Raw genomic sequence first — 280,228 nt, 5'->3', positions numbered from 1 at the left:
AGTTTTATGGTCAGTTAAGATTCAGGATTTATGATAAGACTCCTGGAAAGCCAGAGCTGGGTCCAGGCAAGGCACTGGGTGAGATGGAATGCTGCCTTGACAGCTTCTGCTGTCAGCTTGGGCAGCCACTTCCTTTTTTTTTTTTTTTCTTTTTTTTCTTTCTTTCTTTTTTTTTTTTTTTTTTTCAGTCATGGGGCTTGAACTCTGGGCCTGGGTGCTGTCCTTGAGCTCTTCAGCTCAAGGCTAGCACTCTACCATTTGAGCCACAACACCACTTCTGGCCTTTTCTGCTTATGTGGTGTTGAGGAATCGAACCCAGGGTCTCATGCATGCAAGGCAAGCACTCTACCACTGAGCCACTTTCCAGCCCCTGGGCAGCCACTTTCTACTGAGCTGCTTCTGTGTGCAAGGCATCCTCGCTTAACAGTTGTGTACTAGGCTAAGTCTGTACCCTCATGGAGCTTCTCATTCAGGAACATACAAAAGGTGAAAATGTAAAACTTAGGAGAGAGAAGTCATTTCCCCATAAAACCTTATAATTAAAGGATTTAGAGCAAGACTCAAGTTGATAGAGCACTTGCCTAGCAAGCTTAAGGCATTGCGTTCCTTAGTATCAGAATGAATAAATGAATGAATGACTAAATAACTAAATAAATGGTCTGGCTCAACTGTGTGTGATGGTACATACCTATAATCCTAGCACTTAGGAGACAGGTATCTTAATAACAAGTTTGAGGCCAACCAACTACATAGATAGTTCCAGGTCAGCCTGGGCTATGTAGGAAAATCCTGCAGCCTGGGCTCTGTAGCAAAATCCCGCACCCACAAGCAAAAATGGGGGATGGGGAAGCTTAGCATAGTACCTGGCCTAAAGTAGTTGTGTATAAACTTCAGCTTCCTCTTTCTTTAAAAATATGCAGGAGTGCCGGGCACTGGTGGCTCATGCCTGGATTACTAGCTACTCAGGAGGCTGAGATCTAAGGATCATGGTTCAAAGCCAGCCCAGGCAGGAAAGTCTGTGAGACTCTTATCTCCAATAAAACTGGAAATGGTGCTATGGCTCAAATGGTAGAGTGCTTGCTTTGAGCTGGAGAGCTGAAGAGCTCAGGGACACAGCCCAGGCCCCATAACAGACTCCCCCCCCCAAAAAAAAAATTTAAAAAGGAGCAAAACTTGTCTCTCGGCACAGTATGTGGTATGTAGAAAACACTAAGGCTGTTGAAAGAATAGTTTAACACGACTGCTAGCCAGGCAGCAAAACCTTCAGAAGCTCAGAGGTCTCAGTAGTTTGGAGAAATTTGTGATTGAACTGGTTGCTTCTGAAGGATGCGTATAGTTTGGAAAGGCATAATCCTAGCTACTCAGGAATCTGAGGTATGAGGATCTTGGTTCAAGTCAGCTCTGACAGGAAAGTCCACAAGACTAATCTCCAAAGAGCTGGAAATAGAGCTGTGTTTTAAAGTGGTAGAGCACTAGCCTTTAGTACAAAAGTTCAGAGACAGCATCCAGGACCTGAGTTCAAGCCCCAAGACTAGCACCAAAAAAAAAAAAAAAAAAAAAGAGCAGATAATGCAATTCCTTGTCTTAGGGGAGGTGCTACACGGGGTTAAAGCTGCTGCATTTGAGTCATACCTGAGCTGTAATGCCAGCTTAATTTTTTTTTTATTATCGTAAAGGTGATGTACAGAGGGGTTACAGTTACGTAAGTCAGGTAATGAGTACCTTTCTTTTTGAACAGTGTCATCTCCCTCATTTTCTCCCAGTTTTTCCTCTTTTGACCCCTCTTCCTCCATAAGTTGTATAGTTCATTTCAATTCAATAATTCAACAGTGTGTATTACTAAAGTATTCACCTTTTGTCCCACTGTGTCTGTGCTTCTCCTTCCCCTCCCCAAATCAGATAAACTTATATACAAGACAAAGGGTACAGAAATAAAAAACAGTGACAAAAGGGGAAAAAACAGAAGAAAAAAGAACCGCAAACAGTACAATAAAAAAATCTATTTCCAATTCTTGGAGTTTAGGGCTGGGAAGATGGCTCAGTGGTAGAGCACTTGTTTTTTGGGTCCGGTTGGGGGCCTGAACTCTGGGCCTGGGCGCTGTCCTTCAGCTCTTCAGCTCAAGGCTAGCAGGCTAGTACTCTACCACTTGAGCCACAGCACCACTTCTGGCTTTTTTCTTTTTGCTTATGTGGTGCTGAGGAATCGAACCCAGGGCCTCATGCATGCAAGGCAAGCGCTCTACCACTGAGACACCTTCCCAGCCCCTCTTGGAGTTTAATAAAAACCTCTTGCTTCCATTTCTTGGAGTTCATTTCGATAAGCATCGTTTTATATGGTCATATGCTTGTAACTATTGAGCCCTTGTGATCCTCTCCTAAGAATATCTTACTTTGATCTCACTGTGTGAATGTTTAGAGTCCTATTTAATTAATCCTGTCCAAGTGTAATTTTTTGTCCTTTACTATCTATTGAGTTTACGTGTAGATATTTAGGCACATTCTAATTATTACAAATCTATTTCTTTGAGTCTGGTTTACTTCACTAAATATATTTTTTTCCAATTCTTTCCATTTTCTAATGAAAGGGGCAATGTCATTTCCATTGTGTATATATGCTACATTTTCTTGATCTTTTTGTCCACTGAAGGGTATTTGGGTTGATTCCATAGCTTAGCAGTACAGCAATGAACATGGTTGTGCTGGTGGCTTTAGTGCAGCCTGGTTTGTGGTCATTTGGATAAATGCCCAGGAGTAAGTGGGATTGCTGGGTCATAAGGAAGCTCTGTGTTTAGTCTTTTTTTTTGTTGGTTGTGGGGCTTGAACTCTGGGCCTGGGCGTTTTCTATGTGTTCTTCAGCTCAAGGCGAGCACTCTAGCGCTTGAGTCACAATGCCACTTTCTGAGTTTAGTCTTTTGAGGAACCTTCATACTGCTTTCCAGAGTAGTAGAACAAGTTTATATTCCTGCCAACAATGTAGCATTCCCTTTTGGTCACATCCTCACCAGCATCTGTTATTGTTCGTTTTCTTGATAATGGCCATTCTAACTGGGATGACGTGGTTTTGATTTGCATTTCTTTTATGGCCAGATGTTGAACATCTCTTCATTTGTCTATTGGCCATTCTTGTTTCTTCAAAGGCTCTCTAAGTCTTTAGCCCATTTATTAATTGGGTTGTGGTTTCTTTGAGGATTTGTTTTTTTTTTTTTTTTGAGCTCTAAGTATATTTCAGGTATGAGACCCTTGTTTGATGCATAGTTAGTAAAGATCTTCCGTTCTGTAATCTCAGCTCTAACACATACTTGATATGTAATCCTAGGTAAGTTCCACAGCCTAAGCCCCTGTTTCATTGCAAATAAAATAAAATAATAACTCCTACTTCACAAATTTGTCTTGAGAATTAAATGAGATAATTCTTTTTTTGGGGGGGGGGGTTCGGCGTGGGGCCTGAACTCTGGGCCTGGGCACTGTCCCTCAGCTCTTCAGCTCAAGGCTAGCACTCTACCACTTGAGCCACAGCACCACTGCTGGCTTTTTTCTTTTTGCTTATGTGGTGCTGAGGAATCGAACCCAAGGCCTCATGTATGCAAGGCAAGCGCTCTACCACTGAGCCACCTTCCCAGCCCAAAATGAGATAATTCTTATCAAATATTTGTCAAAGTTTTATTAATGGTTAGCTTTTGTCACTGCTATTTTCATTTTCATAATATTGTTATTATTAATTCCATTTACTTACCATAGCTTATAAGTCCCTTTGTTATCTGACTGTTCTTGCTTGTAGTAATTTTCATATATACTTTCATCCTGTTAGAGCAAATCTCTTACAAATTCCCAGAGTCTATATATTTGTAAGCACTCTAGTCTCCTTGCCTGGAATATCACCATCTTTCTTCCTTTGTTGCCCAACTCCCTTCTTAATTTTTTTTTTTTTTTTTGGTTAGTTGAGGGTCTTGAACTCTGGGCCTGGGTGCTTTCCTAAGCTCTTCAGCTCAAGGCGAGTGCTCTACCACTTGAGCCGCAGTGCCACTTCTGGTTTTCTGGTGGTTAATTGGCAATAAGAATCTCTCTGAGTAGCTAGGATTAGAAGTGAGAGCCACTGGCGCCTGGCTCTGCTTAATGTTTTAAAATAGGATCCTATCCGAGTGCAGGTGACTCATACCTGTAATCCTAGCTACTCAGGAAGCTGAGATCTGAGGATTGCAGTTCAGAGCCAGCCCAGGCAGGAAAGTCTGTGAGACTCCAGTTAACCACCAGAAAACCAGAAGTGGCACTGTGGTAGAGTGCTCTCCTTGAGCTGAAGAGCTCAGGGATAGTGCCCAGGCCCAGAGTTCAAGCTCCACGGCCACCACCAACACCAACAGAAAGATAGGATCCTAAAATATTTCTTCCAGGAAGTCTTATACTTGGCATCTTGGTCTAATTAGATGTTACTTCACTGGATTCCACAGTGCCATCTCCACCTCTTTGATAGCAGTGCTGTCTTTGCTCACCCCTGTTTTGCTGGCTTACCTTGCCTCAGGATATAAATTTTGCAAAGATAGTGATCATACCATACTTATTTTGATACTACCAGATTCTAGCTTGGTGAACAGTTGTGTCCCAGGTAAGTGTTGGATAAAAAAATCTAAACAAGTCAGGCGCTGGTGGCTCACACCTGTAATCCTAACTACTCAGGAGGCTGAGATCTGAGGATCGCAGTTCAAAGCCAACCCGGGCAGGAAAGTCCATGAAACTCTTTTTTTTTTTTTGGGTCTGGTCGTGGGGCCTGAACTCTGGGCCTGGGTACTGTCCCTCAGCTCTTCAGCTCAAGGCTAGCACTCTACCACTTGAGCCACAGCGCCACTTCCGGCTTTTTTCTTTTACTTATATGGTGCTGAGGAATCGAACCCAGGGCTTCAGGCATGCAAGGCAAGCGCTCTACCACTGAGCCACCTTCCCAGCCCTCCATGAAACTCTTATCTCCAATAAACCACTAGAAAACTGGAAGTGGCGCTATAGCTCAAGTGGTAGAGCACTCGCCTTGAGCTGAAGAGCACAGGGACAGCGCTCAGGCCCAGAGTTCAAGCTCCACAACCAAAAAACAAACAAACAAACAAAAAAACTAAACGAAGTTCATAATAGGTGTCACATTTATGATCATAGCAACCCTATGAGGTAGATATATCTTCCTTCCTTTTACAGATAGGGAAACTGAGGCTTTATAGACATTACATTACACTTCCCTAAAAGAGTAAGCCAGGATTCTACCATAGGCAGTGGTGGCCCATGTGTCTATAGAACCATCACTATAATTGATTATAAGGATGTCTTCTGAACGTCCACTAAAATGTGAAGAAATATTAGCTATAAGTTTAATAAATAATAAATGTATGGACACTTTTGGAGGAGGATATTAGCTTTATGAAAGATTTGCAAGAGAAGGTAAAGTTTTACCTATTGTGAACTAGAGGAGGGGTGTGACTAGCAGTTGTGAAGAAAGTGATATCAGAGACTCATATAGAGAAAACTGAGGGACAGGAGGAACAAGAGTATATAATAGAAAAATTAAATTTGTAATCTTAGCTCATGCTGTAGTAATAAACAGGCTGATGGAATCCCTGTACTCAAGAGCAGGGTCTAGCAGGCTGTACAAGGATGAATATGACCAAAGGGCTGGGAAATAGCTTAAATTACAGTATGAACTAAGTAGAGTTAAGACTCAGAATGAGAAGTAGAAGTTTGCTGAGGAAAAAGCAACATAGGAAGAAAGTTACTTGAGCTATAGTTTGTAAAGCAGATTATAGGTGAGAATCCAGAAATAGCAAAAACTGATGCAACAACCCATTGCTTGCAGATAATCAGGACAGAACAAGGACTTGGTGGTGAGATAGATCAGTCATTTGTTAAGTACTTGCACCTGTTTCAAAGGATAACGCATGACTCCCTACCCTCTAGTTCTAGTTCTGAACAGAGGGATTTCCCCTAAATAAAAGACACCATTGGGCTGGGAAGGTGGCTCAGTGGTAGAGCGCTTGCCTTGCATGCATGAGGTCCTGGGTTCGATTCCTCAGCACCACATAAGCAGGGGAAAAAAGCCGGAAGTGGCGCTGTGGCTCAAGTGGTAGAGTGCTAGCCTTGAGCTGAAGAGCTGAGGGACAGAGTTCAGGCCCCACAACTGGACACCCCCCCCCCAAAAAAAGACACTGTTTGGAGCACCTTTTTCTTCTCTCTTTTTTTCTTTTCTAGTTGCCTTGAGTATTTTGTTTGTTTGCTTGTTTTTGTTTTTGTTTTTTTTTGGGGGGGGAATCTTTTTAGCTTTTAATTTTTTTTTTTTTTTTTTTTTGCCAGTCATGGGGCCTGAACTCTGGGTCTGGGCGCTGTCTCTCAGCTCTTCAGCTCAAGGCTAGCGCTCTACCACTGGAGCCACAGCGCCACTTCTGGCTTTTTCTGTTTATGTGGTGCTGAGGAATCGAACCCAGGGCCTCATGCTTGCAAGGTATGCACTCTACCGCTGAGCTACCTTCCCAGCCCCTTAGCTTTTAATTTTTTTCAGAGCTGAGGACCAAACTCAGGGCCTTGTATTTACTAGGCAAGTGCTCTTCCACCGAGCTAAATCCCAACTTCTTTTTTTTATTTACTATTGCTATTTAAATCTTCTATTGGGGCTGGGAAGGTGGCTCAGTGGTAGAGAACTTGCCTTGCATGCATGAGGCCCTGGGTTCAATTCCTCAGCACCACATAAGCAAAAAGAAAAAAGCCAGAAGTGGCGCTGTGGCTCAAGTGGTAGAGCTCTAGCCTTGAGCTGAAGAGCTGAGGGACAGCGCCCAAGCCCAGAGTTCAGGCCCCATGACTGGACCCCCCCCCCAAAAAAAAAAGAATTTATGTTTAATTCTTCTATTCATTTCTTCCCCTTTATCTGTCTAGCTATGTCTAGCTATCTCTATCTAATCTCTGTCTATCATATATATATATATATATATTTTTTTTTTCCCCCCAAGTGCTGGGCATCAAGCACAAGGCTAGGTAGGCAAGCACTGTACCACTGAGGCACATTTTCAGTCTCAGAGATTTTCTTATTCATGAAGACTTCATTTCTAAGGTTACTTCATAGACTGCAATAGATGCCTAAGTTCCAACCATTGTAGAAAAGATTTTAAGAAGTCTATATACATCCCATTTAATACTTTGATACTTCTGGGAGGTTATGCATACTCCTTCTGTTATATTCCATATAGTTACATAGCCATACCTAAATGCAAGGGAAGCTGAGAAATACACTACTTTTAGGCTGTTGAACATTCTACTGCGCATGGCTCAGGAAGATGAGGATAAGAGTTTGGGGATAACAAGCTTAGAAGTGTTTTTAGGTTCAGTAGTCACAAAGCTATTCAATTTGAGTCAAGTAGTAATAGTCAAGGATTCAGAAGACTGGGCAAACAGTCACAAGTAACTCCTAGAGTCAGAGAATGGTAAGACACACTATTACAGAAGAATCCAGAATTGGAGAGGATGAGCTACTCAAGATGCTAGGGCCAAGTCTTAGCTCAGAAGTGCTTTCCGTAAGATTCAAAGAGCAGCAGGGCATGCCTGCTACCCCAGTTAGTTAGGAGGTAGAGATTAGGAGGATCACAGTTCAAGGCCAGCTTGAGCAAAAAAAGTTAGCAAGACCCTATCTGAAGCCAGGTGACTCAAGCCTGTAATCCTAGCTACTCATGATGCTGAGATCTGAGGATCACGGTTCAAAGCCAGTCCAGGCAGGAAAGTCTGTGAGACTTTTTTTTTTTTTTTGCAGGGGGGGGCGGGGGTCCGGTCATGGGCCTGAACTCTGGGCCTGGGCACTGTACCTCAGCTCTTCAGCTCAAGGCTAGTGCTCTACCACTTGAGCCACAGCACCACTTCTGGCTTTTTTTTTCTGCTTATGTGGGACTGAGGAATCGAACCCAGGGCCTCATGCATGCAAGGCAAGCGCTCTACCACTGAGCCACCTTCCCAGCCCTGTGAGACTCTTATGTCTAATTAACCACCAGAAAATTGGAAGTGGCACTGTGGTAGAGCACTCGCCTTGAGCTGAAGAGCTGAGGGACAGTGCCTAGGCCCAGGGTTCAAGCCCCACAACCAACAAAAAGACTCTATCTCAAACAAGTGCTGTGTGGTGATACACACTGTAATCCCAAGTACACAGAAGGTAGAAGTAGGAGGATCAAAAAGAAGGCAAAAATACAAGGTCTGGCGACATGGCCAAGTGGTTGAACATCTGCCTAGCAAGTACAGTGCACTAAATTCAAGTCCCAGTACTGCAGACACCATTAAGAACATGCTAGCTGGGCACTAGTGGCTCATGCCTGTAATCCTGTAATCTCAGGAGGCTGAGATCTGAGGATCACAGTTCAAAGCCAGCCTGAGCAGGAAAGTCTGTGAGATTCTTATTTCCAGTAAACCACTAGAAAACTGGAAGTGGCGCTGTGGCTCAAGCGGTAGAGCGCTCACCTTGAACTGAAGAGTGCAGAGACAGTGCCCAAGCCCAGAGTTCAAGTTCCATGACCGACCAAAAAAAAACCAAAAACAAAAACAAAAACAAAAAAAAATGCTAATGCCAGGTGCTGGTGGTTCATACCTGTAATCCTAGCTGTTCAGGAGGCTGGGATCTGAGGATTGAGGTTCAAAGCCAACCTGGGCAGACAAGTCCATGAGACTCTTTTTCCAGTAAACTACTCAGAAAAAGCTGGATGTGATGCTGTAACTCAAATGATAGTGTGCTAGCTTTGAACACCAACAGCCAAAAGGCTCACGGACAGCACTTAGGTCCTGAATTCAAGCCCCAGGACTAGCAAAAAGAAGAAAGAAAAGAACATGCTAAGATTGTTGGGCACTGGTGGGTCGTACCTGAGGAGGCTAAGATCTGAGGATCACGGTTTGAAGAAAGTCCCTGACATGTTTATCTCCACTAACTACCAAAAAGCCCAAAGTAGAGCTGTGGCCCAAGTATTAGAATGTTCTCCTTGAGCAAATAGAGCTCAGGGTCAGTGCTTAGGCCCTGAGTCCAAGCCCTAGGACTGGCACAAAAAATAAATAAAATGAAAAAAATACTAAGAACAAGGAATTCAGTTTTTATGCAGATGATTAAATTCAGAGTTTGTTTTTTTTTTTTTGCCGGTCATGGGGCTTGAACTCTGGGCCTGGGCGCTGTCCCTCAGCTCTTCAGCTCAAGGCTAGTGCTCTACCACTTGAGCCACAGCGCCACTTCTGGCTTTTTTCTTTTTGCTTATGTGGTGCTAAGGAATCAAACCCAGGGCCTCATGCATGCAAGGCAAGCACTCTACCACTGAGCCACATTCTCAGACCCAAATTCAGAGTATTTTTGAATTGAAGAAGCATAGTTTATCTTCTTTGCTTAGAAGTTGGAAGTTTTATCTCTGTGTAGGTTAGAGGGAGGAGGTACCTGAAGCAGAGATGACAGCTAGAGGATTATCCCAGAGGACCTGGGTGGTGACATCCAGTTGGTGACAGTGGGAGAAGTAAAGATGTAGATGAGAGACCTGGGGGAGACTCAGTGCCACAGGGAGAAGTGGACTGTGGAGTTTGGGGGGAGAAAGGAAAGTGACCCTTGAACTACAGAGTCCTCTAAGAGGTAAGATTGCCTGTTGGGCTACTCAGGCTGAAGACAGAGCCTTGTGGGGAGAGGAAAGACCCCGTTGGCTAAGGGAGAATGAGAGGCTCTGCCCCAAGATGCCTTGGCTTTGGAAAACCAGCTGCCCCCAGCAGAATAGTTTCCATTCTGCGTAACTGAGGAGTGTGTGGGTCTGGCTAACCACGAGCTGGGGCTGAGGAGCCAGAAGACAGATCAAGTTGCTGTGACGGTAGCTGTTTAGTTTAGGCCTGGGGGCTCCATTGGGAAATGCTTACAGCAGTTCTCTTATCTCCCAACTGTGAACTCCTTGACTGGTAAGCCAGAGTGAGGGCCTTAGGAAGAATGTAGAGACCAGCCTCCCTGCAGTAGGTTACTAGTTATTAAGTGTGAGGCCAGTGATATGGCTGATTGGGGATGTAGCCATTTTTCTTTGCCTCCTCAGAACCCAACACTGGAATGATCCAGAGTGAAGAGGAGACCTCTAGAATATAATTTTCCTTGGAAAAAAATATCTCTTCATTTCAATGATGCTGGCCTTCTAAGGGCTTCTTCATGTGATTTGCCTGGTATGAATCGCAGAGTTCAGCTAGAGACATCTGGTGAAGCCATTTCTTTTTCCTACAGACTGCTGAAGAACTTGGCCTGTAATGGCTCAGCAAGCATTTCTGGTTATAGAGTCATCAGTGACCACAGCACCTCCTTCTCCAGTCATAGTTTTGAGCCTGGCAGCTTGTCCCTAAAATGATGGCTTCAATTAAACAGAAACAGAAAAGCAGCTGGATGCCAGTAGCTCCTGTCTATAATCAGCTACTTAGCAAGTTGAGATCTGAAGATTTTAGTTCAGAGTCAATTGGGGCAAATAAATCCATGAGACTCTTTTTTTTTTTTTTTTGGGTCCGGTCATGGGGCCTGAACTCTGGGCCTGGGCACTGTCCCTCAGCTCTTCAGCTCAAGGCTAGCGCTCTACCACTTGAGCCACAACGCCACTTCGGCTTTTTTCTTTTTGCTTATGTGGTGCTGAGGAATCGAACCCAGAGCCTCTGGCATGCAAGGCAAGTGCTCTACCACTGAGCCACCTTCCCAGCCTTCCATGAAACTCTTATCTCCAATTAATTAGCAAAAAAAGAAGTTGAAAAGTGGAGGCATAATTCAAGTGGTAGAACACCAACCAAGAGCATGAAGCCCCATAAAAAACCACAGAAACACAGATGCTACAGATACTTCAGTCAAAGAATAGGCACTTTTCTCATGCCTTTTTGTCATAAGAAACCCCAGCAAATTTTTCCTGTCTTAAGAGGGCAGCTCAGACCTAGAGATAACTGTGTGCGTGACTAGAATGTTGTACTCTATCCTTATGCTCCTGTGCAGAGTGTGTGTGTGTGTGTGGGGGGGTCTCATTTGGTGGGGGATAAGGAACAGTGTGGAACAGAACTGTTGAAGCTATGTAGTTTGTCAGCCCAATCCCTAGACTCTAAGGTGGCGGGGGGGGGGGGGGTGGGTAACTGCTGCCTTCTATCCCTTCCTGTGTTACAACACTGTGTTGGGCACATGCTGGTTGGAATGTTTACCTCCACTGCATGAAGGAGGGCATAGGGCTGCCTTTACTTCCAGTATGGTGTCATTGACTGTTCTGTGATTTCCCTTCTGCCACGGGATAGTTCTTTCACCCAGAACCTTTTATCACTGACTTAGGCCCACTCTAGGCTCACTTTCCCAAGTTAACTCCAAATCCGCCCCTGCATTGCTCCAGCCAGTCATGAGCCTGGGGAAAAGTGTGGGTGTTTGGAGGGGCTTCTGTGCTTCACATGTCTAGACCTTTTTTAATTTTAGCTCTTGGACCTTTGATCAGACTCTGATTTTTTGGTTTCCTTGGATAGGACCGCAGGTTTGTTTTTTGTTTTTTAATGGGGAGGAGTTGAGAGGAGCTGTGCTGAAATAATGAGATAAACAAACAGTGGTGTGGAGGTGGCAGCACAGTAGGCTGTGGGCTGGGCTGGCGGGCTGGCCAGCCTGCTGTCTGGGCGGGCTGGGTGGAGGAGGACTCCTGCCCTGTGTATTGGCCAGCTGGCTTGTGTTAAAGCACTAGCTGAAAATAACTCATTGTCTGGGAGCCGCTACTGCAGCAGGACAGCAGGGGTGGTGCCTACTACCACTTTAAGCTCTCACCCTTTGGGAGCAGTGCCCAGCTGGCCACAGCTGTGCCCACTGCCCACTTATAGAAACACATGACAGGCAGGCTGGGCTGTTCCTGATGTTCTGTTCTTTTGGAGACTAATAATGGACCTTTGTGCATTATGTTGCCTGTTTTGTTATTGGCATGGGAGGAATAGGCTTTTGGTTGGTGAAGGGGATCCTAGTAGGAACACAATAGGATAGTACTGCAGTTCTTCCTACAGCTGCCTCTTGGAGATATATGTTGTATCAAGTTAGAGTATGAGACTCTGATTTCAAGCTTCAGTATTGGTGCCGTGTGTGTGTGTGTGTGTGTGTGTGTGTGTGTGTGTGTGTGTGTGTGTGTGTGTGTGTGTGTGTGTGTGTGTGTGTGTGTGTGTGTGTGTGTGTGTGTGTGTGTGTGTGTGTCCCCTTTTTTACTCAAGGCTGGCACTCCTATCACTTGGGCCACACCTCCACTTCTGGCCTTTTTCTGGTTAATTGGAGAGCAGAGTCTCCTGCACTTTTTGTCCAGTTCGCTGTGAACCACAATCCTCAGATCTTAGCTTCCTGAGTAGCTAGGATTACAGGCGTGAATCACCAGCACCCAGCTGGACTTCCAAGTTTTGTGTCCCCTCACCATTTCCTTCCTCGGTTTCTCTGCCCGCTAGTCTAATCTAGTGGGATGCCATAGAGGACTTGGTGGCAGCAGATTCTCAGCAGTGTGTTGAAAAACATATAGTTACCAAGAAAACACCTCATTTCACTTATGGAGTAGTTCTAGTTTCAGTTCTCTGGGGTTCCCCATGTCCAGGGCCTGAGGACAGGGATGGGGCTTCCGTGTTGGAAGATGGGTCCAGCCATAGGAAGCTTGATGGGAGGGAGTTCTGAAAAAAAAAACTTTACTCAAGTCACCAGCAGACTTTCTGTATTTTGCTTAAAGTCAGCATCCTCTGCTGCTGGCTTTCCCACAGCCCTTTCCCAGGGATGTTTCAGATTTCTCTCTGCCTGATTCTCAGAAGCTATGCCTTTTTTACTTTACTTTTTTTTTTCTTTCAAGCTATGCCATTTTTATCTTTATTCCTAAGTAAGATTTATCATGATCTACTGGGACGAATAGAAATAGTTCCAAACAGGGATTTTTGGTGGTTCCTATTTTTGTGTGTTGGGTTTTCCCCAGGCCTGGTCCAAGAAGACTGGCAGAGTAAGTGGTAAGCCCCAGAGCAGGGCTTGCAGCTTTAAAGGAAACTCCAGCTCTATCAGCGTTTCCCTTCCCTTACAGTGGAAGGAAATGGGGAGGGGCTAAGTGGGCTAGGGGTTCAGAGCAGGAAGGGAAAGAAAACTGTGCAGAGCTACCTCCTCCTCCCTTTACTGTAGTCAACAGGGGTCTGGGGAGAAATCCACTTATCAGGCAGTCTGCCTGGCCCAACTCACATGAGCCAGAGCAGCCTTGCTGGAAGAGCATCATGTCCATGCCTTTTACCTCCCTCCATTGTAAGTCTTCAATCTGAGATTTCTTGTGGGTTCTGAGTTAGAAGCCAGTTTCACAATTGCTTTCAGTTTGAGTTCATTTTTTTTCCTTCCATTTCCTTTTGTGACTGTCTATAACTCGTCTCCTTTTCTCCCTCTCAAGTATGGGGTGTGTGTGTGGGGGGGTGATGGTGGATCCATAACCCCAAGGATGTAGTATTTCAGTTGTCTCTTAGTCTCAGAGGAAACCAGAGATCAAAGCAGGGGTAAAGGACTGCTTTGTATTCAGTATTGAGAAGCAACTGCTAAAGGAGATCGGGAATCAGACATAGACAACCCCAAAGCAAGAGAGCAGACATTACACAGGCTTTTCAGGAGGAAGAAGGGAGCTGTGAAAATACCCAGTGTTCCAGATACATACAGACATAAACTGTTTATCATTTGATCCTCATAAAACCCTGTGAAGTAGTGAGATTATCTCCAATTTATGGGTGAGTTCACCAAAGTTAGATAGCTCTGAATAACCTAAAATTAATCATGGGCCCTCTGGCTCCACGTTCAGTGCCCTGGACCTCTGCCTTTTTTCTGTTCAAGGGTTGCACTGAGGAGTTAGTAAGAGCTTAGCTTCCATCTCTGTGGAACCACTGAAGGAAAATACCAGAGTAACAACCTTTGGCTGAGGCCGGAACTGTGTCAGTTTTGCTCCCTGGCTGTCTCCAGAACTCAGGAAGTTGTCCTTCCTAAGGCTAGAGCAGCTTCCTCTGGACATTGGAGTTCTACCAGATTCATACACATCATCAGGTAGAGGCAGGAGCCTTAACAATCTTGTCTGACAGGAAGAGAACTGTCCTGGTCCTGCTGCCTTGGCTGACAGCTCTCACTGTTGTCCTACTTCTTGTGAGACTGCTGGAGACTGAGGGTTTCCCCTTAGCCATCTCCTTTCTAACACCCTGCAGTGTGACAAAACAGAGTCCTACCTGAGGCTCTACCTCTAGGATGTGGGCCAATAGTCAGGGCTGCTTTGTGCTTTTTACTCCATAGGTCCATCTTCTCTGAGGATCCAAGGTTTAACTAGGTCTCTGATAGGTCTCTTTCATGCTCCTAGGTTAGGCTTCTAAAGAGGGTGACTGCTTAGTCCTGAAGCTGAGAGACAACCACTCATTTTCTCAAGTTCACCTGGGTAAGGAGGTGAGAAACCTCAGCAGTGACAGTGGTTAGCCAGGGAGAAAGTTGGTATAGACAGGATGTGAAGTTTGCCACAGTAACAACAAACCACCCCCTCCTCTGAGTAGCTCTCTTCTAGGGGAGACAACAGCAAACTATTTTCATGGCACAGATATGGAAGAAACAACCAAAGACAGCATTTTACTCAGGATGTACAAAGCCAAGACTGGTACTGGAGACTGTTTCTAGGTTCAGTTGGCAGCATCCCACCCCTAGTTAGAGTAGAGACTGCTCTGTGCCTGCCCCTGGCTTTTAGAGTCCCTGCTTCTTTAAGACCTCCTGCTCTCATTCTGCTGTCCTCACAGACATGTTAGATTGACCCTTAGAAAAGCAGAAAGGAGGGCTGGGAAGGTGGCTCAGTGGTAGAGCACTTGCCTTGCATGCATGAGGCCCTGGGTTCCATTCCTCAGCACCACATAAGCAAAAAGAAAAAAGCCGGAAGTGGCGCTGTGGCTCAAGTGGTGGAGCTCTAGCCTTGAGCTGAAGAGCTGAGGGACAGTGCCCAGGCCCAGAGTTAGGTCCCACGACCGGACCAAAAAAAAAAAAAAGGAAGTGGCACTGTAGCTCAAGTGGTAGAGCGCTCGCCTTGAGCTGAAGAGCTGAGGGACAGCGCCCAGGCCCAGAGTTCAAGCCCCACGACCGACAAAAACAAACAAACAAACAAAAAAACTTTTAACGGGGCTGGGAAGGTGGCTCAGTGGTAGAGCGCTTGCCTTGCATGCATGAGGCCCTGGGTTCGATTCCTCAGCACCACATAAGAAAAAAGAAAAAAGCCGGAAGTGGCGTTGTGGCTCAAGTGGTAGAGCGCTAGCCTTGAGCTGAAGAGCTGAGGGACAGCGCCCAGGCCCAGAGTTCAGGCCCCACGACCGGACCCAAAAAAAAAAAAAAAAGCAGAAAGGACATTCTGGGCTGTATTTGCCCATCCCTACTATCAGTTTGATACTAGCCAGGGAAGGACTGGGCCAGCTTCTCACTCTTAAGGCTGAGGTGAGCATATAGCTGGTTTAGTAGTATATGTAGTATGTTAGTTTATGTGACACTGTATTTAAAGATTTCTTCTCAATCCCTTAGGCAGTGGAGGAACCCTTCCCAGTATTCTTCCTTAGGGATCCTGGGTATACACAGTTTGCTCCCTGGGGAGCAAGTGGTCATGCTTGGGTTGCCAGGGAGTGAGAGTTGCACTCAGAGCGGTAGGGAGAGAGAAGGGGAAGTTCCCCCAGGATGAGGCTGGCTCTGTGGAAAGTCCTGAGCATTGTCAGGCAGTTGCGGCACTTCGGGTGGGGAACACATTTCATTTAGGAGTGTGGGTGTGCAGATGGGGGGATCTGACAAAAATCCCAGACTGTTTAGTGGTAAAGAGCTGTGAACAAAGCCAGGTGCCAGTGGCTCACGCCTGTAATCCTAGCTATTTAGGAGGCTGACCTCTGAGGATCATGGTTCAAAACCAGCCGAGGCAGGAAAGTCCATAAGACTTACCTCCAGTAAACCACCAGAAAACCAGAAGTGGTGCTGTGGCTCAAATGGTAGAGCGCTAGACTTGAGCTGAGGGGATATTATCTCCGAACATTGCGCCCTACATATGGGTTCCTTAGGCTTCCCTCATTCACAGTGTTATCTGCCCATTCAGCAATCAATAATGAACAAAATAGAATGATTGCTGGGCTATTCTTCAGTGTTCTACATTGGAAGGTCTGGGTGAGGAGTCAGGACACTGTTGTGTCTAGGTTAATTGGGAAAAGTGTCATATGTAATTTGATACTAATAAAGTCCTAAACTTTCGTAAACCTTTTTTTTTAAAGTATTTGAACAGCTCTAATCATGCTCTTTACAAATATCCTTCTCATTACTTTCATCTGACTTGTGCAAGAGAGAGAGAGACAGCACTTAAATAGGTGGTGGCTAGTCACAGCTCACTCATGCAAGCATATGGTGCAGTAATGTCACCTGTTTCAGACAGTGGTGGAAAAGTATATTGCAAGTCGCTTCTTTGAACTGGTGGCTCTCAAAGTTTTGAACTGTCTCATGTTAAAAAGTACGTTTTACAGGGCTGGGAAGGTGGCTCCGTGGTAGAGCGCTTGCCTTGCACGCCTGAGGCCCTGGGTTCCATTCCTCAGCACCACATAAACAAAAAGAAAAAAGCCGGAAGTGGTGCTGTGGCTCAAGTGGTAGAGCGCTAGCCTTGAGCTGAAGAGCTGAGGGACAGTGCCCAGGCCCAGAGTTCAGACCCCACGACCAGACCAAAAAAAAGTACGTTTTACAGACACATATATATACATACATATACATACATACATATATATATACACACACACACACACACACACACACACACACACACACACACACACACATACATACATGGAATGTAAAAGAAATGGAATCTTGAGACATTTATATAATTGCAGTAAATTCTGGTATAGTCTACCCTATTTAAATCTGTTCGTTTCCATTTTATTTATTTTTATTTTTATTTTTTATTTTTTGGGTCTGGTTGTGGGGCCTGAACTCTGGGCCTGGGCACTGTCCCTCAGCTCTTCAGCTCAAGGCTAGGTTCCACCACTTGAGCCACAGCGCCACTTCTGGCTTTTTTCTTTTTTTCTTATGTGGTGCTGAGGAATGGAACCCAGGGCCTCATGCATGCAAGGCAAGCACTCTACCACTGAGCCACCTTCCCAGCCCTTATTTCCATTTTAAAAAGGTTAATTTTTCTTCATTACCGTCTATTTTATGACCTGTGGTTTTAGAAGACATTGTTCAACCAAATCCAACTAATACAAATAGGAAGGCAGGAGAGTTGCATCACCTTTTTAAGCTGTGTGAGCAGCAGCAGAGTCAAGGTAAAGTCTGATAGCCTAGGAAGGAAAGACAGGTCATTTTAGCCTTTCTGTCCTTCAGAGAGAGAGAGAGAGAGAGAGAGAGAGAGAGAGAGAGAGAGAGAGAGAGAGAGAGAGAGTGTGTGTGTGTGTGTGTGTGTGTGTGTGTGTGTGTGTTGCATGCGCACGCCTATAGGCAGGGGTTCAGTCTGTTCATTTATATTCTTCAGAGCTCTATGAACCTGCCTCCTGACAAGGCCCGGCTCCTGCGACAGTATGACAATGAGAAGAAGTGGGATCTGATCTGTGATCAGGTATGTGCTTGGGAAAAGCAGGGAGGTGGGGAATAGTGTTGGACTACACAAGGCAGGAAAGTCAAAGGCGTCAACTGTAGCCCTGGCAGGAACCCCAGCCTAGTTAAGGGGACTCATGACAGAGACAGAACTGTTAGACCAAGCTCCAAAAAGTGCTATTTTGATAATTTCCAGTGGGCAGTGGGTGCTGAAGTGGTTTGTGTGAGGCGGCCTATGGAAGAGGTGGGTAGTTTTCCCAGCAGAGCCTGCTTCTGCCTTTCCATAGGTCTGGGGCTCAAGGACCCGGCCCTTTTCTCTCACTTTACTCCAGGTAAATAGCATGGTGCTTCTCATTATCTGCAGACTTCTAGGAATGAAAAACCTGTCATCTAGTCTCCTCTTCCCAAATCTTGGAATAGTAAAGAAATCTGGCTTTCCTTATAGTGTCTAGAGCTAGATGAGAAGAGAGAGTATTACTTTGCTTAGAACCAAGGGTTTTTTTGTTGTTGTTTGTTTTTGTTCTTATTCCTGCTGTTGTTGCTACTGTCCCTGAGCTTTTGTTTGTTTGTTTGCTTAAGGCTAGCACTCTTCCACTTGAGCCACAGCTCTACTTTTGGCTTTTTGGTGGTTAATTAGTAATGAGTCTTACAGACTTGTCCCACCTGTCCAGGCTTGCTTCAAGCCGTGATCCTCAGATCTCAGCCTCCTGAGTAGCTAGGATTACAGGTGTGAGTGACCAGCACCTGGCAAGAGCCAAGATCTTTTAATACCTGGCTCTTTACCTGCCTATATTTCAGGGTCATGAGTGGGTCATGAACTTTTGAATTTAGATGGGTCTATCTTCCAGGCTTTAGCTTCCTCTTTCATATTTCTTTGTAGGTATGGATAGACCCTGCCCAGTGCTAGTGTTTACCTAGCACTCTTTTTTTTTTTTTTTGTCAGTTGTAGGGTCTGAACTCTGTGCCTGGGCGCTGTCCCTCAGCTCTTCGGCTCAAGGATAGCACTCTACCACTTGAGTCACAGCACCTCTTCTGGCTTTTTCTGCTTATGTGGTGCTGAGGAATTGAACCGAGGGCCTCATGTATGAGAGGCAAGCACTCTACCACTGAGCCATCTTCCCAGCCCTGCCTAACACTTTTTCCATAGCCCTTGTCATGAAAAAAGATGTATTTCTTTTCAAGCTCTTAATAAAATAACAGCTAGCATTTATTGAATGCTGGTTATGTATCAAGCACTCTACACATACTAATTCAGTCCTCATAAAAATCCTCTGAGGAAAGAACTTGCATTTGAAGAGTCACATAGTTCATGAACCTGCCTATTGCTGGTAAGTGGATAGAGCCAGATTGGGCTTAGGCAAGCTGGTGCCAGGTCTGTGCCAACTGTGCTCTTTACCATCTGATTCAGAGGCCCTAATCCAAGCTTCTTTTTCCTAATGGAGACCCATCCCCTTGGGTTCTGCATTAAGAAGAGTTGGTTGGCACCTGCTTGGGGTTTGACAAGCAGTAGCTCTTTTGTACTGAGACTCTTCAATAATATCACAGTCTTTTCGAGGTCACATAAGCATTCTCAAACTGTTTTTTCCTTTAATTTGTTTCCAGGTCCTGTTTCCTAACATTGTGTTGTTTTGTAGCCCCATTCTTGGGGCTTCTCTGTCATCCTCAAGATTTTTAGATTTTTTTTTTTTTTGTTAGTGGAGTTTTCCACATTTCTTCTTGGGCCAGATGGGGGAGAAGAGCCAAAATAGAGAGGGTATATTTCCCTGTGCCCTATGAGAAGGGGACTGGGAGGTGACCTGGCTTAAAGCAGCAGGATTTTGCCTTGCATTGTTGGGACTTGGGGCTTGACTGTAGCCCTGAGCTGTGTTAACACTGTTAGCCAGTTTAGTTCCATTTACAGGGTTTGGAGTTATAAAAACTGGGTTCTGCAAGGTCAGGATCCCTTTCCCTTGGTCTTCCTAAAACCAGAGAACAGCATTCTCCAGTCATATCTTTGTTTTTGGTACTGGTCATAGTACTGCTATAATCCCTGCATTTTAGTAACCAGCATACTTAATTGACATAGAAAAACATTTTAGGCCCAGAGATCACTCATTGGAGAAGATTACAAAAGATAAGAAATGCCTGGGGATAAGTTATAGAAACCTAGGATTTGAGTGATACTAAGGGCCACGTGACAGCTGGGAGGCCAAGCCCCCTTACATTGAACAGTCTTTCCTTGGTGTCTTCCTTAGGCTCTGTGTTTCTTTTTTTTTTTTTTTTGTCGACCGTGGGGCTTGAACTCTGGGCCTGGGCGCTGTCCCTCAGCTCTTCAGCTCAAGGTGAGCGCTCTACCACTTGAGCTACAGCGCCATTTCCGGTTTTGTGGTGGTTTATTGGAGATAGGAGTCTCACGGAGTTTCCTGCCCGGGCTGGCTTTGAACCCTGATCCTCAGATCTCAGCCTCCTGAGTAGCTAGGATTACAGGCGTGAGCCACCAGCGCCTGGCTTAGGCTCTGTGTTTCTGTATGTACATTTGTACATGTATACATGTTTCCTTTATAGGAACGGTTCCAGGTGAAGAATCCTCCCCACACTTACATCCAGAAACTCCAGAGCTTCTTGGATCCCAGTGTAACTCGGAAGGTGAAGTATGAGACAGATGGTCCTCCTGTTGCTGCCTATATTGGTCCTGTGGTATCTGGGCACAAACCCTTTGACTTGGGACATCTGCTTTTGAGCAAATAAGAGTTGGATTTCTGGGTTCTGAGGCCAGGGATTTGGAGTGGCTTTCCAGGCTGGAGGTCTCTTTACCCTTCCATCCTTTTTCTGAACCCTTTGTTTATACTGTAAAGTTGGATAGCCAGGCATGGTGGTACATGCTTGTAATTTTAGATCTTGGGAGGATGAGGCAGGGGAATTTCAAGTTCGGTGCCAGCCTGGGCTACATAGTAGCAAGACTATCTATAAAAGAGAAAGTTGGAGGGGGTCTCTATCAGTAACAGATGATTCTATGTTCACAGAAGTTCAGGAGGAGAGTACAGGAGTCAACCAAAGTTCTGCGGGAGCTAGAGATCTCTCTTCGCACCAATCACATTGGGTGAGTTAAATCTGGCCAACCCAGACTCTCCATTTGGTCCAGGTGTTGCTGCTACATAGGACCTGGTGTCCTTTGAGGATGATTTGCTGTTTAGCCTTCCTATCATAGGGTTTCCCCTGGAATGGATCCTGGCTCCCCAGGGCTTTAGACTGTGCCTTTCCTGGCTCTCCCACCCCCCCTCACACTCCTCCCCGTAGTTCTGCCAGCTGCTGACTGTATCCTTCTGGCAAGCTTGGGGCCTCTCCTGAGGGCCTCATCCTGTGGCTTTGGGTAGAAGACATTCCCACAGCAGCTGAGACTAGAGTCTGTTTGTGGCTGGTACTGAGCCAAGCGAGGCCCAGAGAAGGCTGAGGGTGGGAGGTTACTGAGACCTACTTCCTATGTGATGACCACTTGGGCTTTTTGGTGTCCACTTTATTTACTTTTTTTTTTTTTTTCCTCAGAGCTAGTGCCACAGTACCACTTCCAGTTTTCTGTTGGTTAAGTGGAAGTAAGAGTCTCATGAACTTTTTCTTGCCTGGGCTGGCTTCCAACTGCTATTATCTCAGCCTCCTGAGTAGCTAGGATTGATTATAGGTGTGAGCCACAGGCACCTGGCTACTTAAAATTTTTTTTTGTGCTGCTCCTCCCTGGGCCTTGAACTCAGGGCCAATTGTTCTCACTTGGCTTCCTTTGGTCAGTGCTGACATTCTACCAGTTGAGCCATACAGCTGTACTTCTCGCTTTTTGGTGATTAATTGGAGATGAGAGTTTCACAAACTTTCCTGCCAAGTCTGACTTTGAATCATGATCTTCAGATCTCAACCTCCCGAATAGCTAGGATTAGTCATGAGCTACCAACACTTACTTTCTTAAGAGGAAACAATTTTAGTTCATAAGCAGAAGCTTCCTGAAACACCAGAAAATATGTAAGGCAGGAGTTGAACGTTTCCTGTATTTACAGATCTTGATGCTACCAAGTGATTGACAGAGCTCCCTAGATCTATGAGTCTTCTTTCCAGTCTGAGTGGGGAGCCAGGTGTTACTGAGGAGGCAGAAGGCCAGTTAGGTCCAGGGAAAGAGGGCAATGCCTTGGTTCTATGAAACTAACCAGCAAAGATATATAAGTGAGGGAGAGAGAGAGAGAGAGAGAGAGAGAGAGAGAGAAACAGATTGGCAGACAAAGGAAGAAGCAGAGAGAAAGAGAGGAGGAAAGAAGAGAATGTGTGAAGACATGCAGAAAGCACAGGGACACCTGATGTGTAGGACTGAAGGTCTACTGTCAGGAGTTCTGACTTCTCATTCACTGAGAAGTACCTGACATGATAAGTGCCTCAGTGAATGAGAAGTGGAGCCAGGGGGAAGGGTGAGGTTACTGGGTAGATGCCAGTCCCAGGTCCCTAAGCTTCCTGAGAGTAGAATGGGAAAAGCCAAATGACACAATTAGCCTTTCCTCTCTTGTCACAGTAGTGGCCTGCTTGCCTGCCCGCACGCGGAGCCTGCTTGGGACTCTTTACAGGGAAAGTCATCTTGGTGTAGTCAGCTGCTGCAGTCACAAAGGAAACAGTGCAGGAGAGGGCAGGAAAGGGACAGTTCCTGGCCTCAGAAGGTATGCTGTGGTGGCCAGGACGTGGCTTCTACACTCATCTGACCAGTAATGGAAAGCCAAACCAATGGGAAAGGTGTGGCCAAGGTTCCACACTTGGTGAATCTTTCACAGAAAGAAACTTGGCTCCTCAGTTTGCCTCAAGAGTGAGGGCAAGAGTGACACCCACTACAGTGCTGCGCACCCATGCTACTCCACAGGACCTCCCTCTCGGGTCCTGCTGTCTTCTTTAAGTCCTCCTGTAGTTGGAGTGATGATGGGGGTCTTGGTAGACAGAGGACCACGGCAATGTGTAACAGTCTTTTCTCCCTTCTCACTCTACAGAGTTGCTGCCTCCCTGGCTTTTGTCTTAGATTTAGGCCCAGACTAACATGGGTCCCAGGCATCAGGGCCCCTTGGCAGTTGACACACAGAGGTCTAGACTTGTCCTTGATTCCCAGGGAATACTTAGTACTGGCATTTTAGGAGTCTATGCCATCTGACTTAAGACTTTCCTGGGTAGTTATTGGGATAGCTAGGATCCTAGGGTGTGTGTGTGTGTGTGTGTGTGTGTGTGTGTGTGTGTGTGTGTGTGTGTGTGTGTGTGTGTGTGTGTGTGTGTGTGTGTGTGTGTGTGTGTGTGTGTGTGTGTGTGTGTGTGTGTGTGTGTGTGTGTGTGTGTGTGTGTGTGTGTGTGTGTGTGTGTGTAGCTGGAGATCAGGTCAAGGTGAAGAAGAGTAGATACTCCTTCCTTTCTCATGGCCTGTGTGTGTGTGTGTGTGTGTGTGTAGCTGGAGATCAGTGTGTGTGTGTGTGTGTGTGTGTGTGTGTGTGTGTGTGTGTGTGTGTGTGTGTGTGTGTGTGTGTGTGTGTGTGTGTGTAGCTGGAGATCAGGTCAAGGTGAAGAAGAGTAGATACTCCTTCCTTTCTCATGGCCTGATTGGTAGGGGTCTGCAGAACCACTTATGAAAGCAAAGTATGGAGTGAAGCCTGCTAGGAAGTAAGGATTCCAGAGTCCCTGCAACTCCTCCTCCCTCCCTGGTTTGTATTGGTTTCTCTGCCTTGCCTAAGTGACCTTTACCCTTTCCTCAAAGTGTCAAGATCCCGAAAATAGCAGTGTAGACTCAGACAGGAAATGAGAAGGGGGTGGGGAGCTGGAGAGCAGACAGACAGGAAACGGGAGGCCTGTAGGCCTCCAGAGAGGAAGCTAACTTCAGGCAGCTCTGGTGTCAGTCAGCTTTCAGCCAGAGCCTGCTGCCAAATCTCAGCCTGGCCTGGTGTTCCAGCCCCAGCCTCTCTCCTGCTTGGGGTGTGTCTAGCCAACATGGTGCTGGTGCTTCAGTTGTGTTTGAAAAGTGGCTTTGTAGAGCAGTTTGGGTATAGCTGGCTTATACAGAATAGAGAACTCAGGAGAGTAAGGATTTTTTTTTTTTAACCTGAGGGTTTATGTCTTTGTGGAATGAGCTTGTAATATAACATTCCTTCTGGAATTTGCTCTTGCCTTTTGTCCTAAAAGGAGTGAAGGCAGTAGGCAAAAATGCCCTAGGACATTATCCTTCACATTTCCTGTTTTCTATATACCTGCCTTCCATCGTCATCTGAACCCAAAGGGTCATGGTATTCTGGAGTTCTTTGAGTTCCTGGTCATCCCCAGCCTTTTCTGCTCACCAGACTTACTGTGACTACATATATAACTCATGGCCCACTTTGCTCACTGCTTCCTCAAACTGCTTTCCTTGAAATCTGTGGAGAGCCCTTTCACTCAGTAACCCCGTTTCACAGCTCTCTTTGCCCCTCTGCCAGTATCTTGACTGAGACTTGAGTCAACCTGGGAACTTGCTCTCTCTGTCAAAGCATTGCTCTGAACACAGAGGTAAATACTCCTTAACTTCTTTAAAAAATTATTTTTTTGTGTGTATTAATTATACAGAGAGAGTGAAGGCTTACATTGTGTTTTGTTTTATTTGCCGGTCCTGAGGCTTGAACTCAGGGCCTTGGGTACTGTTCTAAGCTTCTTTTGTTTAAGACTAGTGCTCTACCACTTGAGCTACAGTGCCACTTCTGTCTTTTTCTGAGTGGTTAATTGGAAATAAGAGTTTCAAAAACTTTTCTGCCCTGGCTGGCTTCAAAAGAACAATCCTCAGATCTCAGCCTCCTGAGTAGCTAGGATTACAGGTCTGATCCACCAGCACCCAACTAATTGTGGTATTTTTAAAAATAATATATATGCTGTACTTTGGATCATATTTACCCCTTCTATTACTTTTATTCTCCCTTCCCCCTACTGCCCCACACCTGAATTTAGTTACATATTTTAACTTCCTTACAAATACCTCCCCAATTCTTTGAGCGAACATTGAGCAATAACATTTTGCTAAGCCTGTAATGTCTCTAAGGGATACAGAAAATGATTGCACCAGAGCCCTGGTCCATAAAGAAAAAGTGGTTGGAAGTGTGCTTGACTTGAAACATGTTCACACGAAAGCAAGTGGTATTGTGCTTTTCTCCATCCCTAGCTCATAAGACATGACCATGAAGGGATATTGTAGGTTTTGGTTTTGAGGATTTTCCCAGCCAGGCTCCAGAATGATCCAAAAAGGGTTCAGAGGCCCCCCTTAACCCACTTGAGCAGATCCCACTGCCATTGTGTTTCCTCTCATCTGCAGGTGGGTTCGGGAGTTTCTTAATGATGAAAACAAAGGCTTGGATGTGCTGGTGGATTATCTGTCCTTTGCTCAGTGTTCTGTCATGTGAGTACTGCTCCTGGGCTAAGGTTGGGGACCCCTGGGGATTACAGAGTCCCATTCTACTTAGAGGAAGAAGGATGGAATTCTAACAGGTGGGAATGGGCATCCCGGACAGGAGGAAGTAGCCAAGGTTATGGCGTGGAAGGGAACAGGCAAGCCAAGAGCATGTATGAAGATCAGTGAAGTGTGTTTTGTGGTATAGGAAGATTATAATCAAATGATCAAATGCCAGTCTGCAAACAATCCAAGGAAATGTCTGGGATTCCCTGGTGAGCTCCATCATCTCTAGAATTGAATCTTTCTGAAGCTGTTCTGGTTCCCCAGATGAGATGCTTATTTCAGACTACTGTTGAAGAATCTAGGAGCAAGAGCATGACCTTTGACCTGGACAGACAGATGAAGTATATATGGGAACCTTTTTTAGGCAGTCTTTTTAGCTTTGAGGCAGCCAGAATGAGTTAGCACAGGAAAGACAGCACAAAGTCGTGCAAAGAATAAGGCATCTTTTGAGTCAAGTGAAGCTGGCATTGATCTCAATTGTGTCTTGTACTCTGTGTGGGCTCACTCAAGCATGTTTATCTTCTTCAAAGAAAGGGTTGTAAAGATTAAATGGAAATGTGTGTAAAGCACTAGTATTATTTGGAACATTCTAGGTCTACACTGTAGTATCTGCTTTACTGTTAATTGTATTCCTACTCAGGGTAGCATGCCCTACCACAAATTACCTGATTATCTGGAAAGAAGAGGGCAGTGATAGTTAATAAAGTGGCAGATATATGCATACTTACATCCTAAACAAATCAGTAGGGAGAGCAGTGTACCTGATTGCTCATTAGATTATATGTAGTCCTTTGTGTAGTTCCCCAGTACTGAAAGCCTTTAGTCCTGAAAAACCCTAGTCTTGGGCCTTGGCCTTTGCCTAGACTTTTGTTTTCTATTGTCCCTGCCCTTATGTCTGTTCTCCTTTATCTAGCAGGTCTCATTTCCTGTGAGGTACATACTAGTGCCTCTCCCAGATTTGACCTTCCTATCACCTTACTCAGATCATCCTCTACTAAACCAGAGAGTGGCCTATACCTAATTCCTATCCCTTCAGAAAGCATACTTTGTGATCTTCCTATCCCTTTTTTTGTGTGTGTATGTGTTGGTTGAGAGGCTTGAATTTGGGGCCTGGGAGCTGTCTCTGAGCTCTTTTGCTCAAGACTAGCTCTCTACCACCTTGAGCCACAGCAACTTTGGTTTTCTGGTAGTTAATAGGCGATAAGAGTCTCATGGAGGGGCTGGGAAGGTGGCTCAGTGGTAGAGCGCTTGCCTTGCATGCATGAGACCCTGGGTTCGATTCCTCAGCACCACAAAAAGAAAAAAGCCTGAAGTGGCACTATGGCTCAAGTGGTAAGAGTGCTCACCTTGAGCTGAAGAGCTGAGGGACAGCACCCAGGCCCAGAGTTCAGTCCCCCCTCCCCCCACCCCTGCAAAAAAAAAGAAAAAGAGTCTCATGGACTTTCCTGCCTGGGCTGGCTTTGAACCATGATCCTCAGATCTCAACCTCCTGAGTAGTTAGGATTATAGGTGTGAGCCACCAGCACCTGGCCTTCCTATCTCTTTAAATAATTCTTTTTTTGGGGGGTGGGGAGTGGTACTGGAATTTGAACCTAGTACCTTGAGCTTGTTAACTAGGTGTTATACCACTTGAGCCACTCTTCCAGTCCCTACTCTTTGAATAGAAAGAAATGAAAAGCATGTGCTGAAATGACTTTTTTAAATTCAGAACTTTTTTTTTTTGTCTGTTGTGGGGCTTGAACTCAGAGCCTGGGGTCTATCCCTGAGCTCTTTAGCTCAAGGCCAGCACTCTACCACTTCCTGTTTTCTGGTGGTTAATTGGAGATAAAAGTCTCACAGACTTTCCTGCCTGGGCTGGCTTTGAAAAAAACATAATCCTCAGTTCTCAGCCTCCTGAGTAGCTAAAATTACAGGCATGAGCCACCGGCATCTGGCTAAATTCAGAACTTTTATAGTAAAAAGATATAGATCATTTTTCCAAATAAACCTATCATACTTGAAAAGTAAACAAATCCCAGCTGCTCTAAACCAAGAATACTCTAGACCCTTGGTGCTCTGGTGTCCAAGGAAGTGTCGCTGAATGTTTTAAAAGGAAAGACTCACTGGGAGCTTGTAATCCCAGCTACTCAGGAGGCTGAGATCTGAGGATTGCTGTTCAAAGCCAGCCCAGACAAGAAAGTCCGTAAGACACTTACCTCCAATAAACCACCAGAAAAAGCCAGAAGTGGCTCTGTGGCTCAAGTGGTAGAATGCTAGTCTTGAGGGAAAGGAGCTCAGCGACAGCATCCGGGCCCAGAGTTCAAGCCCCAGGACTGGCAAAAAAAACTCTGGGATAGGAGAGTGTGTTTTGGGAAAGCTTGAGAGAAAAGGGTGAGGCCATGTAGAGTTTAAGTGAAGGGAGGTGTAAGTGCTCAGGAGTACCATGACTGATGGAGAGAAAGAGAGAAAAAGGCTACCAGCAAGCTGTCTCCCTGTCAGGGAGTTTCCTTTGATATCTACTAGAGAGCCCCCCACTAACCACTTCCTGATCACCAGGTATCAACACCTGCCTCTGCCTCCTTTGGCATATTCAGCATTTGTGGATATTGTTTACTGTCCCAGAAAGCGCCAGTCCATTCCTTGACTTGGAATATGTTTGCAGAGCAGGATGCCCTGTGGGGAGAAGAGCCTGTGGGAGATTCTCTCTAGTCCTTAGTGTCCTTCGGAGTAGTGGACAGGAAGGGTGAGTCAGTCTGTTCTTAGTGAGTGTGCCTTGATGGCAGTGTAAGAGACAGCCCTGGGGGTTTCTGGCCTTGGCTGTTCTCTTTTCCCTGGACACACTCACTCACAAAGGAGACAGGACCTCAGAAACAAGTGACAGAGAAGCCACCCCAACTCCTGCGGGTTTTCTGTCCCTAGTCACAATCTCAGCCTGCAATTTCTTCCCCCCGGAAGCTGAAGCCAAGGAACTTCTGTATTAGAAAAATATAGAAGTCTCTAGGGGCTGGGAAGGTGGCTCAGTGGTAGAGCACTTGCCTTGCACGCCTGAGGCCCTGGATTCGATTCCTCAGCACCACATAAGCAAAGAGAAAAAAGCCGGAAGTGGCGCTGTGGCTCAAGTGATAGAGCGGTATCCTTGAGCTGAAGAGCTAAGGGACAGTGCCCAGGCCCAGAGTTCAGGCCCCACGACCGGACCCCCCCCCCCCCAAAAAAAAAAAAATATATATATAGAAGTCTCAAGTAGCCAGTTATAGAAAATTTAGCCTTTAAAAAAAACCCATGCTGAGGCTCGAGGTGTAGCTCAGGTGGTAGAGTGCCTGCCTAGCATGCTAGCCTGCCACACAGCCCTAGTTTCATTAACCCCTTACACTGCAAAATGAAAACACAAAGCCAGTGCTGGCATGGGACAGTGATGCATTTCCTAAATATAAAGGGCTTGGGTGTTCTGGAACACCATCCTCTTCCTTCCATCTACCCAATCCAGAACAAACTAGGCGTCTCCCAGGGCACTGAGAGGCCCTTTAGTCACTGCCACTGACCAATGAGCAAGACCTGCAGTTGGGCCAGTCCCCACCACTTCCTCCTTAGGCTATATTTATATTCTCCATATGGAACCACAGATGTCCCTTCAGTGAGATGCTTGGAGTGCAGGGAGCCAGCTAGCCCCATAATCCTTGGTCCATGGGGAGGCCACTCCTGGAATTCCTGGCTAGTTTGGAACAGAGAAGCCAGATTCTAAGCATTCCCTGTTCTTAGATCCCCCTCCTGAAACTGCCTCAGCCTCTCTGCTCTTGTCCTATAGTGGTGGCTCCTAACCAGAATGGAGTCTTTGCTGCCCAATTCTGCTTTCTTCTCTTGCTGCCTTTGCTTCTTGTTGCCCTAGAGGCCTGGAAAATGGGATGTGGGCCTGTCAGGGGCTTAGCATAAAATGTCTCTCGTGTATGTGCCTGTGTGTGCGCATGTGTGTCCTTTCATGCTCCAGGTTTGACTTTGAGGGTCTGGAGAGTGGTGATGATGGTGCATTTGACAAACTCCGGTCCTGGAGCAGGTCAATCGAGGACCTGCAGCCGCCCAGCATCCTGTCGGCCCCCTTCACCAACAGCCTCGCTCGCTCTGCGCGCCAGTCTGTGCTCCGGTATGTGTGTGCTCGCTCTGCCCGCCTGCCTCCCACCCCAGCCCCAGTCCAGGTCTCAGTAACTGCGGTGAGTGCTCATGCTCCTCCCTCCACTCTTGCTTCTAGGCTCAGCTCTCTTGCCCTCTGCCTGCCCGTCTGTCTCTGGTCTGTTCTCTCTGTCTCCCTGACTGCCCAGCGGTCTGTCCTGGGTAAGTACATCGTCCTTTGCTGTGCCGCCTCACCTGGGGCTCCAGCTCTCCCCCTCCTCCTCTCCTTACTCTCAGCCATTTCTCCCCCAAACTCTCAGGCAGGGCTCAGGCTTTACTGGCTGATCCAGTTCCAGCCCTCATTGCTGTTACCTCTAACTCCCACTCTGCCCATCCAGTTCTCAGAGACCAGCTAGAACCTACCTGCCTGTTCCTCTCCTTCCCTGTTCTTCTTCCTCTGGCCTTTTTTCTCCAAAGCTGCTGTGCCTTCATTTGTCTATGGTGTTTTAAGAGCCATCTGCTAGTAGACTAGATGGCTTCTCAGAGCCTCCCCCACCTATCCTCCACAGGAGGCTCTGGCTTGTTTCTCTTATGGCCCTATTTCTCGCCTTTGGGTTTTGTCCCTCAGAGTGCTCATCATTCTTGTCTTGAAGGAGCAGATCCATACTTGCTTCCTCTTTAAAATTTCTCTTCACAAACTCATCATTGAGGCTGCAAAGGGGTGGTACAAAGCCAGGTGTAGCCCGTTGGCTTCCCTTACACCTGTGGGGGTGTGCCCTGCCTTTTGGAGACATAATAATGGGATGAGAGCCAAGATTTTCCTACTCCATGAAAAGCGCAGTTTGGATAAATATCTTTCTGGAAATATAGACTATAGGTCTACAGGACTACAAAGACGTCAGGTCTGTGTATTTCAAAAGGTCTCTGGAGTTAGCATGATTTAAACGCTGATGATAAAGTTTGGATCCTAGGAAGGTGTGAACAAAGGCCTCTTCCAGAGGGGTGAGCACAGGCTGACTGGCCTGCCTCCTGCGCTCTCATGGTTGTTGGCACACACTCCTTCTTCCCCATATCTGCCGCTGCCAAGGGGCAGCCTGCTGTCTGGGTGATGAGGAGTGCGTTTGGATCCTTCAGCAGCCTCAACACCCACCTGACTGACTGGCCCTCTCCTCCAGATACAGCACTCTTCCTGGCCGCAGGGCCCTGAAGAACTCCCGCCTAGTGAGCCAAAAGGATGATGTTCACGTCTGTATCCTTTGTCTCAGAGCCATCATGAACTATCAGGTAAGAGACAGCACTAGCTACAGGTGCTCTACTTCTGCCTCATCTGTTGAATTAGGACAGCTAGCAGGGCACTGCTTTTAAAAGACAGGTTTGCCAGTAAGCTTTGTGGCCAAGGAGATTGGCTAGGCTCTCCCTTTCTTACCAACAAGGTCCTCTCCTATCTCTTTGCTTACAGTATGGCTTCAATTTGGTCATGTCCCATCCCCACGCTGTCAATGAAATTGCACTCAGCCTCAACAACAAGAATCCAAGGTGAGTTCCTTTCCTCCTCATTCTGCTCAGGGCTCCAAAGATCTGGGTTGCACTTACCCTGGACAAGTCCTGCCTGGATTTGTGGTTCTGTAGCCAGAGTCAGACCTTTGATTCTCCTTCCTTCCCCCCCCCCCCCCCATCTTGCTGGAAAAGTGTCCCTGGCTTCCTTCTGGTCTGCACAATTATTGAGGAAGCAAATCTTCCTCTCACCGTTCGTTCCTTCCTTCCTTCCTTCCTTCCTTCCTTCCTTCCTTCCTTCCTTCCCTCCCTTTCTCTCGCTCTTTCTCTCGCTCTTTCTTTCTTTCTCTCGCTCTTTCTTTCTCTTGCTCTTTCTTTCTCTTGCTCTTTTTCTCTTGCCCTTCCTTCCTTCCTTCCTTCCTTCCTTCCTTCCTTCCTTCCTTCCTTCCTTCCTTCCTTTCTTTCTTTCTTTCTTTCTTTCTTTCTTTCTTTCTTTCTTTCTTTCTTTCCTTCCTTCCTTCCTTCCTTCTTTCCTTCTTTCTTTCTGTTATGTTTTCTTTTGTTTTGTCAGTTGTAGGGCTTGAACTCAGGGCCTAGATTCTATCCCTGAGCCTCTTTGTGCTCAAGGCTAGTGCTTCACCACTTGAGTGAGCCACAGCACCGCTTCCCATTTTTGAGTGGTCAGTTGGAGAGAAGAGTTGTTCAGAGGGACTTTTCTACCCAGGCTGGCTTTGAACATCAATCCTCAGCTCTCAGCCTCCTGAGTAACTAGGATTACAGGTGTGAGCCACCCGCACCCAGCTTCTCTCACCTTTCTTTAAAAAAAAATTAATAAAACTTTAATCAAGGGTAGAAAAACTTGACAGTCCTCAGCAGTTTAACTCTTAGGTGATAAACCATCCCTCTTACCAGTTCTGAGCTTTGTCTTTATTTTTTTTTTTTGGGGGGGGGGGTCCAGTCATGGGGCCTGAACTCTGGGCCTGGGCACTGTCCCTCAGCTCTTCAGCTCAAGACTAGCGCTCTACCACTTGAGCCACAGCGCCACTTTCGGCTTTTTTCTTTTTGCTTATGTGGTGCTGAGGAATCGAACTCAGGGCCTCATGCATGCAAGGCAAGTGCTCTACCACAAAGCCACCTTCCCAGCCCCAGCTTTGTCCTTTTTTAAAATGTATATTCTGTTTTGGCTGTACTGGGATTTGATTCTGTCACCTTTCTAAAGCCTACCCTTTTCCTCACCACTGAGGCTGGATCTACCTTACAGAACAACTCCGCAGTTGTGGACATGAACTGTGTGGTGGCCTGATTAAGGTGCTAATCTTCCTTCCTTAGGACCAAAGCTCTGGTCTTGGAACTCCTGGCAGCTGTGTGTTTGGTGCGAGGAGGTCATGAAATTATTCTTGCTGCTTTTGACAATTTCAAAGAGGTCAGTCTCCTGCTGGCATGTTTCTATGTAGGAGTAGGGGGGCAAACGGGGAGAAGGCAGGGAGCCAGATAGGTAAGCACCATTTCTTAGGATTTCCAGTGATTTTAACATCTCTGATTGGCTAAGTAGCCTGCTTCCCAGAGCAGGAACAAAAACTAAAGCAAAATCAACTTCAATCCCGTTAGGTCTCCTGGCAGGAAGCCTGCCAATTAGCTGGCTAAGAATGAATGTTCTGAGCTATAGTGCAGTGATCCTAATCTAATGGCCATCAGAATTACCAGAGGAGCTTGTTAAAAGTGTGTAGACCTCTTTACCCCTCTTCTGACCCACTGGAGCCTGGGCATCTGCTCTTTACAAGACCCCCCAGGCAGTCCTCCTGCTGTGAACCCACTGGAGGGACCTAGTTTACATAGGAAAAGGATGTCTCCTGGGCTGTTGATATAACCATTAGTGAGGGGAGAGAGAACTCCTGTGTGGAATTTCCCCAGCTCCCAGACTACCCTTGCAACCACAGTGCTTCAACACACTGTGGGATTCCTCGACATCAGCCACAGCTGTCTTCCCACCCCTTCCTCTACTCTGGACCTCTTTCCTCGCATCCATTGTTCAATCCAGGAAACAGCTCTTCCTCCTTGAAGCTCAGGGGCTCTGAGGAGCCCTTGGACCCCTCTCAGTAGAGGGCTTTCCTGTGCTAGTCCCACCCCTGTGGATCCCTGGGACCTCAGTCTCTTGCTTCAGTCATGGTGGAATCCCTCCTTTTAACTTTTTTTTTTTGTCGGTCTTTTTTTTGTTTTGTTTTGTTCAGTCCTAGAGCTTGAACTCTGGGCCTGGGTGCTGTCCCTGAGCTCTTCAGCCCAAGGCTAACTCTCTACCTCTTGAGCCACAGCACCACTTCTGGTTTTCTGGTGGTTAACTGGAGATAAGAGTCTCATGGGCTTTCCTGCCTAGGCTGGTTTTGAACAGCGATCCTCAGATCTCAGCCTCCTGAGTACTAGGATTACAGGCATGAGCCACTTGTACCCAGCCCTCCTTTTAACTCAGACACATCAGATCTCCCCATTTCCCCTCGTAACCTGACCAGAGGCACCTAATACCCAATCCAAGGGCACAGGCTTTACTTGGTTCGGGATGGTAGGAGACCAGATACCCAGGGCCAGATTCCAGGTTCCCAGTTTTCTTTTACAGTGTTCAAAATGGATCATTCCCTAGATAGAGTTGTGGTTAAACTTAGTCAGAACCGGTGCTTTTGTCATAACGCTGCTGGAAGCCATAGTTCAGGGGTTTGGGTTCTGTGTGGAGCAGATCCTTTCCCTGAGAAAGTTTGCTGGTTCAGGTGTGCAAGGAGCTGCATCGATTTGAGAAGCTAATGGAATACTTCCGGAATGAAGACAGCAACATTGACTTCATGGTGAGGAACTAGGCCAGTGCATACCCATCAGAAAGAACTATGAGCTTCTTAAGGTCAGGAACCATTTTGACTGTATTTTGATATTCTGCCCTTTCCCAGGTGGCCTGCATGCAGTTCATCAACATTGTGGTGCACTCAGTGGAAGACATGAACTTCCGGGTCCACTTGCAGTATGAGTTTACCAAGCTGGGGCTAGAGGAGTTCCTGCAGGTGAGCTGGTCGAGGTCCTGATCAAGTAAAGCATTTGGAGATAGAGAATCTTAGACCCAGCACAAAGAATGCTTAAAGCCGAGCATTGGTGGCTCACGCCTGTAATCCTAGCTACTCAGGAGGCTGAGATCTGAGGATGGCGGTTCAAAGCCAGCCCGGGCAGGAAAAGTCCATGAGACTCTTATCTCCAATTGGCCACCAGAAAGCTGGAAGTGGCACTGTGGCTCAAGTGGGAGAGTACTTGCCTTGAGCTGAAGAGCTCAGGGACAGTGCCCAGGCCCAGAGTTCAAACTCCATGACTGACCAAAAAAAAATTTAATATTATTTTCTTTTTTACAAGAATCTAGTCCTGGATACTTCTAAAATCTACTTGTCTTCTCTGGGACTCAGGACCTCCTGCAGAGAGCTCTCCAGTCCGGTAACTTCATTGGAACCAGACTCTAATATGATGCTGATTGTGTGTTCTAGGAAGTGGTAGTGGGAGACGATGAGAATGAAGATTTTCCAGGAGCCCCTTCAGTCCTCTGCTAGCTCCCTCAACTACTACTCTCTTTGCTTTTCCCCAGAAGTCAAGGCACACGGAGAGTGAGAAGCTGCAGGTGCAGATTCAGGCATATCTGGACAACGTGTTTGATGTTGGGGGATTGTTAGAAGATGCTGAAACTAAGAATGTAGCCCTGGAGAAGGTGGAAGAGCTGGAGGAGCACGTGTCTCATGTAGGTGGTCTCTTTTGCTGTTCAAGCTAGTGTTGAGGGTGGGGGATGGGCATCATTTAAGTTCCAGAAATCCTGAGCTGATCTACTTGTCTCCATACTAAGCCTCAAGAAGGCTTTAGAACCATCAAGGCTCTGGCTTGATTCACTGGACTCCTTACTGGGACACATACATACAGTGGCCTTCATGCTGGGCATTAGGTGACCTCAGGCTGAGGACACCACCACTTGCCTTGTATCTATCCATTTTGGTTTCTTTTCTTTTTTCTTTTTTGCTGGTACTGGGGCTTGAACTCAGGACCTTTCACTTAGTTGGTTTGCTTGTTCACAGCTGGCACTGGACCACTGAGCCACACCTCAAGTCAGGCTTTTTGTTGGTTAATTGAAGATGGACTCTCTTAGACTTTCTGCCTACATTGGCTTCCAAACCACAATCCTCCTGGTCTCAGGCTCTTCAGAAGCTAGCATTGCAAGTGAGCCACGGGTGCTAAGCTCTGTTCCTATTTCATGTATATTAGACCCTGGCCCATGAGTTTCATAGGGAAGCCGCTTGCCCTTGTAGCATTATGGTGGGGGTGCCCAGGTCCTGACTAGGTGTCAGGCTATCCTGGGTGCCCAGGTTTTAACATAATCCTGCCTTTCCCATCTTGCAGCTCACAGAAAAGCTTTTGGACCTGGAGAATGAGAACATGATGCGGGTGGCTGAATTGGAGAAGCAGCTGCTGCAGCGAGAGAAAGAGCTGGAGAGCATCAAGGTTCAGTAATCTGGGGAAGAGAGGACCTGGGCTCCATGGTCTGGGGCCTTGCTTTTCTTTCCTCAGTTATGGTGGGCTGATGATTTTACCCATATTTTTGTGCCAGTCCTGGCACTTGAACTTGGGGTCTGGGCACTGTGCCTGAGCGTTTTTAGTCAAGATAGTGCTCTACCACTTGAACCACAGCTCCATTTCTGACTTTTTTGTGGCTAATTGGAGCTAAGAGTCTCATGGACTTTCCTGGTCAGGGTTGGCTTTGATCTATAATCCTAAGAATCCAGCCTCCTGAGTTGTTAGGATCACAAGTGTGAACTGCTGCTGCCCCAAAATAATCCTTTTTTTTTTGGGGGGGGGGGGCCAGTTGTGGTGCTTGAACTCTGGGCCTGGGCACTGTCCCTGCGCTCTTCAGCTCAAGGCGAGCGCTCTACCACTTGAGCCACAGCAACACTTCTGATTTTCTAGTGGTTTGTTGGAGAGTCTCATAGACTTTCCTACCTGGGCTGGCTTTGACAGCGATCCTCAGATCTCAGCCTCCTGAGTAGCTAGGATTACAGGCATGAGCCACCGGCACCCGGCTAATAATCCCATTTTTTAGCTGAAGAAGGAAGCTGAAAACAGAGTGGGCCAGACAAACTGGGTGAGAATGGATGTGGTACCCATAAGCATCCCTGGACTCTTCAGGCGAGACTGCCTTCTTCATGTACTCCCTCATCCCTGATTACAGAGCAGGATCAGAGTAGCCCATTACTCTGACTTTTTCTTAGGTTCTACCAGGCATCCTAGATTAGAAGGTCGGGGGTTCATCATATTTGTCCCTTTTTTGGTCTCCTTGCCTACCTTGTTACTGGTTATAAAGCCATGCCTCCACCTTTGTTTTCTTCTGGAGGAATATGATTATACTGGCTCTGTTGCTACACACACACACACGCACACACACGTATGTGCATACATATGTATGTATTTGGGCACATGTGTACATGTGGATATATTTGTGTGTTTATATATGCACAGCCCCTGTTAAATACAGAGCTATGAGGGTCTAGAGATGGCTCATACAAGGCCTGTCCATGGGGCTTCCAAATGAATGATATACCATGGCCAAATGAAAAAAAAAAACAGTAGTGTAGTGAGAAGCAAAAAGTTATGGGGAGAGCAGCAGTGTCAGACTGTCAGTGGTCCAAAGGGAGTGTTTCTCAGGGGGATCCTTTTCCCTGGGGGTTTGAGTGGCCTTAGCAATGAGAATAGACTGGAGCAGGAAGGAAGGACTCATCCAGGTACTAGTGGAGGCAGGCCAGTTCTTCTTCTTATCTCTGCTCCCCACATGGAATTGTGCTTTTCTGAATACCTTCATAGATCCGTTGGTCCCTTGGGTAGGAATTCTCATTCCTTGGTAGCAGCAGCTGTTGTGATTCTAAACCCCGCCCCCCACCCACTTTCCTCAATGGCTGATAGGAGACATACGAGAACACAAACCACCAGGTGCATACCCTTCGGAGGCTCATTAAGGAGAAGGAGGAGGCCTTCCAACGCCGATGCCACTTGGAGCCAAGTGCCCGGGGCCTGGAGTCTGTGGGTGGAGAGGTCCTGGCCAGGATAGGCCCTGCAGAGCTGAGTGAAGGCATACCACCCTCTGACCTGGACCTGCTGGCTTCAGCCCCACTGGCTGAGGAAGCCCTTCCTCTGCTCCCTCCACCAGCTCCACCTTTGCCTCCACCCCCTCCTCCATTACCAGGTAACCAAGACCTCTGAGCTGGGTGGAACAATGTTTTTATGGGAGCCAAATGTGTAGTCAGTAGTGTCTTCCTGGAAGAGTAGCTGGGAGATTGCATCATTTGAGGGCTGGCAGGATAGGAAGTGAGGATGAGAAGGCTGAGAGTAGAAGCAGACATAAAGCAGCACAGGTTACTAGTGGAGGAGTGGGAGGATCAGAACCTGCTTCTAAGATCTTCAAGATGTTGCTCCTAATTCCTCTGAGATCAGCCAAGCAGAGGCTTAACTGAAATGGTCTGAGACTAGCTTGAGCTGTTATTAAGGACTCCTGGGAGTAGCCTGAGCCGATTCCACACAGGGTGGAATATGGACAGGCGGTGAGGGTGGCCTGGGAAGAGATTCATGACCCTGTGGACCAATGTACCATTCCTTTTTCCTCCAGACAAGTGTCCCCCAGCCCCACCTCTCCCTGGTGCTGCTCCCTCAGTAGTACTGACGGTGGGCCTGTCAGGTGAGTCCCCAGGGTGCTGGGCAGGCTGGTGATACAAGGAAAATGTATCCTTGGGCTCTGCCTTACTGATCATCTTTCTAAACTAGCCATTCGCATTAAGAAACCTATCAAGACCAAGTTCCGGCTACCAGTCTTCAACTGGACAGCACTGAAGCCCAATCAGATCAGTGGCACTGTCTTCAGTGAGCTTGATGATGAGAAGATCTTGGAGGTGACAGGGTTTAGGGCCTAGAGGGCTGGGGGTTGGAGACTAGGCTGCTCTTTTAGCCAGGTCTCCTGGACTTGGAAAAGCCCTCAACCAGAATGGGTCAGTTCCAATTCTGTCCTGCAGGAGCAGAGTTGGGCCCATGCTGGGCATGCTGTCAGTGCTCTCACAGTGTGAGACTGAATCATTGTCCTTTCTTACGTACTTCTGCCAGGACCTGGACCTGGACAAGTTTGAAGATTTGTTTAAGACGAAAGCCCAGGGCCCTGCTCTTGACCTCATCTGCTCCAAAAATAAGACAGCACAAAAGGCTGCCAGCAAGGTGACCCTCTTAGAAGCCAACCGTGCCAAGAACCTGGCCATCACCCTGCGCAAAGCTGGCCGCTCAGCTGAGGAGATCTGCAGGGCCATCCACACGTGAGGCTCCCTCCCCTGAGGCCTTGGGGCCCCAGACAATCAGCAACCTATTTATCCACTGAAGAGTTGGCTTTTCCCAGTTTCTAGGGTTCCTGACGGAACTTTCTCACACACTTCAGTCATCCACTGGGCAGAACTTACTGCATCTGTGCTGTGTCAGACACAGAATGAGGAGGTACAGATTCAGCCCAGGCTTTTACCCAGAGAATTCTTAACTGGTGGGAACAGTGCAGTAACACCAAGCAAATATCACCAGGCTGGTAGGATATAGATAGGAGAGGCAATATGGCTGAGTTTGGTCAGGGTGGAGTAGTCCTTCCTAGAAGAGGTGCTGTCTCAACTGGGACTGAAGGAAGTACACAGGTTAGTGCAGTTCAGGCCCAGAGGAAGGAGCCTGGTACTTTGGATACTAAAAACGAAATGTGATAGGAAGTTACAGGCAGGGCAGACAGTAGACAGAAGTCATCCAAGTGTTAATACTTAACCATACGTACAGAGGGAAGTTATTGAAAGGCTTTTAAACAGAAGCCTGGAACATTCCCCACGATCATTGCTGTGTACTCTGCATGACTTCCCCACCCCTAACTGATTTTTCTAGGGATGAGGGGAATGTGGACAAATGCCAGGTCTAAGGTGGTCCTCTTTCCTACACAGGTTTGACCTGCAGACACTACCAGTGGACTTTGTTGAGTGCCTGATGCGCTTCCTGCCCACAGAGGCTGAGGTGAAGCTGCTGCGACAATATGAGCGTGAGCGGCAGCCTCTGGAAGAGCTTGCAGCAGAGGACCGCTTCATGTTGCTCTTCAGCAAGGTGGAGCGGCTCACCCAGCGAATGGCCGGCATGGCCTTCTTGGGCAACTTTCAGGACAACCTGCAAATGCTCACACCGGTATAGCCCCCACCCAAATCACAGACCCCCACTGCGACCTATCTATCATCCCATTCCATCCCTGCTGGTCATCTTCCCTACTAGTCTTTTTTTTTGGGGGGGGGGGGTCAGCTTGAACTCTGGGCCTAAACTATGTCCCTCAGCTCTTCAGCTCAAGGAGAGTGCTCTACCACTTGAGCTATAGCGCCACTTCCGGTTTTCTGGTGGTTTATTGGTGATAAGAGTTTCACCGACTTTCCTGCCCGGGCTGGCTTTGAACCACGATCCTCAGATCTCAGCCTCCTGAGTAGCTAGGATTACAGGCGTGAGCCACTGGCGCCTGGCTTCCCTGCTAGTCTTTATAGCCACTCCAATTTTACCTCCCTCCCAGCCTGGGTGACTCTGTTCATCTCTTCTTCTAGCAACTGAATGCCATCATCGCGGCCTCAGCTTCAGTCAAGTCCTCACAGAAACTGAAGCAGATGCTGGAGGTAGGGAGAGGAGATAAATAGGGTGCTGTTGGTTCCCATGTACAAGGTAGGGGCCTGGGGTGATATGGAGAAGAGGAAGTAGCCTTGGAGCTTGGTCTGAACTACTCACCCCTCACATTTTATGGACAGATCATACTTGCACTGGGGAACTACATGAACAGCAGCAAGCGAGGAGCTGTGTATGGCTTCAAGCTCCAAAGTCTAGATCTGGTAAATGGAGGGACAGCATGGGCGGGAAGCTAGGTAAGCAGTGGTAGAGCAGCATGTTCAGCTCTCTGCTCCCCTCCCTCACAGCTCCTGGACACAAAGTCCACTGACCGGAAGATGACACTTCTCCATTTCATCGCCTTGACAGTGAAGGAGAAGTACCCAGACCTAGCTAACTTCTGGCATGAGCTACACTTTGTGGAGAAGGCTGCAGCAGGTGAGGGGAGCCTGGCTGGGTGGCCCTGCCCTCTCATCCAGCCTAGGACAATCCCTGGAAGCTATGAGAGGGAATGCTTGGTTCCATTTGTTTCTGGCTTTTGTTATCTTCTTTCTGACAACTTCAAAGCTTTCCGAAGGAGCCACCCAGAGTCCTCCTAAGCCCAGCCCAGCCCTGGGAGTGGGAATAGGAAGGGGAGCAAGGGCTTTACTCCCATCCTCCATGAAGTGGTCCAGAGACAGCATTTGTCTTGAACACATGCAGTGTGATTCTAAGAACTATAAATGTCCTCCATAGACATAGGGCACTTGTTTCTACCACAGCTGCAAAAGCAGATACAAGCCTAAAACAGCTGCACTGTGAAAACCAGCAGTTCCCCCTTGATTTTGTTCTTTGGGGTCTTGAGCTCATAGCTTCCATTTGTTTCCCCTGCCTCTTAGAACTCAACTGGCTGGGTACATGTCCACATGGGTGTGAGACCCCAAGGGCGCCTGTGTCTGGGGGAGGGCAAGGTTGTGGAAGCCTTGGGCCGGTTTCAGCCAGGCCTCTGGTGGGTGACTACAGTGTCCCTGGAGAACGTGCTGCTAGACGTGAAGGAGTTGGGCCGGGGTATGGAGCTAATTCGGCGCGAGTGCAGCCTTCATGACAACAGTGTCCTTCGGAGCTTCCTCAATACCAATGAAGGCAAACTGGACAAGCTCCAGCGTGATGCCAAGACAGCTGAGGTAAACAAAGGCTGGGGGGGGTGGGAAGAGCCAGGACCAAGGCACTAGATCCAGGTAGGTCTCCAACTCTTGACAGGCTGTATGTAGGAGGAAGACAATGCTTTAGAGGTGACCATCGTGGCTAGAGATTGAGAGCTTTGGGGAACTTACATTTTTTCTAGTTCAGAAGCTCAGGTGGTTGATTTTCCAGCTTTTGGCTCCAGGCTCTGCTTTCATGTCTCTAGTGTGCTAGTTGAATTTCTGCCTACCAGGCTTATCCCTCCGCCCATCCCTTCCTTAGGAGGCCTACAATGCAGTTGTGCGCTACTTTGGTGAGAGTCCCAAGACCACACCTCCTTCTGTATTTTTCCCAGTATTTGTCAGATTCATTCGTTCTTACAAGGTAAGCTGTAGAGTTTTTAATGAGGTCGGCTAAGGCAAAATTTACTGGGGGAGAGCACTTGGGCTTCAGCTGTGGGCTGTTCTGGGGAGAGAGCAATGGAGGACAAGGAGGGCTGGTGACAGGCCTCTTAACTGTGAACTAGTAGGCAGGGTGGGGGCCCGGGCCCTTCCTGTCATTGTTTGGGGCAGGAAGTGCCCCTCCAGAGTGTGGCCACCTGGGGTTAGCTGATCCCACTGCCACCTACTCTCCACCCTCGATGTTTTAGTCCCTCCTCTCCCAGCGTGTGTGTGAACCTCACCCTCCACCCTTGTGGTTCTTAGGAAGCAGAACAAGAGAATGATGCCCGGAAGAAGCAGGAGGAGGTAATGAGGGAGAAGCAGCTGGCTCAGGAAGCCAAGAAGCTGGATGCCAAGGTGGGTGGAACCAAGAGCTGGCCTGGAGAAGGCAGCAAACAAAGAACTGGGGGCTGAGGAGGAACAGAGGCTAGAAAAAAGATGGAAAATTGGAACAGATTCCCAGAGGGCCCGGGGATTGAAGGCCAGAGGGATTGAGGGGGATTCCCAGCAGTGCAGAGGTATTCTCAAACTGAATCTTGGGACAGGAACCAGTCCCCTGTCAAATTAGTGAGTTCCTTCCCCCTCCAATGTTGGCCCTAGACTCCATCCCAGAGGAACAAGTGGCAACAGCAGGAGCTAATTGCAGAGTTGAGGCGGCGCCAGGCTAAGGAGCACCGGCCTGTTTATGAGGGAAAGGACGGTACCATTGAGGACATCATTACAGGTGGGGTCTTGCTCGTCCCAGGACCTACCCATTGGGCCCAGCTCCCAGAGCCCAACCTAACCCCTCAGGCCTTCCTCCCACTCCCCCATCCCCATGAGGCCTGACGGCTGTGTCTCTCTCCTGGGCCACAGTGCTGAAGAGTGTCCCTTTCACGGCCCGTACTGCCAAGCGGGGCTCACGCTTCTTCTGTGATACAGCCCACCATGATGAATCAAACTGTTAACCCCCAAGCCTGGGGCCCCTGACAGGTACCAGGCACCACAGCTGCCCCCTCTGCATGCCCGCCTTCCTCAACTACAGGAACTCTCAGGCAACTCCTGCATGCCTTGGAAGCATCCTGTGTCAGCCTCCTAGCAATAGGAACACCTATTTCTTGCATGCTCCATGCTCTGAGAAGCATGGCTTATTTCCTGCATGTGCCCTTGGGGAAATGGTCTCTCTCTCTCTCTCTCTCTCTCTCTCTCCCACTAATGCTGTCTCCTGGCTTCTACTAAGACTCAGACTCAAGTGATAGTGAATTGCCAGGCCAGGGAGCTGTGCCAGAGCAGGCAGGACCAGGCCTGTGGTTATGGACTGCTAAAGCTCCATTCCTAGGGCAGGGATCCTTAGGCTTCTCCAAAGAGTTCAGCAGTAGCCGCTGCCAGGGACGGTCAGATATCACTTGAGCTCTGCTTCTTGACATCTGGTTGGCCTGGGGTCTCTTCCTGAGTTTACTTTGTCTCTGTGCCACAGCCTCTTTTCACCCCACCTCATCTTCTGGAAAAACAAAAAGAGCTATCCATCTCTCCATCAGGCCAAAGTCTCTCCAAGCTCCTCCTCATCTCCACTGCTTGCTGCTTCCCTGCCCTGCTCAGTCTTCTGCTCCTTCACAGGCCTCTTGTCTTCCCCACAGGCCTCCGCCACCAGCCTGTTGTTGTTCGCCACCAAGCCAGGAGTGCTGCACCATTCAGTGTACACCCTCGGGCCCCAGGCCCCCACTGAGAGACCCGACCCTCTTGGAAGCAGAAGCACTTCAACTCTTGAGTTCTCCAAGTCTAGACAAGGAACCTGACCTGAAGCAATGGGCCTGGCAAAAGGCTGTGCTGTGCCATTTTACACACTTGGTCTCTGGGGTCCTGGCACTTCCTTAGTGCCTCCCATGCTGCACTTTGCCCCATAGTCCTCATTTCCTGGAGGGTCAGTTCTGAGCTGGGAAAAACCACTTCCAGCATAGTCCCCCAGGCTCCTCTCCCACTAGAGTTCCATGGGATAAGAGAACTGTATCCCCCCCTCTTTTTCCCCCCTTTTCTTTGGTCTAGAAGTTCCAGGCTGAGGGAGTTCTGGGGACTCTGCCAGTCTCAGATATCTCTTACCAAAAGCAAGGCTATGCTATGCCTGGGCCCTGCCACACACAATCTGCTATCCTCTTGAGATAAGGGTAGAGGAGCTATGTTAGGCCCAATGCCCTTCCCCTTGGCCCTTCCAGGCTAGGCAAACACTGTCCTTGTGAGGTAGCTGAAGAGTAGAGGTGCTCTCCTGCACTACAGCAAGGGTGTGCCAACAGCCCATGTCCTGTCTTCAGCTAGGTGGTTTCTGGCAGGGGATAGCACATGGAGCATCTTCACACACTATTTTACTCAGTTCCCTATCAGCTTCTTCTGAGCCCTTGGAAGGGAATGCGGGCCATCTTTTTGTACATGTACCAATCCCTTCTCTCTTGTACATAAACCTCAGACCTTCCTTCTCAACAAAGGCTTAAAGCTCCATGCTGACTATGTCTCTTCTTTCTGAGCTTGGGAATCTAGGGATGGAAAGCAGATTGGAGGTGAGCTGAGAAACCTGGAGAAAGAACCAGTCTGAGGTGGGCTCCAACCACACACAAAGGGACGGAGGCCTATTAAAAACGCTAGTGCCATCTGCTGGTCGTGGTGTGTGTGCGTGTGTGTGCGTGCGTGCGTTCATTCCTGTGTGTGTGTTCGTTCCTGTCCAGTCCCCAGACTGCGTAGGTAGTATATGGAGAGGACAAGAGTCACTTGCCATGTTATAAATATTGTTATTTAAAAAACAAAAACAAAACACATACACTGGGTTCCAGGGCTGGAGGAAGCAGTGGTAGAGCCCCAGGGCTGGGGCAGGCAGGAGCAGGCACTGATACTAAAGGGTGAGGACCCTGCCCTCTGCCACTTAGGCTGTGTCCACCAGCCCATCTCTTCCCTGGAGGCCCCTTCTCTCATACACTTTATCTACTGGCATCACCCATCCCACATGGAACAGGCCATTCATGTCTGGCCTGGGGCTCAGGGCAAGGACTGCACTAGTTGTCTGGGAACCGGGGGACCCTTGAACACCAAGAGCAGCCTTGGTAGGTGCCAAAAGTGGTGCGTTGAGGGTGGAGTTACTTTAAGAAAAGTGGACATGGACCAGACTGATGAAAAAAGGAGTCTGAGGGTAGCCTTGGAGCCATTGCCTCATGTAGGCCAGAGGCAGAGAGAAGCCCATCAGGTCACTGGTGGTCATCTAGCTGCTGCAGGAGTGTCCGCCGGCGCCTCTCCAGCTCTCCCTCACTCAGCTCACTTTCTGATGTGTCCCAGCCTGTCTGTTGGAGCAAAGGCACTGCTCACCTGAGCCCCCTAGACAGAGACAGAGTACCACTGGGGCCTTGGGCTGGGCCTCCCATTCACCTTCTCCTTCTTGACTCCGAAGCCTGGGGAGCGGTTAGGGAGTTCTGCCTGCCGGAGCTCCATGTCCTTAGCCTGTTCCTGTTCTTTTTCTTCACTCTCTTTGCCAGGCTTCTCCTCGGGCTCTGTCTCACTCTCAGGACTGTTCTGTAAGAGTTCAGAGCCTCCCTCAGCAACTGCAGAGGACTGCTGGGAGGCAGGCAGAGTTCTACAAATTACATGAGCTCCTTCTCTACTCACCGACTTGTGTCTTCTCTTCTTAGTTTTCTTTTTTGGTTTCTTGGCTTTCCGAAGGCCATGCTCTGGAGGTAAAACAATCCCATCAGAAAAAAAGGAGGCCTAGCTCACACATATAACCCTAGTACTCACGAAGCTGAGATTTGAGCATCACAGTTCAAAGCCAGCCTGGGCAGGACAGTTCGAGAGATTCTTACCTCCAATTAACCACCAGAAAATGAAGTGGAGCTGTGGCTCAAAGTGGGGCTCATCTTTTTTTTTTTTTTTTTTTTTTTTTTGCTACAGCTCACTGTCTATTCTTTGCAGTGGCAGATGCATGGTATGAGGGAGCAATCTGGGGAAGTCTGATTCTGGCTCCCCTTCTTCCACAGCTCAGCCCTCCCAACCCACTCTGGCCTTTATGGGGCTGGAGCCTCTGCCTAGTCAGGATGGTAGTACTCAGGCTACCATGTTCCTAACAACTGCTTACCTGATCCAAGGAGGTGGGAGGATGGGGATCCCCGTCCTCCAAGGGTAGCACCCCCACTTTCAACTGAATCAAGTGATGATGAGGGCTCAGAGCCTGACTCTGAGGGGTTCCGCCGCCTTCGCTTGGGGGGTCGGAGGGATGGTGGGGGCAGCTCCTCCTCTTCTGACTCAGAGCCCTGGGCAGATACAGGTCAGTAAAGAGGTGGTTTGGCCACCAGATACCCTCACCTGGGAATTGGGGGCAAAGGGTACAGATCCAAAGAAATCTTCGTATCTCCCTCTAAGACATACAGTGTTTATTCAAAACGATCCAATCTCATCCTACACCCCTCTAGCTGTTGACTCACTGAAGGCGAGTGCGAGCGCTTCCGATGGTGCTTCTTGCCCTTCCTGCTGTGCTTTCGGCCTTTGGTATGGAGGTGCTGGCATTCGGTCTGCTAGAGGGAGAGGGAGAGGTTAGGCCTTCTGCCTACCCAGGGCCCGCCCTTCATAGTCCCTCCTTCATTAGCTGGCCTGAGAAAGGAGACCCTAGTGGTGAGAGGCTACTGAAACACTCAAGGGCCTAGGACAGATTAGGAAGACCAACAGCCTGCCTCACCTCCAGCACCTGCAGGAACTCCCGGAAGAGCCGGATCCTCTCCGACTCCAGGGTGATCTGCTCAAAGGCTGAGTCGCACACAAAGCGCTCACGGACCTTGAACGGGGAGAGCACTGCTGATCAGACCAGGCCCTGCCTGGCCTGGCTTGGACACCGCCACGAGCACTGGGCAGGGCTGGGGCAGAGGAAGGAAGGGAACTGGAGCTGTCCCAGGGCTTTGCTGTGACTGGGGTGGGCCCTCAGTGGTGGAGAAGCTCCGCTGCCCTCAGGCTTGAGGGTGATTGGGGCCAAGCTGCGCTCCTGACCTCTTCCCACGCAGTGCCCAGCTCCAGAGCAGGCACGGCCTGCCTCAGCATGCTTCGAAAGGCAGCCTCCCTGCGCCGCATCCTCCGTGCCTCCTCCTTTTCCCGCTCCCTCTCCCGGGCCTCTGCCTTCTCCAGCAGCTGAGGGCAGAAAGGAGCACAGGGTCACCAGAAAGGTGGATGCCCAGGGCCCACTCAGGTATGACTTAAGAGGTAGGAAAGTGGATTAAATTAAATTAAATTTTAAAAAAAAGTGGGTGTGGGCTTCTGCCACTATTCCTCAAACCCAGTGAGAAGGAACAGTGAGCCCGCCCGCCTGCCCTACCCAGCCCCTCACACTGTTGAAGGTCAGCTTGATGTTGCCTGCGTCCAGCGCAGCAGCCCTCTTGTCAAAGCTTATGACGTGGGCGAAGTCCTCAAAGGCTGTGTTCACCTCCACACAGAAGCCCCGGTCCTGTGGGCACAGCAATGTGTGAAGCAAGGGGTACCATGGGCTGAGGCCCAAGGCCAATAGGTAGAGGAGTCAGACTACAGGATGCCCAAGAAACCTCTGCCCTAAAAAGAGGATCCATAAGACTGACACCTGAGAATCCACACTGTCCAAATCCTCATTGTCTGCCTGGGCCCCAAGCTTACCCCAGATGTGGCTATTGTGTGGAACCAAAGGGATCAGGCAGTATCTCCAGAGTCTGAGAGTCTCACAATGACTTCTTTCTTCCTTTGGCAACAACTGCAACTTCCTGGTGCTCAAGAAAGCTCCCAAGCATTCTCAACATCTAGTCCTAGCCTCAGGCTTTACTTACTGAATGCTCACTATGCATTAAACACCCTGCTGAGTGCTTCATTCACATTCTCAATCCTCCAAGTTCTTTTAGGTTGTCCTCTCCTAATTTTAGGCAGAAAAATGAGAACACTTCCCCAAAGTCTCTTAGCCAAACCTACGGCCAGATGACATCTACCCAGGTCTTTTTAAGACTGGAACCTGTGGTCTCAAGCACTACATCCACACTGGTTTTTGTTTTTGTTGGTCATGGGGCTTGAATTCTGGGCTTGGGCACTATCCCTCAGCTCTTCAGCTCCAGGGAGCGCTCTACCGCTTGAGCCACAGCGCCACTTCCAGTTTTCTAGTGGTTTTTTGGAGATAAGAGTCTCACGTGGATTTTCCTGCCTGGGCTGGCTTTGAACCGTAATCCTCAGATCTCAGCCTCCTGAGTAGCTAGGATTAAAGGCGTGAGCCACTGGCGCTGGGCCACACTGATTATTTAGACCCTAGGTGAAATGGAGGATATTAGGTGTGCACCTTCCCAGCAACATTGAAAACATGCCCCATTCTCTTAAGCACCCTGATCAGACCCCATGCTTTACAACATTGTAGTGAAGTGAAGGCTTAGCAGAGTGGTCGCACTTATTGGCCCAAGTTGACACAAGTGGTAGCATAGCCACTGGCACAGGCCAGCTCCCTTGCTGTCCCTCCACAAAGCTCTGGTTCCTCTGACCTTCCTGCTGATGGCAGGGGCATATTCTTTCTTCTCTTCAAGTCTCTACTCAACTTCCAGCTCCCTTCAAACACATTCCTCTTCACTGGCTCCTTGCAAGGAACAGATATCTCACATTGCCTCAAATATTCTTGTTCTTAGCTCCGTAAGCTAAATACATATTTCTTTTTTTTTTTTTTGCCAGTCCTGGGGCTTGAACTCAGAGCCTGGGCACTGTCCCTGAGCTTCTTTTTGCTCAAGGCTAGCACTCTACCACTTAAGCCACAACGCCACTTCCAGTTTTTTCTGTGTATGTGGTACTGAGGAATCAAACCCAAGGCTTTATGCTTGCTAGGCAAGAGTCACTTTCCCAGCCCCTAAATGCTTATTTTTCATTTTTATTTTTTGGTCGGTTGTGGGGCTTGAACTCTGGGCGCTGTTCCTGCGCTCTTCAGCTCAAGGCCAGTGCTCTACTGTTTGAGCCACAGCGCCACTTCCGGTTTTCTAGTGGTTTATTGGAGATAAGAGTCTCATGGACTAGCTGGGCGCTGGTGGCTCATGCCTGTAATCCTAGCTACTCAGGAGGCTGAGATCTGAGGATCGCGGTTCAAAGCCAGCCCGGGCAGGAGAGACCGTGAGACTCCTATCTCCAATAAACCACCAGAAAACCGGAAGTGGCGCTGTAGCTCAAGTGGTAGAGCGCTCGCCTTGAGCTGAAGAGCTGAGGGATAGCGCCCAGGCCCAGAGTTCAAGCCCCACTGCCGACCAAAAAAAAAAAAAAAGAGTCTCATGGACTTTCCTGCCCGGGCTGGCTTAGAACCTCAATTCTCAGATCTCAGCCTCCTGAATAGCTAGGATTACAGGTGTGAGCCACCAGCGTCCAGCTGCTTATTTCTTTATAAATTTCAAAATCCCTTAAAATATAGCATAGGGAAAAGGAATAAGCATTTATAGGAAACCTTTTATCTTTGTAAATGCTATTTAATTCCTTGAACCTGGCATAAGGATTTTCCTGCTTAAGAAACTAAGGTTCTGAAGCACTATGTAACTTGTAGTGGTCTCAGAGCCAATGCACGACCAAGAGTTACTTGACAGATGTGTGCTGCCCCACAGCCAATCCCTTCATGGTCATTGCTCTTCCAAAAGTTATACTTAGTCAAACTCAGACTCCTACTCTGTCCTCATTCATGTGGTCCTAAGCGCCTGTTTCCTTCATCACTCCCCTCTTGTCGTTTTTGTTGTTGTTGTTACATCTCTGTCATGCAAGTTCCTGATAAATGACTTTAATCCTTCTTCACTACCTGATCTACCCTCCTAGCAGTCTCATTCCTTACCTGTCTGATTTTTTTCAGACTCATACTACACTAAAGAGACTAATTTAAACATCCCCACATTTCTCACGAACACCCTCACATCTGTTATCAATCTTCCAGGCCAAGATCTCTCTTCCACATTCTCCAAGTCTAGGGCCCTATATAGTCCTATGAGCTGAGGGGTGCCCCCAAGGGCTGTAGATAGCCACAGGGACTCCTAAGACCATGTCTTCCAAAGCCAATAGCACAAATGAACAAGAAAGACCAACTTCAAAAGAGCTCTTAGGTGGCCTGGAGAGACCAGCTTCAATGAGGTCAAGAGCCCACAGGATTGTCAGCAGTACCAACAACTCCATGGCTAAAAGTTAATTGACCAATAAAATTTAGCTATCTTGGAATCAAGTATGTGATTATCCTACTTAAAATATGGCCTATGTTTATTCCTCCCTGCCCAGGTTGTTTTTTAAAGCAATTCTCCAAATGGAATTTTTATTTTCTACAACCTTTCTACGTAATCCTTACTAATGATGATGCCATTCATTGCCCACCTCTGCTCATACATCTCTTTCTCTCTCAGCTTAACAAAATAATCTAGCAATTCTTTTTAGTAATGCTATCCTACTGATTTTAAATTTTCATTTTTTAACAAACTTTTTCAATGAAAAAGTAATGTGAAATCTCAATGCATGAGATGCAAACTACTGAAAACAGGAAAAGCATATAATTCTCCTCTCCCTGCCCCACTCAACCCCAACCACTTGTTTCAGGAAACCTATGGCATCTCACCCTTCTCATCTGCCATCCCTGTTCAGATCACTGACTGCAGCAGCAGCCTAACTGATCTCCTGCTTAGCCTCTTCTATGCCTTTAACCCAGCCTTGCAGCTAGTCCAGATATCTCAGAGGTTGGGGATTACTCTGAAGAGGATGGTTAAACCTAAAATGCATTTGAATTACTTACCACTATCACTTTTAGTATATTGAGTCCTCAGAAATGTCCTGACACCACCTCTACCATCATCTTTCCTTGATGTCACAAACTCCAAACTACGGAGAAACTACCATATACTATTGCCAGTGGCTTTATCTAAGGCACTGCTTGATTTGATCATTAATTACAGGATAAAAATTCCAACTTATTTTAGTATTCAAGGTACTTCATATACAGGGATCTACTTCCACATGGGCAAGAAGAAGCCACAGAATAATATACATCTCACAAAATGGAAAATTTTTTTTTGAGGGGTCCGGTCGTGGGGCCTGAACTCTGGGCCTGGGTGCTGTCCCTCAGCTCTTCAGCTCAAGGCCAACGCTCTACCACTTGAGTCACAGTGCTACTTCTGGCTTTTTTCTTTATGTGGTGCTGAGGAATCGAACCCAGGGCCTCAGGCATGCAAGGCAAGCACTCTACCACTGAGCCACCTTTCCAGCCCCAACAAAATGGAAATTTAAAAATACTAAATTCTGCCAGGCGCTGGTGGCTCATGCCTGTAATCCTAGCTATTCAGGAGGCTGAGATCTGAGGATCGAGGTTCCAAGCCAGCCCGGGCAGGAAAGTCCGTGAGACCCTTATCTCAAATAAGCCATTAGAAAACCGGAAGTAGCGCTGTGGCTCAAGCAGTAGAAAGCTAGCCTTGCGCTGAAAAGCACAGGAGCAGTGTGCCCAGGCCCAGAGTTCAAGTCCCATGACTAACAAAAACAAAAAACAAAAGCCCTAAGTTCTTTTGGTACTATGGTTTAAACTCAGAAGCTCAAGATTGATAGGCAGATTCTCTACTACTGGAGTTAGACCTCTCCTCCAGAGTGCATGCGTGCGTGTGTGCGAGCGTGCGTGCGTGCGTGTGTTGGAGGGTCTCACTGGCCTAGTTGGAGGGTCTCACTGGCCTAGAACTCAACAATCCTCCTGCCTCAGCCTCTTGAGTGCTGGGATTTAAGGCATGTATCACTAAACTCAGCTTACTAAATTCATATTAAACTAAAGGAGATATGGGGGGCTGGGAATGTGGTTCAGTGGAAGAGTGCTTGCCTAGCATGCATGAGGCCCTGGATTCAATTCCTCAGAACAACATTTTAAAAAGTAAAACAAATAAAAGAGAAAAAAGTATTTAAAGATAAATAAGAGACATGGTATTAAAATGTAACATATGTATGAATGTGGAAGCTAAAGCAAAAAATTTCTGAAAAACATGCATACAATGAGATCTTCCCAACTTTACTGGTCCTTCTCAACTCGGGTACCAAGTTAAATCTCCTCTGTAATTAGGTGTCCTTTGGTAAAACACTTGCTATTTCTCATTTGAAAACTTGGACTCAGAAAGGTCATACTGCTTGGCTAAGGTCAGACAATTAGTAAAGACTTAAATCTGAACTTTTACCCTAGGTGTTCTATCTCAAGTCCTGCTTCTAATGACAGCACTTAACTGTCTCCTCAAATGCCATTAGTGTTCTTCCCTTTTCTTTCTCTTTTCTTTTTTTTGGGTCCGGTCGTGGGGCCTGAATTCTGGGCCTGGGTGCTGTCCCTCAGCTCTTCAGCTCAAGGCTAGCACTCTACCACTTGAGCCACAGCACCACTTCCAGCTTTTTTCTTTTTGCTTATGTGGTGCTGAGGAATTGAACCCAGGGCCTCATGCATGCAAAGCAAGCGCTCTACCACTGAGCCACCTTCCCAGCCCCTGTTCTTCCCTTTTCTATATATGAAGCATTCTCTTTTGGGAGGACAGAAGATTCTCTTTACCTGCTGGTTCACTTTTATAATTTTGACAGACATGGACATTAAACTATTTCTGCAGTGTAAGAAAAGCAACAATGTACATGGGATGGTAAATGATGGCCAACCCTTGTTATACTACTTAGCCCTCTTTTCTAAGGACAATGACATCTAGGCCTGAGAGCATGACAAAACTGCCCCCTAGAACCAGTATTGCCAGGTCATCCATATTAACAAAAGACCCAGATTTTTATGTGAAATCTGATTTTTAAATGTTAGCAGTAAGTTCCAAATTTTTCCAAAACAAAGCATGTGTATGCCAGAAAGATAACCTGTTAACACTTAGCTATACTTCTTGCTCCAAAAACCTGCCATGCCCTTTCTATCCACATGCCTTTGATCCTGCAATATCTTTATGTCTAAAACATTCCACTCTCTACCTACTTCACCCTAAAGATACAATTCAAGTGTCAATTTTTCTGATTCCTGTCTCTAAAGTAACATCTACCCCTCTGAATAATATTTCTATCTTCATATTGGGCCATAAGTTCCAAGGAACAGAAAAATGTATAGTAAGAGAAGGTGTGGTGTTGGATGCCTATAATCCTGTACTTAAGACAGTAGAGGTAGGATGATTTCTAGTCTGAAGTTAGCCTGAGCAAAGTTAGTAAGCCCCTATCTCCAAAACAGAACAAAAGGTGACATGGTATACACAGCTTTAATCCCAGGATTTGGGAGGCAGAGGCATGAGAGTTGTGAATTCAAAGCAGCCTGGACTACATAGCAAGTTCAAAGCTACCCTGGGCTATAAGGTGAGACCTGACTCAAAATGTTAAAATAAAAACAAAAGGGCTGGCTGAGGGCATAGCTCAAGTCATAGAGCAATTGCCTAGTTAGTATAATACCAGGGGTTCAATCCCCTAGTAAGAAAAAAAAGAAAGAAAGAAAATGTGTCTAATTTACTATTATCTCTGTTCATGGTTGATTTCTGCTGAGCTGTCATGCTAATGAAAATGGGACTTATCAAAGAAGTCTTGTTCAGGGATCTTGGCTTGCAATGGCCTGCATTCATCCATGACCCCAGGTCCCCCTCACCTTAAGAATGTCTTTAATGATCTTCTTCTCATCATGGAATCGTGCCTTCAATTCCTCCACATAAAACTTGAATAAGTCCAGAGGGGTGGAGCCTGCAGGAAGGGAGGGAGGGGGGCCTGGCGGGCGGCAGCTTCCCAAGGCCTAGGGTGGGGTCGAGGACAGGACCAGGGAGTGGGGATGCAGAGGCTGATGGGGTAGGAAGCCAGACCAGAGAGGGGGAGCCTGGCTGCCTTACCCGGCTGGCCCAGCATGTTGGCAAAGCGGACATCAGTGCTGACTGCTGGGTACAACTCCATCCAGGTAGACATGGAGTGTAGCTGCCCTGTCTCGTGCAGCTCGTCCAGGAAGGTCTGAGCAGGGAGAAGCCAGTGACAAAGCAGTGAGACAGGGAGGGAGGCAAGAACTTGGGGGTAAGGGAAAGGCAGGGACGATCCAAACTGAGGAAATCCAGGCATAGAGGCCAAGATGAAGAGATACAGATGCAGAGGAAGAGAGCATTACAAAAGGAGAGATTGTAAATATACCAAAGGAGACAAAGCAAAAAATGAAAAGAATCAGAAACCTGCCAGCAGCTCAGTCTTCCATGACTTGGCTTCAACTTCTTGACGTGATCCAGCTAAGTCCCCCTCACCACTGCTACCTCAATTGGAAGATAAGCTGTCTGGCTTCCACCCAAAGGAAATGCACATAGTCTAGCTGTCACCTGTGCCTACAGGGTGCTCTCTGCTGGAAGCTTCTGTACGGTGCATATAGCTGGTCTCCCTAGAGACCAAAGCTAGAGCTGAGGGGACAAAGCAGGAGCAGAAGTGCAGGACAGAGGCCTGGTGGGAGTTTTCTTTGAACAGCATTAGGCACAAAGCAGGCAGCCTAGGCCAGAGAAGGCAGGGCACAGAGGAAGAGGCTGTGGTCTGGGGCAGAGCAGAGCTCTGATTCCCAAAAGCAGGAAGATACCTGGAAGGCCTCCCGGTTCTTGCGCTGCTGGCGCCGCTCCCGAAGCCGGGCCCGCTCCCGCTCTTCCTCTTCCTCCCTCTCTAAGGCTCGGATGTGCTCCTCAAAGCAGACCAGGGCATCTTCCTTATCCATATCTACAGGAAGGGTGGAGGTTCAGTGGGTTCCAGAGCAGCAGGGCAATTTCTCAGATCCCAGCACCTTCCACATCTCAAAGATGCTGTCCTTGTTGATACCCCTCCCAGGGCAGATGGGGAAGTGAAGGAGAGGGCTCTGTGGGACCAGCTACTGTAGGGGTGTTTTGTTTTGTTTTGTTTTGTCATGGGGTCTGAACTCTGGGCCTGGGCACTGTCCCTCAGCTCTTCAGCTCAAGACTAGTGCCCTACCACTTGAGCCACAGCACCATTTCCAGCCTTTTCTGTTTATGTGGTGCTGAGGAATCGAACCCAGGGCCTCAGGTATGCGAGGCAAGCGCTCTACCACTTAGCCAACTTCCCAGCCAAGGTTTGGCTCTTGATGTTAAAATAAGCAAGTATTCAAAAGTCTGGTGAATTCAGTCACTGGAAGCCATCAGAGGAAACCAGTTACCTGAAGTTTCATATCTTGGAACTGAGTTTATTAGGCTTTCTTTCTTTTTTTTTTTTTTTTGGTTCCGGTCGTGGGGCCTGAACTCTGGGCCTGGGCGCTGTCCCTCAGCTCTTCAGCTCAAGGCTAGCGCTCTACCACTTGAGCCATAGCGCCACTTCTAGCTTTTTTCTTTTTGCTTATGTGGTGCTGAGGAATCGAACCCAGCGCCTCAGGCATGCAAGGCAAGCGCTCTACCACTGAGCCACTTTCCCAGCCCTAGGCTTTCTTAATGTACAGAAGGGTACTAAGGCTTGAAATCAGGCTCTCATGCTCACTGGGCAGATGTGCTATTGACTTGAGTCATGCTCCCAGTTCTTTTTTACTTTATTTTTTAAGTAGAGCCTCATATTATGATCCTCCTACCTATGCCCTCCCACATAGCTGAGATCACACACAAGTACCACCACACTGATTGAGATGGGAGTATCAGGAATATTTTGTCTAGACTGGCTTTGAAATACAATCCTCCTGATCACTAACTCCTGAATAGCTGGGGTAACAGGCATGAGCCATCAATCAGGCTTTGATACAACTGCAGTTGTTGAATTTTTCCTATTGTCATTGATTTCAGTCTAAGAGTTTCTTATTGTAATATATGTGACCAGTTAAGGCCCACAGTGCCAAGACTTAAGACCATCTTCACATGAGCTATAAATATTTGCATGATCATCTCCAGGAGTTCTGATTCTATGTCCATGTCAACAGTAGAACTTAGTGGGTATGTATTTCAGTAACAAAACATCTGCCTAGCATGTGTGAGGCCCTGAGTTCAATTTATAGCACACATACAAAAAAAACAAAAACAAAAACACCAAGCTAAGTGCTGGGGGCTCAAGCCTCTGATACTCAAGCCTCTGATACTCTGGAAGCTGAAATCTGAGAATCACCATTGAAAGTTAGCCAGGGCAGGAACTCTGTGAGACTCTTTTTTTTTTTTTTGTCAGTTGTGGAGCCTGAACTCTGGGCCTGGGCACTGTCCCTCAGCTCTTCAGCTCAAGACTAGTACCCTACCACTTGAGCCACAGCACCATTTCCGGCCTTTTCTGCTTATGTGGTGCTGAGGAATCAAACCAAGGGCCTCATGCATGCAAGGCAAGCACTCTACCACTGAGCCACCTTCCCAGCACCATCTGTGAGACTCTTATCTCCAATTAACCACAAAAAAAGCTGGAAATGGAGCTGTGGTTCAAGTAGTAGAGCATACTAGCCTTGAATATAAAAAAGCTCAAGGATAGCACCTGGGTTCTGAGTTCAAGCCTAGAACCGGCACAAAATAAAAACAACAGTGGATCCCAGGAGAGATAGTAATCTGAATCATTCTGGGATTCTCTGAATGCAGAGAAAGACAGTGACTGAGTTAGGTGGGGTCTTCCAAGACAGGCAGGAGGGCAGGGGTGCCAGGGACTCATATGAGGCAGGTGAAGGTCAGTAAGGAAATAGGAAGAAACAGGTATAAGTAGAGACTCAGGCTTACTCTGCAGCTGCTGGTCCTGAGCAAAACTGGGGTTATCCATGAGGTACTGCTGGGCCTGGGACCATGTGGTTTGGAAGTTGACGCTACTCATCCCATCCAAGATGCTCTTCAGGGCCTGGATGTTGCGGCGCCGGAGCTGCTTGGCCTGTTCCTGGGTAGCAACAGAACCAATGAGGCAGGGCCTTGCAGAGTTGCACTGGAGAAAAGGATGTAGTACAGAACAGAGGAGGGCAGGACTAAGACTCTTTCTGGCCCTCCTACAGCCAATGCTGCAGGCCCAGAGTAGAATGGAAGTAAGCACAAGTGCTGCATCGACTTCCAAAACAGAAGCCGGGACACTAGGAGAGTAAAATGAATGGCTAGAGTCCATAAGAAAGAACAAGGAGGGTCCAAGATAAGACTGGGGCTGAGGTCCTGGCCCAGTGATCATTACCTTCTCCTTCTTGGCCAGGAAGAAGAGGACATCATCATAAACCTCTTTTCGATCCCTTTCAGGAACCACAGCCCAGACCTCCAGCTCCCCAAAGGTCTGTTCTGCCCGCCTGTGGAGCACATGGGCTATGAGTAGGTAAAGAAGAAAACCCTGAGCCTGTGTTCTCTGGGTTCCCCAGGTCTGGCCCAACCCAGCACAACCCCCTGACCGGTAGCGTGTGGTGGAGGTCATGCGTTCATGTTGCTCCAGGAAATGCTGAAGGGTCTGCTTGGCTTCCTTGGCCCTGAGCCGAGCCTCTTCCTTCTCCTCCTTTTCCCGCTGTGCCTTGTAGGCATTGAATGCCTGCTTTTTCTCACTCAGTTTAGGCAAGGCACTGGGGTAGACAGGGTAGGAATGGGGTGGGGACAGGGAAGGAGTCAGCCTGAACCACCTTGCACAGCCCAGAGATGAGTGCAGATATATGCACAGACCCAGCACACGATGTCTCAGATATGGGAAGGGGTGAGTAGTAGTAATGGGAAGAGAGATGACCCCAAAATACTGCCAAGACTGAACTCATTTGCACTGGGGTTTTCAAGTTATTGTCAGACCTCTGTGCTATTCACACCCTTCTTCCCAATTAATTCAATCCAATCCAGTAAGCGCTTATTGAATGGTCTAGGTCAGTACCTTTCCCTTTCCTTGTCAAGGCTTTTCTTGCCCTTGTACCCCACCCTAGTCTATCACTTTTCTAATGCCAGCCCCTCAAGCCTGAGTGGTGAATTGAGGCTCTGCTCAGTTCGTGGAGTCTCTGCTCTCATGAACAGGCGCTGGCTCCCTCTGCCAAGGCCTACCTGTAACGAGGGTCAGTGACCACCATCTTCATGGCCTGTTCCCACGAGGCATTGGAGGGGACAGCCTGGAACAAAGCAGGCATAGGTCTTGGGGTCTTCCCACCTCCAATCCCTTCAGGCCTTCCCTAGGAGCCCCATTCTTGGCACCTTGTCCCTCAGCAGCTCCTTGAATGCCTGCTTTGCCTTCTCCCGGTTGCTCCAACTGAGGCCAGACCTCTCTGGTTCTGGCTTGGATTCTTCTTCCTCCTGATGCTGTCCAGTAGAACTGGGGGATAAAAGTAATAGGGTTCTCTCAGTCCTCACTGCTTTCATGCCTTGCACTCTCAGTAACACATGGCTCTCTTCTTGCTCCCCAGGACAACCTCTTTTTACCCTTCAGTTGTGACCATACTGCACACCCCTCCAGAAGCCTAGCACAGAGCAAGGGCTGAGCAGGCTAAGAGTCTGAGGCTGGAATGTGGAAAGCTTCAGGGGATGAGGAGAAGCCCTCACCTGCTGGGACCCTCCTCTGGCTGCTGCAGGAAGCCCTGCTCCAGTGGCTGGGCAGCCTCTGATATACCACAGTCTTCACTCCCACCTGGCTCAGGTTCCAGAAAGCCTGTGGACACTGTGGTGGGACCCGGAGGTACAGGCGGGGGATCAGGCTGTGACTGAGGAGGCTGTGGCTGGAGTGTCTGTGACTGTTGCTGTTTCCTGAAGGCAAGCCAGAGGGTGGTATTGGAGTACAGCAGGGACAGAAGGGCAGAGGCCGATTGATTTCTGTAGCTTAGGAAGAACTAGGGCCAAGAGCAGACAACTCACAAGGAGACTGAGAGCCGACTTCTTCTCCCATAGGCTAGAAATAATGGAGAGCGTCCACCTGTACTCTCACATGCCCCCAGTAGGGATGGAGATGTGGGCAAGTCACTTACCCAGCAGCCTCTTGACTGACTAGAGCTGCAATGGGAAAAGAGCATAGTCACAGGGTAGCGAAGGACTGCACCCTCCCGCAGAGTCCTGGTCCAAGCCTCAACCCTCAGGACCCCTTACCCTCCAGGTCATCCAGGTCCTTAGGGCGGGTCCACCGGGACTCCTGACTCTGGTTGTTGTAGTAGTAAGGCTTGCCTGTGTCCGACTTGTACTCTTTCCAGGGGCACTGGGACAGCAGCAGCTGCAAGAGGACAAGCCAGAGACATTAGTGGGCTGGGAAGCTTTCTAGAGATAGGGGAGCTGAGGGAACCCAGTGAGTGGAGGACATAGTAGTCTTTAGCTACCACCTGGCTTGGCTCAAATCAGGGAAGGTGGACTTCCTGAAAACCTAGGGAGGTGTTTCCAGGGAATATGGATGGCTAGGGTTCTTGGGAACAGAGGAACTACAATGGGTATGAAAAGGGACTCGGGAAGGCCAGGGACTTGGAAGGGAAGAGCCAGAAAGCTCCACTCAAGACCTCTGCCTTGGACTTGAGCACGCTGGGCTTCTCCCACACGGACTGCTTGTCGTCAGCATTGTAGTAGTAGATGCGCCCATCAGGGGCCACATGCTCACTCCATAGGGCCCTCTGGGGGAGGGGGGGTTACAGAATGGTGGTCAAGGCCCCTTTCCCAAAGATGCTCTCCTCACCCCAATGATTTAGCCACCAATCCACCTGTTTTCAGTCTTTCCACTGAGACCCAAGCTAGAAGGACTTACCAGAGGGCCTGTTCCAGCCACAGCAGCTAGAAAAGAAGACAAATAAAAGCTACTTTGGAACCTTGTCCCAACTCCCATGATACCCCCACCTAGTCCTCCCTTACTCCATTCCCAATAAATATACCCCTGGTCCCATCAACATCCCAGGCTCCCTGGCATCCCAACAGGCATGATCCAGGATGGGCTTCAGTCCATGGCCCCCTCTCCCCTGTAGCCCCCCAACCTCCGAGCCTGGGGGGAGGAGATCCCCCAGAAGACTCACAGCTGGCGGTGTCCGCACCCGGAGCCGTCTGCCGAAGAAAGAGGAGGGGGAAGGGTTGGGGCCAAGCCCAGTGCCCCCCAGGACCCAGGCCATGGGGGATGGAGAAGCAAGCTAGGCCAGGATCCGTGTAGCCTGTTCCCAGGGATCTCTGCTGGCTCCCTAACAGTCCCGCTCTCCCTGCTATCCACGCCCATCCAGCTGCAGTTCTCAGATCCCAGGGGGAAATCACATAGCAGCTCCATTCTTCATTTTCCGTGAAAATGTTTGTTGAGTCAATACCTGAGGCCCGTCTCTTCACAGTAAATGCCAAGTTCTACATCCCACTCAGACTCTACTATGCTGAACAACAGCACAAGAAGGAAGGTGCAGCAAGATCCCTGGGTGCCACTGCCTCCTCCAGAGGCAAAGAGGATGTGAAAAAAGGTCCTTATTAGTGTGTCCACAGTGCATGGCCCTGTGAGGGGAATGATGTGTCTCTGGAATAGGCGTGTCTCTAAGAGGCAGCCTGGGGAGTGTCAAGAGAATACACATGCCTTTGGAGATGAGCAGGAAACCAGAACTGCTGATTAAAGTATGAGGAATACTGCCAGGGACCAGGACGAATATGGTAAGAGGGAAAGAATGGAGTCCATATTCCTGAACTCCACGTCAGACCCAAAGGACTGCAGGGCTTAGCCTGCTTCCTGCCAGCCCCTAGCACTTACCGCTGCGGTGACGGGCACTGCTGGCATCAGCATTCCTGGCATCATTGGAGGTACCATTCCTGGTATCTATGGATGCAAAAATAAGCCACGTGAGGGCAGGTATAACCTAGACAGTGGCCCTCTGAGTTGGGATGTCCTAAGAGATCCCATTGGGATCTAAGACCCTCACCTGGGGCACCTTCTCATGCAATCTTTGGCTTCTAGGTAGTCACCTTACCTGAGAGTTGTCTCTGTTACTTAGCAAATACTTGGGCCTGGCCCAAAGCTTCATTCCCTCCCCAGGTTCTGAAACCCAGATGCCCACTCTCACCTCCACCCCAGCTAAACAAGGTTTCCTGAGACCCCCCCCATTCCCCCCCTCACCATGGCAAGGATTACCTGTGTGAGTGGTGGTGGTGCCCCCATGGGCGGAAGCATTGGGGGCAGAATGCCTGGTGGCATGGGGGGAATCGCTGGTGGTCTCTGACTCATAGGAGGGAGCCCCATCGGAGGAAAGGGAGGGGGAATCCCTGGAGGGGGCATCTGGAAGTGAGGAGAGGAAGAGATCTGCCTTGTCAAGGTCAGAAGACTCACGGGAAGTAGCCACCTGTTACCCACCCTGCCCTCCCCTGCCCTCCCTCCTGGCTTAGAGGCCATCCCAAGGCTTTCATTGAGAAGCACAATGCATGAAACTGCTTCTCTCCCCACCACTGAGGAAGACTATAACTGGGGAGTTCTCTGAGCCTAACAGGCAAGTATACAATGCCTGAATAAGGAAGGGGGCAGGAAGAGGAACAGCACCAGACTGTGGGGAACTCCCTCCACAAGAGGTCTCTCAGGTGAAGGGAGAAGGCAGGCGTCCCCCAGTCCCCTGCCTCCCATCCCTTTCTCTCCAACTTCTCTTCTCCCATCCCTTTCTCTCCAATAACCAATGCTACTCCAGCCCAAATTCAGAGGCTTTTTTAAAAGAGCACAGGTAAGGAATGGTGAAAGAGAAAGACAGAACCCCCACACACACCCTCATCCTAATGGGGTTGGGAATATCCCTCCCAATTCTCCTACCTCAAGCCCCAGTGTGTCCAACGAACAAAAAGACAAAGGGAGAACTGTCAGCTTATGGACTACAGCTTTAATAGCAGCTTTCCCCACCCCAGCGCCCAACAAACTACCCATCTTCCAAGGGCAGCAAAAAGGCTCATTCTAGAACTGTGCTGGCAACACTGCAGCAGTGAGGGTTGGGGAGTTTGGGGTGCAGGCTGGAGAAGCCAAGCCCAGGGAAACACATAAAACTTACGAAGGGTGGTGGCATCATGGGGGGCCCCGGTGGGAAGGGGGCAGGCGCTGCTGGGGGCCGGGGACCAGAATCGGGAACCGACTGTTGAGGGAGAGAAAAGTCATAGGACCCAGGATGGGCACAGAGATGGGCTTTTGCAGAAGGGAAGCAGAGGGATGAGGATGAAAAGGAGTACAAAGTTCAGGAGGGAGTCTCCAAGCCCCATTTCCTGCCCAGCCCAAGTTCTGAGCCCTGGGAAACTCTACTCTCTCTGTGCCAGCCCAGAGCCAGCTGGCTGAACCCTTCAATGTCATCGTTATTTTGGGAATTTCCATTTTGCCAAACACACAGAAAAGATGGAGAAGGCTGTACTACAGGCATCCAGCACTTCCCATGATTTTTGTTGTTGTATGAGGGCTCACTGCAGTGCCTCAAGCTCTAGCTTGACTTGCTTGTTCATGGCTAGCACTCTACCACTTCCGCCATACCTCCAGCCCAGCTTTTTATTAGTTAGCTATAGATGGAGTTTCACAGACTTTTCTACCTAGACTAGCTTTGAACCTCAATCCTCTAATCTCAATCTCCTGAGTAGCTGGGATTACAGGTGTGAGCCACCAAGCACTTGGGCTTTTTTTTTTTTTTTTGGTCCAGTCGTGGGGCCTGAACTCTGGGCCTGGGCACTGTCCCTCAGCTCTTCAGCTCAAGTATAGCATTCTACCACTTGAGTCACAGCACCACTTCCGGCTTTTTTCTTTTTTGCTTATGTGGTGCTGAGGAATGGAACCCAGGGCCTCAAGCATGCAAGGCTAGCGCTCTACCACTAAGCCACCTTCCCAACCCTGGGCTAAGTTTATGTTTTTGTTTTTTTCTTGCCAGTCTTGGGTCCCTGAGCTTCTTTTGCTCAGAGCTAGCGCTCTACCACTTAAGCCACAGCACCACTTCCAGCTTTTTCTGTTTATGTGGTACTGAGGAATTGAACCCAGGGCTTCATGAATGCTAAGCAAGTACTCTACCACTAAGCCACCTTCCCAGCCCCATGGGCTGTTTTTGTTTTGTTTTGTTGTTAGTTGTGGGGCTTGAACTCTGGGCCTGGGCACTATCCCTCAGCTCTTCAGCTCAAGGTGAGTGCTCTACCACTTGAACCACAGCAACACTTCCAGTTTTCTGGTGGTTTTATTGGATATAAGTCTCATGGACTTTCCTGCCTGGGCTGGCTTTGAATCTCGATACTCAGATCTCAGTTTCCTGAGTAGCTAGGATTACAGGCGTGAGCCACCAATGCCAGGCTGGGCTCAGTTTTTTTAACCACAGTTTTCAACTGATTCTTCAGTCATTGGGTAAAGCTATACCTCCCTCAAGCCAGTTGAGAAGTGGCCCCTTTACCTCTTCAACTAAACTGGTTGAAGGGAGATCAATCCAAAATTCTTTTTGTTGTTGTTGTTGTTGGTAGTGGGGGCTGAACTCTGGCCTGGGCACTATTCCTCAGCTCTTCAGCTCAAGGCTAGCGCTCTACCACTTGAGCCACAGCACCACTTCTGGCTTTTTTCTGCTTATGTGGTGCTGAGGAATCAAACCTAGGGGCCTCATGCATGCGAGGCAAGCACTCTACCACTGAGCTAACTTGCCAGTCCCCAATCCAAAATTCTTACAACCCTATTCTCTTCTCTCAACTACTAGCTTCCTCCCCTAACCAGCCCCATCCTTAGTTACCCACTTCAACACCTCCCACTCCCAATCACCAACTTCATCTCTTTGTACTACCCTCACTTTTGGCAGCTACCTTTTCTTTACAAAACCTGAACTTATCTCCCTGTGGACACAGCTTTGCATGACCTAAGGGTCTTTGTTCTCCACCAAATGGGACCATACCCTCTCCTTTAGTGCTCAACTTAAGTACTATTACTCCAGGAAGCCTTTCTGATTCTAAAGTAACTCATTCCAATTTTCACATTTCTGTTATTATGTGTGCCTGAGTATGTATCTTTCCCTACTAAAAGGTAATGGCAGGGATCATACCTGGCTTGTTGAAAGATAGATTCCTAGTATCTGCCACTGTATCTGACGCATAATAGGTACTTAATAAATACTGAATAGAAGTTCAACTCTCTCCATGGAAACTTCCAATCTAAAAAATCATCCTACAGATACAACTCCACATAACCAAAATGATGAGTGTATGGAATGATGCTTTAATACTACTTCTAAAATGAAAACAAGACTGAAGTCAGCCTAAAAAATATACATTAGTAAGGAACTATGAGATTATATACAAGTGTAAAATAGAATACTATGCAGCCATAAATAAGAATGACAAGCTCACTGTCAAGATATGAAGCAATCTCTAAGATACATTGATAAGTGGAGAAAAGGCAAGGTATAGCAAAGTTTTGTCATATGTATAAGTGCCAGTGTTAAAAGATGACAGAGGGCTGGGAAGGTGGCCTTGCATGCATGAGGCCCTGGGTTCGATTCCTCAGCACCACATTAGCAGAAAATCCTGGAAGAGGCACTGTGGCTCATGTAATAAAGGGCTAGCCTTGAGCTGAAGAGCTGAGGGACAGCGCCCAACCCCAGAGTTCAGGCCCTACAACAACAACAAAAAAAATGACTGATAAAACATTAGTAAAATAAGGAAAGAGGAGAGGCAAGAATTGTGGCGGAAGACTTCACCTATGCCCTTTTGCATCATATGAATATGCAACCATATGACACTATTACCTGTTCAATAAAAACACTAAGTGCATTAGGGCTTGGAGACTGAGCTAAAAAAGCTGCCCTTCTCTGCTGAAAGCTGGTAGGTGGCAGAGGAATTCTAAGGAAAGGTGGTAGCTGGCTGAAGACAAGTCACCTTACCACTACTATGCTAAGAAGGCTCAGCATTTAAAAATGCTTTCTCGCCAGGTGCTGGTGGCTCACACTTGTAATCCTAGCTACTTAAGAGGCTGAGACCTAGAAGATTGTGATTTGAAGCCATCTCAGGCAGAAAAGCCTGTGAGACTCCATCTCCAATTAATCAGCAAAATGCTAGTCAGGAGGTGTGGGTCAAGTGGTAAAGAGCCAGCCAAGCAAGAGGGTAAGACCCTGATTTCAAGCTCCTGTGTAGACACACACACACACCACACACACACACACACACACACACACACACACACACACACACACACACACTTTCTAATCTCTAACAATTTATTTTATCTTCACCTCATCTAACAAGAAAAGGTAAGGGGCTCAGTGCTGGAGCACTTGCCCCGCATGCATAAGGCCCTGGGTTCAATTTCTCAGCACTACATATACAGAAAAGGCTAGAAGTGGCACTGTGCCTCAAGTGGTAGAGTGCTACCCTTGAGCAAAAGCAGCTAAGGGACAGTGCTCAGGCCCTGAGTTCGAGCTGGGGGGGGGGGGAAGAGGGGGGAGAGGGAAGAAGAGAGAGAGAGAGAGTGGAGAGGGAGAGATATATGAGCTAAACTATTGGAATCAGAACTTTTCTCAGTGTTCAATTACTTTAACCCCATATTCAGACCTGTTCCTGTTCCCTGAAACTTTCATGAGATGTCAGAAGCTAATCACCAGGGAAGGAAATCCAGTCTTTGGAGTGGAACTCTCCCACCTCAAGCAGCCTTAGGACTTTAACTTCCCAGATAACTATCTTTGGGTCTTATGAGGCCCCCAAGCTGCCCATTTCCAGATAGACATCACCACATCATCTATTCAGCTGTCCAAGATCAAAACCTAAGAGTCACTCTCCTTAGCTCCAGTCCATCACTGGGTCCTCTTAACTTTCTCTGCTCAAGATCTCTTGGATCTATCTACTTCTCTCCATTTTCTCTTCCACCTCTCAACTCCACCGTTTCTCATTTGACTACTGCATGGCCTCCCAACCATTCTCCCCACATTAACTCTACAATCTGTAACCATGACAAGCTCTTCAAAATGCGCCATGAGCTAAGTAAGATAAATGCCTGTAACACTCCAAGGCTTCTTACTGCTCTTAGGATAAGCACCAAAGCCCTGCTCAGGGGGAAGAATATGGAAGTCTGCTGCCAGACACCCTCCACCAGACACCCTCCAGTCTCACTGATATCCTGATGCTGATCTGTGCTCACCTCAGATATCCACCTGGGCCTGAGACAACCTTGCCACCTCACCTACATATACTTCACAGTCAACAAATGTAATTTCCCAGGAAAGCTCTTTACAACCCACTACACTAGATACAGCCCTCTTTTGTATGCTCACTCAACACCATGTATCCATCAGCAATTATCCATTGATATTTAATCAGTTGTGCAATCCCAATTGTACTACTATATTATGTAGCACTAATTTTAAAAAATACTGCCCATTAAAGTGGTATCACAATGGATAAATGAATCAAGAAAATGTGACTAGTATTAATACACACACATATATACTATATACTATATATGTGTGTATATATAATTGATATATACATATATATACAATTATACATACATATACATTTATGTATATACACATACATACTACACAATAGAATTTTACTCATTTCTCACAAAGAATAATATTATGTCATTTGTAGGGAAATGGATGGACCTAGAAGAAAATTAAGTAATTCAGGCTTAGAGAGACAAAAGGCACAGGAGTTCTCTCATATATGGAAGTTAGATTTAAAAATATAAATATATATATGAATACATATACAGGATAATATGCACATATACACAAATTGAATAAAGATCCTTCCTCAGGAAAGGAGTCCAGTGATGTAACTCCTCTGAGCAACTAATGAGCAGTTTAACAAAATGAATACCAGGAAGCTCAAACATGTTTTATTGGGAGAACAAGGAAAGGGTACAGATGGAGAGAGAAACGGTAGGCAAATACAGTGATATACATTTACTGTACATCATGTAAAAATGGAACTATGTAACTTGAGGGTGTGATAGGATTGGGAAAGATGGGGGAGAACAATGAAAAGGGTAACATTGATCAAGATTATACTCATAATCTAACTTATTTAATTTAAACTGTCACGTGCTGGTGGATCACACTAAAATCCTAGCTACTCAGGAGGCTGAGACCTGAGGATCACTATTCAAAGCCAGCCTAGGCAGGAAAGTCCATGAGACTCTTTTCTCCAACTAATAGAAAATGCTGGAAGTGGAACTGTGGCTCAAGTGGTGAGTAAAAAAAGCTCAGGGACTATGCGCATGCCCAGAGTTCAAGCCCCAAGACTGGCAAATAAATAGGTAAATGTTTAAAAAAAGTGATATTCCATCAATTTTAAGATGAATCTTGAATGTTAGACTTAATGGAATATAAAACCTGCAGCACCCAGTAAATTCAAAGTTCTCCAGGGCAGGGATAGGTAATAAATACCTGTTCATATAATAACTGGTTTTGGCAAGTCCCACTAAACAGCAGGTCATTAGTAAAGCCTATTAAGAGTTATATAGGGAATATGGAATATCAGAGCTGTAGAGAACTCTAATAATCACCTAAGATACTAAGAAGAGTAATGTCCAAAGTCCTAAAACTGGTTAGGAACAGAGGACGCACTGTATCCAATTTGCCCTCCAATGCTCTCCACGTAGAAGCACAGTGGTTCCCACCCTGTAATCCTAGCTATTTAAGAAGTTGAACAAAAAGACCGAGGTTCAAGGCTAGCCTGGGCAGAAAGTTATCAGCTGATAGCTGGGTATTGCACACACCTACTATTCTAGGGGGAGAGAGGATGAGGCATAGCTCAGTGCTAAGGGCCTTCCTAACAAGTATGAGGCCCTGATTTCAAACCATAAAAAAATAAAAATAAAAGCAGCACAGCTCCTGTCACTAGAAAATCTGTTTATACCAACCTCCTTTCCAATGTAAGTGGTTAAATCAGCAATGATTCATCTTCTTTCTTGAGAACCAGTGTTATTTCCCTATTACCTATCTAATAATTCACCAAAACCTCATCCCTTTATCCTGCTTTGTCTCTCATCTTGTTCAAGAAGATCCAATATTCACCTTCTTCAGGTATTTTTACACTACCCCCCCATCCCCCCATCCCACAACACATTCTTACCATCTTGTGTCACTTAGAAATAAATGCTATGCCGGCACTGGTGGCTCATGCCTATAATCCTGGCTACTCAAGAGGCTGAAACCTGAGTATCGCAATTCAAAGATAGTCCAGGCAGAAAAGTCTGTGAGACTCTTATCTCCAATTAACCACCAGAAAACTGGAAGTGTCACTGTGGTTCAAAGGGATAGAGCACTAGCCTTGAGAAAAAGAGCTCAGGGATAGCGCCCAGGCCCTTGAGTTCAAGCCCCGTGACAGAAAAAAATAAATAAAAAGCAGAAATGCTGACATACTCCTCTGTGAATGTCAGCTAGATATTTCAATAAGGATTTCTCTATATTTAGTCATATTTCTCCTATTAAACCTTCTGGAGTGTCCAGCAAGGACCCTGCAAACAAAGTGCTATAATAAGCTGGGTTCTGAAGGCTCACATCCATAATCCTAGCTACTCAAGAGGCTAAGATTTGAGGATCAAGGTTCAAAGCCAGACCAAACAGACAGATCCAAGAGACTCTTATCTACAATTAAACAGCAAAAAGGTGGAAGTATGGCATGTCTCAAGTGGTAAAGCACCAGCTATAAGCAGAAAAAGTCAAGTGAGAGCATGAGATCTTGAGTTCAAGCTCCATTACCATTATACACACACACATACACACACACACACACACACACACACACACACACACACACATGAAGTGCTATAGTGCTATAACATGCAGTCTCATTCCTAACCCCATTAGATTCTTGCATACTGAATACCTTTAAAATAGTTATGTTCACATGGGCCCATATACATTTCTATAAATCCTCTTGAGAACAGACTGTGACAGAGACATATAGTTTGGCAGAGGTCTCTGGCTTGGGGAAAGATAATACTACTTCTGTATTTCCAACTTCAACTCTGGATGGAAACTTCTGAGCAGAATTCAGACACTAGCCTGTTTTAGTCAGTTTTCCACAGATAAAGCAATGGAATGGAAAAGAACCAACCCTTAAAGAGTTGGAGACATGGCTCAGTTGGTAGAGCACGCCAGCCAATGAGTGGATGTGTCAGGTCTCCAGTTTTGGAGCTTCTTCCCGGAGCTTTCCCTGTGCTATTCAAGTCCTTTCTTTCCTTAAAATACCTGCACTTCTCCCATATGTGACAATGCCAGTACAACTTTGGGATTGTTCATATTTCTAGGTGAGAATCTGAAGAAGTAACTAGTGCTTCCCAAAAGGGAAGCACTTCTTGTGTCTTTTTTTTTTTTTTTTTTTAGCACAAAACACACATTTAGGGACTGAAGAGAGACAACAACAAAAAATTTAATCATCATGAGTTCACCTGGAATGATGGAAGGCCAACCTACTTTTGGATGAATCGATTCTTCTGAGCCTTTATATCTAAGGGGCAGTCTCAAAACAGAAAGTTCAAAACAAAGAATAAAAGGAGAAAAGAACAAGAATGGAAAGATAAAGAGAATGGAAAGAAGAAATAACTAACAGGCAAAGTTTACTGAGTACTTATTATGAGTCAGATACTGTACCAAACTCAAGTAATCCTCCCATCATCTTAGAGGTTATTATCCCCATTTTATAACTAAGGAAGTTGAGGTTCAGTGTTACTTGATTCCAAGAGATTAAATGGAAGAAGCAGGTTTTAAATCTAAATACCCTATCCCAAAGCCTGTGCTTTCAACTGCCCCACAAAGCTGCCTCCCAGCAGGATGGATAGTGCCACAGACAGCATTTCTTACTCTTAGATTCATTGCCCTGCTTTCTTTATACTCCAATCCTCATACAATCCTGAAATCCTCAGTAAGCCAGGTGATCCTAAAGTCTGCCTCGTCTGATTGACTCCAATTTCCTGAAAGGACCTGTCTGAAAAGTAAAAGCTAGGACATGTATCTTTCAGAAAGTGGTAGCCATCATCAAAAAGAAATAGTTGAGAGACCCATGCTGGTGGTTCATACTTATAATCCTAGCTACTACGAAAGCTGAGATCTGAGGACCATGGTTCAAAGCCAGCCTGGGCAGAAAAGCTGAGAGTCTTACTTTCAATTAACCACCAAAAGTCAAAAGTAGAGATATGGATCAAGTGGTAAAGCACCAATCTTGAGTGAAAAAGCTAAGGGACAACACCCAGGCTTTAAGTTCAAGCCATAGAGGGGATGTAGCTTGGGGTAAAATGATTGCCTAGCATGAAGGAGACCCTGGAGCAGCAAGTATAGCTAAGAAACCAGCTGATCCCCCCCTGTGTTCTATCTCCTTGCTACCTTACTTCAACAGCCTCCAAATAGCACCAGTCCCTCTCCCTGTTCCCAAGACCAGCCGACCTTTCTAGAAAATATCCTTTTGTCGTGTCTAATTCCCTCATCACTTCTTCTGAAAAACAGAATGTTACTCTAGTCCTCATCTATCTTAAGTCAAGGCTCAACCTCTTAAAGAGTTCTCTCATCCCTCCAACAAGATTCCAGGCGCTGGCTGGTCCTTGGCTGGTCCTTCTCAGCCTGGCAGGTTTTCTGGCTCTCCTCCCCCAATCCCTGGGGATTTCCTTCAGCCCCAGCTGAAGGCCTCGCCTCCATCTTCTCCAGCTTCAGGTTTCCCTGTGTCCTAGGACCCTTTTTGCCTGAATTTCCTCTTCAAAAGTCATCATATTTGGAAACTGGGAGAGCCCTGGTTGATCATTTTCATCCATTTTCTTTTTTAAGTCCCTGGGAAAGAAAGGCCCGAAGAGAGGTAGTGACTTGCCCAAGGTCACACCAGAGTTGTGAATGTGTGGACGGCAAAGCCAAGGCTATGGCCCTGGGGCCTCTGCTCTTTCATTTCTAGGAATAACGAGCTCTGGGATGCCGACCTGGAGCATCTCTTTCCTCAGGAGCCCACTCCCCTCCTCAGGAGACAAGGTCTTGCAAATGCGGGGAACGGGAAGGAGTCTCCATGTGGTCCTCCAAGGGGCACCCCGGGCTTCCCAGGGGAAGCGCACTGGGCCTGGGGGAGGGGCATGGGGCACGCCAAATACCTCAGGAGATGCAACTGGGGTTCCCTCACCTCCGGCCCCGTCTCTTTTCCCGACCTTTCTCCGCAAACCCACCCTTTACTTCTTCCCTTCCTCCTCCTCCTCCTCCTCCCTCGGCACCGAAACTCCCGGTCCCACCTCAGTCCCTCACTCCCCTGTCCGCACCGCCCCCCCCCCCCCCCCGCAGCTAGACTCCATCATGGCCTCCCCCGCCCCCTCTCCAAATCCCCGCCCCCACCCCTCTTCTCGAGCTGCCCTCCCTCACCTTTCCCTCCCCTCACCCGCCTCGGGGTCCCGGGTACCCCGGTGACCTCCTCGCCCCCCCTGGCCCCAGCCCGGGCCACAAGGGGCGCTGTGGAACCGCCCCGGGCCCCTCCACCCCCGCGCGGGGACGTTACCATGCCAGAGCCTCCGAGCAGCTGGGCCGGCTCGGCCCACCCCCCAGTAAAAGCCGCTCTGATTGGCTGGGGCGCAGCCTGGAGGGCGGGGCCCGCGGGGGGTCGCACCCCTTCGTGGCCGGGGCTCCGGTGACTACCGCCGCCGTGCGGGGACCCCAACCGGCCCGGTGTCTCCGGGCCCGGCCCCGCCCCCCCTCCCCCCGGGCGCGGAGAGCCGGGCCCCGCCCCCGCGCCGCGGACCCTGGGCCCGCCTCCGGGGGCGGGGCGCGCCGGCTCCTCCTCCGGCTGACCGCCGCGCGGGCCCTCCCCCGAGCTCGGTCCTCGCCGCGCGCGTGCCGCCGCGTCCCGGGGCCGGGACCCAGGCTAGAGCCAAGCATTCATCGCGTACAGCATCTCTGCCTTTCGAGAAACGGTGTCAAACTTGCCGTGCAGTTATTTGTAGCACTTTTAAACGAGTTAACCTGTTTTAGGCACCGAGCATAAAGCAATTGGAAAAAAAAAAAAAGAAACACAAATCCCCTAAATTGCTGCCCTTCTCAATTGACCCTAAAGCGAACTGAAATTTGGCTCCCATCAAAGAGTAAACTCAAGCTGGGTGCTGGTGGCTCACACCTGTCATCCTAGCTACTCAGGAGGCTGAGATCTGAGGATCGTGGTTCAAAGCCAGCCCGGGCAGCGAAGTCCGGGAGCCTCTTCTCTCCAATTAACCACCAGAAAACATAGGAAGTGGAGCCTGTGACTCAAGTGGTAGAGTACTAGCTTTGAGGAAAAGATCTCAGGGACAGCACCCAGGCACTGAGTTCAAGCCCAGACCCAGCACAAAAAAAGTGAGGATGCAGTTTTGTATAAAGAATTTAAAATGTGAGATAAATGGAATGTGGTCAATTAAGGGGCAGCTGTTAATAGAGGCTCAGCACAAACTAGTGTCACAGAGTCCTGTGTGAGGGTCTCATAGCAGGACAAAGCTAAGAACAGAAGAAAAGGGGGCAGACAAGAGCCAGGATCTAGGGACTGCCATTTGTTAGTTTAAGAATTCTGGAGAACCCCAAAATTCTAATTTAGAACCTGGTCTTCCAAGTCCTTACAAAAGTGCATTTTTATAAAGTTAGCTGTCTAGAATTATTTTATTTATTTTATTATTTGTTAGCTATTTTTACCCCAGTACTGTGGTTTGAACTCAGGGCTTGGGCACTATTTGGCACCCTTAGCTTCTCTCTTAAGACTAGTGCTCTACCACCTGAGCCATAGCTCTACTTCTTTTTGATAGTTAATTGGAGATAAGAATCTCTTAGACTTTCCAGACCAGACTGGCTCTGAACAGCAATCCTCAAATCTCAAGTCTCCAGAGTAGCTAGGATTGCAGATATACATCAACACCATCTGATCCATTTGTTTTCATTATCATTTACATTGGTACTGTGACATGGACTCGGGATTTTACATTTGCTGAGAAAGCACTCTACCTCATGAGCCATGCCTCCAGCTCCAGGCACTAGCCTTGAGCAAAAAGGAGCTCAGGGACAGCATCCAGGCTGTCCCAGGAATGGCAATAAATCAATCAATCCAATTGAATTTCTTATTTATTCATTTATTTCTGTTCCAGGTTTGAACTCTTCTTCTTCCTCCTCTTCCTCCTCCTGCTCCTCTTCCCTCTATTTTCTAAATAAATCTCACTATGTAGCCAGCAAAAAGCCAGAAGTAGAGGCATGGCTTGAGTGGTAGGTCTCTCCAGTTAAGGAGAGCTTGAGGCCCAGAGATTAAACCCCACATGGTACCAGCACAAAAAAGAAGAAAAAAAGAAAATAGAAAAATAAGTAAATAAATAAATAGTGCCAGTGGCTCACGCCTGTAATCCTAGCTACTCAGGAGGCTGAGATCTGAGGAAGAGGGCTCAAAGCCAGCCTGGACAGGAACATCCATGAGACTCTTATCTCCAATAAACCACTAGAAAACCGGAAGTGGCTCTGTGGCTCAAGTGGTAGAGCGCTTTCCTTGAGCTGAAGAGTGCAGGGACAGCACCCAGGCCCAGAGTTCAAGCCCTACAACTGACAATAAATAAATAAATAGTAAGTAACAATATGTTCTGAAGTCATGAAGGATTAAAGGAACAGATGTATATAGAGACATGTAAACAGATGTATATAGCGACATATACGTTAGTTAAGGTGTAAATGCCTTAAGAATAAAATGAGGTCTCACTGGTTTCTTCATGACCAGCACTTACACCTATGCATGGCACCTGAACTGTTCCCAAGAGTGTTTGTTGAGTGAATGAGCCAATAAAAGGATTAACTTTGAATAAATAAATATAGTATATAAAAAACAAATGAGTGTCAGCTGACAAGTTGCTCAGTGACTATGGCACTACTGAGGACTTCACTTATAACATTAAGTTCCTTGGAGCTGAGATGTAGCTTAGTGGCAAAGCGCTTGCCTAACAAGTGCAATGTCCTGGGTTTAAGCCTCAGTACCAAAAGAGAAAAGACAAGAAAAATATAGTTCATTATTTATTAAATTGTAATATTTTAATAGCAAATATTAATCTGCATATATGTGGACTTGCATTTACATATTTATTCATTTAACAAGTTTTTAGTAAGTGCCTAGGAGGTATAGTTCTAAAGCCTAGATATATAATGATGTTGGTTAGTTTTGAAAAGATGATTACCATGATTTTTAAAGTATAGAGCTTTGATCCTCAGGGAAAATGGAAACATGTTCCCTCTTAGTTGCTGATTGGCTTTAATTTTTTAAGTAAAATTAAAATTTCTTTTTAGGAAAGTGTGTGAGTAAACTTTCTGATATTATAGCAAAATAGCTGAGATAATTAACTTATGAAATAAAAAGCTTATTTTGGCTTCCTAGTTTGGAAGTTCTGGTCCATGATCAATAAATAGTTCTATTGCTTCTGGTGGGAGTGCTAGACAACAAAGGCATGGAGTGTTTAGTGGAACAAGCCACTGACATCATGAGCCATTAAGCAAAGAGGAACAAAGAAAGGCCTGGGTACAATTCTGGCGATCTAAATAGCTCCCACAAGAACCTCCCTACCTTCCAAAGTTTCCATAATAGTACCACGCTGGGGACCAATCCTTTGTACATGAACCTTTGGGAAAGTATGCATGACTGTAATCTTAGCTACTTGGCAAGCTGAGAATCGAAAGATGGCAGTTTGAGGCTAGCTTGGTCAGAAAAGTTCGTGAGACTCTTTCTAAACTCATAGCTGGACTCAGTAATGTGTACCTATCATCATAAGCTATATGGGAAGCTGAGATTGAATAGATCTTGGTTCCAGGAAACCTTAGGCAGAAAGCTCCATCTCAACAGAAAGATGCTGAGATGGCTGCATGCACTTGTCAGCATAGCTAGGAAGAGAAGTATAAAATAGATGGATCAAGGTCTAGGCCTACTCCCAGGCAGGAAGTGAGACCCTATTTCAAAACTGACCAGTGCAGCCGGGTGCCAGTGGCTCACACCTATAATCCTAGTTACTCAGAAGGCTGAGATCTGAGGATCACAGTTCAAAGCCAGCCAGGGCAGGAAAAGTTCGTGAAATTCCTATCTCCAATAAACCACAAGAAAACCAGAAGTAGCGCTGTAGCTCAAGTGGTAGAGCGCTAGCCTTGAGATGAAGAGCTGAGAGACAGCACTCAGGCCCAGAATTCAAGCCCATGACCAACAAACAAACAAACAAACAAACAAAAACACTGACCAGTGCAAAAAAGAACTGGGGGTATAGCTCAGTAGTAGAGTGCCTGCCTGTCACATGAAAAGCCCTGAGTTCAAAACCCCAGGAGAAGAACCAAATTAGCAGAAGGTAAAATTTCTAATTACTTTTTCCTATTTTCAGCCGTTATTTAGCTAAACAATATTCAGTGATTTCTGTGTGTTTCTTTGCTGGTACTGGGGCTTATACTTGGAGCTTCCCACTCTTGCCTACCTTTTTCACGTAAGGCTTGTGCTTTACCACTTGAGCCACACTTCCACTTCCAGCATTATTTATTTATTTATATATTATTTTTGCTGGTTTTAGGGCTTGAACTCATGGCTTGGGCACTATTCTTTTTTTTTTTTTTTTTTTTGTCGGTCGTGGGGCTTGCACTCTGGGCCTGGGCGCTGTCCCTCAGCTCTTCAGCTCAAGGCGAGCGCTCTACCACTTGAGCTACAGCGCCACTTCCGGTTTTCTGGTGGTTTATTGGAGATAGGAGTCTCACGGTCTCTCCTGCCCGGGCTGGCTTTGAACCGCGATCCTCAGATCTCAGCCTCCTGAGTAGCTAGGATTATAGGCGTGAGCCACCAGCACCCAGCTCTTGGGCACTATTCTTTATGCTCAAGGCTAGCATTTGAGCCACAGTGGCGCTTCCAGCTTTTTTGAGTAGTTTATTGGAGATAAAAGTCTCACAGGGACTTTTCTAGCTAGGCTGGCATCAAACCATGATCCTCAGATCTCAGCCTCCTGAGTAACTAGGATTACAGGTGTGGGCCACTGGTGCCAGGCAACATTTTTTTTTTATCTTTTTGAGTGACAGTTCTGGGGCTTGAACTCAGGATCTGGGCTGTAACTGAGCTTTTTTGCTTAAGGTTAACATTCTACCATTTGACCACAACTCCACTTCTAGCTTTTTCGGTGCTTAATTGTAAATAAGAGTCTCACAGACTTTTCTGCCCAGCCTGGCTTCAAACCACAATCCTCAGATCTTGACCTCCCAAGTAGCAAGGATTACAGGCATAAGCCACTGGTACCCAACTTCCTCTTCTAGCTTTGTTAGTTGAAATTAAGATTCTCTCCAGATTTGTCTCCTAGATGGCTTTGAATCAAGATCCTCAGATTTCAGCTTCCTGACTAGTTAGGATTACAAGCATGAGCCACCATGCTCAGCTATATTTAATAATTTTTTAAAGCAACAGGTCAAGGAAATACAATATTAAGTAATGGGTTAAAAGCTAGAAAATAGGCACTGAGGTGACTGGAAATCTAATCTTCTAATTCTTTAACTCAGACTGATGATGTCACTAGGGAAAAGAGGGTCAGTTGGAACCTGGTGTCTGGCAGTTGCTGGAGAAGGTGTGACTGGGCAGAAGGTATCCAGAATCCACTGTGGGGCCCTTAAGCCACAAAGCTGCCAACATTGTGTGTGCAGGCTATGTGCCAGAGACCCAGGACACTTTGGGACTGACAGAATTACCCATAATGGAGAATAACTCTCCACAGTTGGTGACTCCAGCATCAGTGAAGGCCATCATCTCAAGGATTGAAGCTGCCCAGCTAACTCGAGCTCGTGAGGTAATGTGTAAGGAAAGTACCTTTCTATTGGGATCTGAAGTAGAAGCCAGGGACTGACCCCAGCCCTGGGAACTCAGTTCCTAGGATACTTGGCAACCTGGATTTGCAGACAAATGAATTAAAAATACTGAGGTCCAATATTTGGCCTCTGCCTGGTAGGCTGGCATCAACCAGCCCCAGGAGTGGGGGTGGGACCAGGAAGGAAGCCAACCACAAGTAAGTGGGCAGGAAGGACCAGGATAGCTCATAGTGGTAGGTCCTGGGAGAGTGGGAAAAATGAAATATTTTTAAATTCAGAGTCTGTGATTGATAAATTGCAGAATCCCTTAAGCCATGAGGGTCAAAGGTTCAGATCTCCTGTACATGACTGAAGCTCTAGTTTTCACTTGAGCCTCTAATTCTGAGGGTTTCTTGGGACCTCATTTTTTCCATGTTGCTTCTTTTTGAAGGGAGAGGTTCAGAAGCCCAAGCAAGTTCTGAAATTTAATAAAAAGAAATATAGGACTGGGGGTTGGGAAGGTAGCTCAGTGGTAGAGTGCTTGCCTTGCATGCATGAGGCCCTGGGTTCAATTCCTCAGTACCAAATAAGCAGAAAAAGCTGGAAGTGGCACTGTGGCTCAAGTGGTAGAGCACTAGCCTTGAGCTGAAGAGCTGAGGGACAGCACCCAGGCCCAGAGTTCAGACCTCAGGACCGACAAAAAAAAAAAAGAAAAGAAAAGAAATATGGGCTGGGAAGGTGGCTCAGTGGTAGAGTGCTTGCCCTAGCATGCATGAAGCCCTGGGTTCCATTCCTCAGTACCACATAAACAGAAAAAGCCGGAAGTGGTGTGGCTCAAGTGGTAGAGTGCTAGCCTTGAGTAAAATAAGTTCAGGGACAGTGCCCAGGTCCTGATTTCAAGCCCCAGGGCTGGCAAAAACAAAACAAAACAAAACAAAATATTTGAAGTGTGTGTTTATTATTGCTGACCTTAATCAAAATGATAAGGGCTGACACTTTTTTGTTTATTTATTTATTTATTTTTGGGTCTAGTCGTGGGGCTTGAACTCTGGGCCTGGGCACTGTCCCTCAGCTCTTCAGCTCAAGGCTAGTGCTCTACCACTTGAGCCACAGTGCCACTTCTGGCTTGTTTCTTTTTTGCTTATGTGGTGCTGAGGAATCGAACCCAGGGCCTCAGGCATGCAAGGCAAGCGCTCTACCACTGAGCCACCTTCCCAGCTCCAGGGCTGACACTTTTTGTTATTTACAAGTACTATTCTAAGCATTTTACAAATATGAATTCATTTATTCCTTATAAAAACCTACAGGACATAAGAATGTAATAATCCCTACCAATTGAAAAGCAAAACAAGGCTGGGGATGTGGCTTAGTGGTAGAGTGCTCGGCCTAGCATGCATGAAGCCCTGGGTTCGATTTCTCAGTACCACATACACAGAAAAAGGCAGAAGTGGTGCTGTGGCTCAAGTTGTAGAGTACTAGCCTTGAGCAAAATAAGCTCAGAGACAGTGCCCAGGCCCTGAGTTCAAGCCCCAGGACTGTCATTTTAAAAAATAAATAAAAGTCAAACAAACAACTATAAGTAACCCCTGAGAAGACTAGTTACTTAGTTCAATGTTAGCCCAGGTAGAAAAGTCTATGAGACTCTTTTTTTTTTTTGCTGGCATGGGGCCTGAACTCTGGGCCTAGGAGCTGTCCCTGAGCTCTTCAGCTCAAGGCTAGCGCTCTACCACTAGAGCCACCATTCCACCATTTCCAGCCTTTTCTGCTTATGTGGTGCTGAATTGAACTCAGGGCCTTACGCATGCAAGCAAGCACTCTACCATTGAGCCACCTTCCCAGCCCTCTATGAGACCCTTATCTCCAATAAACCACACACACACACACACACACACACACACACACACACACACACAAGTAGAGCTGTGGCTCTTGACCAAAAAAGGTCAAGGACAGCACCCAGGCTCTGAGTTCAAGCCCCAGGACTGGTACACACACACACACACACACACACACACACACACACACACACACACACACACACACACACACACACACACACACACACACACACACACACACACACACACACACACACACACACACACACACACACACACACACCGGAAGTAGAGCTGTGGCTCTTGAGCAAAAAAGGTCAAGGACAGCACCCAGGCTCTGAGTTCAAGCCCCAGGACTGGTACACACACACACACACACACACACACACACACACAACAACAACAACAACAACAACAACCAAAAAATAAAATACCATGAGACCTAAACAAGTTGAATGACTTATCTTAGGCCATGCTGCTAGCACAGAGCTTGTGGCTTGAGTCTACACTCCCCCAACCCCCAATATTGCAATGTGATGTCTCCCATATAGGATATTTCTAACCAGCTCTCAGACATTTTGGGCAATGTCGATAGTGTCATCAACCGCTTCCAGGAAGAATTAGGATATGATTTAAAAGAAAAGGCAATCATTCATGTTGGACAAATGGAAAAAAAGAGATACATCTTGCTGGATAAAATTGCCTCTTTCTCCAAAGATGCTGAGATGAAAGAGAAACACCTGTATGACATCTTCTGCTGGCTGAGTGACTGGGGTGAGTCTGTGAATAAATACAGCTCTGAATGTAGGTGCCTTTTCCCCAAGATGCTGGTCCCAGTTCACTCAGTTTCTTCCTTTCTCTACTTAATATAATCTGGGAGAGGGCTGAGTGTGGTAGATGTAAGGAGAACAAAGGACAAACTGCAATACCCTTTCCCCAATGAAGCTCTGTGTGTGCTGCTTCTGTGGCTTGAACATAGGGTCTGGGTTCTACACCTAGGCTCTATCCCTGGGCTTGTTTGTTCAAGGCTAGCACTCTACCACCTGAGCCACAGCTTAACTTCCAGCTTTTTGGTGGTTAATTGGAGGTAAGAGTCTCATGAGCTTTCCTGTCTGGGCTGGCTTCAAACCATGTTCTTCAGATCTCAGCCTCCTAAGTAGCTAGGATTATAGCTGTGAGCCACCAGCATCTGGCTCCCAGTAAAGCATTTTACCACTCAGATCACAGTACTTCACCTCTACTCCCCAAAGGGAATCAGCGAAAGTTCTCATTGCAGTGACAAATATCTGAAAGAAACAAGTAGAAGGATACAAGATTTACAGTATTTTGGCTACGGCTTCAGAGGGCCAGTCCATGGTCCTCTGGCCCTCCCTTTTGCTTTTGGCATTAGTGGGCATGGAATATCATGGTGATGAGAATATGTGGCCGAGAGGATGCTTACCTCATGGCAGCCACGAAGCAGAGAGTAGTAACAGGAAAGGGAGGGGTAGAATATACCCTTCCAAGGCACACACCCCTGAGACTCACTTTGTCCAACTTTGCCCCACATTCCAGTTTTCTACCACCTCTCCATAGTTTGTTTACATTCTGGTTTTTTTGTTTTTGTTTTTGTTTTTTTTTTTGCCAGTCATGGGGCTTGAACTCTGGGCCTGGGTGCTGTCCCTCAACTCTTCAGCTCAAGGCTAGCACTCTACCACTTGAGCCACAGCGCCACTTCTGGCTTTTTTCTGCTCATGTGGTGCTGAGGAATTGAACCCAGGACCTCACGCATGCAAGGCAAGCAGAACTCTACCATTGAGCCACCTTCCCAGCCCCTTGTTTACATTCTGAACCTATCAATGGTTAAGCTATTCACTAAGTCAGAGCCCTCATGATCTAATTGTCTCTGAAAATGTTCTCGCAGAAGTGTGCTTTACTAATCTCCTGGGTATCTCTCAATCTAATCAAGTTACCAGTCAAGATTAACTAGCATTGGAACAGAAATAGAATCTCTTAAGTACAAGTAATTTAGGTGTGGACCAGCTGCATATAACCCTGAAGTCAGTGCTACCCCATCTGGATCAACGTCACCTTGTCACAAGAACTGTGTGCTGGGAAGTATACTCTATGCTGTAGTATTGGGAGAAGAAGTATAGGGATGTCTGCTACCTATTTCATACTGCTATTATCCTGGGAGCTTTCAGTTCAGTAAGCCTTTAGACCTCAAGAATGCAGCTGAACACTGGTGGCTCACACCTGTAATCCTAGCTACTCAAGAGGCTGAGATCTGAGGATCACAGTTCAAAAGCAGCCAGAGCAGGAAAGTCTGTGAGATTCTTTTTTTTTTTTTTGTCGGTCATGGGGCTTGAACTCCAGGCCTGGGCGCTGTCCCTCAGCTCTTCAGCTCAAGGCGAGCGCTCTACCACTTGAGCTACAGCGCCACTTCCGGTTTTCTGGTGGTTTATTGGAGATAGGAGTCTCATGGTCTCTCCTGCCCGGGCTGGCTTTGAACCGCGATCCTCAGATCTCAGCCTCCTGAGTAGCTAGGATTACAGGCGTGAGCCACCAGCGCCCGGCTAGTCTGTGAGATTCTTATCTCCAATAAACCACTAGAAAACCGGAAGTGGTGCTGTGGCTCAAGGCGAGTGCTCTAGTGTTTGGCTCAATCGGTAGAGTGCTCGCCTTGAGCTGAAGAGCTGAGGGACAGCACCCAAGCCCAGAGTTCAAGCCCCATGAACAACAACAACAAAAAAAAAAGAATTAAAAATGCTGTCCAGGCTTGTGGTACATACCTGAAATCTCAGCATTTGGGAGACTGAGGCTGGAAATTTGAGATTTGAGCAAAACACTGGTGGCCCACTAAAAAAAAAAAAGAAAAAAAAAGCCAGAAATGGAGCTGTGGCTCAAATGATAGAGCCCTAGCCTTGATCAAAATAAAAGCTCAGCCAGGTTCTGAGTTCTATCCTCAATACCAAAACTAAAGAGGGAGGAGCCTTGCACTGGAGAAAAGTTCATGCCTACTATCCCTGCTACTCAGGGGCTAAGACCTGGTCAAAGATCTCTGGTCAAAGCCCAGCCCAGGCAGGAAAGTCTGTGAGACTCTTATCTAAAAATAAATAAATAAATAAAAGCTCAGGAACAGTGTCCAGGCCCTGAATTCAAGCCCCATTCAAGTGGCAGGATTGGCACAAACAAACAAAAAGAGAGCACAGACTGAAAAGTTGAGAGTTCAATGCCAGCCTAGGCCAGATAGTGAGATCCTATCTCAAATAAAGAACTAAGCAAGCAATTGACTACATTTATTTAATTGGTCAGATGATGCCCTTGGCAATTAGAACAGACATCTGGCTGGTCTTATAGTACAATAATAATACCTAATATCTATTTTGTATTTCTACATGGCAAGCCTTGTGTTAATCATTTGGTTTTTTGTTTTGTTTTGTTTTTTGCTGGTTGTGGGGCCTGAACTCTGGGCCTGCCTGGGCACTTGTCCCTCAGCTCAAGGCTAGCACCCAACCACTTGAGCCACAACACTACCTCCGGCTTTTTCTGCTTATGTGGTGCTGAGGAATCGAACCCAGGGCCTCATTCATGCAAGGCAAGCGCTCTACCATTGAGCCACCTTTCCAGTCCCATTGTGTTAATCATTTGATGTGTGTTGTCTCATTTAATCCTCTTCCAACTCTTTCACAGGGAGGAAACTGAGGCTCAGGAAAATAAATTACCTGGCCAGCACACATAGCTAATCCAAGGTGAAACTAGTTTGATTTCAGAGCTGCTACAAGCCCTGTTAGTTAAAAGACAACCTGTCTTCAACCTGCCCTTTCTTTTTGTCCAGGTGACAGTTTGGCCTATGAGATCAAGAGGAGTGAGAAAGAAGAGGAGGCCTTGGATGAGTGGATTGAGGTGATGGAGAAAGTATTACCTCTCTCCCTCATGGCCACCAAAGGAGGCATCGAATCTCTCGTTTCCCTGTGTTCCACTCTCATTGGAAATCAAAAGAAAAAGGCAAAAAGTAGGTTCCCAGTGTACCTGGGAGAAGAGCTGAGTGGTAATGGGGTCGATGATATCTCAGGGGAAGAAGTCATAGGCCAGATCTTCAGAGGTGTTTCCTAGTCTCCTTCATAACAAAAGTACAAAACATTGTACAGTGGGAGCTCAGAGAAGGGAACAGGAACATTGGACTCAACAGGGAACACTGGATCACAGAGCAGTTCTGATCCCCATGGGGGTGGAGATAGGGGTAAAGTGGAAATGGACCCACGGATGCTTCCTGGAGCTATGGTGTTGTGAGAGTTTTGTGGAACAGGGGCTGAAAAGCCAGGAAGACTATAGTATGAAGCTGGGTGCCAGTGGCTCATCTTAGCTACTCAGCAGGCTGAGATGTGAGAATCATGGTTCAAAGACAGCTGGGGCAGTAAGTATGTGAGACTCTTTGTCTCCAATGATCACCTAAAAGCCAGAAGTGTAGCTGTGGCTCAAGTAGTAGAGTCCTAGCCTCCTTGAGCACAAAAGTTCAGGGACAGCACCAGGTCCTGAGTTCAAGCTCCAGGACCAACATATACACCAAATCTCTCTCTCTCTCTCTCTCTCTCTCTCTCTCTCTCTCTCTCTCTCTCTCTCTCACACACACAGACACACAGACACACAGACACACAGACACACAGACACAGACACACAGACACACAGACACACACACACACAGACACACACACACACACACACACACACACACACACACACACACACACACACACACACACACACACACTATAGTTTGTAGCCAAAGACTGGAGGAACATTCTTTCCTCATTCTGAACCCAGTTGCTGAGTCAGGAAGTTTGGTGAGACTGTCAGAAGCCCTCTAGAGATTTCTAATCATGGCTTCTTGGGAGGTAGTTAGCCAACCTCAGGAATTTTACTCCCACTGAAACTGTAAGTGAGCTTAGATGATCTAACTCCTGCATTTTTGTAGATTCAAAGCTTGAAGCTCAGAGAAGGAACCACTGAAAGGCTGCGCCAAAGGCAAGCCCCTATTCACTCAAGAGCAAGGGCCTTGGCATGAGACTGATTTCAGTTGGGATTCCATTTCTGCCAAATTTCAAGCTATGTGACTTTGGGCAAGTTACTTCATCTCTCTGAGCTTTGGTTTCTTCATAAATAAAATGACAAGGACACTAACTCCCTGCAGGGTTATGGGGAGGCTTCCACAAAGTGTGAGGTATCTGCCATTTTGCATAATAAACAGTAACTCACATTTGCATTTTCACTGATTCTCCTGGATTGTTATCAGTCATTGATTCTTGTGGCTCATTATCAGTCAAGTAAGATTGAAAATTGGGGAGGGGACAGAGGAAAATGGATGCAGAGACTATCTTTCCTACAGTTTTTGTTTTGTTTTGTTTTGTTGCTCATGGGGCCTGAACTCTGTGCCTGGGAGCTGTCCGTCAGCTCTTCAGCTCAAAGCTATCACTCTTTAGCCACAGGGCCACTTCCAGCTTTTTCTGCTTATATGGTGCTGAGGAATCGAACCCAGGGCCTTATGCATGCAAGTCAAGCACTCTACCACTGAGCCACCTTCCCAGCCCTTTCTTATAGTTTTTAAATGTTTTTGGTTTTTCTTTTTCTGGTCCTGGGGCTTGAACTCAGAGGCCTGGGCACTGTCTCTGAGCCTCTTTGTGCTCAAGGCTAGCATTCTACCACTTTGAGCCACAGTACCACTTCTAGCTTTTTCTGAGTAGTTTATTGGAAATAAGAGTCTCACAGACTTTCTTGTCCAGGCTGGCTTTGAACTGTAATCCTCAGATCTCAGCCTCCTAAGTAGCTAGGATCACAGGCATGAGCCACTGGTGCCCAGATAACTACACTATTTCTTAAAACACAGTTATTTGTAGGCCAGGTGTTGATTGCTTACACTGTAATCCTAGCTACTCAAGAGGCTGAGATCTGGGGATCACGGTTCAAAGCCAGCCTAGGTTTATAAGTCTGAGAGACTCTTACCTCCAGTTAACCAGCAAAAGACCAGAAATGGAGCCAGGTGCCAGTGGCTCAGTCCCAGCTCCTTCTTTTTACCTAATCCTAATCCCAAAGAGGGATGCATAAGAATTTTGGACAAGTAGGATCTGTAGATCTGTGTAATTTTTTTCCAGTGAGTTTTGTTACCTCTTCATAAGAGTTCCCCTCCCTCTTTTCTTTTCCTGTCTACCTCTCCCAGTGTCCAAACACACCTTCTGGAAGAACTGGTTGGAAAAAAACTCACAAAAGTCTGCAAAGCACCTTCAGCCACTGAGCCCAGAGCTGATGCTCCAGGACAAGGGCATCACCAATACAAAGGTCTCTGAGGTGACATCCATGCTGCAGGAGCTCTTAGACTCCACCATGTTTAATAAGGGGGAGGCCAGAGCCATCAGGTATATGTCCACTGTGGTAGAGAACCTCAACAAGGCCTTGATCCTCCAGCAAAAGGAGAATAAGAGTCTGGAGACCAAATACAGGTACCTGGAGACAGAGATGACCAAAGAGCTTACCAATCAGAAGTTGCGCTTCCAGAAGTCTACTGAAGCCCTTGAAAGCAAGAGGAATGCCCTACTAAAGCAGGTAGAGGTTCTAGGGAAAAAGTACCGTGAACTCCTTCTGACAAATCACAACCTCGAATTCCAACTGAAGCAGGCTCAGATGGCTACAGACCAAGCAAAAGTCCAGAAGAAGGTTTTCCTTATCCCCTCTGAATTCCCCAAGAAAGATGCTCTTCTAAAAAAAGAAACATTCATGGAAGAAACCGACCTGGAGCCCCAGGAAGAGGAAGAAGACCTGGTTTCTTTACTTCCCCCATTTCCCATTACCTCAGCCTGGGTCAATGAAAGTACATCTTCAACACAGCCACTTTCCACCATTAGCCCAGAGTTGAGGACTGCAGATATATTCAGTGACAAGGACACTGGCAACCTTGTGCCACCCTCAGAGGGTGACTTTACTACAGAAAAGGAAAGAATGGTGGCAGAAAGCCCAGGCCCTGAAGACAAAGATCAGGAAGGCCATTTCCAAGAGAAAGAAGCCCAAATGAAATCCTACCTGTCCCCAGAGACTTTGGAGAGAGAAGTTGAGCGCAGGAAGGAGGAGCTTATCTGGGAGAGGAAGAGGCAGCAATGGATGCAGGAGGAAGAGAGATGGCTACAGAGACAGAGGAAATGGGCCCAACTGGAGCTGGAGCACCAGAACAGGCTGCGACAGTGGGAAATGGAGGCAGCCTCCAGGCAGCAGCCGCAGAAGAAACTCTCTGGCCTGGAAGAGGATCCAAAGGAGGACAGGCGGATCTTCATCACCACCAACCAGTGGAGGAATCTGGAGAAGGCAGATAGGTCATCGGTGCCTCCCCCGAGGCGGGCTCAGTCAGCTCGGCAAGGCAAGCAGCCACAGGTGCCTGGGTCCCTACATACACAGCAGCGAGGTCTGGGAAACCAGAGGGCAGTGAGTTCAGTTGAACTTACCCCAACATCAAAAACCAGCCAGATTCCCAGCAGGCCCAAGAAATCTGCTTCCTTTCCCATCACTGGTACATCCATTCGAAGGGTGACCCGACCCTCTGTGCAGAGATCTTTGGTCATCCCTAGAGAGAAGGTATACCGCATGAACATGGAGGCCCAAAGGCAGAACCTGCAGCTTCTGAGGAGTCACTCAAAGCTGGCACTACCGAACCACCTGAGCAGCAAGGCCCTGACACTCATCACTACCACCATGGATCTGAGCTCTGGCAGGCTGCAGTGCCTGTGCCAAAAGTACATCCTCTACAGACATTTCCAGAGCTTCCGGTAGGTGCCCTGGCAGCCACTAGGCACCCACCCACACCCACTGAAATGTGGAGCAGAGCCAAAACCCTAAAGGAGAGGAGCATTGGCAAGGAGCCAGGGAGAAATTACTCAGGTCCAGACCAGGTCTCCTGAGGGAAGGGACTAGCAAAGGCTGCTGGTCTCTGCTTGGGCAACCCAAAGTATGGGAGGTAGGGCCTTTACATATGCTTTCCTTGTGAGCTTTTCCTCCAAGACTGCTACTCCATTTTCTCCCTCTCTCCCTTCCTTTCTAGCTCTCAAATCTCTTTCTTCCTTTCTCCTTCCTTCCTCCCTCTCTCCTTTCCTTCCTTTTTGTGTCAGTCTTGGGGTTTAAACCGACCGGACACGGACCCTGATTCATTCTCTCTCTCTCTCTCTCTCTCTCTCTCTCTCTCTCTCTCTCTCTCTCTCTCTCTCTCTCTCTCTCTCTCTCTCTCTCTCTCTCTCTCTCTCTCTCTCTCTCTCTTTGCTTAAGGCTAGCACTTAAGCCACAATTCCACTTCCAGCTTTTTGGTAGTTAACTGGACATAAGAGTCTCACATACTTTCCTGCCCAGGCTAGCTTTGAACGATAATCCTCAGATCTCAGCCTCGTGGCTAGCTAGGATTACAGGTGTGAGCTGCTAGAGCCCAGCTCTGCTTCTCTAGTTCTTCCTTGCTTCCTGTCATTCTAGCACTCACTGACTAGGCTCTCCCCATTTGCTTGACTTTCCATTTCCAGCCCAGTCCGAAGGCTCCTCACTTCATCCCATCTCCTACTTTTCTGTGCCCTACTTTTCCAGGCTCCTACCCACCTCCATTTCTCCTCTTGCTCACAAGAATTACAAAACACAGACATCTCTAGTCAACCAACTTGGGGAAGCAGAGGCTTCTCCACCCCCTGAGTTGTTTCTCTTCTCTTCCCAGACAAGAGGTGATGAGCCACATACAAATCTTACAAGAAATGAGGATCTCTTACAAGATCCAAAGCATCTATATTTTACTAGAAAACATCGACCACCAGCAATGCCTTGGCCTGCAGACCTGGACAGACAAGCAGAAGTACTTAGAGGCCAAGCGCAAGGAGTGCCTGAACCGCATGGTGACCATGTTCCCCCAGGTGGGCCTGCTGCCCTGCTGCCTGCTGTCAAAGGAGTCAGCTCAGCCAGTGGATGGTGCCAGGAAGTGACCCTACAGTGGCCACTGGGGGTGTGACTAGAAGGCAGGCAGGCAGGGGAGGGGGGACAGATGGGAAATGAGAATGCTGATCTGGTCTGGTCAAGGTCTCTGAACCAGGAAGAAGTGAAGGTGATAGTGAGCCTGAGATAAAGAGAGAGAGCTTCCAATCTATGCTGATGATGGAGGGCAAGTTTCAGAAAGAGCAGAGGCCTAGGCTGGTGGCTCATGCCTATAATCATAGCTACTCAGGAAGGATCTAAGGATTGAGGTTTCAAGTAGGAAAGAACAATCTGAGAATTGAGATTCTAAGCCAGACTGAGAAGGAAAGTTATCTCCAGTTAACCAGCATAAAGTGGAGCTGTGGCACAAGTGGTAGAGCACTGGTTTTGAGCACAAAAGCTCAGGGACAGCGCCAAGGCCCCAAGTTCAAGCCCAGGACCACACACACACACACACACACACACACACACACACACACACACACACACACACACACACACACACACACACACACACACACACACACACACACACACACACACACACAAGATATTCAGGGGAAAAGAGATAGAGAAAAAGAGAAAGAGGGCTGGGAAGGTGGCTCAGTGGTAGAGTGCTTGCCTTGCATGCATGAGGCCCTGGGTTCGATTCCTCAGCAACACATAAGCAAAAAAGAAAAAAGCCGGAATTGGCGCTGTAGCTCAAGTGGTAGAGCGCTAGCCTTGAGCTGAAGAGCTGAGAGACAGCGCCCAGGCCCAGAGTTCCGGCCTCATGACTGGGACCCTCCCCCCCCCCCAAAAAAAGAGAAAAAGTGGAAGAGAGAGTATGAATGAATTAGAACATTTTGGGAATATTAATTGCTTTGTCCCTATTATTTGAGCATTGGATCTGCATCCCTGCCATCTTGTGTATGGGAGGAATAGCTATGAGTATTAGACCATTATATGCCAAGCTCTTCATCTGCAGATTCTTCAGTGCACGTCTAGCTGAATAGCCCTTCCTTAGGAATGATTGGAAAGGATTAGTTCTAATTGCTTCTACCCTCAGTGCTGGTGTGCTCCATAGAGGGACTGCCAGTGGCTTGGAGGAAATCCCTCTAGTAGTCTCAGAATTTCTAGGCTCTGCCCTGGGGTTGGATAAGGAAGTATCCTCCTGAGTCCTAAGCAGGGGTAACCTAGGGATTTGGTGCAAGTGCTGGTATCAGAGGGAAGAACCTTGGCCATAGAGGTTTCTTTCAATTCTGTACGTATCGTGTGTGTGTTTCAGCTTTGTTGCTCAAGGCTGGCACTCTCCTACTTGAGCCACAGCTCTACCTCAAGCTTTTCAGTGGTCAATTGGAGATAAGGATCTAATGGACTTTTCTGACCAGGACGGCTTTGAACCACAATCCTCAGATTTCTACCTTCTGAGTATCTAGGATGAGCCACCAGTACCCAGCTGTATGTACCACTTTGTAGTAGTCCTGATAAACCAACTCCTATAGTTGACTTCAAGTAACTTAGTAAGTTCATTTCAAGGTCGAGAAGGAACAGGGCCATATGATATTTTTTGGTGGCTCTGAGGGTTTTCCCAGCTCCTTGCCCAGTGCCAGGGCTGGGTATGAAGCTACTTGGAGTACTCCAGGCATCACCTGGTCCTCTACTGTGTCCTTGCAAATACATTTTGTGACCTACATTGCCCTGGCTCCCTTAAATTTTCTTCCTTCTGTTTTATCTACTGTCCAAATTCTTTTTTTTTGGTCGGTCGTGGGGCTTAAACTGTGGGCCTAGGTGCTGTCCCTGCACTCTTCAGCTCAAGGCGAGCGTTCTACCACTTGAGCTACAGCACCACTTCTGGTTTTCTGGTGGTTTACTGGAGATAGGAGTCTCACGGTCTCTCCTGCCCGGGCTGGCTTTGAACCGCGATCCTCAGATCTCAGCCTCCTGAGTAGCTAGGATTACAGGCGTGAGCCACCAGCGCCCGGCCCACTGTCCAAATTCTTTACAAAGGAGAAAATAGAAACTAACCAGCAAATAAGTAATGAAGGAGCTTCTAGGAAGGATCTGATACATTGTGGGTTCAGGGGGTGGTGTGTGTGTGTGTGTGTGTGTGTGTGTGTGTGTGTGTGTGTGTGTGTGTGTGTGTGTGTGTGTGTGTGTGCGTGCTGGTCTTGGGGCTTGACCTCAAGACCTAGATGCTGTCCCTGAGCTTTTGTGCTCAAGGCTAGTGCTCTAACCACTTGAGCTTCAGCTACATTTTCAGCTTTTGGGTGGTTAATTGGAGATAAGAGTCTCATGGGCTTTCCTACCTGGACTGGCTTTGAATTGCAATCCTCAGATCTCAGCCTCCTGAGTAGCTAGTGTTAGCCGGTAGAGCCTGGCTGGTTCAGTGTTTCTAACTGGAGGGGTTCCCTAGGTCTTCCCCCCTCCTCTCAACCTTGAATCCGGCCAGGAGCACTGTCAGACAGCTGACCTAGAGAAGGCATACTCTCCAGGTTCCCTGACGCCCTCTGCTGGTTCTTATCTAGCTCCAGCTGGAGTGTAACATTCATCTGAACATCCCTGAAGTCATCTCCCCAAAGCCCAGGAAATGCAAGTCATCCTCAGTCCCACGTCCCCAGCATGTCCGCTCTAGCGGCCCCATGTGCAAACAGCCCTCACTCTCCAAGCTCCGGGAATGTATGCCCCTGCGGATGGCCAGGTAAGTGCAAGGAAGTTGGGTGAGTGAGTGGGGAGTCAGGAAGCAGGGGTGATCACCTGGGGAGGTGGGCAGCACAGGCAAGAGCACAAATAGGCCAAGGATCTTGGCTGGAAGTCAGCCTAGGCAGAAAAGTACATAAGACTCTTATCTCCAATTTATCAAAATTAAAATAATAAAAGCCAGAAAAGGAGCTGTGGCTCAAATGTTAGAGCACTAACCTTGATTAAAATAAAGCTCAGGGGCTGGGAAGGTGGCTCAGTGGTAGAGCACTTGCCTTGCATGCATGAGGCCCTGGGTTCGATTCCTCAGCACCGCATAAGCAAAAAAAGAAAAAAAGCCAGAAGTGGCGCTGTGGCTCAAGTGGTAGAGCGCTAGCCTTGAGCTGAAGAGCTGAGGGACAGCGCCCAGGCCCAGAGTCCAGGCCCCACGACCGGACCCCCCCCCAAATTAAATAAAATAAATAAAGCTCAGGAACAGTGTCCAGGCCTTGAAATCAAGCCCCAGGATTGGCAGGCACACACACACACACACACACACACACACACACACACACACACACACACACACACACACACACACACACACACACACGGCCCAGACTGCACACACACACACACACACACACACAGGGCCCAGACTGAAAAGTTGAGAGTTCAATGCACACACACACATACACACACACACACACACACACACACACACACACACACACACACACGGCCCAGACTGAAAAGTTGAGAGTTCAATGCTAGCCTAGGACACATAGTGAGATCCTATCTCAAATAAAGAACTAAGTGAATAATTGACTCCATTTATGTAATTGGTCCGATATTGCACTAGGCAATGAGTACATAAATCTGGCTGGTCTTACATATATCTGGTACATATATCTGGCTGGTCTTATTATACAATAATAATACTTAATGTCTATTTGTGTATTTCTACATGGCAGGCCTTGTGTTAATCAGCTGATGTATGTTGTCTCATTTAATCCTCTTCCATAGAGAAAAGTGCCTATCTCCTTAGCTGTCCTGTCCAGCTCTGGTGCACTGACCCAGAAATGTGGGGCCATGTGTGGGCTTCAAGGACTAGCCTGATTATGTTGCAAACTAAGAAACTAACTCCAGGGGCTGGGTATGTGGCTTAGTAGTAGAGTGCTTGACTAGCATGCATGAAGCCCTGGGTTTGATTCCTCAGTACCACATACACAGAAAAAGCCAGAAGTGGCACTGTGGCTCAAGTGGTAGAGTGCTAACCTTGAGCAAAAACTCAGGAACAGTGCCCAGGCCCTGAGTTCAACCCCCAGCACTGGCAGAAAGAGAGAGACAGAGAGACAGAGAGAGACACAGAGAGAGAGACAGAGAGAGAAAGAGAGACTAATGATTCACAACCAATCACTTAAAACCTTTTCTAGGGCTGGGAAGGTGGCTCAGTGGTAGAGCGCTTGCCTTGCATGCCTGAGGTCCTGGGTTCGATTCCTCAGCACCACATAAGCAAAAAGAAAAGCCAGAAGTGGCGCTGTGGCTCAAGTGGTAGAGCGCTAGCCTCGAGCTGAAGAGCTGAGGGACAGCGCCCAGGCCCAGAGTTCAGGCCCCACGACCGGACGCCCCCCCACCAAAAAACTTTTCTACAACATCTGCCATTGGTCTTTCCACATAAACAAACCTGATGCTTCCAACTGAGACCCCACCGCACCCACACCCCAGACTCAAACAGAGAGTTTGTCTTGGGACAACCAAGAGCATCCATGTTACATCCAACCCAGCAGAAGCCTGGTTCAGGATTTCAGCTCTGAAGGCACAGAGTACCCTAGAAGAATCTTCAGGTAACCTCTCAGTCAGAGGAGCCCCAAGGAGCTCCCAAAGGAGTTGAGGAGCCCATGTTGAGAGGTGAGGGGTGACAAGAAGAGCAGGAAACAAATGCCATTTGAAAAGACAAGACAGCAAGGCCCAGTACCTTGGGCCTTATGGTCATGGAGAACTAGAGACTTCTCTGTCTTTTTCTTAATATCTAACTCTAAGTCTTTTATTTTTTGATTTAATTTAACTTATTTACATTCTCTTTTACTCACAGCCAACAGGGAAACCAGATGGGGGCCATCTGGAAAACTGATGTGTCGTCTTCTAGTCACCCAATAGAAAAGAAGACCCCTGCCAAACAAGCCTGGGACCAGGTAGGGGGATACCCAGATATCCCCCGACTGTTGGCAAGAGATGAGCAGGCATCCTAGCACAGAAGGGCCATTCAAAACCTGGTAAGGAACAGGGCTGGGAGTGACTAGGGATCATAATTCAAGGCCAGCCTGGGTTAAAAAAAAAAAAAAAAAAAAAAGTTCAACCCAGGTGCTGATGGTTCCTGCCTAAAATCCTAGTTACTCAGGAGGCTGAGATCTGAGGCTCACAGTTCAAATCCAACCCAGGCAGGAAAGTACATGAGACTCTTATCTCCAATAAATTACTCAGCAAAAACCTGAAGTAGTGCTGTGGCTCAGTGCTGTGATAGAGTGCCAGCCTTGAGCAAAAGAAGCTCAAAGACATGTGCAAGTCCTGAGTTCAAGCCCCAGAACCAGTGAAAAAAAACAAAGAGCTTGAAAGCCCCAACCTCAACCAATGGCTGGTCACAATGCTGTCACCTGTCATCCCAAGTTACTGGAGAAGCACAATGGTGGTCCAGAATAGCTGAAGTAGCAAACTTGCCTACAAACATGAAGCCTTGAGTTCAAACCCCAGCAACACACACACACACACACACACACACACACACACACACACACACACACACACACACACACACACACACACACACGCTCTGAGACTTCAATAGTGACATCTTCAGATGTCTTCAGAGTGGCAAAGAAGAACTGAACTTGTTCTATAACCAGAAAAGCCTTCTGCTTTCCTTTTTAGCTGCTCTTTCTAGCAACAGTTCACAAGGAAATGAAAATGACAAAGGTAGGTCCAGGCCCAAGTCTCAGGGTTATCATATGATGTATGACATTTCTCAATCTCTCAATATGTCTACTTGGCTCTCTCGGAGAACAATCTCCAGGCCAAAGGCAAGATAGGCCTTAAAGCAACTAGAATTGAAATCTTGAGCCACTATTACCTCTTTTGGCCCTGGCCCTGACCTGGTCCCAATTAAAACATATCTGAAGATAATAGTTTGAATCCAGCCCAGGCATGGAAGTCCAGGAAACTCTTCTCTCCAATTAACCACCAAAAAGTCAAGAGTGGAGCTGTGGCTCAAATGGTAGGGCCCTTAGCATTGAGCACAAAAGCTCAGGAACAGCACGTAGGCTCTGCATTCAAGCCCTAGGATTGGCACCAAAACAAAACAAAACAAAAATCTCCAATAGAGAGAGTATTGTGATGGCTGCCAATCTAACCTAAAAAGAACACATATGTTGCTCTGTCTTTCCCAAAGGGACTTAGGTAAGAAAAAGTGGCAGAGCAGCCTCAGGGGTTAAGCCCCCTCCCCCCCTCCCTCCTGGCAGCTGTGCCTCTGCCCTAAAGTGGTATGAATGTCCCAACTAGAACCAGCATGACAGCCTACCCAATGTGGCTACCTAGGATGCCAAGCCAGGAGCATATGTGTAGTACTTGTTGATTTGAAGTTAGCAGAGCTGAGAATAACTGAAACAATACAACTGTAGAACTAAGGAACTCAGGAGCCGTCATAAGAAGCCTGTCCAGCTGAGGGCCTTCTAAGGCTCCACCTGGCATCCATGGGGACTCAAGGCTGGCCATTTTGTTCTTCCCCACACTTTACCCAGAAATGGACACATAATGCCCTGTAATTGACCCCAAGCATTCATGGGGTTAGACTCTTTCAAATGTAAGTGGATAATGAAGAAAAGAAATAATAAAAACCATAGAACAGCAGCTTTCTCCCCACTCCTCGCCCCACTCTTTTTTTTCCCCCTGCTTTTCTTATAAAATGCAAAATCCTAAGATCCCTTCATGTCTCAAGCAGAGCTGTTCCACCCACACCCAGGCCTCCACTGGGATCTCAGCTACAGGCTGAAGCACTTATCAAAATATTGTTCCCATTAAAGACAGCTTCCCCTTTCTAAGGGAATTTAGATGAATACAATTTTCTTCCCCCTTTTCCAACTTTGTACAGGATTATTTAATTTATTATTTGCTACCGGTGCAAAGGCAAGAGCCCTACTTCTTCTGTGTCCTTTGCTTATATTCTAGCTGGATCATCTTTTCACATCAGCCTGCTCCTAGGACCTCATAATCAATGATGGAAGGAGTGTGGATCTTGTGTGTGTGTGTGCACATGCGTGCATGTGTGCGTGCACGCACATGTGCATGCCAGTCCTGGGCTTGAAACTCAGGGGTCTGGGTTCTGTCCCTTATTTTTTTCACTCAAGGCTGGTGCTTTACTACTTGAACCACTCCTCTGTTTCTGCTTTTTGGTAGTTGGTTGGAAATAAGAGTCTCACAGACTTTTCTGCCTGGCTGGCTTAAAATCAAAATCCTCAGATCTAGCCTCCTGAATAGCTAGGATTACAGGTGTGAGCCTTGTGTTGCCTTATAAGCCCTAAGCCTGTGCTCTCTGTCTGACAGGCAGAAAGACTGTATGTATCTACACACACTACATACTTTCTGAGGTTGGAGGTGAATCTTAGTTGGACTCTAACTGCCCTTCTCTTCCCATGCTCAGATTCATTCTTGCACAGCTATGCTATATTCTAGTCCCTATGTGCCACAGAGAGGCACAAGAGCACAGACAAACATAGAAGTCTCACATGCTAGAGACAGACAAGAGGGCTGAGAATTTGGTATCTGAGACTGAGATGAGATGAGATGAAGAAGAAACATGGGTTGGGAAGAAGTAAAGAAGATTAGCAGGACACCTGCAAAGGATGACATGTAAATTTATATGGAATTCTTTGCTTAAAGAAATGAATACTAGGAAGCTGTTATGGGGTGTAGAGTTAGGTCAAAGGGAGCAGACCAATGGAGGGAGAGTTAAAATGCAGTCATAATCCTGGGTGTAGATATGTGGAAATGAAACAGGGTAAATTGAGGGGATGGGTGCCAGCTGGAGACAAAGAAGAATGATAATCAAGATGCACTGTACTCACAAACTAACAACGTGAAATCCCTTTGAACAATGTTCTGTGAAGACTAGAAGCAGATTGGCAAGAGATTGACATAAAGTCTCTGGAATTGACTCCAAAAAAAGTCATGTTAAGCAGTTTTACATTTAGGTCAAATATGGGCCCAACTCTTGACTGTGTGCCATTTGTTTCCTCCACACTCCCTGCCCAGTTCTCTAGTTAGCTGTGTACCCGAAGACCAGGAATCTGACTCAGTTGTTCATCCTGCCCACCTGTCTTAATTTTTTCAGGGCTTCTATGACTCAAAGGAGGGAATGCCAGGAACCCATACTTGAGCTAGCTGAGTTTGTCAGCAAAAAGTCAACCAAACTACTCCTTGGAACCCCACAAAGTCAGAAGAATCAAGACACAGCATCAGTCCCCACTCCATCCCTTAACTAGTGTTCTCAAGCTTCATGGTAACTAAAAACCACACAGGGACTTGTTCCAATGCAGGTTCCCAGCTGGTGCTTTTCAACAAAAACACTTTTTAGTGTGGAGAAATCTCATCTGAGGACTTTAAGAAACACTATTTTTCCCCCATAGTCTCCAAACAGTACATTTTTTAAAAATAAAATTGAGGTTGGTTTATTTAAACATCTGTCTCAATTAATGCTGTAAAATATACTCCCCTGACTCATTTTTAGAAGCAACTCCAAGGCCATTTCCAAGTTCTCTTTCTCAGGAATGAGCACTCTTCTTGCTTCCAGCACGAGCCCCTAGGAAGAAGAGAAACACTGAGATATCTGGCTCTGGGGATGATGTCAGGAGTAAAGTTTGATTTCTGAATCATGCTGTAGATAGCAGAAGGATGCCTGGCTAGAGAGAAAAGTGAAGGTATTTGAATATGGGTCATGCATAGGATAGCTAGGGCAAAAAAGGGGTAGTTTCCAGCCTCTGGGGTCTCAGGCTTGCTCATTTTTTTGTCAGGTCTCACCCCAGTTATATCAAACCTATGAAACTGCATTCACACCCTTGTGTGGTAGTACATGCCTGTAACTGTGTATATGTGTATGTTGTGTGTAAGTAGAGGGTGTAGTATGAATGATGTGTGTGTGGGGAGGTACTTTTCTGGCAATGAGGTTCAAAATTGATATATCTAGCCAAATAAACTTATGCCGCCACCAGTGCTGAGCACCAGTGGCTCACACCTATAATCTTAGCTACCCAGGAGGCTGAGATATGAGGATCACTGTTCAAAGCCAGCTCAGGTAGGAAAGTCCATGAGACTATTATCCCTAATTAATCACCAGAAAAATGGAAGTGGTGCTGTGTCTTTAAGTGGTAGAGCACTAGGCTTGAGCACAAGAGCTCTGAACTAAGCCCAGGCCTGAGTTCACACCCCATAATCAACAAAAGAAAAAAAAAAAACTTCCTTTCTTTCTACCTTCCTTCCTTCCTTCCTTCCTTTTCTTTTTCTTTTTTTTTTTTCTCTCTTGGTCAGTTTTAGAGCTTGAACTCAGGGTCTTAGTGCTGTCCCTAAACTTTTTTGCTCTAGACTGGCGCTCTACCACTTTGAGCCATAACTCCACTTCAGTTTTTAGGTAGTTACTGGAGATAAGAGTCTCACGAATGCTGGGCGCCAGTGGCTCATGCCTGTAATCCTAGCTACTCAGGAGGCTGAGATCTGAGGATCACGGTTCAAAGCCAGCTTGGGCAGGAAAGTCTGTAGTACTCTTATCTCCAATAAACCACTAGAAAACTGGAAGTGGCACTGTGGCTCAAGCGGTAGAGTGCTCGCCTTGAGCTGAAGAGTGCAGGGACAGCGCCCAAACCTAGAGTTCAAGCCCCACAACCGACCAAAAAAAAAAAAAGTCTCACAGAGGGCTGGGAAGGTGGTAGAGTGCTTGCCTTGCTTGCATGAAGACCTGGGTTTGATTCCTCAGCACCACATAAGCAGAAAAAGCCAGAAGTGGCACTGTGGCTCAAGTGGTAGAATGCTAGCCTTGAGCTGAAGAGCTGAGGGACAGTGCCCAGGCCCAGAGTTCAGGCCCCATGACCAAAAAAAAAAAAAAAAAAAAGAGTCTCACGGACTTTCTTGCCTGAGCTGGCTTCAAATTGCAATCCTTAGACTTCTGCATCCTGAGTGGCTAGGATTAGAGACATGAGCCACCAGTGCCGGGCTATTTATTTTGTGTCAGTACTGGGTTTGAACTCAGAGCCTGGCCACTGTTTCTTAGCTTTTTCTACTCTGACTAGTACTTATACTACTTGAGCCACAGCTGCATTTCTGGCCTTTTGGTACTTAATTGGAGATAGAAGTCTCATGGACTTTTCTTTTTCTTTCTTTTTTTTTTGGTCAGTCGTGGGGCTTGAACTCTAGGCTTGGGTGCTGTCCCTGTGCTCTTCAGCTCAAGGCAATCACTCTATCGCTTGAGCCACAGCACCACTTCTGGTTTTCTAGTGGTTTATTGGAAATAAGACTCTCATGGACTTTACTGCCTAGGCTGGCTTTGAACCGTGATCCTCAGATCTCAGCCTCCTGAGTAGCTAGGATTACAGGCGTGAGCCTCCAGTGCCCGGCTCTCACAGACTTTTCTACCCCAACCGGCTTCAAAACAAGATCCTCAGATCTCAGCTTTCTGAGTAGTTAGGATTATAGATATGAGTTACTGGTGCCCTGCCCAACCAAAAACTTTTAAAAACAACGGAGTCAAAAGTGCTAGGGAGGGGAAGCCACATTCAGTCTGATATGGTCTGTTTAGTATAGGAGGCTGACTTGGAAAAGTCAGAAACAAGATGAGTTTAATTTCATTATGAGAAGAGTCATGTTCTCATCAGTCATCTGACCATCAATTGGAAACTGTGAGGAATCTGTACAGAATAACTTTAAGTGATCTAGTGGAAAAGGCATAACATGTATGAATAAATGGGAGCTGAGCATGGAAGGATATTATTTTTTTAAGGAACCACAGAAATAGAAAGATGAAAATATCAGAGAGGAAGAATTCTTTTGATAGGATTACTAACAAAGTATAAGGGGGGAGGAGAAATCTATGAACTTGAAGCCAGGCATTAAAAATTAAACTATCAAAGGGAGTAGAAAGGAAAAATGTGAAAACTAAGCATAGAAGGTGTGTGGAACCATGTCAAATAGTCTCACACAAGATGAAATTCTCAGAAGGACAAAGAATATATGAAGAGATTTGATCCCCAGCTCTGTTAAGGGAGGGCAATGTGAGCAGACAAAACAAAACAACAAAATATTCTATAGAGTTGGACACTGGTGACTCATGCCTGAAGTCCTAGGTATCAGGAAGCTGAGATCTGAGGCTCGGGATTCAAAGCCAGACCAAGTAGAAAGTCTGTGAGGCGCTTACCTCCAATTAATCACAAAAAACTGGCTCAAAGTGGTAGAGCACTATTCTTGAGCAAGAAAGCTCAGGGATAGTGCCCAGGCCCTGAATTCAAGCCCTACAACCAACAACAACAAAATCTATAGGAAATAAATAAAGCACCAACCACCGGTGGCTCATGCCTGTAATCCTAGCAGCTCAGAAAGCTGACACCTGAGGATCACGGTTCAAAGTCAACCTAAAGAAGGAAAGTCTGAGAGCTTCTCAACTCCAATTAAAAAAAAAGTCAGAAGTGGAGCTGTGGCTCAACTGGCAGATTACCAATCTTAAGGGATTCGTGAAAAAGGTAAGGGATAGTGCCCAGGCCCTGAGTTAAAACCCTAGTACCAGCACAGATATAGATATATATAAGACAGAGAGACCAGCTTTCTCAGTAGAATTTTTTTTTGTTTTTGGTTAGTCATGGGGCCTGAATTCTGGACCTGGACACTTTCCCTCGGTTCTTCAGCTCAAGGCTAGTGCTCTACCACTTGAGCCACAATGCCACCTCTGGCTTTTTCTGCTTATGTGGTGCTGAGGACTCGAACCCAGGGCCTCATACATGCAAGGCAAGCACTCTACCACTGAGCCACCTTCCCAGCCCTCAGTAGAAATTTTTCAAGCTGGATGTTTCCTCAAGCCCCACTGCCTTACATGTCTACAAGATAACCAAATAACCCCAGGCACTGACATGTTATCTGTGATTCTCAACTGACTGACTGTTAACAGTGGCTACTGAGCAGCATCCTCAGAGTAAGGGCTTTCCAGTTTTCCACAGGTCCCAACTCTCTCTCCCATACTAGGTACCATGAAGCCCTTAGCCAGTAGGTAGCCTCATCATTCTACCAACTTCGAGTTGAGAGGAGATGAAGGAGGCAGAGACTGAAAAGTCATTCAACTAAATGTCACCCAAGACAGGATCTGGGATCTGCCTGCTTCCCTACATTTTTTTCCTGGAGCTGCTCAGCTTGGAGCAACATCAGAGTGCAGCTTTCACACAGGCCAACAGTATCATTGAATTTGGCAGCAGTGTCTGTGAAAGGGGACAATTGACAACAATCCAGGTGTCCTCTCTCATCAACCCGTTTCTGAGTCCTTGAGTGGGCCCTGTTGCCTCACTTTCAAAAGGAGTCCCTTTACTTCAGTAGCCACCAGGGGGCAGAAAAGTATTCATCTAAGGTCCTGAGGGCCTGGGCAGGGAGGAGGCAGAATCTAAAACAGGAATGAGACAGAATAGATGAAGGAAAATGAGGCATGGGAAACAGCAGCCAGGAATTCAAAGATAAACATTGTATTAACGAGGGCTGGGAAAGTGGCTCTGGGGTAGAGTGCTTACCTAGCATGTATGAAGCTCTGGGTTCAATTCCTCAGTGCCACATACACAGAAAAAGCCAGAAGTGGTACTGTGGCTCAAGTGGTAGAGTGCTAGCCTTGAGCAAAAAGAAGTTCAGGGTCAGTGCCAAGACCCTGAGTTCAAGCCCCAGCACTGGGAAAAATAAATAAATTTTATTAATGAATAGCTCTATTTGAAACACAAAACACTATTTTCTTTGCTTTAAGCCTAAACTCCCTCATAAGCTGCAGTACTAGTTTTTTTGTGGTGGTTGTTGTTTTCTTTTTTAGGACAAAAAGGAAAAAGCAGCTCTTCCCTTGCAAGCTGCCCAAATAGTGTACTCTGGGAACTGAACAAAGTTATCTTAAAGACACTTATTTTGGAAAACACTTGGAGAAAGACCCATACTGACACAGACATATTTAAGACACTTATCTAAGCTGGGCTCTGATGGTTCACACTTGTAATCCTAGCTACTCAGGAGGCTGAGATCTGAGGATCATGGTTCAGAGCCATCCCAGCCAGGAAAGTCTGTGAGACCCTTATCTCCAGTAAACTATTCAGAAAAATCTGGAAGTGGTGCTATGGCTCTAGTAGTAGAACACTATCCTTGAGCACAGGGAGGCTCAGTCTAGTTACAGAGCCCAGTTAGTTCCAAGTTCACGCCCCAAGACTGGCAAAATCAACAACAACAAAAAAACACACACAAAAAAACCCCATTTATCTCAAGGATAGACACCTATCTTGAAGGGAGCATGTATTAACATCCATCCTATTTGAAGTGATGCCCCAGACATCAATGGCCCAAGTTTAAAGTTTAGTGAGCAATCCAGCCAAAATCTCTGGTCCAGTTGATGAAACAGTATCTCTAACATCAAGAATGACAAAATCTATCAATGTTAGATAAAAAGGAGTAATTTTCCTAAAGTGAATTTGAGCCAAACCCCAACTTTCTATGTGTGTGCAGGGCAGTGTGTGTGTGGGAGGGGGGGGTGTTTGTGGGCTTGAACTCAGGGCCTGGGCACTGTCCCTGAGCTTTTTTGCTCAGAGCTAGTACTCTACCATCTCAAGCCACAGTGCCGCTTCTGGTTTTCTGGTGGTTAACTAGAGATAAGAGTCTCATAGATTTTCCTGTTTGGGCTATCTTTGAACCATAATCCTTAGATCTCAGCATCCTGAGTAGTTAGGATTACAGGTATAATTACAGGTGTGTTCCACCAGAGCTTGAGCCCAACATCCCTTTTTTTGAAAACCATATTACACCTGTTATCAGATGTGTCCACACCTAGGTCTGGATTGTGTACTTTGTGTGTGTGTGTGTGTGTGTGTGTGTGTGTGTGTGTGTGTGTGTGTGTGTGTGTGAGTATGCGTGCCAGTACTAGGCTTGAATTCAGAACCTGGATGCAGTCACTTAGCTTCTTGACTCAAAGCTGGTGCTCTACCACTTAAGCCACAGCTCCACTTCCTGCTTTATGATGGCTAATTGGACATCAGAGTCTCCCTGACTTTCCTGCTCCAGCTGGCTTTAAACCTTGATCCTCAGAGCTCAGCCTTCTGTGTAGCTAGGATTATAAGTATGAGCCACTGGCACCTGATTATGTGTACTCCCTTCCCAACTACTTTTATTTTCATCTTGATGTGTGTATGTGTCCTCAAATTCTTTTTCATGACAAGACCAAGAACTCAGCATCTAAGGGTCTTCCTTTTGGATATCTCTGCCCTGAAGCATTACTGGTCACTGATTTGGTACTAAGAACTGATGAATGATATACACTATGAAAGTGGCATGGTCCATCTGGGAAGGTGCTTGGCAGAGCATGAAGAAAAAGTATGGCAAAGATACCTTTTAACCATCTGGATCTTGAAAGGTAACACGTGATGGCTACAGTCTTCTCTCCCCCAGCCTTTTTCTCTTTGCTTTACCAGCTATCGCCAACAGACCCTTAGCTCTGCAGTGCAGAGATCTGTCCTTGTAAATGATTTTTTCAGGCAATTATTTTCTAGGAACTCTGCCAAGATATCCTTCATTCAGACTTCCTCAAGCATAGTTCATGTCCTCAGTCATTCATTCATTCAACAAATGTTGGTAGGTCTGGAGGTATGGCTCAAGTAGTAGATCAAGGCTCTGAGTTCAAACCCCAGTACCACCAAAATAATATTTATTGGACACCTAACACTAGTCAACATTCTAGGTTTAAGAATATAGTAGTAAGGGGCTGGGAAGGTGGCTCAGTGGTAGAGCGCTTGCCTTGCATGCATGAGGCCCTGGGTTCAATTCCCCAGCACCATATAAGCAAAAAGAAAAAAAGCTGGAAGTGGCACTGTGGCTCAACTGATAGAGCTCTAGCCTTGAGCTGAAGAGCTGAGGGACAGTACCCAGGCCCAGAGTTCAGGCCCCATGACCGGACCCCAAAAAAAAAAAAAAGAACATAGTAGTAGATGGGCTGGGAAGGTGGCTCAGTGGTAGAGTGCTTGCCTCGCATGCATGAGGCCCTGGGTTCGATTCCTCACCACCACATAAGCAGAAAAAGCTGGAAGTGGTGCTGTGGCTCAAGTGGTAGGGCGCTAACCTTGAGCTGAAGAGCTGAGGGACAGCGCCCAGGCCCAGAGTTCAGGCCCCACAACCAGCAAAAAAAAAAAAAAAAAAAAAAAGAATATAATAGTAGAATAAAGTTTATTTTTTTGTGCTAGTAGTGGGGCTTGAACTCTGTCTTGTACTCTTGCTTCATTGAGACTCTACCACCTGAGCCATACCTCTACTTCTAGCTTTTTGCTGGTTAACTGGAGATAAGACTCTCACAGATATGTTTACCTGGGCTGGCTTCAAACCAAGATCCTCAGGTCTCAGCCTCTTGAATAGCTAGTATAACAGGCAGTATTACAAGCATGAACTACTAGCACCTGACTTAATAAAGTCTTTTTTGTTGTTGTTGTTTTGGTTGGTCATGGGGCTTGAACTCTGGGCCTGGGCATGGTCCCTGAGCTCTTTCACTCAAGGCTAGCGCTCTAGCGCTCTACCACCTTGAGCCACAGACCCACTTCCGGCTTCAGATGGCTAACTGGAAATATGAGTCTCACAAACTTTCCTGCCCACGATGGCTTTGAACTGTGATCCTCAGATCCCAGGTGTGAGCCAACAGTGCCCAGCATAAAGTCATTTTAAAAAAAGTCCTTCACAAAGCTTATATTCTATGGAGGAAAATAGATTAGTGAACTACAATTTGTCAGATAGTAAAAGGTACCATGGAGAAACACAAGATCTCAAAGAGGGATTAAGTTCCAAATTTAACATAGCCTCAGTGAGGCAAGTTTATAATCTCAGCACTGCCTCAGTGGAGGCAGGAAGATAATAAGTTCAAGGCCGGTCTAACCTGTGTAGGGAGACCTTGGAGAAGAGGCTTTCCCAGAAGGAAAGTCTGGTGCTTAGGGGAGCATTAAGTACTTGGCATATTCAAGAAATAGTAGTGTTCTGTATGGCTAGAGCAGGTGAGTGAATAGAGGAAGAGAAGGCATGATACTGGAGCAGTGACCAGGAAAGATCACAACAGGACTGCAGGTCATCAGAAGGACTTTTTTGGGGACTCTGCATGAAATGGAATGCAGGAATAGGAGAAGTGACATGATCTGATCTTTACTCCAAGAACATCATCCATCACTCTGCTGAGTGCAAATGGAGAGCTGAGGGGAGAGAGCAGGAGGACCAGCTAGAAGCTATTACAATTCTCAACTCATTCAGGAAAGCTCAGGCAATGAGCTCAAGTGCTACCATCTCCCTGGAAGCCTCCCCTGATCCTCCCCTTCTTCTGGGGGCTCTCCTGTCTTTCCTTCATGCATATCTTACACCGTCAGCCCATCTGGTCCTTGATTTGGGGTTAGTGGTAAGGCTGTCCTTGAGCACATAACATGAAATCATGAGAGCAGAGGCCCTGTCACTTCCACAGATGTGGTGGCCCTTCCCTACACACAATGGACCAGGCACACAGCAGAAACCAAGTCGAACTTCTCCCTAAGAAATAAGTGGTTACTTCTATTCCTCTTGGTAAAGCTGCCTTGCTCTTGCCTTCGAGGCTTCTCCTGGCTGTTTCTGCTTACAAAGCCACCTCTCACTGTATTAAGCACTTAGCCACCATGACAGCCCTAATGTGGCCTGTTAGCTAACATCACAGTTCCTCAGTATAGAGGTTCACACAACACAATTGGACACTGGCCTGCAAAGGCAGCTTGTCAGTAGGCAGGAAACATACATAAAACATCTGCCCAGGGGCTGGGAAGTTGGCTCAGTGGTAGAGCGCTTGCCTTGCATGCCTGAGGCCCTGGGTTCGATTCCTCAGCACCACATAAGCAAAAAGAAAAAAGCCGGAAGTGGCACTGTGGCTCAAGTGGTAGAGCACTAGCCTTGAGCTGAAGAGCTGAGGGACAGCGCCCAGGCCCAGAGTTCAGGCCCCACAACCGGACCAAAAAAAAAAACAAAACAAAACAAAAACAAAAAACATCTGCCCAAGTGAGTGACTCTGAAGATTCCTGAGATCAAATTAAATTAGTAATTATTGACTGATTCTTTAAACATATTTTTGGTGCCAGTACTAGCTTAGAGTCAGGGCCTAGGGGCTGTCCCTTAGCTTTTTCACTCAAGGCTGGAGCCCTATCAATCACAGTTCCACTTTCAGCTAACTTTTTAGTAGTTAATTGGAGAAATGAAGTCTCATGAACTTTCCTGTACCAGTTTGCTTCAAACAACGATTCTCAGATCTCAACCTCCCGTATCTGGTATGAGCCACCAGCTCCCAGCCAGCTTTTCCCATAAACATTTATTGAGCACCTACTATAGTGTTCTGTCCTGGATTAGGCAGCAAGGACATAAAATTGAATAAAACAAACGTCTAATGAGCTTATTCCCTCCCCCTCACAGAAGTGGTGACAAAAACATAAATAAAACTAAGTTGTACTCCGGGGAACTCACAATCCCTCCATCTATCCATCTACCCACTCATTCAACAACTGTTTCCTGAGTGTAGTGCTAGCGTTGGATTGTCATGATGACATAAGAACACACATATGGAGACAGAGTAGTAAAACGTGGGGAGCTGGTGTAACTAAAAGCACAGTCATGGGCAAGTGCGGTGATGGAAGTACACAGGGAAATGGAGAACAGGGGAAGGGCCTTCAAGGATAAGTGGGGTTTCAACAAAATGATGGAAACAAGTAGAGAACTACCCCAGGTGACAGAGTGGGCAAGCCCAAAGGAATTCAAGGGAATAGAATACTATAAGCACATCATGGCCTAGAGTAGTTGGTGTGACTGTAGTTCAATGGGTAGAAGCCAGATATCATAGGTCAGTCCAGCTAGAATTAGGTATGCATGCACCTGAATGTCACTCAAAGGCAGTGGATAGTCACTGATAATTTTTGCAACAAGGCATAGAAGTATCGAATCTGAGCTGGGCACTGGTGGTTCATACCTGTAATCCAAGCTACTCATGTGGATGAGATCTGAGGATCATGGTTCAAAGACAGCCCAGGCAGAAATTCCATGAGATTCTTATTTCCACCCCAAATCCCAAAGTAGAGCTGTGATTCAATGATAAAGCACCAGTCTTGATAAAAAAAAAAAAGCTAAGGGATAGCACCCAGACCCTTAGTTCAAGCCCTAGTACAGAAAGAAAAGAATAGAAAAGAAAAGGAAAGAAGGGGGAGGGAGGAAGGAAGGAAGAGGGGAGGGAGGGAAGAAGGGAAGGAGGAAGGGAAGAAGGAAGGAAGGAAAGAAGGCAGGCAGGCAAAGGAGCACCACTTTTTTTTTTGACGGTCATGGGGCCTGAACTCTGGGCCTGGGCGCTGTCTCTCAGCATTTCAGCTCAAGGCCAGCACTCTACCACTTGAGCCACAGTGCCACTTCCAGCTTTGTCAGCTTATATGTTGCTGAGGAATTGAACCCAGGGCCTCATGCATGCAGGCAAGCTCTCTACCATTAAGCCACCTTCCCAACCCCGCGAGTGCCACATTTGTGCTTTAGAGAAGTTGTGGTGGCAATGTGGAGAATTTAGATTGAATGAATATAGGAAGAACATTCAAAATAACAATAATGAAGGCTGAACTATAGGAGTGTAATACACTAGTTGTTATTGGAGCTGTGCGTGCATGGCTTTATGTGTTCATAGATGTTATATAATGTGCAAAACCCTCCTGCTAATTGAAGTTAGAACGTACAGATAGAGAACAACAAAGAAAAAAGAATATCCTGTAAATTTCCTCAAAGGTTTTCACCCAAGTGAAAGACAGACCAGTAAAACTTTACCACTTTTTTTGGGGGATGGCAGGGGTCTGTTCGTGGGGCCTGAACTCTGGGCCTGGGCGCTGTCCCTCAGCTCTTCAGCTCAAGGCTAGCGCTTTACCACTTGAGCCACAGTGCCACTTCTGGCTTTTCTTTTTGCTTACGTGGTGCTGAGGAATCGAACCCAGGACCTCATGCATGCAAGGCAAGCGCTCTACCACTGAGCCACCTTCCCAACCCCACCACTTTTTTTTTTTTTTTTTTTTTTTTTTTGCATGCAGGTCCTGGTGCTTGAACTCAAGGCCTGAGCAGTCTACCACTTAAGCCATAGCTCCACTTCTGGCTTTTTGGGTAGTTTAGTGAAGAGACTTTCCTATCCAGGCTGGCTTTGAGTCATGATTCTCAGATATCAGTAGTCTAAGAAGCTAGGATTACAGGTATAAGTCACCAGGGCCTGGCTACCATATTCAAGCTTTAACCTCTGTGATGCTCTTAGTCCCATTTTTTATCTTCTGCCCTGTTGTTCACTATGGTATGAAATCCATCCCCAATTGTCATCTCTCCTCTGAGCCACAGAGTTATATATATGAACACCCAACTAAATATCTCAAAAGATTCCCTACTGGCACCTCCAACTCATCCAAATGAAGCTTATCTTTCCAAAGATAAGCTTCCAAACGTGCACCTCCTATTTCAACGTCTAGCCAGTCTCTAACCGCTGCCAAAAGGGAAAAACTAGGGAATCATATCTTAAAGCCTATAGATCCAGTTTATCTTCAGTCCTAGTCCATACCTTATGAGTCTTCTCTCTATGACTATTCTAATTTAAGCCATCAATTATGATGCCTGTCTTTAGTTTTATTCTTGCAATCAACCTTCCATACTAAGCCACAGAGAACCAAAATGCAGAGTTCATATCTCCTATTTAAAAACTCTTTAATGACTCTTCCTCTTTTAGAATATAATCTAATCATAGGCTATAAAGCTTTTGTAACAACTCTTCAGCTTGATTGTGTGATATTCTATCAGATGTACTGATGATTCATTAGTCTTCCAATGACAGATGTTTGAATGGTTTCTAAACTTTCCCCTACTCTAAACAATGTTGTAACTTTGCATGTGTGACAAGTGATTAGATCAGAAATAACATGGATTTGTAATTCTGAGAAGTATTGGCAATTTACAGTTCTGCCAGCAATATATGAGGGTTTATATCCTCATAACTGTGACATGGGTATATTGTTGAACATACACATTTTTGTTTACCAATCTCTAGGTGAAAAATTATATCTAAATATAGTTTGAATTCTTTTGTAAGGGACATGGAGTATTTTTGTATGTCTAACAGTCATTTGTATTTTCTTTTTTGTTAATAACTCCATTTTCTTATTGGATTTTCATTCTTTTTTATATTGATTTGAGAAGATTTTATATACTTAAACAAATTAGTCCCTTTGTCTCTCATATGAGTTGTATTTCCCTCATTTGCCATTTGTCTTTGTTTATGCTTTTTGTTCTACAGAAATTATAGATTTTTATGTTAATAAAATCTAAGTCTTTTTTATGCTTTGAGAAATTTTGTACCACTCTGAAAAATACTGTCTGCACTATGACATTATAAATTTGTGGCTTTTTTACATTCATTTAAACACAATTGATTCATATGGATTTATCTTACTGTAAGAAGTGGAGATACCACATTACTTTATTCCAGGTGGCTACACAATTGTCTCAATATAACTTATTATGTAATTAATCTTTTCCCTACTGACAGATAGTTCTATCTTTATAACATACTAACATTTTTTAAATTTTATTGTAAAGGTGATGTACAGAGGGGTTACAGTTACATAAGTCAGCTACTGAGTACATTTCTTTTTTAACAGTGTCATCCTGTCATACTAAAAATTTTTATGTCGAGTCTATTTCAGGATTATTTTGCTCTCTTCATGAAACTGCCTATGCATGAACATTCTTTGGATTTTACTATTTTAATTATGTTCTTTTTAATGGTTTACTATTTGGTAGAGCTATTTCCCTCTGATTAATCTTTTTTTTTTTTTTTTGATAGCTCTATGGTTTACTAGCATAGGAATTCTACCACTTGAGCCATGACTCTGGCCTAGCTTTCTGCTGGTTATTTTGGAGATGAGGTCTATCAAACATTTCTGCTCAGGCTGGCTTCAAACTGCAATCCTTCAAGTCTCAGCCTCCAAAGGAGTTAGGATTACATGTATGAGCCAACAGAACCCAGATATAACCTTTTTTTCCCTCCCCAAAATGTTATAGCTACATTTTTTTTGTGTGTGTGCTGGTCTTGGGGCTTGAACTCAGGCTCTGGTACTGTCTCTGAGCTCTTTTGCTCAAGGCTAGTACTCTACTACTTAAGCCATACCTCTATTTCTGGCTTTTTGGTGGTTAACTGAAGATAAAAGTCACATGACCAGGTGCTGGTGGCCCATGCCTGTAATCCTAACTACTCAAGAGGCTGTGATCTGAGGATTATGGTCCAAAACCAGCTTGGGCAGGAAAGTCCGTGAGACTCTCATGTCCAATTAACCACTAAAAAACCAGATGTGGCACTGTGGTTCAAGTGGTAGAGCACTAGCCTTAAGCTGAAGAGCTGAGGGACAGCGCCCAGGTCCAGAATTCAAGCCCCAATACTGACAAAAAAATTAATAAATAAACATAAAGTCACACGAACTTTGCTGACCCAGCTAGCTTTGAGAGGTGATCTCATCTCATCTCCTGAATAGCTATGATTATAGGCATGAGCCACTGGTGCCCAGCTTTTTTTTTTTTTTTTTTGTATGAGATCTCACTGTGTGGCTCTGGCTGGCTACATACTTTTCATGATCCTCCTGCTTCAACTTCCTGAGTGCTGGGATTATAGGCCTGCATCTCCACACCCTATCCATAGCTAATCTTTTTCTTTCTTTCCTTTCTTTCTTTCTTTCTTTCTTTCTTTCTTTTTCTTTCTTTTTTTTTGGTCAGTTGTGGGGCTTGAATTCTGGCAGGGGTGCTGTCCCTCAGCTCTTCAGCTCAAGGCTAGCCCTTTACCACTTGAGCCACAGCACCACTTCCAGTTTTCTGAGTGATTTATTGGAGATAAGAGTCTCATGGACTTTCTTGCTCAGGCTGGTTTTGAACCACGAGCCTCAGATCTCAGCCTCCTGAGTAGCTAGGATTACAGGCATGAGCCACCAGTGCCCGGCTCCACAACTAATCTTGATGCACAAATTGCCATATGAACTTTATATTTAAGTCATGTAGTATATTAGCATTTTTATTAGACTGTATTTATAGATTAAATTATGAAGAGTGACATCTTTATGATACTGAATCACAACAAGAGAGTATGCTTGAGTCACACCCAAGATGCTTTTCCATTTTTCCAAGCCTTCTTTTGTATTCTTTGATAGTATTTTAGTTTTGGACATCTTGATCTAGCACATTTATGATTATATTATGACTAATTATTTTACTTTGTTATTGCTATTTAAACTTGTACTTTCTATTCGATGTTGCTTATGTTTAAATATATATTAATTTGTACCCATTTTGCTAAAACATCGTATTTGTTATTTGTATTTGTTTGTAAGTTGATGTTCTTTTTTTTTTTTGGTCAGTCATGGGGCTTGCACTCTGGGCCTGGGTGCTGTCCCTCAGCTCTTCAGCTAAATGCGAGCTCTCTACCACTTGAGCCATAGCACCACTCTGGCTTTTTCAGTTTATGTAGTGCTGAGAAATCGAACCCAAGGTCTCATGCATGCGAGGCAAGCACTCTACCACTGAGCCACCTTCCCAGGCTTCCAGTTGATGTCCGTGACTATAGTCTATCATCATAAATATTTTAACTCTTCTGGAATTTTTTGGGAGGAGGGGGTGCATATGCACCACCGTTGGGTCTTACACTCAAAGCCTCACATTCTCACTCACTCTTCTCCTACCTCACAGCTGACACTCTACCACTTGAATACCCCTCTGCTTTTTGCTAGCTCATTGGAGATATAATTCTCATGGATTTGTCTGCTCAGGCTAACTTCTAATCACAATCCTCAGATCTCAACCTCCTGCAAATCTAGGATTACAGGCATGAGCCACTGTCCCCTGGCAATTCTAGTTTTTACATCACATTCCTTTCTCACGTAATTATGTAGGCAAATATTTCAAAGCCATATCAAAAAGTTTTCTGGTTAATCTTTGTTACATACCAAACTTTATTTTTAAATTTTGCATGCTTTTTCACACTTTTAGCCTTAGTGGGAATAATATGGGGTGGTTTTTGTTTTTTTGTGGTCAGTAGTAGGTCTTGAACTCAGGGTCTGGGTGCTGTTCCTGAGGTTTTTGTTTTGTTTTGTTTTGTCCCCCCCCCTCCCGCTCAAGGCTAGCACTCTACTACTTTTAGTCATTTAGTCACAGTGCCACTTCTGGTTTTCTGGTGATTAATTAGAGATAAGTGTCTTATGAACTTTCCAACCTGGGCTGGTTCTAAACCATGATCCTCAGATCTCAGCCTCCTGAATAGCAAGGCTTACAGGCATGAGCACTGGCACCCAGCTAATCTGAGTTTTTTCATTAAGTGATTCTGAATTTTAGACTAAGATAAAAAAGAAAAACATAAGCGGGGCACTGGTGGCTCTCGCCTGTAATCCTAGCTAGTCAGGAGGCTGAGATTTGAGGATCACAGTTCAAAGCCAGTGCAGACAGAAAAGTTCCCATGAGACTCTGATCTCCAATTAACCACTCAACCACAGGAATTGGTACTGTGGCTCAAAGTGACAGAGTGCTATCTTTTGCTTTTGAGCAAAAGAACTCAGGGAGGGCTGGGGAGGTGGCTCAGTGGTAGAGTGTAGGGACAGTACCCAGGCCCTGAGTTCAAGCTCTACAACTGACAAAAGAAAAAAAAAGAAAAGAAAAAGTAAGCCAAGAAGCCTTTGATTTTTCCAGTTTGAAGTTAGAATGCTTAACCTAGCACTTCTAAGTAGAATTACAGAAGTCTGTAAACCCCCTAAAATAATATGTGTTTGTATATTTTTCTGGAGCTTTTACCATATTCTTGAAAGTGAAAAAACCCATCCTTATGGCAACTTAAATTGCATTGTGAATACAAAAGTAACTTTGTACTGGTCAACAGATTTATAAAATTCGGCCCTTGGGATGATAAAGTATTTGAGCTAACAGCGGAAGCCCTATGGCCTCTGAGTGGGTCCCTGGAGATAACAGCCTCAGGTGAGAGGACAATTGGCCTTGCTCTAGAGGACAAGAATAAGGAGTGGGCTGGGAATGTGGCCTAGTGGTAGAGTGCTTTCCTAGCATGCATGAAGCCCAGGGTTCGATTTGTCAGTACCACATACATAGAAAAAGCCTGAAGTGGCCCTACAGCTCAAGTGGTAGAGTGTTAGCCTTGAGCTGAAGAACTCAGGGACAGCGCCCAGGCCCAGAGTTCAAGCCCCACAACCAACCAAAAAAAAAAGGAATGAGGAGCCACAGGGGTATCAAAGTTTGGGTCCTAGACTCAGCTCACTTGGTAGGAGATGCTGAAAACAAGCCCTAAGAACAGTACAATAGTTATCTCCTATAAACTTAAGTAGTAAACGATTTACTCGAAAACTACTTTTTCAGCCACAGATGAGGAAATGGAGACACAAAACTAATTTTTTCCTGGTCACAAACCAGTAGGTAAGAGAAGTCTTTTTTTTTTCCAGGCCTGGGGCTTGAACTCAGGGCCCAGCCACTGTCCCTGAGCTTCTTTTGCTCAAGGTTAGCACTCTACCACTTGAGCTACAGTGACACTTCTGGCTTTTTCTGTTTTGTTTTGTTTTTTTTGCCAGCCCTGGGGCTTGAACTCAGGGCCTGTAGCACCATCCCTAATGCTTCTTTATGCTCAAGGTCCACTTGAGACACAGGGCCACTTCCAACTTTTTCTGTTTATGTGGTACTGAGGAACTGAACCCATGTTAAGCAAGTACTCTACCACTAAGCCACATTTCCAGCCCCTAGGTGATAAAAGTCTAAAACCAGGAATTTTTGACTCCAGAACTTGTGTTTTTAACCTGTTCTAATCACCTAGTAGGAGCCTTGGGCCCTGAGCAAAGATCAAACATGATCCATGAGTCTGGTCTCCAAGAAAGCCACCCGTATTCCATGGAATGGCAGATTATGAAAGACTACTCTCAAGGCCAAGGTTATTTTATTGAGTCTGGATGAGTACTGCAGCTCTTCATTTACAGTTTTTTTGCTGGCTTCTCCTCCTTTACCTTACCATAACTGTTGGAACACTCCCTACATTGGTCTTGGGGCTTCCTATTCTCCATCTATGCTTTCTCCCTGGGCATTTATATCCCCATCTTCATGAATGAGTTCTTCTGTGTGTCTCCGTAGGCCTTTTCCTGGACTGAACTAGTGTGTCTACCTCTCAGACTGAACACTTCCACCAAGACACCTTACATGGAGAACTTTGAACACAGGTGGGATATGAGTAGATATCCATTTTAATAAGAATACTCTGGTTTCTGTGAGTGAATTAGAGGTGAAGCAGTAAGGATGAACACTGGGAAGTCAATAAGGGAGCTCATGCCTTAAAAAGTTCTGGTGAGAGATGACTGGGGGTGGGGACCTGGAACAAGAAGAGGTGAGAAACTGACAAAAGGAGGTCAGATTCTGGATATATTCTAGAGTGTCTCCATCTTTTCTTTTTCTCTGTGGAGACAGAGTCTCACTATGTAGTCCAGGATGGACTAGAACTTGTGATCCTTCTCTCACAGTCTCCCAAGTAGCTGGGATTACAGGTATATGCTATGGCACCTGGGCCAAAGGTCTGCATCTCAGCTTGGGGCCATGGGCTTACACTAGTAATACTAACTATTCCAGTGGCTGAGATGTGAGGATCTGGGCTTGAAGCCAGGGCTGGCAGAAAAGTCCATCAGACATCTCCAATTCACCAAAAAAAAAAAAAAAAAAAAAAAAGCCAGAAGTAGAGTTGTGGCTCAAGTAGTGGAGTACAAACTTTGAGAGTAAAAAACAAACAAACTCTCAATGATAGTGCTAGGACTTGAATCAGAAACACACAAAACTGAAAACATATGCTCATTAAATAGGTTATATTGGGTAAATAAAGTGGACTGTTTTTTGGGGTGGGGGGTAGGGGAAGTCCTGGGATTTTAACTCAGGGCGTGGGCGCTGCACCAGAACTTTTTTTTCTTTTTCTTTTTGTCGGCTGTGGGGCTTGAACTCTGGGTCTAAGTCAGGGTCTGGGCGTTGTCCCTGAGCTTTTTTGCTCAAGGTTAGCGCTCTACCGACTTTTGAGCCACAGCACCGCTTCCAGTTTCCTGGTGGCTAATTGGAAAGAAAAGTCTCACGGACTTTCTGCCCGGGTTGGCATCGAACCATGGATCTTCTCAGCCTCCTGAGTGGCTGACAGGCGTGCGTCCCCAGCGCTCGGCGTCAGCACTTATTTTTTTTATTCAAGTATAGCACTTTACCACGTGAGTCACGGCTTTTTGCTGGTTAACTGGAGATAAAAGTCTCAGGGAGTTTTTCTGGCAAGGCTGGCTTCGAACCGCGGTCCTCCTATCTCAGCTTCTGGAGTGGCTGGATCACAGGCCTGAGCCACGGGCGCTCGGAGCTTCAGCTACTTCTCGTCCCAAGTCTAGCTCTTCTCTTTAGCCACCGGATAACCTCTCAGGTTAAACTCTGCCGTTTCCCTAAATGCCGTCCCAAATGTGAAGGTTGTTTTGTTTTGTTTTACTTTCGGCTCCCCGCTGCTCGTCACGCCCCTTTTACGCGCGTTTCCAGGACGAACCGGAAGAGATTGTCCCGCCCCTAGTTCGTAACCCGGAAGTAGACGTACCTCACGGAAGCCGGCTTTGGTCCTGCGGCTCCTGCTGTCGCGGCGGAGATACAGTTGGAGCTGGGAACCTAGGAATGGTGAGACCTTGAAATTCGGCTCTGAGGGTTCTGAGTAGAGTAGGGGGTGGAATGGTATTTCCCAGAGTGCCTCGAGGGACAACCCCTCACCCCTATAAGGCTTGGGGCCCCGCCCCGGTAGCGCCCCGAAAACCTGCGCATGCGTGGGTCGGGTTGGCCTGGACTCTGGCTCGTAGTGGCACGCATGCGCATAAGTGGCATGCAGGTGATGGGATGAACCTGAGCTTAGAAGTTGACCACGCCTGTCTGGTTTAGGCCAGCCCACGAGAGTGTTGGGCTTCCTTTAATTTTGTACGTCGAGTTACTTAGCTGACTTCGTCACCACTCTGACCCTAAGCACTTCAAACTAGCGTGGTCTGGGTCTGATCACGCACCTTGGCGGTGCTCTAGCGGAAGGAAGGGCTGAGGGCGGGAAAGGAGGGAGCCTACTTTCTTCAATTTGCGGACGGGATCCGGTCCTTTTATCCTATACTCTTGGCGTCACAACATTTCCCCTCCGTAACTTCCGGTCGCGACCTGCAGGACACCTAGAACAATGCGCTAAGAGACTGGTTAGAAAAGGGCACAAGTTAAATACCTGAGTTTTTTGAGTTGGAGAGAAGGCCACTGATGAATCACACAGTTCTCAAACTTTCCACAAAGTACTACACACTTCAGCAAAAACTTGTTAAGTAGGAGGAAGAAATAAAGGTTTTCTTTTCCCTGCCTTGACCTGAGAGAAATGTTTGTTTGTTTTTTTAAGAGAAATGATTTTTTTTTTTTGGGTCGGTCGTGGGGCTTGAACTCTGGGCTTGGGCCCTGGCCCTCAGCTCTTCAGCTCATGGCCATCGCTCTACCGCTTGAGCCACAGCGAGCCACTTCCGGTTTTCTGAGTGGTTTGTTGGAGATACGAGTTTCGGACTTTCCTGCCCGGGCTGGCTTTGAACCACGATCCTCAGATTTCAGCCTCCTAAGTAGCTAGGATTACAGGCATGAGCCACAGGCACCCAGCAAGAAATGATTTTTTTAAGTGAGCCAAGAAACACTTTATTCCTTCCAGATGCTTACCCGAAAGCATCTACTTCTGAGTAGAATTAGAGAAGTCTGTGAACCCCCTGAAATAGTATGTGTTTGTACATTTTTCTGGAGTTACAGTTTTACCATATTCTTAAAAGAGTGACTTTCACAAAGCTACTATTTGTGTTGTGGGTTTTTGTTGTTGTTTGCAACCAGGGTTTCACACGTGCTAAGCAACCACTCTAACCCTTGAAGGACTACACGTTTCTAAGGCTAATTTTGAGAGTACATCATTATGTTTTATTTCACTCCCTGTGTCTTACTTAGTCTAATCTGAGATGAAGCTGCCAGTCAAAAAAACCTGAGCCTCAGGAAGCCTCATTTTTTCCTTTGCAGAATCTTCTCTCATCTTCCAAGCTCACCTGGTCAGAATCCTTGGATGAGCCTGTGGGACTCTTCCTCCTAGCCCTGTGGTTTGGAACCCGTGGCTTTGGGACTGTAAGAGGATGGACAAAGGTAGTATGAGGCCAGGCCAACTCCCCAAATGCCCGGGCATCAAGCATCTGCTGATTCCACCCTGTGCCTGGCACGTGTGTTTTTCGGTCCTGGCTGGGTATTGCCACCTCCCCCTGGGCCAGCACCACGCACGTACCTCTCGGCAGAGCCACAATTGACTGACTTGCTGTTGAGCTGCTGCTCTTTGGCACGCTGCATTTTGATGGCAGAGGGAACAGTTATACCCAGAGCCCAGTGTGTCGGCATCATCAGTATGACCTGAGCACCATGTGCTGCACAACATGACACGTGGCACCAGGACAGCTGCCCAGCGTGGAAGGTCTGGGCCAGGTCTGAGCCCAGATGGGATCTGGATGACCAAGAAACTCCCACCTTAAAACCTCAAATGTCAAGAAGGCAGAGGAGGGGTCAAGAAGGCTGGCAGGAGAAGGGGTTGAGGAGGGATCCAATGTGTAGAGGCTGGAGGCTCTGGACTCTTGGGAGGCCTTAGTTCACCATTTCTCTTTTTCTAGATTCTCAGGGGCTGTTAGATTCATCCCTGATGGCATCAGGCACTGCCAGCCGCTCAGAGGATGAAGAGTCACTGGCAGGGCAGAAGCGAGCATCTTCCCAGGCTTTGGGCACCATTCCTAAACGGAGAAGCTCCTCCAGGTAACCAGAGTTCAGAGGGACCAGGAGACAAAGAAGGCCTATGCCATTAGTCATTGAATTAGGGCTCAGGCCAGAGAATGGTTGAGTCCCTGACCTGAGTCCTTATGGGGTCTAAGCGGAGCCTTGGGCTTTTCCTGTCCCTATCAGTATCTTCTCATGGCACTGAGGGCAAGGGAGGGAGATATTCATTCTTTGACATGAAGTCCGTATGTACAGCAGCTGTCATCTCAGAGGGCCAGCATGTGACAGTTCCATGACCACTGAGCTAGGCTCTGGTAGAAGGTGAAAGCAGTGGGATGTTAGCTACTGTAGGATCCTGCTGTGTTCTGGAAGCTGGGGCATATGAGTGGGTTCCAGGGTAGGGTGGGGTACAGATGACTGACTACTACATGGGGACCCTCCACAGGTTCATCAAGAGGAAGAAGTTTGATGATGAGCTAGTGGAGAGCAGCCTTGCAAAGTCCTCTACCCGGGCAAAAGGAACCAGCGGGGTAGAACCAGGGCGCTGTTCTGGGAGTGAGCCCTCCTCCAGTGAGAAGAAGAAGGTGAGGAACTGGGAGAGGTGGCTGGGAGGAAGGGAGAGCACTAGATTTTGTTTTCCCAAATCCTTTGCCAGCTGCCAAGAGCCCTGCAGAGGAGGCTGTGAGGACTGGTCTGCCCCAGCCCCCACCCCAGATCCCTCCCTCTTCTCTCTCCCCACTCCTTTTTCTTGCTGCACCCACTACCCTGCCAGTGCATCCTGTATCACATTCCGTGTGGGAGGCAGGGAGCATGCATCTATTCTGGGAGCAGACAGCTTGTTCTCAGCTTTGCAGGGTGTAAAAATAACCCCCAGGTGGCATTGCTCTGGCCCCAGACACTGCATCAGCAAGAGTGTTTTCCTGGTATCATCCCCACCCACTCTCCATTCTGGGGTTGAGGGTACCACCAGCAAAGAGAAGACCCCATATGGTCAAGGATTATGTCAGTGTAATTTGGTGGGGGATGGATTTTGGAAAGCTGAGTTCTCTGCCTTGCTTCCTGTTGGCTGAGTCTGCAGCTGCCACGTAATACATGAAGCTCTAGGCCTGTGTAGTCCCAGCCACCTGGATGACAGCTTTGAGCCTGTTGCAATCCTGTCCTCTGCCCAGGTATCCAAGGCCCCTAGCAACACTCCTGTGCCACCCAGCCCTGCCCCAGCCCCTGGACTCACCAAGCGTGTGAAGAAAAGCAAACAGCCACTTCAGGTGACCAAGGATCTGGGCCGCTGGAAGCCTGCAGATGACCTCTTGCTCATCAATGCTGTCTTGCAGGTAATGCATCCACCGAAGGATTGTGTTCCTCTAGTTTAGCCCAGCAGAGCCCTGGGGGGTGGCATGGGAAGGGCTTGTATCAATGTTGAGATTGGAACCACCCCCTTGGGGCCTTGCAGACTAATGACCTGACATCTGTCCACCTGGGTGTGAAGTTCAGCTGCCGCTTCACCCTTCGGGAAGTCCAGGAGCGCTGGTACGCTCTGCTCTACGATCCTGTTATCTCCAAGTGAGTGGGGCTGGCTCCTTCCATGAGTAAGTACTGGGGTTACAAGAATTTGGCTACTGGTACAAGAGGGCCAAACTGTACCAGGGCCAAGGGAGGAGCTTGGGAGTCAGCATTACGAGGTCTGGCCTTGGGATGATTTGAGGACTAGGCAGACTTCACAGGGAAGCTCCTTCCTGCCGCCAGCTCCGCTAGTCCTGGCTTGATGCCAGATGCAGGAGAGTCTGAAAGCACAGAAGGGTGTGAGAGAGAATGCCCATAAGTGCTAGGAGTTCCAGTTCTACCACCTTGTGACTTTAGGCAGGTCACCATCCAACCTTTCCACACTGGCCTTCCACAGTTTCTTCCTCATAGGTTGAAGGAGTTGGAACAGAAGAATACCAAGTCCCCTTCTAACTTTAACAGCCAGTTTCAAATAAGCTCATGCACATATATTCCACATTCTCCCTTCTCCTCAAGTCACTTAGTTTAATGTCTTGAAAATTTGGTTGGATGCTAAGCATCCATCTTCTACTCCCCCACAGACTCCTACACCACTTAGCTGTAGCCCCGATACACTGGGAATCGGGCTGGCCTCAGCTCAGCACACAGGTGGTGTAGGCAGTTACTAGTGGGTGTCAGCTTTAGCCAAGTAAGCAGACAGGGAGGGAGCTGCATCTAGCCTCAGATGTACCCCAGGACTGGGATTTAGAGAGCATTGGAGCTCTGGAGTTGCCTATTTATTCATTTGTCCCATGGTGTTGCACTAAGACTTGGGCTCTCCTATTGAAGACCCAACATTTAGATTCTGGATCTTAAAAGCCTACAGGTTTTGAGAAAGTAGAAACACCAGGTTGCTTGACAGCTCTCTTTAATCCTGCTGTTTCTTCTTGTTCCCAGACTAGCCTGCCAGGCTATGAGGCAGCTGCACCCAGAGGCCATTGCAGCCATCCAGAGCAAGGCACTATTTAGCAAAGCTGAGGAGCAGCTGCTGAGTAAAGTGGGATCGGTAAGGCTGAGGGCTAGGGCACTCCCTGCATGTGTAACTGTGGGACAGGGCCTTTTGTAACAGGCCTCAGGAGGATCCTAGTAACTGTTGTTTCTTCCAGCTCTCGTGGGGGCCTGAGGCAGAGGTGGGAAGGCAGAGGTGGGAGTGAGAAAGCACAGACACATACAGAATGTTTCTCACCTCCAGACCAGCCAGCCCACCTTGGAGACTTTCCAGGACTTGTTGCACAGACACCCTGATGCCTTCTACCTGGCCCGTACCGCCAAGGCACTACAGGCCCACTGGCAGCTCATGAAGCAGTATTACCTGCTGGAGGACCAGACAGGTAAAACTGCAGGAGCTGGCACAATGAGCAGGCAGGCATGAATTGTCCTGGGCATAGCTTCCTTCAAGTGTCTACAATAGTCTTTAGTTGGGTTCACTTTGCAGCAGAAACTGCTTTCATCCAGAAGGGGAAGGAACAGCCAGAATGGTCTTTGGCATCATGGTCTACCAAACTGCTTAATAGCTTGGGCCAAAAGTCTAGAGTTGTCTACCATGTCACCCCCACCCCCACCCCCAAGTCCTAGCACTTGAACTCTGGGCCTGGGCACTGTCCTTGAGCTCCTTGGTTTGCTCAAGACTAGCATTCTACCACTTGAGCCACAGCTCCACTTCCAGCTTTTTGCTGGTTAATTGGAGACAAGTCTCATGGTCTTTCCTACCAGGCTGGCTTTGAACTGTGATTCTTAAATCTTGGCCTCCTGAGTAGCTAAGATTACAGGCATAAGCCACCAGTCTCCAGCCCATATCTTTTTTTAATTTTGTTTTTCTTGACATAAAAATAGTATAGTATAGCTGGGTACCAGTGGTTCATGCCTATAAGCCTAGCTACTCAGGAGTCTCAGATCTGAGGATCGTGGTTCAAAGCCAGCCCAGGCAAGAAAAGTCTGTGAGACTTTTTCTTTTTTTTTTTTTTTTTTTTGGTCAGTCGTGGGGCTTGGGGTGCTGTCCCTCAGCTCTTCAGCTCAAGGCAAGCGCCATATCCCTTGAGCCACAGCACCATTCTGGTTTTCTAGTGGTTTATTTGAAGATAAGAGTCTCACGGACTTTCCTGACTGGGCTGGCTTTGAACTGCCATCCTCAGATCTCAGCCTCCTGAGTAGCTAGGATTACAGGTGTGAGCCACCGGCGCCTGGCTCCGTGAGACTCTTATCTCCAGTAAACCATTAGAAAACGGGAAGTGACACTGTGGCTCAAGTGGTAGAGTACTAGCCTTGAGCTGAAGAGCTCAGGGACAGCACCCAGAGTTTAAGCCCCATGACTGACAAAAAAATATAACATAAAATTTAAAAAAATATGTATGTCTATATGCATGTATATGGTGTATAGGCAAAACTGTCATTGAACTCAGGGCTTTGCCCTTGTGAGGCATGTGCTCTACTGCTTGAGCTACCTTTAGCCCTTTTTGCTCTCATTATTATTCCTGCCTTAGGAATGGGACTGGACTATAATTCCTATTTATACTTCTCACCATAGCTGGGGTGACAGGTGCATGGACTTCTTTGTCCAAGCTGGCCTGAATTTATGATTCTCCCCAATCTCAACTGTCTATGTAGCTTGGATGACAGCTCTTGGTTGAGATAGGATCTCCTGAATTTTTCTTCTAGGCTGGCCTCCAACTGTGATCCTCCAGATCTCTGCTTCTTGAGTAGTTAGGATTATAGGCATGAGCTACTGGTAACCAGCCTAGTATAATCTTTATGGATAACATTCAGACAGGAGCAAAATATACAAGTCTCCATTGTCTGTTCATCTTTCCCCTTTTTAACCAACCTAAAGATAACTACTTTTTCTAAGCTTTCCTGCCAATTGCTGTCTCTGTTCTTTTTCTTCTCTTCCCACCACAAAGTCTGTACTGTCCAGCAGTCCTCAGGCTGTCACCGAGACTTCACCTTCCCCAGGGGCTGCCCCTCTACTTTCACCAGCCAATACTTGAAAGCAGGCTGAACTTCAGAAATCCTGCAGTGAGATTCTGATGTCCACAGTGCAGTTCTGCTCTTTCTGCCTCCGTGCTACTGCCTACTCTGTTCCACATAGTTTTTCATACCATTCTGAAAATTCTGAAAACTCGTACTGTTCTGTGCCCTTCACCCTGCTTCCAGGAAAGATTGTAGAAAATCTGCCTCACAGTGGGAGGCCTACTCGCACCCCTAAGGACCTTTGGTTTTTGTGGTCCAGTGCCACCCACTTCATTCTTGCAGCTTCTTGAATGCTGCTTCTTCCCCAGCCTCATCCATCATCTCAGAGCGAATGTTCACTGGATGAATTTATTTTTATTGCTAAAGCTGGCCCCTTTATCACTATTTTGGAAGTTATTTTGTTAACTGAAAGCTTTATCTTAAAGGTTATATATTTTTTTTCTTCCATGAATCTCTATATGTGGAGATTTAGTTTATCCTTTACTGCTTAGAGCTGGAAGTCCTTGGTCTGCAAGCTGGAAAGTCAGTTGCACATTAGGCTCAAGATTTCAGGCAGCCCTGAAGGAGAGGAGCTTAGTGGGGATGAGTACCCCACTCATCTCCCACGCAGTCTTACCTAAGGGGCATAGTAAAAGGAGCATGTATGGCTCCTGTGTAGCTCCTTCCCTCAGCTGTCACTTGCTACAGAGCAGCACTGCAGTCTCAGTGCAGCAGGCCAAAAGTTTTTTTATTCTCAGATTCTGGGCACCCTATGTATGCTCACTAGGAAATTTCTTTTAAAAAGAAAAACTGTGGGCTGGGAAGGTGGCTCAGTGGTAGAGCGCTTGCCTTGCATGCATGAGGCCCTGGGTTCGATTCCTCAGCACCACATAAGCAGGGGGAAAAAAAGCCGGAAGTGGTGCTGTGGCGCAAGTGGTAGAAGAGCTGAGGAACAGCACCCAGGCCCACAGTTCAGGCCCACGACCGGACTCAAAAAAAGAAAAAGAAAAACTTTCCATGAAACAATATTCTGAACATATTCAGTGGTCTCTAATACTCATTGTCCTATTTCGTTACATTCTTAAGAATCTCATTGTTAAACCTGGTGTCAGTGGCTCACGCGTATAATCCAAGCTACTCAGGAGGCTGAGATCTGAGGATCACAGTTCAAAGCCAGCCCGGGAAAGAAAGTCCGTTAGACTCTTATCTCCAATAAACCACTAGAAAACCGGATGTGGCGCTGTGGCTCAAGCGGTAGAGCGCTTGCCTTGAGCTGAGGGATAGCGCCCAAGCCCAGAGTTCAAGCCTCACGACCGGCAACAAAAGAATCTCGGAAAGTGGCTCAATGGTAGAGTGCTTGCCTTGAATCCATGAAGCCCTAGGTTCGATTCCTCAGTATCACATAAGCAGAAAAAGCCAGAAGTGGTGCTGTAGCACAAGTGGTAGAGGACTAACCTTGAGCTGAAGAGCTGAGGAACAGCACCCAGGCCCAGAGTTCAGGCCCCAGACCAGCAAAAAAAAAAAAAAAAAAAAATCATTCTTTAAATAGCAGGTCATGACCTACAGATTGAACAGTGCTGGTTTGAGGTGGGGCAGCTCCCACTGGCACATATTTCCCAGTGGCATAGGCTTCTCAGCCTTCAGCATAGCAGGAAAAGCTGAAGCACAGAATCTGAATGCTGGCTGTGCTCAAACTAGAGTCAGTTGGTTTAAACCACCCTCCTGAATCTGTTTCCTTATCTGTAAAATGGAACTAAGGTGTAATGTCTCCCATGCTGTCAGTGCAAAGCTGTAATGCAGAGTCTTTCACATGCTCAGGAGCCCTTGCAAAAGCCAGTTTTAATTTCCTTTCATGGATAGAACCATCTCGGCCTCCAAGTAAGTGCAGGATACTTTGTGCCGAATCAGGACCACAGTCCTTTCCAGTTCTGGCTATTTCTGCTCAGCAGCTAGCGCTGGAGTAGGACCCTTGACACTCACCTCTCTGTTGTTTGTTCAGTGCAGCCACTGCCCAAGGGAGACCAAGTGCTGAACTTCTCTGACGCAGAGGACCTGATTGACGACAGTAAACTCAAGTGAGTAGCTAAGGCTGTAGGTGGGATGGAGAGTGCCATATTCAGTTGGTGGGGCACCCTGGCTGCCCAGCTGGCTCACATTATAGCTGCTGGGCCCACAGTCACTGCCACACCCACTCCATGGGAATCACTTAGGCTTGCTGTCTTCTCCTTTTTCCCACCCCAATCCTGGAGAAGACGGTTCAGCCAAGGCATAACAGCCTTCTAGGTTGCTTGGTTGAAGGGGGTTTAGAGAAGCTGAGAAGCAGGTGAGCTGGCACTGGGCCTGATTTATCCTTTTCCTACCTCAGGGACATGCGAGATGAGGTCCTGGAACATGGTGAGTATACACTGATGGGGCAGAGGGGGGTGAGGGTAGAAGCTCCTTGAGTGGAGAGCATCAGAACCAGCCTCAAAGTGTCTTCCTCACCCCTCTACTTCACCTCACCTCAGAGTTGACAGTGGCTGACCGACGCCAGAAGAGAGAGATCCGACAGCTGGAACAGGAGCTGCATAAGTGGCAGGTGCTAGTAGACAGCATTACAGGTGAGGAGGCCAGGGCCCTAACAGGTGCACCCTTCAGTATCCTTCACCTTGCCATATCCCTTTTGTTGCCTAGCTGGCCATTTCCCAGGCTCCAAGTCCTGTCACTCATAGACCTTGCCTGTTCTCTGCCTTTCACCCATGCCCTCAAATGGGCTCCTCCTTACCCTGCTGTTCCCCCAGGCATGAGTTCTCCGGACTTTGACAACCAGACACTGGCAGTGCTGCGGGGCCGCATGGTGCGGTACCTGATGCGCTCACGAGAGGTGAGGCAGTCCCTCCCTGGCCCTTCCTGGACTATGAGTCCCTCCTGTCACTGCCCTTTTTCTAGTCCTCATTCTCTCTTACTGGCCAGCATGGACCTCCACACCCTATTGCTCAGGGCCAAGCCCTCACTTGCCCCATTTCTCCAGATCACCTTGGGCAGAGCTACCAAGGATAACCAGATTGATGTGGACTTGTCCCTGGAAGGTCCAGCCTGGAAGATCTCCCGCAAGCAAGGTACCCCTCACCCTCCTGTCCAGTGAGAAGCCATGTTGAGGTGTTTACCTAGCCTCTGACTGCCCTTTCCTGCCCTGGGACTTGGAGTCTGAGGGGAACCCACATGGACCATTTGAGCAACTGAAAGAGATGGTCGGATCTCTTAACTCCTAGGTTCCTTCTTCCTGCCCCTGACCCCAGGAAGCAGAGATGGACCTGGAGGCTTCTGGCTGTCTTCTGACCTTCCCTCTTCCCTTTTCCTCTCTGCCCCACAGGTGTCATCAAGCTGAAGAACAATGGAGACTTTTTCATTGCCAATGAGGGCCGACGGCCCATCTATATTGACGGCCGGCCTGTGCTGTGTGGCTCCAAGTGGCGCCTCAGTAACAACTCTGTAGTGGAGGTGAGTTGGGAGGGAGGTGGAGGCCAGGGTTTCTTACCTGGAGGGTGGCAAACTGGTCTGTGGTCCTGGTCCCACCTTTGTCCTGAGCCACCTCTTTCTTCTACTCAGATCGCTAGCCTGCGCTTCGTCTTCCTCATCAACCAGGACCTCATTGCCCTTATCCGGGCTGAGGCTGCCAAGATCACACCACAATGAGGAATGGTAGCAGGAACTGGAGCTCTCTCTGGCCTCAGTTTTCCTTATCATTCCAGTCCCTTGAGCTGAGAACTCAGGCTTCTGGAAAATTCTTCTGCCCAGAGTGGATAGTGGGAAGTCCAGCTGCTGGCCCATTGACTTGAACCTTTGAGGCAGGGTGGGCTGGCCATGGGAAGCCAGGAGAGGCTGGAACCCTTATGCCTCCCTAGAGCCAGAGCCCCTCCCTGCCTCTCCACAGACCACCCCTCTCCCCGATTTGCCATCCTCACTCCTGTCTCCAGCGGATTGGCTTCACACTTGTCCTTTATTGTTTTCATTTTTTGTAAATAAAAATGTACCCGAGTTCCAAAGTACTTTCTTTTATTTTTTTAATATAAAAAAATGTAAGGACAGGTAGAGACAGGGGCACATGCAAGGGACAGCAGAGCTCCTCCTTGTTCTCTGCCTGCAGCCTGCAAAGCAGGATGAGGTGGTCAGTGAAGCAGGCAGAGGAGGGGCCCAGAAGTAGGACCTGTGGACTCCTCAAGGCCCTAGCATACCCTTGAGGTCCAGCGCCAAGCCCTCTTCTCCAGCAACTGTCTCGAGCCATTGATCAGCTTAGAGTCCTGAGGTTAGGCAGGTACTAGTGTCTGCAGTACTGAACTTGGGCTGGCCATCAGACCCCTGTGCCTTCTTCCTGGGTCCACTGGACTGTGCCAGAGCCGTGGCAGCCAATAAGCACCATCTCTAGACTGTGGGGGTCCCAGGGCAAGGCCTGGCTCCCAGTCCCTGGTGGGGGCTCTCCAGTGCTGGCAGCCTCAGCCTGGCTCACTGGCTCTGGGGGCCCAGTCCTGGTCCCTTCCTCAGGAGGGGGTGAGGCCGGGGTGCTGGGTTCAGAGCACAGTTCTCCAGAGCCAGGGGGCTCTGATTCTGAGGTGGAGGTCCATAAAGTCGTGGATCGAGGCCAAGGGGAGCTCTGGGATGCTGGAGGACCCCAGGGCCAGGGTGCCATGAGGGGAGGGGGACCTGAGTGAGCATGGGGCCAGGTCCCACTTAAAACAGAGCCAGCTGATGGCTGCAGGCAGTAGGAGGATGCTCCAGTGTCCACACGCAGAGGCTGCAGGAGCCCAGAAATGCTGGCTGGGCATGGCCCCTCTCCTGATGCTCGAGGACATGGGCCTTCCCCCTGGGGCACCAAGGCGAGCTGCACAGCCTGTCTGAGTGACTGCAGCCCTTCCCGCATCTGCAGCACTTGCTCAGATAGTTCCATCACCTTCAGAGTGAGGAGGAGGTGAGGCCAGTGTGTCAGCCATTCCACAGCACAAAAGCCCCTGCCCTTCCCCTCCCTGCCCTCACCCCGCCCTCACCCACCGCCTTCTGTAGCTTGTCCAGTGTGTCTGTGCTCCTCGCCTCAGTGGGTCCAAGTGGAACCGAAAGCAGGCCACTTTCTGTGGAGAGCGTGGGCTTATCAACCAGGCCTTGTACAAGGCAGGCAGTGTGGGATCCAGGTCCTGATCACATTAGAATAGATTACTTTGATCAGGCAGGACCAGACTCCAGCAGCAACCCCCTTCTGCTGTTCAAACTGCCAAGGGCAAGAAACCCTCTCCCAGAAGCCCTGAGTCCCAACGCTCAGCACTCTCCTCCCTCAGGAAATTGTTCTTTGTGCCTGTCCCTTGTTCTGTCCTGCAGGGAGATGGACATTCCTGGGAGCTTTGTCTACTTTCAACCCTAGTTCCCCTGCCCTTTGTCCCTCTGTGAGCCAGTTTTATACCTTTTTTTTTTTTTTTTTTTTTGAGCTCAACCTTGGCTTTGCTGCCTCTAGCCTCCCTTTCCATTATTTTTGAGGTAGAGTTTCAATTTATGCCCTGGTCAGCCTGGAGGCTACTTGAGCCTCCTTATGTTGCTGAGGATTGAACATGGACGATACACTGTTCGCAGTGTATTAGTTTAGGAGTCTTGTGAGCTTTTCTGTCTGGGCTGGCCTCACCACATCCCAAGTAACTAGGATTAATGCTTGCACCACCTTGCCCAAAATTTACATGTTCTTACTCAACACACAAAAACAGCTGGGCTAGAGATGTCAAGTTCAATAGCCAGAAGGCTAATACCTGGTCCCAAGCTAGACTTCACTACCAAAGCCCCATGCAAATGACACAGATATAAGCGAGGGCAAGAGGCTTCCAGGCCAACTTGCCCTCTGCCACTTCTCTAATATGCTCAAAGGCCCACAGGGCAAAGGGCCACCCCACCAACATACTCTGTCCTAAGCTCAGTACCTGGTCCAGGGGAGGGGCTGCTACTACATTCTGGGCCAGACTGACCCACTCGGAAAGAGAACTTGGGTTGGTCAGAGCCACAGCCATCCTCAATGCCATCTACAACCCTGTGGAAAACAGAACAACAAATCAGTTGACAGGCAGCCATTGTACTATAGGGGACAAGATGCTTTGGTGTCCACACATAAAGGCACCAGTAGCTTCAAGCACCTGAAGGTCACAAGAGAAAGCTAATGTCTAGTTTCCATGTTTGCATTTTAGCTCAGGAAGCAAGTTTAAGTTCAAAACTCAAGAGGTCAGAGCAGGGTAAACTTTCTACCAACAGGGAATGGGACAGTTTGAAAGAATTCCTGGAGGAATCAGACTTGGACCATGCAGGCTGGGAGGATGGAATTGGGTCCAGTTGTGCACACCAGTGATCCCAGTACTCAGGAGACAGGCAGGAGGTTTAGAGTTCAAGGCCAGCCTAGGCTACATAGCCAGACTGTCTAAGAAAAGTGTGCTAGTGAAAACGGGAGGCAGGGCTCAGGCTCAGGGTAGGGATATACCAGCTGGTATATTATCACCACCTTCCTGCCATGGGGGTCCAGGGCCTGCTCACCTGGGGCTCAGGTCCGGGGGTACATTCCATGGCATGTGGGGCAGCTGTAGCCCTTCTAGTTTCCGTGGGTGAGAAGAGGGCCCAGCCTCAGCCTTCAAAGCCCCTGCCCTGCTTGGCCTCCCTCTACCACCTAAACGAGGTCGGGGTGCAGTTCGACGTGGAGACAGCAGCTTAGCAGCTGAGGATGAAGAAGTGCAACCAGGGGACAAGAGGGGGCTGGAAGGCTCATCTGCTGGGGCAGGGGAGATTGTGGGGCCCTGCTCCCCATCTGTCTCCTTCTCCTCCAGTGTAGACATGAGTGTGTTGTCCCCACTCAAGGAGCTGGTATCCACCTGTAGATAGTGGGGGACAGGGAATTGATGTGGATGGCCCTGCTGTATCTCAGTCACTTCCCCTAGTAAGCCATAGTGTCCCCTAGGACAAACGAGCCATCTTTATTAAACACAATAACCAATTACTGCAACCAGGGGCCATTTGGATATTTGTAACATCATTAAAGGTCACATAAAATTATCAATACAAATAGATGGGCCAGAGAGCTGATGAGAAATGACTTTGCAGGCCTCATACAGCTTGTGGGCTGGAGATTCCTCACCTGCTAGAGAAAGAGGCCTAGTCAAGAGGAGCTGACCCACATGTTGGTCGCCACATGAGGCTACCAAGCTCAGAAGGCATTAGCTGCCCCTCAATATTCCACCAAACTGTGGACATACTACCCCTCCTCTTCTTGGTCTTCAGGTTAGCAGAACTATCCAAGAGTATGCAATATTGAAAAACTATTTGTGACCAGGTGCTGGTGGCTCACACCTGTAATACTACTCAGGAGGTTAAGAGGTTCAAACCCAGCCCAGGCAGGAAAGTTCATGAGACTCTTATCTCCAATGAACCATCAAAAAAGCCAGAAGTGGAGGTGTGGCTCAAGTGGTAGTTTTGTTTTTTAGCAAAAATGCTTAGGAACAGCTCCCAGACCCTGAATTCAAGCCCCAGGACTGAAACAACAGCAACAACAAAAATACCACCCAAAAGCCAAAGGTAGAGCTGTTACCAAAGTGTTAGAATAGCATTCTTGAGTGATAAAGCTAAGAGACAGTGCTCAAACCAACACACATGCACGCACGCACGCACGCACGCACGCACGCACGCACTCAAGCTGGTTTGGAAGTATTGACCTAAACCCCAAAGTTCAGCAGAACTAGAACCATTCAGCTCCCTTCACCTAAAACTTTGCTCTGAACTGAGCCAGGGTGTCTCACATGGGGTGGCTAAGAGGGGTGGGGTGTCTGAGAGGAATGGCTTTTACAGTGATAGCTTTTAAAAGGCAGTGGGGGGGGCAAAGGGGGGAAGGAGAAGGATTGGAATTGGGGGGGAGGGGGGAGGCTGGGAAGGGATGTGAAGGGTAAAGAAAGGAGGAGGCTGCAATGCTTGGTAAGAAATGTACGCATTGGGGCTGGGAAGGTGGCCCAGTGGTAGAGTGCTTGCCTTGCATGCATGAGGCCCTGGGTTCGATTCCTCAGCACCACATAAGCAAAAAGCCGGAAGTGACACTGTGGCTCAAGTGGTAGAGTGCTAGCCTTGAGCTGAAGAGCTGAGGGACAGCGCCCAGGCCCAGAGTTCAGGCCCCACAACCGGACCCAAAAAAAAAAAAAAAGAAATGTACGCATTATCCTGCTCATGTAATTGTAACTCCTCTGTACAGTATGTTCACAAATAAAATAAAATAAAAAAAGGCAGTGTGGCTGGGCGTTGGTAGCTCATGCTTGTTCAAAGCCAACCCAGACAGGAAAGTCAGGGAGGTCTTAGCTCCAATTAATCACCAAAAAAGCCAAAAGTGTTGGCTTAAGTAGTAGAGCACCACTCTTGAGCAAAAAAATGCTCAGGAGGAACACTCAGGTCTTGAGTTCAAGCTCCTCGACTGGTACCCAAAAAAAAAAAAAAAAGTTAAACAAAAAATAAGGCAATTTGTGGGTGCGAAAGGACAATGTGGACCTCTGCCCTGGGAGGGGGGGGGACTTTCATAGCATGCCATGCCTTTCCCAGCCCTATCCTCATCAGCTCCATCACCCCAGCCTCCCTACGCACATACCCAGCACCCTCACCTCCGCAGAGCCTCCAGCACCCAAGTTGTAGCTGAGCTCCCCTCGGAGGCCACGGCTGAAGCGTGGAGCAAACTCAGGATACAGTGCAAGGCTCTCATGCAGCCCAGCCAGCTGCAGACACTGCAGCACGCAGTATGTCAGGCCTTTGACATCAGCATTGGCCTTTACCACCTGCTCTCGCTGGGGCAGCTCACAACCAATCAGATCGCCCTTTCCTGGGGAGAGAAAGTAGAGGTCAGCAAGCCCTGACCCTTAACTGCTGGGAAAGGGGAGGTGGGTCACCCATCTCCCAATGTGAAGCTTTCAAGGGGCAGGAAGACACAGAGAAGCTTAGCTTATGGCCTAACTACTCCTGTTCCCTGCCTCACTGGATTTGAGTGAAGAGCTTTGGGCTCCAGGTTCTCGAATATATCCATGATCAACTTCCCCAACTGCATCTGGAACCAAAACTTCTACATCTTAGCTCTTAGACTGAACAGTCATCAGTTCTAGTGGTTCAAAAATCGTGTGTTAGTTAAGTCAGTCAATCTCTCAGGCACCATCCCAACATTTTTCTTTGTAGTATATACAGGAGATCTCAAACTCTGATTTTGGCTGGGCACTGGTGCCTCATGCCTGTACTCCTAGCTACTAAGGAGACTGAAATCTGAAGATCGTGGTTCAAAGCTAGCCTGGGCAGGAAAGGCCGTGAGACTCATCTCCAATTAATCACAGAAAAAGCCAGAAGTGAAGCTGTGACTTAAGTGGTAGAGCACTAGCCTTGAGCAAAAGGAGATCAAGAAGAGTGCCCAGGCCGGGTGTTCAAGGCCCCAACCTGCACCCCCCAAAAATCTAATTTTTTTTTTTTTTTGTCGGTTGTGGGGCTTGAACTCTGGGCCTGGGTGCTGTCCCTCAGCTCTTCAGCTCAAGGCGAACGCTCTACCACTTGAGCTACAGCGCTACTTCCGGTTTTCTAGTGGTTTATTGGAGATAGGAGTCTCACGGTCTTTCCTGCCCGGGCTGGCTTTGAACCACAATTCTCAGATCTCAGCCTCCTGAGTAGCTAGGATTACAGGCGTGAGCCACCAGTGCCTGGCCTCTAATTTTGTTTTTGAAGTTCACTTTTTTAAGTGATTCATGTATAGGTTGTCCAGGGACCAGTGTTTAGTGCCATGTGTAGCCCAATGAAAGTATCAGGCTGCTGAGTGCCTTCACCATTCCCAATCCTCACTGCCTCTTCTTCACAATAATAGCTGCACCTAAATCCATGGGGGTTTGCTTTCTTTCTTTTCTTTTTTTTTTTTTTTTTTGGTGGAACTGGAGATTGAACTTAGGGCCTTGTGCTTGATAGACAGACATTCTACCACTTAAGCCTAGATCCCCAAGCCCTTTTTGCTTTAAGTTTTAGACAGTGGCTTGTATTTGGGCCTGGGACCCTCCTAACCGTGTGTCCTCCATTTCCAGAGAAGCTAGAATTACTATTATGCTTGTTTTTTTTTCTTTTTTTTGGGGGGAGGGGTCTGGTCGTGGGGCTTGAACTCTGGGCCTGGGTGCTGTCCCTTAGCTCTTCAGCTCAAGGCTAGCACTCTACCACTTGAGCCACAGCGCCACTTCCGGCTTTTTTTTTTTTTTTTTTTTTTGCTTTTTGCTTATGTGGTGCTGGGGAATCAAACCCAGGGCCTCATGCATGCAAGGCAAGTGTCCTACCACTGAGCCACTTTCCCAGCCCTGTTTTTTTTTTCTTTTATCTGTTTTTTGCCAGTCCTGGGGCTTGAACTCAAGTGCTGTCCCTGAGCTTCTTTTGCTCAAGGCTAGCACTGTACCACTTGAGTCACAGCTTTACTTCCAACTGCCGCTGCCTCCCTCCTCCTCCTCCTCCTCCTCCTCTTCCTCCCCCTCCTCCTTCTTTCTTCTTTGTAGTTTTTGTTTTGGAGACAGGAGTCTCACAAACTTTCCTGCCCAAGCCGGGCGCTGGTGGCTCACGCCTGTAATCCTAGCTACTCAGGAGGCTGAGATCTGAGCATCGCGGTTCAAAGCCAGCCCCGGGCAGTAGAGACCATGAGACTCCTATCTCAAATAAACCACCAGAAAACCGGAAGTGGCGCTGTAGCTCAAGTGGTAGAGCACTCGCCTTGAGCTGAAGAGCTGAGGGACAGCGCCCAGGCCCAGAGTTCAAGCCCCACGACCGACAAAAAAAAAAAAAAAAAACACTTTCCTGCCCAGGCTTGCTTCGAACTGTGATCCTCATATCTCAGCCTCCTAAGTAGCTAGGATTTCAGGCATGAGCCAACAGCACCCAGCAATCTTCATGTTTATTGGAAGTGTTACTTGCTCTTATCCCCTCATATATTGAGTCCTCTTAAAAGACTGTCCTCAACATTCTGCAGATCAGGAGCATGTCCCCCATCCATCCATGAGCCCTCATACCCTCTATGACCCACACAAACCTAGGATGGCAAGCACGGTGCCACCCTTGAGCACTTCCATGGAGCCGGAGCAGACAAAGTAGAGGGCCTGGAGAGCATCGCCTTGGTGGATGAGGTACTCGCCAGGTGTGCAGAAGGCAGGCCGCAGAGCTAGGGACAGTGCCCGTAGGCAGCCTCGGCTTGCGGCCTCAAACAGCGGTAGCTGCAAGACCTCCTTGTGCAGGTGCATGGCGATATCTGCACGAAGCTCATCTGGAAGGCTCTGCAGCAGCTGCAGGTAAGCAGGCAGGGAGAGTTGTGGATGGCAGAAGAGCAAACCCCCTCCAGCCAGCCTTGTCTATACCCTAGCCAGCCTCAGGAGCAAGGACAGCCCCAAAGCCTCCTGTACAATGTCAAGTGGCACAGGTTGCAGCCACCAGGGGGGCTGCTTCAGTGTCCCTGATAGTCCCTTTAGTCCCCTTGAACTGCCCTTTTGCTCTTCCAGGCCTTAGGCTCACACATCAGGGAGCACAGATAAAGCTCACAGACCTAGTAGGGGCTGAGAATGGCCTCCAAGCCTTCTTGGTTGCCCTGTCCCATGATGCTGTCCCTTCAAGGGAGCCAAAGCTCTGCTTTCTTCACTCACCCCACTCTGATCCTTCAGGTTAAGTATGAACCCTTCAAGAGAAAAAAAGTGGAAGGGCCAGGAGGCCCCAGCACACCTCAGTGGTGTCGATGCCATTGTTCACGGCCCACGTGGCCTGGAAGTACTCCAGCATGCGCTGCTTGAGGGGCTTAGGGATGCGATGGATGCGGATGTAGTCTCGCAGGTCACGGGTACGGCTGTGGTACAGAAAGCGGCGGGCGTACATGCGCTGGATGATGGCCGTCACGTTCCCAAATACTACTGCGTGCATCAGGGCTGGGAAGGATGGCAAGAAGGTCATCTACAGGCCTTTTAGAATTTGGTTTGGTGCCAGGCACCAGTGGCTCCACCTGTAAATCCTAACTACTCAGGAGGCCGAGGTCTAAGGATCAAGGTTCGAGGCCAGCCTGGCCTATGAGATTCTTATTGCCAATTAACTTCCCAAAGAGCCATAAGAAGAGCTGTGGCTCAAGTGGTAGAGCACTGTCTTTGAGCAAAGAAGCACATAGACAGTGCTCAGGACCAGAGTTCAAGCCACAGGACTGGCATACACACAAAAAAGAATCTGGCTTGGCACATCCTTTTGCCCTGCTGGGCACACCTGTCCTCTGCTTCCTCCCTACCCTGACACTCCTAGGCAGGGCACTCGAGCCTTGTGTAGCATGCTATCTCTCCCAGCCCAGGGAAAATCATTTGCTGCCAGGAAGGTGAGAAGGGAGAAGACCCTGGGTCTACAGGCTGGAAAATGTCCTAGAAGCCCCACCCCACTCCGCCTCACCACCAATGAGCATGGTGCAAATGGAGAAGATCTTCTCAGTGTCTGTGTTGGCAGACACGTTGCCAAAGCCCACACTGGTGAGGCTGCTGAGTGCGAAGTAGAGGGAGGTGATGTAGGCACTACGCAGTGACGGGCCACCCAGGAGCTCCAGACTTGTCCCATTGGCCTCCGTGCTGCTGCTACTGCAGTTATCACTCTGCCCAGAGCTGTTCCCTCCAATAGGGCTCCGGCCTACCAGGTAGTAAGGGGTCTCCAGTCGTCGGGCCAACTCCTGCAGCCAGCCTAGGGAGGGAGGAAGGGGCAGGCTTCAGTCAGGGCAATATATAGGGCTGCTTTAAAGGTGCAGATATCCTGAGGGTGGGAGACATCCTTGTGCTCTCCAACCCCCCTCTGCCAGCCCACCACACTCCTGTAAGTCTCATCAGCCCTCAGCAGGACAAGTACAGAGAAGCCACCTCCCCAGCAGAGTCTCCCTTGTGCTGCAGGTGGAACAAGGAGACTCAGCCTCTTTCCCAATTTCAGACACCAATCTCTGGTAATGAGCCAGAAGGATGGGATAGCTAGAGGGGCAAAGAGACTGGAGAGGAAGTGATACTGACTGCATTCAGCCATAGACTGGCCCTCAAGTCTGGATGGCTGAAGCCACCTCTTCTACACTAAGCCAACTGCTCCTGCAAGCCTCCTCTCTCCGCCCTGTTCAGCCGCAGCCCTCCCCACATCCACACAAACCATCCAATCTCTAGAAGGATGGGAGCACACACAGATATGGCAGAGGAGTATCCCACATAATCAAGAAAACAAGGACCCAAATGTGAGCATTCTACAGATGCCAGACACAACCATGGTTACTCACACGGAAAAGGCCTATGCCCATTAGAGAGAGACAATGAGATGAGGAACTTGAGCATGGACATGTGGGAGGGGTGGGGTACATGTGCAAACAGGCTGTGGGCTGCTCCCTTCCTGTGCACTTGGGCATGTGTGCACATACATACACATGCTAGCCTGACTGGGCTGGAGGGTGGGCAGAGGCTGATTTTGTCCCATACCCTTCAACCCCATGCCTTGGCAGAAGGTAAAGCTGGATACCAGAAGTCTTTCACAAGCCCATGACTGCCAAAAGTCCCCTGTGGAAGGTCTAGGGTGCTGGGTGGAGCCCATTGGAAGAGGGAGATTGGCTGAGGGCAAGTACAGCAGGCTGAAGGAAAACTGTGTGCCACATTCCCCCCAACACCTTCTGCTTGTGTCATGTGTTCCCAAACCCCTGGACTCATCCACCCCACTAGGCCAGAGCTTCCTGTAGGCTCCAGTGCAGAAGGGCACATGACCACTGCAGGTCAAGAGCTATGCTCCAGAGGCACCACAGAAGGGGCTCGAACCTAAGTGGTCTGGTCAGGGCTAAAGGGCTTCTTCAAAAGGAGACAAAGTTGCTTGATCTCAAGGAAAAGGAAGGGTTTTGGTACAGAGAAATCAAGAGAGGGTCATGCCTAATCAGGGAAAGGCCAGGCACTGAGCCAAATTTAGAGGAGACGTTCATAAACTACATGAGGTCAGCATGGAATGGTAGAAAACAAGACAGAGATGAGGATGGCAAGAGTTTCTCTTCTTTCAATCTTGGCCATGGGACATAAGAGCCCTGGAGCTAATGCAAGAATGGAGCCTCTGCACAAGAAGAGTCAGGCTAGCCAGGGCTGCTGTTGAAGCTGATGGTTTTGACAGAGCTGTCTCATTTACCATTTAGCACATTTGAGCACTCAGCCTCTCTCCACTGGGCTAAGTGCACAGTGAATGGGTAAGGAACTACGGGCAGTGGAATCTGGGACCAAGGCAAGGAAGCACACAGAAGTTTCTCCTAGCAGACAAAGCTGGCTAGCAGCACCCACTCCCAGCCTCACCTCCCCCACAAGGGTCTCCTCAAGGCTGGACTCAAGGGACACTAGGCTTTGGCATCAACACAGTTGGGGGAGCAGTTTCCCTAGAGGAGGAAGGGGAAGATGATATGAAGAACCTGAAAACTCTAAATGTGGATGGGTACTAGCTCTAAACAGGAGTCAACATTGGAACACAGGAGTCAACAGTGGAACTCAGGGGTCAACAGAGGAAGAATTATCAAGAATCATCAGCCAAGGGGCACGGTGTGGCTCATGCCTATAATCCTAGCTACTCAGGAGGATGAGATCTGAGGATCATGGTCTTTCAGAACCAGCCTGGGCTGGAAAGTCTATGAGACTCTTATCTCCAATTAATCACCAGAAAACCAAAAATGGTACTGTGGCTCCAAGTGGTAGAGCACTAACATTGAGCAAAAAAGCTCAGGGAAAGCATCCAGGCCCTGAATTCAAGCCCCTCAGGACTAACAACAAAAAAAAAAGTCATCAGCCACTCATCACCATGATCACCATGCTTATCATGGTTGGGTCCATCCTCCTCCTCCTCCTCCTCCTTCTCCTCCTCCTCCTCCATGATCACCATGCTTATCATGGTTGGGTCCATCCTCCTCCTCCTCCTCCTCCTCCTCCTCCTCCTCCATGATCACCATGCTTATCATGGTTGGGTCCATCCTCCTCCTCCTCCTCCTCCTCCTCCTCCTCCATGATCACCATGCTTATCATGGTTGGGTCCATCCTCCTCCTCCTCCTCCTCCTCCTCCTCCTCCTCCTCCTCCTCCTCCTCCTCCTCCTCCTCCTCCATGACCACCATGCTTATCATAGTTGGGTCGATGATCCTCCTCCTCCTCCTCCTCCATGATCACCATGCTTATCATGGTTGGGTCCATCCTCCTCCTCCTCCTCCTCCTCCTCCTCCTCCTCCTCCTCCTCCTCCTCCTCCTCCATAACCACCATGCTTATCATAGTTGGGTCGATGATCCTCCTCCTCCTCCTCCTCCATGATCACCATGCTTATCATGGTTGGGTCCATCCTCCTCCTCCTCCTCCTCCTCCTCCTCCTCCTCCTCCTCCTCCTCCTCCTCCTCCTCCTCCTCCTCCTCCATGATCACCATGCTTATCATGGTTGGGTCAATTCCTCCTCCTCCTCCTCCTCCTCCTCCTCTTCCTCCTCGTATTGTTGATTGAATCCAGGGCCAAGCAAGGGCCTGGGCACTGTCCCTCAGCTCTTCAGCTCAAGACTAGCACTCTACCACTTGAGCCACAGTGCCACTTCCGGCTTTTTTTCTGCTTATGTGTTGCTGAGGAATCGAACCCAGGGCCTCATGCATGCAAGGCAAGCACTCTACCACTGAGCCACCTTCCCAGCCCCTATCTCTGGCCTCTTTGAGACAAGGTGTCCCTAAGTTGCCCAGGCTGGCCTTGAACTTTCCTGCCTCAGCTTACCAAGTAGCTGGGATTATAGGAGTTTGACACAGTGTCCTATTCTTGCTATCAGATCAGCAAACCCCATGCAATAGTGGGAACAAAGGAACCTTGTAATCTCAAGAGCCAGAGTGTCTGTGCCTACTGTAGGGGGTGAGGGCTAACCTGGACATTTGGTGTGCCAGGTAAGTTGGGAGGAGACAGTGAGAGGTCAGGAAATATGCTGACCCCACAGCAGCCTCCACTACAGAGTACCTCTGGGAAGGATAGGTGCCAAGGAACTGACATTGCCAGAATGTCTGGGTTTCTGCATGCTCAGCAACTAGAGCCCTCAGAGGAATAGCCAAGTGGGCCCTCTGGGCATCTGCAAGTCTCTGAGCATGTGGCAAGAGGAAAGGATTCACAGGTGCCTTGGCATCCTGGGGGAACTGATGAGAATGGGCTTCCAAGATTGACTCCTACCAAGGAGCAGACCCCCACAGAGGCCACCTGAGCAGGTAAAAACTGTCAGTTACTATGAAGCTGACATAGTGTGGAAGGGCTTGGAAATAGCTGGAACAACATGGTTCTGATAAGGGAAAGAAGGTAAGAAGAGAGAGAGATTTCTATAGTATATCTTGGTGGGATGGCCAGGGAAAAAGACAGGTGAGAAAGAAAGCCTTCAGGAGTCCATGGAACTCAGATGAGCTCAGCCCTGGGCTACACCTCACATGGCAAGAGGAATATGTGGCTGGCAGGTTTGGGTGCTATAGCAACTTCACCAAGAACCAAAGTTTGGCCCCAGAAGGTCATCACAACCTTCCGGAGACATTCTAGAGCGAGAGGTGGGGGTGGAAGCCCTCTTAGCAGGAGTTAAGGCTGAGTGGGTGGTGAGCAGAGGGAGGAGCCGCAGCAGTGGAGGTGAAATGAAGGAGAGAGAAGATGCTGGGGATGCAGAAAAGGCTGCCTTTTAGGTTCAAGGAGGAAGTGGCTGTTGGTGCTCCAGGGAGACAGATGTAGGTCCCAGGAGACAAAAGTAGGACCAGGGCCTGGGAAGCCAAGGTAGTAGGGGACAAGCTTGAGAGAAAGTGGCATCAGAGGAAGCTGTGAATGCTGCAGCTCCTGGGGTGTCCTTCACAGCTGGGCCAGAGCTTAAGGAATGTGAGGAAGGTTGGATCACCAAGAGGACATGATGGGTGATGGGGCCTGCCAAGCTCTCGCCATAGCAGTCACCATGTAATGGTGGCCATCACACACACTTGCACACTCCTTGACAGACACTGGCATCACTCCTCTGGCACGAAAGCTCCCACCCCCCTGCCTCAGTACCAATTTCTGGAAGTTCCGATTCGCTGCTCTCAATCTCCCGTTGGCCTATGTAGAACCAGACGCAGGCCACCCAGTGGGCAAGCAGGGCAAACACAGCCATGAGCAGGGTCAGTACTACAGCACTGTACTGAGAGTACCGGTCCAGCCGTGGCAGCAGGCGCAGCAGGCGCAGTAGGCGCACGGTCTTCAGCAGGTGGGCCCCAAAGTACTGAGATAGGAGGAGAGAGGTCATGTCAGGCCAGCTCTGTATCAACCCAAAGCCCACCCACCTAGCCTAGCCATACTGACCACATTGACTTTGAAGGCATGTAGCAGGTCAAAGGGCAGAGCGGCGATGACATCCAGCAAGAACCAGGTAGTGACATAGTGGAGACAAATGGACTTTGGGGCAAATATCACTTGGCCTGACTTAGATACAAATGTGGTGCGGAAATTCAGCACAATATCTGTGGGGAATCCAAGTGGATGTTAGCATGAGATAGTAAGCAGATCTTTATCACAAGGAACCTACTCACTGTGTGTGTGGGGGTGGGGAGGCTTGAACTCAGGGCCTCAGAATTGTCTCTTAGATTGACACTCTACCACTAAAGCCACAGCTCTACCATTTTTTTTGGAAGTAGAGCCATAGCTCCAATTCTAGTTTTTCTGGGGTTGTTAATTGGACATAGGAGGCTCGTGGATGGCTACAAACTGAGATGCTCAGATCTCAGCCTCCTAACTAGACAGGATTACAGATTTGAGCCACCAGTGCCCAGCTTTTGCTTAGTTCTTAACCCCATTGCAGGCTCTTTACGCACATGACCTGAAGTTGTTACAGTAACTCTAGTAGGCACATACTGCTATGCCTATTTTACAGAAGGAGAAACTGAGGCTTGTAGAAGCTATGACTAGACCAAGATCTTATAACACATTGGAAGCAGAGACATGTTTGGAATTGAGGTCTGATTTTAAAGCTCATGGGTCACAAACAGGAGGCCCTGTGGGGTACTGAAAATCATATAGATAGTCCCCCATCAAAGCCCAAGAGTGCCTGACATGGGGTGGATACAGAACACACAGAAGATACAGAACACACGTACCAAGGATGAAAAGGACCTCCACGGCAAGGTCACAGACACTGGGCGGGCCCCGCGCCGCGCTGGGCTCCCGAGCTGTGCTCACACAGACGCTGTAGGGCACGGTGACGGCCACATAGAGTGTGGCAAGCAGGATGAAGCCGTCCCAGGTGGCTCTCAGTGCCCCACAGTGCAGCAGGATGAAGGGTGACTTCCGGATGGCAGCAACTTTGTACTCGGGTAAGTTTGGCTTCTCTCCAAACACTCCCTGAGTGAAGCATGGCCAGTCCAGGCAGGAAGGAAAGGGTATTGGCAGAGGTTGAGTTTAGACACTGGGCAAGATGGACATCCATCTTTATTCTCTTCCTGCACTCCCAAAGCAATCCCTGATGTACTCATTAGATACCCCATTTCAAAGATCTGAAAACTGAGGACCAGGCAAATCAAATGGCTTCGCTGAAGTCAAACAGCTGGCCTGAGGGTGGTGCCAGGATTGAACAAAGGCCCATCCAATCCAAGACATGATGGATCAGATGTCATTCCCTGACATTCCTTTGCCCTTAGTCTCACCCTGAATGCTGGGCCTGAGGAGCCCTCTGGGTAATCCCTCTGCAGTGGACTTGGTTCCCCTTCCCCATCTTCCTTCACCAATCCCCAAACCCAAACACACACCCTGGTGCTCAATCCACCTTATTGAGCTTGTGCTTGCCCTTGGGCTGCTTCTGCAAGTGACCAGACAGGTGGTAGAGCACAGCCCGGCTCCGCCGCCGATTGGCATTAAAACCTTTGGCTCCTGCGCGACCATATCGGCGCCGGCCACCACCTGCAAAAGACAGGTCCATAAAGAGAAAGGGTAGGAACTCAGGTGTAGAACATCAATTGCTGTTCCATAAAATCAGTCAGTCTGGTTCCATGACCATTTTGTCTGCTTAGAGTTGGGGCTTTAGACATTCCTTACTGGGTCACTTGCCAACCAAAGCAATGGGCAATCCTATGAGGTGCTTATGGACACTATGGCCTGCTTCCAGGAGGAGAGTCTGGACCTGGCCAGGGAAGTGAGGATATCTATAAAGAAGGATCTGGGGGAGGGATGTGGAGGAGGGAAGGGATGCAGAGCTAGTAGAAGGCTGGCAATAGAAGTATGGGAGCTCAGGAAAGGAGCCCAGGATCCAGGTGCAGGAATCAAAGGGAGAGACTGAAGACTGACCTTCTAGGAACAGAAAGGGAGATACCCCCAGAATCTTCAGGCAGCAAAGAGGCCTTGGAGCAGTGTCTGACAACAGCTCTGTAACCTGCCCAGAGGCCTACCCCAACCCTTGGAGGATAGAGAGGAGAAAGACCACAAGAATTTAAAAGAGGGTTTTAGCTAGGGCTTCTCCCATGGAGAAAGGGAGCCACATACATCTGTAGGGAAGGGGTGTTTCACAGATATTGTGGAGTTTGTTTTTAGTCTTTAACAAGTTAGGAAGTGGCGTTGTGGCTCAAGCGGTAGAGCGCTCGCCTTGAGCTGAAGAGCTGAGGAACAGCGTCCAGGCCCAGAGTTCAAGCCCCACGACCAACCAAAAAAAAAAAAAAAAAAAAAAAAGGAAGAGACTTAAAACTTTTTTCTTATGGTGCCAGTCCTGGGGCTTGAACTCAGGGCTTAGGTACTGTACCCAACCTTTTGTGCTCAAGGCTAACTCTCTTTTTTTTGGGGGGGGGGGTCTGGTCGTGGGGTCTGAACTCTGGGCCTGGGTGCTGTCCCTCAGCTCTTCAGCTCAAGGCTAGCGCTCTACCACTTGAGCTGCAGCGCCATTTCCGGCTTTTTTCTTGTGTGGTGCTGAGGAATCGAACCCAGGGCCTCAGGCATGCAAGGCAAGCGCTCTACCACTGAGCTAACTTCCCAGCCCCTCAAGGCTAACTCTCTAACACTTGATCCACAGGTTCACTTCTAATTTTTCTGGAGTTGTTAATTGGAGATAAGAGTCTCGTGGCCTTTCCTGCCTGGGCTGACTTTGAAACTCGATCTTCAGATCTCAGCCTCCTGAATAGCTATGATCACAGAAGTAAGCCACCAGTACCATGTTTGTTAAGTTATCTTAGAAACTCCAATGTTATCTGAACTCATCTATGTAGAAAAAAAGATTCCCACCCCTGGGCATGCAGAGACGAGAGAAGCCTGGGTGTCTCAGACAGCCAGAATGGGACTCAGTGAGCACCACAGGGGAGAGAGACTCACAAGCCCAGGCTGGGTGCCACAGCTTGCCCAGGCCTGAGGTACCCCAACACCCAGTTACAGCAACTAGACCAACACCCACATGCACCCACCTGTCTCCTTCCACTTGTCGGGGCCCCCTCGGTTCTTGGTTTCAGTGATGTCCTTATGAGAGACCAGGAAGAGGGCCACCTCCCCCTTCTCATTCTTTATGGGTATCACATCCAGAAGACACCAGAACGGAAGCCCTAGGCACAGAGACACATTCAGTACATTCTCCTTCTCAGCCCCACCTTAAGTGACAGAAGTCCTCACTCCACTAACATCCTGGGCAAGACACAGCAGGGGAAGGACTTCATGGGGAGAAGCATCAGCCTGGGTTCATAGGGGCCAGAGCTTGATAGAAGGGATCTGTGTTCTGTTGAGATAGGGTACTAGGGATGCTTCTCTGCTGGATGTGGGAAACTTAAGTTTAGAACTGACTGGAGGCTGAAACTAGGGGTGAGGATGACAGACAGGAAGGGTCTTTAAGAGCAAGTAGGGTAGAAAAAGAGGATGGAAGGGTGCATGGGAAGATGGGAAGGAAAGGAGGAGGGATAGTAAATGAGATGTGTGCCCAGTTGGGTAACAGGGAAGGTGAATCAAGCCTATGAGGTGGCTCCTCACCACTTTTCCGGTACAGGATCAGTTCAGCCTTGAATTCCTTGTGTTCATCCAAAGCCTTTCGGATCTGTTGGCGGACCAGCTCACTGGTGTCTGGCCCATAGAGGAAAGAACAGGCACAGCCCCGCTGCATGACCTCAGCCCGGGAGAAGCCCGTGAGGTCACAGAAGCCATCAGAGCAGTAGACCACAGGGAAGAGCCCTGCCACCTGGGCGTTGCCCAGTACGAAGTTACTGTCTGCAAGAGAGCACCTTTCAGATGAGGTATATATGAGGTACCTTCCCTTGCCTGCAACCAAAGGGGGGGGTTTTACACCCCAGGAATACTGGGTGTAGGTTTGGCCGTTGTTTAGGAATGGGGCTTGGAGTATTATCTGCGTGTTAGTGCCCTGCAGGGGCCTGCTCCTAGCCACACACGTATGAATCTATCAGTTATATGAATGCACACCAATGAGTATAGCCCTGTATGGGCATTGTACCCTGAGACTGTGTCCTGGGCAGTATGGGTAAGGGATGGGCCCAGGGATGCCCAGAAGGCTGTACCACCTGCTCTAGGCTCATCTCAGCCCACTTCTTCTTTCCCAGGCCAGATAACCAGGATAGATGTATAGTTCCTCCCATTCAGCACCCACCTAGACTGGGAGATAACCCAGGCCACTGTCCATTCTGTCTTTCCTGTTTGCATTTTAGCTGCCTGACCTGGCTCAAGAGCTAGTGAACATAATCAAGAAGCAGTGGAGACTGAATAACAGAGCCTGGAGCCAGGCATGTATTGGGGGGCAGGGGGTGCTGAATCAGCACACTGCAAACACCAAGCACTCCTAGCAAAGCGATTGGAGGAGGAGGCTGGAGAGAATGAGAACTCAGTGATGGACTACCATCCCCTATCATGAATAGAAGACTCTAGAGGACACTAGGGTTAAATGTGCTAGAGGAAGAGGAGGAAGAATCCCAGTTTTCATTCTTTCCTTGTGCTCTAAGCCCCCCGAAGACTGGGATGCAGACGCTCAAGTCACCTTCTTCCAACTTCCTTAGTCTCGGTGGGGGTCCCTAAGCTCATCTTCTTTGGGGCTGGATAAGTTCCCCAAGACCGGTGTGTTTAGGCTGAGAGAAGGGCTTGGACAAATGGTATTCTCCTGAGTCCCGCCTACTCTATCTTCCTTTGCAAAAACCTCTTTTCTAAATCTGTATTTTATTTATTTATTTATTTTTTGAGGTCTCTGCGCTGTTGGTGAGCTCTAGTGAGCACAGTTCAGCCACCACCCCCCTCCCTCCTTCCCTGCCCGGGGACCAGTCCAAGGGTATATAGTTCTTGCAACTGTGCCAGATAAGAGGAAGGGGCGGGTCAGCTTGCTAAGGTCCACGTTCACACCCCCGGGAACAGAGAGCTTCCCCCGCCGGCCCTACACTCAGGGCCATCTCCTTCCAGCCCAGTCTACTCGCCAGGAGCAGGGTTGACCCTGAATCCCTCGTGGGGGTGGGGAGGGGAGCAGGAAATGGGCGCCTGCTTGGAAGGAGATCGCGGTCCCAGCCTCCAGGAGGGGCGAGGAAGGGGAGAAAAGGTGAGAACCGAGGGAGCCCCAACTGACGTGTTGGGGGGGGGTTCCAGGCTGGCGGGAATTCTGAAGCGGAAGAGCCGCTTTCCCGGGGTTCAGGGGGGCTAGGGTCGGACTCACGCGTGCCGTCGAAGCGCGTGGCGATGGTGTCCAGGAAGGTGTTTTGCGGAGCCAGGAGCCCCCTCATGGCCGGCATCTTAGGCGGCCGAGGCAGTCCGCCCCATCCCTCCGGGGCGCGGGGACTCAGCACCCGGGGGAGGGCGCCCGCCTAGGCCGCCCCCCGCCGGGCCCCGCGCCCCCTAGCGCAACCGTCGGGGGGCAACAATGCCCAGCCTGGACTCGCAGGCCCCACCAGCCGCCGGCGCGCGAGGGGGCGTCCGCGCCGTCGGGGCCCGGAGCATGGCGCGCGGCCCCTCGCGCCCTCGCCCGCCCACGAATCGCGGGCTCCGGGTCCCGCGACAGCGGTGCTGTTTGTCCCCCTCGCCTGCCGGTGTCTCCCCGTTTCTGTGGCAAAGAGGGCTCGAGGCTTCGGGCTCCGGTTCGAGCGCCGGGTCCCCTCAGCTCCCTCCGTCTGTCGGGGAGAAGCGCAGCCTCCCTTCCCTCCCCACCTCCTGCGCCGCCGCCTGCACCGGGGTAACCATGGAGACGGGGCACACCCAGTCAGGGCCGCCTCCTTAAAGGGACAGGCCTCCCGCGGAGGGATTCCCCCCTCCCCTTGGGCCCTCAGTGGGGCCTGTGGGGGGTGGGGAGGCCGCCGCCCCCTCGATGCCGGCCCGCCTCTCGGAGAACGACGGTCGTTGCAGACTGACTCAGCTTCAACCGTAAGGGCGAAGCGATTTTCCCCCCAACAGTCTGGGGTTCCAAGAGCCGCCTAGCCGCCATCCCTCCCCCGGAGAGACCCGAGGAGGAGGGCTCCGGGAGGGTGGGCGTTTGTAGAAGATCTGCTCCCCGAGGTACAAAGTGATGGGATAAGAGCACTGGGGACCAAAGCTGGTACTGGAGGCCCGGTAGTTGGAGGGATTCCAGCTGCTGCTCGGGGAGATGGGAGGGGCTGGTGAAGGTGGCGTCGTCAGGTGTTCAAGCCTTTCCTCGACTCTGGAGAAATGGATGGAGCGGCCCCTGGAAGATGCGCCTGCGGGCCGGAGCTGTGAGGAGATTGGAGGAGGGGGAGAGGGGGGAAGGGTGATGGGTAGCCCTGAGAAGATGCTTTCCGTGTGACCCCCGGAACGCAGAGGGTGCGCGGTGACCCGAGGGTCTCAGTTTCCCCTCCGTTTCTTACCACCTTAATGTGCGCCAGCGGCTTGGGGGCTGCTAGAAGTCAAAGATTGAAAACTTCCTAACCCAGCGCGTGCGGGTCTCACGGGGGAAGGTCTCGTGGGGGGGGGCCCACACTCCTGGTTTCAGTGGCGGGGAGCTCGGCTGTGCGTTGGACGGGGAACTGTAGAGGGAGGCTGCGGGTGTGTGTGTCTTGGGGGGGAGCCCCACTTCCAGGGGGGGTGGTAGGGAGCAGGGGTCGGGCTGGGCAGACGGCCGTGCCTGTGGGTCGGTCCCCGGGGCCTCTCCTGCCAGCGCCGCTCCTCCTCCCTCCCACGATTTGCCAGCAAGCGCGGCTGCCTCCCGCGCCCAGCAGAGCCACCAGCGCCAAAACAGCAATTTGTTCCGTCACGAGTGAAGCGGGCGCTCAGCACCCCGCCACCCAGGAGACACACCCACAGCCATCAGCGTCGGAGAGAGAGAGAGAGAGAGAGGAGTGTCCCCCCACTCCGCCTACCCCTCATCAGCAGGGAAAGCTGAACCCCGAGGCACCTGTATTTAAATGAGCGCGTGCTTTAGGAAGAAATGAGAAAGCGCTCCCCTCCCCCAGGCCTCTGAATCTTGGAATCTGGGTAGGAGGAAGGGCGAGCGTAATCTGGTTCCCCTCCTCCCCGACCCTGGTGGGCCCAGGTCTGTCAAGTAACTCCCTCAGCATGGCTTCTCCAGGTCATGCATTCTGCAGAGCCAGCGCATTTTGAACCAGGGTGAGGCACCCATGGGCTGAGGTATCAGGCTAGTAGGCTTGCTCTGTCACCGGCTGTCTGGGTGATTTCTTTCTCTCTCACACAAGTTATTAATATTTCTATAACTCAGTTTCCTCATCTCTAAAAACGGAGATAATAATCATTACCTCAGAGAATGATGGGGATTAAATAAGTGAATGTGTGTAAGACCCAGAACAGTGTTTGACACTTGCATCATGCAAGTGTGTGCGTGTGTGTGTGTGTGTGTGTGTGTGTGCGCGTACCGTACTGGGGCTTGAACTCAAGTGTGGACATTTTCCACTAGTGTTTTCTGTTCAAGACTGGCACTCTACTTCTTGAGCCACACCTCTACTTCTGACTTTTTTTTTGCTGATTAATCTCAGAGATAAGCACCTCTCAGACTTTCCTCCACAGTCTGACTTTGAACTTCAATCCTCGGATCTCAACCTCCTCAATAGGTAGGATCACTGGCATGATACTACAAGCTTCAGGCTTATGCAAATGTTTATCATGTGATTTGGAGTAAAGCCTGTGAAATAGCCAGGCTAGCCATTTCACAAAGGAAGAACAGAGAGGAGTGAAGGGAAGATAGGGAGAAAGACCAAGGGCTGGAAGAGCCACTCAAGGTAACAAAGTTGGTAAATGGCAGAGCCAGAGTTCATCCCTGGGATACTTTCCCAACTCTTAACTGTAGATACTGCCTCCTTCCACCATGGCCATGTAGACCTGAGGAGCACTGGACACCTAGAGTGACTTCAGTTCCACCTGGTCTCAAAGTCACCCCAACATTTTTTTTTTTTTTTTTTTTTGTCGGTCGTGGGGCTTGAACTCTGGGCCTGGGCGCTGTCCCTCAGCTCTTCAGCTCAAGGCGAGCGCTCTACCACTTGAGCTACAGCGCCACTTCCGGTTTTCTGGTGGTTTATTGGAGATAGGAGTCTCACGGTTTCTCCTGCCCGGGCTGGCTTTGAACCGCGATCCTCAGATCTCAGCCTCCTGAGTAGCTAGGATTACAGGCGTGAGCCACCAGCGCCCGGCTTCACCCCAACATTTTCAGGCTTCCACTTTACCCACCTGAACTGGTTTGGGGCATTAAGTCACCTTGACTTCTAGAGTGAGGAAGAGGTAGATGGAATGAGTGGGATGCCTGTAAAGAATCACAGTAGTTCCACATTTGTTGAGCATCAGCATTGAGCCAGGCACTGTGCTAAATGCTTTACTTGGATTTTCCTATTCATCTTCAGAATAACTCCAAGGTAGTCACTATTTATAACCAACCATTTGATGATGAAAACATTGAGGCAGAGAGGTTAGGTGCTTTGTTGAAAATGCACCTGTTTCCATGAACAGCTCTAGTGACATAATGCCTTCTAGCATTGTTATTTTATTTTTTTTTGGTTGGATCGTAGGGCCTGAACTCTGGGCCTGGGCACTGTCCCTCAGCTCTTCAGCTCAAGGCTAGCGCTCTACCACTTGAGCCACAGCACTACCTCCGGCTTTTTTCTTTTTGCTTATGTGGTGCTAAGGAATCGAACCTAGGGCCTCATACATGCAAGGCAAGCACTCTACCACTAAGCCACCTTCCCAGCCCTCTTATCATTGTTTTGGTGACCTGTTCCCCACTACCAGAAGGTGTACTGAATGTAATGGCCACTTTTATCCCAAAAGAAAACCAGTTTTTTGAAGCTTTTAAACTCTGTTCCTCATCTCTCAACGAATCTGTGTGCTGTGGGGTGCAGCTACAGACCCTTTCCCTTAGCCTGCCTTAGCCTGCCCTTTCCATTTGATGATGCCTTGAGGCACAAGGTCTATTCTCTCACTTCACCTTTACCAGCCCCTGAGATCTTCCAGCCCAGGCTGGGTTTTTGTTTATATAGGTTTCCTCAGATCTTAGTGATTAATTCCCTACCGTCTCTTTTCTATACACCCGCCCCCCCCCCCCCCGACATATACACATCTACTCAGAACCAACCAGAAGGGGTTGAGAAGTTGAAAGTAGAACAGGGCACTAGGAGGTGCGGGATCACTGTACTCACTGTAATCTTTTCCTCTTCGCTTCCCCCAACTTTCTTCTGGGCCATGGTAGGAGTCTTGGGAGGAAAAGACTGGAGGGAGGGGGGCTGCACAACTGAGACAGCTCAAAGCCTTTGTCAACAAGAAGAAACTCAGGAGGCTGCATTTTAGAGTTACTGTGGGAGGCCTGTGGGAGTATTATCTACAAAAAGGAACAAGGAGAGAGAGCAGAGAAGAGCAGAGCAAGGGGGAAAAAAAAAACTGTTCAAGACAAAAAAGATGAAGAAAGCTCCCCTCCCAACTACAAAGCGCAGGCGGAGTCAGACAGTTTAGTGCAGGGGGTGAAAACAGGTGGCTGTCGAGGAATGGAGCCCAAGGCCCCTCCTCCCTTCCCACTCTCTTCACCCTTCCTTCAGGAGGTCCCCAATCTTGTTCTGAGCCTGGCTCTCAGCCAATGTGGCCAAGGTTGTGTTATGTGGTGTCAAATTTTGGGGCTTTCAAGTCAATCTGGGTTCAAAGCAGCATGAGCTTTGGGGAGGGGAGTGCACATCAGTTCTGTCATTTGTGATCTGAACCTTATATACTTAATAGAATTCCTACTGACCCTGGGACCAGGAAAATAAGCTCAAGATGAAGGTTCCTCATCCTATTGAAAAATAAAACATTTTGCAATTCCTTGAGGCCTCTGGTACTTGGCTAATTTCCCCCCACCCCCTAGTCCCAGGGCTTGCTTGAACTGAGGGCAGGGGCACTGTCTCTGAGCTGCTTTTGCTTAAGGCTAGCACTCTACCATTTGGGCCACAGTGCCACTTCTGGCCTTTTCTGTTTATGTAGTACTGAGAAATTGAACCCAAGGTTTCATGCATGCTAGGCAAGCACTATAACACTAAGCCACATTCTCAGCCCTTGGCTAACTTTTGACCTTCTCAGTGGTGGACCTTAGCTAGGATGTATCTAGAGCACAGTAAACTTTCAAACAAGGAATCCTGAGGTACTTGGTTTTACTTAGAAACTGTTATGGGCAGCTGAGTGCTAGTGGTTTACACCTGTAATCCTAGCTACTCAGTAGGCTGCTATCTGAGGATCACAGTTAAATTTTTTAATTTATTTTTTGGCGGTCGTGGGGGCTTGAACTCTGGGCCTGAGAGCTGTCCCTCAGCTCTTCAGCTCAAGGCTCTACCACTTGAGCCACAGTGCCACTTCCGGCTTTTTTTCTTTTTTCTTATGTGCTACTGAGGAATCAAACCCAGGACCTCATGTATGCAAGGCAAGCGCTCTACCACTGAGCCACCTTCCCAGCACCCCCCCCCCACTTTTTTTTTTTTGAGATGAGAGTCTCATGGACTTTCCTCTCTGGGCTGGCTTTGAACCACAATCCTTAGATCTCAGCCTTCTAAGTTGAACTATCAGCTTAACTTCTCACCAGGTATGAGCCACAAGCTTTAGTGACTCTTATCTCCAATTAACCACCAAAGAAGCTGGAAGCAGAGCTGTGACTCAAGCGCTAGAGTGCCCTTCTTGAGGGGAAAAGCTAAGGGAGAGTGCAAGGACCTGAGGATCTGAGTTCAAGCCCCAATACCCACACAAAAAGAAAACCAAACAGCATCAACAAGAATAAAACAGACTAGCTTAAAATCAAGTTATAAAGCTCAACTAGGGCTGGCAATGTGGTAGAGTGCTTGCCTAGAATGCATGAAGACCTGGGTTTGATTCCTTAGTACCACATAAGCAGAACAAGATAGAAGTGGCTTTGTGGTTCCAGTGGTAGAAAGCTAGCCTTGAGTAAAAGAAGTTCAGGAACAGTGCCTAGGCCGAGTTCAAGCTCCATGACTGACAAGAAAGGAAGGATGGAAAGAAGAAAGGAAGGAAGGAAAGAAGGAAGGAAGCCTAAAGCCAGATGCCGGTGGCTCCTGTCTGTAATCCTAGGATTACACCGTAGGCTGATATCTGAGGATCGGTTTGAAGCCAGCTGGGGCAGTAAAGTCTGCGAGACTCTTTATCTCCACTAACCTACTGAAAAAGCTCAAAGTGGAACTGTGGCTCAAGTGGTAGAGTGCTATCCCTGAACAGAAAAAACAAAAACAAAAACCTCAGGGACAGTGCCCAGGCTTTGAGTTCCAAGTACCAGGAGAAGCACAGAGAGGAAAGAGAGAGGAGAGAGAGAGGAGGGAGAGGAGGGGGGGAATAGAAGAGAGAGACAGAGACAGAGACAGAGAGAGAGAACTTAGCTAGGTTAAGTTGAAGAGACTTAAAAGGAGACCTGACTGGTACTTGAGGAATCAGGAGTGGGTGGTATTTGTTCCTGCTGTTTTGACGGCAGTAAAGGGGTGAGTGGGCAGAACAGTTGTGCTGGGAATGCTGGGGATGAAGAAACATCTTCAGATAGGCTTTCCTCCTTGATGCGAGTACAAAGCAGGTCACAGAACTTTATTCACCTGGTGGAAGTTAACACTTCTTGGCTTTCTCCAAGAAAACTCTGATCCCAATGTCACTCCTGCAGGTTGCTACAGTGGTGGCAGTGTTTACTGAGGTCAGCTCTGAAGCTGGGTGAGGGTTGTGTTGCTGTAAGGTAAGGCAGAGACAAAAGGGATAAGGGGGGGGGCCCACTATGCTAGAGGAGGGGCACTCTAGGAGGAAAGTTCTGATTTCTTTTTGATTAAAGTCTACTTAAGTGTTCTACCACTTGATCCATATATCCACTTCCAGGTTTTGCTGGTTAAAGAAGTCTTATGGACTCTCCTGCCCAGGCTGACTTTGAACCATGACCCTTGGATCTCAGTCTTCTTTTTTTTTTTTTTTTTGTTAGTGATGGGGCCTGAATTCTGGACCTAGGTGCTGTCCCTTAGCTCTTCAGCTCAAGGCTAGCATTCTACCACTTGAGCCACAGCGCCATGTCCAGCTTTTCTTACTTATGCTGAGGAATTGAACCCAGGGCCTCATGCATGCACTCTACCACTGAGCCACCTTCCCAGTCCTGATCTCAGTCTTCTTAGTAGCTCCTAGCTCCACTTTTTTTTTTTTTTTTTGGCCAGTCCTGGGGCTTGAACTCATGGCCTGAACACTGTCCCTGAGATTCTTTTGTTCAAGGCTAGCACTCTACCACTTGAGCCATAACACCACTTTTGGCCTTTTCTGTTTATGTGGTGCTGAGGAATCGAACCCAGGGCTTCAAGCATGCTAGGTAGGCACTCTACTACTAAGCCACATTCCCAGCCCTCTTTGTTTTTTTTTGTTTTAAACAGGGCAGGGGAGAGAGAAGGAATGGTGAAATAAGGGAGTATCAGCTTATCACAGGCTGCCTGAGACACCAGGGTGCTGTTCTGCAGCACTTGGCTAGATACTCCTAAGGCAGTTGCCACCATCTCTGTAATCAGGGATAAGTTCAGAGATATTACCTGTCCAAGGTTAGCTGGTCACATAGCTACCAAGCTATGAAGTGGAATTAAACGCTAGTTTAGGGACCGGGAAGGTGACTCAGTAGTAGAGTGCTTGCCTTGCATGCATGAGGACTTGGGTTCGATTCCTCAGCACCACATAAGCAGAAAAAGCCGGAAGTGGCGCTGTGGCTCAAGTGGTAAAGCGCTAGACTTGAGCTGAAGAGCTGAGGGACAGTGCCCAGGCCCAGAGTTCAGGCCCCACAACCAACAACGAAAACAAACAAACAAACCCTGGTTTAGCGTCTTTCTACTCTACTACACTGCCTACCCACCAAGCAGATTCACTGGTGCTTTGAAAGAAAGGAAAGAAAGGCCATTTAACTCGGCCTCAGAACTCAGCCTGATATGTGAAAGAATATGCCTGAGTGGCTATAACCAAAGGTTGATAATTTTGTGTCAGAATTGGGTTTGAACTCAGGGCCTACATACTATCCCTTAGCTTTTTTGCTCAAGGCTGGCACTTATCACTCAGAGCCACTGCTGTACTTCTGGTTTTCTGGTGGTTAATTGGGGATAAGAGTCTCACAGACTTTCCTGTTCAGGCTGGCTTTTTTTTTTTTTTTTTTTTTTTGGGTCCGGTCATGGGGCCTGAACTCTGGGCCTGGGCGCTGTCCCTCAGCTCTTCAGCTCAAGGCTAGCGCTCTACCACTTGAGCCACAGTGCCACTTCTGGCTTTTTTCTTATGTGGTGCTGAGGAATAGAACCCAGGGCCTCAAGCATTCAAGGCAAGTGCTCTACCACTGAGCCACCTTCCCAGCCCCTTCAGGCTGGCTTTGAACCAACCAGGTTCCCTCAGATCTCACCCTTCTGAGTAACAATATTACAGGTGCGAGCCACCAGTGCCCAATTTTAAATAGTTCTTTTGATCAGTTAGTGGCCTCCTCACAGGTTTTGTTTTAGATGCCTGTTTCTTACAAGAAGCTGTTCCAATGCAGATTCAACCCTCACCAGACAGAACAAACACTCATTTTGTTATGTCAGGTTGCAGGATTTCCAGGAACAAGAACAAACATTACTTTTCTGACCTCCAAGAATATACAGGTTAGTTCACAGATGGTGATGCATCCTAATTTTCCAGGGCACTCCTAACTCGAAGTTTATCCTATTCTCTTGCTCTGTGTCTACTCCACTCTCTCAACACCCAATGCATAGCTGCAGCTTGGGTCCAGGATTTACTTTTGGCAATGCTTTTCTACCTTATTCCCACAAACAAGGGATTGTATATATATTAAAGAATATTCAGGGCTGGGAAGGTGGTCAGTAGTAGAGTGCTTGCCTTGCATGCATGAGGCCCTGGGTTCGATTCCTCAGCACCACATAAACAGAAAAAGCCGGAAGTGGCGCTGTGGCTCAAGTGGTAGAGCGCTAACCTTGAGCTGAAGAGCTGAGGGTCAGCGCCCAGGCCCAGAGTTCAAGCCTCATGACTGGACCCCCCAAAAAAAAAAATAATACTTGTAAATGGCAAAAAAAACTGAACTGCTTATTTCCTTTTCTTTTTTTTAAAATTGGGAGATAAGTCTTTTGAATTTGTCTGCCTTGGCTAGTTTCCAATTGTGATCCTTAGATCTCAGCCTTCTGAGTAGCTAGGATTACAGGCATGAGTCACTAGTGCCCAGCTGAGCTTTTTATTTTTTATTTTTTGCCAGTCTTGGGGCTTGAACTCAGGGTCTGGGCATTGTCCCTGAGCTTCTTTTGTTCAAAGCTAGCGCTCTACCACCTGAGCCACTTCTGGCCTTTTCTGTTTATGTGGTACTAAGGAATTGAACCCAGGACTTCATGCTAGGCAAGCAACCACTAAGCCACATACATTCCCAGCCCCTGAGCTCTTTGACATTTTTTTCCCTCCAGGGCTGAGGACCGAACCCAGGGCCTTGCGCGCGCCCTTCCGCTGGGTTAAACTCCCAGCCCTCCCCCCCCCCCCCCCCGAGCTCTTTGAAAGAAAAATATTTAAGGGCTTGGGTATAGTTCACTTGAACTACTAGTGTTCTTGCCAACTAAGCACAAGGCCTTGAACTTGAACCTTAGTACTAAAGAAAAAATAAGTCTATAGCCATATGTATAGTTTTGAAAAAGGTCTAGAAGGATGAATGCTAAATTAGTAAGTCATAATTTTTACATTTCTGGTTATAGAGTATTTCAAATATTACTTGTGCAATTTATAACAAAACAATGGGGGCCAGGCACTGGTGGATGTACCCCTTTAATCCTAGCTACTCAGGAGACTGAGATCTAAGGATCACGGTTCAAAGCCAGCCTAGGCAGGAAAGTCTGAGACTCTTATCTCCAATAAATAACCAGAAAACCGGAAGTGACACTGTGGCTCAAGTGCTAGGGGGCTAACCTTTTTTTTTTTGGGGGGGGGGTCCGGTCATGGGTCCTGTACTCTGGGCCTGGGCACTGTCCCTCAGCTCTTCAGCTCAAAGCTAGTGCTCTACCACTTGAGCCACAGCGCCACTTCCGGCTTTTTTCTTTTTGCTTATTTGGTGCTGAGGAATTGAACCCAGGGCCTCATGCATGCAAGGCAAGCACTCTACCACTGAGCTACCTTCCCAGCCCCAAGGGGGCTAACCTTGAGCTGAAGAGCTGAGGGACAGCAACTAGGCCCAGAATTCAAGCCCTATGACCGACAAAAAACAATGGGGGGAACCTCATAATTTTCAAAGTTATTATGGTCATAAAAAAAAACTTTAAATATTTTCCTATAGGGAGATTACAATTTCAACTTCAAGGCATTTTTAACATGTAACTTCCTATCTATCTGTGTGGTGAAAAAGTCTGTCTAGATATAAGATAAACCTCTTAAAATTTCAAGGCCACTTCAATCTCTAGATTTTCTATAAAGTATAGGCAAGCAATTAATCAAGAAAGCAGTTCTTTATCCGAACAAATGGACAAACTGTCAAAAATGAGGTAATCAGCCCCTTGAAAAATATCTTCTTAGCCTCTCTGACTACTGTTTTCTTTTCCAAGAGTCAGTGTCTTGTCAGTCTACACACACACACACACACACACACACACACACACACACACACACACACACACACACACACACACTCTCTCTCTCTCTCTCTCTCTCTCTCTCTCTCTCTCTCTCTCTCTCTGTTCAACCAACCTGAACCCTGGCAGCTCAGCGTTAGCCAAGGAGCCAGGGGAAACCCTGAGGCAGCTAAGTTCTGCACCACTGCCACTTACAGTCAGGGCCTGGGAGAACACATGCTAAAGGAAAGAAAACTCTGCTGTATGACATTATAGATGCTGAGGGTGGGGTTGGGTGGAGGCGTCTAGCACCAGTGCCACCTGCTATACTACCTGTAGGAGTTCAATTATATGGTTATATTCATGACTCCTGTCCAGGGAGACAGAGAATGGGGAACCTTGGGTTCCCTGGGAAAGCAGTTGGCAGCTGTGGTTTTTCTACACTGCTGAATCCTCTTTTGAAAGTCACCATTCCCTATCCTATGGATCCTTTCCCACAGTAACAGCTGCACTGGCTCATTCAGGCTTTCACATTTTAATTTGGTCCCGAAGCTAAGCAGCAGCAGACAAATGACTTGGGAATCAGACACCCTTATTTAAGCACAGAAAAAGTGGTCTGAATGACTTCTACCCCATGAGGCCCAAAGAAAAACTGATAATGAAACCACTTGTGAAACAAATGTGAGAACATTTTTGCAGTTGGTTTTATTCATTCATATAAAGATTGCAGCAATTTCTGTTGTATAACAGCTTAAGTTAACACTAATTATATTGCTATAAATTTGGTTCAGGATTTGAACAGGATTCAGGAAAAGGGGAGAAGAGTTAACAACAACAAAAATCTCCAAATATTGAAACAATGAAATACTTTTTTTAACTTTAAAAAACTTGAATTATATGCTACTTTCCCATAGACTTCCTTGGACTACTTTACAGCCCACAGTATAGCCTAAGGTAACAGGAAACAAGGCTTTGGGCATTTTGAAGAAATTGCAGAATAAGTTATGGTGCCAAGCAGGGGTCTGAAACCTCAATTCAAGTGTCAAATCTCAGGCACATTCTGGGAGAGACAGACTCTCATATATTTCCTAGTATTCTCTTGCTTTCATCAATTAACTTTTATTTTCCTTTTCTGGCTAATCCAGTTCAGTATAAAATTTCCTCACTGCTCCTCTAGTCAAATTCAAATTGACATTTAGGGGGAACCCGGCAGGTCTGCTTAGACAGAAAAGGTACAAGGACTAGCTCTGACCTACTTCCTCCTGATACAGCCTCAGCAGTGGGGTGTGCTAAGTAAGGCTTCTTTAGGCAGTTGGAAGACCTGGTGCACTGGGGAGAATGTTGCTAAATCCTTGAGAAACCTGGCAATAGTTCCTGATTCTTGGTGAAAATGACCAATCAGAATCAGTCATATCATTGAGAAAGATCAAGGGAAAAGTTTCCCCTCCAAAATGATAGAAGATATAGGGAGAGAAGAACCCTAAAACATTCAGATTGACACACACAAAAAGTGATTAACACATAAACTTCTTTTGCTATTACATCTAAGTATGTTTCCTAAAGTCCAGTTATCAGGATGAAGAGGCCAGTTGGAATTTCAATAGTTCACAGCTTCAGGCCGGGAGGTCCTGGGTTTGCGCTGAGGGAGCCCCTTTTTAAATGAGGGCTTAGATGGGCTAGGCTCCATGCTGGCTCCAGTTCCATTGGTCCCTGCAGAGTGAATATGGCCCCACTCACTAGTATTTCCCAGTGCCTGGCATGGAGCACTCTGATACCTGGAACCAGATGAATACCACGAACTATTTCTGTAATGATCCACACTGTCATGTTGCCCTTGGTTTGTTGGGTCATTGGACTTTTGGCTTTGTGGCCTATAGCCTCGTCCTCGTCTGGTCCCCGGAAATACCTAAGGATAAAAAAAATGTTTAAGATACTCTGACATTACAGTGCCCCACTGGTTCCAGTTTGGTTTATAGGGGTTTTTCTGAAAGCATAATTGTGGTAGTTCATGTTTGGGACTAAGAATTCTATCAGCCATACCAACCTAGCCACCATATTAACACTACCGTTCCCTGCCATTCTCCACTGAAGAGAAGCTTCAGATAGGCACAAGAAAGCTAACTCTGAAGAAAGAATATTCTGAGTTGTTATGAGCTCTTAATTGGAGATATATCCCTAAGCTCTTCAGCTCAAGGTGAGCAACACACCACTTGAGCAACAGCACCACTTCCAGCTTTTTTTGGTGCATGTGATACTGAGGAATTGAACCCAGGGCTTCATGCATGCTAGGCAAGCACTCTACCACTAAGCCACATTCCCAGCCCTGAATATATATTTTATCACATCTTAATATGTCTCTAGTACTGAATATTTGGAATAATACACACCACTGTGTTCTGTTCTGCTATGTATTAGAGCATATATTAAGCCATGCTTTGTAACATTTTACACTTTTCACATTACAATCCAGGAAGTTTATGGCTTATGAGATTTCTTTTTTCCTTCTAATTCCAATGTTCTATCAATTCTGAAGACATAAGAGTAATCATTGCTTTGGATTTCTTTTACAAACTCTTCTACTATGGATTTTCTCCCCACAGGTTCATTTTCTCTTTTCTTGATATGGTCACTTTGCGCTTCTAGGGAGATGCTGCTTTTGGACACAAGATTTTGAGGCTGGGCTGGGAAGGTGGCTCAGTGGAAGAGTGCTTGCCTTTCATGCATGAGGTCCTGGGTTCGATTCCTCAGCACCATGTAAGCAGAAAAAGCTGACACTGACATGAGCAGAAAAAGTGACACTATGGCTCAAGTGGTAGAGCACTAGCCTTGAGCTGAAGAGCTGAGGGACAGTGCCCAAGCCCAGAGTTCAGGCCCCACAACCGGCAAAAAAAAAAAAAAAGATTTTGAGGCTGCTCCTCAAAGGGCTTGTCCTCCCTATGATGGGTACATGACTTCCAATGTAACTAATTACCAGGCAATACTACCTACAATAGTGAGGATCACTGTCAACCTAAGAAAGTCAGCAGTTCTGGGCAATAGGATTTAGCTAATGATTTGAATATCATACCAAATGCTTTCTCAGACTGATTAGGACTAGAGGATGGAAAATAGATGATGAGTGAAAAGAGAAGAATATAATTAATATATTGAGTTATCAGCACTTAAACACCATTGCAATCAGGAGTCTTTTCTCCCTTACATGCTGTTTGGAAACCAAATTACCTCCCAATGAGGCTGGTAAGGTCGGCTGCTGGAGTTTGCTGTGGCTGCAGGAGTCTCTCCTGGTGCAGAGTTTCTCTTATTAGCACCTGTAAGGCTGGGAGCAGAGGCACAGGTGGAAGAAGCAGCAGAGGCATCACTGGGCTCACTCAAGGACACAGATATAACTGAGCTACATCGGGATCTGGTTGAATAGCTATTCTTTGGATGGGACACTGAAACAGAAATGAGGAACATGTTATATGATGAAAGAGCATTATGGGTAAGGTTTCCCCTATCCATTTCAAAACAAGAAAAAGAACTGTTTTTGAATGATCAAAAGGAAGCCTATAGGGCTGGGAAGGTGGCTCAGTGGTAGAGCACTTGCCTTGCATGCTCAAGGCCCTGGGTTCGATTCCTCAGCACCACATAAGCAGAAAAAAGCCAGAAGTGGCGCTGTGGCTCAAGTGGTAGAGTGCTAGCCTTGAGCTGAAGAGCTGAGGGACAGTGCCCAGGCCCAGAGTTCAGGCCCCACGACCGGACCCAAAAAAAAAAAAAAAAAAAAAAAAAAGGAAGCCTATAAAGCAAGTAACTAGAAAGAAAATTTGCCTTCTTCCTTCTTCCTCCACTCCTTCCAAAATCTCAATGCTTTATGGGAATGCTTAGAGACAGAACAGTTTAATATCAAATTACCCATTCCCCTCACCCCTCCCCATGACTTCTTGGCATTTCCTACTACCGAAACTGGCTACAGCTTCAGCAGCTGACTAAGCCTGGGAACAATAGTATGGGCCATATGTTCAGTTTCCCAAGCAAGAACATTCTAAAGTACAGACTTTGCAAAGAAACAAGGTAAACAAATCAAATTTTTACAAAATCCTTTTTTAAAAAGTGAATAATACAAGGTAAAAAACACAATCAATTCAATATAAATAGAGCTAGTCTTTACAACAAACATTTATGCTGCCAAATTCTTTTTGCAAAAATAACCCCAAATTCAAAATACCAACCCAACTGATTTTCAAATTAAATGCTACCAAATTCTAATGATTCAAAACCACTCCCCTGCTTTTTTTCCCCTTGACCTTAAGCTTGGTCTAATAAGTTAATAATCACTACTCCTATTGTTTTGGAAGTGCTAGGGATCAAACCCAGGTCCTTGCAAATGTAAGACAAGCATTCTACTACTGAGCTACATCCTCAAGCCCAACATTTCATTTTATACTCATATTGAAAAATTAGAGGAGGTGAGTTCAGGGACTGATATGTCACTACAAACTTTCACCCAGAGCTGCATCCTTTTCTGTCTTTAATGCTAATATTTAAGGACCTATTATGTGCCTGGAGGGAGGTACATAAACTCCTATGTTGTTCTTCCCTTTTGTTGGCAGTATTAGGGTATGAACGCAGGGCCTCACACTTGCTAAGGCAGGCATTCTACCACTTAAGCCATAAATCCAGCCCAGAGCCTTATGTTCTTTACATTATATATGGTATACTTCTCAATGTAGCAGAAAACAATGGAAAAAAAAATATCTTGTGGTTAGGGATCTGGTAAATACTCATCATCTCTCAAGTTTAAGGTATTTGCATCCACGGATTTTGTAAATATCCCAGAGTCATTTTCCAGTGCCCCCCCCCCCAACAACAAAAAAGTAAATGAGGCACTGAGGAAGAATCAGTGGGAGACCAGAAGATAGTCTCTTTACCATATCTAGTGCCCAGTATCTCTCATCATCCATCTTACCTTGTCCAAATGAATCAATGCTCTTCTTCAGAGTTTCCACATCACAGGTGAACCGTGCTACTCGACCCAGATCCTCATCGTATTTACGTTCACTAACAAAGTGCTGGAAAAAGGGCACAGGAAAGTCTCTGGGTTAAACATTATACATGGAACTGATAACTTACTATATAAAAGTGAAACAATTATATTTTCAATTTCCTCTTTTTTATTACTTAATATCAAATTTTCTCGTTTTCACAAGAGCCCAAAGATAAGTTTGGGGTTTTATGAAATGTTGCAGGATGGTCAAAGCCCAGTAGGTATAATCCAAATACTTGTACAGAAGGGGGAAAAAAGGACAAATTTATAGTGGGGGACTCTCTTTCTACTACATGGTTCCATTTTACAAAGAAGCAGCAAAAATGTCCATAAGCCATGACAATGATCTCATTTAGATAGATGGTTTGGTGCTCCACAATAGGAACCTCCTTAGGAACCATTTCATCTCTATAGCACACTATTTCATAGTCATTGAAATAGGAACAATTTCTTGATGGAAAAATTCTTGATGGAAAATCACTCATGTGAAAAGTCAACTTTGGAAATGAGAAGAGTTTTATGCTGCAAGTGATTTAATCCTTTTTTGCAGACTGAGGGGAGAAGAAACCAACCCCTTGGGTCAAATACTAACTACACTATAGAAATTTTCAGGAAATTTGAAACATGTCAGGAATTAAGCACTCTCACAGATACATTCAATAAACAATATGTAAGGTAGCCAGAAATCATTTTTTCAGATAGAAAAGCTAAGGGCCTGCCTAGATATAATCTGGAAGATCTCAAATGAATCAGAATCCTTGAGATGCATCCAGAAATACTGACAAGGAAAGGAGAGAAAAATTATCTTTGGGACTTAAGGTCCTAAAGCTCCTTAGTAAATTATAGCTTAGGAAAACACATGTGAACCTCTTATAACAGGTCCTTAAACATGTATTATTAGTCTGAGATTAATTCTGAAACAAATTTTAGGGTTTGCTGAGTCAAAAAGTATGACAAATACAAGTATCTGGAAGACAGTTAAATTGCACAGTTCCTAAGTTCAGTAAACTGAAAATGTGGAAAAAGAAACGTTTCTAGAAGTATTTCTAGCAGCCTTCCAGCCATGGGGAAGGGAAACAGATGAAGCCTAATAGAGCCAGAATTCTAATTCCAAAGGGATTTCCAGTTTCTCCCAAAGAACTGAATGAGACTGACTGGCACCAGTTTGAAGATGTTCTATAAAACTGTATAACATAGCTTAGCTAAATAGGAAGTAGTAATTTAAAGAGTAAATAGTAAAGTTTGTGTCGTTTGGCTATTTTACCTCAATGAATTCTATGGAGCAGTGAGAGAACAGAAGTACTTTATAGACTTGTGTGAACACTGGACTAAAATGATGATAAGGATCCCAGAAAGAACCTAGATGATCTTCCACCTATGTCTGTGGAGATTATAGATATAAAGGCTATTGAAAGCTCCCTCAGCAAGTGTTACTCTCAATTTTGGCAATAAAGCTTACTTTAGAAAGAGCAAAAGCTAAGGGCTCAGGGTAGAAAAGGCCAACTTCCCATTATTCATGCAGTTTGCTGTTTACAAACAATTATTTAGAATATATTGTCTACAACTGCTCATGGATATTTCAACCTCTCTCAGGTTTGTATGTTTAGTTTCAGAAACATAAACACTGTCCTTTATATAAAAATTTAAAAGGTATTGAGTCATAAAATGATTCTAGGAGACAGAAGGCCAACACAGGAAGTTTGAAGCTGGTTTGCTACACAGCAGAATTAGTCTTAATCAACAAGTATGACTTGGACACTGGTCATCTTCATAAAAATTACAATATAAAAGCAACATCTCAAATTGTTAATTTTTCTCCATAAAATCAGAATTGACCAACCAACTGTTGCTTACTAAAAGTCTGTTATGTTCCAAGGCACTGTGCTAGGCACTTGGAATAAAGAAGCTCCGGATATTATGCATTCTAGTGGGGAAGACAGAGCAATCCAGGACACATAAAATTATAACTATTCCATCAGAGCCCAGTATTGGGGCATAAGGGAATGAGGAAGGAAAGGTAGGCCAAAAGTGACCTAGGAAATAGAAAGTGTCTGTGGAAAGGACCTTTTAGAAGAGCTGGAGTACAGAGGACAATGTGGACCCAAGTGTGAGAAAGGATGGGACCAAAGCAAGCTCATGTAAAGCCTTGCAGATTGTTTTAAGGATTATATATATTTTAAATGTGTTGGAAAGTTTGAAGCAAGTTACTGTAGTGTTAGGAATGGTTGTAGGATAGGGAAGTTAAGGAAGTAGCAAAGTGCCTGGAGAGAATCAGGTAAGAGTCTATTATGGAAAGACCAAGACAGAATAGTAGCTTGATTCTCATGGTAGAAAAGGAAATGAAAAGGACAGACCTAAGATTTAGTAGGAGGTCAAATAGACAGGGTCTTTTGATAGATTCAGTATGGGAAACGTAGTTTCTTCATTATTTTGTTGGTAGTAGGGCTTGAACTCAGGGCCTGGGTGCTGTCCCTGAGCTTGTTCACTCAAAGCTAATGTTCTACCACTTTGAGCCACAGCGACACTTCCGGTCTTCTGGTGATTAATTGGAGATAAGAGTCTCACAGACTTTCCTGCCCCAGCTAGCTTTGAACTTCTATCCTCAGATCTCAGCCTCTTGAGTAGCTAGGATTACAGGCATGAGTCATTAGTGCCCAGGTGGGAAATGAAGTTTTATTCTTAAGGTTTCCTGTTAAGATAACTGGATAGTTGGCACTACCATTTATAGAGAAAGAGAACCTAGAAGAGGGCTATATTGGGAAGGAAAGCTCATGACATCTATATATTACAAGTAGCTAGGAATTTTGGAGATTTGCTATGTTAGTTACTGAGGGTAAGAAGAAAGGCGGAAAGAAGTTTTACCTTGATATCAGCTCTGAGCTCAACCAACTGTTCCTCGGACATTCGCACAGCCACATCAGTCATCTTTTTTAGAAGTTCTGCTTTCTTTTGCCGGCTGAGCAAAATTTCCACTGTTGAGGAAATGTAAGTATAAATCTTATTTTGCTGTTAAATAGAATAAAGAAAAGCTACAGTGTGATAGAGGAGGTAAGAACGATAGGAACATACTGTAAATGTAAAAACAGTGAAATCCCTCTGTGTAGCTAATGTAAGCCTGTAATCCGAGGTACTTAGGACCCTGAGGTCTGAGGATCGAGGTCTGAAGCCAGCCAAAGTAGGACAGTCTTATCTCCATTAACTACCAAAAAACAGGAAGTGGGGCTGTCACTCAAGTGGTAGGGCACTAGCCTTGGGTGAAAAATCTAAGGGAGACTGCACTTTGTTCCACAGGCTCCCTGATCTACAAAACTCATGTGTAGCCATGGCAAATAAAAGCTATTATAAAAATCTCCCATGCACAAAAGAAATCCTCCCAGGAAACAGAACTAGAGTTGTCAGATCAACCACTAAATAACTCTGCTATTCCTGTCCAGCAACTCTGCTATTCCTGTCCAGCAAAATTTGATCATTATTTTTCTAAGTGAGTTAACTGACTATCCACCCTCCTTTTCTTCCGAACAAAAGCCCAGGGTTAAGGTAGGCATGATGGCCCGGTACTGGTGGCTCACATCAATCCTAACTGCTCAGGAGGCTGAGATCTAAGGGTTACATTCAAAGCCAGCCCAGGCAGAAAAGGCCACAAGACTCTTATCTTCAATAAACTACTCAGAAAAAGGCAGAAGTGGCTCAAGTCGTAAAGCTCTAGGTTTGAGCAAAAAGAAGCACAGGGACAGGGCCCAAGCCCTGAGTTCAAGCCCCAGGACTGGCAAGAAAAACAAGGTAAGATAGGCAGGCATGTAACACCTGTAATCCTAGCTACTCAGGAGGCTGAGATATGAAGATCACAGTTCAAAGCCAGCCCAGGCAGGAAATTCTGTGAGACTCTTATTACCACTAAACTACCAAAAAAGCCAGAATTGTAGCTATGGTTCAAGTGGTAGAGTGCTAGCCTTGAACAAAGGAGGCTCAGGGAAAACACCCAGGCCCTGAGTTCAAGCCCCAGGACCCACCCCCTGCCCCCCAAACACACAAAAGAAAAAAAAAAAACCAACCAAAGAGCTTTATCAGGTATTAGACAGCTAAATGTCTTTAGCAAGTTTATGTAGCCCAAATGCCACATGAATATGCCATCGTGAATAACTACAACCACATCAGGTTAATCAATCAAAGCAATGTTAGGAATATGTCTACTAAAGCATCTTAACAGGTAGATCTAAAGCTACAAAGAAAGGGTTTATTGTTCTAGCTCTGAACATAAAATTACTTCTCATTCATATCGACTTCAGTTCCTTTCTGTTCCAGCAGCATTCTGGGATTTCATGACAAAAATTAGAGATTTCAGATGGACAAAATGTGTTGAGTAAAGATTTCTACATATATAATTTAGAGGACTTAATTATATATATAATGAACATGTTACTTTTTTGGTGCCACTACTGGGCTCGAACAATGAATTTAGGACTTCATGCATTTCCTTGCCTTTTTTGCTCAAGGCTAGCCCTTTACCACTTAAGCCACATCTTAAATTCTGACTGTTTGCTTGTTGTTAACTGGAGATAAATCTCTTGGATTTGTCTGCCCAGGCAGGCTTCCATCCTCTATCCTCAGATCTCAGCCTAAGTAGCTAGGATAATAGGTTTGAGCCATTGGTGTCCAGCCTTTGTGTATGTGCATGGGCCAGTCCTGGGCTTGAACTTAGGGCTGAGGCTGTCCCTTAGCTATTTTTGTGTTGTTGTTGTTGGTCATGGCTTGAGCTCTGGGCCTGGGTGCTATCCCTCAGCTCTTCAGCTCAAGGCCGGGCGCTCTACTACTTGAGCCACAGGGCCACTTCTGGTTTTCTGGTGGTTTATTGGAGATAAGAGTCTCACAGACTTTCCTGCTGGGAATGGCTTTGAACCATGATCCTCAGATCTCAGCCTCCTTAGTAGATAGCTAGGTGTGAGCCACCAGCGCCTGGCTGTCCCTTAGCTTTTTTGCTTAAGGCTAGTGCTCTACCACTTGAACTCCACTTCTGGCTTTTTGGTGGTTAACTAGAGATAAGAATCTCATGGACTTTCCTGCTTGGACTGGCTTAAAACTGGGATTCTCAGGGATCAGCACCACGAGTACCTATGATTACAGATATGAACCACTAATGTCTAGTAGGCTTTTTTTTTTTTTTTTTTTTGGTTGGTCGTGGGGCTTGAACTCTGGGCCTGGGCGCTGTCCCTCAGCTCTTCAGCTCTACCACTTGAGCTACAGTGCCACTTCCCAGGTTTTCTAATAAAACAAAAAACTAAAGACGAAAACCTACTACTTTAAAAGGTTAATGTAACTGCATATATGAATGTTAAAAACTGAGCTGTGAAGTGCTATATGTACATAAATAATTTAGTAAAACTATCATTTATAAAAAAGCACCTTCTTGATAGTAGTAGTAAAGAAATTATTGTTATCACTGAGGACCAGCATTTTCAGGGAGAAAGGTGATAAAGACATAAAAGTGATGAAGTTGGGGCTGGGAAGATGGCTCAGTGGTAGAGTGCTCTCCTTGCATGCATGAGGCCCTGGGTTGATTCCTCAGCATCACATAAACCAAAAAAACCGGAAGTGGCACTGTGGCTCAAGTGGTAGAGCTCTAGCCTTGAGCTGAAGAGCTCAGGGACAATGCCCAGGCCCAGAGTTCAGGCCCCATGACTGGAAAAAAAAAAATTGAAGTTAGGTATAATTATACAGCTCTGATTTTGACTATGATGGCTCTGAGGTTACAGCTAGTTAAAGCTGGGTCATGGGTATTCATTAGTGTATTTGAAATAGGTTTGAAATTTTCTGCGAAATATTTATCTTTTTTTTTTTGGTCGGTTATGGGGCTTGAACTCTGGGCCTGGGCACTGTCCCTCAGCTCTTCCGCTCAAGGCGAGTGCTCTACCACTTGAGCTACAGCGCCACTTCCTGTTTCCTGGTGGTTTATTGGAGATAGGAGTCTCACGGTCTCTCCTGCCTGGGCTGGCTTTGAACCGCAATCCTCAGATCTCAGCCTCCTGAGTAGCTAGGATTATAGGTGTGAGCCACCAGCGCCCGGCTTGAAATATTTATCTTAAAAAGCATTTTTTTTTTTTTTTGGAGTTGGGAACTGGTAGCTCATGCCTATAATCCTAGCTACTCAGGAGGTTGAGATCTGAGGATCGCAGTTCAAAGCCAGCCTGGGCAGGAAAGTGTGTGCAACTCTAATCTTCAATTAAACACCAAAAAAGCTGAAAGTGGAGCTGTAGCTCAAGTGGTTGAGGACTAGCCATGAGCAGAAAAGCTCAAGGACAACACCCCAGTCCTGAGTTCAAGCCCCAGGACTGGTGTGGGAAAAAAAGGAAACAACTTTTCTAATTATAAATCTGGTAGGGGCTGGGAAGGTGGCTCCGTGGTAGAGTGCTTGCCTTGCATGCATGAGGCCCTAGGTTTGATTACTCAGCACCACATAAGCAGAAAAAGCTGGAAGTGGCACTGTGGCTCAAGTGGTAGAGTGCTAGCCTTGAGCTGAAGAGTCTAGGCCCAGAGTTCAGGCCCCATGACTGACCAAAAAAAAAAAAAAAAAAAATCTGGCATCCAATATATGAAGTATAATCTGCCACTGAAAAGCCCCAAATCAATACCCCAAATTGCAGCTGATACTTGTTTACATGTAGATATATACCTTTATAAACTAAAACATAATGGTATCTAATGCTTCCATTCAAAACTCCACAAATTACCTGTTACTCTATTCCTCCAAATCTATTTCAGTAAGCCTTTACGGAATCCTAGTGATGGCATTCTGAACTTTTCTTTACTTACCAATTATAGATGATGAGTGAAGACTATTTTCCTAAGAATTATGCTTAGGTGGCAGATATCATGATGCAATCTTTACATATTGGTATTACATATTTAAAATATTTAAATTTGTAAATATTCTTAAAATAGACACTTGCAAAGTAATTTTTCTTTTCATATACAGCACAGTACAGCTTCTCAAGACTGATTACATGTATGAACTCTTTTTCCGCAGGTCCTGGGGCTTAGATTCAGGGCCCTAGGCGCTCTGAGCTTCTTTTGCTCAAGTCTAGCACTCTAATCATTTGAGCCACAGCTCCAGTTCTGGTTTTGTGGTCCTTAGTTGGAGGTGAGAGTCTCACACTTTCTTCCCTGGGCTGGCTTTGAAACCAAGATCCTCAGATCTCAGCCTCCTGAGTAGCTAGGATTATAGGCATGAGCCACTGGTACCTGGCTTAAAAATATAAATCCTTTTAAGTTTACTTCCCCCCCCCTTTTTTGGAATTTTTTTATTGTGATTAAGTGATTATATAAATTTCACAAATTTCACAGTATTGTGGGATAGTGATACTTAGTTAAAGTCACAAACACATTCTAACTTTCATAGGACAAATTGTCTTTATCGTGGTCTATAAAGTTTATGAGTTCTATGAGTTTTGATAACATAGTTATTTCTTCCACATCGGGTGATATATACATTTCTTTCCTTTTGCTTAATGTCAGCGGTTCCCTCTTTCCTGCTTATTCCCTCCCTCCCATCGCTGCCATTGAGTTGCTTAGTTCATTTTGATCAATGTCCAGTGCAGCTTTCCACTTTTCTTTTTTGTTGGTCATGGAGCCTGAACTCTGGGCCTGGGTACTGTCCCTCAGCTCTTCAGCTCAAGGCTAGCACTCTACCACTTGAGCCACAGTGCCACTTCCAGCTTTTTCTGCTTTTGTAGTGCTGAGGAATTGAACCCAGGGCCTCATGCATGCAAGGCAAACACTCTACCACTGAGCCACCTTCCCAGCCCCTCCACTTTTCTTATGAGACCATTTGCAAATTACATACTTAATTTTTAATAAACTAGACACACACACACACACACACACACACACACACACACACACACACACACACACACACACACACACACACACACACACACACACACACACACACACACACACACACACACACACACACACACACACACACACACACCCTTACTGTGGCATGCATTCTGGACTTTTTCCCCTTCAGTACTGGGGATTAAGCAGTGCTAGACAGGTACTGTTATCACTTGAGCCAGGGCCCCAGCTCTTTTGTTTTTATTTTATTTTTGATAGAGGATCATGCTAACTTTGCCTAAGTTGGCTTCAACCTGGAGATACTCCTATCTCTGCCTCCAAATGTCTGGGATTGTAGTAGTGTATCACTTATGCCCCACTCATACAAGCTCCTTTTATGAGGATTGAGAGGTGAAAACCTATTATTTCTTTTTTTTTTTTTTTTTTTTTTTTTGGGGTCCGGTCGTGGGGCCTGAACTCTGGGCCTGGGCACTGTCCCTCAGCTCTTCAGCTCAAGGCTAGCGCTCTACCTCTTGAGCCACAGCACTACTTCCGGCTTTTTTGTTTTTGCTTATGTGGTGCTGGGGAATCGAACCCAGGGCCTCAGGCATGCAAGGCAAGCGCTCTACCACTGAGCTACCTTCCCAGCCCCCACCTATTATTTCTATAATAGTTTTAAATAAAGAATGGTTATCTTACTGGCTTCAGCTTTTACTTTGTCCATTTCAGCAAGCAATGCTACTTCTCGATCCATTAAACTAAAAAACAACAACAAGAAAAGGACAAAGGCTCAATTAGAAATTCAAACGTAGAAACAGCACATTCTTAATAGTGAAGACATGAAAAATTTGCAATATTGTAAGGGCCACGTGAAAATTATGATGTTTTATTGCCAACAAAGAATATTTTAAGAATTTCCAATAAAAATAAATAGACTTAATTCTTTTACTTCTATAAATTTCAGTAGAACAGTTGCTATAAGTCCAGGAGTTGAGAACCAGTAGATGGCAGTATCAAGTTATAAAACATTTTAAAAATAAGTTGTGCTAAAGGAAAGCCTTAAAGAAATTACTGTTTCCACATATGCACTCACATTTTAAAAATAGATTTTTTAGTTTATAAAATTTGAAAGTTTTGCTTCTAATGAAGCGCTACTTCCCCAACCCCCCCCCCAAGGGCTTATGGAAGCTATCTCCGATTAGGATTTATACATTTCAACAGGTGTTTTCTTTTTTTTTTTTTATTGTAAAGATACTATACAGAGGATTACAGTTACATGAATAAGGTAATGAGAACACTTCCTATTGAGCATTGTTACCCTCTCCATTGTTTCCCCCCTACTATCCCTTCCCTCCCTACCTTCCCCAAGGTTATTTTTTTAAATTGTGATTAAGTGATTACATAATTTCCCAAATTTCACAGTATTGTGGAATAATGATGCTCATTTAAAGTCACAAGCTCATTCTAACTTTCCTGGAGCAAATTGTCTATCACGGTCTATAACATATAACAGTGTACACATATACACCATACATGTGATCAGCAGCATGGGGATACTTAGTAGTGGTTCAACCAGATGAGTGGAAGTTTTTCGTTTCTTAAGTCCTGTTAATTTTGTCGTATCACCTAACATTTTGGATTTGGTCTCAGGGAGACCATATACCGTTTGTCTCTGCTCTTGGCTTACCTCGCTCAACATGATTTCTTCTAGCTCCATCCATTTCCCTGCAAATGCCATTATTTTGTCATTTCTAATGGCTGCATAATATTCCATTGTGTATAGATACCCTAATTTTTGGATCCATTCATCTGTGGTGGGCATCTGGGTTGTTTCCATATCCTAGCTATTGTGAACAGTACTGCAATAAACATGGAGGTGCACGTGTCCTTGTATATTGGTTCCTGTTGTTCAGGGTAGATGCCTAGAAGTGGTATGACTGGGTTGTAACGGAGGTCAATCTTTAGCTTTCTAAGGACCCTCCAGACTGCTTTCCAAAGTGGTTGTATAAGTGTACTTTCCCACCAGCAGTGTAATAGGGTTCCTCTTTCTCCACATCCCCTCCAGCATTTGTGGTTGGCTGATTTGTGGATGTGGGACATTCTGACCGGGGTAAGGTGGTATCTCAGGGTTATCTTTATTTGCATTTCCTTCACCACCAGGGATGATGAACATTTCCTCATGTGTTTCTTTGCCATTTTTATTTCTTCATCTGAGAATTCCCTCTTTAGTTCCCTTGCCCATTTAGTAATTGGTTTGTTAGGTTTGAGAGGGATTAGTTTCTTGAGTTCCCTGTATATACTGGATGTTAACCCCTTGTTTGATATATTGCTGGTGAATATTTTTTCCCAATTAGTTGGTTGTCTTTCTAGCTTGGTTGCGATAGATTTAGCTGTGCAGAAGTTTTTTATTTTAAGGTAGTCCCATTTGTCGAGTCTCTCTCCAATTTCTTGTGACCCTGGGACTCTGTTCAGGAAGTTCCTTCCTGTGCCTATTAGTTCAAGTGTCTCTCCTACTCTGTCCTGCAGTAGTTTCAGAGATTCAGGTTTAATGTTAAGGTCTTTAATCCATTTTGAGTTGATGTTGGTGCCTGGTGATAGGCTGGGGTCCACTTTTAGTTTTCTGCATGTGGCCGCCCAGCTTTCCCAGCACCAGTGGTTGAAGAGGCTGTGTTTCTTCCATTGTATGTCTTTGGCTCCTTTGTTGAATATCAGCTGGCTATAGGCCTGTGGATTTATTTCTGGATCTTCTATTCTGTTCCATTGGTCTTCGGGTCTGTTTTTGTGCCAGTACCATGCTGTCTTTGTTATTATAGCTCTGTAGTAGAGTTTGAAGTTCGGCATGGGTATCCCTCCCATGTTGTCTTTATTCCCTAGAATTGTTTTGGCTATTCTAGGTCTTTTGTTGTTCCATATGAATTTTTGGACTGTTTTCTGTATTTCAGTGATACTGTACGTCATTGGGATTTTAATAGGAATTGCACTGAATTTGTATATTAATTTTGGAAGTATTACCATCTTCACTATATTAAGTCTGCCTATTCAAGAGCATGGGCGATCTTTCCATTTCCTAGTGTCTTCTGCAATTTCTTTAACTTTTTATAGTTTTCATTAAGTAGTTCTTTTACATCTTTGGTTAGGTTAATTCCTAAATATTTTATTTTTTAGGAGGTTATTGTGAATGGGGTTGCTCCCTTTATTTCCCTCTCTTCTTGTACATTGTCAGTGTACAAGAAAGCAACTGATTTTTGTGTGCCGAAGTGAATTATGATTTCTAAGAGTTTGGGGATGGAGTTTTTGGGATCGTGAAGGGATAGTTTAACTTCTTCTTTTCCTATGTGGATCCCTTTAATGTCTTTTTCTTGCCTTATTGCCCTGGCTAAGGGTTCCAGGACTATATTGAAGAGGAGTGGAGACAGTGGGCATCCTTGCCTTGTTCCTGATTTTAGGAGAATTGGTTGTAGCTTTTCCCCATTAAGTATAATATTGGCTATTGGTCTGTCATAATTGGCTTTTATTGTTTTAAGAAATGTTCCTTCTATTCCTATTTTCTCCAGAGCTTTTAGCATGAATGAATGTTGAATTTTATCAAAGGACTTTTCTCCATCTGTGGCGATAATCATGTGATTCTTGACCTTGGCTCTGCTGATGTGTTGGATTACATTTATTGACTTACGTATGTTAAACCATCCCTGCATCTCTAGAATGAAGACTACCTGGTCATAGTATATGATTTTTTTTATGTGTTTCTGGATTCTGTTAGCTAGAATCTTGTTAAGGATCTTTGCATCTGTGTTCATCAAGGAAATTGGCCTGTAATTCTCTTTTTTGGTTGGGTCTTTGCCTGGTTTGGGGATGAGTGTGATATTGGGTTCGTAGAATGAGTTTGGGATAGCTCTCTCCTCCTCTGTTTCTCTGAAGAGCTTGAGGAGTATGGGTATTAGTTCTTCTTTAAAGGTCTTATAGAATTCTGCTGTGAATCCATCTGGTCCTGGGCTTTTTTTTGTTGGAAGACTTTTGATAACTTCCTGTATCTCGTTGTAGGATATTGGCTTATTTAATTGGTTTACTTCTTCTTTGCTCAGTTTGGGCAACTTGTATTTCTCTAAAAATTCATCCATTTCTGCCAGGTTTTCTTCCTTTAGAGAGTATAACTTTTGAAAGTAGTCCATTAGGATTGTTTGGATATCTTGGGTACGTGTTGTGATTTTTCCCGTGGCATCCCTAACCCTTCAACAGGTGTTTTCAATTGTACCAGGTCATTGTCATTTTAGTTTTTTTTTTTTTTTCTTTTTTTTTGGGTCCGGTCATGGGGCCTGAACTCTGGGCCTGGGTGCTGTCCCTCAGCTCTTCAGCTCAAGGCTAGCACTCTACCACTTGAGCCACAGCGCCACTTCCGGCTTTTTGCTTATGTGGTGCTGAGGAATCGAACCCAGGGCCTCTGGCATGCAAGGCAAGTGCTCTACCACTGAGCCACCTTCCCAGCCCCAGTTTTTCTTTTTTTCTTTTTCTTTTTTGGGTCCAGTCGTGGGGCCTAAACTCTGGGCCTGGGCACTGTCCCTCAGCTCTTCAGCTCAAGGCTAGCGCTCTACCACTTGAGCCACAGTGCCACTTCTGGCTTTTTTCTTTTTCTTTGGTGTCTGGTCGTGGGGCCTGAACTCTGGGCCTGGGCACTGTCCCTCAGCTTTTCAGCTCAAGGCTAGTGCTCTACCACTTGAGCCACAGCACCACTTCCGGCTTTTTTGCTTATGTGGTGCTGGGAATCGAACCCAAGGCCTCAGGCATGCAAGGCAAGCGCTCTACCACTGAGCCAACTTCCCAGCCCCACTTCTGGCTTTTGTCTTTTTGCTTATGTGGTGCTGAGGAATCGAACCCAGGACCTCAGAGATGCAAGGCAAGCACTGTACCACTGAGCCACCTTCCCAGCCCCAAGTTTTTCTTTTAAAAAAAAAAATTTATGCAGTACAAAGGAATCAAGCCTGGGGCCTCAAGCATGCTAGGCAAACACACTATACTAAGCCACATTCCCAGTCCCTCATTTTAGTAATTAGGACACAGAATAGTTAAAGCTCACTTCTCAGAAACATTTATAAAAGCAATCTGGAGCAGGGCGCTAGTGGCTCACGCCTGTAATCTTATCCACTTAGGAGGCTGATATCTGAGAATCATGGTTCAAAGCCAGCCTGGGAAGGAAAACCCATGAGACTCTTATATCCAATAAATCAGCAGAAAACCAGAAGTAGCGATGTGGCTCAAGTGGTAGAGTACTTGCCTTGAGCTGAAGAGCTGAGGGACAGTGCCCAGGCCCAGAGTTCAAGCCCAACAACAGACAAAAAAAAACAAAAAACAAAAAAAAAAAACAATCTGGAAAGATGCTATTAGTTTCTGATAGGCTTTTTCTTTATTTTAGTTACCTTTGTTTTTTAGTAGACTAGGGTTTAAAATCAGAATGTCAAATAAAATTAGGGTTCAAAAACCTTTAATTTTAATATTTACATAAATAAATTATCTCAATTTTCTTTCTTTTTTTTTTTTTTTGGGGGGGGGTCCGGTCATGGGGCCTGAACTCTGGGCCTGGGCGCTGTCCCTCAGCTCTTCAGCTCAAGGCTAGTGTTCACTTGAGCCACAGCGCCACTTCCATTTTTTTGTTGTTGTTGTTGTTTATGTGGTGCTAAGGAATCGAATCCAGGACCTCAGGCATGCAAGGCAAGCGCTCTATTACTGAGCCACCTTCCCAGCCCTATCTCAATTTTCTTTAAATGTTGAGTTCAGATTTTACTCTTCCCTCCCTCCCTTCTTCCTCTGTAAAGATGGGTATGTAACCATGACATTCAATGCACGTGCTAAGTAAGCACTCTACCACTGACCTTTATCTCCAGCTTTTGGCTTTTTGAGATAAAGTCTTGCTATGTGGCCTAGGCTAGCCTAATCCTACTGTCATAGATAGCTCCCAAGTTCTACAGTTACAAGTATATACTACTACACTACAGCATCATTTCCCCCTTTATTAGGGGTGGGGTAACTATTTTTTTGTGCTGGTACTAGGGCTTGAACTCAGGGCCAGGGCACTGTCCTTTAGTTGTTTCCATTGAAGGTTAACGTTCTACTACTTGAGCCACAGCTCCACTTTCCAGCTTTTGGTAACTAATTGTAGGTAAGAGTCTATGGACTTTTTTGTCTGGGATGGTTTCAAAAAGTATCAGCTTCCCGAGTAGCTAAGATTACAGGAGTAAGCCACCAGCACCCAGCTTATATCCTGCTTCCTTCCTTCCTTTCTGGTTGTGGGGTTTGAACTCTAGGCCTGTTCCTGAGCTCTTCAGCTCAAGGCTAGCATGCCACCACTTGAGCCACAACACCACTTCTGTTTTTCTGGTGGTTAAGTGGAGATAAGAGTCTCACGGACTTTCCTGCCCAAGCTGGCTTTGAACCGCAATCCTCAGATCTTGGCCTCCTTAGTAGCTAGGATTACAGGTGTGAGCTACCAGTGTCCCACTCCTGCTTTCTTATCAATTTTGAATTTAAATTAAATAACAGCTCCAACAATGTGAAGAAGACAAATTTGATCAATTAGCAAGGAAAATATAATTGGGTTTAGAAATCAGGGCTGGGATGGTGGCTCAGTGGTAGATTGCTTGCCTTGCATGCCTGAGGCCCTGGGTTTGATTCCTCAGCACCACATAAGCAAAAAGAAAAAAGCCAGAAGTGGCGCTGTGGCTCAAGTGGTAGAGCACTAGCCTTGAGCTGAAGAGCTGAGGGACAGCACCCAGGCCCAGAGTTCAGGCCCCACAACCGGACCCAAAAACAAAACAAAACAAAAAAGAAATGATTAAATCACCAGCAAAAGAGATTTTAGGTTTTAAGTATTAGAAAGCTTTTGATTTTACTTATCTTCAGGTATGGGTCAACTTTTATTTGATGTCAAAGTACAAGAAGTCTTCCACATAATTTCCATGATGCCTTTTCAGGGATTATGTAATATTACTGCTGCAAATATGTAAGAACCTTTTGCTTCCTATACTGTTACAAACAGAAAAATGGCTAAGTGACATTAACTCCAAGCCTTAGTTCTGTGTCAAATGGAATAAACTCACCTGTCAATTATGTGTTGAAGTTCCAACTACAAAAAACATTGAAGTAAGGTAACTGAAAAACCCCCATCAGGTAGGTAGAAGAGCTTTATACCAACAGGGAAGGGCAGGTAATCTCTCTCAAATAAAATTGTGCTGGTTATGAGATCTGCTAATCAATACTAAATACACAGTTCCCAGGCCAAATTTTTTTTTTTTTCATTTGTCATTTATGGCTGGTTTCCAAGAAAGCAGGAACTCACAAATCTCTCTCCCAAAATGTTTCCTGGTTCAGGCCTGTTCTCAATGGAATCAGGTCTTATGACTAATCAGAAAGCTTAACAGTCATGGAGACTAGAAGCCTACCAAGGCAAAGTTGTAATGAACTATACTTAGCTCTTTTCTTTTTCTTTTTTTGGTCAGTCATGGGGCTTGAACTCTGGGCTTGGGTTCTGTCCCTGCGCTCAGCTCAAGGCAAGCTGTCTACTGCTTGAGGCAGTGCCACTTCTGGTTTTCTAGTGGTTTATTGGAGATAAGAGTCTCATGGACTTTCCTGCCCAGGCTGGCTTTCAACCGCGACTCTCAGATCTCAGCCTCCTGAGTAGCTAGGATTACAGGTGTGAGCCACTGGCTCGCTCAGCTCTTTTATTTTTCAAATATGTCATATGATAAAAATGTAGTGCAGGGGCTGGGAAGGTGGCTCAGTGGTAAAGTGCTTGCCTTGCATGCCTGAGGCCCCGGGTTCGATTCCTCAGCACCACATAAAAGAAAAAAGACAGAAGTGGTACTGTGGCTCAAGTGGTAGAGCGCTAGCCTTGAGCTGAAGAGCTGAGGGACAGCGCCCAGGCCCAGAGTTCAGGCCCCATGACTGGACCCCCCCAAAAAAAAATGTAGTGCAAAGGACATGATGCTTTGTCTTAGAGGTGCAGAAAATAAAAACTACCTCATAAACTTTTTTTTTTTTGCCAGTCCTGGGGCTTGAACTAAGGGCCTGGGCACTATCCCTGAGCTTCTTTTGCTCAAGGCTAGCACTCTACCACTTGAGCCACAGCACTACTTCCAGCCTTTTTCTGTTTATATTATACTAATGAATTAAACCCAGGGTTTGCTTCATGCATAGTAGGCACTCTAGCACTAAGCCACATTCCTAGCCCCTAGTAAACTTTTTTAGACATCAGAGCTGGTCCATGAGATTCTTATCTTCAATAAACCACCAGCAAACCAGAAATGGCACTGTTGCTCAAGTGGTAAAGCACTATACTTGAGCTAAAGAGCTGAGGGACAACGCCCAGGCCTGACTGACCCAAAAAAAAAAAAAAAAAAAAAAAAGAATTCCAGACTAGCCTGGGCTACCTATCAAGACCCTGTCTCAAAAATGTAGAAACAAACCAGCTATGAGCAGCTCATGCCTGTCATTCTAAGCTACTCAAGAGGCTGAAATCTCAGAATTATGATTCAAAGCCAATCAGGGAAAGTCTGTAAGATGCGTATCTCCACCAATTAACCACCAAAAGCCAGAAAAGCCAGAAGTGGGTCTGTCGTTCAAGTGATACAGCACTAGCCTGAAGACTAAAAAAATAAAAAGCACAGAGACAGTGGCCAGCCCCTGAGTTCAAGCCCTAGGATCTGCACAAAAACAAAACAAAACAAAAGAACAACAACAAAAAACACCAAAGAATAAAAAAGAAGGGAGATAGCTACTCAGGAGGCTGAAATCTGAGGATCACAGTGGAAGCCAGGAAAGTCTGTGAGACTCTTATCTCCAATAAACTACTCAGAAAAGGCCAGAAGTGGCACTGTGTATTCAAGTGGTAGAGCTTTAGCCTTGAGAACAAAGAGGTTCAAGGACAGAGTCCAGGCACTGAGTTCAGGACCCAGGACTTGTCCCCCCCCCCAAAAAAAGAAGGGAGAATGGGATAAAGGAGAGTGCTAAGAGAGACGAGGTTCATTGCAATACAGTGTATATGTATGTATACACTGACAATATACAATGACAATAAAACTATCCTTATATAAATAATATATGCTAATAAAAAAGGTAATAATAAAGTCAAGGAAACCAATGACTAATAGAGTACAGAAGATATATTTGGGGTAAGGTGCATCAAAAAGGATCTCTTCTATAATTCTGTCCACCCCCTATATTCTTAGTTTAAAAGACAAACACTAAATTGAATGTGCAGCCTGCTCTGTATTTATTTTTTTCGTTAAAAAATATTAATGTGACCAAAAACAAAAAAATTAAACCAGTATAAAGTTAAATATACCACAGTATTTTTCATCTATCCTCACTATATAGAGAATATGTAGGAATCTGGAATTAAAGAATCTAGTCAACTAAATGTTTACAAACAAGACCACACTAAAGCTACCAGCAGGACTATTGCAGCACTATTTACTATAGCTAAGATATGGAACCAACCCAGATGCCCCTCAGTAGATGAATGGATCAAGAAAATGTGGTATATATACACAATGGAATTCTATGCCTCCATCCGAAAGAATGACATTGCCCCATTTGTTAGGAAATGGAAAGACTTGGAAAAAATTATATTAAGTGAAGTAAGCCAGGCCCAAAGAAACATAGGTTCCATGGTTTCCCTTATTTGCAATATCTAGTATATGTCTGAGTCAAGCAGAAAAGGTCAGATAAAGTGATGTTAGGGAAATGAACCCTAAGATATGTACTCAAATGTTTTTTTTCTTTCTTGCAATTGTTTCTAACACATTTATAAGATTATTTCTCTGTTGCTTTGTATGTCCCTCCCCCACAGTATAAGCCCTGCTTTCACTGTATTTGATGTCGGTATAATTTGTAGAGGGAAAGGGGAAAAACAAATCGTTTAAATAGGGATACAGGTGGACACATTGCAACAATGAGATGTACAAGTCGTTATGTCAAAAACGAACTTTACAACTTTGGGGGGGGGAGCGGGGAGGATTGGGTGGGGAGGTGGGGGGGGAGGGGGATGGGTAGGGATGGGAAGGGGAAACAAAGGAGGCTACAATGTTTGATAAGAAATGTACTCGTTATCTTGCCCATGTAATTGTAACACCTCTGTACAGTATTTTCACAATAAAAAAAAAAAAGAATCTAGTCAACTGCTAACCATCTTTATAAATGCTTCTTTTTGTGTCTATGACTTATCAAATCAAACTTCACTTACCAGCTCTGTAATTCAGCAAAAGCTTGTTTCATTTTCTTAATGGAAGCATCCATCTCTTCTTTAACTACAACTCGATACCGTGCAAGAGATACTGTGCAACGCTGGAGGTCTTTTACAGATTTTTCAATATTAGAACCTGGGGGGGGGGGGGAATTCAAAGATTATTTATGTCATGTGGAATAAAAATGTTTCCTAAATGATTGTCATTGCCCAACAATCTTATTTTTTGTAACAATTTCTCAAGATTGTTTCTATTTATTTATTTATTTTAAATCTTGCCAAGTACCAGTGTATTATACCTGTAATCCTCGTTACTCAGGAGCTGAGATTTAAGAAACGCATTTCGAAGTGAGCCCAGGCAGGAAAGTCCATGACACTGTTACTTCCAACTAACCAGTGGCACTGTGGCTCAAAGTGATGAGCGCTAGCCTTGAGCAAAATGCTCAGGGATAGCACCCAAACTCTGAGTTCAAGCCCCATGACCAAAGAAATCTTTTGTGCTGGTCTTGGGGCTTGATCTCAGGGGCTGGGCACTGTCACAGAGCTTTTTTGCTCAAGGCTAGAACTCTTAACATTTGGGCCACCAGCTCCAGTTCCAGCTTTTTGGTACTTAACTGGAGATAATGGTCTCATAATCTCCAATTATGCCTGGGCTGTTCAAACAGCAACCTTCAGATCTCAAGGAGTAACAAGAATTACAGGCGTCAGCTACAGGTACTAGGTTAAGACTTGTATTTCAAATTTTTTTCATCTAGTAACAGTACTGGAAGCTTGAACTCTAGGTTTTGTGCTCTTGCTTATCTTTTGGCTCCAGGCTAGAGCTCTACTACTTAAGGCACACCCTCACTTCTGGCTTTTTGCTGGTTAACTGGAGGTAAAAGGCTCTTGAATTTGTCTGCCCAGCCTGGCTTTAAACCACAATCCTCAGATTTCAGCCTCCTGAGTAGCTAGGATTACAGACATAAGCCCTGGCTTCTATTGCATTTGAAAATTTTAATCCTTTTGTTACTGTTTTGAGACAAGTCAGGTTTTGTGTGAACTACCACACCTGGCCCAAAATTTCAATTTTTTTAATTAGTTTTTAAAGACAGAATTTTATTGTGTTGCTCACACTGATCCCAAACTTCTGGGTTTAAGTGATCCTCCTTGCTTCAGCCTCATGAATAGCTCAGATTAAGGCTCCTGACACCATACCCAGCTTATCACTTTCAATTCTTCACTACAATTTGATTGTGTTCTTTTAGAACATACCTAAAAGCCTTTACACTTTGTTCTTTTATTTAACTTCCTTTATTTTTACTTGCTGGATATTATCAGACCTGTAGTTCTGCAATAAGCTGAGGGCTGCTACAAAGATGAAAAAGTAGAGCTACACTAATTAAAATTTAGCACATGTACTAAATAATACATAGCTACAAGGTACACGTATCTTTTACATTTTTGTTTCATTTGTTCACAGGACTGGACCTTCATGCTTAAGATGCATAAAGCTTAGAGGAAGCTGCCAGTGGCTCATGCCTGTAATCATAGCTACTCAGGAGACTGAGATCTGAAGACTGAGGTTCAAAGCTAGCCTGGTTAGGAAAGTCTATGAGATTCTTATTTCCAATTACCACCAAAAAGCTGGAAGCAGAGCTGTGGCTCAAGTGATAAGAGTACTAGCTTTGAGCATAAAAGCTCAGGGGCAACACACACACACACACACAGACACACACAGACACACAGACACACAGACACAGACACAGACACACAGACACAGACACACAGACACACACACACAGACACACACACACACACACACACACACACACAGACACACACACACACACACACACACACACACACACACACACACACACACACACACACACACACACACACACACACACACACACACACACACACACACACACACACACCCCCAAAACCCCTCAGAGGAGCTAATAACCTGTTTATTTATTTAAATAATTACAGCTTAAAAAAAACCCAATATAACAAAGGAGTTACCTCCAGTCAATGCTAAGACAGACAGACAGATACACACACACACACACACACACACACACACACACACACACACACACACACACACACACACACACACACACACACTTAGAACAAAACAAAACCCCTCAAGAGGAGCTAATAACCTGTTTATTTATTTAAATGATTACAGCTTTAAAAAAACAATAATATAACAAAGGAGTTACCTCCAGTCAATGCTAAGTTATGTACCCCAAGGAAGCCTGGAACTTGAAATCTTCCTGGCTCAGCCTCCTGAGTTGAGTTCTGGTATTACAGGCATGACAACCACATTTGGCCAAAATTAGTTTCTTTTTTAAAAAACAAAAACAGAATTGGGTGCTGTGGTTCACAGCTTTAATCCTAGCTACTAAGGAGCTGTGATCTGGGGGGGGGGGGGGACATGGTTTGAAGCCAGCCCAGCAGAAAAGTCTGTGAGACTCTTATCTAATTAACCATTCAAAAAGCCAGAAGTGGGGCTGGGAAGGTGGCTCAGTGGTAGAGCGCTTGCCTTGCATGCATGAGGCCCTGGGTTCGAATCCCCAGCACCACATAAGCAAAAAGAAAAAAAGCCGGAAGTGGTGCTGTGGCTCAAGTGGTAGAGCGCTAGCCTTGAGCTGAAGACCTGAGGGACAGCACCCAGACCCAGAGTTCAGGCCCCATGACCGGACCCAAAAAAAAAACCAAAAAAACCAAAAAAATCAAAAAGCCAGAAGTGGAGGTGTGGCTCAAGTGATAGAGCAGTAGCCTAGAGCAAAAAGTCAGGGACAGAGCCCAAGCCTACAGTTCAAGGAGGGAGGGAGGGAGGGAGGGAGAGAGGTTAAATCATCTTTACAATAGACTTTGTGACTATATTCACAAAAAGGGTTCTTGCCACTGTAACAAGACTGCATGATCTGAACTATTCTCTTAAGATTCCCAACTGCATACACAGAAATAGGCAAGGGTTAGGTAATTACAACCTAGAAAATAGAAAAAGGATTACCTGATATCCTTCTGAAACCTCATCTATGAAAACAATGAAGTAATTTGCTTTCACTAGCCAAAACCAGATTATTCTTTTCTTTCCCCAATGGTCTTTGATTTACCTAGTCTTTTATTGGTAGAGGAGAGTGGAACATCCTCCACTCCCAGATTTGAAAACTGGGATCCTGTGGTGGATGTTTGGGGAAATTTGGCAGCATTTCTGGACTTCTGAGCATTCCTAATAGAGCGCATCGTCAAAGACTTGGACTCAAAGTCAGAAACACCATTCTCCAGCACAGAATCTGTCAAGAAAGAGACTGTTTTAGAGAATAATGTAGTGGTAAATCAGGCAAGCAATCTTAATTACTCAAAGAAAACAGGCAAAAAATGTTTTAGGAAAAGTCATGGGTATTAACAAGGTTGCTGGCTTCCATACGTTACACAGAAATGAAAGAGAAGTTTTATATTGTTTTAGGGAAAAAAAGAATTTAAAAACCTTTAGGGAGTATTGCATGCTTGGTGGGAACATGTAGTACAACCAATCTTTTTTGTTGTTGGTTGTGGGGCTTGAACTCTAGGCTTGGGCACTGTCCATGCACTCTTCAGCTCCAGGCAAGCTCTCTACTGCTTGAGCCACAGTACCACTTCCAGTTTTCTAGTGTTTTATCTCCATAAGAGTCTCATGGACTTTCCTTCCTGGGCTGGCTTTGAACCATGATTCTCAGATCTCAGCCTCCTGAATAGCTAGGATTACAGGTGTGAGCCACCAACACCCAGCATTACAACCAATCTTAATGCAGTTTGGAGGTTTTGCAAAAAACTAAACATAGAACTTCTCTGTGACCCAGAACATTACAAATGAGCATATAGTAAAGACACTTGCACATCTATGTTTATTGCTACACTATTCACAATAGCCAAGTTATAGAAACAGCCCATATGCCTTAATAGATGAGTACATTACAAAAATGTGGTACACATACATTTTACTCATCCATTAGAAAGCATAATATTATATCATTTGCAGGGATATGAATGGACCTATAGTAAATCATGTTAAGTGAGGTAAGCCAAGCTCAAGGCGACAAATGGTCCATGTTTTCTCTCATATGTAGAAACTAGATCTAAAATACAACTGGACAGGGTTGGGAAGGTGGCTCAGTGGCAGAGTGCTTGCCTTGCATGCATGAGGCTTTGGGTTCGATTCCTCAGCGCCACATAAACAGAAAAGGCCGGAAATGGTGCTGTGGCTCAAGTGGTAGAGCACTAGCCTTGAGCTGAAGAGCTAAGGGAGAGTGCCCAGGACCAGAGTTCAAGCCCCACGACTGACAAAAAATAAACTGGACATAATAATTTATACAGGACTCTAAACATTCACACACAGTCAGACTAAAGGAGGATACCCATCGGGGAGGAACCCAAAGGTGGAACTATTTAAGAAACTGTTTATCAAAATGAATTTCAGGAAATAGAAATGCGTTTTTATTGTTGCTGTTCATAGTGGTGGTGTTTTTTTCTTTTTTTCCTTTTTTTTCCTCCTAGGGAGGGTAAAAGGAGATGTAGAAATGGAGGGAGGAAGAGTGAACAAATGCAGTCCTGGTATTCAGTATCCATTACATGGAAAATGAACTATGCAACTTGAACAAAAAAGTTCAGGGACAGTATCTAGGCCCTGAGTTCAAGACCTAGAACTGACGAGAGGGGGCAGGGCAGGGGGATATCTGTGAATTTACAACTATTAATAATAATAATCAACTGTTTACTGAACTAGTAAACAAATGTGGGAGTATGAAAGGTCAGTTCTTATAAAATCTATGATCAGGGCTGGGAAGGTGGCTCAGTGGTAGAGCGCTTGCCTTGCATGCATGAGGCCCTGGGTTTGATTCCTCAGCACCACATAAGCAAAAAGAAAAAAGCCGGAAGTGGCGCTATGGCTCAAGTGGTAGAGCCCTAGCCTTGAGCTGAAGAGCTGAGGGACAGCGCCCAGGCCCAGAGTTCAGGCCCCACAACCGGACCCCCCCCAAAAAAATTAAAAATTAAAAAAAATTAAAATCTATGATCAGTCGGTATTATTTATTCCTTTCTGTGCTGGGTAGAATTACACCAACATTATTATCTCATCTTCATCATTATCCTTAGTAAGTTTTTTTTGTTTCATGCATGCTAGGCAGGCATTCTATCACTAAGCCACATTCCCAGACCCCTTATAGGTTTATAACATTTTTTTGACAATACTGGGGTTTGAACTTAAGAACTTGCATTCCCTAATCAGGTATTCTACCACTTGAGCCATACACCTCTACTAAATCTTCAAGAATCTTTTTAAAAAGATCTTTAGGGTCTGGGAAGGTGGTTCAGTGGGACAGTGCATGCATGAGGCCCTGGGTTAGAGTCCTCAGCACCACATAAGCAGAAAAAGACGGAAATGGCACTGTGGGTCAAGTGGTAGAGCACTAGCCTTGAGCTGAAGAGTTGAGGGACAGTGCCCAGGCCCAGAGTTCAGGCCCCATGACCAACCAAAAAAAATCTTTAAACATCTTTAAAGTCACTTTCTGCTCAATACTAAAAGTATTCCTCTCCTTATTAGAAGATATCCACAAGACTAAGCTAAACTAAAAATGTAAGACAAGAAACAAGGCTGGGAATGTGGCTTAGTGGTGGTAGAGTGCCTGCCTAGCATGCATGAAGCCCCGGGTTCAATTCCTTGGTACCACATAAACAGAAAAGGCCAGAAGTGGCGCTATGGTTCAAGTGGTAGAGTGCTAGCCTTGAGCAAAAAGCAGCTCAGGGACGTGCCCAGACCTTGAGTTCAAGCCCCAGGACACCCAGGACTGGCAAAAAAAAAAAAAAAAGACAAGGAACAAAAATTATACTTTTCTAGGCTTTTGATAATTATAAGGCCCTTGTATTATATATTTTAATAGAATCAACTTTGAAAAACCTGTTAATGAACTCACCTGTTATATCCAGTCTATTTGGCATGGCAGACTCATAATCTTCTAATTCCCTGGCATCTATTGAAAGAGTCTCCAAACCTTCACTGAGTGAGTCCACAGATTCAGCATCATTGATGGTGCCATTGACATGATAACCATTAATGCCACCTTTCTCTGAGGAAGTTGCAGACTGCTCCTCTTGATTGGAAACCAATTTATTGGAGTCTGGGATACAGTTACTTGCTTCTGCTGCTGGTTTTGGTTTGCTTTTCTTCTTTTTGTTCTAAGGTTATTGAAGATTTGAAAAAATGAAAAGAAAAAACAAACTCCTCCAATACCACCTAAAGAGTTAACTCTGGCTACTACAAGCAACCAATTTTTCCTATGTACTTCCCCAAACAGAACATTTTATATATGTTGAACCATTCCTAAAATAAAATTTTTCTATGTGAAACATTATAATTTAAAAAATTAATTTCTTGGTGATATTGTGGCTTGAACTCAGGGCTTTGTTTTCCTAGGCAAGGGCTCTGCCATTTAAGCCCCTTCTAGCCCAAATTCTGCATTTTAAATAAATTCAAACACAGAAACATAAAACATTTCAAATTTTTTGTGTATGTGTCTGTCTGTCCTTACGCTTGAACTCAGGGTCTGGATGCTGTCCTTGAGAGCTTTTGTCCTCAAGGATAATATTCTACCGCTTGAGCCACAACTCCACTTCTGGCTTTTTGATAGTTAGTTGGGAGATAAGAGTCTCAGGACTTTCTTGCACAGACTGGCTTCAAACCTCAATCCTCTGATCTCAGTCTCCTTAGTAGCTAGGATTACCAGCATGAGCCAGGGACACGTGGCAATATAAAACATTTTTTTGATGGCAAAACCCACTTTAATGAAAATGAAAAAATAAACTATAAAATATATAATTTATTCAAACAAAATGTTAAATGCACAAACCAAATAACTCAATAAACAAAAAAAGAGTAACAAGTGTGAGAGCCAAGAGCTCAATCTATTATCCAAAAAATTAAATAACTAGCAAAAGCTGTGAACACTTGGAATGAAGCAAAATCTTACTCTAATGCTTATCAAAATTACAAATGCACATACCTTTTGACCAGCAAATTTCTACTTCTAGGTGTTTATCAATCTAAAATACTTTCTCCCATGAGAACTGGCTCTGGCTTCATACCATCATTGTCCCACATATACAGTAAGTATACATATGTATTTATAGCCTGTAACTACCTAGTGCCACATCCTATTCGACTAATCCCACTAATTAACTAAATTTGGACACTGGAGAATATCAATTTGAAGCTACTCTCATAGTTTATTTTTCCTCTAGATTTTTAAGGAATTTGCATATGTCTAATACATACTTTTTCATCTCTCGTGGGATTTGAACTCACTGTCCTTAAGCTTTTGTGTTCAAGGCTAGCACTTTGAGCCACAGCTCCACTTCTGGTTCTTGGGTGGTTAACTGGAGGTGAGTCTCAGGGGCTTTCCGATCCAGGCTGGCTTTGAACCACAATCCTCAGATCTCAGCTTCCTGAGTAGCTAGGATTACAGGTGTGAACCACCAGTGCCTGGCTTTCAGCTATGTTTATAACTTATGTCATTAACGATTTATACTCCTGGGTTGATAAGACACTAGTATTTTCCAGAATACTCGCTATCTACGTTGGTGAAACCAGAATCTGTGGCCTGATATGGTCACAACTGACAGTATTCCTAATGAGGTGATGTAGAGCCACTAACAAAGTATTCCAGGGGCCAGAGATGATGGTGAATGCCTATAATTCCAATATTCAGGAGGTGGAAGTGGATCACTGTTTAAGGCCAGTCCAGGCAACATTAGCTTGAACCCTATCTGAAAAACCAAAAGCAAAAGAACTAGGTGTGTGGTTCATGTGGCAGAATTGCTCAGCATACGAAAAGCCCTGATCAAAAAGGAGGGAGGAGGAAGAGGAGGGGGAGGGGGGAAGAGGAAAAGGAAGAAGAGGAGGAGGAGGAGAAGGAGGTGGTGGTGGTGGTGGAGGAAAGTAGAAAGGAAGGAAGAAAGAAGCATTTCATAATCTCATAACTCCAGCACTAATCTAACCTAAACATCATAAATACTTGCTTAAAATCCACATCAAGTAGACAGGCACCTGACAGCTCATGTCTGTAACCCTAGCTACTCAGAAGGCTGAGATCTGAGGATCACAGTTCCAAGCCAGCCCAAGCAGAAAAGTCTGCATGAGACTCTTATCACCAATTAACCACTCAAAAGTCTGAGCAAAAGAGCTCAGGGACAGCGCCCAGTCTTGAGTTCAAGCCCCCAGACTGATCAAAAACAAAAAAGAATCCACACAAAGTATTTCCTAAAGGAACTACATTGAAAGTGTCAAGCTATGAAAAAGATTTTGAAACCAGCTAGTATCCCTTGGGGTAACCACTATTTTTTCTGGTGGCTAAGGAGAAGAGTTTAAGCTGGGGGCAGTGGCTCACATCTGTAATCCTAACTACTCAGGAGGCTGAGATCTGTGGATCATAGTTCAAAGCAGCCTGGGCAGAAAAGACCCCATGAGACTCTTATCTTCAATAAACTAGTCAAAAAAGCCGGAAGTGGTACTGTGGCTCAAGTGGCCTTGTCCTGGCTTTGAGCACAAAGAGGCTCAAGGATAGTACCCAGGCCCTAAGTTCAAGCCCCACACCAACCAAAAGAAAAAAGGGGGGTAGGGATTGAGCACTTATGTATTAGGCATTAAGTACTGGAATATATTAGTGTTATTTTCTTATTTTAGTGATGAGCAAATTAAACCACACAAAGGCTTAAAAATATTCTTAGGTCACAAAGCTAGATAAAATGGAACAGGATAGAAATTCAGTTCTGACAGATCTACAGCCAAGTACCTCCTACCTACTTAAATTGCAATATTAGCTCCAACTGGAAGAGATATACAGCTATAGTAATATAAACCTTCATTAGGCTTTAAGTCACAATTCATGATATTAAGAACTATATCACAGTTTTCTGACCTAAAACTCTGAACTGGTTGGGCATAGTGGTACACATCTGTAATCCTACCACTCAGAAATTGAAGGCAAGAGGATCCCAAGTTCAAGGCTACATAGAGACCCCATCTCAAAAGACAAAAACATATACAAAACAAAAAACCTGGACAATTTTAGCTTATCTATGATATGACTATTGTGATCATTTTCCCTGGAGGAGCTCTGTTTTTCTTGAAATGTTCTCATGCTTTAATCCCTGTCTAGTATCCATCAGCACAGCACCTTGGCAAAATCACTCTGATTCATCCCTTCAATCACAGGGAGACCAGGTTGAGACACAGTTGCATTTCAAGGTCAAAGACAACTTTTTTAGCCAGGTGGGCTGAAGATATTTATGTAAATATTTTCTTCCAATAGTTTTAACAAACCTTAAGGTTTTAATAATATCAATATCAATATTGTGCTCTTAAACTTATTTTTACCTTTTTCTTGCCTGTTACTGTCCATTCTTTAAGTACTTCACTGGCACTACCTGTAAAATGAAATCAATTACAGATTTTGTCACCTACCACATACACAACCACAAACAGGACTTAAAGAGTCTCTGTATTTTGTAACTATTGAAGAAGTCCCAGAATTCCTAATAAGAAAAGTTAAAGATTAAATCTTTGGGGGTTGGAAGCATGGCTCAGGTGGTAGGGCCTCAGCCAATGAGCAAAAGTATCAGTACCAAGTTTAACCCTATCTTGGACCAATCAACCAACCAACTAATCAATCAATCAATCAATCTGAGATAAATCACTTCATGCTCCCTTTTGAATACCTGCCTACTTATTAGATCCCCTTATCCATGTAATCTCCCCATTGAGGTATTTCAAGAAGAGACTAAATGTAGCCTGGCCATTTTAAGATTCTTTTATCTGTACATCTTACATGACTCGGTTCCACCCAGTTTAGCTTAGGTAACATGTAAATCTTTAGCTTTGGAGAGAGCTGTATACCCAAATACCAACACCATTTTTTTGGGGAGGGAGCGGGGGTCAGTTGTGGGACTTGAACTCTGGGCCTGGGTGCTGTCCCTCAGCTCTTCACCTCAAGGAAAGCACTCTACCACTTCAGCCACAGTGCCAACTTCCAGTTTTCTGTTGGTTTATTGGAGATAAGAGTCTCAGGCTTGTCTGCCCTGGCTGGCTTTGAATCATGATCCTCAGATCTCAGCCTCCCGAGTAGCTAGGATTATAGGCATGAGCCATCGGTGCCTGGCACTAACGCTATTTTAAGAAAAAATAAAAATAAAAAAACAAAACAGATGTAGGCAAAAAACTACTTTACAATATTGAGACCTGTGTATCCCATATTTACAAATTCAGGGTAATGAAAATAGGGAGACTTAACCTGGTATCACTGTTAAATAATGAAACAGCTTCAAATAAAGTTTTTCTAAAACAAGTTATATAGAAAGAAATACTCTTTACAAGTACTCTTCAACTCTATAAATCTGAAAGCTTAAGTCTGCTGCTCTTCCTTATACATTAGATAAGGAAATTTAACCCACATATTTGAGTAATTGCCACACCCAAACTAAATGATGGTAGGCTTGGAAGGGAATTTGCCACCTATTCCTGAGCCACAGAATCACCCCTTTATTTTATTTTATTTTTTTTTGGGTCCGGTTGTGGGGCCTGAACTCTGGGCCTGGGCGCTGTCCCTCAGCTCTTCAGCTCAAGGCTAGCGCTCTACACTTGAGCCACAGCGCCACTTCTGGCTTTTTTCTTTTCACCCCTTTATTATAAGGAGTCACAGACTCTTGAACCCAACTCCAGTCAAGTCCCTTATACTGGCCACATTTCTTCTTAAATACCAGTAGAGAACATTTTGTATAAGGTAATACATTTTTTTTTAGTTTGTCCCTTACTCCAGTATCTTACATTTTATACATGAATTGCTTTTAACAAAATGTCATTATATGTTATGTTATTGATTCTAAAGTTTTTGGCCAGAGAACCAGCTTCAGGGGTTCTAATTCTTGTCCCAATTCTCCAAATATAAGCCAAATAGTAGTGAAGGGCAGGAAAAAGATTTATTAATAAAGCCTGGGCCTATCACAGGATAAGACAAAGTAAGCATTTCGGCACATCTTTAGGTTTAAATAGAGAAGAACTGGGGCACCAGGGCAAGAGATATGAAGTTATTAAACCAGATGTGCTCAAAGATGTGGTTCTACTGCTCATTATTTCAAGATTGGTTAGACAAGGCCTTGCATAAGTTAGAAAATCATTGTTCAACTGGGCACCACTGGCTCATGCCTATAATTCTAGCTACTCAGAAGGATCTTGATTCAAGGCCAGCCTGGGCAGGAAAGACCATGAGACTCTTATCTTCAATTAAGCACCAAAAAAAGCTGGAAGTGGAGTTATATTTCAAGTGGTAAAGTGCCAGCCTTGAATAAAAAAGCTCAGGGATACACCTCCCCACCCCAGGTCCTGAGTTCAAGCCCCAGGACTGGCACCAAAAAAGAAAACCATTGTTGTTTGGAGGACACAATTGTGACTTTTTTAACAAAATGTTTATCCATCAGTCCTATCATAGAATCCGAGGTGACTTCAGAAGATAATGGCTCAGAGCAAAGGCAAAGTTAGAAAGTGAGGTTTTGGCAGGGTAAAGAGTCACTGCTATTATCAAAAAAAAGCTTCTAAGTTTCTGCTATTTTACATGGGATCTACTGTATCATCATGAAACACTGGCTTGATGAGTGTTCCACAAATCTGAAGTAACTTCTACTGAATAAATAAAAAAGAAAGAAAGATTTAGGATTACCTTCCATGAATGCTTGTACTGTTTTGTCCACACAATTATCAAAGTGCTGCAAAACCAAGATAATTTCATTGTTGCTCTTGTTGGGAACTATTGCACGTACTGCACTTATCTGGAAAAGATGACAAGGTCATTTAATTCTAACACAAGTAGGTCACTGGACAGTTGAGGCATAATACAGAGAAAAACAGAAAAGACATTTCATTTTTAACAATATTATCACCTTTTAGTGTCAGCGAAAGTACATACAAACATCTTACTGGGAATAATAAATAGAGGAGTGATAACAGCACATGAAAATTTAATTTCTTCAAGCAGAACATTTCAAGAAATAGAAGCCATGTACTAGAGTAGATATCAAATATTAATTTAGCATCAGTGTTGTTGTCATTTTTAACATACTGTATGGAAAGGTGGAAAGTTTAATGAACCACTAACCAAACAACTTAGTTTTGTTGTTTTTTTTTTGAAGCATTTTTCTAAACAGTTACTTTGTAAACTGGGCACTGGTGGCTCATGCCTGTAATCTTAGCTACTCAGGTAGCTGAGATCTGAGGCTCACAGTTTGAAGCCAGCTCAGGTAGATAAATCCAAGAAAATGTTATCTCCAATTAATCAGAAAAAGCCAGATGTGGAGGTGTGGCTCAGAATGTCAACTTTGAGTGGGAAAGCTGAGTGAAAACATTATGTCCCGAGTTCAAGCCCTGGTCCAGAAGAGAAAAAAAAGTTTCAGTTTCTATCATTTAACTGTACAATTCTACAAAGGTAATTTATAGAGATAATATAAATTGCAATTAATTACTTTGGGTATACTAGCTGGATGAGGGTAGCTCACACTTCTAATCCTAGCTACTGGTGAGGCTAAAATCAGAGGATCAGGTGAGGCTAAAATCAAAGGATCATAATTTGAAGCTAGCTTGGGCAGACAAGGTTGTGAGATCTTATTTCTAAAAATCCAGCAAAAAGCTGGGCTGGAGATGTGGCTCAAGTGATAGAACACCAGCCAAACAAACAATCTAAGAAGTGCAAGCCTTAAGTTCAAACCACAGTACTAGTTAAAAACAAAACAACAAGATCATACTGTACTAGGTGATAATAGTTTAATAAAAGATAAATGCAATTGAAGCCTTACAAACACCCAATAAATACTATTTTCCTTCTCCTTAAGAAATTTCTACCCTGATGCCAGGCTCCAGTGGCTCACACCTGTAATCCTAGTTACTCAGGAAGCTGAGATCTAAGGATCAAGGTTCAAAGCCAGCCATGACAGGAAAGTCTGTCCAATTAGCCACCAGAAAAAAAAAAAAAAAAGATTTCTACCCTGTTTTGGTGTTATATCAATATATTTGTATTTCTATGATGTATATATAACATAAGTAAAATATGAGAGTGTTTTGCATTACATAAATAGTCATTTTTGGTTTTGTCATGGGGCTAGATAACTCAGGATCTGGGGCACTGTCCCTGAGCTCTTTTGCTCAAAGCTAGTGTTCTACCACTTTAAGCCACAGCTCCACTTCTGGTTTTCTGGTGGTTAACTAGAGATAAGAGGTTCACAGAATCCTTTGGCTAACTTTAAACCGTTATCCTAAGATATCAGCCTCCAGAGTAGCTTAGAACTAGTGAGTACCAGTGCCGGGCTAACGTCATTTTTTCTTTTTTTTTCTTTTTTTTTTTTTTTTGGGGGGGGGGGGAGGTCCGGTTGTGGGGCCTGAACTCTGGTCCTGGGAGCTGTCCCTCAGCTCTTCAGCTCAAGGCTAGCACTCTACCACTTGAACCACAGCGTCACTTTCTTTTTGCTTATGTGGTGCTGAGGAATCGAACCCAGGGCCTCATGCATGCAAGGCATGTGCTCTACCACTGAGCCACCTTCCCAGCCCCTAACTAGTCATTTTTTAAAAACACTTTTATCATTTTTTTTCCACATATATTTTTTTGTTTTCATGTAGCATTTTAGCATTTTTTCCCTTGTTCACAAACTACATGGGATTCACACTGCATGATATACCTAATTTATTAATTTACTTGTTAATGATTAGACCCTTGCATTGTTTCCAATACTTGTCTGTACTTAACATCCTTATGGGTGTTTTGTTTTTTCATTTATTTATTTGCAGTGCTAGTAAGTGAACCCACAACCTCACCAATGGTAAGTAAGCACTCTACCACTGAGTTACATCCCTACCCTGCATTTTCTTTTTTTTTTTCAAATTTTTTATTGTGATTAAGTGGTTACGTATTTCCCAAATTTCACAGTATTGTGGGATAGTGATGCTCAGTTAAAGTCACAAACACATTCTACCTTTCCTGGAGCAAATTGTCTATCATGGTCTATAACGTTTATGAGTTCTATGAGCTTTGCGATACAGTTATTTCTTCCACATTGGGTAGTATGTACATTTCTTTTGTTTTGCATAGCATCAGCTGTTCCCTCTTTCCCACTTGTTCCCTCCCTCCCATCACTAAGTTGCTTAGTTCATTGTGGTCAATGTCCAGTGCAGCTGATAGGTCCCGCTGTTATATGTTTTTCCCTGATTCCCTCTAGTTCTGTGTCATCTTCCTGGTTCCCCTCCAGTGTACACATATATCCCATACATGTGATCAGCAGCATGGGGTTATTTAGTACCTACCCTGCATTTTCATATTTGCTCATGAATCCTTAGTGCCTAAAACAATATTGAAAACACTAGAAGTAACAACAACAAAAAATCTTCTGTGTAACCCTTAGTAAAATTCTGAATAAGGTACAATTTAATTAGATAATGACGAATTTTTCTCTGGAGTAGTTCTAAAATATTTAACGTTTCTTTAAATTTATAAATGTGTTATTTTTTTCAATCTAGCAACTTTGATGGATTTTTTTTCTTTTTTGGAGAAAAGGTCTCGCTATGAAGTTCAGGTTAGCCTCAAACCCATGATTCTCCTTCCTCAGCCTCCTACACATTATAGATATGCTTAGCTTAACTTTGACGAACTCTTATTAGTAATATTTATTGCTTTCCTGTATTTTTCTATGTAAATAACTATACCAACAATAAATAATAGCATCTTTCTTGTCTTCTAGTTTGTACAATCATTCCTGTCTTATTGCATAATAGGGTTATTTCTTAAGGAAATCCTAATTCCTTCTGGTGGAAAATAGCTGAAACCCACATGTAGGTAGGCGCTAGTTGTGCTTGCTACTTTTTTTTCTTCTAAATCCTTTCAGTGGATATAAAAAAGAGACTTTTTGTTTAATTATGACTTCATATTGACAGCTATAATTTAACTGTAAGCCTTTTTCTCACTGGATTTTAAATATGGATCTTATTTTTCAACTGTAAGTTTTAGTTGCCTAAAATTATTTTACTAATTAATTTTACTACCTAATATTCCTAACATTACCACTAACAACACTATTACTGCTAAAGATAAAACTACTGAATAGGGGTTAGGAACGTGGCTTATTGGTAGAATGTTTGCTTAGCATGCATGAAGCCTCAGTACCACATAAAGAGAAAAAGCTGGAAATAGCACTGTGGCTCAAGTGGTAGAGACTGCTAGCCTTGAGCAAAAAGAAGCTCAGAGGCAGTACCCAGGCCCTGAGTTCAAGCCCTAGGACTGGCAAAAAACAAATGAACAAAAAAACCTACTGAGCCGGACGTTGGTGGCTCACGCCTGTTATCCTAAGCCAGCCTGGGCAGGAAAGTCCATGAGACTCTTATCTCCAATAAACCACTAGAAAACCGGAAGTAGCGCTATGGCTCAAGCAGTAGAGCGCTCACCTTGAGCTGAAGAGCACAGGGACAGAGCCCAAGCCCAGAGTTCAAGCCCCACGATCGACCAAAAAAACAAAACCTACTGAATAAAATTTAAGATCTACAATTTCTTTTTTTTTTTGGTGGTAGTGTCGGGAGGAACAGAGCTGGGCCATACATATGCCAAACATTCTACTACTGTGCTACAATGCCCAGCCTGTAATTCTTTTCATCACTCTAAACATGTACAATAAGAATACCATGTTTACTGGGTTCCAGTGGCTCATGCCTGTAATCCTGGCCACCCAAGAAGCTGAGATCTAAGGATCATGGTTTGAAGCCAGCCTCAGCAAGAAAGTCTGTAAGACTCTTATCTCCAACTAACCACCAGAAAACTGGAAATGGTGTTGTGGCTCAGAGTGGCCCCAGGCCCTGAGTTTAAGCCCCATAACTGACTGACTCTTCCTCCCATAAAAAAAAATACTATGTTCAGAAAGTTAGTGGAAACATTTTTCTAGTTTATCCTTTCTCTGAAGGTGAGTTTTAAAATCCCAACCCTAGGCTGGAAGCCAGTGGTTCACACCTGTTATTATAGCTACTCAGAAGGCTGAGATCTGAGGAACACAGTTCAAAGTTAAGGCAGGGAAGTCCATGAAACTCTTTTTTTTTTAAGCCAGAAGTGGAGCTGCAGCTCAAGTGGTAGAGAGCAAAACAGTCAGGGACAGTGCCTGTACCCAGAGTTTTCAGATCCAGGATTGGCATTTTAAAAAAAAGCCAGGCGGCAGTGGCTGATGCCTATAATCCTGGCTACTCAGGAGGCTAAGATCTGAGGATCCCAGTTCAAAGCCAGCCAGGGCAGGAAAGTCTGTGAGCCTCTTATCTCCAATTAACCACTAGAAAACCGGAAATGGTGCTGTGGCTCAAAGTGGTAGAGCACTAGCCTTGAGCGGGACAGTGCTCAGGCCCAAAGCCCCACGACTGACCCAAAAAAAAAAGCCCACTTTTCATCCCCCAAAATAGACATTAGATAAAACCTGAAGATTCAATGACAAAGGTTAAGATTTAGATAAGCTAAATACGTTCATAATAGTGAACTACTATCTATGACCTATAATCAACATAATCTTACTTTAAAGACTGAGCACATAAAGCTTTGGTTTTACATGTTTCTCAACACAGCTGGTTACTAAAAACATGTTTTCTTCCATAGGGTTTCTACTTAGAAAACCTATTGCTCTTCTGGCTCTGAGGTCCGTTGGACTTAAGAATGATCATCAAATGAATGGGAGGATTCTACTCAGACTGATCTTCAAAGAATGCTTGCTACCAAATGAGGATAGAGTAGCTCAATGGTAGAGTGCTTGCCCACCACTTTGCATTTGATCTCAGGCACTACAAAAAAATTAAAAGAATGTTGCCAAATGAAATATACATTTAGTCATATAAATACTGTTACAACATTATTTAATGTTAAATATCTTCAAAGAATTCAGAATTCATATATACAGAAATATGAAGAAAATCATGTTTCAGATTATTCAGAACCATTATAGTATTCATGATCTGATATACAGTGGCATTCAGTTTTATTCCTGAAATTTCATCTTCATAATACATTTGTGATAGCCACTGAATGTAAGAGTACCTAAATTTTCTTGTGATACTGAAGTTTGCAATACACAGGCACTCTTACCTTCTCTTTCATATTCTCAAACACTCCTCCCTGGGCCAGTACAGTATTGGACTGTAAATCAAAAATGAATCCTGAGGAATCTGAAAAAAAATGAGAAGAACAAATATATTCAAACCTGATACATAATTAATGCATCCCATCTCCAAAAGAGAAGAACTAAGACTGTCTTTATTTTTCTTATAATAAAATCAACAACTTAGTTACTATTCAGCAATTCTATAGTGCTGATAAACAATTATAACTATAATTTGAGTCAAAACAATAAGATGAAATTTAGTTTTTCTTATTTTTACTTGAAATTTAACTTTTAATAGAATGTGTACATCTTGAGGAAAACACTAAATGCATTAATTCCATCAGTTTTGTGCTATGACCCTAATATCTTTGTCAATGACCCTCTGCCTTTTCAAAAATTGTTTGACAGGGCCTCTATATGTAACTTAGGCTGGTCTTGAAGTTGCTAGGAAGCTGAACTTGAATTCTAGATCCTCTTGCTTTAGTCTGATAAGTGCTGAGGTTTGTAGGTATACACTTCTACACATGGCTCCTGCCTTAACTAAAAAGGCCCTCTAAAAATGCTGCAATTAAGAAGATGTGGCTCAAATGCCCTGAGTTCAAAGCACAATTCGGCAAAATAGGTAATTTTTTTTTGGGGGGGGGATCAGTTGTGGGGCTTGAATTCTGGGTCTGGCACTGTCCCTCAGCTCTTCAGCTTAAGGCTAGGTGCTCTACCACTTGTGCTACTTCTGGTTTTCTGGTGGTTAATTGGAGATAAGAATCTCAAGGACTTTCCTGCCCCGGCTAGCTTTGAACCATGATCCTCAGATCTCAGACTCCTGAGTAACTAGGACTATAGGCAATGGCCACTGGCACCTGGCTGATTTTTTTTTTTTGGTCAGTCATGAAGCTTAAACTCTGGGCCTGAGCATTGTCCCTCAGCTCTTCAGCTCAAGGCTAGCACTCTACCATTTGAGCCACAGCACCACTTCCAGTTTCCTGGTGGGTTTTTTTTGTTGTTGTTGTTTTTTTGCCAGTCATGGGGCCTGAACTCTGGGCCTGGGCGCTGTCCCTCAGCTCTTCAGCTCAAGGCCAACGCTCTACCACTGGAGCCACAGCACCACTTCTGGCTTTTTCTGTTTATGTGGTGCTGAGGAATCGAACCCAGGGCCTCATGCTTGCAAGGCATGCACTCTACCGCTGAGCTACTTTCTCAGCCCCTCTGGTGGTTTTTTGGAGATAAGAGTTTCCCAGCTTTTCCTACCTGGGCCAGCTTTGAACCGTGATCCTCAGATCTCAGCCTCCTGAGTAGCTAGGATTACAGGCATGAGCCACTAGGGCTGGCTTTTTTTTTTTTTTTAAAGTTACAAGTAGATAGTTTCCCTTGTGGCAAAATCTAATGCTAAAAATAAAAGAAATTCCTTTTTAGACTGCAACACATGTGTTATATTTTTAGACTGTGAACTCCCTGAATAAATTTGCTTATGTCCTCAATATCCCAATAAGATGCTTAGTGAGGCAATGTACCCACGTTCATATTACCAGGATTATATCTAAGTTTACTTTAAATAAATAATCATTTACCCAAGAAACAATATAATTAAACAAAAATCTTAGATGTTTTTGTTCAATTAATAAGAAAACTTGGTTCAATATGATTAATTTTTTAAAAACCTAGTTTCTCTACACTTACACAGAAAAGAATATGCAATGTACTTTTTCTTGGTGTTGGTCTCCCCCCCCCGCCGCCCCCCGCCCTCTCTTTTTCTATGTTCTGGTTTGAACCCAGAGCCACATGTATGCTCTATTAGTAAGAACTCTACCACTGATTTATACTCTTGAACCTCAGCTTTAATATTCAACTACATTTTTTTTTTGTCAATACCGAGTACCAACATTTTGGGTGTTTTGTCACTATTGAACTCAGGGCTTTGGGCTTGCTCAGCAGCCTGAGCTACACTCCTAGTTCTTTAGCTTTTAGTTTGTTTAGTTTGTTCATTTTGTCTAGCCTGGCCACTGACCATTCTACTTCCACTTCCAAGTATTTGGGTACACAAAAAGGTGCTATCATACTTAGCCTACCAGGAAATTGTTAGAGAGCTTTTAAAATTCTAATGTGCATACTTACTATCTCTAGAATCTTTTTTGTTGTTTTCTTGTTCCAGTCCTTGGGCTTGGACTCAGGGTGTAGGTGCTGTCCCCTAAGCATTTCTGGTTAAGGCTAGCATTCTAGGGCTGGGAAGGTGGCTCAGTGGTAGAGCACTTGCCTTGCATGCTCAAGGCCCTGGGTTCGATTCCTCAGCACCACATAAGAAAAAAGCCGGAAGTGGTGCTGTGGCGCAAGTGGTAGAGTGCTAGCCTTGAGCTGAAGAGCTGAGGGACAGCGCCCAGGCCCAGAGTTCAGGCCCCACGACCGGACTCCAAAAAAAAAAAACAAAACCAAAATCACTTGCCTTGCTAGCATTCGACTATTTTGAGTCACAGCTTCACTTCTGGTTTTCTGGTGGTTAATTGGAGATAAGATTCTCACAGACTTTCTTGCCCAGGCTGACTTAAAAGCATGATCCTCAGATCTCAGCCTCCTTAGTAGTTAGGATTACAGGTATGAACCACCAGCACTGACCACTTCTAGCTTTTTTGCTTTTTTTCTAGTCCTGGGGTTTGAACTCAGGGCCTGCACACTGTCTCTGGACTTCTTTTATTCAAGGCTAGACTGAGCCACAGTGCCACTTCTGGCTTTTTCTGTTCATGTGGTACTGTGGAATGAAATGTAGGGCTTCATGCATGCTAGGCAAGCACTCTACCATTAAGCCACATTCTCAGCCCACTTCTAGCATTTTTAGGTTCATTGGAGATGGCAGTATCACAGACTCTCCTGCCCAATCTGCCTTTAAACCATGATCCTCAGATCTCAACCTCCTAAGCAGTTAGGATTACAGGCAAGAGACATCAATACCCAGCTATTAAGAGAATCTTAAGCTAAAATGTAGGTTGTGATTCAACTCCAATCCTGTGGGTTTTTTTTTTTTAATTGTGAAAATACCGTATATCCTGTGGATTTTTAAGAGTTTTACTTCCAGATGATATCATTATTGACCCCTAAACCATACTTATATGTAGCTCAGGATTGAAATTTTCAACAAGTTAAAGGATATAAAGAAGGATATAAAAAATACAGAAAATGCTAGTATGCTTTCCAAATTGTTTTGCTATTATTAAAACTGTGTTTTAAACTCCTTTTATAGTTTAATCTTTATTCTTTCTAAATATATTCTGCTTGCTATGGAAGAACAAAAGAACATGAATAGACCCTAAATCATTTCAAGAGAAACAATGTTTGCCAATTGCCAAAAAGCCTCGAATTAATTTGGATCTAACCTATATTAATACTAGCAGTTTTTAAGACTTCCTCAGTTGTACTTACACAAATTAAGTAGTAAAGCCTGAGTCTTCCATATAACTACATAATAGTATGTTAACTCCCAATTATTTTTATTAATTGGAAGGAGAAACAGTATAGAAAAGTGAAAATTCTATACAGCCAAAGTACTATCAAAATCTTAGAATCACTATGGATCAACCAAGTGATAAAACTTGAATGTCTTAATATACTCTCTCACCCCTAAGAGAGGTATTGGTGAGCAGAAATACACTATACATATAATCTACTTAATAGAGAATCAAACCACCAAAATCTTAAGAAATTGAAGAGAGCAAAACAGCATTTGGAGTCTATAGAGAACTATTATTAATAGCCTCATATATCATCTAGCAACTTTTTTCCCTTAACACCACATGGGATAATACAAAGTGTAAGAAAAGCGAAGTATCTCATTGACTGAAACTGACTACGCACTCAGTTAATGTCCCAAACAAAATTATTTGAGTTTATCTGGTATACCAATTAAGATGGTAATTTAAAATACACAAACAGCCTGATAGTAGTGGCTCATGGCCTGTAATTCTAACCACTCAGGAGACTGAGATCTGAGGATCACAGTTTGAAGCCAGCATGGGCAGGAAAAGTCTGTGAACAGACTCATCTTCAATTAATCACAAAATGTCAAAAATGGGGATATGGCTCAAGTGCTCAAATGGTACAGAGTTAGCTTTAAGCAAAAGAGCTTAGAGAATGGCCCTTAGGCCCCAAGTTCAAGCTCTAGTACTAGCATAAAACAACAACATAGCAATAATAAAGCAGCTATTACCATGAGGATCCTAGCAAGAAACAAATTTGAACCAGGAAAATCTAAATAACTTAAATGAAGCAACTACTTTAGAAGGCACTAGTACAGTACTTCAAAGCTAATAAATTCAATATGCATAACTACTCCTAGTTCTTTTTTTTTTTTTTTGTCAGTCGTGGGGCTTGAACTCTGGGCCTGGGCGCTGTCCCTCAGCTCTTCAGCTCAAGGCGAGCGCTCTACCACTTGAGCTACAGCGCCACTTCCGGTTTTCTGGTGATTTATTGGAGATAGGAGTCCGACGGTCTTTCCTGCCCGGGCTGGCTTTGAACCGGGATCCTCAGATCTCAGCCTCCTGAGTAGCTAGGATTACAGGCGTGAGCCACCAGCGCCCGGCTCTACTCCTAGTTCTTAAATGGTGAGGACTGCAACCCACAGAAAGAGATGTCTCTTTCATTTTTGGTTCCTCACTAGAGACAAAGACCAAAAGACTGTTATTGTGACCTTAGGTCAAAGGAAAAAGCCAGTTATCCCTCAGGAAAAGACTACAGGAAGCTGGGTGCCAGTGGCTCACGCCTGTAATCCTAGCTACTCAGAAGGCTGAGATCTGAGGATCACAGTTCAAAGCCAGCCCAAGCAGGAAAGTCCGTGAGACTCTTTCTTATCTCTAATAAAGCACTAGAAAACTGGAAGTGGCACTGTGGCTCAATCGGTAGGGGGCTCACCTTGAGCTGAAGAGCTCAGGGACAGCGCCCAAGCCCAGAGTTCCAAGCCCCACGACCAACTAAAAAAAGACTACAGGAATAAATACTCCTACCTCACTCTCATCCTAGCCTCCTAAATGTCCTGCCAATGCTGCCCCAAAGGCCAAACTCCTCTAAGCCAGAGAGAAAGTTGCTGGGAAACAGTCTACATAGGCCAGTTGGGGCACAATGTCAATTTTGTATTTACATTCTCTCTCTTTTCCCTCCCTCTTGCTTTCCTTTCCCTTCCTTTTTGTAATACTGGGATCACACCCAGAGCTTTGTGCAAGCCAGTCAAAAACTGTACCACTGAGCTATAGCCCAACCACCATATTCTAAAATCATGATGCCACCAAATAGAGAAAGCAATAATATGTTTATTTGTCTACTTGCTACCTAATATCACCTTTTTTTGAGATGGAGTTTCACTAGGTTAAACAAGTTTGTTTTCCAACCTTATTTCAGCCTCCTGAAAAGCTGGGACCACAACGTTATTTCCTTTTAAAAGCTACCTCATATTGGTAGATTACACCTTGAATAGATTCAAAACTTTACTTTAGTGAATTGAAGCTTAAGTGCCTCTCTGCATTAGATCAAAAGTAACTTTTAATTCTAATCAACAGTAATTAGTACTTCAATAATTTCTTTCACATGAATAGAATGCCAAATATAAGCTAGGCATCGGTGGCTCATGCCTGTAATCCTAGCTACTCAGGAGGCTGAAATCTGAGGATTGCAGTTCAAAGCCAGCCTGGGCAGGAAAGTCCATGAGACTCTTATCTCCAATTTACCACAAGAAAACCAGAAGTGGCGCTGTGGCTCAAGTGGTAGAGCACTAGCTTTGAGCTGAGGAGCTGAGGGACAGTGCCCAGGCCCAGAGTTTAAGTCCTATGACCACCACCACCAATAACAAAAAAAAGAATGCCAAATATTTGCCTAATTCTATTGGTAGAAAATAAGGTAGGGAAGTAGCCACTGTGGCTCAAAGTGGTATAGCATTAGCCTTGAGTGAAAGCTCAGGGATAGAGCTCAGGCCCCAAATTCAAGCCCCTCCCCCCCCCCAGGAAGGGGGGGGGTAGGACAGAACATACATTCTATTAGATTTTTTTTCTTTTGGCGGTGGTGGGGCTTATACTCTGGGCCTGGGCACTGTCCTGCACTCTTCAGCTCAAGGTGAGTGCTCTACCGCTTGAGCCACAGTGCCACTTCCGGTTTTCTATAGTGGTTTATTGGAGGTAAGAGTCTCACGGACTTTCCTGCCCAGGCTGGCTTTGAACCCTGTTCCTCAGATCTCAGTCTCCTGATTAGCTAGGATTACAGGTGTGAACCACTGGTGCCCGCCATGAGCCAACATTTGAAAAAATGTCTTACTACTGATGAAGCTCCAACCATAGTTGCCTGGATAGAAAAGTCTCCATGAGACTCTTATCTCCAATTAACCACTCAAAAACCAGAATTGGAATGAAGGTTCAGAGTGATAGAGCAGGGGCTGGGAAGGTGGCTCAGTTGGTAGAGTGCTTGCCTTGCATGTATGAGGCCCTGGGTTCGATTCCTCAGCACCACATAAGCAGAAAAAGCCAGAAGTGGTGCTGTGGCTCAAGTCCTACAGCACTAGCCTTGAGATGAAGAGCTGAGGGACAGTGCCCAGGCCCAGGCCCAGAGCTAAGGTCCCACAACTGACCAAAAAAAAAGCCAGATAAATAATATTGAAAGAAAGTTAAAGAAAACAAAAACTAAATTTATTCTTATTCCATTTCCTTTCTCCAGGGCTACAAAACAAAGCCTGCAGGCCTGGGAAGGTGGCTTAGTGATACAGTGCTTGCCTAGCATGCATGAGGCCCTGGGTTCGATTCCTCAGCACCACATAAACAGAAAAGGCTGGAAGTGGCACCATGGCTCAAGTGGTAGATTGCTAGCCTTGAGCTAAAAAGCTCAGGAACCCAGGCCCAGAGTTCAAGACCCATGACCAACAAAAAAACAAAACACAACCTTAATGAAGTTATCCCTGCCACATTTCTCTAACACAGTCACTCTCCAAAGAAATTCACTGACAGGTTGCATCTGGCTTTCCTGCAAGTTTATTACAATTCTGATGTTTGGGTAGAAATACAATCCCTAACCATGTGCCAGTGGTTCATGACTGTAATCATGGCTACTCATGTAATCCTAGCTACTCAGGAGGCTGAGATCTGAGAATCATGGTTCAAAGCCAGACTAGGCAGAAAAGTCCATGAGACTCTTATCTGCAATTAACCACCAGAAAACCGGAAGTGGTGCTGTGGCTCAAGTGGTAGAGCACTCACCTATACAAAATAACTCTCAAGCTGGGTGCTGGTGGCTCATGCCTGTAATCCTAGCTGCTCAGAAGGCTGAAATCTGAGGACCATAGTTCAAAGGCAGGCAGGGCAAGAAACTCTGTAAGACTCTTATCTCCAATTAAACACCAAAAGAAAAAAAAAAAGCTGTAAGTAGAGCTGTGGCTCAAGTGAAGTGGTAGACTACCAGCCTCAATCAAAAGTAAAAAATAAACAAAAAACCTAAGGGACAGCCCTCAGGCCCTGTACAAGTCCAGTACTGGCACAAAAACAAAAACAAAAAAAAACAAAAACAAAAACACAACTACTGAAAGAATAGAGGATGTTTTGTTCTTTTGGTTTGGCTTTTTTTGGGGGGTTGGGGGACAATACAGGATTCTGAACTCGGGACTTCATGATTGCTAGGCAGGCACTCTATTGCTGAACTACACTTCCAGCAAGAATAGTTTTTAGATACATAGATTTAAGTGGGGATTACTGCTCTAAAACTATATGTTTGGAGTGGAGGCAATACTGGGGTTAGAACTCAGTGCCTTGAATTGGCTGGCAGGCTCTTTATCATCTGAACCATTACCCTACCTAAAGTATTCCCCTGTGCCCCATAGTACAAGGAATTAAACCCAGGCCTTAATGAAAGGCAAGTGTTCTACAACTAAGCTATATTCCCAAGTTGCTATAGTTATTCTTCAATAAAGAATACATGTAATCTTACCTTTTTGGCTTTGTTTCCTTGACATTGCAGTTTCTTTTCTTTCAAAAAAAAAAATACAAAAACAAAAATCTTTTTCCCCCTGGGTTCCAAGAATACTGTTGATTTAGAATTGAGCAACAGAAGCTGTAGTTAATGCAATAAATACAAAATCCTTGTAGTCCAAAATTCTGCTCACTAGCTGTTAATTTCCTTTACTTTTAGATATCAACTTCTTGTCAAGAAGTATTATTACAAACAGTCATGTCATGGGTATTCTGAAAGAAAAAACAGAAAACATTCACTAATATAATAATGAGTATCTGTATGAAATTTACAAGCAACATATACAGGCTTTATTTTGAATTTCTGTATCTAAAACTAGTTTTTGTTTTTGTTTTGTTTTTTAAGTACCCTAGAGAAAAGAATAGCTATGGAAAAGCATTACTTTTTTTTTTTCCCCTAGTCCTGGAGCCTGAGTTTGAACTCAAGGCCTGGGCACTATCCCTTGCCAGTTCTATTTCTATTGATGCAGTACTGAGGAATCAAACCCGGGGCCTTTATGCATGCAAGGCAAGCACTGTGCCACTAAGCCCGGGCTGGGAAGGTGGCTCAGTGGTAGAGCGCTTGCCTTGCATGCCTGAGGCCCTGGGTTCGACTCCTCAGCACCACATAAGAAAAAAGAAAAAAGCCGGAAGTGGCGCTGTGGCTCAAGTGGTAGAGAGCTAGCCTTGAGCTGAAGGACAGTAACCAGGCCCAGAGTTCAGGCCCCACAACCAGACCCCCCCTCCAAAAAAAAGTTCAAGCCCCAGTACTGGCACAAAAAGAGAGAGAGAGAGAGAGAAAGAAGAAAATGGGTGCTGATAGCTCATGCCTGAGCATAAAGCAAGATCCTATCTCAAACATGATGATAAAGAGCTGGTGGAGTGGCACAAGTGGCATATGCTTGCCTAGAAAGCATGAAGCCAAGTTCAAACCCCAATACCACAAAAAAAAAAGTATGCCAGTCTAACTTTAAAATATTATTTAAAACCACATCTATTTACATAGGTACCAGAACCAATTATTTGCTGTTTACTAGCATATTATTTAATTTACAAATATGTTTTAAATTGTTAGGAATTAGATCATGGGTAGGAAATCTGATATTTTAGATCTCTTAGAATTGGAATTTCACTTCCACAGACTATAATTATGATTAAGCCCAACTTCTTTTTTGTTTGTTTTGTGCTAGTCCTGGAGCTTGAACTCATGCCCTGGGCACTGCCCTTGAGGTTTTGTTGTTCTACTTCTGGCTTTTTGGTGGTTAATTGAAGACAGAATCTCACATACTTTCCTGCCCCGGTTGGCTTCGAACCTTGATCTGGATGTCTCCTAAGGAGCTAGGATTACAAGCATGAGCCACTGTACCCAACTTAAGCTCAACTTCTGCAAGGAAACTAAAGCTTCATGAGTCAAAAGCTAACTGGCTCCAGCAGGTTAGCAAAAGGCACGCTAGAACAAAAACAGCAAGGAGTTCTCAAATCAAGGTAACTTACCTCTAAAATAATTCTTTTCTTCATTCTGAGAGCACTGACAATATTTTGATTGAAGGAGAAAAAGTTTAATTCTCTAAGCCACCAAACAACTAAAACATCCTAAATTATTTAAGCAGTGGTTTAATTAACCTGTTTTACTTTTTCCTAGACTGTTTTAGCAAGTACCAAGATGAAAAAATCAAATGCAATTAGTTTTAGAAAAACTTTCAAAGACTATATATTCTGTATATATATGTTTTTCTAAATATTGAGAAATCTAGGCCAGGCACCAATGGCTGAAAGCCTGTAATCCTAGCTACTCAGGAGGCTGAAATTGGAGGATCCTGGTTCAAAGCCAGCCCAGGCAGCAAAGTCTGTGAGACTCTTATCCAATTAGCCACTCAAAAACCAGAAGTGGCACTGTGGCTCAAAGTGATTAAGAGTGCTAGGCTTGAGCAAAAGAGATCGGGGGGGGGGGGGGGGGGGGGGGGCTGGGAAGGTGGCTCAGTGGTAGAGCGCTTGCCTTGCATGCCTGAGGCCCTTGGTTGGATTCCCCAGCACCACATAAGCAAAAAGAAAAAAAGCCGGAAGTGGTGCTGTGGCTCAAGAGGTAGAGCGCTAGCCTTGAGCTGAAGAGCTGAGAGACAGCGCCCAGGCCGAGAGTTCAGGCCCCACGACCGGACCCCCCCCCCCCCCAAAAAAAAAGAGATCATGGACAGCAACCTGGCCTTGAGTTCAAGCCTCAGGACCAGCAGAAGAGAAAGAAAAGGAAAGAAAGAGAGAAAGAGGGAAAGAGGGAAGGCAGGCAGGCAGGCAAACATCCAAGACTATGCTATAAGAAAAAATATTTTATTTAGCATATGGAAGTATTTTTTCATATTTTCTTTGTATAAAATTTGTATTAAACTTAAATATCTTTTTTAAAAAAAGAAAAAATATTTTAAATCTAGGCATAGTGACAAATACCTACAGTCCCTGCACTCAAAAGGCAGAGAAGGGATCACAAATTCCAGGTTAGCTTAAGCTATACAATAACTGTCTCAAAAGAAAATTATAATTTAAAGAGCTTTCACATTACTATTTTAAATAGATAACTAAAAGAGAAGGTCAGTGCATAAAAGTCCAGTTAAAACTCTAAGTCTTCCAATAAAAAAAAAAACAACTTTTTTTTTTTTTTTGGTCAGTCATGGGCTTGAACTCAAGGCCTAGGTACTATCCCTGAGCTTTTTTCCTCAAAGGTAGCGCTCTACCACTTTAAGCCACAGTGCCACTCTGGTTTTCTGATGGTTAATTGGAGGTAAGAGTTTCATGGACTTTCCCACCCAGGCAGGAAAGGAGTAGCTAGGATTACTGGTGTGAGCTACCAGCGCATGGCTGAAAAAGATCCTCTTACAAGGAGTAAGTTTAGGTCTTTAAAAAAAAAAAAATGGGGTAGGGGGGACTGGGAGGAGTTTGTGTGTTTTTTAAAAAAAAAAAATCTTATTATACCTCTGGCTTTGAACTTGCTATTAGTCCATATTGAAATTTTCCAGCCTCAGTCTACCAAATGCTGGGATTAAAGGTGTGCATGCATCATCACACCTGGCTTCCCTAAACAAATTTAGGTATTATTCATATCCAAAAAAACCAGGAATATTTGATAGTCCAACTCCTCTCATGAGAGTAAAGACTGTAAATTAACTACATATAATATAGTAGGAAAAATGCTGAATTCCCACCCCCCCAAAAGGTATCTTTTTTTGGGGGGGGGGGTCTGGTTGTGGGGCCTGAACTCTGGGCCTGGGCACTGTCCCTCAGCTCTTCAGCTCAAGGCTAGCGCTCTATCACTTGAGCCACAGTGCCACTTCCAGCTTTTTTCTTTTTTTTGCTTATGTGGTGCTGAGGAATCGAACCCAGCACCTCATGCATGCAAGGCAAGCGCTCTACCACTGAGCCACCTTCCCAGCCCCCAAAAGGTATCTTTTAAGGTGTATATCAATACCATGCTCACTTGTCACATCACCTAATACCTAATGTGGGGAGATAAACACTTCAATGAACACTTAAAACTTTGCATAAATAAGTTTTGCTCTTGCATTCTAGGACTTGCATTATAGTTTAAAAAATCTATCAAGAATTAGTTGTTTAACTTTGGGCAAGTAATTCAGTAACACAAAAGCAACTAAATTTTGAGAGAGGGGAACTGTAATACCCTGAGAGCAGGAAAATCCACAGAGGCATGGCTAAAGAAGACAAAAGAGTTTTATTAGTTGGTCTGCAACCCTGTACTGGGTTACCCCAGAACTAGGAATAGCTGCAACCTCCAAGGGGGCAAGTTTTTTTTTTTCCTGTTTCCTCCTTCCCACAGCCTCTCCTCTCTCCACAGGCCTCTCTGATCTCTGTGGGCCTCTCCGATCTTCATGGGCCTCTTCACTTCTCAGTGGGCCTCTCCGATCTCTGCAGGCCTCTTGACTCTTCATAGGCCTTTCCACCTCTCCGCTGGCCTCTCTGCTCTGCGCAGGTCTCTCAGCCCTGAGCCTCTAAGCCCTATGTGGATGTCCCCAGGCCTCTCTTCTATCTTGGGTCTCCCCTCAGACTGGACTTCCCCAGGCCTCTCTTCTGGCCTGGGTCTCCCCTGAGGCCTGAGAAGTGCCTGGGCACTGCTCTACTCCAGGAGCCGTGTGTCCCTTGGTTCCTTGACACATCCCTCCTCTCTGATCTCCTCTCTGGAACACCTTCCTCCCTATATCCGGTGCCCCGCCTCCCAAGCCGCCCTGCATCCCAGCAGACTGGAGTGTGTGGTGGTGATGTCAGCCTGGGGGGGGAAGGGAGAGGGTGATTCCCGCCCTATAGGCCTCACAGAGCAAAAATAAGAAACTCCAAGGAGTTATAGAAACCCAGGAAATTACACTGAAGAACTCAAACCCCAAAAAAGTATTAAGAAAAAGTAGTAAGAGGCTGGGAATGTGGCTGAGTGATAGAATGCTTGCCTAGCATGCATGAAGCCCAGGGTTCGATTCCTTACTACCACATAAACAGAAAAAGCCAGGAGTGGTGCCGTGGCTCTCAAGTGGTAGAGTGCTAGCCTTGAGCACAGAAAGGCTCAGGGATAGCACATTGGCCCTGAGTTCAAACTCCAGGATTGGCAAAAAAAAAAAAAAAAGGGAGAAGCTAGTTACTGGGCACTGTAATCCTAGCTACTCTGGAGGCTGAGATCTGAGGATCACAATTCAAAGCCAGTATGGGCAGGATAGTCCATGAGATTCATCTCCAATTAACCACAAGAAAACCAGAAATAGTGCTGTAGCTCAAATGGTAACACACTCACTACCTTGAGCACAAAAGCTCAAGGGACAGTTCTTAGGCCCTGAGTTCAAGCCCTATGACTGACAAAAAAAGGAAAGAGAGACAGAAAGACAAAAAGATGGAAGGAAGGAAGGAAGGAAGGAAGGAAGGAAGGAAGGAAGGAAGGAAGGAAGGAAGGAAGGAGAGAAGAGAAAGTAGTAAGAAATCTGGAACTTACATCTAGTTCTCCGTGCTATGGGCAGGGAATCAGGAAAAAAGAACAGCAACACTAGATAAAACTAGTGTTAACAAAGGATTACCAAATTTAGCTTCAGGAAAAATAGACAACACATAAACCTTACCACTAGACCAGGAATTGGGAGATGGAAACTCATCTATTGTGAGCAGCTTGATTTTGAGAACTAATGGTGCCTGGTATCCCAGTGTGTGACAGAGAATTGCCATTTTGAAAATGTTTCTCTGGCAGTTCAGGGACAAAAAACAATCATAACTTTACAATACAGAGAACCTTTTGCTACAGAACTTAACAGCCAGAAAGTCAGAGGCTACAAGAGCCTGGTGGGCTGGGAAAGAGAGAATTAGGAATACCTGCTGAACCAGAAACTACAGGCAACTGAGGGTGACTGAAGGTCCCTCAGCAAAAAAGTGTTATGGCCTGCCCAGAAACAGAGCACACAAGCAGAACATGCTGCCAACCTACTGCAGCTCAAAAAAGTCCAGTATAGCCAGCTTTAGATAGTGGCAGCCACACCATACCAAATAGCCTTGGGACTCCCTGATGAACCAAACAAAGTCATCATGAGCCATCACATAACCTGTACTCGGAAGCCCTTGCCCCAAGCAAGCTCTTCTTCATGCTCTGACCTTTTGCAACCTGCAGATACGTCTATACATAAATATATACATAGACATACAAAAATAATGGAAAATTCCTAGTTGTTGTATATAAGTCTGTTTCTCTTTATTCCTATATTGACGCAAGTTGGTTTTATCAGTCATGGGGCTTGAACTCTGGGCCTGGGTGCTGTTCATCAGCTTTTCAGCTCAAGGCAAGTGCTCTACCTCTTGAGCCACTGTGCCACTTCCAATTTTCTGATGATTAATTGGAGATAAGAGTCTCATGGAACTTTCCTGTCTAGGCTGGCTTTGAACCCTGATCCTCAGATCTCAGCCTCCTGAGGTGTGAGCCACCGGCACCCAGCACACAAGTTGTTTTGAGTGTTGTATTTGTTTAACTGTATGGTTCTTTCCTGTAAATCAGATAAAGACCATTTAGTCTTTACTTTTACAGATTTTAGCATAGACTTATTAATCTGGTCATTTCTTTCTCTCTATTTAATTGGAAACCTTTTTCCTTTTTGTGGGGCTTGAACTCTGGGCCTGGGTGCTGTCCCTCAGCTCTTCAGCTCAGGCAAGTGAGCTACCACTTGAGCCATAGCACCACTTCCCAGTTTTCTGGCGGAAAGTCTCAGGACTTTCCTGCCCAGGCCTTGATCCTCAGATCTCAGCCTCCTGAGTAGTTAGGATTACAGGTGTGAGCCACTGGCGCCCGGTGAAACCATTATACTGAAAATGCACTGTCTTTTAAGTTCTCTCTCTCTCTCTCTATTTTTTTTTTTTTTTTTTTTTTTTGGTCAGTTGTGGGGCCTGAACTCTGAGCCTGGGTGCTGTCCCTCAGCTCTTCAGCTCAAGGCTAGCGCTCTACCACTTGAGCCACAGAGCCACCTCCTGCTTTTTCTGCTTATGTGGTTCTGGGGAATCGAACCCAGGGCCTCATGAATGCAATACAAGCACTCTACCACTGAGCCACCTTCCCAGCCCTTAAGTTTTCTCTTTTGTATCATAGTTTCTTCTCCCTTGAATAGCTCCTCCCCATCAATACCTTCCTTAAATCTACAAGTAGAATTCTTTTCTTATACTATCTCTTGCCACTGCCCTCCTACCCCTAAATCTTCAGAACCTAAATACATCTGGTAATTAAAACTACCTGAACATCATTTATTCTTTCATTTTTTTGCTTTTTGTTTGTATTTCTTTGTATGTTTTCCTCTCCTTTTTCCCCCTCTTTTCTACTTTGTCACTGGTGTTCTCTGTTTTTTGTTTTCTTAATATGTTAGTATGTATATACCTACTCATTTTTCCTTACGTCATCTCCACTGCTATGTAACCCAATAATCATTTTTTCCCCTGCTTAACTTATTCCACCTTCCCATTAACTTCTCCACAAAGCTTAGATTACCTACCTCCCCCTTTCTACCTTATATCACCAAATACCTAGTATTATTCCTATAGGACTACCCTCTCGATCTCCTTCCTACTACCACTCCGGTTAAGGAAAGTCTTCCTAGAAAATGAAGATACACCTAGGTTCCTATATCCGAAAAGACTGAAGCAGCAGCAATGACTTGTCTACATTATAACAACACAAACAAGGCTGATTAATACTGGAAGAAGCTTTCTTCACTCACTCTGAGTCTAGAAGAGTCCAACAGACAGTGTCTCAAGCACTGAAATTGACTATCAATACCTTCTTCCGAATCCATACACCACTACTCAGCCATCACCTCATTTCAATAAAGCTTCAAGAAATCACCAACTAAGAGTATACATGAGATGAAATCTCCACTAATACTGGACCTAGATATATAAATGCAACAAAAGATTACAAAACTCATGAATAAACAAGGAAACATTCTCTCTCAAAAACCATCAAAGCCACAACGAAGGTATTAAGTGAGAGTGAAGAGAAAGAAACACCAATGAGCTCAATAAAACTATGTGAAGAATGACTAATAAAGTAACAGATGTTTTTAAAAAACTAGACAAATTGCAAGCAAATTCAAACAAACAAGAGATCAACTAAATATCAAGAGAATACAAACAGCTGAAAGAAGGCAATGCAAGATAGGAGAAAGGAATTCAGCCAGCCAGTGTTGGCTCACACCTGTAATCCCAACTACTCAAGAGGCTGAGATCTGAGGATTGTGGTTCAAAGCCAGCCTAGACAGGAAATTCCATGAAGACTCTTATCCAATTAATTACAGAAAAATATGCAAGTGGGCTTATGTGGTAGAGTACTCACTTTGAGCAAAAGGTGCTCAGGGACAGTACCATAAGCCCAGAGTTCAAGCCCAGGACTGACAAAACAAAAACAAAAATGACAGCCCTGGTAAGAAAGTCTATGAGACTCTTTTTTTTTTTTGCCAGTTGTGGGGCCTGAACTCTGGGCCTGGGTGCTCTCCTTCAGCCCTTCAGCTCAAGGCTGTCTCCCTACTATACTTGAGCCACAGTGCCACTTCTGGCTTTTTTCTGCGTATGTGGTGCTAAGGAATTGAACTCAGGGCCTCATGCATGCAAGGCAAGCACTAGACCACTGAGCCACCTTTCCAGACCCTGTGAGACTCTTATCTCCAATTAACTACCAGAAAACTGGAAATGGAGCTGTGCCTTAAATCGGTAGAGCCCTAGCCTTGACTAAAGAGCTCAGGGACAGTGCCGAGGCTCTGAGTTCAAACCCTACAACTGACAAAAAAAAGGGGGGGGAGGGGCTGGGAAGTTGACTCAGTGGTAGAGCACTTGCCTTGCATGCATGAGGCCCTGGGTTCGATTCCTCAGCACCACATAAGAAAAAAGAAAAAGCCGGAAGTGGCGCTGTGGCTCAAGTGGTAGAGTGCTAGCCTTGAGCTGAAGAGCTGAGGGACAGCGCCCAGGCCCAGAGTTCCAGCCTCACGACCGGACCCCCCCAAAAAAGGGGGGGGAATTCAATCAAAAGATGGAAACAGTTTAAATAAATAAACAAATAAATAAATAAGCAAGTTAACAAATCCCACCAAACTGAAATCCAGAAATGAAGAGTTCTATTGCCCAAAGAAAAAATTTAATTTGGCCGAGTGCTGGTGGCTCATGCCTATAATCCTAGCTGTTTGGGTGGCTGAGATCTGAGGATGGCAATTTGAAGCCAGCCTGAGCAAGAAAGTCAGTGAGACTCATCTCCAATTAACCAACAGAAAACTGGAAGTGGCACTGACTCAGAATGGTAGAGTACTAGCCTTGAGCGTAAAAACTAGGGACAGCACTGAGGCCCTGAGAGCCAGCTGAGGCAGGGAAGTGTGTAAGACCCCTATCTTCAATTAACTACCAAAAACAGCTAGAAGTGGAGCTGCAACTCAAAATACACTGTACACATAAATGGACACGTTAAACTCTCTTGTGCTAGCCCTGAGCAGAAAGGTTAAGGGATAGCAGACAAACCTAGTTCAAGCCCCAGGACTAGCACACACACAAAAAATGTTTTTTGGTAATAGAACATAAGAGGTTAAAAACAATATATGAGACATTGCAAAAAAATTGAAAAAACAATTAGAAGAAACCAAGGTGACTTACAAAACCTCTCCTACTGTGAAAAGATCAAACTTACTTAAAATGGAGATAGATGAGGAACATGTAATAAAAACTAAAGGTAATAAAAACTTATCCAACAAAATAATGACTTATGAATAATAATACAACCTTAAGAAAAAGGTATCATCTGAGTGACATAGGCTTACAGAACTCCCAATAGCTAAGAACACAGACAAAACACTCCCATATACCTTATAGCAAAAAAACTAAATATATAGGATACTGAAAACTGCAAAAGAGAAGAGGCAAGTAACTTACAATGATGAGCCTATTTAAATAACAGCAGATTTCTCAACATGCACATTAAATGCAAGGAGGACATGAAAAGATATAATTTAGGTCCTGAGAGACAACTGTCAACCTAGAATAGACTACTGTATCCAAAGAAGCTATCGTTCAGAAGTGATAGAGAAATAATCAGAGCTAAAGAAATTCATGACTACTAAGTCAGCACTGCGAAAGACTTAGGGGAAAATGCAACATATATATATATACATATAGATATGTATATATATATATATATTCATTTTATTCAGCCATCAGCGAGAATAAAATTATGTCTTTTGCAAGGAAAAGGATGGATCTGAAAAGCATCATTCTGAGTGAAGTCAGGCCCAGAAAGACAAAGGGAGCATGTTTTCTTTCATATATGGATACTAGACCCAAAAAATGACTTCCCAAATAAACATACACAGGGGCACATGCATATAAACATGGCCAGTCTTACTAAATTATAGTACATACAAAAATAAAACTCCATGATGTAAACCTTTGAATAATGAACAGCTTAGCAAAGTAAATTATCAAGAAGCTGAAACATTTTTTTAGTAGATTAGTATGAGCTGGTGATTAATGGAAAGGGAAAGGCAACAGTGGGCAAAACTGTCATTACTCAATGTACATATGTGAAAAACTGGCAAACTTGATGTGGCTGATAGCAGAAAGGTTAACTGGGAGGAGGAGAATGATGGAAGGAGTGAGTGATCAAGATGAGCTGTATACATAAATGGACATGCTAAATTGTAAACCCTTTGGCCACCCACTTGTAGGTAAAAAAAATAAATTAAGAAAAGAAAAAAAAAATCTGAACACCATGGCTCACATGTGTAATCCTAGCTACTCAGGAGCTGAGATCTGAGGATCAAATTTAAAAGCCAAACTGGGCAGGAAAATCTGTGAGACTATTATTTCTAATTAACCACCAAAAAAGATGAAGGGGAAGAGTGGTTCAAGTTATATAGTATAACCTTGAGCAGTACCTAGGCCTTGTGTTCAAGCCCAGGACTGTTGCACACTCATGCCTACACACACACACACACACACACACACACAAGATAAACAAACAAAAAAAAAACCAGTATATTGTATAGACCAGTAAGATATGACAAAACATCAAGTCTAGGAAATGGTTCCCTTAGTTCTGTTGCTTTAGCTTCCACACTCATTCCCTATTAGCTATAAACAAGTTTCACTGATCTCATCAAATGTTAAGTCTCTCATGATGAGATCTTCGCACAGAGGGTTCATTCACATGTGTATGGGCTACAAGGACAATTTTCTATAAAGATGTACAAAGATAACCAAACTTTTTTTTTTTTTTTTTTGGGTCCAGTCATGGGGCCTGAACTCTGGGCCTGGGCGCTGTCCTTCAGCTCTTCAGCTCAAGGCTAGCGCTCTACCACTTGAGCCACAGCGCCACTTCCGGCTTTTTTCATTTTTGCTTATGTGGTGCTGAGGAATCGATCCCAGGGCCTCATGCATGCAAGGCAAGCGCTCTACCACTGAACCACCTTCCCAGCCCCTTTTTTTTGTTTGTTTTTATTTGCCAATCCTGGGCCTTGAACTAAGGGCCTGGGCTCTGTCTGAGCCTCTTTGTACTCAAGCCTAATGCTCTACCACGTTGAGTCACAGTGCCACTTCTGTCTTTTTCTGAGTAGTTTACTGGAGATAAGAGTCTCATGGCCTTTTCTGCGGGGGCTAGCTCTGAACCACAATCCTCAGATCTCAGCCTCCTGAGTAGTTAGGATTACAGGCATGAGCCACCAGTGCCCAGCATGTTGCACAGTTTAAATCAAAAGTTACTGTCGGCCAGGAAGAACCAGCTGTGGACTAACCACACTGACAAGCTATAATCAGGCACCAGTGGGTAATTTGGGAAAAAGTACTACTCTACTAGTTCAGGGAGGCTTAAAACAGTAGCAAGCCAATTACAACTGAACAGACCAATGTATTCAAAATAGAAGACACTTCAGGCTTTACAAATTGATCTTTTCAGTACTATCCAGGTAACAGGAAGTAGTATCTTGGCAGCATCTCCAAGTAAAGAAGACACATTCACTTACCTATCCTGACTCATCCACATTATATAAGCGTTTCATCAAACCTTTCTCCTCAGTCCCAAAAGACTTTAGCTTATCCCAAAGAAAACACACACACACACACACACACACACACACACACACACACACACACACACACACACACACACACACACACACACACACACACACACACAATTTATACGAAAGTTCTCCTTTGCAATTTACAGCTACCAAAAATTACTTACTTATGGCCTGGGAAGGTGGCTCAGTGGTAGAGTGCTTGCCTTGCATGCATGAGGCCCTGGGTTTGATTCCTCAGCACCACATAAGCAAAAATGAAAAAAGCCAGAAGTAGCGCTGTGGCTCAAGTGGTAGAGCTCTAGCCTCGAGCTGAAGAGCTGAGGGACAGCTCCCAGGCCCAGAGTTCAGGCCCCATGACCAGACCCCCCCCCCAAAAAAAATTACTTACTTAGGGGTTAAAGCCAATTTTAAAAAAATCATAGATGTAGAAGTGTAGACATTTCATTTATACTAACAGCTTTCCTCAAACCCTACACAATGTTTTAAGGGCCTGCTACTACAAAACATAAAGATGATGTACATTTCAGGAACCCACTTCTATTGGCTGCCATGCTGTGTGTGAACAATGAGAGTGAATACTGACCTCTGGTGAATCATCAATATCCAGTAACATATTCAAACTTCAAATTTGAAGCTTGAAATTACTAATTTCAAATCTTTAAAAATACAAATAATTCAGCTGTCAAACAACTGACCTGAATTTTAGATTAACTACCTCCAAGGTAAATGTGGGCTCACTAGTCTCTTACAAAGGGAAACAGCAAATGAACTTGAAAACATGGTTTAAGTAGTAAAATGCCTGCCTAGCAAGCACAAGGCCAAGTACAAGTCTCACTACTGTACACAAACGCGTATGCAGTTTCACATACATACATACACACACAAACACACAAACACACACACACACACGTTATATGCAGCCCAATCATCTAATAATTAACCTTCATGTGGCATTTAGAAAAAAGGAAATGGGGGAATGAGACTATCCTAAAAAACAGTTTACAGCTACTTTATTGTATTTGGTATTGTGTGACAAATTATATATACGGAGGGAGAGAAAATAAGAGTCAAATGGCTTCAATTTTACATCATGTTCTGCCTGTGTGTTCCAGTTACTTGTTATAAATACTTAAATCATAGAACAGGCATTCAAAGTTTCCAATGAAGAAGAAAGGATATCGCAGTTCATACACATAAAATAAACTGGAAAAGGGGTGCTGGGCCTGGGGCTTGAACTCAGGGCCTGGGCACTGTCCCTGATCTTCTGTGCTTAAGGCTAGTGCTCTACCACTTCTAGCTGTTTGGTGTTTTAATTGGAGACAAGAGACTCATGGGTTTTTTTTACATATTCTAGCTCTGAACCTCAATCCTCAAGACTCAGCCTCCTGAGTAGCTAGGATTACAGGTGTGAGTCACTGGCACCCAGCTCACATAAAACTTTTTGAGGGCTGGGAATGTGGCTTGGTTGTAGAGTGCTTGTCTAGCACACATGAAATGCTGGGTTTGATTCCTCAATACCACACAAACAGAAAAGGCCAGAAGTGGTGCTGTGGCTCAAGTGGTAGAGGGCTAGCCTTGAGCAAAAGAAGCTCAGGAACAGTGCCCAGGCCCTACAACCAACAAAAAGAGACTACAACCGACAAAAAGAGGGGAAAAAAGTTTTATGGGATTTTTTATTTGTCAGTCCTACAGAATGAACTCAGGGCCTGAGTTTTTTTTGTTTTTCGTCAGTCATGGGGCCTGAACTCTGGGCCTGGGCACTACGCCTCAGCTCTTCAGCTCAAGGCTAGCACTCTACCACTTGAGCTACAGCGCCACTTCCAGCTTTTTTTCTGCTTATGTGGTGCTGAGAAATCGAACCCAAGGCTTCATACATGCAAGGCAAGCACTCTACCACTGAGCCACCTTCCCAGCCCGGGCCTGAGTTTTTGTTCTCAGGGTTAGTGCTCAACCACTGAGCCATACTCTACTTCTGGTTATCTGGTGGTTAATTGGAGATAACTCTCAAAGACTTTTCTGTCTAGGCTGGCTTTGAACCCTGGTCCTCAGATCTTAGTTTCCTAAGTAGCTAGAATTACAGGCATGAGCCACCAGTGCCTAGTTAAAACATTTTTAAATAATAATTTTTTAAAAATACCTCTTGCCAGTGCCAATGGCTCATGCCTGTAATCCTAGCTACTCAGGAAGCTGGGATGTGAAGTTCAAGATGCAAAGCTGGCTCAGGCAGGAAAATCCTCTCCACACTTAAAGGTGTAGCCCAAATGGTACAGCATTAGCTAAGGGCAAAAAAACTAAGTGAAAGTGTGGAGGCCTTGAGTTCAAGATCTGGTGCCAGCACAAAAAGTAAAACAAAATGTAAAAAGCCCTGGATTCAGCTGGGCACTGGTGTCCCATGCCTGTAATCCTAGCTACTCAGGAGGCTGAGATCTGAGCATCGCGGTTCAAAGCCAGCCCGGGCAGGAGAGACCGACCGTGAGATTCCTATCTCCAATAAACCACCAGAAAACCGGAAGTGGCGCTGTAGCTCAAGTGGTAGAGGCTCGCCTTGAGCTGAAGAGCTGAGGGACAGCGCCCAGGCCCAGAGTTCAAGCCCCACGACCGACAAAAAAAAAAAAAAAAAGCTTACAGGACAGCACCCAGACTTGAGAAAAAATATTTTAATAATATATTTAGCCTTAAAGAGAAATTCAGCTGAGTGCCAGAGGCTCCTGTGGTGGAATACCAGTACAGCAAGCAAGCTAAGGAAACAAACGGTTCTCAGTTCAAACCCTGGGTCTTGAGGAAAAAAAATTAAACAGGGAGGGTGAAGTGAGGGAAGGAAATTCTGACACATGCTACAGTATGAATCAACTAGGCCAAACAAAAAAGGGTAACCACTGGGTTTTTGGTACAGTTGGCTCATTCCTGTAATCCTAGCTACTCAAGAGGCTAAGAACTGAGGACTGCAGTCTAAAGCCAACTTGGACAGGTAAGCCCATCAGACTCTGGTCTCCAGTTAACTACCAGAAAACTGGAAATGGCACTGTGGTGCAAAGTGGTAGAGCCCTAGCCTTGAGCAAAAAGAGCTCAGGGACAGCACCTAGGCCCAAAGTTCAAGCCCCACAACTAACCAAAAAAAAAAGGCAATAACAATGACCAAAGTTTTGTGGCAAAGCATATCAAGCAAATTGGTAACACCTGTAATTCTCTACTTAGGAGGCTGAGATCAGAACACCATAGTTAGAAGTCAGCTTAGACCTAAGTGTTCAAGAGATTCTATCTCAACAAACAGCTGGACAAAGTAACCTAGCTTATACAGGCACAGTGGCACACACCTGTCAACACAAATAAGAGGATTATAGAGGGTGCTAGCCTGCCATACAGAAGACTGATAAGAGTGGTAAAGAGAGACTGGTAGAGTGGCTCACATGGTAAACAGGCTACCTAGCAAGTACAAAGCCTTAAGTTCAAATCTCAGTACTACTAAAAACAAAGTGGTAAGAGTTTGTAGACATGCTTCATTGTTCTCCTCCAGTTTAGAAGACTTACCCAGAAAGTCAAGACCTCAAGACTAGGGTGGTTTAAGTGACAGAATGCTTGTGCCTTAGCAAGTACAAAGACCCTCAGTTTAATCCCCACTAAAAGAGGGAGGTGAAACCTCAGTTTAGAAGGGATGGACATGCCATTTTCTTTTTTTTGTTTGTTGTTGTTGTTGTTTTTGTTGATAGTGGGACTTGAACTCTGGGCTTGGGCACTGTCCCTCAGCTCTTCAGCTCAAGGCGAGCACTCTACCACTTGAGCCACAGTGCCACTTCCAGTTTTCTAGTGGTTTATTGGAGATAAGAGTCTCTTGGAGTTTCCTGCTCGGGCTGGCTTTGAACCTGGATCCTCAGATCTCAGCCTCCTGAATAGCTAGGATTGGATTACAGGCATGAGCCTCTGGCGCCCGGCTGGACATGCCATTTTCATGTTGCTTCTGAAATACACCAAGCAACTAAGGAAGCTGAACTATATTCTACAAGAGGTCATTTGGTCATACAATGAATGAATTCTTCCTTCCCCACAAATAAATAAATACAAGCTTTTCCTTCCAGTTTCCAATAAAAGCAACAAGACTGATACAATCAGGTTTGCTTCAAAAAGAGAAAGGAGGGTCAAAAAAAGAGTGACTTTTAATTCCTAGCTTTTGTATGATGGCTCTACATTAAAAAAAAACTGCAATCAGAAATTTTTAATACCATATTCAAATATTCATCTTGTCATTATTAAGTGACTCAGCATGTACCCAGGTTCCAGTGGCTCATGCCTTTACTCCTACTCTGAAGGCTAAGACCTGATGATCTCAGTTTAAAGCCATAATGGACAGGAAAGATGCACAGTCTTATCTCCTATTAACCACTAAAAAAAGCAGGAGTTTTTTTTGAGCTGTGGCTCAGGTGATAGAGCACTAGGCCTTGAGTGGAAAAATGCTGAGGGATAACACCCAGGTCCTGAGTTCATGCCTCAATCAATACAGGCACCAAAAAACAAAAGGTACCCTGTGTATTAGTGAACTTTTCTGAGCCTTATCTGAAAAATGGTGTTAATACAACCATCTTTTAAGTATATATTTGTTCATCCATACATGTCTCTCTCTCTCTCTCTCTCTCTCTCTCTCTCTCACACACACACACACACACACACACACACACACACACAATCAGTAACTAGGGATATATAAACTTCAACAAATGAAAATTCCTCCTTCCCTGCTATTTACTAGCATCTAATCAGCCTAATCGGCCTCCAGGGGCTATGCTGATGTTTTGGCCAGTAACTTTTGGCTACTTCCCCAGGCCCCAGCTGTTTCTCTTGGTTCTGTATGTTTCATTCTGGGTTTCTAAGAGGATCCTGTCTATATTTAGAGATAATGCCAGTATCAATTGTAGGCTCAACAGGTGCTTGGAGAACACCTGAGCACTGAGCAGTTTTCAACTGTTTTCCAGAGTTAATTGGTTTTGACTATGCTATTGGTTGTCTTGACTTCTACAGGAGTGCCACATATGCACAGTACTTCAGTAGTACACTAAACAGAAAATTACTCATAATCACAATACATCCTTCAGCAAAAAGATTTTTTAACCATATTATCTGAAGCTCTGTAAATCTCAGAATAAATTTTCTATAAACTCTAGATTGGGCCACTAACCCAATCTAAACAAATCACTGTGTTCCTATCAGTCCCTAGTTTCAACCAGTTCTCAGTGCTTTACCACAACCAAGATAAGAGTGGAATAGAAAACAATCAGGCAGTGCAGATTTAAAGAAGGCATCCAATATAACTAGTTCTGGTCAGTCTAGTTATTCACTACCTTTGTGACCTTAGTAAATTATTTAACTTCTGCATTTAATTTAAGGATTTAAGGATTAAATTAAATGAGATAATGCATGCAAAAAAAAAACATAAAAAATACTTTGCATAGCCCACTGAAAGGTCAATAAAGAGCCACATCACTAAGAGCACTCCCTTGTTTGATTTTCATAACATATAAGGAAACTACAATTTAGATTATGATTTCTGGATCTTTATAAAGTAATCTAATGCTACCAAGGGAGACACAGCTGAGAAACAGAAACTAATGAATGCCCAGAAATCTTAGGTGAGTCAGCAAAACTTAATGCCCAACAAATAAAAAGCTTAATATGGACATGTAGGCAACATGATAACAACAATTTCAAAATCAGCACTCTTCTATTTAGCATCATCTCAAATTTGGTCTGGAAGTCCAAATATTAAGACAATACAAAGATCATAATCCCAGAAATATTTTCTCACATTATTCCTAAATCACCTTAATTTAAACTGAAAGGTTTAAGGTAGCCTGATAATTTAAGTCACCATTAAGAAAACAATTTCTGGGGTGGGAAGGTGGCTCAGTGGTAGAGCGCTTGCCTTATATGCATGAGGCCCTGGGTTCGATTCCTCAGCACCACATAAGCAAAAAGAAAAAAGCCGGAAGTGGCGCTGTGGCTCAAGTGGTAGAGCACTAGCCTTGAGCTGAAGAACTGAGGGACAGTGCCCAGGCCCAGAGGTCAGGCCCTACCACCGGACCCAAAAAAGAAAAAGAAAAAAAAAACAATTTCTAAGGTAAAACTCTCTCTTCCGGTGTCAGATAGTACAGGGATATTTCTCAGTGAGGAATTGCAATTCTGACCAAGTCCAGATAACTTAAGTTTATATCAAGGCTGTTCATCACCTTTTAGTCCAGAAGGAAACAAAAAAGCCCTGGGTGCTTCCCCTACTCCCAAGACATCCTGAACTCTGAATTATCACCGGCTTAACTCAAAGCAAGATATTTTTTGGTTACTCTCCTCTTCATTAAGCACAGCTATATTGTATGCAGTAACTGCTGAGGATTTGAGAAGGTATGCTTTATCAATAGAATGAAATATATAATAAAATTATTAAATGAATGGTGGTTTCCACTTCCTTAGCAAAGGGCCAAAACTTATGGCAAAATCCACTACTTTTATTTTTTTTTTAAATCCCATCATCTTGAATGAATTAGGAGAAAGACATTGTGCAGACTTACCTACTCTACACCACTGGACTTACCCTGTAATTCAAGCCCAAACCGTAAGTGTTGTACTTCTGTGCCTCTCTCTGCTTTATTTCCAACTCGTTTTCCTTTTCAGTGCTAAGAAGGCTTGTCTATCTCTTTTTATCTTCAAAATCCCATTAGGACCCTGAAATCCTAAGGACCTCTGACACCCACTCAAATGACCTTTTCAATCCTCATTTCATTGTACTTTAACGTCCCAAACAACCCATCCCTTTCATTCTTCTCGATCTTGCGCGTTATTTCTTAAAAATCCACTCCCCCTCCCCCCCCCTCCCCACGCTTACACCGGAGTCCCCCTCTCTCCATTGTTTCCCGGGCCTATCCCTCAGCGCAAACTCCCCAACTCGGGCCCGCGAGCCTCGCTCGCCCCCAGGAAACCCCCCCACAGACCCTCGACCTTTGGAGCGCTCCGGGTCTCCCAGGGCTCGCGTCCGACCCTCCTCTCCCACACGCCCGTGGCCCCTGCTCCCTCATCCTCTCCCCCCCCTCGACCCGTCCTCCACCTCAGCACCCCCCTCCAGCCCCGCCAGCCCCATTCACCCGGCATCCTCCTCAGCCTCACCTAGCTCCGGGTCTCCCGCAGTCGGCGTGTCCCTCCAGTTCCCGGCTCAGCGCCTCGAACTCTCTCGGGGTCTGAGAAAAGGAAAAGCAGATTCTCCGCCTTCTCTTCTGGAGCCTCCGTCGTCGACGTCGTCGCCGCCGCCGCCACTGCTGCTGCTACCGCCGCTGCTACCGCCGCCGCTGCCGCGCTCCTCCCCCAGTTCTCTCAGAGCCGGACGCCGCCCCGCCCCCACCGCCACCTTCCTCACTTCCCTCGGCCGCGGGGTGGCGGGCTGAGGAAGAATCACCGCCCCGTCTCCCCTCGCCCGACGCGGGAGTGCCTGGCCGATCCACGCCGGACGCTCGCTCCGGCTCGCCCTGCTTGCCCCGCCCCGGAGCCTCCTCGGGAGCGCGCGCGCCAGCCATCCAGCCAGGCGCGTACGGCGCGCACTCGCGCGGGCGTGAACCTGATTGGCCGAGCTCCAGGCGGTCGCAGCCAACGGGCGCGCGAACGAAGCCCGAGCCTCGGGCGACCCGTGCGTCGACCCTTTTGCAGTGGAGTGGCATCTTGGCGGAGGCGGGCTTCTAGGTTGGCCTTCGTGTTACGGCTCCTTTCGGGGGGGGGGGGGGGTCGTCTGTTACGGCACTCGTCACTACCGTGGGCTTGAAGAAGTCTTAGAGAGGAACGGGTGAGACTCGAACTCACGTCAGCGTGCAAGACAGCCCAAACCTGACGGCGGGAAGGTGAAATGGGGGATTAACACTCGGCCGGACTGGAGGGCCGAGCGAGAACTGCCGGAAAGAACCGAAACTTCCCGAAGATGGCCGAAGGCGCGCGTTGGCAAACCTCGCGCACAGCCTTTTGCTATAAGTCCGAGCCCGGGACCTCTTCTGCGATCGCTCTAGAGTCGGTCCGGAAGCCTTTAGGTTCCTGTCCACTAAACATCCTTGAAGCCATTCCGGAGCCACCGACTTCGGGAAACTGGAGATCCAGACCAGGCGGCCACCAGGCCTCCCGGGAATGAATACAGGAAGTGGTGAGGGTTGGGGGAGAGGATGCACACACAGTACAGCCCAGGATTACCTTGGGTTCGAACTTCAGGGATCTGCCCTGGCTATGTTCTCAAGTCGTTTTCTGTGACAGGTTTCAGATCTGCCCAGCTGTCCTCTATCCCTCAGTAATGCTTTCTGTTGAATCTTTCTATTAAATACCCCCACTCCCACCCCACTTCCGTCTAGCCCGGCGCTAGCTACCCCAGAGGCTGAACCTGAGGATCGTGGTTCTCAGCCAGCCTGAGCAGGAAAGCCCCCGAGATTCCAAAGGGGGCTCTGAACGTGCTCCCTAAGACTAAGACTTACATATGTATAGCTGGACACCACAGATATCCCCCATAGTTTTGGTTTCCACAAGTCTGTTGTTTCAATCACAGTGCATGCAATTGAGTAGGATAGTACACACATATCAAGTCATCCTTGTAGTTTTTTGTTTGGGAGGATTTTTGTGGTTGTGTGTGTTTGTGTGTTGTTCGGGGGTTTTTTGGGGGGGTGTTTTTTGTATTGTTTTGATTGTGCGTGTCAGTCTGTCTTGGGCTTGAATTTACAGCTCTGCTTCCAGCTTTTTTTTTTTTTTTTTTTTTTGGTCGGTTGTGGGTCCCTCAGCTCTTCAGCTCAAGGCCAGCACTCTACCATGTGAGCCACATCACCACTTCCGGTTTTCGGAGTGGTTTATTGGAAATAAGAGTCTCACGGAGTTTCCTGCCTGGACAGACTGAACCGCAGTCCTCAGATCTCAGCCTCCTGAGTAGCTGGGATTACAGGCGTGAGCCACTGGCGCCTGGCAACTTCCGGCTTTTTGGGTGGTTAATTGAAGATAAGAGTCTCTCCGACTTGGCTGACCTGGCTGGCTTCTCACATCTCAAGCTTTCTGAGTAGCTAATGTTACAGATGTGAGCCACTGGTGCCCAGCTTTTTTATTTATTTATTTTTTACACTGGATTTTGCTGTGTAAAATTCTGATGTCAAGGCTGGCTTCAAATTCATGATCTTCCTGCCTCAGCTTGCCAAATCTGGGGCTACAGGCAGTATGCTACTTTGTTCTTAACTTGCTTGGGTTAGGAAGCCAAAATTCCACACCCCATATCCAGGTACCAGTTGCTTATACCTGTTATCCTAGCTGCTCAAACAGGTGAGATATGGAGGATCAAAGTCCATAGCCAAGCCGGGCGCTGGTGGCTCACGCCTGTAATCCTAGCTACTCAGGAGGCTGAGATCTGAGGATCGCGGTTCAAAGCCAGCCCGGGCAGGAGAGACCGTGAGACTCCTATCTCCAATAAACCACCAGAAAACCGGAAGTGGCGCTGTAGCTCAAGTGGTAGAGCGCTCGCCTTGAGCGGAAGAGCTGAGGGACAACGCCCAGGCCCAGAGTTCAAGCCCCACGACCGACCAAAAAAAAAAAAAAAAAGTCCATAGCCAGCCCAGGCAGAAAAGTCTACAAGATACATCTCCAATTAACCCAATAAAAAGCAGATCTAAAGTCATGGCTCAAGTGTAGAGTTCCAGCCCAGGAAAGGTGAAACTCTAGCGTTCAAACCCCATTACTACCTAAAGAGTAGATTTGCTTAAAAAAAAAAAAAAATAGGGTAGATTAGTTAGGACCCAGAGTCCCTGGAAAACATCTTGCAACTGAATGCATTGGCAAGCTGAGACTTGTGGAAAATGTAAAATTGTTTCACAATTATCAGCAAAAATAGAATGTTCAGTTTTCATCCTTCCTAGTTCCTCATACCCTTAGTGGGGGAGGGATGCAGGAGACAGACCTAATAGAGAACTACAGTTCCAAATCTGCAGAAGATTGCAGGCAGCAGTCTTCTCTGATTGGCACTGCCACTTGAGCCATACCAAGTGCCAGTGGCTCATACCTGTGATCCTAGCTACTCAGGAGGCATCTGAGGATCCCAATTCAAAGCCAGGCCAGGCAGGAAAGTCTATGAAACTCTTATCTCCAATTAACTACCCAAAAGCCAGAAGTGGAGATGTGGCTCAAGAGGTAGAACACTAGCCTTTAGCAAAAAAGCTGAGGGACAGCTCCCAGGACCTGAGTTCAAGCCCCAGGACCAGCACTATAAAAAGAAAATAGAGCTGGAGTCATTGCTCCATGGTACAATACTTGCCTGGCATATTGGAAACCCTGAATTCAATCCCTAGCTTTGCAAGGAAAAAAAATTATTGGTCAGTTATGGCACATGTCTGTAATCTCAGCTCTTAGAAGCTGAGGTAGGAAGATTGTGTGTGTGTGTGTGTGTGTGTGTGTGTGTGTGTGTGTGTGTGTGTGTATTCCATGCTAGCCTCAAACTGACAACCACATAGTTGAGGCAGAAAAGAGTTTGAGGGGTGAGGGGTGGCAGGGGTAGAGGGAGGGTCAAACTGCCAGCCTGCACAAGATGTAGGATGGAGGCATGCAAGGGGCATACAGGGGAACTCATGATGGAGATTATAAAGGGAGAGGTCAGGAAGGAGATAATAGCTACAACAATGACTTCATAGCCTAGGAGACTGCTTATTGCCCCCAGGTATGCCAGTTGCCTGGGTTACAATTGTTGGGCAGGGACTTCTAGGGAAGGCCATGTATGGCCAGAGGAAAAACAAAAGGAAAGGGTCATTTTTCCAGGGCAGACCTAACTATATATATGAAAATTTTTTTTTCCAGTCCTGGGACTTGAACTCAGGGACTAAGCACTGCCGCTGAGCTTTTTGCTCTACCAATTGAGCCATAGCACCACTTCTGGCTTTTTCTGTTTCTGTGGAACTGAGGAATAGATCCCAGGGTTTCATGCATGCTAGGCAAGCACTCTACCAGTAAGCCACATATTCCCAGCCCACGTGTGTGTGTGTGTGTGTGTGTGTGTGTGCACATATACACACACACACATATAAAATTAAAACTGACACTCAGGGCATAGCTTGAGTGATAGAGCTCAAAGCCCTGAGTTCAAACCTGAGTATTATCAAAAATAATAAAATAAAAATTAACTTGTTGACAGGTCATGCCTGTAATCCAGTTCAAGCCCTAATACCAACACACACACACACAAATTAATACTATCTAACTTTTGTCAGTTTGAATTCAAGGTCCTAAAGTAAGTACTCTATGACTTAAGCCACACTTTTGGCTCTTTTGCTCTAGTTAATTTTCATTTAGGGGCTCAAACTTTTTGCCCCGCTGGCCTGAATTTAGTTTCTCCAACCTATATCTCTAGATGGGAATACAAGTATGAACCACCACACCTGCCTTGTTTGTTTGGATATGGTTTCACTAGCTTTATATCCAGGCCTTGAATTCAATCTTCCTGATTTCTACTTCCCAAATAGTTGGGATTACTGGATCATACTTGCTTCTCAAAAGTTTTATAATTTATAAAGTGCTGTCAATGCAATGTCTCATTTCATTGTCTCAGCATCCCTGAGAGACACTCCCCATGTAACAAATGAACATGAAAGTCCAAGTTGTTAATTTATTCATACTTAATACATATCCTGGGTTTTTGTTTTATTTTGTTTGCTTGTTTTGAAGAACTGGAGTTTGAACCCAGGCTCTTCTTTTTTTTTTTTTTTTTTTTTTTGGTCAGTCGTGGGGCTTGAACTCTGGGCCTGAGCGTTGTCCCTCAGCTCTTCAGCTCAAGGCGAGCGCTCTACCACTTGAGCTACAGCGCCACTTCGGGTTTTCTGGTGGTTTATTGGAGATAGGAGTCTCACGGTCTTTCCTGCCCGGGCTGGCTTTGAACCGCAATCCTCAGATCTCAGCCTCCTGAGTAGCTAGGATTACAGGCGTGAGCCACCAGCGCCTGGCCCCAGGCCCTTCTATAACAAACATTTTGTTATTTGCATTGGGAGCAGGCAATCCCTGCCCAGATGGGGCTTTGGAATAAAGAACAAAGCTTGCAAATATGAGACAGAAAACAAATTATATGGCAATGTGTCCCAAAATAGACCAATACCAACTAGACAAGAATACTAAAAGAATTCAAGAGGAAAAGATTACTGCAAGTAGAATTAATTGGCAAAGGCATCATTTAGGGATAAACCTTAATCTGGGTCATAAAAGAAGTATAAAGATATGGATTAGCAGTGAAGAAAAGAACTACAGTAAAGAAGAGTAACATCAGCAAAAACAGGAACATCAAAACAACAAACACGTTGACAGAGAAGGACAAGAGCTTGATGGGAGATGAATCAAAAATGATCAGATCCTGCCGGTCACTGGTGGCTCACACCTGTAATCCTAGCTACTCAGGAGGCTGAGGATCACGGTTCAAAGCCAGCTCAGGCAGGATAGTCTGTGAGACTCTTTTTTTTTTTTTTTTTTTTTTTTTCGGCTGTGGGGCTTGAACTCTGGGCTTGGGCGCTGTCCCTCAGCTCTTCAGCTCAAGGCGAGCGCTCTACCACTTGAGCTACAGCGCCACTTCCGGTTTTCTGGTGGTTTATTGGAGATAGGAGTCTCACGGTCTCTCCTGCCCGGGCTGGCTTTGAACCGCGATCCTCAGATCTCAGCCTCCTGAGTAGCTAGGATTACAGGCGTGAGCCACCAGCGCCCGGCAGTCTGTGAGACTCTTATCTCCAATAAACCACTAGAAAACCAGAGTGGCACTGTGGCTCAAGCAGTAGAGTGCTTGCCTTGAGCTGAAGAGCTGAAGGATAAGCTAGCGCCCAAACCCAGAGTTCAAGCCCCATGACCAACAAAAAAAAGAAAAAGAAAAAGAAATGATCAGACCCATCCTTTTGGCTATGCAAGAGAAGTTATCTACTAAGAGGCAGTGAGTTCCAAATCACTGAATAGAAAATAGTCTGCTACCAAGTGCCCAAATTAAATAGTTATTTGCTTTCTTACCCAAATTAAACTAGGTGCCAGTGTCTCACACCTGTAATCCTAGCTATTCAGGAAGCTGAAATCTGAGGATTACAGTTTGAAGCCAGCCTGGTTAGAAAAGTTCATAAGATTCTTATCTCCACCCAAAAGTCAAAAGTAGAGGTATGGCTCAAGTGGCTGGCAGCCTTGTGTGGGAAAGCTAAGGAAGAACAGTATCAATATAGGTACAAGTATCAATATGGGTACACACAATACACAACACTGAAAAGCAATAAGCAAGTTTCTGTGGACCCCAGGAAGGAAAAATAGGAAAAAAAGAACAAAAGAAGTGAAGTTCAAACTTGTGGGTGGGGGGAAGATTAAGGGCACGGTAGTAAAATTAACCTCATTGCCCCCCAGATCTGAAATAGGGAGATATCTGAACAGAATTTATTTATTTATTTTTGGGCCCAGTCGTGGGACCTGAACTCTGGGCCTGGGCGCTATCCCTCAGCTCTTCAGCTCAAGGCTAGCGCTCTACCACTTAAGCCACAGTACCACTTCTGGCTTTTTTCTTTTTCTTTCTTTTTTTTTTTGGTCAGTTGTGGGGCTTGAACTCTGGGCTTGGGCACTGTCCCTCAGCTCTTCCGCTCAAGACTACTTAGTGCTCTACCACTTGAGCCACAGCACCACTTCTGGCTTTTTCTGCTTATGTGGTGCTGAGGAATTGAACCCAGGGCCTCATGCATGCAAGGCAAGCACTCTACCACTGAGCCACCTTCCCAGCCCCCCAGCTTTTTCTTTTTGCTTATATGGTGCTGAGGAATCAAACCCAGGGCCTCAGGCATGCAAGGCAAACGCTCTACCACTGAGCCACCTTCCCAGCCCTGAACAGAATATATTGATATTCTCAGTCCCTTCTCATTCCTTTCTTGGCACTAATTCACCTGAAAAGTGCCAGACCTATTATTAATCAGCCCTTGTTAGGTGGGAAATACCTTTTTAGGTGATGCTTGCCAAGCCAAGCTCACATGCTAATTCAGTCACTGTTCAGCAGATGTTCCCCATGACCTTTCACAGCCCAGATACAGGTTAAGATGATTTCCTTTCAATTTTCCCATACACGACAATACATTATTCTGCTGAAACTTGTCAATCCAATTTAAATCCAGAAAGTCTAAAATCCTTGCTTAGAGTTTTAACAATTTGCCAATAAGCAGAATTATAGAATGGTGGATAACAAGGACAAAGAAGGGAATTGGAAAGAGAAAGAAAGCAGCCAGACGCCAGTGCCTCACACCTGTAATCCTAGCTACTCACGATCTGAGGATCGTGGTTCAAAGCCAGCCCAGGCAGTGAAGTCTGTGAGACTCTTATCTTCAATAAACCATCCAGAAAACTGGAAGTGGCACTGTGGCTCAAGTGGTAGAGCACTAGCTTTGAGCTAAAGCGCTGAGGACAGTGCCCAGGCCCAGAGTTCAAGCCCCACGACTGGCAAGGAAGAAAGAAGGAAAGAAAGAGAAAGAAAGGAAAAGAAAGAACAAGCTATTGAGATGAAATCTCATTCAACTAGAATTCCACATAAATTTTCTTTTTTTTTTTTTTCTTTTTCTTTTTGCCAGTTGTGCAGCCCGAGGTGCTGTCCCTCAGCTCTTCAGCTCAAGGCTACTACTCTACCACTTGGGCCACAGTGCCACTTCTGGCTTTTTCTGCTTTTGTGGTGTTAAGGAATTGAACCCCGGGCCTGATGCATGACAGGCAAGTACTCTACCACCTTCCCAAACTCTTTTTTTTTTCTTTTTTTCTTTTTGCCGGTCGTGGGGCCTGAACTCTGGGCCTGGGCGCTGTCCCTCAGCTCTTCAGCTCAAGGCCAGCACTCTACTACTTGAGCCACAGTGCACTTCACGCTTTTTCTGCTTATGTGGTGCTGAGGAATCAAACCCAGGGCCTCAATAATGCAAGGTAAGTTAGGTGTTTGTGTGTGTGTTTTCCCCAGCCCTCTGGTTCCTTGTTGTTGTTGTTCTTGGGACTTGAATTCAGGGCCTGAGCACTTCCTTGAGCTCTTTTTGCTCAAGGCTAGTGCTCTACCACTTAGAGCAATAACACCACTTCACTTTTTCTGGTGATTAATTGGAGATAAGAATATCTGAATCTCCTACCTAGGCTGTCTCATCCTCCAGAGTAGCTTACAGGTGTGATCCATAGGTACCTGACTTGAATAAAATTTGATCTCTTTCAGTGACTAAGGGGAAGATGGCAGGAACATTGGGGGGGAGGGGAGAACATAGCATCTCAAAGTGTAAACTTCAAAAGTCAAAATAGTAGCTTGAGATGTGTTATAACTAACTCTAAACAAGCCATCCCAGATTCCCCTGGGAGATCAAACAATGAGAAAAACACAAATCCATTGGTATTTGCCTCAGATAATATTCCAAATTCAGTTTCACATTTGCTCTCTTCAGTTTCACATTTGTTCTCTTCTTGTGAACAGGAAAGGACAAAGGAACTCTGATAATGAACCTACTATCAAACTTAAAAAAAAAAGTGATGTATTAAAAAGCACCTATTTTAAGGCTGGGAAGGTGGCTCAGTGGTAGACTGTTTACCTTACATGCATGGGGCCCTGGATTCAATTCCTCAGTACCACATAAACAGGAAAAACTGGAAGTTGGCACTGTGGCTCAAGTGGTAGAACACTAGCCTTGTGTTGAAGAGCTGAGAGACAGTGCCCACTACCCAGAGTTCAGGCCTCATGATGGAAAAACAAAACAAAACAAAACACCTATTTTACCCTTGTGACAGCCTTATAGTGCCACCTGCAGTTTCTAGCTAAGACCACTTTAACCATATACCTCTTGGGAGCATAGAATCTGTTGTTTAAAGACAAAAACAAAAAACTAAGAAAGTAAATTCAAGTCATGCATCCTCAAAACCCTCCTGGGATAAAGCAACTATAGCTTTAAGACATAGTGCCTAGGAAATGGTCTAAGGGCTCTATTGGCTACTAGGTCAATGAGTCACATATAGCAAAGAAAAAAGAAAGAGAGGAAAAAAGCTAATACATTCTAGGCTGCTTGATTTAAAGGATGATATATTGTACAGACCTTGAGAACTTAATAGCCCCACAGTACCTTGCTCTGTCTGAGAATTGCATTTCATTCTGGACACTACAATTTAAGAGCAATATTGACAAGAGCTGTAAAAATGGTCATACCCTTTGACCTAGTAATTTCACTCTTGGGAATTTATTCTAAGGAAATAATTCAAGAGAATAGATAAATTAGAGGCATGAAGATATTGGTGCAACATCTTTCAAAACACTAAGTAAGTATGCATCTGCATATATAAAATAAATGTTTCTCAAAAAAAAAGAGGTTATTGCACAGCATTAAAATATAATAGTGGGCCGGGAATGTGGCTTGGTGGTAGAGTGCTTACCTAGCATGCATGAAGCCCTGGGTTCAATTCCTCAGTACCATATAAATAGAAAAAGCCAGAAGTGATGCTGTGGGTCAAGTGGTAGAGTGATGCCTTGAGCAAAAGAAGCCCAGGGACAGTGCCCAAGCCCTGAGTTCAAGCCCCAGGACTGACAAAAATAAATAAATAAAATGTGAGGCCAGGCACTGGTGGCTCATGCCTATAATCCTAGATATCCTGTAATCCTAGTACTCCTCCTGAGATCTCAGGATTGTGGTTCAAAGCCAACTTGAGTAAGAAAGTTCATGAAGCCCTTATCGCCAATTAACCACCAGAAAATATGAAATGGAGCAGTGGCTCAAAGTGGTAGAGCTCTAACTTTTAACAAAAAAGCTCAGTGAGGGGCTGGGAAGGTGGCTCAGTGGTAGAGCGCTTGCCTTGCATGCTTGAGGCCCTGGGTTCGATTCCTCAGCACCATAAGCAAAAAAGAAAAAAAAGCCGGAAGTGGCACTGTGACTCCAGTGGTAGAGCGCTAGCCTTGAGCTGAAGAGCTGAGGGACAGCGCCCAGGCCCAGAGTTCAGGCCCCATGACCGGACCCAAAAAAAAAAAAAAAGCTCAGTGACAGTTCCCAGGTCCTAAGTTCAAGCTCCATGACTGACTATATATAGTTATATGGATAGATATCTATGTATAGCTATAGATAGATAGATAGATAGATAGATAGATAGATAGATAGATAGATAGATAGATAGATAGATAGACAGATAGACAGACAGACAGACACACAGACCGATAGGCTTATACCTATAATCTTAACTACTAGAGGGATGAGATCTAGGGATCACAGTTCAAAGCCAGCCCAGGCAGGAAAGTCTGTGAGATTCTGTGTGTGTGCGCGCGCGCGCGCGCGCGCGTGTGTGTGCGCGCGCGCACTGGTCTTGGCCCTTGAACTCAGGGCCTAGACTCTGTCGAGTTTTTATGCTCAAGGCTAGTGCTCTACCACTTGAGCCAGAGCTCCACTTCTGGATTTTGTGGTGATTAATTGGAGAGAAGAGTCTCATGGACTTTCCTGCATGGGCTAGCTTTGAACCATGATCCTCAGATCTCAGCCTCCTGAATTAATAAGATGACAGGCCTGAGCTGCCAATCTCTGGCTGAAAGCATTTATTTATTTGTTTATTTATGTATTCTCTTTTATTTTTGCCAGTACTGGGGCTTGGGCTCAGAGCTTTGATCTTGCTTGGCCTGCTTGCTCTTGGCTAACACTCTACTACTTGAGCTATACCTTCAATCCAGTTTTTGCTTAATTAGAGGTAGAAGCAAGTAGATTTTCCTTCTTTGACTAGCTTTGAACTTCGATCCTCCAGATCTCAACCTCCTGAGTAGCTAGGAATACAAGTTTGAGCCATCTATTCCCAATTTATTAAGTTACCTTTTATAGAATGAAATATGCTTCCCAGCTACACAAAAAGAATCAAATAACCTTCTTCCATCACAATGCAGTGAACCAGAGGTGGGACAAGGTGTATAGTTTCAAAGTTATTTTATTTGTTTTTATAATATGCCTTTAATTTTCTATTTTTAAGAAAATATGATCAAGAATACAATAACTAAGGGGCTGGGGGTTTAGCTCAGTGGAAGGACGCCCACTTGGTGAGCACAAGGCCCTGGGTTTGGTCCTCAGCCCTGGGGGAAAAAAAAAAGAATACAATAACTAAGACTTTTTAAAAAGTTCAGAATGCAAGTATACTTTCTTTTCCTTTCTTTTTTTCTTTTTTCTTCTTGCTGGTCCTGGGGCTTGAACTCAGGGCCTTGGCGCTGTTCCTGAGTTTTTTTTACTCAGAGCTAGTCTCCTCTACTACTTGAGCCACGACTACTTCTAGCTTTTTTTTTTTTTTTTTGTCGTGGAGCCTGAACTGTGGTTCTGGGAGCTAATCCATGAGCTCTTCAGTTTAAGGCTAGTGCTCTACCATTTGAGCTACAGCATCACTTTAGGCTTTTTCTGCTTATGTGGTACTGAGGAAATGAACCCAGGGACTCATGCATGCAAGGCAAGCACTCTACCACTGAGCCACCTTTCCAGCCCTTCTTCTAGCTTTTTATGGGAATAATTTATTAGAAATAAGAGTCTCATGGACTTTGAACTCTGAGTCTGGCTTTGAACTGTGATCCTCGGATTTCAGCCTTCTGAATAGCCACCAACACCTAACCTTTCAAGTACATTTTCATTTCATTTTTTTCTTTTTCCTTTTTTTTGGGGGGAGGGGGGCTAGTCCTGGGGCTTGAAGTCAGGGCCTGGTCACTGTCCCTGAGCTTCTTTTGCTCAAGGCTAGCACTCTACTACTTGATTCACAGCGCCATATCTGGCTTTTTCTGTTTCTGTGGAACTGAGGAATCGAACCCAGGGTTTCATGCATGCTAGGCAAGCACTCTACCACTAAGCCACATTCCCAGCCTACAAGTAAATTTTCTATCACTATCTTTCTCACTCTGTAAAGATTTTCCTCATTTCTACTGAAAGCAGTTTCTTTAACATTGGTAGAATGTCCTATATGTACAAAGCCAGACTTGAGATACATTGCCTGGATCTGCTAGAAGTCCATCCTCTGGGGGAAGATTTTTTCTCACTCCTTGGATCCCCTGGATTTCCTGGGCTGATTCAGGATTTCATACGCAGCCTGGATCTCCAGAAAGTGCCTCTGGGCCTCATCCTTCTGGTGCTGATTGTGGTCAGGGTGCCAGACCTTTACTAGCTCCCTGTAACTCCGATGTATTTCTTCATTTGTTGCCCCTTCTGAAAGGCCCAAAACCTTAGGGAAACGGAAGTTGACAAATCAGAATGTCATTTTTTTTTAGAGTAACTAGGTCTCTCTCTCTCTGGTCCTTTGATAAATCAGCCTAATAGTATCTCTTGAACAACCTAGAATCTCAGATTTGAAAAATGCCAATCCGGGGCTGGGAAGGTGGCTCAGTGGTAGAGCGCTTGCCTTGCATGCCAGAGGCCCTGGGTTCGATTCCTCAGCACCACATAAGCAAAAAGAAAAAAGCTGGAAGTGGTGCCGTGGCTCAAGTGGTAGAGCGCTAGCCTTGAGCTGAAGAGCTGAGGGACAGTGCCCAGGTCCAGAGTTCAGGCCCCACAACCGGACCCAAAAAAAAAAAAAGAAAAAGAAAAATGCCAATCCACGAGTGGTGCTTCATACCTGTAATCACAGTACTTGCTTAAAATTCTAACACTAGGGAAGCTAAAGGAGAAAGATCTTGAGTTTCAGCCTAGTTTAGGATTATCTAGTAAGATCATATCTCAAACAAAGATGTCAGATACAAAAGAATACACAGTAAAGAATTCCACTTAGGGCTGTGAAGGTGGCTTAGTGGTACAGTGCTTGCCTGGAATGCATGAGACCCTAGGTTTGATTCCTCAGCACCACATAAACAGAAAAGGCTGCAAGTGGCACTGTGGCTCAAGGGACAGAGCCTTGAGCTGAAGAACTCAGGGACAGGGCCCAGGCCCAGAGTTCAAGCCCCATGACTGACCAAAAAAAAAAAGAAAAAAAAAAAGAATTCCATTTATTTGATGTTAAAGAATAGACAGCCAGGCGCCGGGCACCTAGCTACTCAGGAGGCTGAGATCTGAGGATCGCGGTTCAAAGCTAGCCCGGGCAGGAAAGTCCATGAGCCTCTCTATCTCCAACTAACCACCAGAAAACTGGAAGTGGCAGAGCACTTGCCTTGAGCTGAAGAGTGCAGGGAAAGCGCCCAAGCCCAAAGTTCAAGCCCCACGACCAACCAAAAAAAAAAAAAAAAAAAAAAAAAAAAAAAAAGAATAGACAAAAATAGCACACACAGGGCTGGGAAGGTGGCTCAGTGGTAGAGTGCTTGCCTTGCAATGCATGAGGCCCTGGGTTCGATTCCCCAGCACCACATAAGCAAAAAGAAAAAAGCCGGAAGTGGCGCTGTGGCTCAAGTGGTAGAGAGCTAGCCTTGAGTTGAAGAGCTGAGGGACAGCGCCCAGGCCCAGAGTTCAGGCCCCACAACCGGACCCCCCAAAAAAAAAATAGTACACACACACACATATGCACACAAAAAAGAATGATTAAAAATTTATTAGGGAACAGGGCATTGGTAGCTCATGCCTGTAGTCTTAGCTACGCAGGAAGTTGAGATCTGAGGATCACAGTTCAAAGCCAGCCCGGGCAGGAAAGTTCATGAGCCTCTTTATCTCCAATTAACCACCAGAAAACTGGAAGTGGTGCTGTGTCTCAAAGTGGTAGAGAGCTAGCCTTGAACAAAAAAGCTTAGGGACAGTGGCAAGGCCTTGAGTTCAAGCTGCACAACCAACAAAAACAACAAAACAACACCAAGACAAAAAAAAAAAAACTTGTTAGGAAGCTAGACACCAGTGGCTCACACTTGTATTCCTAGCTACTCAGAAATCAAAGCCAGGGGCTGGGAAGGTGGCTCAGTGGTAGAGAGCTTGCCTTGAGCTGAAGAGCTGAGGGACAGCGCCCAGGCCCAGAGTTCAGGCCCCACGCCCCCCCCCTAAAAAAAAAAGAAAAAGAAATCAAAGCCAGGGGCTGGGAAGGCGCTTCAGTGGTAGAGTGCTTGCCTTGCATGCATGAGGCCCTGGGTTCAATTCCTGAGCACTACATAAGCAGAAAAAGCCAGAAGTGGCGCTGTGGCTCAAGTGGTAGAGCGCTAGCCTTGAGCTGGAATGCTCACGGATAGCGCCCAGGCCCAGAGTTCAGGCCCAGCGACAGGCAAAAAAAAAAAAAAAAAAAAAAAAAAAAGAAATCAAAGCCAGCTCAGGCAAGAAAAATTCTGTGAGACTCTTATCACCAATTAACCAGCAAAAAGAGTGGAGCTGTGGCTCAAGTGATAAGAGTTCCAGCCTTGAGCAAAAATAGCTAAGGTACAGTGTTCTGATCCTGAGTTCAAGCCCCAGTACAGCACCAATTTTTCTTTGTTAGGGCTAGGGATGTAGCTCAGTGGTACAGTGCTCACCTAGCATGCACGTGAAACCTTGGATTTGATCCCTCATCCCCAAGGAGGAAAAGAGAGGCTGGGGCCAGTGGCTCCCACCGGTACTCCAGGCTACTCAGGAAGCTGCGATCTGGAAATCATGGTTTGAAACTAGCCTGAACAGAAAAATCTTTGAAACTTTATCTCCAATTAGCCAGCAAAATGCTATGCTAGAGGAATGGCTCAAGTGGAAAACTGCCATTTGTGAGCAAGAAAGCGGAATGAGAGCACAAAGTCCTAAGTTCAAGCCTTAGTAACCGCATCACAAAGAAAGGAGAAAAAATACTATGGTATGCAGAGAGCTTTTTAGTGGTTCCATGCCTTGATTTGCATTGTATATGCATAAAATAGTTTATTTTATATATGTTATACCTCAATAAAAGAAACTAACATAGACATAGATTTCTCCAAGTGTGTGCCCAAAGAAACCTTTGAAAATACTTGGGAAGGGGGGGGGATAGTGGAGACACTAGTTCTGACAGCAGTTCTAACAGACCTTAGACAAGACAACCACTTGGCCCAGAGAAGAAAGCAAGCCTTACCTGGTAAGCCAGCTGCCGCTTCTCATCCTGAAAACTGTGAACAAACTCATAGAGCCTCTCCCACTCCTGGAAGTAGCTACTATTGAAGCCAAGATCTCCTACCAGTAGCCACCAGATCCGATAAGGCAGAAGGAGTATAGTCTCCAGGAGTCGGCCAAGAAGGGGGAAAAAGCTGAACCAGCTCAAGAAAGTGCCAAAAGTTTCTGCTACATAGCTGAAAGTGGCAGCTGTGTTGTACAGGGCACTATACGCCAGGGGTCCAGTGAAAGCGAGGTAAGCTAAGCCTAGCCGGTAGAGCCGCACACTAAGCGTCTCTGATGCCACTGAAGCTTTGTAGCGGCGATGCTTCTGGGCTGTGATACTGGCAGCCAAGCTGATGGGTAGAATGGCTATGGGACGGCCATAGAAAATAGGGGAAGTAAGGAATGCTACCCCTAGAGTGTTCTTAAAGTCGGAGGTCTGGTTGCCAACAGCAGACACCAGCAAGACTCCTAAGCCAATTGCCAGTGGGAGACCGACAATGTAGAAGTTGGCCATGGAAGAGAGACTAATCAGAGCTACAAGGCCAAAATAGATGCCCACTATTATCTGGGCAGTAAAGCGAATAAGACTGAGGGGAGGTGTCTCCTTTCCTGGACTCTGCTTCTGCCCCTGGAGTTTGTTGGCTTGAGCTACGAAGCTTGGAAGCTTCCAGAATTCCCATAGCCAACCCAATCCACCACCCCCCAGAGTAAGCATCCAGAGTAGGGCATGGCTGTCCCTTCCCAGGTATAGATGGTGGAGCCCAGCAGGACCCCCAACAGCCCAGAGGACATAGGTAATCAGAAGTCCCTTGGCCATCCTCTAGGGTAAGGGTCTCAGAACAAATCCAGTGGCACCTGACATTGCTTAGACTGCAGAAACTTCAGGGTCCTCTGTGACAATCAAGACCACCATAGCCCCAGAATTTATCCTTAGATCCTAAGAGAATGGGAGAAAAAAAAAAAAAGGCAGAATCATAAGACTATTACCAGGTCCCAACACAGCAACCGATCCCCCTTCCAGTAAAAGTCATGTCCAGATATACCACCATATCTGTGGAGTGCAAGGGTTTCATTCTTTTTCTAGTACCTCAATTCTATTTTTTACAACCACAGTGACTCCAAATTTAGGAGAGGAGATTGCAGAACTCAGTGCAGAGATTAAAAAAAAAATCAGGTCCAAAAAGAAATGTACTCTGTACCTGACTTATGTAACTGTAACCCCTTTGTACATCACTTTTATAATAATAAAAATTTTTTAAAAAATCAGAAGCAGCTGGGCACCAGTGGCTCACACCTGTAATCCTAGCTACTAAGGAGGCTGAGATCTGAGGATCACTGTTCAAAGCCAGCCTGGGCAGGATAGTCCATGAGACTCTTTTTTTGGGGGGGGGGTCATGGGGCCTGAACTCTGAGCTTGGGCGCTGTCCCTCAGCTCTTCAGCTCAAGGCTAGCGCTCTACCATTTGAGTCACAGCGCCACTTCCGGCTTTTTTTTTTTTTTTTTTTTTTTTTTTGCTTATGTGGTGCTAGGGAATCAAACCCAGGGCCTCATGGATGCAAGGCAAGTGCTCTACCACTGAGCCACTTTCCCAGCCCATCCATGAGACTCTTATCTCCAATAAACCATCAGAAAATTGGAAGTGGCGCTGTGGCTTAAGTGGTAGACATTAGCCTTGAGCTGAAGAGCTGAGGGAGAGCGCCCAGGCGCAGAGTTCAAGCCTCCTGACTGACAGAAAAAAATAAACAGAAGCTTACTTTTCAGACCTTTCTGCAAACCACTAGTAAGGAAATATCTCATGGGTAGGAGAGGGGAGGAAAAGGGTTAGGTAGGATGCTTTCCCAAACCCATACCTTTCTTTCCTCCTTAAAGTTGTCTATGACTCTTCTCAGTCACCTGGCTAAGGTTTTAATCGCTCTCCAGTTTTCTCATCTCTCCAGTCCATGTTAATTCCCCACAAGTTAAGCTTAGAAGGAATCCTGACTTCTCATCCATTAAACATTTTGGAAAATGTTTTATCTAGTCCTTGGCACCCCACAACTCAGCCACCTCCTCTGAGACAGGCCTCTCCAAAGAAACTGGACAAATCCCCAGAATATCAAACTAGACGCCAAAGCTTGCTGGCCTGACAGTCTGTCTCCTCTAGGTCCATGGGGCCTCCTTCCCCGCCAATCCCAAGTGGAACAATACCTGGCTGCCCAGGCTCTCAGCACACCGCAATCCAGTCATTTCCTTTGACCAGAGAGTCAAAATGGCCCCTCTCATTCGGCTCCCACTTCCATCCAAGTGGACTTTGCCTCTGTGTCTGCTGTGTCACGGAAGTCAGGCCTCTCCCCAAAGCCAGTCCCTTTGGGGGGGGGGTCACCTTTACAGCACGCACTCTTCTGGCCTGCCCTTTCGGATAAACTGAATGGAAAGCTTTCCCGGCGTACGGCACACCTGCACTTTGTAGGGGCTGGAATCTCCTCTGTCCCATCCCAGCCAGAAAACGCTTCTGGCAGTGCAGCACTGAAACCGCCAGGTGGCACTGCCGTTTACAGAAGAGGAAGTTGGGGAGGGTCGTCTCAAGGCCGGGGCACACTAGCTCAGGATAGTCCCTACCAAGGGTCCTGCTCCCCCGCTGTCGTATCTGTACCGCGAAGAAGAGGAGAAAAAGAAGAAAAAGGAGGAGGAGGACGAGGACGAGGAGGACGAGGAGAGAAGGAGGAAGGGAGGAGGACGAAGGGAGGAGGAGGAGGACGAGGACGAGGAGGAGGAAGAGGAAGAAAACAGGCCAATGGTTGCTTCTTCTCACCGCCACATACTGGACCTCAGCACCACAGGCAGCACTCTTCCTGCTGCGTTGCCCTCCAAGAATGCCTTGGTTGGTGGTTGGTTATAGTTCCCATTCCTCTAAATCATAGAAACCCACTGACAGTCTGCACACACGCACACGTGCACACAAGCACACCACTACCACCACCACCACCACCACCACCACCACTACCACACCACACCTCTAAGTTCCCACCACACCTCTACCCTTCTAGTGGATACTGGAAACCCTGAGGCTGCTCTGTCCCATAAGCTAAAGGTGAAGGGGAAAAAAGACTAATTAATTAAAATAAGAACAGAGGATGGGAGCGCCCCACTACGGAGAGTAAGGTGTCAAGGAGACCGCAATCGTCCTTCCTCTAGCCTGAGTGCTAGAAAGGAGCAGGGGGTGCAAGATGCCTTAGTCTCCACGTCCCTTGCTCCAATCCTGGGTTTCAGCTCTATGACCTTGGCCAAGTCACACCGCTTCTTGGGCCTCGTTTTTTATTTTGTAAAGGAGAGGGGCTTGGATTCCCCAAATCCCCCCCCCACTTTTGACTTAATGGAGTTCTTGGGTTCTCTCCAAATCCCTTGCCCCTTAGTGCACCCCCTTTGCGGAGGTGAGGAGGGGGCTGGAAGGGGGAAATGCAGCACCCCCTCCCCAAGGAGGCCCCTTCGGGGTTGATGAGGGGCCTGGACAGGGAGGGACAGAGACGCAACTTCTCAGTGGCGGGCTGGGGGCGGGGGAAGACGGGGCACTGAATAATGAATGAGGCTTAATTGGGCCCGCACTGCGCGCCGGCTCGCTAAGCTTGGCAAACAGTGCGGGCAGCGGCGGCAGCCACTGGACAAACAAACTAGCTCTGGGTGCGGGGAGCGGAAGGGAGGAGGAAGACTCCGAGGCAGCCGGAGGGTCGGGGGTAGGAGGTGTGTGTGTGGAGGCGGGAAGGTGCACAGCTCGCCCCAGCTGGGCGGTTTAAGGCACCCGGAGAGTGTGAGGCTACCCTGGCTTCCAGAAAGAGCTGGGAGGGGAGGGAACGGGCTCGCAGCTCCTCTCTAGAAGCGAGAACTGGGGAGGGAAAAGAAGCGGATTGTGCGGGAGAGCCTGGGGCCCAAGGGCAATGTAAGCGCAAGGAAGAAAAAAAGATGGAGAAAGGAGTGGAGGGCGGAGGAGAGAGGGAGAAGTGAGCGAGGGGAAATTTCACACACACACACACACACACACACACACACACACACACACACACACACACACACACACACACCGAAGCGCACCGAGGGAGTGGGAGTGGGAGGAAAGCGGTTACGGAGAGGAAAAGGGAAGAGCGATGGATGGAGGAACAAGCGAAAGGAGGTGCGGGCAGCTGAGAGAAGAGGAATTGGAGAAGAGTCAGGGAGAGACGAGGGAGGTGATCAGAATGAAAACAAGGTTTGGGGGGTGGGGGCGGTGGCCCAGACGGGCGCGCGGCGCCCCAGCCTGCGCCTCGCCCCGCCGGCGCTCCCGCCCTAAGCGCTCTCTCCAGTCGCCCGCACTCACTTTGTCACAATTACGGGGCCGTCACTCGGCCGGGATTGTTTTCCCCAAATTGTTGTTCTATAAACTGGCGCAGAGTGGGGAGGTGGGGGATCTGACAAGCTGGAGCAGCAGCCCAGGAAGCCTGGTGGCCTGGGTTTGGGCCCGGTGAATCAGAGCTCCGGCTGGGACTTCTAGATGGTACCGTCAGCCTCTTCACCGAGGCTGCTTTCACCCTCCAGGCCCATCTTGGCCTCGGCTACCTCGGTTTCCCCAGCCGAGCGCATTGGAAGGAACATTTGGAGTTGGGAGGCCAAGGAGCAGCCCGACCTGCCCTGACCACTCCATTTTTCTTTCTTTCTTCACTACCCAGATGTGCCTGCTCACCTTCCCAAGCAGCTTGGTCACCCTCGGGTCCCCCACTAGGTCTAGATCACCTTCCACCGAGCCCACTCTCTCCCCCCCCAACCACGGTGTCCCAGGCCACCTTGCTGTTCTACAATTCCGCAAACATCTGTTGCGCGCCCACTGAGCGCCAGAACTGCGTCCGCCACCCTCCCTTCCTTCCCCTCCCCCTTCCCCTCCCCGGCTCACCCTCCTCCACCCGCCCGCCGGGCCTGTCGGCTCCGTGACAGCCGCCGCCGAAGCCCAAGCCCCGCGGGAGCGGCCGGAGAGGAGCCGCCGCATGGCTGGCTCTGACACCGGCCCTCCCGGGCGGCTCCAAAAGCAACAGAGGGTGGCGGCCGCTGAAGCGAGACCAGAGCAGGCCGAGAGAGTTGGCAGGGCTAGACGGGGGAGGGAACAGGCCCTGGGTGGGCTTCTCTCTGGTTCTCCAAATCCTGCGGTTCTCTTTCGGTCGTCCTCAGGTCTCGCCCGGGGCCCCGACCCTGCCTTGGCTCCCGCGTGCCCGGGACGCAGTAGGCTTCCCGGCTCCCCTTCCCCCCAGCCCCGGTGATTTACACGCGGTCTCTGAGCAGCGGCCGCTTCCCAATCAGGAATATCGACCCCGGGCGGGGCCCTCGGGCCGCATCGATCCCTCTAAGGCTCGGGATTTAAAAATGTCAAATTTGCCTTTTCCAGGCGGGTGGAGGGGAGCAGGGGCCAGGAGGAGGGCCTTTTGGAGGAGGAACGGACAGCAGGGCATCGACCTAGTGCTTGTGTCCAGAATGAGAAGTGACCCTGCTCGCCCCAGCCCTAACATAACCTGGCCTTCGTTGGATAATCAGTTGCCTCTGAATATGAAGAAGGAAGTCCTGCTCTCCCCCCCCAAGCCATCCCCACCAGGCCTCCCTATTGAAATGGAATATTTCTAGAGGGCAGAACCCAAGAGGGACAAAGACCTTTCCCAAAATTTAGGGAGGCAAAATTGGAAGAGATCTGTAAAGGTGGAAATACGCGGATACAAAGATAGGGACAAAGATATACAGGCTCAAAGGAGAGCCTAGCCTGGCTGAATAAAACAGGGGGCTAGAGGCCCCAAAGCACCTCAACTCTCTGCTCTGCTGGCACACATTCTACACAGTATAACAACCGGGGAGGCAGCTAGGCTCAACTTCTTCCGGGTTTGGGAATGGGAAAGGAGAGTAGAGACAAAGCTAGGTGAAGAGACCGGTATTTTAGAAAGGAGAATTAATAGTATAATCAGTATTATCCCTCCAAGTTGTCAAGTAATAACCAACTATACCTGAAATTCAAAAGGTTGCTGAATGCTGGTGGCTCATGCCTGTTAGACTGGCTACTAAGAAGGCTGAGATCTGAGGATCGTGTTTTAAAGCCAGCCTTGGCAGAAAAGTCGGAGAGATTCTTATCTCCAATTAATCACCAGAAAACCACCAGAAGTGGAGTGGTAGCTTAGAGTGGTAGAGCACTAGCTTTAAGCAAAAGCATTCAGGACCCCCCCCCCCAAAATTAAGGTACCAGTAGCCAGGTCTTCAAGAGGTGTCTACCTTTTGGAAATGAGGTGTGTCCCCTCTACTTCTTAAGCTTTAATACAGGTATCTGGTGTCTTTTCATCATCCTTCTCTCAGAACATCAGCAGCCGAAGAAGACCAATTGGAGATCACATTTTGTATTGGGCACTATATATATATATATATATATATATATATATATATACATATACATATATAGAGAGTTATGGGCTGTGAAGAATGCTAGCAGTAATCACTCTCTTCTCTAGGATTCACATCTAGGTTGTCAGGCTTTGGAAAAGAAAAAAAATCCATTACTTGTAATGCTTTGGGAAGGGCTGTTTATGATAAGGTGGTAAAAGAGAGTTGTCCTGACCAGCACTCTCACAGTTAACATATATCACACACCCCTCAGCAACACACCTCAGCTGTCACCAAGCTAGTGCACTGCCATTTCCTCCAGAACTGCAGACAGAACTGACAGCAAGGGTGGGAGGGGGGGCACACACAGGGCTCATCCTCAGACACAGGAAGCTCACACCTCCACTGACAAAATCAGGCCCACACGTCTCTGGCATTGACACATACAGTCACTGATCCTGACGGCCTCTACACTTGTCAATACACACCATCTCTGAGCAATCTCACACAATCCCTCGGGGGCTATCCACACCCTTTCTTAACATCTCAGACCTTAAATGCCTAACCCAAGGATAGACTCTATGTCCACCACTCCTCCACCGGCTCCTCCACCTTCCTTAATTCTACAATCAGAGCCAGGGCCAACAACTGGGAGGGTGAGTTCAAGGAAGTCAAGTACCAAGGTCTAGGTGATGAACCATGAGCAAATAGAGTGATGGGACTGTTAAAACCTCCCTCATTCCCCCTCCTGCCCCTGGCCTCTTTCCTGGCACGTCCACTCTGGCCGCTTGCCTGGCCCGTTGCCCGCCTGTCAGTGGAGTAATGAATGCGCGCTCCGGGCCCTGGGCCCCGCCCCCTCCCCCCCAGTCGTTCATCACTGCCAGCACCGCCCACCTCTCTGCCTTCCCGCCGGGAGGGTTCAGCAGCCCGAGCCGCGAGAGCCCCTCTCCCCGCACCCCACCGCAACCACTAATTGTCAGATTGAGATGTTGATTTGTCAGTTGGGAGCCAGCGCCAAAGAATCCACAGTAAAACCTGGATTCCTTGAACTTGCTTTTGACTCCACTCAGCTTCGCCCGGATTTTGGAGCTTTTCTTGATTTGATATGGATGGGTTGGATTTTTTTACCCGAGTGAGTGGGCATGAGCAATGCAATGGCATTCTATTCCGATAGGAGGCGCCATAAGCCAGAGAGCCTCAGTTTTCCTCAAATGGGTGGTCTTGGGCTTCCTTCCACTTGTTGGGCCTGGAGACCTTAGGAAACTGTCCTGGAGTGCCCGGCAGGGGGCACCCTGAGCCTCGATCCTTCGGTCTCGCCTGTCTAGTCCTATCTTCTCGGCAAGAAGACCTCAGGCTACCCGACCCAGTCTGGCTTAGAAGACGCCTGGGGGCAAAAATCTTTTCCAGTCGCCTCCGGCTTCAGTCCTGGGCTCTGGCGCTGCCGTGGCACCTGCTGCAGGTCCGCCCTTGCCCGGCCCTGGGCGCCTAGGCTGCAGGCCCAGCCCCGCCCTCTCCTGGGCTGGGGAGCTCCCTGGCGGCCGACTGAGTGACGGGCAGCCGGTGATTATGCGGAAGGGGGAGCGGGGTGCGCCGCGGGCGGCAGCGCTGACCCTTCACATTTCCGATCCGCCGGGACCCTCATCCATCCGAAGCTGCTCTTTGTCTGGCCGCCTAATTGCCGGCGGACAGGATGGATGGCGGGACCGACAGCCGCGGAATCCCTAATAAAGGCCGCGGCCGCCGGGGAGGGAGCGTAGCAAGGGGGGGGGCGGTTGGTGGATGAAGGAAAAGGATGGTTAGGAGGTGGGAAGGAGGAGCTCGGCCGAGCTTAGAGACGCTGACTTGAAGAGCCCTTTGCAGCCCAACCGAGTGCAGGATGGGGGTCCCCTCCTGCCCAGGTACTACTGTGGGTGTGAGGCTCGTTAAATCTGCTGCTGGTCAGGGAAAAGAAGAGAGAATTAGGAACCCCAGGGAGAAAGGCATCCTAGGGCCTACGCCAACTTAGTTGAGCCCTAACTAGAGGCTCCTGGCCTCCGAGCTTTCACCAGCCCTCGCCCCTCCATCAACTCCGCGCAACACATTCCCCTCCTTCCACCTGTCGGACTCCCTGTGCGCGATCCAATATCCTGACGGAGAAATGAGGGGCCTGACAGCTGTCTGTGCAGCCAATTGCCACAATTCATTAAGCGGAGCATGCAGAGGGCCAGGGGTGGGTAGGAGGAGAGCGCCTAGGAAGATGGTGGTGGTGGAGGAGGGGTGGGGGGAAGGACTAGGAGCTTCACCTGATTAGGGTTGGAGAGCTTCTTCGGAAGGGAGTGGGCCACAAGTTTTGTCCTGACAGACACCTTGTGATTTCTACCTACACGCTAGAGAGCTGAAGAGTTGCACTTCAGCCCCAAGGCCCCTGATGCAATCTTTTGATCTCACTGATGCATGGAGTCAGAACCCTGGGCCTGGTGGTTGCACCCTCTGTCCCCCATGGAAGCATAGACAGCAAAGTATGCTCATGTTCTTGGACCACTCCTTTTTTCCCAACCACTGCCATGGAGGAACCGGCTCAATTTTCTCTTCCACAACTGAAGCAGACTAGTTCTCTTCGTTTTCCACTCCTTTCTTTTCTTCTTACCACCCCCCCCACTCCCCAGCCAAGGCTTGAACTCAGGGTCTCACACTCTCACTTGGCTTTTTCTTTCTTCTTCTCAAGGTTGGCACTCTATTACTTGAGCCACATCTCCATTTTAAGATTTTTTTTCTGATTATTTGGAGAGAAGAATCTCTCCAGTTTGTCTTCCTGGATTGGCTTCAAATCACAATCCTCAGATCTTAACCTCTAGTAGCTAAACTTAAAGGTCTGAGCCACCAGGGCCCGGCCATTCCTTCCTGTTTTCCATACCTCCTCCTCCTCCTCCATCTGAACAATTCTCTGTAAATAATGTTGACTTCCCTTAGCCAACAGTTGAGTCCTGTTGGGTGTCAGAATTGACAGCATTAGGGCATCCAATACCCCACCATGTTAGCCTCATGCTTATAAATTTCTCCAATCAAGTCTTGATGGATGCTGATTTTGATTCTGTCTCTTCCTCCCATTACCTGGGATGTACTTCTGCAGAGCACTGAGAGGAAAGCCAAGAACATCCGAATTTCACTTTTGAGACTTTTCCTTACAGGGTGGTAACTGGATACTGGATAAACTATTTTCCCCTCCTGGGCCTCAGTTTCTTCATCTGTAAATGAGGGATAATAATCTGCCTCTCACGGACAGATTGCCAAGTCATAGATTGCCATCCAATGAGAGAAAGTAAGCATCAGATACCTAGCCTTAGACAAAAGAAAAAAAAAAAAAACCTCTAAAATAGAGCCCCATACAAGTGGCTCACATCTGTAGTCTGATTCTTATCTATTCAGGTTTGAAGCCATTAGGGAGAGAAAAGTCTGAAAGACTTTATCTCCAATTAACCAGAAAAAAACGATGGACTGGAGGTAAGGCTCAAGTGGTAGTATGCCAGCTATAAGGTGATAAAGCTAAGGAAACACTTGAGGTCAAGCTCCAGAACCTGCACACAGACAGACAGACAGACAGACAGACAGACAGACACACACACACACACACACACACACACACACACCTCTAAAATATGATAAGCATTTGTGATATTTCCATGTATTCTCTTCATCTCAAGTGGACAAATCCTGTCTCTTCTTCATACTCAGAACTTAGTAGCAAGAAACCCAATCTAGCTGGGCACCAGTGGCTCATGCCTGTAATCCTAGATACTCAGGAGGCTGAGATCTGAGGATCACCTTTCAAAGCCAGCACAGGCAGGAAAATCCATGAGACTCTTATCTCCAATTAACCACCAGAAAACTGGAAGTGGCTCTGTTGCTCAAGTGATAGAGCACTCGCCTCGAGCTGAAGAGCGGAGGGACAGTGCCAGGCCCAGAGTTCAAGTCCCACGACCGAAAAAAAAGAAAAAAAGAAAGAAACCCAGTTTAGTTCCAGTATATGTCATCTCTGATAATGGGAGCTGACTGCCAGAGTGTGAGAGGGGAAGAGAAAAGCACTCTATGGCTGGTCATGAAGATGTGGAAGAAGAGAGAATGAGAACAAGAGGGGAAGTGCTGCTTTGTAATACCACTAGATAATTTCTTTCTTCTTACAGATGAGGAAACTGAGGCTTTACAAGTGGTGGCAGTATATCACACTTCTTGTCTTCCTCCCATGGGTCCTTTGTTGCTTACCTCCCTCACCCCCTTTCTTCCCTTGGGTGGGGGGGGGCTAGGTCAGTGACAAGAAGTGTGAGAGAAGGAATAAAAAGAATGTTCAAGGAGCCAGGACCTTTCCAGGAGACTTCATAAAAATTTAATACAAAAACTTCTGCAGAATAGAAAGCATATAAAACATGCAAATCAGATGCTAATAACATGCTAATCAAAAGTCTGGTCCTTGGAGAACTCTGACACACACTAGGCTATAACCCTAAGGGATATTCTAGGGGAAAGCCCTGGGTTCCAGGACAGGTGGGGATATACTTTAGGGTCAGGTTTTGAAGTTAAGATTCAGTTTAGGATTGGAGGGGAGTTACGTGTGAATTTGGGACTTGGGTCAGGATTAGTAAAGGTTAGTAGAGATAGAGGTCAGTACAAGATTCAGACTAGTTTTTGTTTTTCCATTGGGGGATCAGACGAAAGTCCTCCATATTAAAAATTCGAAAATACATCAAGCTTTCAATAACATTATTTCCTCTCCTCTCTTCTTCCCACCAACCCTACTCCCACCTCCACAGCCCTTTCTTTGTCCTGCAGCAACACCTTGCCTTGCTTGTTTCCCATCCCATACCAGGGGTCCAGACCCCCAACTGTACTGAGGTGTTCCCTTTTGGCTTCTGGGACCCTAGGAGCATTGGCTGGTGTTGGCCCTACCCAGATCCTTTCTCAGACCCAATGTGACAGCTGCAGGGGAAGCAATAAGGACCTGGTGAGCTGGCAGCTTCATTCCAGAGCCCAGAGCGTGGGGAAAGAGCAACAGAACATGAATAAATTCATGGAGCTGGCCCCTCGGCTCCCTGTGAGCCAAGCCTGCTCCCCCCCCCACTCCCCACCAACCACCACACACACACACACACACACACACACACACACACACACACACACACACACACACACACACTGCCATTTGCAGCCCTGCTGGTCACCGCAGCTCACAGCCTGGTCTGGGGATAGGAGCAGAGGGGAAGCTCTAGAGAGAAGAGGCCCTTCACCCAAAAGGGGCTGAGGTGAGGGGCTCCAAAAGGGGACACTGGGAAGCAGGATGAGTGGGGATGGGAAACAGGGCTGGGCACAGAGGGAATCTGGTGAGGGAGGGAGGGCAGAGGGTAGCTGGACTTGGGGTGGATGGAGCCTGACTGAGGCTATGGCACGGGAGGCTGATGTGAGCCTGGGCCTGCTCTCTCTGACCCATCCATCATCCAGCCTGGGGGAGCAGATCTGGAATTAGACATGCACGGGGCTGACACGGCCCTCAGCCCCCCGAGGAAGACAAATGGTGACAAAGACCTTGAATAAAATTTGTATTTATGGTTGGAGGAGGAGGAGGCCCCTCCCCCACTGACTGCCAATCCATTCCCTCCCAATCCTTTCAGGCACAGGGATCTCTCTACCCACACTGATACTGGACATAGACCCAGACTCAGCAACCTCTTCCATCCACCATTCATCATGACATGTGATAGGAAGTGCCTGGAAGGAGTATGGGAAACTGGGAATGAGGAAATCACCTTCTACCCAACAATCATGCCCCTGTACCTTCCATTTTACATGAAATATTCCATATATCACACTCCTGGCTTATCTGGTCACCAAAAAAGCCTTTGCAGCTATTCATCTGTCTCCAAGATCTCCAAACATCTCCACTTTTAAGGGTCCTAGACTTCCTTTTCCTAGCTTCTGGGTTTGGGTCCCCAGAGGAGATGTAGCCAAAGGCTTTCTCAGCAGACCCTGAGGATTCTGATCTTTCTAAGGAGGAGTTCCTCAGAAATCAGATTCAATCACTTCTTCTAGGCAGGAGCCTAATACCTAATCTGCATTTCAGTTATGTTACTATGCATAAACAGCCAAAAGCCCATTATGTGGGGTTTAATTTCTTTGGGTTTCATCTTATAGCAGATATTTGGGGAAGGGAGAAAGAGCCAAGATTTTAGGTCAGGGACTTGAGCAGTCTAGGTCTAGTGCAGGATGGATTTGGGCTGGGCCTGGTGGGCAGTATTACAACTGACTCTTTCTTCCCACAAGGTTACCCATTCTTCAGTCCTGAGATAGGAGAATGGACATTTCTGGGGTTCCAAATTTAGAGGCCAAGAGAAAGGAAGGCATATATATATATATACATATATATATACATACATATATATATACACACACACATATACATGCACACACAAACCTTTATATATATTCTTTCAAACAACCCTCACACATATATACACAAAACAACACATAATCCATAACCCCACTCACCCAGGGACACACAAGACCAGGATCCCATGGCTACCTCCATACTTTCCAGCACACTGTCACAATGCACAGGCCCAGAGCCTACCACTCTGCTTGCGGAACTGCCCCGCCCCCGCATCTTCCCTACAGTTGATATGTCACATTGGAGTCCGAACACGGACCTGGGTGTCTCTCTGCAGCGCGCCATTTACATTTCTCTCTCTCCCTCGATCTGTCAACCTGTCTCGGCTTCTGTCTCTCTCTCGGTCTCTGTCTCTCTCTCTCCCCCTCTGGGGCTGTCAGTTAGTCTCTTTTCGAAGCTTTATCTCTGTCTCTGCATCTCTATCTGGCTTTCTGTCTCTTTGATTTTTCTGTCGCTCCTTCTCTGCTTTTCTGTCCGTTTTCAGCTCCTTCCCCCAGGCGCTTTCTCTCTCTCTCTCTCTCTCTCTCTCTCTCTCTCTCTCTCTCTCTCTCTCTCTCTCTCTCTCTCTCTCTCTCTCTCTCTCTCTCTCTCCCCTTCCTCCTCCCTCTCTCCCTCTCTCTTTCTGTGACCCCCCCCTTGAGTATGGGGAGTCGGGAAATGCCTTTCCTATTCAGGTCAACAAGTATCCCTTGAACCTTTTCCCATATGGATATTTGGTATTCAGTTGCTGGCACCGAGAGGGTATGGGGTGATGCATTTCCTTTTCTTTCCTTTCTTGTTTTATTTAGTTTGTTTGTGAGTCCCTCATTTCCCCCTCCTTTTTTTGTTTTTTAGCTCTGCAATCCACCTCTGTCTTCTCAGTGCTTGTGGCATGACCCATGTTTATCCCAGCGCTTTTTCCAGCTTCTAAGAATGCTAAACTCAGGATTGAAGCTGAAAGTAAAGATTTTAGGGTGCAGGCCAGGGATCGCTGCGGAGCCCTGAGAACAGGCAAGGAACCTTAGAGGCCCGGGGCTCCGCTGGGAGTGGCGGGGGGGGGGGGGGGAGGGGGGGGCTGGGGGGGTGTGGAGAGCCGCTGCCTGCCCCGCCCCCGCGCTTCCCACTGTGGGCGCCAGGGGTCGCTCTGCCTCCGGCCGCTTATAGTGGCTCCCGCCGCGCGGCTACCCACACCACCCGCACTGCCGCCCCGGGGAGGAAGGTTAGGGGACGCAGAGATCCGGAGAGAGCTTGCGGGGGAGAGAGTCGCTCGGACAGGGCTCCAGCAAGGGCCGCAACCCAGGCTGAGACAGGAAGGCGGGAAGCGCTTTCCAAGAGCTAGAGAGCAAAACCTCTGAGGAGGTCGCGTCCAGTGGACGCCACCCGCAGCTCAGAGCCTGGGACGTCCGGAGCACAGCAACAGTCCCCCCTCCCCTCGCCCCCTCGTCCCAGCCCCGAGCGATCTGTGATCTGGGACCCCCCAGGATCGTGAGGAAGCAGCTGTCTGGAGAGCACACGTCCTAGACCTGTAAGAAATCAGCCGTCCAAGAAGCGGCGTGCCTCGCCGCCCTCATCGGATCGGATCGTTCGTTCGGACTGCACCGGAGGGTAATAGAAGACTACGGGGGGGTTTTGAACTGTGGGATCTGTACCTGGCCCAACTCACAAGGTTAGGGGGTGGGGGACGCAGGGATCCCTGCCTTGACGGTCGGCTGGGGAAACCCCGCACATCGGCAGAGGGAGAGAGAGCCAGTAGAGGCAGGGAGGCCCGTCGGGGGTGGGTGGAAGAGGGAATCCAGACCCGGGCCCCAACCCGGCCACCCTTTCTCCTGGGCCCGCGGGGAGTCCCGGGCCTCCCGTCGCCATTGCGCCCAAAAGCGAGGAGGATTTGCTGGCCCTGGCCGCGTCGCGGCTGAGCCGCCGCAAGCGAGTGGCGGGCGCGGCCGTCGGGGTGGCCATGGTGCTTCTGTTGCTGGTGGCCATCCCGCTGCTGGTGCACAGTTCCCGCGGCCCGGCGCACTACGAGATGCTGGGTCGCTGCCGCATGGTTTGTGACCCGCACGGGCCCCGAGGCCCGGGCCCCGACGGTGCACCTGCTTCCGTGCCCCCCTTTCCACCAGGTGCCAAGGGGGAGGTGGGCCGGCGCGGGAAGGCAGGTCTGAGAGGACCCCCAGGACCTCCGGGTCCCAGAGGGCCCCCCGGAGAGCCAGGCAGGCCAGGCCCTCCGGGTCCTCCTGGTCCAGGCCCAGGAGGGGCCGCTCCTCCTGCCGGCTACGTGCCTCGAATTGCCTTCTATGCCGGCCTGCGGAAGCCGCACGAGGGTTACGAGGTGCTGCGCTTTGACGACGTGGTGACCAATGTGGGCAACGCTTACGAGGCGGCCAGCGGCAAGTTCACCTGTCCCATGCCTGGCGTCTACTTCTTCGCTTACCATGTGCTCATGCGGGGCGGCGATGGCACCAGTATGTGGGCCGACTTGATGAAGAATGGACAGGTGAGGTGCCCCTCCGCCGCTAGACTCCTAATTCACCCGACTGGTAGTTTCACAAATCTCCCTGCCCTCAGGCCACAACTCAGTTCCTTCCTGGAAGCAGCACCAGGAAATCCAGCAACTCCAGGCCATTAAGAGCTCATACCTCGTTTGTTTAGTCAAGGAGGAACTGGGGAATTAGGGAAAGAGCAGTCCTCCGCCCAGGGGGGCTCACTGGGAGTATTAGGAATCAGTATTAGAACAAGGGACTCAAAACTTCCTATCTCTGCAGCAGAGATTCACACTCCAACTATAGGCAATCACTCCAATGATAGAAAACCACACCAAATATCTTTGGTGTCTCACCCTACCAATTTTAGCTCCCCCTCGCCACCCCCAACTCTTGTCTTGAGCTGTGCTCTTTTTTTGAGAGGGGCAGGGGTGCCTTCTGGCCTTGATTTCCCAGTCTGGCATGGGGAGAGTTATCCAGAATCTGGTTCTATGAGATTAGAATGGAGTTTGTGTTTTAGTCATCAGGCAGTAAGGGTTACTGTTGAGTGTAGGGGCATTCAACTTAGATTTTCAAGGTGAAAAAAAAAAAAAAAAAGAAAACCCTTACTTGCCCACTTGCCAGTGCTATCTTATTTCTTACTCCAGAGCATAGGGCCAGGCTTAGGCTGGACCTGGCCCTCCAATAATACCGATTCTCAAATAATGAGCTCAAGCAGAGGTGGGAAGTGGTTGGAGTGGGAACAGTTAGGTGGTGGGTTTGGAGGAAGGAGGCAGCGATGGGGACAACCTGTGTCACTGATGCCTGGTCACAGGCCCCATATCCTCCCTAACAATCTCAGCCTCCATGTTCTGCTGCTTGCTGCCCTTGAAGACAGAATCAGAGTTATTGTCCCCTTGGCTTGGGGGAGAAGCTCTAAAAAAATCTAATCTGGGGCTGGGAATGTGGCTTAGTGGTAGAATTCTTGACTAGCATGTATGAATTTAGTACCAAATAAACAGAAAAAGCCAGAAGTGGTGCTGTGGCTCAAGTGGGATAGAAGTGCTTAAAGCCTTGAGCAAAAATGAAGCTTAGGCTGGGCACCAGTGGCTCAAGCCTGTAATTCTAGCTACACAGGAGGCTGAGATCTGAGGATCATGGTTCAAAGCCAGCCTGAGCAGAAAATCCTCGAGACACTTATCTCCAATAAACCTCCAGAAAACTGGAAGTGGTGCTGTGGCTCAAGTGGTAGAGCGCTAGCCTTGAGCTGAAGAGCTGAGGGACAGCACCCAGGCCTAGAGTTCAAGCCCCATGACTGACAAAAAAACAAAAAACAACAACAAAAAAGCAGCTCAGGACAGTGCCCAGGCCTTGAGTTCAAGCCTCCCCCCTCCCAAAAAAAAAAACAAAAAACCTTATCTGATCCAGTCTGGAGCTGATGTTAGCTGGGGAGAGGCCTTAGGCTGGGGGGGTGGAGGGAGCTGTCTGGGGAGTGCAGGCTGAAGCAAGCTGGGGCTGGGCAGTGACCACATGTGGCTTCTAGAAAGGAAGTGGTGCCTCCCCCCATATGTCAGACCTAGTCTTAGGGTTCTTTGAGCCTTGGGCCTTGCTACCTTTGCAGCACCTGTATACACTCAGGAGGACATGACTTCACAACCACCTCTGGCACATGTTTTGGGGTCTCTTCCCAGCAGAGAGTAAGAGTAGATATGTGTGGGATTGAGAGAGTGTGTACAGAAGTGTGTGTACAGAGCAGGAGGACGTGAGTAGAGCCATGGTATTTTTCTGTATGTGGCATCTAGTAGGTAGGTAGAGTAGGTATACTTGGTACACACAGGGTGTGGGGGAAGGGGAACACAAGTGCATAGAGTGTGTTGATTTCAGCGGGGTGGGGGGGTGGCAGATAGCTTCTACTCTGTATTCCACAGCGCAGGCACTGCGGCCCTGGGGACGGTAAATAATGATTAAAATAATGATGAATAATTAATGAGTTAATAACCAGCCCGGTGGGACAAAAAGAGGGGGGCTGGGGAGGGGGCTGGCAGCCTGAGGCGAATGCCAGAGGAGAGGCCAAAAGAAAGGCAGAGCTCTGGGTTCCCACAGAAGGCACTAGCTACCACTTGACAGAGAAATGGACACCCTAGAGGCCAGGACACAACAGTACTTCTCAGGCCTGCACACCCACAGACACACAGATGCAATGCCCCAGCTCCCAGGAAGGCAAATGCACATTTGGAATTTACATGTTGGTCTAAGTGGGCACAGTATCCTAGAAAGCATCCTAAAGGCTAATATTATTTTTTAAAGTGAGAACAGCAATAGCAACCTCTGTATAAGGGTTTCTCTAGGCAAACCACTGTTCTGAATACATTCCACATACCATTCAATCCGAACAGCCAAACAGGGTGGGCTCTATTATTCCCCTTCCATTCTCTCAAACATATACTTTATAATTCAAATTGAGACTCGAGGCCCACAGACAGCCTGACTTGTGCCCAAGGCATTCAGCGTTCAGCAGAGTGAATGGCGGTCAGCGAGGCTCTGAGCTCCCCTTCCTTCCCCGACTTCCTCCTCAGCACCTACAGCTCGCTGCCCCTGGGCCGCGCTGGAGCCCCTAGACCCGACGCCTCCACCCCAGCTCTAAGCAGTGATCTTCTGAGTACATCGGTTTCTCCCCCTCTCCCCGCCTTCCCCCAGGTTCGGGCCAGCGCCATTGCTCAAGACGCGGACCAGAACTATGACTACGCCAGTAACAGTGTCATTCTACACCTGGATGTGGGCGATGAAGTCTTCATCAAGCTGGACGGTGGGAAGGTGCATGGAGGCAACACCAACAAGTACAGCACCTTCTCGGGTTTCATCATTTACCCGGACTGAGCCAGGAACCTCCCCCCCACGCCCTCCTTGCCCCTTCACTCCCATCTTCACCTACCACCAGCAGGCCCCACCCCATCGTTAGTAAGAACTTGGCGATGGGGCGGAGCCTCCAGCTCTGGGAGGTGGCTAAAATGGCAGGATTTGGGGCGATCAAGGTTATGTGTCTGAGGAGCAGTGCAGGTTAGGAAGGGACCATCTGCAGCCACGTGAGCTAGTGAAAAAGCCGATCCAGAGAGGGTCCTGAGGTCTTGGTCCTCTCTTCTAACTAGAGCTGGGGAGCAATCTCACTAGGCAAGCTCAGCTCAGAGGCCCAAAAAGCAGGAAGGATGCTCTGGCAGCTTGAGTGAAAAGACAAGAAATCGAAAGGAGCCCGTCTAGGTGAGAGATGTTAGGATAGGGTATCCCTGGTCAGGACCAAGACAACTTTGTCTCCGCATCTCCCTTCATCTTCATTTTAAGGCTCCAGCCTGGCAACTTTCCTACGAACTGGAAGAATCAGTGAATTCTTTCCTAGCGTTTAAAACGCATTCTGTACAGTCTCCCCTCTCCCCTCTCCAGGCTAAGTCCTGGGGCTACACAGCTACTGTTGCCTCTTCCAATAAATTGAGGTTGGGGGATTGTGTGTGTGGCTGCTTAACTCGATGCATGGTGGGTGCATAGATTGGAGGAAAAGTGGCTGACTCTCTCTAACACCCTGAAAGAACTCCCTCCCAGTGGTAAAGGATTATTCCTTGCAAGACTGCCTCTGAGGGAGAAGGGAAGCAGGGTAGCCCAGGCTCCTGCTTTGCTGTGGGAAGGAAGGGGAAAATATAAGGCCAGCCACACTAGGATTCCAAAGGTTTTCAATCTGGTGTTCCTGCCCTCCTACATACTAGAGAGAAAGAGAGAAATTAAGACTGTGTGTGTGTGCGTGCGTGCGCCAGTCCTGGGACTTAAACTCAGGGTTTGGGGGCTGTCCTTGAGTTTCTTTTGCTCAAGGCTAGTGCTCTACCACTTGAACCACAGTTCCACTTCTAACCTTTGGTAGTTAATTGGAGATAAGTCTCACAGACTTTCCTGCCTGGGCTGTCTTCAAATGGTGATCCGCAGATCTCAGCCTACTGACTAGCTAGTGTTATAGGTGTGAGCCACCATTTCATGCTTCTTCTTTTAAGTGTTCTATGCTACTAAGGTTGGCCTCTAACTACTGACCTCATGTAATCTTTCTGCCCCAGCCAACTGGTGCACATCTCTCCTGACTGTTCTAGCAGAGGAGCTCTGCGCTGGGAGATGAGTGGATTAATTGATGGCTCTTGGAAAAGGGGCTTATTTCAAGGCTGAGAGAGAAGCACAGGTCCCACAACTGTCACTCCCCCCAAACATTCAAGAGCTTGCTGAGAAGGTGGGCTGGACACAGTGGGAAGACTTCCTTTCTACAGAATAGCTACTCTGGTTGAGACCTAGCACCCAGAGGCTTCTAACTTATAGCACACTGCCACCATGTGGGCAAACAGGGAGCAACAGCAATGGCTGCCCTATCTGGACAGTCCTAACTCACTAGCTGAACCGGTGATACTTTGGAAACTTTATTAAAGGTTAAAAAAGGGTGTTAGCACTGAGTTCTATTGGTTGTCCAACAATAAATACGGGCTAGAAGGTGAGCTCAGAAGGGCAGGAGCAGGTGATGGCTGGAGCTTCATGATGTAGAGTCCTGACAGGCCGTAGAACCAACTGGAATAAAACGCTAGAGAGAGAAAGAAGTCTGTCACAATCTTATTATCACTTCACTGAAGGAGATGAGGTTAGTCCCTCCCACTATCTCCCCTCCCCCCCCCACCCCCGACTTTTCACAGGTTGGCTGTGCAGACAGTGTCTGGTTGGACATTGAAGCTCACCAGGGCTTCTTGCCATTCAAGCAACTGGGCCACAGGGTTGGTGCAGACCCGAGTGGTGCCGGGGGGAGGGGTCCGGCTGGTGTAGAAGGCACACTCATCATCCAGGCGGGCCTCATGCGAGTGGTGGATGGCAGTGAGACAGGCTTTGAGGCGTTGCCTCAGGGCCAGTGTTCGAGGAGCCAGACTGCTGGGGCCTGAAGGTGGGCCAGGGAGAGATTAGAAGGCTCTGGAGTCTTCCATTGTCACTCTGCACTGCCCTTCTCCCTCCCTCAAGAAAGAGTTATAGCTGTGTGTGTGTGTGTTGGTCCTGAGGCTTAAACTCAGCCTGAGCAATGTCTCTGAGCTTTCTTGCAAAAGGCTAGTGCTCTGCCGCTTGAGCCACAGTTCCACCTCTGGCTTTTTGTTGGTTAATTGAGGATAACTGTCCTGCCAAGGCTGGCTTCAAACTGCAATCCTCAGATCTCAGCCTCCCGAGTAGCTAGGATTCCAGGTGTGAACCACCATTGCCCAACTAGCTCCTTCCTTCTTTCTGAGAGCCAAGCTGTGGTTGGCATAGTCCAGGGGACTGCTCCCAGTGACAGGATCCCCTTCCTTCCTACCCCTTCCCAGATACCTCCTTACCTGCCTGACCTGTCGGGGGCTTCTGAGACTGAAGTGAGTGGATAGGGGGGCTGGCACAAAGTGGGCGCTGGGAAGAGAAAGTCAGGCTGGTGGTTGCCGGTGTCCCTTGATTGCAGCGGAGCCACAGGCTGGAATCTGGGCTTTTAGGTTCCAGGGAGTAGTAGGCTACTGATGCTCCCTGCTCTACCCTAGGGCAGGCCTCTGGGAGTCCAGCATATTGCTCATGGGGACTAGACTGATGGAGTCCAGGTAGTGCTGAAGTACAAGGCTCTGGGATCTCAGGCTGTTCCTGGGAGAACTCTGGTGTCTCTGGCCCAATCCTACAGCAAGATTCTGGGGGCCCTGGCTCTGGTGGAGGGCAAAGCTGTGCCATTTCAGCCTCTACTCCAGAAAAGGGCTGTGGTTCCTCACGCTCCTCTGGGAGGCAGGGCTCTGGCAGCCCAGAATGCTTTGACAGTCCAGGAAGGTAGGATGTCCCAGAATTATGCTCCGGGGCATTCAGAGTTTTCGAAATCTCAGTCAGTAGAGGCTGAAGTTCAACCATATCCAGAGAGGAGCCTCCATTAAGAGGAACGCACTTGCCCATTGCCAGCCCCTCCATCTCCTGTTGCAACAGCTGCTGCAGGATACTGATGCGCTGTGGTAGAAGAGAGTACCCCAGTGTGACATCACTGTGAGTTCACGTGGTCTACCTACATGGCTCTCTTCCCATACTCCCTGTGTCCTCCCAGCTCCTGCAACTGTAGCCCTCTCCTACTCCAGCAGGCTTCAAAGCTGCCACCCTACAGACCCACCTGCATCCTTAGTTCTTGGAGGTTGGGATTTTGACTTGGGTGTGGTCCAGAAGGATTTGTCATAGTTGGGCACCCAGACCTCTCCTGCATCCTGACACAACCATCCTGGTCAAACAACTGTACAGCAATCTGCTCCTGCCACACAGGAGGAAAGAGGGGCAGGTGAGGAAGCCAGGCAGAGGCAGGAAGATCAGTCTGAATTTCACCACCATAGGAATGATCAAAGTCCCTGAGAGACTCTAGAAGAGCATATGCCTTAAAAACTAGTTTGGACCTATATCTAATTCAGCATTCCTACTGCTTCAATCCTGAGACAGTAGGGTTGAAAATTTGAGACTAGTCAGGGCTATTGTCTCAGAAGAAGAAAAAAAGCCTGAGAAGCAGGAAGAGGTGGTAAGACAGTTTCTTAAGACAGCACACTTGCCTCAAACTCAAACTACCAGGCCTCCAAGCCAGTGGAACCATGCCAAAGACAGAAGTAATACATGGCTTCTGATACTTACCCAAGGTGTGGCAGGCTCTCCAGGACAAGACTGAGGAGAGAGGCCACTGGACCATCGGGCCTGTAAACAGAAGTGAAAAGTCAGCAGGGGCAAGCACCTTTCACTGGAACTCAGTCTCTACTTGCTTTTGTCTTTGCCTCTTGCTTGCTAGGATGGCATAATAGATATTCCCAGTTCTTTTTTTTTTTTTTTACTTGTTACTTTTAGGATAAGTTCTTACTCCTCCCCCAGCAAGCATCTGAGCTATACCTGCCTTTTAATCTTTTGTCAGTGGTAGGGCTTGAACTCAGGGCCTGGGTGCTGACCAGGAGCTCTTCTGCTCAAGGCTAGTACTCTACCATTTTGAGTTACAGTGCTATTTCCAGTTTTCTGGTGGTTAAATTGGAGATAAGAGTCTCACAGACTTTCCTCCCTGGGCTGGTTTTGAACCATGGTCCTTGGATCTGAGCCTCCTGAGTAGCTAGGATTATAGGTGTGAGCCACCAATGCCCAGCTTTAAAAAAAATTTTTTTTTAAAAGAAGACAAAGCAAAGGTATTATTATCCCAACATTTTAAAATTATATCGTCAAAGATCTAGTCAGGTGGATATGGGTAAATGATACCAATTCCCACTCTCAGTCTTGTCGTCTCTCACCACCTGAGGCCTGAAGGACCCTTCTTCCACCCTATAGACCCACCTCACACAGAGTCTCTGCCTGTGGCTGGGCCCTAATCAATCTGCTTTTACAGAAGACCAGCAGTTGCCTATGTCTTGTCTTCCCTCATAACCATTCACCTCCCTTTCTCCTCAGCTGTGGCCCATGGATGGTAGCTACCCCTGCCCCTCCCTCCCCACTGCCCCATCTTACCTGCTGAACTCTGGGGACTGATCGGATGGGAGTGAATTGGACTTTGGGTCGAACAGCAAGCCGTCGCAACAATGAATATGGAGTCTGGGGAGAGATACAGGTATCTGAGCAGGAATAAAATGTAGACATAGCAGCAGGTACTTTTTTTCTTTTTGCCAGCCCTGGGTTTTGAACTCAGGGCCTGGGCACTGTCCCCGGGCTTTTTCACTCAAGGCTAGTACTCTACCATTTGAGCCATAATACCACTTCCAGCTTTTTTAGTTTATATGGTACTGAGGAATCGAACCCAGGGCTTCATACAAGCTAGGCAAGCACTCTACCACTAAGCCAACTTCCCAGACAGCAGCAGGTTCTTGAGCCAGATGGTTCTGCTCTTGCCAGCTCCGAGGAGTTTTTGATACAAACCAGAGTTGGGAGGCCAGGAGATGGTACGCGCTGTGCCCGTCCAAAGGGTGATGGGTGGGTAACAGAAGGTGGCACCACACGGCCAGGCATAGGCTGGGCCAAGGGGATAGGGGAAGGCATCACGTGAGAGTCACCACTGACCTGTGGGAGAGGAGAAAAGTAGGAGTGATCTCTTCCTTCTTTGGCTTCCTATGTCTTGCTTTCCTAAGAAGCCAGTGTCTTTTTTTTCTTTTTGTTGCGCCAGTCCTGGGGCTTAAACTCAGGGTGTGAGCACTATCCCTGAGCTTTCATGCTCAAGACGAGTGTACTACCACTTTGAGTCACTGCACTGTTTCCAGCTTTTTGATAATTAATTGGAGATAAGAGTTTTATGGACTTTCCTGCCTGGGCTGGCTTTTAACCATGATCCTTAGCTCTCAGCCTCCTGAGTAGTGAGGATTACAGGTATGAGCCACAGATGCCTGCCTTAGTGTGATTCTTTCTAGACAAGTTCAATCATTCATCTCTCTCCTAGGCTTTCCATACATCCCAAGTCAGAGCCAAGAGCTTGTACTTGTATGTGAATCCTTATCTAATCCTGTTATTACTGAAACCTCACCTCTTACCCTTCCCCTTACTTAGGTTCAACCATATTGGTCCCTTTTGTCAACACACATACAGTACACTTAAGACACACCTCGTCCTTGGGGCCTTTGCACTGTAATTCTCTGGGCCAAGAGTGTTCTCTACTAGATATCTGCACAGCTCATGCCCTTAACTCCTGTTCTTCACTTAAACATAATCTTCTCAATGATATTACCTGGCTCAAATTACTGTACATTCTGACACCAACTCCTTCACTCCTAATTCCCCTTTATTACCTTGCTTATTTATTGCCAGTGCTACTTGGTTATGTGCTACTTGGTTGGGTTGCTTGCTCTGCTGGCACGCTATCACTTAAGACCCTCTAGCCCTTTTGCTAATTATTTTACAGATGAAGTCTTGATGGCTTTTCTGCCTACGCTGGCTTTGAACCTCGATCCTCTGGATCTCAGCTTCCTTAGTAGCCAGCTTTACAGGCATGGGCCACTGATGCCCTGCTATTTACTTATTTTCACAGAGAATATTTTACCGTATGTTACATATTTTATACATGTGATTGTTTTATTAATTTAGTGCTGTCCTGGGACTTGAACTCAGGGTCTGCATGCTGTCCCTGAGTTTTATTGCCCTGGGCTAGCATACTACCATTGAGCCACAGCTCTGCTTCCAGCTTTGTTTGATGGTTAATTGGAGATAAGAGTCTCACAGACTTTCTTGTCCCAACTGGCTTCAAACTGTGATTCTCAGATCTCAACTTCCTGAGTAGCTAGATATGAGCCACCAGCACCTGGCTTGTGTTTATTTTTGATCTCCCCCTTCTAGAATATGTATGCCCAGAGCCTAGAATAGTTCCTACATTCAGTAGCTGGTGAGTAAATATTTGTGGACCGAAGGAATGATGTTCTTGGATGACAAGTATTAGAATCTGTGTCCTATCATTGACCTGACAGTGATACAAATACGTACCAGGTCTTAGACTGGGAAACAGAGCTCAGACCCATTCTGGAGAAGGCCTAACTAGGAAAAACTTAGACCCAATAATGTTCTGACTACCTGATTCCACCCACATCCTAAGTGCTATCCCTGTGGGATTTCCCCAAACACTTCCCCTACTCCCCACCTGTATTCCAGAAGGGTCCCATCTTACCCTGGTTTGTGTTATCTCCCGTGTTTCTCTTAAGGGTACTCGCTGGGCCAAACCCAGGAGGGCTCCTCCTCCTTCATCGGAGTGAGGGATAACCTCAGGTTCTTCAGAGAGAGAGGAAACTGAATGGAGAATGGAAATTTGCAGTAGTATCAAGAACACCCACCTAATTCTGCCATAGGGCTTTGAAGCCTCTGAAGAGAATAGCGAACTAAGGACAAGGACCCAACCAGCGTCCCCTTAGAGCCCAACACTACCTCAGCAAACGCTTAGGTATCAGAATACCCTGAGTGGGCTAGGGGGGTGTAGTGATAGCTCTTAGGAGCTGGAGACAGAACCGTGGGTAGAAGGTCAGTCTTGCAAGAAGAGAGAAGAAATAGAGACACAAGTAAAATTGGGCCAACTTCTGTATCCAAAAGATATTCTTTTTCTCATTTACTTTAGTCCCTCCCTCCATCTCTCCCTTTTTCCTTCCTTTCTTCCTTCTTATAGTGCTAAGGATCAACTCAATGCTAAACAAGTACCACCAATCCATATCCCAGTTCTCCTACACCTTCCCCCTACCTCCCCACCTCTTCACACTGCTCCCATTCCCCAAGCCTACTAAGTTTCCCCTTGTCTTTTTCTTTTGTGCCAATCAAGGTCTGGGCACTGTCTCTTAGCTTTTTCTGCGCAAGACTGGAACTCTACCACTTGAACCACAGCTTCACTTCTGGCCTTTGGTGGTTAATTGGAGATAAAGAGTCTCATGGATTTTCCTGCCTGGTCTGGCTTCGATCCTCGATCCTCAAATCTCAGCCTCCTGAGTAGCTAGGATTACAGGTGTGGGCCACTGGTGCCAGGTTTCCTCTTGTCTCGTTCCCTGCGGCAGGCAACCCCTTGTTCTCTCTTCATAGTCAAACACTCACCAGGTTGCACAGGGGTCTCCAAGAGCAATCTTGAGACCTGTTTCACTGAAGTCCTGATAATAATAAAGGACAACAGCAGTCACTGAGCACCATTATGGGCTGGACACATGCTAAGTGCTTTACAAACATCATCTCATTTGCAACACTCTCTAATAATGGTACAAACATTTTCTTCATTTAACAGATAAAGATACCAAAGCTCAGAGAGATTAAGGTAAACTTGCCTAACTACTAATGGTAAGAGTCAGAAATTGAATTCAAATCTCATTTCAATCTACACTCTAGCCAAAGAAATAGCACCTCACTTTTTTTTTTTTTGGGGGGGGGGGTTGGTTATACAACTTGAACCCTTGGCCTGGGTGAGCCACAGTGCCACTTCCAGTTTCTGGGTGGTTAATTGGAGAAAACAGTCTCAAGGACTTTCCTGCCCAGACTGGCTTTGAACACTGACCCTCAGATCTTAGCCTCTTGAGAAGCTAGGGTTATAAGCATGAGCCATCAGTGCCTGGCCTAGCACCTCACATTTCTGAACCTCCCCCCTTTTCTTCCAGACTATGAAGGCTTGGCCCCTATTCCTGGGTGGTCATAGGTTTTTTCCATTCCTTCCTGGGCAGAATGGGATTTCTTTTTTTTTTTTTTGTCGGTCGTGGGGCTTGAACTCTGGGCCTGGGCGCTGTCCCTCAGCTCTTCAGCTCAAGGCGAGCGCTCTACCACTTGAGCTACAGCGCCACTTCCGGTTTTCTGGTGGTTTATTGGAGATAGGAGTCTCACGGTCTCTCCTGCCCGGGCTGGCTTTGAACCGCGATCCTCAAATCTCAGCCTCCTGAGTAGCTAGGATTACAGGCGTGAGCCACCAGCACCCGGCCAGAATGGGATTTCTAAAACTACTAGAAGATGCTAGCTCTAGAGGGCCCCTTTCTCAGACACTGGTTCACTTTTGTTCCACACCCTTCTGCCACATTTCTCCTTACCGGCTGCTGCCTCCTGTCTCTCTTCTTAGCTCCTGTAAGCTAGGGCGAGTAGACTGAAGGGAAGATCCTGAAGGTGGATTCTGATACACAGGAGTAAGAGGTGAAAGCAGAGTCAGAGGGAAGCCCCATACTTTCAGAAATCATCACCAAACATACCTTCCTCTAAATTACTTCTTAATTCATCATGAGTTACCTTCTCTCTCAGGATTTACCTTTGTCCCAAGAAGAAGCTTCCAGAAACACAGAAGGTCAGACCTTCAAGGGCACTCACCAAAGCTTCTAGCCTCTGAGGATACAAAGTCTGGCCTCGAGGTCCTGGTCCCTCCAACCTTGAGAAACAAGAAGCCCTAGCAGAGTCCAGTTGGTGGATGGGGGTCCTGGGGGCTAGGTATGCAGAAGCCCGAGCATTCTGGAACCCAACAGAAGCTATCAGCAAGACGTTATGACTTAACCCACCCAGCCTATCTTACATCCTGTCTTATTACCTGACCTCTCCGGGTGGTGCCTTCCTTGCTCCCTCGAACCAGTACTCTTTGAGCCAGACTAGACTGGCGCCCCAGGGGATTGCTCTTCACCCCCTCACCTGACAGAATGGTGGCCAAGGCTGCAGGGTCAGCCACAAACTCTATGGCCTCTGGAGCCCCTGCAAGGGAAGAGGAGACGGGAAGGTGAAAAGGAATAGGAGAGGCTGAGGGGCCAGGGACCCTAGAATAGTCACCCTGTGGTGCAAGAATCAACAGAGAGGACTAGACGCATGGTTCAAGTGGCAGACTCCATACCTAGCAAGTTCAAACTCCAATATTGGGGGTGGGGGAGGTGAGCAAAATAGACTCATTCAATTGAACATAGCTCACCAATTTTTGGAAGACTCTAATGTAAGAGACCATTCTAAACACTTTAATTAAAGATGAGTGAGGGCTGGGAAGGTGGCTCAGTGGTAGAGTGCTTGCCTTGCATACATGAGGCCCTGGTTCGATTCCTCAGCACCACATAAGCAGAAAAAGCTGGAAATGGTGCTGTGGCTCAAGTGGAAGAGCACTAGCCTTGAGCTGAAGAGCTCAGGGACAGTGCCCAAGCCTAAAGTTCAAGCCCCATGACAAAAAACAAAAAGAAGAAGAAGAAGAAGAAGAAGCTATCATTAAGCCAAGTGATTGCTACTACTCAGAAGGCTAAGATCTGAGAATCATGGATTGAAGTCTGTCCAGGCAGGAAAGTCCATGAAACACTTACCTCTAACCACCAAAAAGGTGGAAGCACAGGTGTGGTACAAGTGGTAGAGTACCAGCCTTGAGCAGAAATAGCTAAGGGTCAGCACTCATGTCCTGAGGTCAAGGTGGTACTAAATTCTTTTTCTTTTCTTTTAAAAGACCAATGGGTGTTGGGAAGGTGGCTTAGTGGCAGAGTGCTTGTCTAGCATGCATGAAGCCCTGGGTTCTATTCCTCAGTACCACATAAACAGATAAAGCCAGAAGAGGTGCTGTGGCTCACGTGGTAGAGTGCTAGCCTTGAGCAAAAGAATCTCAGGGACAGTACCCAGGCCCTGAGTTCAAGCCCCAGGACTGGCAAAAAAAAAAAAAAAAAAGACCAGAGGAAACTCAGCAGAGGTTAGATGGACAGTGTGAAGTGAAGAGGTAGGAAAGCTAGGAGGGAGCAGCAGGAAAACTAGGGAGATAGGTTGGTGGTAGAGCACCACCAGTACCAGTACTGATGATAGTACCAGTACTATCATTAAGTAACAGACTGATATTGAGAAGTAACAGAAGCAGACTGAAGCCATTATTAAAGAAATAGTGCAAACTATTAGGACAATACAAAGTAATTAGTTGTAACTGGTGGAACTAGAAAAAGCTTCAGAAGAGATGACTTTTGTGGAAGAAGAGGACTGCTTCTAATAACAAAGAGCTTTCCAGGAGTAGGGCACAGCACTCATATAGTATGCAAGAGACCAGGGGATGTGCAAAGCCCACATGCCACACTATGTGCCTTTCCGGTCCTCCAACAGATACCTGTCTGGGGAGGGGGCCCAGGCCCCACATTTTGTCTCCCAGGGCTAGGCCTGAGCTCTTCCAAGGGGTTCCGGGGTTGAGTAATCCCCACCAAACTTTGTGACTTTTCTGTTCGGTGTGTGGCTTTCAACTTGGGGCTTGCTGAGTCAACGAGGGAGCGTTGAATACCGAGTGGTGGCTTCTGCACCAGGCTCTGGGGAAGGAGAGAAAAAGAAGGGAAAAAAAGCTGGGATTCAGCGTTGGGGTGCAATGCTGATGTGTACTGTTGTCTCTTCATCTACCACACCCCTCTTACCCTTGGATCCTGGTTCTCCTGGTCCAGGGTGTCCAGCTTCACTGTGGAGAAAGGCGGGCGTCTCTGAGAGCGGATGGGAATCTTGCTAGGAGTGGGAGATACACCTCGGAGGCGGGGGTGCTTTGTGGCTTGGAGGGTGGTCATGACGGCTACAATAGAAATGGGCAAAGAAAGGCAGGCAGGATTGGGGATTCAAGTCAACTAATTCTCGGGGTATGCGTGCTGACATTCTTCAGACGTCCGCCTCCGAACAAATCCAGGCGTCTAAAATGCCCCCCGGCGCCTGCAAGGCCGCTCTCTGGCCGCCACCCCGAGAAAGGCCGTGCCGGGCCAGCTCGCCCCAGCCTCCGGAACAGCTCTCCTCCCTGGGAGCCACTCAGCCCTCACACCCTTCAGGGTCCCTGGGTCGCACCTTTCCGGGAACTCTAACGGAGGACGGGAAATAAATAACGATTTCAAGTTTCTCAGGGTTGCCTCCGCTTTTTTTTTTTTTTTTTTTTTCCTTCCCCCGGATTTACTGGGCTTCTGCTGCTGCTAATTTCCCAGTTTGTAAAATACGCCAAGGTGCTGATTGGCTCGTCTGCGCTGTCACGCAAGCGCGTGACATCAGGCTCAGTCGTCCAATCCGTAAGCTCCGGGGGCGGGGCTAGAAGAGAGACTACTTGTGGAACTGCTTTCAGGCCCGGAAAAAAAAAACTGACCCATCTCCGCCAGCCAATCCAAGAGCCGAGCGCGAGTGGAAGGCTGTGAGCTGAGGTAGGCGGAGGCCGTCCTGAGGCCGGAAAGGCGTGGCGCTGTGTCTGGGCCGCAACGGGCACCGCCGTAATCTCGCGAGGTCTCAGACATAGCTCGGGAACGATCTTCCGCTTCGTGGCTGCTAGGTTCTGGCGAGGGGTGGTTATCTTGGCCCGACCCTGACCGTAATGTGGGAACCAGTATTGGGGTTACCACTTGTAAAACATATGTGCACATTCTGCCCAGGATGAGGAACTACCTCCAAAAGGGCAAAGAGGACTGAAAGGAATGGAACTGAGCCTTACAAAAACGAAAAGAAAAACAAAAAACCAGGCACCAGTGGCTCACACCTGTAATCCCAGCAACTCAAGAGGCTGAGATCTGAGGATCGTAGTTCGAAACTAGCCAGGTCTCCAGTTAATCACCAAAAAGCGGGAAGTGGAGCTGTAGCTTAAGTGGTTGAATGTCAGTCTTGAGCAAAAACAAAACACCAAAAAACTCAGGGAGAGCTCCCAGGCTCTGAGTTCGAGTCCAGTGACTCAAATAAACCGACAAAAAACCCAAAACTTTTACAACAGTTGTAACAACTTGAAACTCAACACCAGAACTGACAGAGCCTGAAGGTCTCCCCATTTCTGGGTTTGGTTTCATTTAGCAGGCCTACAGGATGGATTGAATGCTGGTTAGAGACAGGATGGATGTGAGGCTGCCAAATCACTTTCCTTACCACACCTGGCTTAGAATGGAAAGGGTAACCCTTAATAGAAGACTAAAATTATTTCAAGTTAATCAGACGGACAGATTTTTGCCTTTGACCACAGTGGTTCTTACTACATAAGTTAGGACACTGGGACTCCTTCCTAAATTTTCTTTTTTCTTTCTTTTTTTTTTTTTTTTTTTTTTTTTTTTTTTTCAGGTAAGGGGTAGGTTTATTCAGTAGACCTGCTGGGACCAGGCAAGGTTGGCACTCCACGTGGCTGGGAAAGGCCTGGGAAAGAGAGAGAGCTGGGAAAGAGGGAGAGGAAAGAGAGAGAAAAGAGCTAGAAAAGAGCAGAGAGCAAAGAGAGCTAGAAAAGAACAGAGAGAGCTAAATTTTCAATAATTGTCAGAAGATATATTACTCGTGGAACATCACTCCCCAATTCTCTTACAAGTTTAATTCATATGAGTTGACCCAAGATCTACTCTTGTAGTCTTTGGGTGCTCTGTGTGTGTGTGTGTGTGTGTGTGTGAGTTTTTTCACTCAAGGCTACCACTTTGAGCCACAGTACCACTTCTGGTTTTCTGGTGGTTAATTGGAGATAAGAGTTCTAAGTCTTAGAGTCAGCTTGCCGATTAAAGCCCCCTGCCTTGTGTCCACCTGTTTACAAAAATGTTACTATTTCCCGATACTGTTTTTCCAGTGTGACTACAAATTCCCACCCCAGTTGCAACAGTCTAGCTACACTCCTTCTTGGAATGTGACTCTCCCCCAATTCCTTTTCTTTTTAAATTTTTTATTGTGAAAATACTGTACAGAGGGGTTACAGTTACATGAGCAAGGTAATGAGTACATTTCTTATTTTAGCATTGTTGCTCCCCCAATTCCTGTAGTCCATATAACATCTTCATAATGCCTCTTCTCTGAACTGACTGTATCCCCAAATTCCCATAGCCTATGTAATGTGACCCATGTGACTGCACCCTAAATTCAGCCTACACCTGTCCATGGCTGCTGCTTCCATTCCTTCTTGGAGCAGCATGGCAGGTCTGCCCCCCAATAAAGCTTTGAGCTTGTATTGGTTGCTCTTGCTTGCCTCTCATTCTTACTAGCGTCTCATGGACTTTCCTCCCTCGCTGATTTTGAACAGCAATCTTCAGATCTCAACCTCCTGAGTATCTAGGATTACAGGTGTGAACTACCGGCACCAGATTTTGGGTGTTTTTGTGAAGCTACTAAGGCTTGAACTCAGGGCCTTACACTCTCATTTTTTCACTCCAGGCTCTACCACTTCAGCCACAGCTCCATTTTTGGCCTTTCAGTGATAACAGTTGGAGTAAGAGTCTCACAGACATTTTTGTTGGAGCCATGATCCTCAGATCTCAGTTTCCCAAGTAGCAGGCGTGAGCCATCAGTGCCTGGCTACTCTTGTAGTCTAACAAACTAAGTTTCCAAGTCCATGAAGTTGAAGTAGAAATCTGAATTTTGTAGGCTATCTTAAAAGCACATAAGCTGGGTGCTGGTGGCTCATACCTGTAATCCTAGCTACTTAGGAGGCTGAGATCTGGGGATCACGGTTAAAAGCCAGCACAGGCAGGAAAGTTTGTGAGACTCTTATCTCTAATAAACCACCAGAAAACTGTAAGTGGTACTTTGGCTTAAGTGGTAGAGCACTAGCCTTGAGCTGAAGAGCTGAAGGACAGCACTGAAGCCCGAGTTAAAGCCCCATGGTCCTCCCCCCCCCCCAAAAAAAAAGCACATAAAACCACTGTGCAGGGCTGGGAAGGTGGCTCAGTGGTAGAGTCTTTGCCTTGCATGCATGAGGCCCTGGTTCGATTCCTCAGCACCACATAAGCAGAAAAAGCCAGAAGTGGTGCTGTGGCTCAAGTTCTAGAGTGCTAGCTTTGAGATGAAGAGCTGAGGGACAGTACTCAGGCCCAGAGTTCAGGCCTCATAACCAGGAAAAAACAAACAACAACAACATAGCTAATTTCCATTCTAGTGACTCTTCATGCTTCAAATACAGTCTATACTTTTCTGTATTCCAACTGCCTCGTACAGGGCCTTATAGTTAATAATTGTATGATATTTGGTAGTAGCCATCTCTTAATGTACTGGTTAGGATGAGGCACATTCACAGTGCCTGATATGACAATGGAATGAAGTATCCATCTTATTTCCTTACTACCTTCTTCATCTTATTTTCCTACCTTTCCTACATTTTGCCTACCTATCCCTGAGAACTCAATACTGTCTGAATGCTCCATATTTCTATATATTTTTTATCTTCTTGCCTTTTAAAAGACTTGCTTTTACAGATATTGTATAGAATGGACACACATTTTTATTTCCATTGCCAGAGGTCAGACCTAGAGCCACATGCCTCATGCATGCTAGACAAATGTTCTACATTACCTACATCTTCTCAACCACATCATCAACCTGCTTTTTTTTTTTTTTTTTTTTTTTGTCCCTTGTGCCAGTACTGTGGCTTGAATTCAGAGACTCACTTTCTTGCTTGGCTTTTTCACCTAAAGTTGGTATTCTACCACTTGATCTACATGTCCACATCCCCATTTTTTCTTTCTTTCTTTCTTTCTTTCTTTCTTTCTTTCTTCCTTCCTTCCTTCCTTCCTTCCTTTCTTCCTTCCTTCCTTCCTTCCTTTCTTTCTTCCTTCCTTTCTTCCTTTCTTTCTTCCTTCCTTCCTTCCTTCCTTCCTTCCTTTCTTCCTTTCTTTCTTTCTTTCTTCCTTCCTTTCTTCCTTCCTTCCTTTCTTCCTTCCTTTCTTTCTTCCTTCCTTTCTTCCTTTCTTCCTTCCTTCCTTCCTTCCTTCCTTCCTTCCTTTCTTTCTTTCTTCCTTCCTTCCTTCCTTCCTTCCTTCCTTCCTTTCTTTCTTTCTTTCTTTCTTTCTTTCTTTCTTTCTTTCTTTCTTTCTTTCTTTCTTTCTTTCTTTCTTTCTTTCTTTCTTTCTTTCTTTCTTTCTTTCTTTCTTTCTTTCTTGGGCTTGAACTCAGGCTGGGCACTGTCCCTGAGCTTCTTTGCTTCAGGCTAGTGCTTTACCACTTGAGTCACAGCTCTATTTCTGGGTTTTTCTTTTTCCTTTCTTCCTTCCTTTTTTTTTGTGGGTTGTGGGGCTTGAACTCTGGGCTTGGGCACTGACCTTCAGCTCTTTTTTTTTTGGGGGTCCGGTCATGGGGCCTGAACTCTGGGCCTGGGGGCTGTCCCTCAGCTCTTCAGCTCAAGGCTAGCACTCTACCACTTGAGCCACAGCGCCACTTCCGGCTTTTTTTTTCTTATGTGGTGCTGAGGAATTGAACCCAGGGCCTCGAGCGTGCAAGGCAAGTGCTCTACCACTGAGACCATACCAGCCCCCGTCCCTCAGCTCTTTAGCAAGCACTCTTATCACTTGAGCCATAGCGCCACTTCTGGTTTTCTGAGTGGTTTATTGGAGATAAGAGTCTCACAGACTTTCCTGCTTGGGCTGGCTTTGAACCATGATCCTCAGATCTCAGCCTCCTGAGTAGCTAGGATTACAGGCATGAGCCACCGGCGACGCCCAGCCAGCCTCCCTGCCTGCCTGCCTCCCTGCCTGCCTCCCTGCCTCTCCCTCCCTCTCTCCCTCCCTCCCTCTCTCCTTTCCTTCCTTCCTTCCTTCCTTCCTTCCTTCCTTCCTTCCTTCCTTCCTTCCTTCCTTCCTTCCCTCCTTCCTTCCTTCCTTCCTTCCTTGCTTCCTTCTTTCCTCCCTCCTTCCCTTCCTCCCTCCCTCCCTCCTTCTTTCCTTCCTCCCTCCTTCTTCCTTCCTTCCTTCCTTCCTTCCTTCCTTGCTTCCTTCTTTCCTCCCTCCTTCCCTTCCTCCTTCCTCCTTCCTTCCTTCCTTCCTTCCTTCCTTCCTTCCTTCCTTCCTTCCTTCCTTTCTTCCTTTCTTGTTTCATCAGTTGTGGGGCTTGAACTCAGGCCTGGGCTCTGTCCCTGAGCCTCTATGTGCTCAAGACTAAGGCTAGTGCTCTACCACTTGAGCCACAGCACCACTTCTGGCCTTTTCTGTTTATGTTACTGAGGTGCTTCATGCATGCTAGGCAAGCACTCTACCACATTCCTACCACAGCCCTACTTCTGGCTTTTTGGTGGTAAATTTGAGATAATAGTGTTGTGGACTTTCTTGCCCAAGCTGGCAAGAATTATGATCCTGAGGGTTACAGGGGTGAGCCAGTAGTTCCTGCTTTTGCGTCATCTTTATTACCACCACCTTCATCTCACCTAGAGGATTGCAAGAGTCTCCTGGGTGGTCTATCCTGTCTGTTCTCTTTGGCCACATGAATCCCTCCTCCTCCTCCTCCTCTTCCTCCTCCTCCTCCTCCTCCTCCTCCTCTTCCTCCTCCTCCTCTTCTTCTTCTTCTTCTTTTTTGGGGGGAAGGGGTCTGGTCGTGGGGCCTGAACTCTGGGCCTGGGGCCTGAACTCTGGGCCTGGGCACTGTCCCTCAGCTCTTCAGCTCAAGGCTAGCGCTCTACCACTTGAGCCACAGCACCACTTCCGGCTTTTTTTGCTTATGTGGTGCTGAGGAATCGAACCCAGGGCCTCATGCATGCAAGGCAAAGACTCTACCACTGAGCCACCTTCCCAGCTCCGAATTCATTCTTCTTTGTAGTAGCTAGAGTCATATTTCCAAAATGTAAATCTGATAATCATACTATTTGGGATCTCATACCTCCCTCCCCGGTGATTCTCTGACTTTCAACTTGATGGCTTCTTTCAAACCTCTTCTAGTCCTTCTGTCATAGATGGCTATTTTCCTTATATTTTGCCTATTGATGTATTGAAATTAATATCCATTGTTTCATCCCCAAAGAGGCTTTCCTTGAACTTAACCCAATCTAGGAAAGATTTCTTTTTTTTTGGGGGGGGGGTCCAGTCATGGACCTGGACACTGTCCCTCAGCTCTTCACTTCAAGGCTAGTGCTCTACCACTTGAGCCACAGTGCCACTTCCAGCTTTCTTTTTTTCTGCTTATGTGGTGCTGAGGAATCGAACCTAGGGACTTATGCATACAAGGCAAGTGCTCTACCACTGAGCCACCTTCCCAGCCCTTAGGAAATGTTTCTTGAGATGTTCTCAAAGAGTAGCATGCATTTCTTCGGAACATGTATCTCAGATGATAATTATATATTCATCAATGAGAACATAACATATTATGCTTATTAAACTGTCTCTCCTGATAGAGTTCTAGGATAGTGATGGGGAAACTCTCTATTTTTATTATTAATTTACTTTATTGTTTTTATAGAGCTGATATACAGAGAGATTACAATTATATGAGATAGATAATGAGTACATTTCCTTTTCTATAGTGTTATCTGTTCCCTCCTTCTCTTCCAGTTCCTCCCTCAAAATCAAAAACAAAACAATAAAAAAAAAAAAACCTCTAAACTGGGCGCTGGTGGCTCATGCCTGTAATCCTAGCTACTCAGGAGGCTGAGATCTGAGGATCGCAGTTCAAAGCCAGCTCGGGCAGGAAAGTCCGTGAGACTCTTATCTCCAATAAACCACTAGAAGTTGCTCTGTGGCTCAAGCAGTAGAGTGCTCGCCTTGAGCTGAAGAGCTGAGGGATAGCACCCAAACCCAGAGTTCAAGCCCCACATCTCAAGAAACATTTCCTAAGGGCTGGGAAGGTGGCTCAGTGGTATGCATAAGTCCCTAGGTTCGATTCCTCAGCACCACATAAGCAGAAAAAAAGAAAGCTGGAAGTGGCACTGTGGCTCAAGTGGTAGAGTGCTAGCCTTGAGGTGAAGAGCTGAGGGACAGTGTCCAGGCCCATGACTGGACCCCCCCCCCAAACAAAAAAACTGTTTTACTAACCAGCATGTGTTCATGCCTTGCAGTGAGCCCTAGTGAATTGCTCAACCTGCATTGAATGAGTCAATGGATGGATGGATAAATAATTGAATAAATAAATGGAAAGACAGGGAAGATCTACAAGAAAAAGTAATATTAGAAGTTCTTTAAAAAAAGAAAATGTAGCCAGGCACCAATAGCTCACACCTGTAATCCTAGCTACTAAGGAAGGAGGCTGAGATTGAGGATCATGGTTCAAAGCCAGCCTGGGCAAGAACGCCCATGAGAGTCTTTTCTTTTCTTTTCTTTCTTTCTTTCTTTTTTTTTTTTTGGTCCGGTTGTGGGGCCTGAACTCTGGGCCTGGGTGCTGTCCCTCAGCTCTTTAGCTCAAGGCTAGCGCTCTACCACTTGAGCCACAGCGCCACTTCCGGCTTTTTTCTTTTTGCTTATGCGGTGCTGAGGAATCGAACCCAGGGCCTCAGGCATGCAAGGCAAGTGCTCTACCACTGAGCCACCTTCCCAGCCCCCTCTTTCTTTCTTTTTTTTTAATTTTTAAAATAATTATTTATTTTAAATGTGGCTGGGGCTGGGCAGCACTAGGAGGAGGAGAAGGAGGAGTAAGAAGAAGAAGAGGGGGGCTGGGAAGGTGGCTCAGTGGTAGAGCGCTTGCCTTGCATGCCTGAGGTCCTGGGTTCGATTCCTCAGCACCACATAAGGAAAAATAAAAAAAAAGCCGGAAGTGGCACTGTGGCTCAAGTGGTAGAGCGCTAGCTTTGAGCTGAAGAGCTGAGGGACAGCGCCCAGGCCCAGAGTTCAGGCCCCATGACCGGACCCCCCTCCCAAAAAAAAAAAAAAAAAAAGAAGAAGAAGAGGAGGAGAGGGAGGGCGCACAGGCGGTCGGAGGCGCTGCGGCTGGGAGGGTGGAGGAGGCTTGGCAGGTGGCTTTTTTTTTTCTCGGTTGTGGGTCTTGAACTCAGGGCCTGGGCTCTGTCTCTCAGCTCTTCAGCTCAAGGCTAGCATCCTACCACTTGAGCCACAGCATCCCTTCTGGCTTTTTCAGCTTATGTGGTGCTGAGGAATTGAACTCAGGGCCTCATGCATGCAAGGCAAGCACTCTACCACTGAGCCACCTTCCCAGCTCTCCATGAGACTCTTATCTCCAATAAACCACCAGAAAACTGAAAAACTCAAGTGGTAGAATGCTAGCCTTGAGCTGAAGAGCTGAGGGACAGCACCCAGGTACAGAGTTCAAGCCTCAGTACCAACACCAAACAAAAGAAAGAAAGAAAAAAGAAAAAAGAGCCAATACTCAGAATACCTGCCACATTTATCAGAGCATCTATGCTGTTTTGTTTTCTATATTTGTATTTTTGTTTTCAGTGCTGAGTATAAAACCCAGGACTTACAAATGTTCAGCAAGTTTTCCATTGAGCTACCACCCTTATTCCATTCTCATGCTCACTTGAAACACTGCAACTATTTCCTTACTTGTAAGGAATATAATTGATTTTCTATACAGTAATCTTAATGAACTCTTTTCTTGGTTCTTGCAGTTTGTCTATTGATTCTATTGAGTTTTCTTTTGAAAACAATTAAATGTATTTTCTTTTAAATTCTTAATTTATGAATTTCAAAATCATGTTGTTGCTGGTGGTGTTTTTGTTGTTGTTGTTGTTTGTTTGTTTTTGCCAGGCCTGGGGCTGGAGCTCAGAGCCTGGGCTCTGTCTTTGAGCCTCTCTGTGCTTAAGGCTAGCTCTCTACCACTTAAGCTGCAGCACCACATCTGGCCTTTTCTGAATAATTTTTTGGAGATAAGTGTCTCCTGGCCGGGCACCGGTGGCTCACACCTGTAATCCTAGCTACTCAGGAGGCTGAGATCTGAGGATCATGGTTCAAAGCCAGCCCGGGCAGAGAAGTCCATGAGACTCTTATCTGCAGTAAACCACTAGAAAACCAGAAGTGATGCTGTGGCTCAAGTGGTAGAGCACTTGTCTTGAGCTGAAGAGCACAGGGACAGGGTCCAAGCCCAGAGTTCAAGCCCCAAGACTAACCAAAAAAAAAAAAAAAAGAGTCTCCTGGACTTTCTTGCCCAGGCTGGTTTCGAGCTGTGATCCTCAGATCTCATCCTTCTGAATAACTAGGATTACACGAGTGAGCCACCAGCTTGATATATATATATATATATATATATATATATATATATATAATGTATATTTATTTGGTCAGTCATGGGGCTTGAACTCTGGGCTTGGGCACTGTCCCTGTGCTCTTCAGCTCAGGGTGAGTGCTCTACCTCTTGAGCCACAGCGCCACTTCTGGTTTTCTAGTGGTTTATGGGAGAAAAGAGTCTCACAGACTTTCCTGCCTGGGCTGGCTTTGAATTGTGATCCTCAGATCTCAGCCTCCTGAGTAGCTAGAATTACAGGTGTGAGCCACCGGCACCCGGCTCAGATGCTGATATTATGTGCCAGGCTTCCTTTTATAGTCTTTATGCCTTATTGGACATATTCTGATTTTGAGTTTGTTCCTGCTTTTGTGTGTGTGTGTGTGTGTGTGTGTGTGTGTGTGTGTGTGTGTGTGTGTGTTGGTAGTGGGACTTGCACTATGAGCTTCATGTTTTTCCTTAGCTTTTTCTGCCCAAGGTTGGCAATCTACCACCTGACTCACACCTCCACTTCTGGGTTTTTGTTGATTAATTGAAGAAAAGAGTCTCTCAAATTTGGATGGCTGGGCTGGGTTGGACCTCAATCCTTAGATCTCATCCCTCTGAGTAGCTAGGATTACAAGTGTGAGCCACCAGCACCTGGTTCTCTACTTGCTTTGAGTGGGGAATGTTATTTAGAAACTAAGATCTGCTCATTCCTAGATATAGCTAAGAGGTATGTTCTACACACACACACACACACACACACACACACACACACACACACACACACACACACACACACACCCTATATTTACTTCTGAACTTATTCTCTCTCTCTCTCTCTCTCTCTCTCTCTCTCTCTCTCTCTATCTATCTATCTACATATAAGAAAACCATGAGCTCTATACTAGCCCTTAACTGCTATATTATCAAAATACTTTAAAATTATTCTATCATCCTTAGAATACTTTTACCAAGTATTTTAGAATCTTGCTGAGATAGGGTTAGCTTCTTTGCTCTTTGTCAGATCCTAATTATTTTTTTTTATTGTGAAAATACTGTACAGAGGGGTTACAATTACATGGACAAGATAATGAGTACATTTCTTTGTTTGTTTGTTTGTTTGTTTGTTTTTTGGGTCCGGTCATGGGGCTTGAACTCTGGGCCTGGGTGCTGTCCCTCAGCTGTTCAGCTCAAGGCTAGCGCTCTACCACTTGAGCCACAGTGCCACTTCCGGCTTTTTTCTTTTTTGCTTATGTGGTGCTGAGGAATTGAACCCAGGGCCTCAGGCATGCAAGGCAAGCGCTCTACCACTGAGCCACCTTCCCAGCCCCAATGAGTACATTTCTTATCAAGCATTGTAGCCTCCTCCTTTGTTTCCCCTTCCCATCCCTTCCCATCCTCCCCCTGCCCCACCACCCAATCCTCCCTGCTCCCCCTCCCCCCCACCAAAGTTGTAAAGTTCGTTTTCGACATAATGACTTGTACATCTCATTGTTGCAATGGGTCCACCTGTATCCCTATTTAAACAATTTTCAGATCCTAATTAATAACTTGAGATTTAAAATTTTTACAAAAAAAATGACGAGCAATGACTTCTTTAATACCAGCACTTGGGAGACTGAGGCAGGAAGATCATGAGTTAGAAGCCAGCTTGGCCTTTACAAAGAAAATCTATCTATCAAGAAAGAAAGAAAGAAAGAAAGAAAGAAAGAAAGAAAGAAAGAAAGAAAGAAAGAAAGAAAGAAAGAAAGAAAGGAAGGAAGGAGGATCTGGATGCTATTAACTCATGCCTGTAATCCTAGCTATTCAGAAGCCTGAGATCTGAGGATTGTGGTTTGAAGCCAGCCCAGGCAAGAAAGTCTGTGAGACTTTTTTTCTTTTTTGGTAGGTTGTAGGGCTTGAACTCAGACCCTTCATGCTATCCTTGAGCTTCTCTGTACTCAGGCTAATGTTCTACCACTTGAGTCACACTGCTCTTCTGGTTTTTGAGTGGATAATTAGAGATAAGAGGCTCATGGGGCCTTTTCTGCCGATGCTGGCTTTGAATCATGATCCTCAGATCTCATACTCCTGAGTAGCTAGGATTGACAGCATGAGCCATCAGCACTTGTAGATAGATAGATGGGAGAGAGAGGAAAGGAGATGGGGGGGAGAAGGAGGGAGAGGGAAAGGTATAGAAGTAAATGTAGTGTGTGTGTGTGTGTGTGTGTGTGTGTGTATAACACACCTTTAGCTCTATCTAGGAATGATCAGACCGTAGTTTCTAAATCATATTGGCATCTCATTTCATTTTCCTATTTCAGTACATTTCTCCCTCTCTACCTTTTCTCCAGCTTTATAGACTGCTTTCATTTTCCAGCTTTCTCTTACTACCAGGCTGAGTTCTCTTCCTAGAAATTCCTGTCCTCTTCCTGTTCACCCAAGTCCTGCTCATTCTCCAGTGCTCAGTGTGATATCACCTCTTTGAGATACTCTTTTTTTTCTTTCTTTTTTTTTTTTTTTTGTCAGTCATGGGGCCTGAACTCTGGGCCTGGGTGCTGTTCCTCAGCTCTTCAGCTCAAGGTGAGTGCTCTACCACTGGAGCCACAGCACCACTTCCGGGTTTTTTCTTTTTTTGCTTATGTGGTGCTGAGGCATCGAACCCAGGGCCTCATGAGTGCAAGGCAAGCACTCTACCACTGAGCCACCTTCCCAGTCCTTGAGATACTCTTTATTATCTTCCAAGCCCAGGTTAGGGCCCCTCCTCACATTGCCACATCACAGTGTTTTCCCCAGATATCAAGAGGTTAGCAGTTTTGCTCTTTTTTCTTTCTCCCCCCCCCCCCACAGGTGCAAGTTCCTGAGACTGAGGCCTATTCTCTGAACTAACACTATAATTGGATGGAAAAGGAAATCTTGAAGGTGGAAGTGGACTTTGATTTGAAGGAAATCATAACTCCAAAGTGAACTTGACTCTAGTGGAATGGAGTTTGAAGACAGCATGGAAATAGATGTTTCAAGCAATGCAGGGGTGGTGGCAGCAGCAGAACCTGACCTGCAATGCAGGCATATTGAGTTGATTTGGGTGGATGACACAGCAAGGACAGGAACCAGTATCACAAAAGAAAACAAAAAAAAAGAAATTGAAAGAAAAGAAAAGAAAGCTTGCCAGGCTACCTACTCAGGAGGCTGAGATCTGAGGATTGTGGTTCAAAGCCAGCCCAGGCAGGAAATCTGTGAGACTCTTCTCTCCAATAAATCATCAGAAAACCAGAAATGGTGCTGTGGCTCAAGTGGTAGAGTGTTTGCCTTGAGCTGAAGAGCTGAGGGACAGTGCTCAGGCCCCAAATTCAAGCCCCACCACGGAAGGAAAAAAAAAAAATCTCATACTTGTACTCTTAACTACTCAGGAGGCTGACCATGGTTCAAAGCCAGCCTGGGCAGGAAAGTCTGTGAAACTCTTATGTCCAATTAACCACCTGAAAACCAGAAGTGTCACTATGGCTTAAAGTGGTAAGTAGAGCACTAGCCTTCAGCAAAAAATTCAGGGACAGCACCTAGGCCTTGAGTTTAAGCTCCATGAATAACAAAAAAAAAAAAAAAAGAAAGAAAGAGAAAGAAAGAAAGAAGAAAGAAAAGAAAGAAAGGAAGGAAGGAAGGAAGGAAGAGCAAGCAAGCTGAGCACTGGTGGCTTAGAACTATATATCTAGCTACTCAGGAAATTGAGATCTGAGGAGCACCACAGTTAGAAGGCAGCCTGGGCAGACAAATCTGGGAGATTAATCTCCAATTCACCAGCAAGAGGCTGGAAGTAGAGGCATGGCTCGTGTTGTAGAATGCCAGCTGTGAGCAAAAAAGTAGAACAAGAATGAGAGGCCCCGAGTTCAAACTCCATTACTAGTAAGAGAGAGAAAGAAGAAAGAAACAGTCTTAACAGAATTGAAGTAAAGAGAGGAAGGTGAGTGACTTCTTTCTTTTTTTTTGTTTTGTCAATCGTGGGGCCTGAACTCTGGGCCTGGGCACTGCAGCTCTTCAGCTCAAGGCTAGCGCTCTACCACTTGAGCCATAGCACCACTTCTGGCTTTTTCTGCTTATGTGGTGCTAAGGAATGGAACCCACACCTCATGCATGCAAGGTAAGCACTCTTCCACTGAGCCACCTTCCCAGCCCAAGATGAGTGACTTCTGATTATATAAGACAGATCCCTGTGGAGCCTTCTCTGGGGGGTGAGAAATCCAAGAATAGAAACATGAGTGCAGATAAAAGGAAGTGAGAAACTTTGAAACTCATTGAATTTGTGTGTCAGTACTAGAGCTTGAACTCAGTCTTTTACTCTGGCACAATTTTTTCACTCTACCAGTTGAGCCACAGCTCCACTATGGCTGTTGGCTAGTTATTTGGGGATAAGAGTCTCACAAAGCTGGGTGTTAGTGGCTCAGGCCTGTAATCCTTTTTATTCTGGAGGCTGAGATCTGAGGATTGTGGTTTGAAGCTTGGCTGGGCAGAAAAGTCTTGAGATTCTTATCTCCAATTAATCACAGAAAAAGCTGGAAGTGGTAGACTGCTAGTCAACACACCCAACCCAGAGTTCCAGGCCCAGGATCAGCACAGAAACAAACAAACAAACAAACAACAACAAAATGTCTCACAGACTTTTCTGGGCTGGCTTTCATTGTAATCATCAGATCTCAGCCTCCTGAGTAGCTATAATTACAGGTGCCAGCCACTAGCACCCAGCACATCTAGACATTTAAGGCTGCAGTGGGGAACAGTAGCTGAAAAAGGAAAACTCAGCAAGGCACACAGGAATCATAGATGCTGAGACAGAATGAGTCAGAGAAGAAAGTCAGGGAAGAACTGTTGCGGTTCCTTTCCTCCGTCTTCCCCACCCCTTCCCCTGGACACAGATGCACTAGAGAGGATTCTCTTCATAGCAGCTTTATTTGACTCCATAGTGAAACTCAGACCGTGGCCCAGCCTGCTGATCACGGGATCCATCTGGAGCACAGTCATCCTGGGGGGTCAGGGGCCTCTTACCAGGACACAGAAAGGAAAGCATACATGTCACACCTATATATCAGGGCAGGGAGAGGCCCAGCTACTGCTGGCCAAATAGGACTTGGCTATAGGCCAGGGGCCGGGGAGGTCTGATACCACCTGATAAACACATGCAGAAGGAAGGGTACTAATTTAGGACTAGTGCTAGGGTTTGGGCTTTAAGTAGGCTTTGGGCAGGGTCAGAGTGCTCTCCACCAACAGGCTCAGTAGCTGTGAGTAGAAGACTTGTCCAGCTCATTATGCTGTTCCTTCTGGGACTCTGTCACCACCTGCTGTGGGTAAACACATAAGTTCAGCACCACCTAGCATCACCAGCTGAGGCTCCAGCGAATGCCCCCATCAATCTCCTGGCTCTTCCCCCAAATCAAGTACCCACATACCCTAAGATCTGCAGCCAGGCTAGGGCTCAGAAATAGCATAGGAAATGGTAGGTAGGGTCCTGGGTCAGGGAACCTAGCTCACCTCTCCATCCCGGGTCTCAATGGTCCTGATCAGAACCATCTTGCGGCTGTGGCTGTCCTGGAGAGTCTCCACCTCAGGCACTGGAGAAAGCATGTTGAGGGGTAGAATGGGAAAGGCTTGGGTTTTTTTCTTTCAGATTCTCACTCCCAACCCTGAGGGCTAGGTACGGGTTTGGCTTGAGGAGTAGGAGACAGTCTTGGCCAAGACTCCATTCCTGGGAGAGAGAATCTATCCCTGAGCCCAAGCTATCTCATAAAGAGTCCAATCTTTATGGCAAAAGGGAGGGGCGGACACCAGTGGCTCACGCCTGTAATCCTAGCTACTCAGGAGGCTGAGATCTGAGGATCTCGGTTCAAAGGCCAGCCTGGGCAAAAAAGTCCATGAGACTGTAATCTACAGTGAACCACCAGAAAACAGGAAGTGGCGCTGTGGCTCAAGTGGTAGAGCGCTAACCTTGAGCTGAAGAGCTGAGGGACAGCGCCCAGGCCCAGAGTTCAAGTCCCGCGACCAAAAGAAAAAAAGGGAGGTAGAGGCTGGAAGCCAGACCTGGAACACTCACCAGTAGTCTTTAAACTAAACGAAGCAAAGGAATGGATGGGAACGGAGATCCTGTGGGGCAAAGCGTGTGGTCAGCCCTGTGACAATGTCATTGGGTGTACCCCCAAGGCGGGATCATTCTCGACTCCACCCAAGCAGCCACCACTCCCCCCTTACCGGCTCTCTTCACCCTCCAGCAGCTTCCGGTAGGTGGCGATCTCGATGTCCAGGGCCATCTTGACGTTCAGGAGCTCCTGATACTCGCGCAGGTGCCGGGCCATCTCCTCCTTCAGCTGCCGCAGCTCCTCCTCCAGGCGTGCGGCTCCCGCCTGGTACCCACCCGCCTCCAGGGCGAACTGCTCCTCCAGCTCCCGCAGCTGTCTGAGCAGCGCCTCATTCTGGGGGGTACGAGGGAGGTTAGAGATAATCAGTTGCGGAACCCATCATCACTATCATCCTTCCTGACCCTCCCCCAGGGCACTTGGCTTAAATGCTCACCGTGCCCCGCAGCCCATCCACCTCGCAAGTCAGGCTCTGGATCTGGCGTCGAGATTCATTCATCTCCTGCTTGGCCTGGCGCAGGGCCTCGTGGTTCCTGTTGGCGGCGTCGGATAGGTCCGCGTACTGTATGTAGAGTTGGGGAGCAAAGGGAGGGGGGTGTCACCCAGGCTAGAGAGGGCTGGGACACTCGACACTTCCCAGTGCCTCCCCCTCCTGGGGGAATCTTGGGCTTTCTGGAGCCCTCACGGGCTGTGTGTCACACCTTGGATTTATACCACTCCTCGGCCTCCTGTAAATTCTTCGCCGCTATGTTCTCGTACTGAGCACGGATATCCCGCAGCGCCGCTGTCAGTTCCGGCTTCACCATCGCCTCGACCTCGACCTGCTGCTGCACCTGCTGACTCTCCACGCTCACTTGCAGGTCTCGAAGCTCCTACGGCCAGGATAAGCAGAAGATGAGCACCCAGCGCAAATCTCACGCCGGCTGTGCGCCGTTAGCCCAGCAGGCCGGGGTGCGGGAGAGGAAGGGAGGGGAAATCAAAAACCAAAACAACCCCCCCACACATTTGCATGGACAGAAGGGGGCGCCAGGGAGCGCGCAGCGTGCGCTGCGCGGGTCTGCCCGGCTCGGCTGGCGCTAAAACAGATGTGAGGTTCGGGATGCAGATCCCCTCGCTGGCCAACAGGTGGCGCAGGGGTGGGAGTCAGTCAAACCACCTGTAAGACCAGGTTGGAGTGAAAGCGCCGGATCATCGAATTTCCCGTCTCACTCCCAGCGTGATTCCTCGATTCCACCCACTGGTCATCGCCCCCACCCCCACCCCGATCTGGGTCTCAACAACTGGAGCAAGGAGGTCCACCTACCTCCTCGTGCAGCTTTTTGAGGAACTCAATTTCATCCATCAGGGATTCAATCTTGCGCTCCAGTTCCAGGCGAGACAGGGTGGCGTCGTCCACGTCCTTTGTGGGATAGGAGTGGGGGGAGTTAGAACACATACACACACACACAGAAAAGGAATCATTGTTCAGGTCGAGGAAGAGTCTGTCCTTCTTTCTTTGCCTCGAGACATCTAGTTGCCGCTTCCTCCCCCA

At 46.4% G+C, this 280,228-nt stretch overlaps 10 protein-coding genes and 1 long non-coding RNA gene across 25 annotated transcripts in view; 5 read left to right on the top strand and 6 right to left on the bottom strand.

The window, feature by feature from the left end:
- Fmnl3 (formin like 3) overlaps window positions 1–43,343 on the top strand; it is a 71,029-nt gene extending 27,686 nt beyond the window's left edge. For 2 of the 6 annotated variants that reach the window (XM_070040549.1, XM_070040578.1), the window contains exons 2-27: window positions 17,493–17,576; window positions 20,099–20,179; window positions 20,557–20,633; window positions 24,864–24,947; window positions 28,966–29,118; window positions 30,260–30,368; window positions 30,544–30,620; window positions 31,908–32,001; window positions 33,335–33,409; window positions 33,509–33,619; window positions 34,186–34,335; window positions 34,986–35,087; window positions 36,540–36,819; window positions 37,240–37,308; window positions 37,395–37,519; window positions 37,728–37,930; window positions 38,585–38,819; window positions 39,221–39,289; window positions 39,419–39,499; window positions 39,584–39,713; window positions 40,278–40,438; window positions 40,719–40,820; window positions 41,141–41,233; window positions 41,477–41,600; window positions 41,732–41,848; window positions 42,493–42,578. In XM_070040549.1, coding sequence (XP_069896650.1) covers window positions 17,493–17,576; window positions 20,099–20,179; window positions 20,557–20,633; window positions 24,864–24,947; window positions 28,966–29,118; window positions 30,260–30,368; window positions 30,544–30,620; window positions 31,908–32,001; window positions 33,335–33,409; window positions 33,509–33,619; window positions 34,186–34,335; window positions 34,986–35,087; window positions 36,540–36,819; window positions 37,240–37,308; window positions 37,395–37,519; window positions 37,728–37,930; window positions 38,585–38,819; window positions 39,221–39,289; window positions 39,419–39,499; window positions 39,584–39,713; window positions 40,278–40,438; window positions 40,719–40,820; window positions 41,141–41,233; window positions 41,477–41,600; window positions 41,732–41,823 — 2,961 coding nt within the window. In that variant the 3' untranslated portion in view covers window positions 41,824–41,848; window positions 42,493–42,578. Of the gene's footprint in view, window positions 1–17,492; window positions 17,577–20,098; window positions 20,180–20,556; window positions 20,634–24,863; window positions 24,948–28,965; window positions 29,119–30,259; window positions 30,369–30,543; window positions 30,621–31,907; window positions 32,002–33,334; window positions 33,410–33,508; window positions 33,620–34,185; window positions 34,336–34,985; window positions 35,088–36,539; window positions 36,820–37,239; window positions 37,309–37,394; window positions 37,520–37,727; window positions 37,931–38,584; window positions 38,820–39,220; window positions 39,290–39,418; window positions 39,500–39,583; window positions 39,714–40,277; window positions 40,439–40,718; window positions 40,821–41,140; window positions 41,234–41,476; window positions 41,601–41,731; window positions 41,849–42,492 lie in introns of all 6 variants that reach the window. The other 4 variants (XM_070040569.1, XM_070040559.1, XM_070040588.1 and 1 more) reach the window with 4 other exon arrangements.
- Window positions 43,344–43,616: 273 nt separating this feature from the next.
- Prpf40b (pre-mRNA processing factor 40 homolog B) lies at window positions 43,617–70,265 on the bottom strand. Of its 5 annotated transcripts, none has more exons than XM_070040610.1 (26): window positions 70,093–70,265; window positions 60,675–60,755; window positions 59,780–59,923; window positions 59,402–59,467; window positions 58,698–58,725; window positions 58,436–58,461; window positions 58,194–58,304; window positions 57,796–57,916; window positions 57,678–57,702; window positions 57,259–57,459; window positions 56,914–57,031; window positions 56,767–56,831; window positions 56,142–56,306; window positions 55,934–56,042; window positions 55,501–55,651; window positions 53,403–53,536; window positions 52,687–52,801; window positions 52,452–52,543; window positions 46,200–46,316; window positions 45,866–46,003; window positions 45,561–45,656; window positions 45,310–45,399; window positions 44,964–45,138; window positions 44,498–44,559; window positions 44,261–44,404; window positions 43,617–44,175 (listed from the first exon to the last, which is right to left on the bottom strand). In XM_070040610.1, the coding sequence occupies exons 1-26, from the start codon at window positions 70,093–70,095 to the stop codon at window positions 44,083–44,085; spliced, it is 2,670 nt and encodes an 889-aa protein (XP_069896711.1). In that variant the 5' UTR covers window positions 70,096–70,265; the 3' UTR covers window positions 43,617–44,082. The 5 variants fall into 5 exon arrangements, with proteins under 5 accessions (XP_069896711.1, XP_069896721.1, XP_069896740.1 ...); XM_070040620.1 differs by having other exon boundaries at window positions 45,310–45,396; XM_070040639.1 differs by lacking the exon at window positions 58,194–58,304.
- A 4,897-nt stretch (window positions 70,266–75,162) lies between these two features.
- On the top strand, window positions 75,163–94,544 carry Fam186b (family with sequence similarity 186 member B). The gene is made up of 8 exons (XM_070035248.1): window positions 75,163–75,376; window positions 77,764–77,986; window positions 81,030–81,206; window positions 83,406–84,999; window positions 85,923–86,115; window positions 88,681–88,853; window positions 90,927–91,107; window positions 94,215–94,544. Exons 1-7 carry the CDS (start codon window positions 75,284–75,286, stop codon window positions 91,081–91,083), a joined length of 2,610 nt encoding a protein of 869 aa, XP_069891349.1. The 5' UTR covers window positions 75,163–75,283; the 3' UTR covers window positions 91,084–91,107; window positions 94,215–94,544.
- An 18,176-nt stretch (window positions 94,545–112,720) lies between these two features.
- On the top strand, window positions 112,721–123,462 carry Mcrs1 (microspherule protein 1). Of its 2 annotated transcripts, XM_070040537.1 has the most exons (15): window positions 112,721–112,828; window positions 114,221–114,340; window positions 114,853–114,991; window positions 115,398–115,536; window positions 116,122–116,283; window positions 116,403–116,512; window positions 117,389–117,497; window positions 117,684–117,822; window positions 121,437–121,512; window positions 121,803–121,831; window positions 121,945–122,037; window positions 122,218–122,300; window positions 122,448–122,535; window positions 122,790–122,917; window positions 123,026–123,462. In XM_070040537.1, exons 2-15 carry the CDS (start codon window positions 114,331–114,333, stop codon window positions 123,110–123,112), a joined length of 1,392 nt encoding a protein of 463 aa, XP_069896638.1. In that variant the 5' UTR covers window positions 112,721–112,828; window positions 114,221–114,330; the 3' UTR covers window positions 123,113–123,462. The 2 variants fall into 2 exon arrangements, with proteins under 2 accessions (XP_069896638.1, XP_069896629.1); XM_070040528.1 differs by lacking the exons at window positions 112,721–112,828; window positions 114,221–114,340 and adding an exon at window positions 114,360–114,670.
- On the bottom strand, window positions 123,456–142,561 carry Kcnh3 (potassium voltage-gated channel subfamily H member 3). Of its 2 annotated transcripts, none has more exons than XM_070040505.1 (15): window positions 142,082–142,561; window positions 140,410–140,643; window positions 139,857–139,991; window positions 138,239–138,372; window positions 137,574–137,817; window positions 136,783–136,940; window positions 136,495–136,702; window positions 131,876–132,157; window positions 131,174–131,373; window positions 130,494–130,743; window positions 128,068–128,282; window positions 125,972–126,303; window positions 125,371–125,477; window positions 124,463–124,602; window positions 123,456–124,364 (listed from the first exon to the last, which is right to left on the bottom strand). In XM_070040505.1, exons 1-15 carry the CDS (start codon window positions 142,155–142,157, stop codon window positions 123,768–123,770), a joined length of 3,312 nt encoding a protein of 1,103 aa, XP_069896606.1. In that variant the 5' UTR covers window positions 142,158–142,561; the 3' UTR covers window positions 123,456–123,767. The 2 variants fall into 2 exon arrangements, with proteins under 2 accessions (XP_069896606.1, XP_069896615.1); XM_070040514.1 differs by having other exon boundaries at window positions 124,463–124,539.
- A 10,523-nt stretch (window positions 142,562–153,084) lies between these two features.
- Spats2 (spermatogenesis associated serine rich 2) lies at window positions 153,085–219,651 on the bottom strand. Its single transcript, XM_070040482.1, has 13 exons — window positions 219,333–219,651; window positions 200,609–200,862; window positions 192,658–192,737; window positions 187,231–187,339; window positions 184,896–184,945; window positions 181,438–181,699; window positions 178,603–178,782; window positions 175,493–175,628; window positions 165,961–166,019; window positions 160,288–160,397; window positions 157,348–157,450; window positions 155,625–155,836; window positions 153,085–154,308 (listed from the first exon to the last, which is right to left on the bottom strand). Exons 2-13 carry the CDS (start codon window positions 200,631–200,633, stop codon window positions 154,000–154,002), a joined length of 1,635 nt encoding a protein of 544 aa, XP_069896583.1. The 5' UTR covers window positions 200,634–200,862; window positions 219,333–219,651; the 3' UTR covers window positions 153,085–153,999.
- Window positions 182,560–192,258, top strand: LOC138840357 (uncharacterized). Its single transcript, XR_011376073.1, has 3 exons — window positions 182,560–182,626; window positions 189,345–189,376; window positions 192,175–192,258. It is a non-coding gene; the product is annotated as an uncharacterized lncRNA (long non-coding RNA).
- Window positions 219,652–229,781: 10,130 nt separating the features above from the next.
- On the bottom strand, window positions 229,782–236,611 carry Dnajc22 (DnaJ heat shock protein family (Hsp40) member C22). Its single transcript, XM_070040468.1, has 4 exons — window positions 236,342–236,611; window positions 234,132–235,091; window positions 231,153–231,380; window positions 229,782–230,256 (listed from the first exon to the last, which is right to left on the bottom strand). Exons 2-3 carry the CDS (start codon window positions 234,969–234,971, stop codon window positions 231,195–231,197), a joined length of 1,026 nt encoding a protein of 341 aa, XP_069896569.1. The 5' UTR covers window positions 234,972–235,091; window positions 236,342–236,611; the 3' UTR covers window positions 229,782–230,256; window positions 231,153–231,194.
- A 10,951-nt stretch (window positions 236,612–247,562) lies between these two features.
- On the top strand, window positions 247,563–252,823 carry C1ql4 (complement C1q like 4). 2 transcript variants are annotated; one of them, XM_070035226.1, is made up of 4 exons: window positions 247,563–247,661; window positions 247,755–247,910; window positions 248,381–249,390; window positions 252,053–252,823. In XM_070035226.1, the coding sequence occupies exons 3-4, from the start codon at window positions 248,854–248,856 to the stop codon at window positions 252,230–252,232; spliced, it is 717 nt and encodes a 238-aa protein (XP_069891327.1). In that variant the 5' UTR covers window positions 247,563–247,661; window positions 247,755–247,910; window positions 248,381–248,853; the 3' UTR covers window positions 252,233–252,823. The 2 variants fall into 2 exon arrangements, with proteins under 2 accessions (XP_069891327.1, XP_069891336.1); XM_070035235.1 differs by lacking the exons at window positions 247,563–247,661; window positions 247,755–247,910 and having other exon boundaries at window positions 248,137–249,390.
- A 967-nt stretch (window positions 252,824–253,790) lies between these two features.
- Troap (trophinin associated protein) lies at window positions 253,791–263,749 on the bottom strand. Of its 2 annotated transcripts, none has more exons than XM_070035207.1 (15): window positions 263,597–263,749; window positions 263,185–263,333; window positions 262,890–263,082; window positions 261,369–261,526; window positions 261,155–261,292; window positions 260,884–260,963; window positions 259,913–259,965; window positions 259,008–259,126; window positions 257,279–257,419; window positions 256,874–256,957; window positions 256,025–256,084; window positions 255,522–255,656; window positions 254,728–255,364; window positions 254,107–254,300; window positions 253,791–253,955 (listed from the first exon to the last, which is right to left on the bottom strand). In XM_070035207.1, exons 2-15 carry the CDS (start codon window positions 263,326–263,328, stop codon window positions 253,908–253,910), a joined length of 2,184 nt encoding a protein of 727 aa, XP_069891308.1. In that variant the 5' UTR covers window positions 263,329–263,333; window positions 263,597–263,749; the 3' UTR covers window positions 253,791–253,907. The 2 variants fall into 2 exon arrangements, with proteins under 2 accessions (XP_069891308.1, XP_069891318.1); XM_070035217.1 differs by having other exon boundaries at window positions 259,008–259,108.
- A 13,759-nt stretch (window positions 263,750–277,508) lies between these two features.
- Window positions 277,509–280,228, bottom strand: part of Prph (peripherin) — a 3,817-nt gene continuing 1,097 nt past the window's right edge. Inside the window, exons 3-9 of one of the 2 annotated variants that reach the window (XM_070035184.1) lie at window positions 280,001–280,096; window positions 279,399–279,569; window positions 279,134–279,259; window positions 278,813–279,033; window positions 278,658–278,707; window positions 278,099–278,178; window positions 277,509–277,908 (exon numbers count right to left, since the gene is read on the bottom strand). In XM_070035184.1, the coding sequence (XP_069891285.1) occupies window positions 277,840–277,908; window positions 278,099–278,178; window positions 278,658–278,707; window positions 278,813–279,033; window positions 279,134–279,259; window positions 279,399–279,569; window positions 280,001–280,096 (813 nt within the window). In that variant the 3' untranslated portion in view covers window positions 277,509–277,839. The remainder of the gene's footprint in view (window positions 277,909–278,098; window positions 278,179–278,657; window positions 278,708–278,812; window positions 279,034–279,133; window positions 279,260–279,398; window positions 279,570–280,000; window positions 280,097–280,228) is intronic. The other variant, XM_070035193.1, reaches the window with a different exon arrangement.

The sequence above is a fragment of the Dipodomys merriami genome, unplaced genomic scaffold, assembly GCF_024711535.1.
Source record: "Dipodomys merriami isolate MVZ:Mamm:240054 unplaced genomic scaffold, mDipMer1.0.p SCAF_10, whole genome shotgun sequence".
NCBI lineage: Eukaryota > Metazoa > Chordata > Mammalia > Rodentia > Heteromyidae > Dipodomys > Dipodomys merriami.
The sequence above is the reverse complement of the archived record's forward strand: the minus strand, read 5'-3'. Positions and strand labels throughout refer to the sequence as shown.

Excerpts from the sequence above, each read along its gene's own strand:
- Prpf40b (XM_070040610.1), bottom strand. Across the intron at positions 52,802-53,402 it reads AGAACCGGGAGGCCTTCCAG|ACCTTCCTGGACGAGCTGCA; the intron begins GTATCTTCCTGC and ends CTCCCTGCTCAG. Across the intron at positions 45,139-45,309 it reads AGCGCTCGCACTCGCCTTCA|GGCTCTGAGTCAGAAGAGGA; the intron begins GTGAGTCAACAG and ends GTATCTGCCCAG.
- Fam186b (XM_070035248.1), top strand. The coding sequence starts at position 75,284 with ATGGAGAATAACTCTCCACAGTTGGTGACTCCAGCATCAGTGAAGGCC. Across the intron at positions 85,000-85,922 it reads AGACATTTCCAGAGCTTCCG|ACAAGAGGTGATGAGCCACA; the intron begins GTAGGTGCCCTG and ends TTCTCTTCCCAG. Across the intron at positions 86,116-88,680 it reads TGGTGACCATGTTCCCCCAG|CTCCAGCTGGAGTGTAACAT; the intron begins GTGGGCCTGCTG and ends GTTCTTATCTAG.
- Mcrs1 (XM_070040528.1), top strand. The coding sequence starts at position 114,622 with ATGACACGTGGCACCAGGACAGCTGCCCAGCGTGGAAGGTCTGGGCCA. Across the intron at positions 114,671-114,852 it reads GCGTGGAAGGTCTGGGCCAG|ATTCTCAGGGGCTGTTAGAT; the intron begins GTCTGAGCCCAG and ends CTCTTTTTCTAG. Across the intron at positions 117,823-121,436 it reads CCTGCTGGAGGACCAGACAG|TGCAGCCACTGCCCAAGGGA; the intron begins GTAAAACTGCAG and ends TTGTTTGTTCAG.
- Kcnh3 (XM_070040505.1), bottom strand. The coding sequence starts at position 142,157 with ATGCCGGCCATGAGGGGGCTCCTGGCTCCGCAAAACACCTTCCTGGAC. Across the intron at positions 136,703-136,782 it reads ATGCCTTCAAAGTCAATGTG|TACTTTGGGGCCCACCTGCT; the intron begins GTCAGTATGGCT and ends CTCCTATCTCAG. Across the intron at positions 125,478-125,971 it reads CCCCCGGACCTGAGCCCCAG|GGTTGTAGATGGCATTGAGG; the intron begins GTGAGCAGGCCC and ends TGTTTTCCACAG.
- Spats2 (XM_070040482.1), bottom strand. The coding sequence starts at position 200,633 with ATGTCAAGGAAACAAAGCCAAAAAG. Across the intron at positions 181,700-184,895 it reads CAGTAACAGGCAAGAAAAAG|AACAAAAAGAAGAAAAGCAA; the intron begins GTAAAAATAAGT and ends CAATAACCTTAG. Across the intron at positions 154,309-155,624 it reads CTTACCAGCCTCATTGGGAG|GTATTTCCGGGGACCAGACG; the intron begins GTAATTTGGTTT and ends TTTTATCCTTAG.
- Dnajc22 (XM_070040468.1), bottom strand. The coding sequence starts at position 234,971 with ATGGCCAAGGGACTTCTGATTACCTATGTCCTCTGGGCTGTTGGGGGT. Across the intron at positions 231,381-234,131 it reads AGCGGCAGCTGGCTTACCAG|GTTTTGGGCCTTTCAGAAGG; the intron begins GTAAGGCTTGCT and ends CGTTTCCCTAAG.
- C1ql4 (XM_070035226.1), top strand. The coding sequence starts at position 248,854 with ATGGTGCTTCTGTTGCTGGTGGCCATCCCGCTGCTGGTGCACAGTTCC. Across the intron at positions 249,391-252,052 it reads ACTTGATGAAGAATGGACAG|GTTCGGGCCAGCGCCATTGC; the intron begins GTGAGGTGCCCC and ends GCCTTCCCCCAG.
- Troap (XM_070035207.1), bottom strand. The coding sequence starts at position 263,328 with ATGACCACCCTCCAAGCCACAAAGCACCCCCGCCTCCGAGGTGTATCT. Across the intron at positions 257,420-259,007 it reads GGGAGATAACACAAACCAGG|GTCAGTGGTGACTCTCACGT; the intron begins GTAAGATGGGAC and ends CCTCTCCCACAG. Across the intron at positions 255,657-256,024 it reads GAGAGCCTGCCACACCTTGG|GAGCAGATTGCTGTACAGTT; the intron begins GTAAGTATCAGA and ends CCTGTGTGGCAG.